At 44.1% G+C, this 240,728-nt stretch overlaps 2 protein-coding genes, 2 non-coding genes and 1 pseudogene across 17 annotated transcripts; 2 read left to right on the top strand and 3 right to left on the bottom strand.

Moving 5' to 3' along the window:
- Positions 1-31,623: 31,623 nt before the first annotated feature.
- Positions 31,624-32,347, bottom strand: LOC101441597 (small ribosomal subunit protein uS3-like; annotated as a pseudogene).
- Positions 32,348-47,558: 15,211 nt separating this feature from the next.
- On the bottom strand, positions 47,559-47,690 carry LOC111760205 (small nucleolar RNA SNORA38). Its single transcript, XR_002793963.1, has one exon. It is a non-coding gene; the product is annotated as a small nucleolar RNA SNORA38 (small nucleolar RNA).
- An 18,114-nt stretch (positions 47,691-65,804) lies between these two features.
- LOC131277912 (ferritin heavy chain) lies at positions 65,805-66,685 on the top strand. The gene has a single exon (XM_058293223.2). The coding sequence runs from the start codon at positions 65,952-65,954 to the stop codon at positions 66,498-66,500; it is 549 nt and encodes a 182-aa protein (XP_058149206.1). The 5' UTR covers positions 65,805-65,951; the 3' UTR covers positions 66,501-66,685.
- Positions 66,686-79,493: 12,808 nt separating this feature from the next.
- Positions 79,494-79,597, bottom strand: LOC111760209 (small nucleolar RNA U13). The gene has a single exon (XR_002793966.1). It is a non-coding gene; the product is annotated as a small nucleolar RNA U13 (small nucleolar RNA).
- Positions 79,598-81,108: 1,511 nt separating this feature from the next.
- LOC101442922 (polypeptide N-acetylgalactosaminyltransferase 16) lies at positions 81,109-230,852 on the top strand. 14 transcript variants are annotated; one of them, XM_071213844.1, is made up of 25 exons: positions 85,837-85,932; positions 88,298-88,402; positions 97,375-97,748; positions 103,232-103,488; positions 110,397-110,523; positions 116,037-116,368; positions 117,876-117,982; positions 118,234-118,369; positions 119,444-119,800; positions 121,893-122,126; positions 142,483-142,772; positions 199,319-199,476; positions 203,145-203,243; positions 204,205-204,272; positions 204,833-204,898; positions 207,081-207,202; positions 209,372-209,459; positions 210,949-211,033; positions 211,331-211,434; positions 216,261-216,387; positions 217,756-217,848; positions 219,302-219,385; positions 224,538-224,679; positions 225,439-225,561; positions 228,527-230,852. In XM_071213844.1, the coding sequence occupies exons 10-25, from the start codon at positions 122,078-122,080 to the stop codon at positions 228,662-228,664; spliced, it is 1,836 nt and encodes a 611-aa protein (XP_071069945.1). In that variant the 5' UTR covers positions 85,837-85,932; positions 88,298-88,402; positions 97,375-97,748; positions 103,232-103,488; positions 110,397-110,523; positions 116,037-116,368; positions 117,876-117,982; positions 118,234-118,369; positions 119,444-119,800; positions 121,893-122,077; the 3' UTR covers positions 228,665-230,852. The 14 variants fall into 14 exon arrangements, with proteins under 14 accessions (XP_058149196.1, XP_058149197.1, XP_058149200.1 ...); XM_058293221.1 differs by lacking the exons at positions 85,837-85,932; positions 88,298-88,402; positions 97,375-97,748; ... (5 more) ...; positions 119,444-119,800; positions 121,893-122,126 and adding an exon at positions 141,648-142,125; XM_058293220.1 differs by lacking the exons at positions 85,837-85,932; positions 88,298-88,402; positions 97,375-97,748; ... (5 more) ...; positions 119,444-119,800; positions 121,893-122,126 and adding an exon at positions 142,128-142,196.
- The last annotated feature ends 9,876 nt before the right edge of the window (positions 230,853-240,728 follow it).

Here is a 240,728-nt window from a genome sequence, read left to right as displayed (position 1 = left end):
CTCACATACTCAATCCATCCATTCAAAAATAGGGAGCCCCCTCTTCCTCATTTCAAATAATAGAACATCATCTCTACCTACCTTATTTGCCTGGGGTGGGAGAAATGGGCACAGTAACGAGACTGAAGTGGACTTTACAGTGGTAACATATAAGACACAACCACCTCTCCCCTTTTAAGCACATACCTCTTCCTCAGGACTTTAAATATACCTCTCTTTTCCTCATCCCTGGAATAACTGTCCCATTTACCTTATCCTAAAAATAGACCAGAATCTGGTCACATGCTAGCCCAATTCTAGGATTTGGCTGGAAACTTCTCTAACCATTCAGTAACCAGCCAATGCAGAAATGTTGGACCACCCATTTTGTTTATATCCTACTGCTAGACTGCATAGCTTTTTGTAAGGAGTGCATAAACCCTACCTCTCTTTATTACTTATACCTAGGGTTGCCAGATAAAATGCAGGATGTCCAGTTCTTAAAAAAAGCAAATAGATAACATGGGGCTTGGTTTTCTGAAGCTGGTTATATTATATATTATAGGTAAAGTTTCTAGAATCGGCAAATAGAAATGCAGGACACTCAGTTAAATTTGAATTTCAGATAAACAATGAATAGTTTTTGAGTATAAATATGCCCCACATATAAATAAAACCAACTTCAGAAAAATCAAGTGTTTTTAATTAAGTATTTAATATAGTCCCTTGTGTCATTTATTACCAACAAATAATATTGTACATAACTATGTAACAAATATTTAATCAACCTCAATGACCATATGAGCTAGAATTTTCTGATATAAGAATTTATTGTGAAAAGTCCCATGTATTTAGTATTAAAATAGCAAATGCGGTTAGACTCCTGAGTAATCTCTCGGTTTGTGCAGAGTGTTTGGTGGGTCAAAAACTCATATTTTTCTAACCGAGATGCAGAAATTTAAGTATATTAACATTTATATTCAGGAAACCTTGAAACCCTGTTTTGGAAACTCATTCTGGAAAAACCAAGATATGGAAATTTACTTAATATGTGAACCATTATTACACCACTAGTGGGTTGAATACTGGTCAATAGAAAGTTCCTTTACTCTTTGACTTGTATTTTGTTTGGCCAATATTACTGAAGGACTAAGGACTCTTCAAAAATTGACCAGATGCTTAGGAAATTCTCAATCTTTAGACATTGTTGTTTTTTTTTTTAAACTCCAAGTCCATTTTCAAAGATTTATTAAATGTTAGTATATATATATTTTTTTAAAGATTTATTTTTTATTTCTTTAATTCCCCTCCCCCGGTTGTCTGTTCTCTGTGTCTTTTTGCTGCGTCTTGTTTCTTTGTCCACTTCTGTTGTCGTCAGCGGCAGGGGAAGTGTGGGCGGCGCCATTCCTGGGCAGGCTGCTCCCTCCTTCTCGCTGGGCGGCTCTCCTTATGGGTGCACTCCTTGCGCATGGGGCTCCCGTACGCGGGGGACACCCTTGCGTGGCACAGCACTCCTTGCGCGGCACAGCACTCCTTGCGCGCATCAGCACTCCTTGCGCGCATCAGCACTCCTTGCGCGCATCAGCACTGCGCATGGGCCAGCTCCACACGGGCCAAGGAGGCCCGGGGTTTGAACTGCGGACCTCCCATGTGGTAGACGCCCTAACCACTGGGCCAAAGTCCGTTTCCCTAAATGTTAGTATATTGAGAGCTACATGTGGCTACTAATCTTAGAAATTTTTCTTTTAAAAACATTATTAACTTAAAAAATAAACTGGGCGGTGGACTTGGCCCAGTGGTTAGGGCGGCCGTCTACCACATGGGAGGTCCGCGGTTCAAACCCCGGGCCTCCTTAACCCGTGTGCAGCAGGCCCATGCGCAGTGCTGATGTGTGCAAGGAGTTCCCCGCCACACAGGGGTGTCCCCGCGCTGGGGAGCCCCACGCACAAGGACTGCACCCCACCCCCTAAGGAGAGCCATCCTGTGCAAAAGAAAGTGCAGCCTGTACTCTGTAAGGAGAGGCACCCATCAGGAAAGAAAGTGCAGCCTGCCTAAGAATGGTGCCGCCCACACGGAGAGCTGACACGACAAGGTGATGCAACTAAAAGAAACACAGATTCCCGTGCCACTGACAACAACAGAAGCGGACAAAAAGAAGACGCAGCAAAGAGACACAGAAAAGACAACCGGGGTAGGGGTAGGGGTAGGGGTAGGGGTAGGGGTAGGGGTAGGGGTAGGGGTAGGGGTAGGGGTAGGAGTGGGGGTGGGGGTGAAATAAACAAAGAAATCTTTAGGAAAAAAAATAAACTGCTATTTGTAAAAGACTTTAATGCAAGCAAAGGTAAATGCTACAAATTTAAATTTAAATGTTAAATTTTAAAGATTAAGATACTTTTTGGTCATTTCACATAGCAGTCAATTTTACTTTTGGATTAAAAAAACTGATCTTTTTAAATACAAATTCTCTCAGCAACAACTATAAGACATATGTCTTCATTTTTTATAACAGCTTAATTGAGATATAATTGACATACCATAAAATTTGTCCTTTTCACGTTTTCAGTTCAGTGGTTTAGTATATTCACAAAGTTGTGAATGGCAGGCTATTTTCATCACCCCAAAAAGACACCCCATGGATATCAGCAGTCAATCCCCATTCCCTGTATACCCCAGCCACTGGCAACCACTCAACTACTGTTCGCCTCTTTGGATTTGCCTATCCCTGACATTTCATATAAATGGAATTATATAATAAGGTATGTAGCCTTTTGTGTCTGACTTCTTTCACTTAACATAATGTTTTCAATTTTTATCCATGTTGTAGCATGCAGCAGTACTTTTTTTTTTAAAAGGAGGTACCAGGGATTGAACCCTTGACCTCGTACTTACAAAGCAGGTGCTCAACCATTAAGCTACACCTGCCCCCCCCCAATTATTTTTTTAGATAGAAAAATATTCCATTGCATGGGTATTACACATTTTGTTTATCCATTCATCAGCTGATGGACATTTGGATTGTTTCCACTTTTTAGCTACTCAGAATAATGCTGCTATGAACATTCATGTACAAGTTTTTATGTGGACATATGTTTTCAATTCTCTTGGGTAATCTCTAGGAGTAGAATTGCTGGTTTATATGGTAACTATATGTTTCACTTTGTAAGGAACTACCAAACTATTTTCCAAAGAAGCTGCCGCATTTTATACTCCCCCCAGCAATGTATGAGGGTTCTAATTTTTCCATAACCTAACCAACACTTGGTACTGTCCATCTTTGTTATTATGGCTATCTTACTTTGGGTAGTTTATATATTTCTAGGAATTTGTTCATTTTATTCAGGTTATCTAATTTGTTGGCATGTTCATAGTATTCCCTTATAATCTAATAACTTTTATTTCTGTAACATAAGTAGTGATGTCTGATTTTGGTTGGTTGTGTCTTTCTTTTTTGCTTCATCAGTCTAGCAAAAGATATGTCAACACTGTTGACATTTTCAAAGAACCAACTTTTGTTTTGTTGATTTTCTCTACTGTTTTTTCTAATCTCCATTTAGTTTATTTCTACTCTAATGTTTATTATTTCCTTCCTTCCGGTTGATTTGGGATTAGTTTGCTCTTCTTTTTCTAATTTCTTAAAGTGGAAGTTATGTTATTGATTTGAAATCTTTCCTCCCTTCTAATTAGGTGTTTGCAGCTATAAATTTCTCTGTATGGGAAGTAGATTTGGCTCAACTGATAGGGTGTCTGCCTACCATATGGGAGGTGTAGGTTTCAAACCCAGGGCCTCCTGACCTGTGTGGTGAGCTGGTCCACGCACAGTGCAGATGCATGCAAGGAGTGCCATGCCACGCAGGGGTGTCCCCGTATAGGGGAGCCCCATGAGCAAGGAGTGTGCCTTGCAAGGAGAGCCGCCCCACGTGAAAAAAGTGCAGTCTGCCCAGGAGTGGTGCTGCACACACAGAGAACTGATACAGCAAGATGACGCAACAAAAAGAGACACAGATTCGTGGTGCCGCTGACAAGAATGCAAGCAGAACACACAGCAAATGGACACAGAGAGCAGACAATGGGTGGGGGAAGGGGAGAGAAGTAAGAAAATTTAAAAAAATTTCTCTGTAAGTACTGTTTTTGCTGCATCCCGTAAGTTTTTGTATGTTGTGTGTTTTGTTTTCATTCATCTCAAAGTACTTTCTTTTTTTTTTAAATATTTATTTATTATTATTATTTTTTAATTACATTAAAAAAAATATATGAGGTCCCATTCAACCCCACCGCCCCCGCCCCCCACTCCCCCCACAGCAACACTCTCTCCCATCATCGTGATACATCCATTACACCTGGTAAGTTCATCTCTGAGCATCACTGCACCCCATAGTCAATGGTCCACATCATAGCCCAGACTCTCTCACGTTCCATCCAGTGGGCCCTGGGGGGATCTACAGTGTCCTGTAATTGTCCGTGAAGCACTATCCAGGACAACTCCACGTCCCGAAAACGCCTCCACATCTCATCTCTTCCTCCCGTTCCCCACACCCAGCAGCCCCCATGGCTACCGTTCCCACACCCATTTCACATTTCCTCTGTGGACATTGGATTGGTTGTGTCCATTGCACACCTATGTCAAGTGAGGGCTTAGATTCCACATGGGTACTGGATGCACTCTTCCCGCTTCTAGTTGTAGACACTCTAGGCTCCATGTTGTGGTGGTTGACCTTCTTCAACTCCATGTTAGCTGAGTGGAGTAAGTCCAATAAGTCAAAGTGTAGGAGCTGAAGTCTGTTGAGGCTCTGGGCCTGGGTGTCATATTATCAGTCCAGAGATTCAAATCCCCTACATATATCTTAAACTCAGCACCAACTACAATTCCAATAAAGTAGCATGCAAGTCTTGTGAAAAGAGATCCCCTCTGAGTCCATTTCCATCACGCAGAAACACCAGCTCCATCAAAGTACTTTCTAACTCCCTTTGTAATTTTGTTTTTGAACCACTGGTTTATATCCACATATTTGTGAATTTCCCAAATTTCCTTCCATTAATTTTTTCTAATTTAGCTTTTAAAAGAGGCATTTTACACAGGTCTGGAAGTGACTTCCCAGGATTTGAAATAATTGGATTCAGTAAGTAAAGTCAGAAAATTATTTGTTACTAGAATTTACTAATCATATTTGAACTTACTTTCCTGATATTTGGTTCAAGTTTTCCACCCATGATTCTTCATGATGAATAAAGAAATCTATTTTGAAATAAAACTTATAAAATGAAAATGGACAGAAATTCCCAAAGGTCAGAATTATTTATTTGATATTTACTCAGTGGTTCATTCTCCCGGCCTCGTGTATGCCAACCATCTGGGTTTTGCATATTTGAAGCATTCTTGACAAAATCATCATGAGCCAGATGTTTATATTTATTTTTTAATTGTAGGTTTCCACATGAATAACGCTGGTGAGTGCCATGAGAAACTGTTGAAAAGAGCTATTGTTTATTGCACAGGTGTGTCACCATTTAGCCAAGATTTCTTTTCAGAGATGGTCGCATGAGCGTATAATGTTTAAGGAGCATCTTCAATGTGTGAAACATCATTTTAAAAATATAGTTGGGCAAGGCCTTTCTCCAAAGTAAAATATGATCAAAAAGAAGCAAGAATGCCCTGTGATTTAGAGGTCAAATTTAAATTGTGTTTTGGGTGTGTTTCATTCATGATTAAGGATAGGCTCCTGAAAAATACAATGACCCCAGTGTGTATTTATAAGCTTATTCCTCCTTTGTTCTGAATAAACTCATGAACTTAATGTAAATAGATTCAGAATCAGGATTCTTGATTACAGGTCCCTCTTAAATTGGGACTGATAGTATACCTGGCAATCTATGAGGTTATTGGAAGGTAATCCTTATTTAAATACAAAATAATCAAACCCAGAGTATCTCAACGAGCATCTCTCAGAGTTCCTGGCCAATAGGAAGCTCTAGAAACATTCCTGCTCAAAACAGTCCCTTTTCTCTGTCAAATCATGTTCTAACTTCATCTGCCTGTCAATTCCTTTAGTGATTTGTTTCCACTGTATCTAGAACTAGCGCTGCCATTGCTCCTCATTATGCAGTCACCAAGCAGCCTGGTGGCTTCTTCCCAACCTGTGTCTGCTCACACTACTCTCCCATCTTGCCTTCTCTTCATACATCCAAGACATACATCTTTTTTTTTTAATTTATTGAAACATATCACTTATACCTAAACATACATAAAATGTAAGTCTATGGTAATAGTTATGAATTACAAAACAAACATACATAGCATCATACAGGGCTCACATACCTCACCCTAATATCCTTGGAGCTCCACCTTATCCACGCAACCCTTTTCCAACAAATCTGGGCCACATTAGTTTTCCTGTCCCTAAATTCCTGTCATGCTTACAGTTATCACCACAGTTAGCCATTTAAATGTTTACCATTTCAATTCCCCTTTGTAGTTTTAAAGAATGCTTTACATGTATTTGCTTTTTAGCTTTATAAAAATCCTTTGAGGTTGGACATGAGTTAGCATTTGTTCAAAAATGTTTATTGAGTGCCTACTATGTGCCAGGCACTGCACTAGATAGGCACAAGGGACCTACTAGCTAAAAAGGAGACACTGACCAATGTTCACAGAGCCAATGACAGAGACAGACTAGTCAAAGTACCAAATAAATAAATGTGCAAGAATAGCCAGCAATAGCTGCAGCTATGTACAGCAGAGGAAGCATAGAGAGATTGAGAGAGGATGAATTTTTTTGGAAAAATTTTTGTCTGTTTTTATTTTTATTATTATTGTTATTATTATTATTGAAATGATGAAAATGCTCTAATAATGATTGAAGTGATGAGCGCACAACTGTGATTATACCAAATACCACTGATTGTATACTTTGGATGAATTGTATGCTTTATTAGCATGTATAAATAAAATAGATTTGATTTTTTAAAATTACTGCTAAGTATAGACAATATCTTACATTTGGTGTGTTTTTTTTTCCACAATGGTTTTTACTTTTTTATTTGTGCTTTTCTGAAATACTTTAACTATTTATAATGAACATATATAATTTAAAAATAGAATAGTTTTTCTTTAAGTGTGCACATGAGTACACACACAGATGAAGCAATGCCTCAAAAGATTTATAGTTATTAATTCAAGTGGTAGAAATGTGGTGATTGGATGGTTATTTTCTTTGTGTATTTTCCTGCATTTTAAATATGTTTAAACAATGTTAAAAAGAATAAAACTATATAGAAGTAAAAGTTGCCTCCTACTCCTACCCCCCGCCCAAAAAAAGCATCACACACAAATCAGTATGAGATTACAATAATAATAACACTTGCTAGCATTTATCCAGCTCTTATCATGTGGAGGCTGGCGCTGTTTTAATCCCTTGACAGATATTAACTCATTTAATTTTCTTAACCATCTTATGAAAAAAAGTATTATTATCCCATTTTGCAGATGAAAAAAATATCAGTTGTGGTACATAAAATATGTGATGCTGGGGAAGTGGATTTGGCCCAACAGATAGGGCGTCCGCCTACACATGGGAGGTCCAAGGTCCAGGGCCTCCTGACCCATGTGATGAGCTGGCCCACGCACAGTGCTGATGCGCACAAGGAGTGCTGTGCCACGCAGGGGTGTCCCCAGCATACGGGTGCCCCGTAAGGAGAGCCGCCCTGCGTGAAAAAAGGACAGCCTGCCCAGGAATGGCGCCGTACACACGGAGAGCTGACGCAGCAAGATGATGTAACAAAACAAGACACAGATTCCGTGTACCACTGACACAAGCGGACACAGAAGAACACACAGCGAATGGAAACAGAGAGCAGACAACTGAGGGGGGGGGAAGGGAGAGAAATAAATAAAAAATAAATCTTTAAAAAAATATATATGATGCCTTATTTTCCTCATATGTGAATTGGGGTTGTTATGATTTTAAAAAATTAACTTAGTAGAGCCCTTAGATCAGTGTCTGACTTGTAGTAAACATGTCTGCATGTTAGCTATAATGAAGATGGTAATAATGAGAGATTACAATGGGAAAATCCTATTAGACACATGAAAGAAAACTATGATCTGAAGAGCAGATGTAAATGAGTCAAAGTGGGTGGTTGGGCGGTTGGGCGGGGGTGCTGGAAGCAAAGGCAGCAGCCATGCAAAGGCCCTGTAGGGGAACCAAATCAGTGAAGATGCAGTTAGATAATTCATCTAATCTATAGTGGCCTGGCCATGTTAAGGATTTTAGTCAACCAAGAGCTTTAAACATGAAGAGTTTAAACAATGAAGGATTTATGTGATCAGATATGCATTTTGCAAGATTGTTTTGGCTACTATTGGAAGAAAGATTGGAAGGGCCTAAGAGTGGATTAGAGTAGACTGATTAGGAAGATTTTGCAATAGTGTAGGGAAGAGATGATGATAATTTAAACAAACAAAGCTAGTAAAAGTGAAGTTGGAGTGATGTAGATGGATTTAAGACGAAAATAATAGGATTTAGTGATAGATTGGGGGGGGGGGATGAGGGACAAGATATCAGGGAAATGCCTAAGTTTTTACTTGTATTCAGTGAGGTATGACTCCTCGAAAAGGTCCAATTTTGAGGGGGAAAATCATGAGATCAATTATATACACAGAGACTTTGAGATTCTCTGAGACTTCCAAGAAGAGCTGACAGAGAGGGTAGCCTGAGCTCAGGTGCAGTCATCGGTACAGAGGTGATTGGCAAAGTTCAAGGTGTGGATGAGAATATTTAGGGGAAGTATCAAGTAAGAAGAAAACAAGAGGGCATGGGACTAAGCTTTGAGGAATGGTTAATGCTTGGGTAGAGGAGGATACACTTGTCAGGGAGGCAGAAGGAGTGGCCAGGAGTATAAGAAAAACTTTGGGAGTATTTTGTTATAGAAGCTGTGGCAAAGGATCATTCCAAGAAGGAGGAAAAGGTCAATTGTGTCAAATGTTCGTGAAGAGTCAATAAGATGACTGCAAAATGTTGGATTTTTTGACATGGACCTCACCAATAATCTTAGCCAGAGCTCCTTCAAGGGTGTGATGACCCAGACCCTAGAGAGGAATGGGCTGAACAATGAGTAGAAGGAAGAGAAATGGAGACAGTGAGGTCAGTGGTTGGAATATTTATATCAGGTAGGTTTTTGTTTTAATAGAACGTCTAAAAACCATTGAGAAGGACCTTGTTCAGAGAGAGAAGTTGAAAAAATATATAAAATGAAACTGGACTGTACAGTGTATAGCAGATAGTTTTGAGAATGTAGGCAGAATGGGCTCCAAAGCACAGGAGAATTTGGCGCCAGTTAGGAGGAAGGAGAGTTCCTCTATCGGAAAGAGGTAGGATGGGGACAGGTGAAGGTAGAGCTGTTTGTTTGGTAGTGACATGAGGAATGCCCATATGCTGGTTTCTATTTTCTCTACGAAGGAGTGGGCAAGATCACCTACTGAGAGTGTGGGATGAGGAGGGAGGAACCTGGAGATTGATGAGAGAGATCTTCCCCTGCCATGAGGGAGAAGGCAGAGGCAGAGGCTAAGGTGCTTTCATGATTTGGCTCCACCTGTAACCACCGCCATTGCCCAGGAAGGCCTTGTTGCTGGAGATGTAATGGACAATAATGCTGCTTTACAGGAGGTGCTGAAGCCCGCCCTCATCCATGATGGTCTAGCACGTGGATCCTCAAAGCTGCCAAAGCCTTAGTCAAGCGCCAAGCCCATCTTTGTGTGCTTGCATCCAACTGTAATGAATCTGTGTATGTCAAGCTTTTGGAGTCCCTTTGCGCTGAGCACTAAATCAACCTAATTAAGATTGACGACAACAAGAAACCAGGGGAATAGGTAGACCTCTGCGAAACCAACAGAGAGGGAAACGCGGTAAACTGGTTGGTTTCAGTTGTATGACTGTTAAGGACTATAGCAAAGAAGCTCGGGCCCAAGATGTCATTGAAGAATATTACAAATGCAAGAAATAAATAAAAAAACTTTGCTCTCAAAGAAAAAAAAGATTGATGAGAAAGGAGAAGATTTGAATAAACAGTGAGAACTAGGAGAGTGAGATGACCTGAGTTGGGTGATGTTAATGGCTTATTTGGAATTCCTCTGGAACCAATCTGCCCTATTGTGTGACTTTCTAGAGTAGCGCACAAGTGTCCATAACCAGGGCCACAGAGAAAGCAGATAACAAGGTTCACTTGGGTTTGGAATTTTCCTGATAGATGAAGTGAAAAAAAAAATCGAAGAACAATGGAGTTGAGGGTGTTGGCAATATACTGAAATTATAGACCACAGAATATAAACCAGATAAGAGAAAAGAAGAAAGAAATTGAGAAAGGTGATGGGAGTCGATGAATGAGGGTCCCAATAAGATCAAAGAAAACTGTCAGGGTAGTTACCAGACAAGTTGGAAAAAGAGGTTATGGTCAAAGAAGATGTCTAAGGGGAGATGGAAAGAGTGGGTGGCTCACGTAGAGTTAAAGAGAACATTGTGGAGATCAATGAATGGCCAAGACACTATTAGATCCTTTCAATGTTGAAGTCATGCAGGAAATGGCGTGGCTTGTGCTGGAGAGAAATACTGTGCCAAAGACTTTCCTTGACTCAGGGGGAGGCGGGGCAGCAGGTAAAAGCAATGAGATGAAGAAAAGAGTGAGGTAGGTGAATGGTGTGGAAATCAAAGAAGCTAGCTTTTCTTGCTTGCTTGCTTTTTGTTATTAGGGAAACATTTACAACATAAAATCTGCCACTTTAACCGTTCTTAAGTGTTCAATTCAGTAGCATTGATTATGTTTACTATGTGTGGGTTTTTTTTTTAAGATTTATTTTTTATTTATTTCTCTCCACTCACCACCCCCAGCTGTCTGCTTTCTGTGTCCATTTTCTTGTGTTCTTTTGTGCCACTTGTATTTTTATAAGAGGCACCAGGAATCTGTGTCTGTTTTTGTTGCATCATCTTGCTGGTCAGCTCTCTGTGTGTGTGGCCCCACTCCTGGGCAGGCTGCACTTTTTTCGCGTGGGGCGTCTCTCCTCACGGGGCGCGCTCCTTGAGCGTGGGGCTCCTTTATGCGGGGGATACCCTAGTATAGCACAGCACTCTTTGCACACATCAGCACTGTACATGGGCCTGCTTCACCACACGGGTCAGAAGGCCCTGGGTTTGAACCTTGGACTTCCCATGTGGTAGATGGATGCTCTATCCATTGAGCCAAATCCACTTCCCTGTTTTTTTTAGGTAGAGGTGAAAGAATAATTGTCTGGAAGCAGCAATGGGAAACAAAAGAACATCAACCCTGCCTCTATTAAAGAATACTTTTCAAAATGCATAAATAAAAGATAAAATCATGACACTAATACAGTTATCAAATGAATAAGATTAAAGACTTTCAGTAACTCACTTTTTTTAACAAATCAATTTTATTGATACATATTAATAAAACATACAATTCATGCAAAGTGTACAATCAATGGTATTTGGTATAATCACATTGTTGTGCATTTATCACCTCAATCATTATTAGAGCATTTTTATTATTTCAATAATAATAATAAGCAAAAAAAAAAACCTAACAGGAAAATTCTTTACCTCTCAATCTCTTTATGTTTCCCCTGCTGTATCTAGCTGCTGTTTTTGACTATTCTTGCGTAATTATTTATTTATTAAACAGTTTTATTGAGATATATTCACATACCATATGATCTATCTTAAGTGTATAATCAATGGCTTTTAGTGTAATCACAATGTTGTGCTTTTATCATCACAAAAAAATTTTAGAACTATTTCATTACTCCAAAAAGAAAAACTCTACACCCCTTAGCATGCCTTCCCTAGCCCTACATAACTAATCACATTTCATCTTTATAAATTGATTTATATTTACATTTTATATAAATAGAATGATACAATATGTTACACAACATATTTAGTTCAGAGTAATGCGATCATACAGTATTTATCCTTTTGTGTCTGGTTGTTTCATTAAACATAATGTCCTCCAGATTCATCCATGTTGTCATATGCTTTATGACTTCATTTCTTCTTACAGCTGCATAATATTCCATCATGTGAATAAACCACAGTTTGTTTATCATTCATTGCTTGATAGAAACTTGAATTATTTCCAACTTTTGGCAATTGTAAATAATGCCACTATGAACATAGGTGTTCAGGTGCCTGTTCGTGTCTCTGTCCTCAGTTATTCTGGGTATATACCCAATAGTGATATTGCAGGGTCATGTGACAAGTCTATATTCAACTTCTTTAGCAGCTGCAAAACAGTTCTCCTCAGTGGCTGTATCATTCTGCATTCCCACCAACAGTGAATAAGTTCCTATTTTCCACATCCTTTCCAACACTTGTAGTTCTGTCTGTTTAATAGTGGCCATTCTGATAGGTGTGAAATGATATCTCATTGTAGTTTTGATTTCCAGTTCCCTAATCATTAGTGATGTTGAACATTTTTCCATGTGTTTTTTGCCACTAATATTTCATCTTTGGACAGATGTCTATTCAAGTCTTTTGCCCATTTTTAAATTGCATCATTTGTCTTTTTATTGTTGAGCAGTAACATCTCTTTATATATCATGGATATTAAACCCTTACTATACAGATGATTTCCAAATATTTTCTCCCATTGAGTCAGCTGCCTTTCCACCAATTTGATGAAGTCCTGTGAGATGCAAATGTGTTAAATTTTGAGTAGGTCCCATTTATCAATTTTTTTTTCTTTTATTGATCAATAAATGTGTTTTTTAAAATTCACCTTTGAACATCTTACTGGTTCTCTCATTAATAATGAGTTATGCACCTGAAGAGCCAAAAGCATTCTAAAAAAGAAGAGGGACATGGGAAGAATTTCACTGCCTGGCCTGGGAACATATTACAAAGCTACAGTGGTCAAAACAGCATGACACTGGCATAAAAGACACACCAATCAGTGGAATAGAATTGAGAGTCCAGAAATAAACCCTCGTCTCTATGGTCAACTCGTTTTGTCAAACCTACCACACCCATGTTAACAAAACAAAATAGTCTCTTCAAAAATGGTGCTGGGAGAACTGGATATCTATAACCGAAAGAATAAAAGAGGACCCCTATCTCATTCCCTATACATAAATCAACTCAAAATCAATCAAAGACCTAAATATAAAAGCCAGGACCATAAAACTACTAGAAGAAAATATAGGGAAACTGCTTCAAGACCTTGTGGTACATGGTGGTTTCTTGGACCTTACAACCAAAGCATGCACATCAAGAATATTGAAATGAACTTGAAAGTAGAGGCAAAACTGACTTCTTTCCACAGTGCATTAGGGAAGTTCATTGAATTTCCATTGGAGAGAATTTATTTGCATGCGCCTATAGACAAAAGTATTTTGCATTGCTATCAGTTATCTACAATTTATAGAGCTGTAAAATACCTCAAAGGCAATAAAAGGCTAGATTTGTAAGGATGTACTCTAAACAATGCATAGTTTTGCATTGAAGGTACCAGTTCCTTTTTTACTTCCTCTAAATTTCCTTATATCCCTCCTCCCTGAGGAATGTGGAAACTGAGAATATAAACCCATCATTTGGATGGACAAAGGGAAAATGGTGTCTTTCCGGGAGAGCTGGATTTTAGTAAAGATAAGAAAATGGAGAGAAAGCTTGAAAATGTAGGGGAATTTGCACATTATGGATCATTAGTTTCAAAGGAAACAGTGGAAGAGTTTAGGAAGTCAGGAAAAGGCAGAGTGGGGGCCAGGAGAGTGGCAAGGATGTAGAGTATCATAGGCATAGACATAATACATTAGAAATAGGAAAGGCACTCTATGAGGAAGGTGGGGAAGGGCTGGCTCCCTCCCTTAGGGTTATTAGATAAAACATGGACACCCAGTTAACTTTGAATCTCAGATAAACAATGAATGATTTTTAGTAAGTCATTTAAAATTTTTTTTTATTTTTGCTTTTAGTTTTGTTTTGCTAAATCTGGAAAACCTACCACAATATCACTATCTGGAGGAATTTTTAATTTTTCCAATGGTGGGGGATGGGGGGTGTCACTGGCAGCTAGTGAGTGTAAGCCAGGGATGCTGCTAAATATCCTACAATGCACAGAACAACTGCTTACAACAAAGACTTATCCAATCCGAAATGTCCACAGTGCTGAGGCTGAGAAACCCTGCATTAGAGCAATGATCTCTAAATTATTTTATGACAAACCCTCATTAAAAAAAGTTTTTAACAGGCATTCAATGTTATTTATACACATATTCACATAATATTTTTCTAATATATTATGTACATTTTAAAATCACAAAAATGTCTAAAAATTAAAATGAAAGGATGAGATAAAACTGAAATAATCAGAATATTTTAAAATTTTATTATTTGCACAAAAAACTTTTTTGCTCCCACTAATTTTTTTGGGGGGGGTGCGGGGTACTGGGGCCAGGGATTGAACCTGGGACCTCATAACTGTGAAGCCAGCACTCAACAACTGAGTCACATTGAGCCAAGCCTGGGAACTCCCGTGTGGGAAGCAGGCACTCAACCGCTTGAGCCACAGCTACTCCCCCAACTAATTTTTTTTAAGCAAGAGCAATTTGACCATGCTTTGTTATTTTTGAAACAGTGGTTTAACACATTAGGATATTGTGATTTCAAAGGCATGATCAGTTTACATCACTTGGTTTTAATGGAGTGAAACTTCATGAAAATACAAAAATCCAAATGGAAGAGTAGTTGGCTGGGCTTAATCAACCATGAAACTAATTTTTCAGACTGATTTACCAATTATACAAAGGTTTTTCTTCAAATTCAGCTGGTTAATTTTCATCTTCCATGATATCAATTAGTTCCATTCACAAAGTAATCGGAAGGCATTAAATTTTTATATTTTTAACAATCAAAGAATCTCATGTTTTGAAGATTCCTAAACGTAGTAGAAATCTCTGTTTCCAAGGCTTTGTGTGTGCAAATATGAGCATTTGTATGGGAGACATGTTTCTACATTTTTGGCAAAAAAAATATGGAGAGAGTTTCAAATATATTTTTCAAAATATTCTTTTCAAAGAGCTTTCAAAAAGTAGTTGTTTTCTCACTCATTAAAATATCAACTTATCTTGAAGGAACAGATTTCTTAAAAATAGTTTTTTAATATCTGTAACATAGCAGTCTATTGACAGCCACCTTATTGTTATCACTGAAAGTCAACAAAGTTCAAACCCTTCTCTTTTTGTAAAAGAAAATTACAAGTTACTTATAAATTCTGACAATTCTTTTAATACTTTGACAAGAAATACCTAGCAAACCTCTGAGTGAAGCCAAATATCTGCCTGATCAATCTCCATTTCATCATAGACTACTGTATTATAAAGATTCTGCTACCTGAAAATCTGTTTTTTTTTAAAGATACATAGATGACACAAAATGAAAGTCTTGTTTCTACAAAAATGAACACATTGATGCCATTCCTTAACCATAGAAAGTACAATATAGAAGAGTACCACCATCATCCCTTCTGTACTATGCAGCTTTTGTGTACTAGAAGTCCCATGCCTCTCTCAAGATATGGATACCAGCATCTATCTGTACATTAAATATTTTTTATAATTTTTAATTAAAAAATATTTAGATTACAAAAATATTATCTATTACCCTGTATGTACATTAAATATTAACAAAGTTTAATTTCTTTCCTTTTTTAGATTAAAAAAATAAATAAACAGATATGTGCCATTTTCTTCCAACACCCTATCAGACCATCATTACACCCTGGATGTCCCATCCCACTCCACTGCATTAGAGGATGAGTAGCTTGGGACCATTTCCACTTCACTGCTGAGGTAAGCAAGGCCGAGACAGGCTAGTAAATTGAAGTCAGGGAGGCATGGATTAGAAATTCATAAAATGGATTCATCATTATTCATCAGTTGTGCTGTCTTGTGTAAATGAGGTAATCATCGCACTTTTGTTTCTACGTTTGTGAAATGGAGATAATACTTCATGGGACTGATGTAAGGATTAAAGAAAATAATCTGTTTCTATAACCATAATTACTTTCCTAAACCCTCACAAATTGAGCACACTGCCCAAGCCCTTGCTTCAGCCATGACCTGCCTATCTACTTTGCAAGAATTATGGAGGTCATCAGTTAGCAGCTCCCTCAACTTCTGGTCTCCCCCCAACAAAACTCCTCTTATCCAAGCACAGTTCTTCCACTGGGCTCTGGAACTAATCTCATTTTATCTCCTCATGGACATTATTCCATCAGTTATCCCTTTCTCTCCTACATATTAATCCACTCCAGTGCTACTGGCATTTCCCCCTAAACTGTTAAGTAATGTCTCCTAACATTAAAAAAATTTTTTTTTAGCCTAAGCCATATGTTAAAATCCATATTTAACCCCCCTTCCACAAGCTCACTTACCCTCCAAAAGCATGGTTAACAGTTTGCTTAGTATTTGTAGACCTACTTCATTATTTTAACTCCTGCATAGAATAGTATCCATAGCCAATCAACAGTTATTTTTTTTTCCTTTTTATTAGAGAAGCTATAGGATTATAGAAACATCATGCAAAAAAGACAGAGTTCTCATATACTCTCCCTCACATACACAGGTTTCCCCATTATTAACACCTTGCATTCGTGTGGTAACTTTGCTATAATTGATGAAAGAATATGATCATAATTGTACTATTAAGTATAGTTCATAGTTTACAGTAGAGTTCACTGTTTGTGTTGTATAGTCCTATGGTTTTATTTTTTAAATTTTTATTCTAGTAACATATATACAACCTAAAATTTCCCCTTTTAACCACATTGAAAAATTTTATTTGATGCTACCATCATGACCATCCATTACCAAAATTTATTCATCACCCAAAATAGAAATTCTGTACTAATTAAGAATTTTTTTAAAGATTTATTTTATTTGTTCTCCACACACCCCGCCCCCTGCCGTCTCGTCTTCTCTCTGTGTCCATTCACTGTCGGTTCTTCTGCATCTGCTTGTATTATCAGGCAGCACTGGGAAATTGCATCTCTTTTCTATTGTGTCAACTTGCTGCATCAGCTCTCCATGTGTGCAGTGCCACTCCTGGGCAGGCTGTGCTTGTTTTCACATGGGGCAGCTCTCCTTGCGGGGTGCACTCCTTGCATGTGGGGCTCCCCTACATGGGGGCGCCCTTGCATAGCATGGCACTCCTTGTGCATGGCAGAACCGAGTGTGGGGCAGCTCAATACATGGGCCAGGAGGCCCTGGGTATAGAACCCTGGACCCTCTATAGTAGGTGGACACTATCAATTAAGCCATGTCCCGCTTCCCCTAATTAAGAATTAACTCCCTTTTCTCTGCTTCCACCTTGGTCCTTGGTAGCCTATATTCTAATTTCTGACTCTATAAATTTGCTTATTCTAATTATTTCATATAAGTGAGATCATACAATGTCCATTTGTGTCTGGCTTATTTCACTCAACATGATGTCTTAAAGATTCATCTATGCTGTGGCATATATCAGAATTTCATTTCTTTTTACAGATGAATAATATCCCATTTTTGTGTATACCACATTGTTCATAGGTTGATGGACACCTGGATTGCTTCCGTCTTTTGGCAATTGTGAATAATACCGTTACGAACATTGGTGTGCAAATATCTTGTTTGAGTCTCTGCTTACAATTCTCTTGTGTATATACCTAGAAGTGTGGTTACCAAGTCATATGGTAATTCTATAATTAACTTTCTGAGGAACTGCCAAACTGTTTTCCACAGCAGCTGCACCATTTTACATTCCAACCAACATTGAAGGAGTCTTCCTATTTTACTGTATCCTTTCAAACACTTGTTATTATCCTTGTTGTTTTTGTTTTTTTGTTTTTCTTTTTAAATAGTAGCTATTCTAGTCAACATGAAATAGTATCTCATTATGGTAGGTTTGCTTTTTTTTTTTTAAGATTTATTTATTTCTTCCCCCCTCCTACCCCCAGCTCTCCCATTGTCTGCTCTCTGTGTCCATTTGTTGTGTGTTCTTCTGTGTCTGCTTGTATTCTCATCAGGTAGCACTGGGGATCTGTGTCTCTTTTTTGTTGTTGTTGCATCATCTAGCTGCATCAGCTCTCCATGTGTGTGTCACCACTCCTGGGTGGGCTGCGGTTTTACATGGGGCAGCTCTCCTTGCACAGGGGCCACTCCTTGCATGGGGGGCATCCTTACGTGGAGGCATCCCTGTGCAGGCTGGCACTCCTTGCATGCAGCAGCACTGCGTGTGGGCCAGCTCACCACACAAGCCAGAGGGCCCTGGGTATCAAACCCTTGGACCTCCTATATGGTAGGCTCTATCTGTTGAGCCACATTTGCTTCCCTCATTGTGGTTTTGATTTGTATTTCCCTAATGGCTAATGATGCTGAGCTTTTTAAAAATATGCTCATTGGCCATTTGTTTATCTTCTTTGGAGAAATGTCTATTTAAGTCTTTTGCCCATTTTTTTGTTGTTGTTGTTGTTGAGCTGAAGAACTTCTTTATATATGTGAATACTAAACCCTTATCGGATATGTGGTTTCCAAATATTTTCTTCCATTTTGTAGGTTGTCTTTTTACTTTCATGATGAAGTCCCTTGATGCACAAACATTTTTCATTTTGAAGACCCATTTATCTCTTTTTTTCTTTTGTTTCTTGCACTATTGGTGTAAAGTCTAAGAAACCTTTGCCTAACACAAGGTCCTGAAGATGCTTCCTTAGGTTTTCTTCTAGGAGTTTTATAGATTTGGTTGTGTTTTTTAAAAATCATTATAAAATTTATTTTTAGAGAATTTTTAGATTATGGAAAATTACATCAAAAGCATAGAGAATTCCCTTATTACCTCTACCCACCCATGTACACATTTTCCCCTATTATTCACATCTTACATTAGTGAGGTACATTTGTTACAATTGAGGAACCAAATTAAAGCACTGCTACTAATCAAGGGCTATAGTTTATGATTTACATTTTGTGCTAGAAAGGTTTTTAAAGAAAATCTGTTTTCTTGATACTTATTCATAAAGCATATAATCCATTCGAAGTGTACAATCAATGGTATTTGGTATAATCAGAGTTGCACATTCATCACTTCAATCAATATTACAGCATTTTCATTAACTCAATAATAATAATAAACAAAAAACAGACAAACAAAAAAACTCTTTCAATCTCTGTATCCTTCTCCTGTCATACATAGCTGCTATTCTGTTTCCATCTGTATTAGTCAGCCAAAGGGGTGCTGATGCAAAATACCAGAAATTGGTTGGTTTTTATAAAGGGTATTTATTTGGGGTAGGAGCTTACAGATACCAGTCCGTAAAGCATAAGTTACTTCCCTCACCAAAGTCTATTTGGAGCAAGATGGCTGCTGACGTCTGTGAAGGTTCAGGCTTCCTGGGTTCCTACGTTCCTGGGGCTTGCTTTTCTCTGGGTTCAAGGTTCCTTTCTTCCTGGTGCTGCCTTCTCTTTCCTCTGTGAGCTTACTTCCTGGGGCTCCAGCTTAAGTCTTTAGCATTAAACTCCAACATAAGAAAATCCTTGCATCAAAAGTTCCAACTCTGTCCTTTGCCATGCCTTTTATCTCCACCCACCAAGGGGTGGAGACTCAACACCCTAATGACGTGGCCCAATTAAAGCCCTAAACATAATCATACCCAGGTATAGATCAGATTACAAGCATAATCCAATATTTCTTTTTGGAATTCATCAATTATATCAAACTGCTATACCATCTAATTTGTTTGTATTTATATTTTGTATAGATGGAGTCAAACCATATATAGTATATTTTGCCTAGTTTCTTACATTTAGTATATTTCCTTGTTTTTTTACCCTCAATGGGAGATTGTTAATATCTTGCTGTACAGTACCACCCATAGTTTGCTTTGGGCTGTACAGTTTTATAGGCTATACATGTATAATGTCATGTATCTGCCATTGCAGTAACATACAGAACAATTCCAATGCCCTAAAGCTGCCCTGTATTCCACCTATTCATACTTCCCCCTCCCCATTGAACCTCTAGTATCCAATATCATTATATCAATGTTACAAGTTCTTCCATTATGACATGGTCATACCTACAATAACAATAAATCTACATTGGTCTATGGTTACCCTCCCCCCTTATGTTTGTTCATTACTCTAGCTTGAGGAATTTGGGATTATGTCATCTCTGACTGCTTCAGATTGAAAGGGGCTTTAGATATTAGGGGACAGATGGAAGGAACTAGTCTGTTTGCAGTTGTAGATTATCCCTGTTTTTTGGGATGGGGCATTCCATCATCATCATTTTGTTACTTGTCCTGGGCAAGTCTGAAGACCTTGAGAGTAGGTTTTGGTCCCAACTCTGCTAGGATTCATGGCTCAACTGGCATATGAACAGTCCAAAGATTTAAGTCTGAGACATATATGTAATGTGTATAGTGATAATTATAGGTTCAAACAAAAGGGCTGAAGAAGAACCACAAGTAGGGAATTTATAAATTAATCTATCTCTGTTTTATTGGGAAAATAGATTATCATATATTCCCAAATAGGGCCCGTTGAAGGGGTGTTGTTTTCATGTGGGTATACACTTTACCTGTAGTGTCCAGAAGTCCCAGAGCCCTTGGGAGCATTTTTATTTGAGGTTTTGTTTATTCTGGTGATTAGTGAAATCTTCCTGAGACCTGCATTAGCATAACCTCTGGAATGACCCCTTGACTCACTTTGAAATCTCTAAGCCATAAAAACTTTTTTATTGAATGCTTCTCCCTTTTGGTCAAGGTCTCTTTCCACAAGCATCAGTGGTTGGTGCTTAGTAATAATCCCTCAGTGCCAGGAAGGTTCATCCCTGGGACACATTCGGTTCTTTTATTTAGGTCTTTCATTTATTTTAGTTAAATTTTTATATGACGTGAGGTAGCAGTCCACCTTCATTATTTTGATTATGGATATCTGGTTTTCTCAACAACATTTGTTGAAGAGACTATTTTTTCTCCATGGAGTGTCTTATCTGTGAATACTCTAATCTCGTCCTCATTTTTGAAAGATAGTCTTGCTGAATATAAGATTCTTGGCTGGAAGTTTTTTCTTTTGTAGTATCTTAAATATATCAGACCACTGTCTTCTTGCCTCCATGGTTTCTAGTGAGAAATCAGCACTTAATCTTATTGGGTATCCCTTATATGTTATGAATTGCTTTTCTCTTACTGTTCTCAGAATTCTCCCTTTGTCTTTGGCATTTGACATTCTGATGAGTATGTGTCTTGGAGTTTATCAATTCAGATTTTTTTGGATGGGCGTATGTTGTGCTTCTTGTACATGGATATCTATGTCCTTCAATAGGGTTGGGAAATTTTTCTACCATTATTTCTTCAAATATTCCGCCTCTTTTTCCTTCTCTTCTCCTTCTGGGATATCCATAACATGTACATTTGCACACCTTTTGCTGTCATTTAATTCCTTGACACCTTGTTCAATTTTTCCCATTCTTTTCTTCATCTGTTCTTTTGTATGTTCACTTTCAGAGGCCAATTCTTCAAGCTCACCAATCCTTTCTTCTGCCTCCTCAGATCTGCTGTTATATAATTCCAATTTTTAAAAATTTCATTTATTGCACCTTTCATTCCCATAAGACCTGCTATTTTTCTATGTATGCTTTCAAGTTCTTTCTTATGCTCATCCAGTGTCTTTTTAATATCCTTAATTTCTTTAGCCATCTCATTGAATTTATTAAAGAGATTTGTTTGAACATCTATGATTAGATGTCTCAACCCCTTTATGTCATCTGGAGGCTTATCTTGCTCCTTTAACTGGGCTATATCTTCCTGTTTCTTGGTGTGGATTGTAATTTGTTGTTGGCATCTTGGCATCTGGCTTACTAGAGTATTTATTCTGGGTGCAGTTTTTCTCTTTCGTTTAGGGCTTCCTGCCCTTTCTCCCTTGCTCGTTGTGCAGTAGGAGCCAAGGTTATAATTGGTGCTATAAGCTGTGGAGGCTCAAGCAGCCCTCCTTGCACCAGGGACCAGTGAAGCTTCTCCCAAACTTTCTCCTTTGCCAGGAGTAGGGACAGAGTCACGGCTGTGTGGAAGAATCTAAGTCGTGCAGGCCTTGACTGTAGTTGCCCAGAGAGACTGATGAAGTTTCACACCCCTTTCTCCCCTGTCTGGGGCAGATGTGGGCAGCAGTCTATGCAGTGTGCGTCCAAGATGACCTGAGTTGCCCCGGTAGACTTCTGATTTTCAGTCTGTGCCAGCCAAAGGTACCTGCAGTACTGGATAGGCCCACCAGCCTCCTCCCCGCCAGAGGTGGGGCTGAAGCCTAGTCTAGGGCTGCAGGCCACTCTGGGTGAAAGAAATTGGTTCCTGCTGTCACTATGATTTGCGGTCAGCCTGGCTTCCCCTCAGGCTGGGGTGTGTGTGTCAAAATGGTGGCCACCTGCCTCTTTCTGACTTGGACAGATTCACATTCCAGCTGTTCCCAGAGTTGTGCCTTAGCCAGCCGAGTCTACCCTGTAGCAGGAGTTGACTCTAGGAGCTCCTTACTCCACCGCCGTCTTGCTGGTTGTCCTGTTTACATTGTTTAGATTTTTTTAAATTTTATTTTTATTTATTTTTTTGTTTGAGATACTGGAGCTAGTGGGTGAAACTGCAACCTTGTATTTGGGAAGCTGGTGCTCAACCACTGAGCCACATCGGCTCCCCCAATTTGGTTTTTTCATTTGTTTGCTTGTGGCTTGTTTTTGCTTTTAGGAGTCACTGGGGATGAAACCCAGGAACTCCCATGTGAGAAGCAGGTGCTCAGCCACTTGAACCACATCCTGTATCTGCTCCCTTATCATTACTTTTTTTTTTTTTTAGGTACCAGGGCCAGGGATTGAACCCAGGAACCTCATATGTGGGAAGCTGGCACTCAACCACTGAGCCACATCTGCTATCCTTGCTATCATTATGTTGTTTTTTTCTCTAAGATTTAATTATTTATTTCTCCCCCCTCCCTGTTGTCTGTATGTATTTGCTGTGTGCTCTTCTGTGTCTGCCTGTATTCTCATCAGGAGGTTCTTGCTGCGCCAGCTCTCTGCATAGGCTGGCACTTCTGCACAGGGGTTAGTTCTGTGTAGGGCAGCACTCCTGCACAGGGTGGCATTCCCGGTGGGCCAGTTTGCCACGCGGCCCAGCTTGCCTTTACCAGGAGGCCCCAGGCATTGAACCGTGGACCTCCCACATGGCAAACCGGAGCCCAACTGCTTGAGCCACATTCATATCCCTATCATTATTTTTATGCCTTTGAATTTTAACACTTATTTTCCTGATATCCTTTGGTTCTTCTTTTGTACTTTCCTTCACCTCCTTGAGCTTTTTAAAATTCCCGCCCCACCCCCCTCCTTGTTGTTTGTACTCTCTGTCTGTTCTCAGCTCACCACAGCAGTGCAGGCCAGCTTGCCTTCCCCAGGAGGCCCCAGGAGCCGAACCCGGGGCCTCCCATATGGTAGACGGGAACCCAATCACTTGAGCCATATCTGCTTCTCACCTTGAGCATTTTTTTAAAAGACTTGTTTATTTTTTAAATTTTCACCCCTTCCCCTCCTCCTGCCCTCCTGTTTTTGCTGTCTGTGTTGTCTTCTCATTTTCTCACCTTTAGGATTCACTGGGATTCAATACTGTAGACCTCTCATGGGGAGAGAGTTTCCCTGTCAATTGTGCCACCTCAGGTCCTGGTTTCTGCTGCACTTCACCTTGACTCTCCCCTTGTCTCTCTTTTGATGCGTATTATCTTGTTGAGTGACTCACCTGCACAGGGCACTGGCTCACCGTGCAGGCACTTGTGTGGACACTGGCTTGCTGTGCAGGCACACTTCTCTTCTTCTTTTTCACCAGGAGGCCTCAGGGATTGAACCTAGGTTCTCCCATATGGTAGGTGGAAGTTCTATCACTTGAGCTACATCTGCTTGCCAACCTTAAACATTTTTAAGCTAATTTTCAAAAGGCGTGTTTACTATGTCCACATTCTTGTCTTCTCTGTTGGTATTTTCTGGTTTTTATTCTCTTCCTTTGGATGGGCCATCATTTCCTGTTTCTTTTTTCATTTTGTACTCTTTTGTTGCATGATGTACATTTTAATATTTTAAAATGTTCACCAAGGATTTACTCCCTGAAATGTCTGTTTCTTGGTTTTGTAAAAGACAGGTATTCTTGAGCTTCAGCCCTCTTATCAGGAGTGTCTGTCCAAAGTAAGTGTTCTATGCATGGCTTTCCTTGTCCTTCTAGGCCTCTGCCTTGTCCTGGCCTTTTGCTTGCTAGTTGTTTTGGAATTTCCCTCTTTATAGGAATTTGTCCTCTCTGTTTCCCAGGGGACAAACCTCCCTCTTCCACATATTTGAATCCAGCAGGCTTTGTCTAAGACTATCTGCCTCTATGTTCTTTTGCACTCCTTTCATTTTCTTGTGCTGTTTTTGCCTGGAGGCCAAATTCTGGAAGGAGGATCACCCTGGGGATGTCTTTCCCAAGATGTTTTTTTCCTAAACAGGGACAGGGACTCATGAAGGGGGCGCAGCCTGGCTTCAAAGTACCTTATACAGGGAGCCAGGAAGGGTGTCAAAATGTTCTCTGACAGCTCCCCAAAGCTGAGCTTTCCTGACCTTCCCAGTAAATGCAACCCTTCAGCAAACTGTCCCCTACAGATCTGAGGAAGCACTGCATCTTTCAGTCTCCACTGCCTCTGCCCCTGTCCGGGGAGGGTTGAAACAATGACTTCCTTCAGGACCAGGCCCCAGCAATCCAAATTTGCTAATCAGATCCCTGTTATTGGGGAAGAGGATTATTATGTCCTTTCTATCATTAGCAGCTAGCCAGGGACTGGACCTTATGGTAACTTGCTGTGAGAGTGGGGAATGGGTACCAGGGCAACCATGTGCAGAGAGCACAATTTACAGTCCTTTACTATAATTTATCAGCCTCATCCTCCTGCTCTTGCTTGGATGCTGTACGGTGCTTTTCTGGCCTCAAGAATTTCAAAACAGTTGTTTCAGAGAATTCCTTCCTGTTTAATGGTTGTTTTGGTGAGTCCGGAGCTCCCTACTCTGCCACTTTCCCTGGAAGTTTCAAATTTTTGGAACTTTCATGGCATTATTTATTTGATTATTCCTCTACTTCTTTCTCTCTTTCTTCTCCTTTTGGTACTCTCATAATGCACATATTGGTATCCTTGTGGTGTCCCACAAGTCTCTAAGACTCTTTTCACTTTTTTTTTTTTGGTCCTTTTTTTCTTTCTGCTCCTCAGCTTGAGTGATTTCAATTGTTTTGTCTTCAAGTTCATTGATTCTTTCTTCTACCATCTCCAATCACCTCTTGAAACTCTCGGAAATTTTTTTATTTGTTATTGTGGTCTTCAACTCTAGTATTTCTGTTTGGATCTTTTTTAAAGTTTTTCTTTATTGGGATTTTTATATTAGTCATTCATTGTTTTCCTGACATTCTTTAGTTCTTACTCTTTGTTTCCCTCAATTCCACAAGAATTTTGAGGATCATTTCTTTAAAATCTTTATCAAGTATGTCCAAAATCTGGTCTTCTCCACTGATGTTCTTGTATTTTTTTCTTGTTACTTTACGGGCCATCATTCCTGTTTCTTTGTCTTATAATCTTTTTTTGCTTATTGTACATTTTACTAGTTTAAAATGTTAACTCTGGGGAGCTCTGAGATGTAGCTCAAGTGGTTGAGCACATGCTTCACATGTATGAGGTTCTGGGTTTGATCCCCAGTACTTCCTAAACACAAATGAAAAAACCAACTCTCATTGCAGAGCAGATGTAGCTCAGTGGTTGAGCACCTGCTTCCCAAGTACCAGGTCCTGTGTTCAATTCCTGGTACCGCCTTAAAAAAATTAATTCTGCGATTTAGTCCCTAAGCTGTCTGTTCTTTAACTTTTATCCAGCAAGTGATATGATAGATTTCCTGTAGTGCCAGGAAGTAACAGAAACAAATAAAGCAATGCAGAAAACACCTTTCACAGTCTTTGCAAATTGTCTCAGCTTTGGCATGCTTTTCTTCAGAGTTTTGCCCTCCTATCAAGAGGAAAAGCCCAAGGCAAATGTGAAGTGCAGGGTTCTCTCTGTCTATTCTGGGCCTTCCTCCTGTCCTGGGCTTGTGCTTGCTCATTAGGAATTCCCATTTATAGGAATTTGAATGCCCCTTCTACTACCTATGAAATAGACCCCCCCACACACACCAGGTGCTCTTTTGTATGGCTTAAAGCAGGTAATTCAGGGCACTCCAACTTAAGTGTTTCTTACACTGCTTTAGCTATCCACAAGATGCTTCTGCCTGCAGGGCAAGTTCTGGAAGGGTGAATCCGAGCAGTTTCCTGGTTCAGTCTTTCAGACTACCACCCGATAGTTTGGTACACAGGTATGTTAGTGGAAAGCTATGGGTTCTGGCTTATATCACATAAAAGAAATTAAGGTTCTTGGCTTATATCACATAAAAGAAATTAAGGAATGCAATAGGGCAGACAAGGAAGTAAAGAGTTTATTAAGAAGCAAGGAAACGAGAAAAGTACATGGTCCATGTACCCAGAATGACCTGGGTATATCAAGACCTGTTAATTCTACTTCCTAAATATCTCAAGTCCATACACTTTTCTACATTGCTTTTCTGCCTTCATCTCTTGCCTGGATAAGTACGACCCCACAACAACCCACCCCAGCTATAGTTTTGTACTCCTCTAACTTAATCCTGAAGTTTCCATGTTTAAAAGTCTTTTGGGAATCAGCTGTGACTCAATCAGTTGGGCTCCCATCTATCATATGGGAGGCCCTGGGTTTGTGTCCCAGGGCCTCCTGGTGAAGGCGAGCTTGCCTGTGCACCATGGAGAGCTGACGGCCTGCATTGTGGAGAGCTCACCTTCAAGATGATGCAACAAAGGGAGACAAGCAGACACAGAAAAATGCACAGTGAATGGACACAGAGAAGAGACAGAAAAACAAGCTGCAGGGGTCGGGTGGGGTGGGGTAGGGATAAATAAATAAATCTTACAAAAACTTTCAATGGCTCTCCCTTTGAAATAAAATAAAAACTTAAAAAACAAAACAAAACATGGCCTACAATGTTCTGCATGATTTAGCCCCTGCTTTACCTCTCTAGCTCATCTATCACCACTGACCTCCAACCCTTACATGCACACATACACATACATGATTAAACAGGTTTTTTAGAAAATGCAGATCTCTGCATCAAATAATTTTGTTTTAAACTTTAATCCAGGAAGCATATTTGGCTCAATTGCTAGAACGCCTCCTACTGCATAGGAGGTCCAAGGTTCAAACCCAGGGCCTCCTGACCCATGTGGTGAGCTGGCCCACATGCAGTGCTGCTGCACACAAGGAGTGCCATGCCATGCAAGGGTGTCTCCCGCATAGGGGAGCCCCATGTGCAAGGGGTGCACACCGTATGGAGAGCCACCCCATGCCCAAAAAGTGCAGCCTGCCCAGGAGTGGCGCCACACACACGGAAAGCTGACCCAGCAAGATGATGCAACAACAACAAAAAACGAGACACAGAGTCCCACAGAAGAACACACAGTGAATGGACACAGAAAGCAGACAATGGGGGTGGGGGGGGAGAGAAATAAATAAAAAATAAATCTTAAAATAAACAAACAAAAAACTTTAATCCATCCAGATTTCTTCATAGATTTTTTTTTCCTAAGTGGGTATTCCTTTGTCTCAATGCCATTCATTATCCTTCCATTACAGTACTCTCTCCTATCTTTTTTTCATTTCCATCCTGGCTCTTCTTCCTCCGTTCTTTTTGATTTTTTTGTTTTTCCATTCTTGATTATTGGTATTTCCCTGGATTCTGCACTGAAACTTCTTTTCTTCTTACTCTCTGTACTCTTCCTGAGTAAGCCCCCCCACTATATAGCTTCATCTATATACTTAATCATAGTTTTATTTAAATAAATTTTAGATAAATTTTAGCCTGTCTCACATTTTATTACAATTTTGCTGCCAAGAGAAAGAGAATGGTTGGTATATTAGTCAGGGTCCTGTCAGGAAACAAAACCACATAAATTATGTGAACAGAGAGAAGTAATATAATGAAAGATTAATCATGTAGAAGCTGAAAAGGCAAACAGGGAGCCAGAGGTAGTAGCTTCAGGAAACAGCAACCATCTTTAGGGTTAGGAGACAAAAGGAAAACTTGGTATTTGAATTTAAAGATTTGGAGGAGCCTTCTGCCAAACCAGAGCTCCAATTCCACAGGATGGGGCAGCAGCCAGGTGGTGCAGGGGTCTCTGGCAAAGAGTAGGCAAAGGGGCAGCATTTTAGCTCTGAAAGTTGCAAACTGGAGCCAACTGCTACCACTGGAACCAACTGCTACTACCAGGCTAGATGGCTGTGGGAGTTAACATTTAAAGGAGCAGGTAGAAAATTGGAAGAAGTATATCTCTCTTCTTCTATCTGTCTTTTGGTCTCCTTAAAGCATTCCCTTTAGGAGGAACCTCGTAGAGCCAGCTCTAAAGGGAGAAATGCAGTTTGCAGATTTCCATCCCCAGCCTCACAAAGCACAGTATAGAAAAGTGCATTTGGAACTGAGAGACAGTAGTTTAATAACCAGTACAGGGAAACGGACTTTGGCCCAGTGGTTAGGGCGTCCGTCTACCATATGGGAGGTCCGCGGTTCAAACCCCGGGCCTCCTTGACCCGTGTGGAGCTGGCCATGCGCAGCGCTGATGCGCGCAAGGAGTGCCGTGCCACACAAGGGTGTCCCCTGCAAGGACTGCGCCCGTGAGGAAAGCCGCCCAGCGTGAAAAGAAAGAGCAGCCTGCCCAGGAATGGCGCCGCCCACACTTCCCGTGCCGCTGACGACAACAGAAGCGGACAAAGAAACAAGACGCAGCAAATAGACACCAAGAACAGACAACCAGGGGAGGGGGGGAAATTAAATAAATAAATAAATCTTTAAAAAAAAAAAAAATAACCAGTACAATCAACCCCTTTGGCTTTTAGCTTCCAGACACACTCTTCAACACAACATCAGAAATGACTCTATGTGTCCACTTAACAAGATGCAACTATCCTTCACACAAGTAAAGACACTTTCACCCTCTTCCCCCAAACAATAAAATACGAAATTTCAATAATTATCGCTCCATCTTGGGTTAGTTACAGTATCTATCTATGGGCAATGTTGAATACTTCTCAAATTCAATTATAGTCCCACCTGAATATGTTGAAACCTAAAGACTAAGTTGTAAAGTTAGCGATTTGTATTTTTTCTCTGAATTGTCTGTTCATAATTTTTGTCCACCAGCAATCCTCATATACAAGGGGAATCTGGAGAATAATTTCTTTTTATGTACACATATAATAAATAGGGGGAGTGGATGTAGCTCAGTGGTTGAGTGCCTGCTTCCCTTGTACGAGGTCCCAGGTTTAATCTCCTGTGCCTCCTAAAAACAAACAAACCACAAAAAATGAAACAAACAAACAAAAAACAGGAAGAAAACACTGATAATTGTTACTGTCCTTTCTGTAAATTTTTATAAGGCCAAGATATAACTGGTTTTCCCATATCCATTCTCCATTCATTATTTTGTTTACCTTCACCTAGAACATTTTTTTTTTTTGAGGGTTTTTACCCGATGGGTTGAAACAATCCTTAATTCCTGAATACTTCTCAGCATCCTGCCCTCTTCTGGATGTTTTAATTTTCTATTTATCTTTTCTAATAGACATGGAAGTTCAGAATCTCCCAGAGAATCTCCTGAGTTCTAGATATATCCTACCTGTCCCCATTGTGTAACAGAAACCCATTTTCCTGTTGGTAATCAGGATCAATCACCTCAGCCAGTGAGTAACCCTTTCTTGACTGTCCATGTGGAACCCAAAATGGCCAGGTGGCATCTTAACATCCAATATAGTCTAACTATTGTTCCATCTCATGGAAGAAGCATTTCTACATTGGGAACTAAGACCTCCAAACCAACAGAACTCAAAGTTGCATAGATGAGATGTGAAAATTCTGGAAGTGAGCTATTAGATGTAATAATGAGAAGAGCCACTTACATTTCCAAACCTTGATTTGTGGACTCATGTATTCTGGCTGTGGAAGAAACTGCACCATATATTAGTGAATATACTGAATTTTATAAGACAGAATCTCATTCTTTCAGGGTGTTATTTCCCAGCTGATGCTGAAACATAGCCTTTAGCAAGCTATTCCACCATTCCATGATGCCATATGCTTGTGGGTAACAGAGTAAGACCAATAACCAATGAATTCCACAGTCATGATTCCATTGCCACCATTCTTTTCACAGCGAAGTGTATGTCGTTTAGAATTAACATTGCATGAAATACCATTATATTATATAAACATTTAAGTTCATGTACAGTGATGCTAGCACAAGCACCATATAAGCAGGGAAGACAAATCCATGTCCATAATATATGTTTATTCCAGTAAAGAACAAATTGCTATAACCTCTATGATGGAAGGGATGCAGTGCAATCAATTGCCACCAACTGGTTCACTGTTCACCCCTCACCCTCACCCCAAGAATGTCATACTGACGGGTCATACTGAGTCTTTATTATTGACATGTTAGGCACTCAGCAGTACTCTTAGCCAGGTCAGACTTATTGGGGGAAGTCTGTGTTGTTGAGTATATGCATAGTCTTTATCCCTGCAACAGGACTGCTTTATACTTGGGTTCATTGAGAAATACTGTTGGGTCTGGGGCAAGATGAGTGATATCCATGCTACATTTGTCACTTTGTTCACCTATTGAAAGTCTCCCCTGTAGTGGATTCCTTTGGAAAGCATTTTCCTAGGACAGAAATATCATTACACTCTGCCCATTCAGGAAGTCCACTGTCATAACTCTTCCCTAGACCTCCTTTCTACTGATTTTCCAATGCCATTCTTTTCAAGCCCCTGACTGTACAATGAATCCATTAGCAATTGCCCTTAAATCAGTGTAGAACATTTCTTGTGGTCATTTCTCTGTCCAGATAAAGCAGACAAACAAATTAATTTCTTGAAGATCTGTCCACTGGCTGGATTTTGTCTCACACTGTTTTGGGTTTTTTTGTTTCATTTTTTTTTTTTTGTAGTACCAAGGGCTGGGGATTGAACCCATATGTGGGACCTCATATGTGGGAAGCCGGTGCTCAACCACCAAGCTTCTGAGTAGTTGTTTTTTTTCCATTTGTTTACTTGTTCTTGTTGTTATTAGGAGGCACTGGGAACTGAACCCAGGTCCTCCCATGTGGGAAGCTGGCATTCAACCATTTGAGCCACATCTGCTCTCCTTGTGTTGTCTTTCAAGGATACTCCTGATGGGGATTATAAAGATGCAGCCGTCTCTTCTGGTTGGTGTCAATATATGCAGAACTTTCATAAATTGGGCATAATTTCCTTTTGACCTCCATGAACTGGTCAAACAGAATTCCTCATGATGCCATGACTTTGTTGTACCTATTAAGATAATAATATTGGCATTTTCCTTGATTTTGTTAATAGGGTGAATTACATTGCTTGATTTATTTTTTCTGCCTTTTTAAAAAAGTTTTTTTAAAGGTCTTTATAGAGCAATATCCAGGCTCCAGATTCAGCTGTAAAGGAAACTCTTTTATGCAGTAGGAACTGGCTGGGTATGGCAGATGGCTCTGACTTCCTACCCTTCTGCTCTGAGATGGCAGTGGTGGGTAGGATCTCATCTTTGGGTTCCACGATGCTCTCATGGTCAGGCAGGGCCTTTTTAGGGCCAGTCTTACCACTTGGGTCCCAGGGCAGGATGATCTTCATTTTGATGCCCCGCACACTAAACAGCACATGGTGCACAGCAGTATCAACATAGTAGTTAACAGGGTCCCCCCTGTGGATCATTAGGCTGTCCACAAACTTCTTGGATTTACCCCTCTGTCCTCAGAGTTTCCCCAACACCATGACCTTGTCGCATCGGCTCCACATCTCCAAGATGAACCACAGCACACCATAGCAAGCCCTCTGCACAGCAAGCCCTCCTAGGAGTTTGTAATGCAGAGACTCTGTCTGGGCAATAGCACATAGAACTCTTGTGTACACACCTTTTCAGCATAAAGCTCTATGCTCCCCTCAGGGAAGCCAACCTCTTCTGAACTACAGTGGTCAATTCCCCGATCCTCTGGTCTTTCTCACCAAGAACATTCTGCATTCCAGTGTCTAGAATAGTGATTTCTGTCCTGGTTGGTGTAACTCAAGCCTCACCTCCAGAGTAGCCATCTTCAGCTAACTTCTGAGTGAAAAGCTCATTCAGTTCAGCTTTGAAAGCCATTAGCAACAGACTTCCTCCTCTTGGATATTTGCACCACCATCTTACCACCTCACACAGCCTAAAGGAAAAAGCTGGTTGATTTTTTTAAAACATAATTTTTTATTGAGTATGTCATTCATACATTAGTATGCATAAACAATAAGTATACAGTAAAGATTATGGACTTACAAAATAAACATACATAACATCACACAGGGTTCTCATGCATCACCCTTCCACCAACACTTTGCATTGTTGTGAAACTTGTTGCAAACTCTGCAAGAGCATCATCAAAATATTACTACTAACTATAGTCCTTATCTTACAGTTGGTATATTTTTACCCCAACCCACGCTTTTTAAAAAAAATATATTTTTATTATGGAGGTTGTGAATTTGCAAAACAATCATACACATGTGTAGAATTCCCATACAACACTCCTTCACCAACACATCATACTGTGGTAGAACATTTGTTACAGATTATGAGATAATATCATCAGCCTATTACTAGAAACCATGGTCCATAGTGTACATTTGGCACACTTTTTTCATACACTTCCATTATCAGCACAGTACATCTTTGGCATCAGTGTAAGAATATTATAGTTTTACTGTTAACCACAGCCTATAGGTTACACTAATTGTAGTTTTCCCATACTTCTCCACATTCCCACCACTCTGCAAGTGTTGTACATCTGCTCTAGCTCACAGAAGGACACTCTTGCATTTGTATCCTCAACCACAATTCTCATCCTCCTCTGGGTTCACTGTCTTATCCAGTCCCTAGATTATTCTTTAACTGTCTTTCAATTGACATTTACTTCCCCAGACTACCCTTTTCAGCCACAATCCCATTTGTAAACCAGTTGCTACTCACTATAATGTGTTACATCAATTCTATACATTTCCACACCCTTACAGTCAAGTTAATTAAAATTTCTACATATATTAAGCACGAGTAGTTCTTCTCAACCCTCCTCTTATCTCCTAATAACCTATACTCTAGGTTTTTGCTCCATATGTTTATTCTTTTTTTTTTTAAGATTTCTTTTTTATTTATTTCTCTCTCCTCCCCACCCCCTCCCCCCATTGTCTGCTCTCTGTGTCCATTCACTGTGTGTTTTTCTGTGCTCACCTGCATTCTTGTCAGCAGCACCAGGAACCTGTGTCTCTTTTTGTTGTGTCATCTTGCTATGTCAGCTGTCCGTGTGCACAGTGCCACTCTTGGGCAGGCTGTGCTTTTTTCACATGGGGTGGTTCTTCCTGCAGGGTGCACTCCTTGCACATGGAGCTCCCCTACATGGGCACACCCTGTGTGGCATGGCACTCCTTGTGCTCATCAGCACTGCGTGTGGGCAAGCTCACCACATGGGTCAGGAGGCCCTGGGTTTGAACCCTGGACCTCCCATGTGGTAGGTGGACACTCTATTAATTGAGTCAAATCTGCTTCCCCATACGTTTATTCTTCATATTTAGTTCATATTAAGGACAATATTTGTTCTTTTGTGTCTGGCTTACTTCACTTAGTATAATGTGTTCAAGATTCATCCATGTTATCCTACAATGTGTCCCAATTTCATTTCTTACTTCAGTGTAGCATTCCATCATAGGTATATACCACATTTTGTTTATCCTATTCATTGGTTGATGGATACTTGGGTTGTTTCCATCTTTTGGCAATTGTGAATAATGCCTCTATGAACATTGGTGTGCAGATGTCTGTTTGTGCCATAGTTTTTAGTTCTTCTGGATATATTCCTAGTAGATGAATGGCTGGATCATATGGCAGTTCTATATTTAGCTTCCTGAGGAACTGCCACACTGTTCCTCAGGAACAGTTCCTGAGGCTGCACCATTTTACTATCCCACCAACAATGAAGGAGTATTCCTATTTCTCCACATCCTATCCAGCACTTACTGTTGTCTTTTTTAAAAATAATGGCCATTCTATGCAGTGTTAGAGATCTCATCGCTGTTTTGATTTGCATTTTCCTAAAAGCTAGTGATTTGGAACATTTTTTTCATATACTTTTTGGTCATTTGTATTTCTTCTTTGGAGAAATGTCTATTTAAATCTTTTGCCCATTTTTTAATTGGATTGCTTGCTCTTTTACTGTTGAGTTATATGATCTCTTTATATAGAATGGAAATCAGACCCTTTTCAGATATGTGGTTTTCAAATATTTTCTTCCATTGAGTGGGCTGCTTTTTCACCTTCTTGATGAAGTCCTTTGAATCACAGAAGTGTTTAAGTTTGAGGAGGTCCCATTTATCCATATTTTCTTTTGTTGCTCATCCTTTTCGGTGTAGGGTTTAAGAATCCACCACCTACCACCAGGTCTTGAAGATGCTTCCCTACATTTTCTTCTAGGAGCTTCATGGTACTTGTTTTTATTGAGTTCATTTTTGTATAAGGTGTGAGATAGGGGTCTTCCTTCTTTCTTTTGGCTATGGATTTCCAGTTCTCCTAGCACCATTTGTTGAATAGACGGTTTTGTCCCTGCTGGGTGGGTTTGACAGGCTTGTCAAAATCACTTGGCTATAGATGTGAGGGTCTGTTTTTGAACCATCAATTCAGTTCTATTGGTCTATATGTCTATCTTTATGCCAATACCATGCTGTTTTTACCACTGTCACTAGGCAATATGATTTAGAGTCTGGAAGTGAGAGTCTTCCAACTTTACTTTTCTTTTTAAGATGTTTCTGACTACTTGGGGCCTCTTATCCTTCAGATAAATATAATAATTGTGTTTTCCATTTGTTTAAAAAAACGCTGGTGGAAATTTTATTGGGATTGCATTGAATCCATATATCAATTTGGGTAGAATCGACATCTTAATTATATTAGTCTTCCAATCCATGAACCTGGAATGTTCTTCCAATTATTTATGTTTTTAAAATTTTCTTTTAGCAATGCATTATAGTTTTCTGAATATAAATCCTTTACATACTTTGTTAAGTTTATTCCTAGATATTTGATTCTTTTAATTGCTATTGTAAATGGAATTTGTTCCCTGACTTCCTCCTCAGATTGCACACTACTAGTGTATAGAAACACCACTGATTTTTGTGTGTTGGTCTTGTATCCTGACTGTTTACTGAAATCATTTATTAGCTCTAGCAGCTTTGGTGTAGATTTTTCAGGACTTTCTAGATATAGGATCATATCATCTGTGAATAGTGAAAGTTTTACTTCTTCCTTTCTGATTTGGATGCTTTTTATTTCTTTTTCTTGCCTGATTACTCTAGCTAGAACTTCTAGCACTGTATTGAACAACAGTGGTAACAAGGGCATTCTTGTCTTGCCCCTGATCTCAATGGGAAAGCATTCAGTCTTTCACCATTGAGTACAATGTTAGCTGTGCATTTTTCATATGTGACCTTTATCATGTTTAGAAAGTTTCCTTCAATTGCTATCTTTTGTGGTATTTTTATCAAGAAAGGATGCTATATTTTGTCAAATACCTTTTCTGTGTCAATTGATAAGATCATGTGATTTTTCTTCTTTGATTTATTAATGTGGTATATTTTGCTGATTGATTCTCTTGTGTTGAACCACCCTTGCATGCCTGGTTTAAAACCCACTTGATCATGATGAATAATTCTTTTAAGGTGTTGTTCGATTTGATTAGCAATTATTTTATTGAAGAATTTTGCATCTTTATTCATTAGAGAAATGAGTCTAATTTTTTTTTCATAATATCTTTATCTGGCTTTGGTATTAGGGTGATATTGGCTTTATAGAATGAGTTTGATATCATTCCTTCTTGTTCAATTTGTTGGAAGAGCTTGAGTAAGGTTAGATTAAATCTTCTTTGAATACTTGGTAGAACTCACCTGTGAAACCATCTAGTCTTGGGGCTTTTCATTTTGGGGAGCAGTTTGATGACTGTTTCAATCTCTTGACTTGTGATCAGTTTGTTGAGGTCTTCTATTTCTTCTAGGGTCACTGTAGGTTGTATGTTCCTAGCAATTTTTCGATTTTGTCTATATAGTCTAGCTTTTTGGGCATAAAGTTGTTCATAGTATCATCTTATGATCTTTCTTATTTCTGTGGGGTCAGTAGTAATGTTGCCATTTTCATATTTTATTTCATTTGTTTACATTTTCTTTTTTTCTTAGTCAGTCTAGCTAAGGGTTTGTCGATTTTGCTAATCTTCTTGAAGAACCAACTTTTGGTTTTGTTCATTCTATCTATTGTTTTTTTGTTCCCAATTTCATTTATTTCTGCTCTGATCTTTGATATTTCATTTCCTCTACTTGCTTTGGGATTAGTTTGCTGTTATTTTTCTAGTTCCTCCTGCTATGTAGGTAGGTCATTGATTTTAGCTCTTTCTTCTTTTTTAATGTAAGCATTGAGGGTTCTAAATTTTCCTCTCAACACTGCCTTTGCTGCATCCCATAGATTCTTATATGTTGTATTCTCATTGTCATTTATCTCAAGATATTTATTGATTTCTCTTGAAATTTCTTCTTTGACTCAATGATTATTTAAAAGTGTATTGTTTAATCTCCATTTATGTGTGAATGTTCCCTTTTTCTGCAGGTTGTTGATTTCCAACTTTATTCCATTATGATCAGAGAAAGCACTTTGTATAATTTAGATTTTGTTGAATTTATTGAGATCTGCTTTGTGACCCAACATGTGGTCTACCCTGGAGAAAGACCCATGAGCCCTTGAGGAGAATGTATGTCCTGCTGTTTTGGGGTGCAGTGTTCTGTATATGTCTGTTAGTTTTAGTCCATTTATTGTATTATTCAACCTCTCTCTTTCTTTATTGATCCTCTGCCCAGATGTTCTATCCAATCCTGAGAGTGGTGTATTGAAGTCTCCAACTATTATTATAGAGATGTCTATTTCTCCCTTCAGTTTTGCCAGTGTTTGCTTCATGTATCCTGGGGCATCCTGCTTAGGTGCATATACAGTTATGATTGTTATTTCTTCCTGGCGAATCATCCCTTTTATTAATAAGTAATGTCCTTCCTTGTCTCTAATAACAGTTTTGTTTTTAAAGTCTATATCATCTGATATAAGTATAGCTATCTCAGCTTTTTATTTTGGTTACTGCATGCATGGAATATCTTTTTCCCACCTTTCACTTTCAATCTATTGGTATCCTTGGGTCTAAGGTGGGTCTTTTACAGACAGCCATATAGATGGCTCATATTTTCTTATCCATTCTGCCAGTTTGTGTCATTTGATTGGGGAGTTTAGTCCGTTAACATTCAATATTATTACTGTAAAGGCAGGTATTTCATCCATTTTGATCTTTGTGATTTATCTGTTATTTTATTTTTGACACTTTTAGTTACTGTAACTGATATAGTCATCATTTCTAGACTCTCTTCCAAACCTCTCTCTTCTGTCTTTTCTTAAAGGCTGTAATAGTCCCTTTAGTATTTCCTGCAAACCTGGTCTTTTTTGCTATAAACTCTCTCAGTTTCTGTTTATCTGTGAATATTCTAATTTCACCCTCATTTTTGAAAGATAATCTTGCTGGATATAAAATTCTTCACTAGTAGTTTTTCTCTCATACCACTTCCTTCTTGCCTCCATGGTTTCTGATGAGAAATTGGCATTTAATCTTATTGGGTATCCCTTATATGTTATGCATTGCTTTTCTCTTGCTGCTCTAAGAATTCTCTTTGTCTCTGGCATTTTACATTCTGATTAGTATATGTCTCAGAATTGGTTTATTCAGATTTATTTGGATGGGAGTACATTGTCCTGCTTGGACACAGATAGCTAAGTCCTTCAATAGGGTTGAGAAGTTTTCCACCATTATTTCTTCAAATATTCCTTCTGCACCATTTCCCTTTTCCTTCTGGTACACCTATGACACATATATTTGCTCATCTCTTGCTGTCATTTAGTTCCCTGAGACCATGTTCAATTTTTCCCATTATTTTCCATGTTCATTTTTAGAAGCCAAATCTTCAAGCTCACCAATCCTTTCTTATGCTTCCTCAAATCCACTGTTATATGTCTCCAGTGTATTTATTTTATTTTATTTTTTTAAAGATTTATTTATTTATTTATCTCCCCCTTGCGACTTGTTTTTTACTGTCTGTTCTCTGTGTCCATTTGCTGTGCATTTTTTTTTTTTCCTTTGTCTGCTTGTCTCCCTTTGCCGGGTCATCTTGCTGCATCAGCCCTCCGTGATGCATGGGCTGTCAGCTCTCCACAGCTTGCGGGCAAGCCTGCCTTCACAAGGAGGCCTGGGATGCGAACCCAGGGCCTCCCATATGGTAAATGGGAGCCCAGCTGATTGAGGCACAGCTACTTCCCATCCAGTGTATTTTTTTAAAAGATTTATTTATTTCTGTCTCCCACCCCCGCCACCATTGTCTGCTCTCTTGTGTCCATTCACCATGTGTTGTTCTGTGTCCACTTGCATTCTCGGTGGCACCAGCAATCTGTCTTTTTTGTTGTGTCACCTTGCTGCATCAGCTCTCTGTGTGTGCAGTGCCACTCCTGGGCAGGCTGTGCTTTTTTCAAGTGGGGCAGCTCTCCTTGCAGGGCACACTCCTTGTGCTTGGGGATCCCCTATGCAGGGGACTCTCCTGTGTGGCATGGCACTCCTTTCACGCAGCAGCCCTGCATGTGGGCCAGCTCACCACATGGGCCTGGAGGCCCTGGGTTTGAACCCTGGACCTCCTATATGGTAGGTGGATGCTCTATCAGTTGAGCCTCATCCACTTTCCCCCAGTGTATTTTTAATTTCATTTATTGCACCTTTTGTTCCCATAATGTCTGCTATTTTTCTATATATGCTTTCAAACTCATTGTGCTCCCCCAGTGTCGTCTTAATATCCTTAATCTCTTTAACCATCGCATTGAATTTATTAAGGAGTTTGGTTTTGAACATCTATGATTAGTTGTCTCAACTCCCTTATGTCATCTGCAGGCTTATCCTGTTCCTTTAATTGGGCCGTATCTTCCTGTTACTTGACATGAATTGTAATTTTTTGTTAAATCTGGCTTGCTAGATTTATTTATTCTGGGTGCAGTTTCTCTCTTAAGTTTAGGGCTTTTTTGTCTTTTCTTCCTTGCTTGTTGTGTAATAGAAGTTGAGGATGTACTTGGTGCTATAAGCTATGGAGGCTGAAGCTGTCCACATTGCCCCAGGAATTGATGCAGCTTCTCCCACCTTTCTCCTCTGTCAGGGGTAGGGATAGAGCTGCAGCTGTGTATAATAATCCAAGTTGGGCAGGACAAAACTGTCTGCAGTTGCCTGGACAGACTGATGAAGCTTCACACCTCTTCCTCCCCTACCTTGGGCAGGGATGGGGCTATATCTGTGGGCAGCAATCTATGCCATGTGGGTCAAAAATGACCACAGTTGCCCAGGTAAACTGATGTAGCACACATCCCCTCCCTGCTGGGGGTGGGAATGGACCCTCTGGAGTACCCAACAATCTAATCCATGTGGGCCGAATATGCCTGCAGTTACCCTGAGAGCCTGAGGAAGTACTGTCCCTTCTGCCCTTTAAGGGGTGAGAATGGAACCACCAATGCCCAACAGTTCAGTCCCAGTAGGCTGCAAGTACCCACCATTACCTGGAGAGGTTGAAGAAGCACCAGCCCCCTCCTATACTAATGAATGATGGGGGTGGTTCTACGGGTGCCCAACAGTTCAGTCCCTTTAGGCAGAGAATACCTTATGTTGTCCGGAGAGGCTGAGGAAACACCAGCCCCCTCCTATCTTATTAGGGCATGGGGTTGGATCCACAGGTACCCAGCAGTTCAGTCCCTGTAGGCTGAAAGTACCCACCATTGTCCAGAGAGGCTGTGGAGACACCAGACCCCTCCTATCCTAGTGGGGGTGGGGGTGAACCCATAGGCATCCAACAGTTCAGTCTGTGCAGGCTGAGAGTGTCTGCTCTTGCCTGGAAAGGCATGGAAAGAATAGCCCTGTCCTTCCTATTGGGGGATGAGTTTAGATCCACAAGTACCCACCAGTCCAGGTTGTGTGGACTGAAAGCACCTGCAGTTACCCAGAGAGGCTGGGCAAACACTGTCCATCTCTTGGCCTATTGGGGATGGGGATGGAGCCACAGGTACCCAACAGTCAGGTTTTTGTAGGCCAAAAGCACCTGCATTTGCCTTGAGTGGCTGAGGGAACATCAGCCCCCTACTATCCTATGAGGGGACAGAGGTGGAGATGGACTTGACAGCAATCAACAAGCCAGTGTGTATGGGCTGAAAATGCCTGCCATTACCTGGAGAGGCCGAGGATACTCAGCTGCTCTCCTATCCTCTTGGGGTGCAGGGATGCAGCCATAGGTGACCAACTATTCAGCCTTTGTTGACAGAGAGCACCTGCAGTTGCCTGGAGAGCCTGGTGCAGGTCCTGCCAGCTTCCTCTCTGCTGGAGGTAGGCCTGGAGCCTAGGCTAGGGCTGCAGGCTGATCTTGATGGAAAGAAGTCAGTCCCTAACTTCACTGGATTTTCAGTCAGCCAGGCTTCCCCTCATGTCAGGCACAGAGTCAAAATGGCAGCTATCGGACTCTCTCCAACTTAGACAGGCTCAAACCCTAGCTGTTTTTTAGGATTGTACTTTAGCCAGCCTAGTCCACTAATCAGTAGCTGAGGTCAGATGGACAGTCTCCTCCTTTCATTCTTTCAAGGATGTTGCACGATACTCTTCTGGTCTCCTGGGGCCCCCTAAAAGTGCTTTAGATAGCTCTGGGAGATTATTAATTGCCTTGTGGCACAAGCTGACTCCAGGAGCTCCTTACTCTGCCTCCACCTTGGCTTTCCCAAAGCTGGTTGAATTTTTTTTTAACCTCTCCCCCCTTGTGGCTTCTTACATGCTGTCTGCTCTCTCTGTCCATTTGCTGCACGCTCTTCTGCATTTTTTGCTTGTCTCCCTTTTTGTTTTGTTGTGTCACCTTGCTGAGTCGGCTTCCCAGGGCACTTGCAGGCCGGGCGGCACTCCATGGCACCTGGGCCGGCAGCTCTCCGCATATGCAGGTGAGCCTGCCTTCACAAGGAGGCCCTGGGATGCGAACCCAGGGCCTCCCGTATGGTAGATGGGAGCCCAACTGATTGTGCCACAGCCACTTTCCAAAGCTGGTTTATTTTTAAATGCTAAACCAACTTTCAATTCCTGGGATATTTATGTCTTCTCTCTTTTTTCTTCATAAATCTGGCTAGAGGCCTATGGATTTTATTCATCTGTTCAAAGAACTTGCTTTCACACCTATTGATTATTTCTATTTTTTTTCCATTTTATATTTTATTTCTTTCTGCTCTTTACTATTTCATTTTTTTCTACTTACCTTGGATTTAATTTGCTCCTGTTCTTCTAATTCCATAGTGTATAAACCTAGATAATTGATTTTAGATCTTTCTTCTTTTCTAGTATAATACTTAAAGTTATAAATTTTAACTTAATCTGTATCCCAAATTTTGCTTAATCTGTATCCCAAAATCATTGATATATTGTATTTTCACTATTATCTATTTTAAAATATCTTTTATTTTCTTCTGTAATTTTTTTTGACTTGTGGGTAATTTTAAATTATGTTGATTGATGTATCAGATTCTTATTGTTATTTATTTCTAACGTAATTTCATTGTCAGGAAAATATTCTTTTAAAATTTCAATATTTAAAAATGTATTAGAAAGAGCTGAGAATGGGCTTCAAAAAAAATCAAAACAAATTTTATTACAACGACATATATAATACTTATATAGGGTATTAAGTGGGTTGGGGGGGAAATACACAAATTATAAGATGTAGAGTATAGTTAGTAGTAATGTTTTGATGATGCTCTTTCATAGTTTGTAACAACCGTTTCTCAACAATGCAATTGTTGGCGGTCAAATGATGTATGGGAGCCTTGCATGATGATATTTCTTTTGTAAATTCATAACCTTTGCTATATACTTACTGTTTATGTATGTTCATGTATGAATTATAAACTTCAATGAAGTTTTATTTAAATAAAAAAACTTACCTGTACTTCTATGGCCCAGCATATAGTAGATCTGGGTGGCCATACCATGTGCACTTGAAGGGTGATTATTCTGCAGTTGCTGGGAATAGTGTTATATAAATATCAATTAGGACAAAAGGAGTTGATTATGTTTACTTCTTATATGCTTTTGCTGATTTTCTACCAGTTCGAATAACAATTGCCTAGAGAGATATTAAACTCTCTAAATATGATTGTGGAATTGTTCATTTCTCCCTTTAACTCTGTCAGTTTTTGCTTCATATATATGTTATTAAGCATATATACATTTATGATTGTTATGCCTTCCTGATGCATTCACCCTTTTACTATTATAAAATGTCCCTTTTTTATCCCCTGTATTAGTCAGCCAAAGGGGTGCTGATGCAAAATACCAGAAGCCTGTTGACTTTTATAAATGGTATTTATTTGGGGTAGGAGCTTACACATACCAGGCCATGAAACATAAGTTACTTCCTTCACCAAAGTCTATTTTCACGTGTTGCAGCAAGATGGTTGCCAATGTCTGTGAGGTTTCAGGCTTCCTGGATTCCTCCCTTCCAAGGTCTTCCTGCTTTCTGGGCTCAGGGTTCCTCTCTTCCCAGGGCTTGCTTCTCTTTCCTCTGGAGTTTACTTCCCAGGGCTCCAGCTTACGGCTTCAGCATCAAACTCCAACATCAAAAACCCTCAACTCTGTCCTTTGCCATGCCTTTTATCTGTGAGTCCCCACCCACCAAGGGGTGGGGATTCAATGCCCTAATGACATGGCCCAATCAAAGTACTAATCATAACTTAATCACACCCAGGTACAGACCAGATTACAAACATAGTCCAATATCTGTTTTTGGAATTCATAACCATATCAAACTGCTACATTCCCTGTAGTATTTTTTATCTTGCAACCTTTTTTTTATCTAATATTTTTTTAAAAAAGAAGAAAATCTAATATTAATGTAGCCACTCTGCCTCCTTATGCATACTCTTTGCAAGGTAAATATTTTTCCATACACTTACTTTCAACCTACCTGTGCTTTATTTTATTTTTTTAAAAGATTGATTGATTGATTGATTGATTTCTCTCCACTTCCCCACCCCACCCCCAATTGTCTGCTCTCTGTGTCCATTCGCTGTGTGTTCTTTCATGTCCACTTGTATTCTTGTCAGTGGTGTTGGAAACTGAGGCACAGTGGTCTCACAAGGAGAGATGTGCTGTTTCCATGGCTACGCTTGCAACCTAAGGAATGCAGTAATTAAGAGTGCCCGACAAATAGGAGGAAGCTGTTAAAGGCTGAAAGAAAAGATGAGCACATACCTTTTGTTGTAAATAGGACACTTAGGACTTTGTACCTTAAGATTTTTTGGATTCCTTAGACTATGAGTAATGCTGATAGTTAACTGCAAGTTGCTGCTTGTTCTCACTTAGACTGGGGTATATATAGAGCCCCTTGTAAATAATAAAGAAATCTGATGAGTCTCTACGTGCAGACTCCCTGATCCCAGCTCCCTCTTTCTTTCACTTTCTTTCATTCTCCTTTTTCTCTTTCTTTCATTCCCGATACCCTTTGGGCCCAAATCTCCAACACAGCAGCACCTGGAATCTGTGTCTCTTTTCGTTGCATTATCTTGCTGCATCAGCTCTCTGTGTGTGCAGCGCCATTCCTGGGCAGACTGCACTTTTTTTGTGCTGGGCAGCTCTCCTTACAGGGTGCACTCCTTGTGCATTTGGTTCCTCTATATGGGGGACATCCCTGTGTGGCACAGCACTCCTTGCACACATCAGCACTGTGCATGGGTCAGCTCATCACACGGGTCAGGAGGCCCTGGGTTTGAACCTTGGACCTCCCATGTGGTAGGCGGACGCCCTATCCATTGGGCCAAATCCACTTCCCTGTGCTTTATATTTAAAGTACATGCCTTATAGATAGCAAATAGTAGCATTTGCTTCTTTGGGAAAAATCCATTTTGCCAATCTCCTGCTAGTTGAAGCATTTAGTTCATTAACATTTTTTAAATTAAATTTTTGTTCTGTTTTCTTTTGATATTTATTTCAGCCCATTAATATCTAATGCAATTATTGATATGGTTTGATTTAGGGCTTTCATTTAATTCTTAAATTTTCTATCTGTCCCCTCTAATTGTTCTTCTTTTATATCTCTTTTCTTGACTTCTTTCAAATTATTTAAATATTGAATTGATCTATCAACCTTTTAGCTATACCTGTTTGAATACATTTTTAGTATGACTCCAGGTATTGCACTGCATACTGTTAACTTTTCACAGTCTACTTATAGTTACTATTAAATCATTTGATATAGAATGTAGGAAACTTGAAAGTCTGCAAGTGAATTTACCATTTCCCATCCTTTATTCCATAATTGTCATATGAATTTTACCTACATATGTGTTAAACTCTATAAAGGAATTTTTGCTTTTTTAAAAAAATAAGTGTTTTTTAAAATTTTATAATTAAAAACATCTTATGTATTTACCCAAATTGTTACCATTTAGGATGCTCTTCTTTCCTTCCTGAGAATCTAATTTTCAACCTTGAATCATGTCCTTTTAGCCCAAAGAACTTTAGTACAGGCACACCTCCAAGATAATGCTGGTTTGATTTATTTGGTTTCCCATTCCCTATAAAAGTTATATTTACACTACATTGTGGACTACTAAATGTGCAGTAGTATGTCTAAAAAATGTACACACTTTAATTAAAATAGGACACAGACATGAAGTGAGTATATGTTGTTGGAAAAATGGTGCTGACTGACTTACTCAATGCAGGGTTACCACAAGCCTTCAATTGGTAAAAAATTCAGTATAGGCACACCTCACAGGTATTATGGGTTCAGGTCCAGACTACCTCAATAAAGAGACTATTGCAATAAAGTGTCACATAAATTTTTTGGTTTCCCAGGGCATGTAAAAGTCATGTTTATACTATACTATCGTCTATTCAAGTGTGCAATAGCATTATGTTGGGAAAAATAATGTACGTACCTTAACTGAAAAATACTTTATTGCTAAAAAATGCTAACCATCATCTCCACTTTTAGTAAGTCATAATATTTTTGATGGTGGCAGGTCTTGATTTGATGTTGATAGTGCTGATTGATCACGGTGGTGGTTGCTGAAGGTTAGGGTGGCTGTGGCAATTTCTTAAAATAAAATAACGATGAAGCTTGCTACATTGACTTCCTATCATGAAAGATTTCCCTGTAACATGCAATGCTGTTTTATAGCATTTTACTCAGTGTAGAACTTCTTTAAAAATTGGAGTCAATCCTTTTAAACCCTGCCACTGTTTTATCAACTAAGTCTGTGTAACATTCTAAATCCTTTTTTTTTTTTGTAATTTCAACGATGTTCACAGCATCTTCACCAGGAATAGATTCCATCTCAATAAACCACTTTCTTTGCTCATCCGTAAGAAGCAACTCCTCATCCAGTAAAGTTTTATCATGAGATTGCAGCAATTCAGACATATCTTCAGGCACCACTTCTAATTTCTCACTCTCTTGCTATTTCTACCACATCTGCAGTTACTTCCTCCATTGAAGCCTTGAAACCCTCAAAGTCATCCATGAGGGCTGTAATCAACTTTTTCCAAACTCCTGTTAATGTTGACATTTTGATCTCCTCCCAGGAATCATGAATATTCTTAAAAGCATCTAGAATGAAGCAAGGCCCAGGAAGAAGAGAAGCTCTGAGCCCAGGAAAAGAAACCTGAGGAATGAGGGAATCCAGGAAGCTTGAACCCTCACAGATGTCAGCAGACATCTTGCTCCAACACGTGGAAATAGACTTTGGTAAGGGAAGTAACTTATGCTTTATGGCCTGGTATCTGTAAGTTCCTATCCCAAATAAATACCCTTTATAAAAACCAACTGATTTCTGGTATTGTGCATCAGCACCCCTTTGGCTGACTAAAATAGAATTTGGTACCGAAGAGTAGGGAAGTGCTTTAGCAATTACCAAAATGCTGGAATGATTTTATAAATGAGTAAGGGGTATTTTTTGGAGGAATTGTCAGATGTGTGATGGAAAAGGCCTAGATTGCTTTGAAGAGACTGTTGATAGCAATATGGATGCTAAAGAGACTTTTTATGATGCTTAGAAGTAAATGATGAAACTATTATTGGAAACAGGAGGAAAGGCAATCCACGTTTTAAAACTGCAAAGAACTTAGCAAGATTAACTCCTGGTGTTTTATGGAAGGCAGAATCTGAAAATGGCAAGACTGGGCATTTAGTTGAAGAAATTTCCAAAGTAAACCTGGAGAATGCGGCTTGGCTTCTGTTTGCAGCTTATAGCAAAATGCTAGTTAAAAGAGATATATTGAGGACTGAACTGTCAGGCACAAAGTAAACAGAAACTAGTTCTGGAAATTCCAAGCCTCTGGAGATCAACTCCCAGAAGAAAGTGCCCCACTGGAGGACTTAACTAAACTTGGCACTTGTAAATCAGGATTAAAGATGCAGTTATCTTGGAAAGACCTGTGGAAAGTCTTACTGTCTGATGGCTTGGATCCCTGCTTCTTGCATGCTAAACCAACAAGGTTTTTGAGAGAACTGTATGAACAAAACCCTGTCAGGTAGGACTAAAAGGGACATGGAAAGGATAGATTGATGGAGAAACAGCTTTAAGAGGAAAACCAAGGAAGCTGAGATCTGGAATTAAGACATCATCTTAGGCCAAGAGAGGAGCCCCACCTGTGTGTACAGAGAGGGTGAGTTTGCCCTAGGAGTTGAAGAGGTTGGATGCTCTTGCCCGATGTTCTGGCAGAGTTTTGCTGCCCCAGGGTACAGAGAGGGTGGAGCACATTCCCCAAGGATTAGGGTGGTAAAGGTCAGCACCCCACAGGTCTGAAAAGGGATGGACCTGTCCCCAAAGGTTGTGGAAGGCCAGGTGGTCAACTCGTTGCTCCAAGAGCATTGAGCCTCTATGCCAAAGGGTTAGGGGGAATGTTGTCTTCATGTCACTGTACTAGGGGGGTTAAGACTCTAACCCATAGATTGGGTAAGGTGTGGCAATCACCTCAACACTCTTGGAAGGAGAGGTCTGGAGCTTGGTCAACACCCAGATGCTTGATGAGGGTGGAACCAAGAAAATGGCTGTTGGGCAAGTCAATGGAAAGGGTGGGTCCTCATATGGCCCCAAGGAGAACTGTCATTCTTAAGAATGACTCCCAGACTTTGAAATAAAACACAGGATTCCCTGCAGGTCTACTGTACTGTAGAGAAACTGTGACTCATGTTTTCCTCCCAATTTGTCCTTTTTTTTTTTTTTTTTAAATTTTTATTTTCTTTTTTGGAAAGGATGATCTTGAGCCTGTAGGGAGCAAGCAGGCTCCAGACTTCTCCAACTCCACCTCTTTTTTGCCTCCAATTCCTGTATGTCCAAAGGCAGGAAACCACCAACACACCTTTGTAGAAGGGTCTCAATTTCTCCTTATTGTAATGAAAATGTTTATCCTTTGTCCATTTGTGTATTGGAAGTAGATTAATTGTTTTGTTAGTTTCAGAGATCTAGAACAGACAGGACTTTGCCCCAAGACCAACTGTATTTCTTTAAATTGATTGTGATGTGATTTAGTACTTGCACTGTAGCTGATTTAAGTTTTGTTTTTGTTTTTGTTTTTGTTTTTTTTTTAAATATTGTAATGTCTTTTTGGAATTCAGAGGGTGGAGTGTAGCAGTTTGATATAATTGATGAATTCTAAAAGGAAATACTGGATTATGTTTGTAAACTGATCTTTTCCTCTGGGCATAGTAGATTATCTTGGACTCAGAGGTTTACTTAATTAAGTAATCAGGTAAATCTCTTGTGCCAGTAAGCACAAGACATGGCAAAGGACAGAGTTAGAGGGTTTTTGATGTTGGATTTTTGATGTTGGAGTTTGATGCTGAAGCCTTAAGCCTTAAGCTGGAGCTCTGGGAAGTAAGCTCACAAGGAAACAGAAGCAAGCCCCAGGAAGAGAGAAACCCTGAACCCAGGAAAAAGAATCCTGAGGAAGGGAGGAACACAGGAAACCTGAACCTCACAGATGTCACAGCCATCTTGCTCCAACACAAGGAAATAGACTTTGGTAAGGGAAGTTACTTATGCTTTATGGCCTGGTATCTATAACCTCCTATCCCAAATAAATAACCTTTATATAAACCAACCAATTTCTGGTATTTTGCATCAGCACCCCTTTGGCTGACTAATACAAATGGTGACTCCTTTCCAGAAGGTTTTCAATTTACTTTCCCCAGATCTATCAGAGGAATCTGATGCTTTAGCCTTACAAAATATGTTTCTTTAATAATGAAACTTGAAACCTGACGTTACCCCCCGATCAATGGGCTACAAAATGGATGTTGTGTTAGCAGGCATGAAAACAACATTCATCTCATTATACATCTCTATCAGAGCTCTTGAGTGACCAGGTGTTTGTTAGTGAACAATAATATTTTGAAAGGAATCCTTTTTTCTGAATAGTAGATCTCAACAGGCATAAAATATTCTGTAAACCATATTGTAAACAGATGTGCTCTCATTCAGACTTTGTTGTTCCATTTGTAGAGCACAAGCAGTGTAGATTCAGCATAATTCTTAAGGGCTCTAGGATTTTCGGGATAGCCAATGAGCATTGGCTTCAACTTAAAGTCCCCAGCTGCATTCGTCCCTAACAGGAGAGTCAGTCTGTCCTGTGAAGCTTTCAAGCCAGATGGCATTTTCTTTCCATAGAAGGCTGTTTTTCTACATTGAAAATATGATGTTTAGTATAGCCACCTTCATCAATTATCTTCCTACATCTTCTAGATAACTTACTGCAGCTTCTACATCAGCTCTGGCTGTTTCATCTTGAACTTTTATGTTATGGAGATGGCATCTTTCCTTAAACCTCATGAACAAAGCTCTGCTACCTTCAAATTTTTTTTCTGCAGCTTCATCACCTCTCTCAGCCTGCACAGAATTGAAGAAAGTTAGGGTCCTGCTTTGGATTAAGCTTTGGCTTAGGAAATGTTGTGGGTTGTTTTTTTATTTTTCATTTAAAAATTTTTATTTAAATATATCATTCATTCTTGTCAGCGGCACCAGGAATCTGTGCCTCTTTTTGTTGTATCATCTCATTGTGTTAGCTCTCTGTGTGTGCAGCGCCACTCTGGGTGGGCTGCACTTTTTTTCATGTGGGGTGGCTCTCCTTGCAGGGCACACTCCTTACAAGGGGGTACCCCCATGCAGGAGGCATCCCTGTGTAGCACGGCACTTCTTGCACGTGGCAGCACTGCACGTGGGCCAGCTCACCACACAGGCCAGAAGGCCCTGGGTACTGTACCCTGCACCTGCTGTATGGTAGGCGGATGCTCTATCAGTTGAGCCACATCCACTTCCCTGAAGTATATCATTCATACATGAACATATATTAACAATAAGTGTATAATAAAAGATGTGAACTTACAAAACAAACACACATAACATCATACAGAGCTCCCAAACCTCACTCCACCACCAATACCTTGTATGAAACATTTTTTACAAATTATGAAAGAATGTCATCAAAGTACTACTACTAACTATAGTCCATATCTTCCATTTGCTGTATTTCCCCCTAACCCTCCCTATTATTTTTGTTGTTGTTGTTCATAAAGCATAAATTTATCTAATGTATACAATCAATGGCACTTGGTATAACCACAGAGTTGTGTATTCATCACTTCAATTAATATTAGAGCATTTCATTACTGAAAAAAAAAAAGAAAAAAAATGACAAAAAACAAACCACTATCATACCCATGTTAGTGCTACTAATTATAAATCCTATGGTGTTTTCACCATTTCTATTTTATCTCCATTTACAAACAAATTTTTATCATTTCTGCACAGATTAAAGTTCATCTTTCCATTCTCTAACCTCCTTCTAGTCTCTGGTGAATTATATTCTAGCTATTAGCTCCATGAGTTTGCTCATTATATTTAGTTCATAATAGCAAAACCATACAGTACTTGTCCTTTTCAGCATAGTGTCCTTCAGTTTTATCCATGTTGTCATATGCCTCACGACATCATTTCTTTTTTTTTAATCCTGCCCTCCCCCCACCATATGGCTCCCTAATCTGTTTGCTCATTGTCTGTTTGGTTTTTTTGTTTTTGTTTTTTATTTATTGTCTGTTTGTTTATCTCTTTAGGAGGCACTGGACACTGAATTCGGGACCCCTCATTTAGGAGGTGGGTGCCCAATTGCTTGAACCACATCTGCTCCCTTCTCCTTTGTTGTTTTGTTTTGCTTGTTGTCTGCTCATTGTTTTTGCTCTTTGTCTGCTTGTTGTTTTGCTTTATCTTTTTTAAGAGGCATAATCAAACCAAACCCAGGATCTCCCACATGGGAGGCAGGGACCCAACCACTTGAGCCACACCCACTCTCTGCTCATTTTTTAAAGATTTATTTATTTCTCCCCACCCACTCGTTGTTTGCACTTGCTGTATCTGTTCATCTTCCTTGTTTCTTTAGGAGGCACCAAGAGCCAAACCTGGGACCTCCGATGTGAGAGGGAGGTGCCTAATTGCTTAAGCCACCTCCGCTCCCTGCTTTGTTTTGTCTCTCATTGTGTTTTCCTCCCCATATCTTTTGTTGTGTCATCTTGTTGCATCAGCTCACTGCACCTGCCTGTCATGCCAGCTCACTGTCTTCTTTAGGAGGCACTGGGAACCAAACCAGGGACCTCCCATATGCTCAGCAGGAGCTCAATTGTGTGAGCCACATCTGCTTCCCTCCTGTTTTTTTTTTCTCATTGTCTGCTTGTTGTCTGCTCATTGTTTTGTTTTGTCTTCTTTAGGAGGCATTAGGAACTGAACCTAGGACCTCCTATGTGGGAAGTGGGTGCCCAACAGCATGAACCACATCCACTCTGACTTCTTTCTCTTATGGTTGAATAATATTCCATTGTATGTATATACCACAGTTTGTTTATCTGATCATCAGTTGATGGACCCTGTGGTTGTTTCCATATTTTGGCAGTTGTGAATAATGCCACTATGCACATTGGTATGCAGATGTCTGTTCATGTACCTGCACTCAGATCTTCTGGGTATATACCTAGTAGTAGTATTGCCAGGTGACATGGTAATCTACATCTAACTTCCTTAGGAACCGCCAAAGAGACTTCCACAGTGGCTATACCATTTTACATTCCCACCAATAGTGAGTAAGTGTTCCTATCTCTCCACATCCTCTCCAACACTTGTAACTTTCTGATTTTTAATAGTGGCCATTCTAGTAGGTATGCAATGATCTCATTGTAGCTTTGATATACATTTCTCTAATAGCCAGTGATGTTGGACATTTTTTCATGTATTTTTTCACCATCTATTTTCTTCTTTAGAAAAATGTCTATTCAGGTCTTTTGTCCATTTTTAAAATTGGGTCATTTGTCTTTTTATTGTTGAGTTGTTGCATGTCTTTATGTTTTTAAAAGATTTATTTATTTCACCCCACCCCTACCTCCTTGTTGTCTGCTCTCTATGTCCATTCGCTGTGCATTCTTTTGTGTCTGCTTGTCTTTTCTTTTGGCAGCACCAGGAACTGATCCTGGGACCTTCTGGAGTGGGAGAAGGGTGCTCAATCTCTTGCACCACCTCAGTTCCCTGGTCTGCTGCATCTCTTATTGTCTCTCCTCTGTGTCTCTTTTTGTTGCATCATCTTGCTTCACCAGCTCTCTGCTCAGGCCAGCTTTCTGCATGGGCCAGTCCTCCTGTGCAGACCAGCACTCCACTTGGATGAGCTTGCCGCGTGGGCCAGCACTCCATGTGGGCCAGTTCTCTGCTCAGGCAAGCTCGCCTTCACCAGGAGGCCCTGGGAGTTGAACCCTGGGCCTCCTATATGGTAGATGGGAGCCCAATCGCTTGAGCCCTATCTGCTTCCCTGCATCTCTTTATATATCATTGATATTAGACCCTTGTCAGATGTGTGATTTCCAAATATTTTCTCCCATTTAATAGGCTGCCTTTTTACCCTCTTCACAAAGCCCTTTGAGGTGCAGAAGTGTTTAATTTTGAGGAGGTTCCATTTATTCTATTTTTTCTTGTTTGTGCTTTGGGTGTAAGGTTTAAGAGACCCCCACCTACTACAAGGTCTTGTACATGTTTCCCTCCATTATCGTCTAAGAGTTTTATGGTCCTGGCTTTTATGTTTAGGTCTTTGATTCATTTTGAGTTGATTCTTATATAGGGAGTAAAATAGGGGTCCTCTTTAATTTTTTTGGTTATGGATATCCAGTTCTCCCAGCATGATTTGTTGAAGAGACTGTTCTGTCCCAGAAAAGTGACTTGGTAGGCTTATCAAAACTCAGTTGACCATAGAAGTTCAGGTCTATTTCTGAACTTTCAGTTCAATTCCATTGATCAATGTGTCTATATTTATGCCAATACCTCACTGTTTTGACCAATGTAGGTTTCACACACACACACACACACACACACACACAATCAACCCAGAATATCTGCAAAGCATAATAAAGTGAAGTACAATAAAGCAAAGTGCAATAAAACAAGATATACCTGGGAAGCAGACTTGGCTCAAAGGATAGAGCATCTGCCTACCACATGGGAGGTCTGCAGTTCAAACCCAGGACCTCCTTGACCCGTGTGGAGCTGGCCCATGCACAGTGTGGATGCGCACAAGGAGTGCTATGCCATGCAGGGGTATACCTCACATAGGGGAGCCCCATGCACAAGGAGTGCACCCCGTAAGGAGAGCCACCCAGCGCAAAAGAAAGTCCAGCTTGCCCAGGAGTGGCGCCGCACACACAGAGAGCTGATGCAGCAAGATGATGCAACAAAAAGAGACACAAGTTCCTGGGCCACTGACAAGAATAGAAGCGGACACAGAAGAACACACAGCAAATGGACACAGAGAGCAGACAACTGGGGGGAGGGGGAATGGAGAGAGAAATGAAAAAAAAAAACAACTTAAAAAACAAAACAAGATATGCCTATATTTCTTGTAATTCTTGTACCTTTTTTGTTCTTGTTGCTTAATCTAAATGAATTTCGCATTTATTCTCTCTTTTTTTAAAGATTTGTTTATTTCTCTCCACTTCCCCCCATTGTGCGCTCTCTGTCCATTCACTGTGTGTTCTTCTGTGTCCGATGGCATTCTCTGCAGCACCGGCAATCTGTCTCTTTCTGTGGTGTCATCTTGCTGCATCAGTTCTCTGTGTGTGGCCCCACTTCTGGGCAGGCTGTGCTTTTTTCACCTGGAGCAGCTCTCCTTGCAGGGTGTACTCCTTGCACATGGGGCTCCCCTATGTGGGGGACACCTCTGTATGGCACGGCACTCCTTGTGCACAGCAGCACTGAGCGTGGCCGACTCACCACACAGGCCAGGAGGCCCCGGGTGTCGAACCCTGGACCTCCTATATGGTAGGTGGATGTTCCATCAGTTGAGCCACGTCCACTTCCTGCATTTATTCTTAAGGTTGTTAAGAATTCTGGGTTGTTAGTGTCTTTACTTTTTATTTTTATTTTAAGATTTATTTCATTTATTTCTCCCCCCCTCATTGTTTGCACTTGCTGTGTCTGTTTGTCTTCCTCATTTCTTTGAGAGGCACTGGGAAGTGAACCCAGGACCTCTGATGTGGGAGGGATGTGCCTATTCCCATGAGCCTCCTCTGTTTTCTGGTTTGTCATATCTCTCATTATGTTTTTCTTCTTGTGTCTCTTGTTGCATCATCTTGTTGTGCCAGCTCACTATGCCTTCCCATTGTGTAGGCTCACTGTCTTACTCATCTTCATTAGGACACACTGGGAACCTCTGTTCCCTGCTTTGTTGTGTCTCTCACTATGTTTTTCTTCTTGTGTCTCTTGTGTCAGATTGCCATGACTGCCCATCATGCCAGTTCACTCTCTTCTCTTGGAGGCACTGGCAACTGAACCTGGGACCTCCCATTTGGTAGGTGGGAGCTCAGTTGCTTGAGCCATATCCACTTCCCCAATTTTTTTTTATTTTAAGGCAGTTTTATTGAGATCTGTTCACATGTTACACAATCATCCAAAGTGTATAATCAATGGCCATTTTTTAATTCCCACCACCCCCGAGATGGCTCCCTTATCTGTCTGCTCAGCTTCTTTAGGAGGCACCAGGAACCAAACCCAGGACCTCCCACATGGGAGTTGGGTGCCCAATTACTTGAGTCACATCTGCTTCCAAACAGTGGCTTTTAGTATATTCACAGAGTTGTGCATTCATCATCACAGTTAATTTTAGAACATTTTCATTCCTCCAAAAAAACCACCCTGTGGCAGTTTGATATAATCGATGAATTCCAAAAAGAAACATTGGATTATGCTTGTAATCTGATCTGTATCTGGGCATAATTGAGTCATGATTAGGGCTTTGATTGGGCCATGTCATTGGGGCATTGATTCCCCACCCCTTGGTGGGTGGGGACTTACACATAAAAGGCATGGCAGAGGACATTGTCAGAGCATTTGATGCAAGGGCTTTTAATGTTGGAGTTTTGATTTTGGAGTTTGATGCTGAAGATGTAAACTGGAGCCCTGGGAATTCAGCACACAGAGGAAAGAGAAGCCATCCCCAGGAAGGAAGGAAACTTGAAGCCAGAATAAAGCAAACCCTAGGAACATAGGAACCCAGGAAGCCCGAACCCTTGTAGACATCGGCAGCCATCTTGTTCCAAATAGACTTTGGTGAGGGAATAACTTATGCTTTATGGCCTGGTGTCTGTAAGCTCCTACCCCAAATAAATACCCTTTATAAAAACCAACCAATTTCTGGTATTTTTCATCAACACCCCTTTGACTGACTAATACACACCCCATACCCTGTTGTAGTCACCTCTCAATCCCTCTGTCCTTCTCTAGCACTACATAACCACAAATCTATGTCTGCCACTATAGATTTCATTTTATTTACATGTTATATAAATTGAATCATATAATAAGTAATACTGTCAGGTTTTGTTTCAGTTTTTTTTTATTACCTTTTTTTGGTTAATTAGAAAAATTGTAAGTTTATATGTAAGTCATGGAAAAAAATAGCATTCCCATACACCCTCCTATTGTTGACACTTTCCTGTAGTGTGGGACCTTTGTTACAATTGAGGAAAGAATATTAAAACAGTACAATTAACTATAGCCGTAGTTTACATTAGGTCTATTTTTTCCCCATACACCACCCTATTATTAGCACCTTGTATTAGTGTTGTACCTTAGTCATAATTCATGAAAGAACATTCTTACACTTGCACTATTAACCCTAAACCATAATCCACAACAGGATTCACTTTACACAGTCCTATGTGCTATCTTCTAACTTTCATGCTAGTAACATACATGATCCAAAACTTCCCCTTTGAACAATATTCACATACATAATTCAGTGCTGCCAGTTACATTCATAATGTACTGCCATCACCACCATCCATTTCCAAACCTTTCAGTCAACGTAAATAGAAATTGTGAACAAGCTAAGCATCACCTCCCCATTCTCTAACCCCAATATATTACCTAGTAACCAATATTCTAGATTCTAACTCTATGAGTTTGTTTATTATAATTAGTTAATAGTGAAATCATACAATGTTTGTCCTTTTGTGTCTGGCTTATTTCACTCAGCATAATGTCCTCAATATTGAGTCATGTTATCGTATGCATCAGGACTTCATTCCTTTTTTCAGCTGAATAATATTCCATCATGTATATAGATAATATGCATATACGTGCCACATTTTGCTTATCCATTCATTGGTTGATGGGTGTAGCAATTTAATATTGCTTATGAATTCCAAAAATAGATATTGGATTATGTTTGTGAACTGGTCTGTTCCTCTGGGCATATTAGATTGGATTCGATTCAGAGGTTTCACTTTTACTTTATTAAATAATGATTAAGGCTTTAATTGTGCCAAGTCAGTAGGACATGGTGGGTGAGGACTCACAGAAAACGACATGGCAGAAGAGAAAGTTGGAGTTTTAATGCTGGAGCCACAGGAAGTAAATACATAGAGAAACAGATACATGAGCAAAGAGAGAAGGCTCCATTAGACACAGCAGAGGCTGGGGGAAGAGAGAGAGCTGCTCGCGCGAAAGTTTACAGCTGGCCTTGTGGAAAAAGCAGAGTAGCTGAGCCTAGAAAGAAATGAGCCCCGGAAGAGAGATGATAGTTACCCCAGCCTCCAATTGATATCGGAAGAAGGTGGGACCATGGAGCCTTAAGAGGAAGAGGAAGGCTGAATCCTTGCAGATATTGGCAGCTATCTTGCTCCAACATATGGTAACAGACTTTGGTGAGGAAAGTAACTTATGCTTTATGATGTAGTAACTGTAAGCTTCTGTACCAAATATATACCCTTTATAAAAGTCAACTGATTTCTGGTATTTTGCATTAGTACCCATCTGTCTGACTAATACAATGGATACTCAGGATGCTTCCATCTTTTTGTAATTGTAAATAATTCTGTTATGAACATTGGTGTGCAGATATCTGTTAAAATACCTGCTTTTAATTTTTCTGAATATATACCTAGCAGCAGGATTATCCAGTCATATGGTATCTATACTCAGCTTCCTGAGGAAATGCCAAACTGTTTTCCACACTGGCTGCACCATTTTACATCCACACCAGCAATGAATGGGTGTTTCTATATCTCCATGCCTCTCAAACACTTGCAAATTTCTGTTTTTTTTAAGAGTAGCCATTCTAGGGGATGTGCAACAATATCTTATAGTGTTTTTTTTTTCTTTTTTTCCTTCTTTTTTTTTTTCATTGTGGTTTTGATTTGCATTTCCCTAGTAGATGTTGAGCTTCTTGTCATGTGATTTTAAGCCACATGTATAGCTTCTTTGGAGAGATGTTATTCCAGTCTTTTGACCATTTTTAAATTGGGTTGTTTATCTTTTTATTGTTGAGTTGTAGGGTTTCTTGTATATTCTGGATATTAAGCCCTTATCTGATACATGGTTTCCAAAATTTTTTTCCCATTTAGTACATTATCTTTTCATTTTTGTGACAAAATCCTTTGAGGTAGAAAAGTTTTAAATTTGAGGTGGTACCATTTTTTTTCTTCATTAGTTGTGCTTTGGGTATAAAGTCTAAGAAATCACTACCTAACACAATAACTTAAAGATGTTTCCCTGTATTTTCTAGTCCTGGTTCTTATATTTAGTCTTTTTAAGTTAATTTTTTTACTTTGAGTTAATTTTTGTATATGGTATGTGACAGGGTGGTCTTTCATTCTTTACAAATAGAAATTCAATTCTCCTAGCAGTATTTGTTGAATAGACTACCCTTCCCAATTGAGTGGCCTTGGAAGCCTCGTCAAAAATCAATTGACTGGGAAGCAGCTGTGGCTCAATCAGTTGGGCTCCCGTCTATCATATGGGAGGCCCTGGGTTCGCATCCGGGGCCTCCTTGTAAAGGCAGGCTTGCCTGCATGTGGCGGAGAGCTGCATGGCCAACAAGCTCTGTGTAGAGCCACCTGGCCCACAAGCACCATGGGGAACCAACTCAGCAAGGTGAAGCAACAAAAAATGGGAGACAAGCAAAAAAACACAGAAGCGCATGCAGAAAATGGACACAGAGAGCAGACAGTAAGCAAGCTGCAAGGGGGAAGGGGGAATAAAAATAAATTTAAAAAATACAGACACAGAAGAACACACAGCAGATGGACACAGAGAGCAGACAGCATGCAAGAAACCACAAATGGGGGGGCGGAGATGGGGAGATAAAAAAAATCAATTGACCATATATGTGAGGGTCTATTTCTGAACTCTCAGTTCAATGCCATTGATCAGTATATCTATCCTTGTGCCTGTATCATGCTGTTTTGACCACTGTAGCTTTGTACTATATTCTAATGTTAATAAGTGTGAGTCCTCCAACTCTGTTCTTCATTTGCAAGATGTTTTGGTTATTTGGGTCCCCCCCCCCCTTGAAATGAATTTGAAAATTAGATTTTCCATTTCTGTAAAGAAGGCTGTTGGAATTTTGATTGGGATTGCATTGTAAATAATTTTGGGTAGAATTGACATCTTAACAATATTTAACCTTTCAATTTATGAATGTGGAATGTCCTATTTATTTAGGTCTTTGATTTCTTTTAGCAATGTTTTGCAGTTTTCTGAGTATATGTCCTTTACGTACTTGGTTAAATTTATTCCCGGATATTTGATTCTTTTAGTTGTTTCTGTAAATGGAATTTTTTCTTTTCTTTTTTTAAAGATTTATTTATTTATTTACTCCCCCCCCCCCTCCCCTGGTTGTCTGTTCTTGGTGTCTATTTGCTGCGTCTTGTTTCTTTGTCCGCTTCTGTTGTCATCAGCGGCACGGGAAGTGTGGGCGGCGCCATTCCTGGGCAGGCTGCTCTTTCTTTTCACGCTGGGCGGCTTTTCCTCACGGGCGCACTCCTTGCGCGTGGGGCTCCCCCACGCGGGGGACACCCTTGCGTGACACGGCACTCCTTGTGCGCATCAGCACTGCGCATGGCCAGCTCCACACGGGTCAAGGAGGCCCGGGGTTTGAACCGCGGACCTCCCATATGGTAGACGGACGCCCTAACCACTGGGCCAAAGTCCGTTTCCCTGGAATTTTTTCTCGATTTCCTCCTCAGCTTGCTCATTATTAGTGGAGTGGAACACTACTGAATTTTTGTGGGTTGGTCTTGTACCATACCCCTTGGCTGAATTTATTTATTAGCTCTAGTAGCTTTGTTGTCAATTATTTCAGACTTTCTATATGTATGATCATGTTATCTGCAAATAGTATTTTACTTCTTCCTTTCCAATTTGGATGACTTTTATTTCTTTTTCTTGCTCAGCTGCTCTGGCTAGAAATTACAGTACACTGTTGTGAAGCTGCTAGTAAGATAGGGAATCAATAGATGGATCTGGAACCTGGTAAGAAATCCATGTGGACATCAGTAACCCCAAGATGGCTGCTGGAAGACCCTCCCCAACACATACACAAGATTCTGCCATTCAGAACAAGATTTCCTCTGGAAGCCAGAAGAAGCCCTGGATATTCCCCAAGGAGTTTATCATTGGGCCCTCCTAGGGGATTGATGAGGGGGTGGTAATCAATCAAAACAGCAAACAGCTGGAACTCCTCCCCTATCATTAGCAAAGAGGTGGAATAATTAATGGTTCAAAAAGTTGGTGCAAGGCCTGAACTCGCTCTCTCCCCTTCGGACCCCTTCTCTTGCCTTTGCCCTGTCCCAGTGCCTGTTCCTGTGCCAGTCCGTGTGCCTGTTCCTGCCTTCTGTGCCCTGCTCTCACCATTTTTTTCCCTGCCATGGTCACCACACAAGTAAAACCTGGGCATTTATAATCTATAATGGGAAATTATAATCTGTAAATCAGCCTGCTTTATCACTTTTAAGACCCTTCTTCTCTACCTGGGACCCATGATCTGTTATTTTCTCCCATTTCTCTTCCCTCCCTACCTGAATAAATTACTGGCCTAACTCACCTGATGTGCTCTTGAAATTCATTTCTGCAGCATAGTCAAGAACCTAGACAAAATCTGGTAACAGCTGGATAACTGGTGAGAGTGGGCATCTTTGTTTTGTTCCAAACTTTAGAGGGAAAGCTTTCAGTCTTTTACCATTGAGAGTGATGTTAGGTGTGGGTTTTTCATATATGCCCTTTATCATGTTAAGGAAGTTCACTTCTATTTCTATTTTTCTAGGTGTTTTTTACAAGAAAGGATGCTGGGTTTTGTGGAATGCCTTTTCTGCTTCAATGGAGATGATCATGTGTTTTATTCCCCCTCTGTTTTGTTAATGTTGTAAATTATATTAATTTTCTTATATTGGGACTTCTGGGAAGATGGTACACTAGAAAGACAGGACTCTCTTCTCTCCCAGAAAAATAGCTAGAAGACAGGCAAAAACAGCCTGGAAAAATATCTTCTAGGGTTTAAGAAACCAGGGGAAGGCTGGACACAACCCAGAAGAGAGGGACAAAGGACAAGAATCCTGACTGTAAAACAGTGAGTTAAAAGTAGCAACTGCTACTGCCAGCACCCTCCCCTACACTAAAGATATTTGAATTCTCAGGTCTCAGGGCCTGTGGCTACCAACAAAGAGGGCACCAAGGACCCACCTCCCCAGGAAAGGGAAGAGAGGGGACACAGCCTAAGGCTGACTCAGCATTTGACTGGCAAATTTGGTCAGCTGTGTCCCACGACCCCTTCCAGGCCAGGTAGGGCTGTACCATTGTCTACCTTGGGAGTTAGCTCCAGACTAAAGAGATCCAGGACTAAAGAGATCCAACTCTCTCAATCTCCTTCTCTACTAACTGGGACTGGTAGTTGAGGATGCAGAGGGGAGTGGAATTATTTCCTACCCAGGAAAAGGGACAAACTTTGGCAAAACTGAAGGGAAAAATAGACATCTCTACAATAATTGTTGGACACTTCAACATACCACTCACATCATTAGATAGAACAACTAGACAGAAGTTCAACAAGGAAACAGAGAACTTGAACAATATGATAAATAAGTTAGACCTAACAGATATATACTAAATGTTGTATGCAAACTTAGCAGGTTGTACATTCTTCTCAAGTACCCATGGATATTTCTCCAGATTGACCACATGTTAGGTCACAATGAAATTCTCGATAAATACAAAAAAACTGAAGTTATATAAAGTATCTTCTCAAATCATAATGGAATGAAACTGGAAATCAACAATAGGCAGGAAAAAGGTAAATTTGCAAAAGTGTGGAGGCTAAACAACACATTCCTAAATAATCAATGGGTCAAAGAGGAAATTGCAAATGAAATCAGTAAATATATTGAGACAAGTGAAAATGAGAACACAACTTATCAAAACTTATGGGATACAGCAAAGGCAGTCTTGAGAGGGAAATTTATAGCCCTAAATGCCTATATTTAAAAAGAAGTGCTAAAATCAAAGATCTAACCGAACAATTGGAAAAACTAGAAAAAGAACAACTAACCAATCCCAAAGCAAGCAGAAGATAGAAATAATAAAGATTAGAGCAGAAATAAATGAAATTGAGAACAACATAAAAAAATAGAAAAAAATCAACAAAACTAAAAGCTTGTTGAGAATGTCAATAAAATCAGCAAATTCTTAGCTAGACTAACAAAGGAGAAAAGAGAGAAAATGCAAATTAATACAATCAGAAATGAGAGGGGGGAAGTTACAACTAACCCCACAGAAATATAAAGGATCATAAGTGAATATTATGAGAAGCCTTGTGCCAACGAACTAGACAACCTAGATGAAATGGACAAATTCCTAGAAATGCACAACCAACTACACTGATGTGACAAGAAATACAAGAACTTAATACACCAATCACATTTAAAAATATTGAATCCATCATCAAAAATCTCCCACAAAGAAGAGTCCAGGACCAGATGGCTTCACAGGTGAATTCTACCAAGCATTTAAAAAATAATTAGTACAACTCATGAGGTGCAGTGGTGCTCAGAGATGTATTCACCAAATGCAATGAATGTCTCATGATGATGGAGGAGATTGTTGTTATGGGGGGAGGAGTGGGGTGAGGGGGGTGGGAGGTATATGGGGACCTCATATTTTTTCAGTGTAATATTAAAAAAATAAAGACAAAAAATAAATATAAAAAAATAATTAGGGAGGCAGATGTGGCTCAAGTGATAGAGCTTCTGCCTACCATATGGGAGGACCAGGGTTCAATCCCTGAGGCCTTCTGGTGAAAAAGAAGAAAAGAAAGTGTGCCACATGGTGAGCCAGTGCTCACGTGAGTGCCCACATGGTGAGCCAGTGCCTGCGTGAGTGCGTCATGTAGCAGAATGATGACACATCAAAAGAGAGACAAGGGGAGAGTCAAGGTGAAGTGCAGCAGAAACCAGGAACTGAGGTGGTGCAATTGACAGGGAAGCTTTTTCCACATTAGGGGTCTCCAGGATTGAATCCTGGTGAATCCTAGACAAGAAAAAATGAGAAGAGAAGACAAAAAGAGAAATAGATACAGAAGATCAAACAGCTAATGTGCAAAGACAGCAAAAACAGCAGAGCAGGAGGAGGGGAAGTAGAATAAATAAATAAATAAATAAATAAAGCATTAAAAAAAAAAAAAGAATTAACACCAATCCTGTTTAAACTCTTCCAAAAAACTGAAGAGGAGGGAAAATTACCCAACACATTTTTATGAAGCCAACATCACAATAATACTAAAGACACAATGAGGGGAAGCAGATGTGGCTCAAGCAATTGGGCACCTGCCCACCACATGGGAGGTCCCATTTTCAGTTCCCAGTGCATCCTAAAGAAGACAAGCAAGACAGCAAGCTGACGTAATGGACTGATACAGTAAGATGACGCAAAAAGATGTCACAACATGATGACGCAATGAAGAGACACAATGAGGAAATAGAGTAAGAGGCAACAAGTAGGGAGCAGAGGTGGCTCAAGTTATTAGATACCTCCCTCCCATATGGGAGGTCCTGGGTTTGGTTCCTGATGCCTCTTAAAAGAAGACAAGCATACTACGAACAGACAGAGAGAAAAGACAATGAACGCAAACAATGGGGGGGGGGCGGTTTTAATAAATAAAATTAATCTTTAAAGAAAAGAAAATGACAGACCAATCTCTCTGATGAACATAGATTTAAAAATTCTCAACAAAATACTTGCAAATTGAATTCAACAGCATATCAAAAGACTTATACATCGTGACTAAGTGGGATTTATTCCTGGTATGCAAGGCTGGTTCAACTTAAGAAAAATCAAAGTAATACATCACATTAACAAATTGAAGGGGGAAAAAAACCCACATGATTGTCTCAATTGATACAGAAAAAGCATTTGACAAAATCCAGTATCCTTTCTTGATAAAAACACTTTGAGGAAGCAGACTTGGCCCAATGGATATGGTGTCCGCCTACCACATGGGAGGTCCACAGTTCAAACCCCAGGCCTCACTGACTTGTGTGGAGCTGGCCCATGTGCAGTGCTGATATGCACAAGGAGAGCCCTGCCACGCAGGGGTGTCCCCCACATAGGGGAGCCCCATGCGCAAGGAGTGCACCCCATAAGGAGAGCCACCCAGCGCGAAAGAAAGTGCAGCCTGCCCAGGAATGGCTCTGCACACACGGAGAGCTGACACAACAAGATGATGCAACAAAAAGAACCACAGATTTCCGGTGCCACTGATAAGGATAGAAGTGGTCACAGAAGAACACACAGTGAATGATCCAGACAGCAGAAAACTGGGCAGGGGAGGGGAAGGGGAGAGAAATTAAATAAATAAGTAAATAAATTGGGGGGAGGGGAGAGAAATAAATAAATAAATACATCTTTAAAAAATACTTTGAAAGATAGGAATAGGGAAGTGAACTTGGCCCAGTGGTTAGGGTGTCCGTCTACCACATGGGAGGTCCATGGTTCAGACCCTGGCCCTCCTTGACCCATGTGGAGCTGGCCCATGCACAGTGCTGATGCATGTAAGGAGTGCCATGCCACGCAGGGGTGTCCCCCACGTAGGGGAGCCCCACACACAATAAGTGCGCCCCATAAGGAGAGCTGCCCAGTGTGAAAGAAAGTGTAGCCTGCCTAAGAATGGCACTGCCCACACGGAGAGCTGACACAACAAGATGATGAAACAAAAAGAAACACAGATTCCTGTGCCGCTGACAACAACAGAAGCCGACAAAGAAGACGACGCAGCAAATAGACACAGAGAACAGACAACCAGGGCGGGGATGGGGGTGGAGTGGGGGAGAGGAGAGAGAAATAAATAAATAAATCTTAAAAAAAAAAAAAAGAAAGAAAGATAGGAATAGAAAGAAAATGCCACAATATGATAAAAGGCATATATGAAAAACCCACAGCCAACATTGTACTCAATGGGGAAAAGCTGAAAGCTTTCCTTCTAAGATCGGGAACAAGACAAGGATGCCCACTATCACCATTGTTATTCAACTTTGTACTAGAATTTCTAGCTAGAGCAATTAGACAAGAAAAAAACAATTAATGGCATCCAAATAGGAAAAGAGGAAGTAAAACTCTATTTGCAGATGACATGATTCTATATTTAGAAAATTCTGAAATGTCTACAACAAAGTTCCTTGAGTTAATAAATGAATTCAGCAAAAATTCAGGATACAAGATCAACACACAAAAATCAGTAATGTTTTTGTATGCTAATATTGAACAATTTGAGGAGGAAATCAAGGGGAAAATTCCATTTACAATAGCAACAAAAACACTCAAATACCTAGGAATCAATGTAACCAAAGAAGTTCAGGACCTATATGCAGAAAACTATAAAACAATGCTAAAAGAAATCAGTGAAGACCTAAATAAATGGAAAGACATTTGTGTTCATGGATTGGGAGACTAAACATCAGGAAGATGTTAATCCTATCCAAACTGATTTATAGATTCAATGCAATACTAATCAAAATTCCAATAGCCTACTTTACAGAAATAGAAAAGGCAATTACCAAATTCATTTGGGAGGGAAAGTACACCCGAATAGCCAATAGCATTTAAGAAGAATGACATGGGAGGAATTTCACTGCCTGATCTCAAAATATATTACAAACCTACAGTGGTAAAAACAGCATGGTACTGGCATCAAGACAGACACATCAATCAGTGGAATGGAATTAGTGCCCAGAAATAAATGCTCAATTCTACGGCCAACTGTTTTTTGACAAACCTACCAAGTTCATGTTAATGGGAAAAAACAGTTCTCTTCAACAAATGGTGCTGAAGAACTGGATATCTATAACAAAGAAGAATGAAAGAAGATCCTATCTTACACCCTAAGATAAAGATACATCTTAAAGACCTTTTGGTAGGTGGTAGTTTCTTGGATCATATACCCAAAGCTCATGCAACAAAAGAAAAAATGGTACCTCCTCAAAATTAAACACTTTTGCACATCGCAGGACTGTCAATAGGGTGCAAAGGCAGTTGATTCAATGAGAGAAAATATTTGGAAATCACATGTCTGATAAGGGTTTAATATTCATGATATATAAGGAGATATTACAACTCCACTATAAAAGACAAACAATCTAATGGACAAAAGACTTGAACAGACATGTGTCAAAAAATGAAATACAAATGGCAAAAAAATCACATGAAAAAATGTTCAACATCACTAATGATTAGAGAAATGGAAATCAAAACTATTAATACAGTGCGATATCATTTCACACCTAGCAGAATGGCCACTATTAAAAAGGAAGAGAACTACAAGTGGAAAGGATGTAGAGAGATAGGAACACTTATTCACTGTTTCTGGGAATGTAGAAAGATAGTCACTGTGGAGGACCATTTGGCAGTTCCTAAAGTTGAATATAGGGTTGCCACGTACCCCTGCAATACCACTACTGGGTATATACCTAGAAGAACTGAGAGCAGTGACACGAACAGACATTTGCACACCGATGTTCATATAGCAGAGTTACTCATGATTGCCAAATGTTAATAATAACCTATGTGTCCATCAACTGAAGCACGGAAAAACAAACCATGGTGTAGTCACACAATGGAATATTATGCAGCTCTAAAAAGAAATGGAGACGTCTTCGTGGAGAGTCGCCGTGGTTTCCTGCTTCAACAGTGCTTGAACGGAACCCGGCGCTCGCCCCTGTCGGCCAGCCACCCCCAGCTGCTTGTCACCGTCCGTCCAGTGTCGCGCAGCCGCCGCTTCTCAACCGCCCATCATGACGACCACATCCCCGTCGCAGGTGCGCCAGAACTACAACCAGGACTCGGAGGCCGCCATCAACCGCCAGATCAACCTGGAGCTCTACGCCTCTTACGTCTACCTGTCGATGTCTTACTACTTTGACCGTGATGATGTGGCTTTGAAGAACTTTGCCAAATATTTTCTTCACCAATCTCATGAGGAGAGGGAACATGCTGAGAAACTAATGAAGCTGCAGAACCAACGAGGTGGCAGAATCTTCCTTCAGGATATCAAGAAACCAGAACGAGATGACTGGGAGAGCGGATTGAATGCAATGGAGTGTGCATTACACTTGGAAAAAAGGGTGAATCAGTCACTACTGGAACTGCACAAACTGGCTACTGACAAAAATGACCCCCATTTGTGTGACTTCATTGAGACCCATTACCTGAATGAGCAGGTGAAGTCCATCAAAGAACTGGGTGACTACGTAACCAACCTGCGCAAGATGGGGGCCCCGGATTCTGGCTTGGCAGAGTATCTCTTTGACAAGCACACTCTGGGAAGCAGTGATGAGAGCTAAACCTTCTGTTGGCTTCCCCAGAGCCACAGGGTAGTAGTGCATGTGTGTTGGGTTTACCTTTTCTATAAGTTGTATCAATGTCTACCAAGTTCTTTCATTGGTACCATTCCTTCAAATAAAGTTATTTGGTACCAAAAAAAATAAAAAATAAAAAAAATAAAAAAAAAATAAAAAATAAAAAGAAATGAAGTCGTAAAACATAGGAAAACATGCATGAACCTTGAGGACATTATGTTGAATGAAGCAAGGACAAATGCTGTATGATTGTGCTACTATTAACTATATTGTGCAACATAAAAAAAGAATTTGTGTTGAACCACCCTTGCATAACTGGATAAAACCACTTGATCATAGTGTATAATTCTTTTGATATGTTTTTGAATTCGATTTGCAAGTATTTTCTTGAGGATTCTTGCATTTATGTTTGTAAGAGGAACTGGTTTGTAATTTTCTTTTTTGTAGTACCTTTACCTGGCACGTTAGGGTGATATTGGCCTCATAGAATGAGTTAGGTTGTGTTCCACCTTTTCAATTTTTGGAAGAGTTTGAGCAAGACTGGTATTAATTTTTCTTGGAATGACTGGTAGAATTACTGGTGAAGCCATCCTATCCTTGTTTGTTTTTTGTTTTGTTTTGTTTGTTTTATTTTGGCTGGGAGGTTTTTGATGACTGATTCAATCATTTTACTTGTTATTGGTCTGTTGAGGTCTTCTATTTCTTCTAGAGGCAGTGGAGTTTGTTCATGTGTTTCTAGGAATTTGTCCATTGAATCTAGGTTTTCTAATTTGTTGGCATACAATTGTTGGCATAAAATTGTCCTCTTATGATTCTTTAATTTTTGTGGAATCAGTAGTAATGTCCCCCCTCTTATTTCTGATTTTATTTGTACCTTTTCTCTCTTTTTTTCCTTTGTTAGTCTAGCTAAGAGTTTGTAATTTTTAAAAAGATCTTTTATTTCTCTTCCCCCACCCCCGCCCCATTGTTTGTGCTCACTGTCTGCTCTCTTTGTCCATTTGCAATATGCTCTCTGTATACTGGTCTTCTCTTTAGAAGGCACCGGGTACTGAACCTGGGACCTCTCATTTGGGAGAGGCATTCCATTGCTTGAGCCAGCTCCACTCCCTGCTTTGTTGTCTCTCTCATTGTGTTTCATCTTTGTGTCTCTTGTTGCATCATCTTGTTGTGCCAGCTCACTGTCTTGGTCATCTTCTCCAGAAGGCACTGGGACCTGAACCCAGGACCTCCCATTTGGTAGACAGGAGCTCAATCATTTGAGCCACATCTACTTCCCACTTTATAATTTGTATTGCTCTCAAAGAGCAAACTTTTGGTTTTGTTAATTCTACTTTTTAAAAATTCTCAATTTCATTTATTTCTGCTCTAATCTTTGTTCTTTCCTTTTGCTTGCTTTGGAATTAGCTTGCTTTTTTTTTGTTTGTTTGTTGCATCATCTTACTGTGCCAGCTCTCTGTGCAGGCCATCTCTCTGCATGGGCCAGCTCACTGCCTGGGTCAGGTCATAGCCTGGGCCAGTTTACTTTCACCAGGAGGTCCTGAGAACTGAACCCTGGACCCTCCATATGGTAGACGGGAGCCCAGTCACTTGAGCCACATCCACTTCCCTGCTTTTCTTTATCTAGTTCCTCTAAGTGTGCAGTTAAGTCTTTGATTTTAGCTCTTTCTTCTTTTTAAATGTAAGCATTGAGGGCTATAAATTTCCCCCTCAAGACTGCCTTTGCTGAATCCCATAAGTTTTGATATGTCGTGTTTTCATTTTCATTCATTTTAAGATACTAACTGATTTCTCTTGCAAGTTCTTCTTTGACCCACTGATTGCTATTTAACTTCCATATAGTTGTGGATTTTCCAGTTCTCTACCTGTTTTTTCCAGCTTCATTTATTTATGGTAAGAGAAGATGCTTTGTATAATTTCAACGTTTTAAAATTTATTGAGACTTGTTTTGTGACCCATCATTTGTTGTATCCTGGATAATGATCCACATATAGTTGAGGAGAATATATATCCTGCTGTTTTGGGGGTGCAATATTCTGTATATATCTATCTAGATCATTTATCATATTATTCAAGTTCTCTGGTTCCTTATTGCTCTTCTGTCTCAATGGTCTATGGATAAGAATGGTGTATTGAATTTGAAGTCTCCTATGATTATTGTTTGCCTAATGTATTTTGGGGTACTGTAGCAGTTTGATATGGTTATGAATTCCAAAATTCACAACCATACGAATGGTTGGGTGGGTGACTCGCCCACTCACAGATAAAAGACATGGCAAAGGACAGAGTTGAAGGTTTTTGATGTTGGAATTTTGATGTTGGAGTTTGATGCTGAAGCCTTAAGCTGGAGCCCCAGGAAGTAAGTTCACAGAGGAAAGAGAAGCAAGTCCCAGGAAGAGAGGAACCCTGCAACCAGAGAGAAACAAGGCCGTGGAAGGGAGAAACCCAGGAAGTCTGAACCGTCACAGCCTTCAGCAGCCATCTTGCTACAACACATGAAAATAAACTTTGGTGAGGGAATTAACTTATGCTTTATGGACTGGTAAGCTCCTACCCCAAATAAATACCCTTTATAAAAACCAACCAATTTCTGGTATTTTGCATCAGCACCCATTTGGCTGACTAATACAGGCACCATGCTGAGGTGCATAAATATTTATGCTTGGTATTTCTTCTTGGTGGATTGCTCTTTTTATTAATATATAAGCTCCTTCTTTGTCTTGTGTAACAGGTTTGACTTAGTCTGTTTAGTCCGGTATTAGAATACTTACCCCAGTTCTTTTTTGGTTATTATTTGCATGGAGTATCTTTTTCCATTCTTTCACTTTCAACCTATTTGTGTATTTGGGTCTAAGATGAGTCTCTTGTTGGGAAGCAGACTTGGCCCAGTGGTTAGGGCATCCGCCTACCACATGGGAGGTCCACGGTTCAAACCCTGGGCCTCCTTGACCTGTGTGGAGCTGGCCCATGCGCAGCGCTGATGTGCGCAAGGAGTGCCCTGCCACGCAGGGGTGTCCCCCGCATAGGGGAGCCCCACGCGCAAGGAGTGCGCCCCATAGGGAGAGCCGCCCAGCGCGAAAGAAAGTGCATCCTGCCCAGGAATGGTACCGCACACACGGAGAGCTGACACAACAAGATGACGCAACAACAACAACAAAAAAACACAGATTCCGGCACTTCTGATAAGGATGGAAGTGGTCACAGAAGAACACACAGCGAATGGACACAGAGCAGAAAACAGGGGAGGGGGGGAAAGGGAGAGAAAGAAATTTAAAAAAAAAAAAAAGAAAAAGATGAGTCTCTTGTAAACAACATATAGTTAGAGCATGCTTTTTTATCTCTTCTGCCAACCTGTGTCTTTTGATCGGGGAACTTAATCCACTAAAATTCAGTGTTATTACTGTAAAGGCAGTAATTATTTCTGTCATTTTGTCCTTATTTTTTATGTCAAATATTTTTTTCTTTCTTTCTGTCCTTTCCTTTATTGCAATCTCCTTTTCTGTATAATTGATCTTTTCTTATATATCTGACTGATCCTTTTTTCATTTCTGTTTCTATAAAAGTTGTATTTATTTTTTAAAGATTTTTATTTATTTCTCTCCCCTCCCCCCCCTCCCCCACACCACTTGTCTGTTCTCTGTGTCCATTAACTGTGTGTTCTTCTTTGTCCACTTCTGTTGTTGTCAGCGGCACCGGGAATCTGTGTCTCTCTTTTTTTTTAAAGATTATTTTATTTATTTCTCTCCCCTTCCCTCCCCCCCAGTTGTCTGTTCTCTGTGTCCATTTGCTGCATGTTCTGTGTCCACTTCTGTTGTTGTCAGGGGCATGGGAATCTGTGTCTCTTTTTGTTGCATCACCTTGCTCTGTCAACTCTTGGTGTGTGCAGCGCCATTCCTGGGCAGGCTGCACTTTATTTCACGCTGGGCAGCACACTCTTTGTGCATGGGGCTCCCCTACACAGGGGACACCCTTGTGTGGCATGGCACTCCTTGCGTGCATCAGCACTGCACGTGGGCCAGCTGCCCACGGGTCAAGGAGGCCTGGGATTTGAACCGCAGACCTTCCATGTGGTAGATGGATGCCCTATCCACTTGGCCAAGTCCACTTCCCTGTAAAAATTTTAAATACTTTCTTTGTGGTTACCTTGGTGTTTATATTACACAACTTACATCTATAATTTACTAATTTGAAAAGACACCAACTTAGCTTCAATAGCATTCATGTTCTCTGCTCTCATATCCCCATTTCCCTCTTTTTTTTTGTTCCATTTTACTGCTTTATGTTTTGCAAGTCCATTATTAGGAAATAGGCCTTTTTCTTGTCCAATTGTGGGGTTTTTGGGGTTTTTTTTGTTTTTGTTTTTTTGAGGTACCGGGGCCAGGGATTGAACCCCAGACCTCTTATGTTCATATCTGGGAAGTCAGCTCTCAACCAGTGAGCCACATTGGCACCCCAGATTCTAATTCTTAGATGAATTAAAGAGTAGAGTTGTATGTTAAGGATACAGTACTATTGGGTTTTGCATTTATCCTTTTAGTTACCTTACTGATGATCTTCATTTCTTCATTCTACTCCAAGTAACTTTTTCCTGTCTTCCTTTCAATCTGTAGAACTACCTTTAGTAATTCTTTTAGGGCAGATCTTTTGTTGATGAACTCTCTTGTTTCCTGCTTATCTTTGAATATTTTAAGTTCTCCTCATTTTTGAGGAGTAGTTTTGCTAGATGAAGAATTTTTAGCTGGTATTTTCTGTTTCAGTACCTTAAATACATCATGCCCCAGGCTTTTTGTCTCCATGGTTTCTGATGAGAATTTGGCACTTAGTCTTATTAGGAGCCCTTGTATGTGACAAATAACTTTTCTCTTGCTGTTTTCAGAATTCTTTCTTTATCCTTGGCATTTGACATTCTGATTAGTATGGTTCTCAGAGTAGGCGTATTAGGATTTACTCTATTTGGAGTATGTTGTGCTTCTTGGACATGTATATTTATGTGTTTCATAAAAATTGGGAAATTTTGGGCTGTTGTCTCAAATATTCTATTTTTTTTAACAAATCAATTTTATTGATACACATTAATTAAGCATAAATCCATCCCACATGTACAATTCCCTTCCCTTCTCCTTCTGGGACACCCATGTTGTATAAGTTTGTGTGCTTTGTGCTGTCACTTAAGCCCCTGAGATACTGATAATTTTTTATATTCTTTTCTCTATTTATTTTTCTGACTTTATGATTTCAAATGCCCTATCTTTTAGCTAGCTGTTTTTTGTTTCTGCCTGTTCAAATCTCTAATGTATTTTTAATCTCTACTATTTGCCTTTCATCCCCATAATTTCTGGTATGGTTCTTTTTATACTTTCAAATTCTTCTTTATGTTCACACATTGTCTTCTTAATATCCTTAATCTCTTTTCTTATTTAAAATTTCATTTTTTATATAAATGTTATAAGATAGTTAACACAAGATAATAACTTCAATAACAATAAATCTGTTTTGGTCAGTATTTACACTCTCCCCCTCCCCCCATTTTTGTTCATTCCCTTCTTGAGAGATTTGGTACAGTGTCCACTCTGACAGCTTCAGCCTGAGAAGGGACATAGATATCATGGGGAGCAGAATGCAATTGTTTTGCTTGCAGTTGAAAATAATCCTTGCTTTTGGGGTGGGGCTGGTCCATCATCATCATTTTATTGTCCAGAGCAAGCCTGAAGAACTGGAGAGTAGGTGTTTGCGCTGTATCTGCTGGGCTTCATGGCACATTTGGCAATGTGAACAATCAGAAGACTTTAAGTCGCTGAGAAATATACTTAATAGGTAAATTGAAAATTATAGATTCAGATAAAAGGAGTACAAGAACCACGATTAGGGGATTTATAAATGAGAATAATCTATGTTATATCAGGGAAATAGATTTTCATATATTCCCAGATAGGGCCTGCCAAATGGGTGTTAATCTCATGAGGCCATGTGGCTTGCCTATTGTGCTTGGGTATCTCTAGGGTCTCCAAGAGCACTTTTGTTTGAGGCTTTCTTAACTGTGGTAGTTTATGAAGTCCGGCTGAGACCTATACAAGCATAATGTCCAGGATGATCTCCTGACTTACTTTGGAATCTCTTGGCCATAAAAACTCTATTTTATTTAATATTTTCTCCTTTTGGTCAAGGCCTTTCTCCAAATGCATTGCTGATTAATGCTTGGTAATAATCCCTCAGTGCCAGGAAGGATCATCCCTGAGAGTCATGTCCCATGTCAAAGGGAATATCCTTTCTCTCTTTGTGCATATTTTCCTTCATCTCCTTGAATTGATTTAGGCTATCTGTCTGAACATCTTTGATTAGCTGTTTCAACTTCTGAGTCTCCTCTGAAGTTTTAATTTGTTCCATTGACTGAGCCATATCTTCTTGTTTCTTAGTTTAGCTTGTAATATTTTGCTGATGTCTAGGCATCTGATTATCTTGATGAGTTAACTTTGAAGACCCATTTTTCTCTTTTGTCTAGAGTTTTATTATTGACTGGCTTTTTGTTAAGACTTTTCTTTGACACTTGGTATAGCTTAGTCTTGATCTTTTTTTTTTTTAAAGATTTATTTATTTATTTAATTCCCACCCCCTCCCCCGGTTGTCTGTTCTCTGTGTCTATTTGCTGCGTCTTGTTTCTTCGTCTGCTTCTGTTGTCGTCAGCGGCACGGGAAGTGTGGGTGGCGCCATTCCTGGGCAGGCTGCACTTTCTTTCGCGCTGGGTGGCTCTCCTTACGGGTGCACTCCTTGCACGTGGGGCTCCCCTACGCGGGGGACACCCCTGCATGGTGCGGCACTCCTTGCACGCATCAGCAATGCACATGGGCCAGGTCCACATGGGCCAAGGAGGCCTGGGGTTTGAACCGTGGACCTCCCATGTGGTAGGCGGATGCCCTAACCACTGGGCCAAGTCCGTTTCCCAGTCTTGATCTTTATAATAGCTCATGTTTAACTGTTCATATATCCTCAGTTCTTCTTCATCTGATTCTTGCCCTGAATATGCATTTTTAAGATTTCACTTTTTGTGCAATTGTTTCACCTCCAGGAGAAAGCTTCCTTTCCTCTATTCCTTTTCCGGGAATATTGATCTGTTCTGTTTGTTTTTGTGCATACTTTTCTTCCCAGCTTCTATGATTTGTTTAAATTTTCTCTCTCAGGTAGAGCTTTTTTTTTTGGTCTCTTTTATTATTATTGTTGTTGTTGTTATTGGAGTAGTGAAAACATTCTAATATTGATTGAAGTGATGAATTCTGTAATTATATCAAATACCACTGATTGTACACTTTGGATAGACTGCATGTTTTATGACTATATATTAATGAAATTAATTTTTTTTAAGTGAAAAAAAATTTCTTTCAATCAGTGCCCTGTTTTACGTACACTTTTCAATTCTGGGAACTATCCTATCATACAGCAGTTCAATTTAATGCCACCCTCACCTTTCTTTTCTGTGAGGTTTTTCTGCCTCTGGTTTCTTCTCTGTTAGGGTATCCCACTCTGGGGATGCAGATGGGGTCAATCCAGAAAGATGGGTCATTTCACAAAAACCTGTTTTACCTTTAGGTGGTCCAGCCAACTGAAATTTGATTGAGTGACCCACAACCTCTGCAGCAACTAACATGGGAGGCCAAACCACAGCGTCTGCAGCAAATCATCCCAGAAAGGTTAGGAGTTGGTCAATGAGTGCCAGTTTCCCTATTTCTTTATCTCCCCTAGCAACACTGACCCAACAAGAGGAAACCAAACCAACCAACAGAAGGAGGCCTTACTTCTTCTTACCATGACCAGCTCCTCCATGACAATGTCCTCTAATCAGAGTATACCTGAAACCTTCCCTTTTTTCCACTACAAAGCCTTTCTACTTTCCTGCCTGCCTTTGATTCTCTGCCAAATGCCAAATGTTGATGCCTGACTCTTTAATAAATAGCTTCTGTTGGTGTTCATCTGGGTGATTTTTGTTTTCTTTTCACATCTCTTTGACTATGAAAGTCTTTCCTCTGTAAAATGTTTTACCATTGTCTTACAGGGATTCAAGTCTCTTGCCATGTTCTTTCTTCTGTGACTTAGATGTCAGGTGTCCACCCTTTATCCTCTAGCTGTAGCAGCCCCCAAGATAATCTCCATCTTTCCTCTTGCAAACTTGAATGCAACACCTTTCCAAATTCCTCCAAAGAATCTACTGGTAATGAAGCATTAGAGAAAGAAATAGACATTTTATACTAACTTCTCTCCCTTCTCTGATTGAATCCCAGACAGAATCTTCTAATTCCTCTAATTTAAAATTTAAAAATTTGAAATAGCTTCAAACTTAGTTACAAAAATAATACAAACCACATACAGAATCCAGATACCTAGATCCACCAATTTTAATATTTTGCCATATTTGCTGTATCTTTCTATGTATTCTTCTATGTGTCTTTCTATCAACTTTCTGAACACTGCAGTGTAGGCTGTATACATCATGATCCTTCAATACTTAATCCTGCCATATACATTTCCTTAGAACAAGAATATTCACTTATGTATCCATCTTAGCTACAGTTATGAAGTTCAAGAAGGAAGCGGACTTGGCCCAGTGGTTAGGGCATCCGCCTACCACATGGGAGGTCCACGGTTCAAACCTTGGGCCTCCTTGACCCGTGTGGAGCTGGCCCATGCGCAGTGCTGATGCATGCAAGGAGTGCCCTGCCACACAGGGGTGTCCCCCACGTAGGGGAGCCCCACGTGCAAGGAGTGTACCCCATAAGGAGAGCTGCCCAGTGCGAGAGGAAGTGCAGCGTACCCAAGAATGGTGCCGCACACACAGAGAGCTAACACAACAAGATGACGCAACAAAAAGAAACACAGATTCCCGGTGCTGCTGATAAGGATAGAAGTGGTGACAGAAGAACATCCAGCGAAAGGACACAGAGAGCAGACAACTGGGGGGGGGGGGGGGGGGAAAGGGGAGAGAAATAAATTTTAAAAATAAATTCAAGAAATTTAACATTCATACACAGCTTATAGTGTATATTTCATTTTTCATATTTTCCAATAATGTCATTTTGAGCCTTCTCTCCTGTTAAATCCTGCCCAGTATCACTTATTGCATTTAATTGTCTCATTTTTTTAAAATTAATTTCTCTTCCCTCCCCCCCCCCCCATTGCCTGCTCTCTATGCCCCTTCACTGTGTGTTCTTCTGCGTCTACTTGCATTATCCCGCGGCACTGGAAAACTGCGTCTCTTTTTTGTTGCATCATCTTGCTGCATCAGCCCTCCGTGTGTGCGGTGCCACTCCTGGACAGGCTGCGCTTTTTTTCACACAGGCAGCTCTCCTTGTGGGGTGTACTCCTTGCACGTGGGGCTCCCCTACATGGGGCCGCCCCTGTGTGGCACAGCACTCCTTGAGTGCTGCACATGGGCCACCTTACCACTGGGGTCAGGAGGCCCTGGGGATCAAATGCTGGACCCTCCATATGGTAGACAGATGTTCTATCAGTTGAGCCATGTCCACGTCCCTCATTGTCTCTCTCTCTTTTTTTAGAGATTTATTTTATTATTTATTTCTCCCCTCCACCCCTGCTCCCGCCCCGCCCTGTTGTCTGCACTCTGTGTCCATTTGCTATGTGTTTTTCTATGTCTGCTTGCATTCTTGGCAGCACTGGGAATCTGTGTCTCTTTTTGTTGTGTCATCTTGCTGTGTCCGCTCTCCGTGACTGCAGTGCCACTCCTGGGCAGGCTGTGCTTTTTTCACATGGGGTGGCTCAATGTGGAGCGCACTCCTTGCGCGTAGGGCTCCCCACACGGGGGATGCCCCTGTGTGGCATGGCACTCCTTGCATGCATTAGCACTGTGTGTGGGCCAGCTCACCACACAGTCCAGGAGTCCCTGGGTTTGAACCCTGAACCTTCCATATGGTAGGTGGATGCTCTATCGGTTGAGCCAAATCCATTTCCCCCTCATTGTCTCTTTAGTTGCTCTTTTTCAATTGTGGGAAAATATGTACAAGATAAATTTTCCCATCTCAACCACTCTAAAGCATTCCAATGAGTTGGATTAATCTCATTCACTGTGTTGTGGTACCAACCACCTTCCATTACCAAAACTTCCCCATGTCTCCAAACAGAAACTCAATATCCATTATGTATTAATTCATACTATAACCCCTGCTTCCTGCCCCTGGCAACTTGTACTCTACTTGCAGTCTCTATAAACTTGTATATTCTCTGATATTTTCCATATAGTTGTCATAATTTAAATTTAACATCCTAAATATATAACAACTCAACTTTAATAGTATACAAAAACTATGTTCCTATTCCCTTTTGTCCTCACATCTTTATGTAGTTTTTGTCACAAATTACATGTTTATAAATTGAATCTAAATCCACTGATTTCTCCTTACATTTCACACATTTGCCTTTTAGATCCTGTAGGAAGTAAAAAGAAGAGTGACAAACCAAAAATACAGTAGTACTAGTATTTATATTTACCCTTGATTTTACCCTTACCAGAGATCTTTTTTCCTCCCATGTGGCTACTAATTATTGTCTATTGTTCTTTTCTTTCAAACTGCAAACTCTCTACAGCATCAGTAGCGATGAACTCTCTCAGCTTTTGCTTTTCTGGGAACATCTTAATTTCTCCCTCATATTTTGAAAGACAGGTTTGCTGGATATAGAATTCTTGGTTGGCAATTTGCTTTCAGCACTTTAAATATATCATCTCACTGCCTTCTTGACACCATGATTTCTGATGAGAAATTAGCACTTAATCTTCTTGAGGCGCCCTTGTATGTGACATGTTGCTTCTCTCTTGTGGCTTTTAGAATTCCCTCTTTATCTTGGCATTCAACAGTTTGATTATAATATGCCACAGTTTGGGTCTATTTTGATTTATCCTGTTTGGAGTTCACTGAGTGTCTTGAATGCATATATTTTTGTCTTTTGCTAAATTTGGGAAAATTTCTTTGAATATCCTATTTGCCCCTTTCTGTTTCTTCTCCTTCTAGGATCCTTATAGTGTGTATATTGGTATGATTGATGGTTCATCAGGCTCTGTTCACTTTTCTTCTTCTTTCTGCTCCTCTGAATGATTTCAACTGTCTTATTTTCAAATTTGCCGATTCTTCTGCCAGCTCCAATCTGCTGTTGAACCCTTCTAGGGAACTTAAAATTTCTGTTATTCTGGTCTTAAGCTCCGTTTGATGCCTTTTCATCACTTTTTTTTTCCATCTTTATATTGGTATTCTCTTTGTGTTCATCATTTTCTTGATTTCCTTTAGTTGTTTTGCTCCCTGTTTTCCATTAGCTCTTTGAGCATATTTAGGAACAATTTTTAAAAGTCTTTGTCTGGTATTTCCTAGGTATGGTTCTCTTCATTCTTGGTCTCTAGTGCTTTAATCTTCTCCTTTGCTTGGGCCATTGCTTCCTGTTTCTTTGTGTGTTTTGTTATTTTTTGTTGAGACCTGGACATTTTTATATTTTAATGTGTTATTACTGGAATTTAGACTGTGGCATCTGTTCCTTAAGATTGTATCCTGATAGTGTTATGACAGCTTTCCTTGAATGCGAGGGGCTAACACATAAACATACAAAGAATAAAAAGAAAACTGCCTTTCCCGGTTTTTTCAGATTATCCTGTATGAGTGCTCTCCTTCAGATGGTATCTGTATGAGTGTAGAGAATATCTCAAAGCCAAAGCGAGTGTAGGGGCTTACTTGATCCTTTCTGTGTATGTATCTTGTCTTGGGCAGGCTCTTGTGTCCCTGGGAATTCCCCCATGTCTATAGATGTAAATGTCCCCACTTTTGTAGGAAACGTTTTCCTCACTGTCCTGGATAGTGTACTGCATACTCTACCGCCATCAATTACTTGCCCCAGATAGCCACTTGACTGCTCTTCTGCAGCATTCTGTACAAGTTTTGTGACCTGCCTTCCACAAAAAGGGCATGTTTTGGGATGGCAACTCCTGCAGGCTACCACCAGACCGGGCCAGATATACTGCTCCCAGTATGTGCATGAGAGTTACTCTTCTTTCTACAAAACTGGAACCAGGAACCTTCACTGTGAGCACTGGCTGGCTCTACACTGAGCCAGTGAGGAAACGGTGATGGGCCAGCCAGGGTGCCCTGAGATCTTAACTTCTAAGTAGCCTTTTTCTTGATTTAGAGCTTGTTCTGTACTGCAGTCCTTTAACTGTTTTCTGGAGCTTTGAGAAGACTTTTTTTTTTTGCTAGTTCTTGCTGACTGTTCAAAGCTTCTGAGTGAAGGGGAATGGAGCCCTGAAGTTTCTCACTCTGCCATCTTGATGAGGCTAATTCCTCATCTCTTTACTACACAAAGCAGTTGAGCTCAGCATAGGTTCTGTCCCCAAGCACACCACTCACTACAGAAAAAAGAGAATGTTGATTCGCCATCCTCTCGAGCCGCACGCCCCATTAGGGGCTTATTTTGAAAGACAGGTTTGCTGGATATAGAGCTCTTGGTTGGCAATTTGCTTTCAGCAAATTCTAAGAGGCCTTCTTGAATTTCATCTAAATGAATGCAGCTGTCTCTCCCAAGAGGTAGGGGGGAAAAGTTTTTCATCTCCTAAACTGCCAAAAAAAGATACCTCTTCTCACTTATTAACATAAATGTTTTTGAGTGTGTTTCCAACCAGCTTGTAAGCTTCTTAAGTGCAGAGACAAGAACTACACATTTTTATAGTCTACATAGAACCTAATAATACTATGAGTTTATATATTAGAGAGATCAATGTAACATCAGTGGATAAAAAGAAGGGGTAACAAATTGAGGGATGAAAAGAGGAGGAATTTTCAGAAACAACTTATCTGGACAGTGTTCATTTAAGTTTTGACCTGTATCTTCCAACACACTGAACAAACTCAATAAATGGCTGCCACCTTTATTGTGCAACTTCAGTATTGGGCACTGTATTAAATAGGTTTTAGCTGACTACTGTGGCATGCATTTTTTTTTTCACATCAGACTGGAAATGTGCCCGTGTCATGACAAGGTTGGAGGGAGACACATCTCACACAAGTGTGTGAACACCCATTCATCATGCCTATGAACCACAAAAGGATCTGTATTCATTATTAATATCCTAAGTCTCCTGCATCTGGAGCATTTATGAAGACATAAATGCTTCAACCAATTGTAACAAAGACTAGAATGCAGTGGCTCAAAAAAATTTTAGGGGTTTATTTTCTCATGTAAAAGAAGTCCAGGAGGAGGTGGTCCAGGGCTAGGATGGAAACTATAAAAAGGTATCAGGGATCCAAGCTTTTACCTCTGCACTCTACTTTTCTAAGATCCTGGCTTATATCCTCAAGGTGCCACTATGGTCTCAGGGAGTTATTGGCACTCCAGCCATCACGTCTTAGTCTAAACAAGAAATAAGCGAAAAGTCAAGGACAATAGGGTAAAAGAGGGCTGTTCTAGCAGTGTGCCCACTTTTTAAAAGATTTGTTTTATTTTTTCTCTCTTTGTCCGCCATTGTGTGTGTGTTTGACTTCAAGCTTCACCATGTCTTCTCATAAGACTTTTAGAATCAAGCGATTCCTGGCCAAGAAACAAAAAAGAATCGTCCCATTCCTCAATGGATTCGAATGAAAACTGGCAATAAAATCAAGTACAACTCCAAGAGAAGACATTGGAGAAGAACCAAGCTGGGTCTGTAAGGAATTGCACATGTAATAACGCACATGTTTATGCTGTATTGAGTTCACTTACATCTTGTTGAAGGAGACCCTTTCTTTCTTAACAGTTGGACTTTATTGGAATAAAAAGTTGTTTTTGTCTTTTTTTATGCTTTGGCATAAATAAATTGGTTCAGTAATAAATATGTGAAACCTTAAAAAAAAAAAAAGATTTATTTCTCTCCTCCCCTCCAGTTGTCTGCTCTCTGTGTCCATTCCCTGTGTGTTCTTCTGTGACAGCTTCTATCCTTAGCAGTGGCACCAGGAATCTGTGTTTCCTTTTGTTGTGTCATCTTGTTGTGTCAGCTCTCTGTGTGTGCGGCGCCATTCCTGGGCAGGCTACACTTTCGTTCGCGCTGGACAGCTCTCAAGCTCTCCTTATGGGGCGCTCTCCTTGCACGTGGGGCTCCCCTACGCAGAGGACACCCCAGCGTGGCACGGCACTCCTTGAGCGCATCAGCACTGCGCATAGGCCAGCTCCACACGGGTCAAGGAGGCCCGGGGTTTGAACTGCGGACCTCCCACGTGGTAGGCGGACACCCTATCCATTGGGCCAAGTCCGCTTCCCCAGTGTGCCCACTTTTAAGTAACTTTCCCAAAAGTCCCAGGCAAAAATGTGTGCTTATACCTTATTGTCCAGAATGTAGTTACATGGTCACATCCACCACAATGGAGACAGGAAAATGTACTTCATGTTTTAATGCTACCTGAGTTCTGTTACTAAACAGAACAGACAACAGATATTGGGTAGGCAACTAACACTTTCTACCACAGTTCCTCTTGAATTTTCTGTACATAACAGCCCATGAATCCCTAGCCCAGAGCTTGGCACATATTAAGCTGTGTTTGGAATGAATAAAGCATTTTTAAATAAATCAAACACTACACTATAGCATTAACATTTTTATTAAGTTTTTCTTTATCATTATTTTTTATTGAGATATAATTGACAATTCACCCTTTTAAAGTAAAGAATTCAGTGTTTTTCAGCATATTCACAAAGTTATGCAAACACCATCACTATCTAATTCCAGAACATTTCACCTTAAAAATAAATTCATACACATTAGCAGTCACTCCCCATTCCCTTCTCCCTGTAGCCCCAGGTAACCTTCAAACTGCTTTCTATCTTTATGAATTTACATATTGTGAATATTTCATATAAATAGAATCATACAATATATGCATTTGTGTCTGGCTTCTTTCACTTAGCTTATTTTCACGGTTCATCCACATTGTAGCAGGTATTGGTATTTCATTCCATGGAATGATATTCCATTATAAGGATATACCAGACTCTGTTTATCCATTTATCAATTGATAGACATTAGTGTTGTTTCCACTTTTTGGCTATTATGCAAAATGCTGCTATGAACATTCATTCACTTGAGCATAACATTATTTATTTTTATAAAATGCCCAAAAGGATAATAGAATTCCCTAGGTTAATATGATAGGGGATTGTGTGTGAATGTATTTTGGTTGATGAGGGTAAAGGATAAAGGGCATAACACAAATTCTAAAATGCCATTAAAATAAAGTAGGAATCAATTCAAAGTATATTATTATAAATTTAGGATATTTATTGTAATCTCCATGGAACCACTAAGAAACAATAAAAAATATATGGAAAAAGAAAAGTAGAGGTTTTCAAAGTGTACATCTGGTACATTGAGTTACATACCCTAGAAAAAACATGTTCTTAATCTTAATCCCATTCTTGTGGGTATGAACCCATTGAGTCTTAATCCTATTATTGGAGGCCTAATAGAGATAGAGTCACAGGGAGGATCTAGAAACCAAAAGTCTAATGGAAATCAGAAGAGAAAGGAAAGGACATCATCAAGTGACAGGAAAGCCAAGGAGCCCAAGGACTGCCAGTCAGCTGGAACGCTACTGACCCCAGGAAGCCTTCTAGCCTTTAAATCATGAGCCAATAAATTCCTGCTGTCTAAGCCAACTCATTCTGCAGTATTTATAATAGCATCCTGGAAAACTAAGACAGTACACTAGAAAAAGTCAATCAAACACAAAAGAAATCATACTGGAGGCAGTGAGAACCAAAAAAAGATATAAGACATACAGAAAACAAACAGCAAAATGGCAGAAGTCCTTCTTTATCAGTGATCACTAAATATAAGTGGATTAAACTCACCAATTACAAGGAAGAGATTGGCAGGATGGATATAAATACATGATCGAACTATATGCTGTCTACAAGAGACTCAATTTAGATACAAAGACACAAATAGGTTGAAAGTGAAATGGTGGAAAAAGACTTTGCATGTATACAGTGATCAAAAGAGGGCTGAGATGGCTATAAAAATATTAGACAAAATAGACTTGAAGTCAGAAATTGTTACAAGAGAAAATCAACAGTAAGTGTATAGTAAAAGTTGTGGACTTACAAAGCAAACATGCATAACATTATACAGGAGTCCCATATATCAGTCCTCCACCAATACCTTGCATTGTTGTGAGATGTTTGTTACAAATTATGAAAGAATATTGTCAAAGTCTTACTACTAATTATAGTCCTTATCTTACATTTGGTGTAATATTCCCCCAATATGCCTTATTATTATTTTTTAATATATTTTTATGACAGAAGTTTTAAACTTATAATCATGCATGTGTACAGAATTCCCAAACAACACCCCTCTATAAACACACCACACTGTGGTGGAAACAACACAATTATTTTGCCAGATTCTTCCATGTATTTTGGTACTCATTTATTTCGAAACTCTGCTGTTAGGTGCCTATATGTTTAAGATATGTTTTTTGAAGAACAGATCCCATCATCATTATGCAATATCGTGCTACAATTCCTTATTTGGAGTCTGCTTTCTCTGAAACTAATATAGTTACCCCAACTTTTTTTTTAATAAATAGAAGCATGGTATATCTTTCTCCATCCCTTTATTTTAACCTATTTAGACTATGACTAAATCCAATGTGCCTGGGAAATGAAATCCTACCATGTGCTTAAAGAGAGAGAAGCAAATATAAGTGAACAGCACCAAAGGAACTACAGTAAGTTATAACTCTCTATGAAATTGCCCATTTTGTCTAATCAATTTTTTGGCATAAAGTCCTTCATATTTTCTAATTTCTTAAACCTTCATTACTGTGTGTTTTTTCATTTTATTAATTTATTCTTTACTCTTTATCTTCTTCCTTTCATGCTTTATTTAGATTGCTTTGTTCCTTTCCTAATGATTGTCAATCACATATATAATTTTGTCTTTATTTTCTAGTATAAAAACATGTTATTAATTTACCTGTATCCTTTCAATTTTGATATACAATATTTCTATTACCACTCCACACTAAGTACTATAAATATCCTTTTGGATTTCTTTGAACTTTGTTATTTAGATGAGATTCAAAAATTTTCAAATACATGGTGTTTTAAAAAAGATTGTTTTTTAATTGATTTCCAACTTAATTTTATTATGGTCAGATATTATACTCTGTATGATAGCAATTTTTTGCAATTTGTAGAAATTTGCTCAATGGCTTAATTCGAAGCTAATTTTCTTAAATCTTCCTTTGAAAAGTATGTGTATTGTAAATTGTTGGATGCAGAATTCTAAACATGTTGCCTAGAAAGAATGAATTAATTGCATCTGAGGCATTCTTGAAGTGAGTGGTGATTGTTGATTTTTTTTTCATATTTAAAAGTGCTGCTCTAAAATGCTGATTGAGAATTTTGTATGCAAAAATGAGGTTTATTGACTGGGCCTTCAATGTAGGGTGATTGGTTATGGATCCAGTCAGTTTTATTACGGGATTCCCCAAAAGTCAATATTCTGCCATTCTAGTCTTCCATCTTCTAAAAAAATGTGTTGACATTAGAATGCTATTTTCTCCTCTCCTGTTCTTTCTTCTTTGGGTTTATATACTTTTAACTCCTTTGTTCTCATTTTCAAAAACTTTGCAGAGTCTATAGGCATTCAGAAAAATATGCCCACAGCTAAGGAATACAAATGCACCCAACTACATCAGCACTTTGTTCAAGAAATAGAACATTATCAGCACTCCATAAGCCTCCTTTTGTTCCCTTCTAGTCAATATTCCCACATGAGTAATCACTATTATGTTGGCTGTTTTGCACTTCATATAAACGTCATTACACAGTATGTGCGATTTTGTGTCTGGCTTCTTTTACTCATGATAATGTTTATGAGATTCACCTAAATTGTAGAGTTGTAGAGCATTCACTCTCATTTCTGCAGAGAATTCCGTTATGTGAATATATCACCATTCTATTGTTGACAGGCATTTGGGTGGTTTCCAGTTTGGGACTATTACAAATAGCGTGGCTATGAGGTGTTTTGCACATGTCCTTTTAGTGAACACATGCACACATTTCTGTTCACTATATACCTAGGAGAAATTAAAACAAAGGCCATGCGTACATTCAACTTTAGTTGAACCTGCCAGACAGTTTAACAAAATTTTTATACCAATTTGCCACTCACTTCAGCAGTGTTTTGAGTTCTGGTTGCTCCACTATGTTCTCAGTACTTGCTATTTTCTTTTTCATTTTAGCCATTCTGGTGGATAAGCAATGCCATCTCATTGTGGTTTTATTTGTATTTCTACTTTACCTTTTTTTTTTTTTTTTTTGAGATGTTTCAGTGGGGAGCAGATAAAAATGCAGGGGTTAATCACTGACATTTATGGAATTTCCTCTTAATGAGTACTTGTCTAATAGAACTTAGAACCTCATTCCTGTATTTGAGGCAATAGTATATAATGAGAATGAGGCAGCATAATATAGAATATGAGGGCTTTATAATCAGACATACCAAGGTTGTATTCTTATCTCCAACACTTACTTGCTGAGTTACCTTCAGAAAATTATTTAACCTTTCTCCCTTCTATGTAAAATGGATGATGTAAGATAAAACATGTAAAACTCTTTGGAGCGTGCCTGGCACACCATGAGCACAGTTAACAAATGGCGGCTATTGATGTACCTGAAATTGGTTATTTATGCATTTTTTATTTCCCTTTCTGTTCTACACATTCCATGACAAAGCACCAGTACTATAGCACACAGCTGCCTCACTGATAATAACGGCTAACAAAGACTGGCTGAATAAATAATTTCATATATAAACGGAAACTACTGTGGTTATTTGTTACATAAAGATGGCATAAATTATTATACTGGTTATAGGATAAAAGGCATTGCATTCCATCTCATGCAATGCATAAGAAATATATTATTTAAATACAGTGACACTTCTATTTACTTTCCTCATTTAACAGTTCAGGAAATTAAATCAGTAGAGAAACACTACCCGCGGGGCTAATTAAGAATGAAAATTACAGGTCCCATATTACATTTGTGGGGATTCCACAGACTTCTCCTTCAAAAACAAAAGGGAAAACGAACAAAAACATCACCGCAGAAACGAAAACAAAAACAATTTTTTAAAAAGACATTAAGCCTTCTCAATTTTAACAGCTCCTTTGTTCGACATTGGAAAACCTGGGGTGGCAGACAGCTGTCGCAGCAGCTTCCGTACAAGATGGCGCCGCCCGTTTACACACGCTTGTCTAGGGTTACGTTCTCTTGGCCCGTCGCAGGACCGGAAGTGGTTTCGGCCCTAGTGGATCCGGGTGGGCGCGCGCAGGTGGCCGCAGAGGTTCCAGCTCTTCAGCGTGAGGTTCCGCAACTGTTCGGCACAGGTACGGGGCCGCAGGTAAGGGATGTTCAGGGGACGGCGAAGCCATTAAACCGGATTGTGCAGCGGGCGGAGAGAGTTTTCAGTGGGAACTGAGAGGGGTAGGGGAGCCAAGATTGTCACCGCGTGCGGGGGCGGCTGGTTGCGCGAACCTTAACAGTCCCCGAGCGCGTTGGCCGTGCCCTTCTCCCCGCCCTCCGGCACGGCTTCCTCACCTGCTTCACTGCAGCGGGGGCGGCTCAGTCTTGCCGCGCTCAACGAGGGCTCCCACTCGGGACCGCGGCCCCTCATTCCCTCTCCCTCCCCCTCCTCCCCTTCTCCGCCTTTTAGGGGCACTTACCAAATCTTCATAACTTCTTGTCTTTATCAGCTAAAAGGCGACGCCACCGGCAGCACCTGGGGCTCTCCTTGCGTGTTCCGCGCGTCCTCCGCAACAATTCCCTCCCCTCGATTCGTGGGGACGTCTCCCTCCTCCCATTGTTACCGCCCCTCTCTTCCCAGACCACACACGCAGCTTTGGGCCTTGGTGGGAGCTGCCTCTTTTCACCTCCCTGGATGGGTACAAAACAGGAACCTTGGTAATTCTTTAATTAAAAAACTTGACATCCGTTCATTAAGATATCAACAAACCCAAAACTTTATAAGATTTTGATATACAATTGGACCTACACTAACTCCCTCATATACCCACTCCTTGGAAACATGAGACTGTATTTTTTCTTTGCTATATTATGAGGATAGAAGGAATTGCACTGAAGGGTTGGCTAATTATAAGAATTAGAAAGTGTGAGACAAAAAGGTGTATTAACGGGAAGGAATGATTATTTTTGGTTAAGTTGAACTCGTTTTAAAAATATGTGTTGGGAGCGGATGTGGCTCATGTGGTTGAGTGCCTGCTTCCCACATGGGAGGTACCCAGTTAGGTTCCCGGTGCCTCCTGAAAACAAAAAATGAACAATAAGCAAACAAATGAAAAAAACCAACTCAGGGTTGCCAATGTGACTCAGTGGTTGAGCTCTGGCTTCCCACGTAGAAGGTCTCCCAGGTTCAATTCCTGACCCTCTGGTACCTTAAAAAAAAAAATTACTCAACTCCTGAAGGGTACAGGTTGGTGTGGCCACCAGACCAAAGAACACACCTGGCAGGGAATCAGACAGGCTTTATTAGGACTCACAAGAGAGAGTCTTTGATGGCAGCTGGTCAAAGAATGAGTGAAGATAGTGCACCACAAAGAGATGAAAAAATGAGGGATGATACATAAGGGGCTCCAATAGAGTATGAGAGGGCAAGGACATTCAATAGAGTATGAGAAGAGAGTTCCTGCTGGGGTCATGTGAAGTATAAAAATGGGGTGTGGTGATATTTCACTATGGTCCTTGGAATGACGTTTACTGCTTTGAGAAGATTATAATTTACATCTATACATTTCTTTTCCCTCTGGGGAGGATTGTTAACCTTTAATTTATATCTAGGTCATCTACGCAGCTGTGTGCTAAGAACTTAAGGGGGGCCTGGGTCCCCACAGAATTTATTCTTTTATATTTGTTTTATAGTCCATGTATAGAATCTTGTAAAGAACTTATGTAAAATATTTAAAACAACTTGGATCTTTTTTTTTTTTAACCAATACCTTCCCCCAACGTAACAACTGTTCTCAGTGTGGGGTGTTTTATTTTTTGCAATTGTTTTCATTTCCATTTTTTTGACAAGAGTATGTGCATATAACACATATGTAAGTTTTTGTGTTAAATTTTTACAAATACATATTTTGCACATACAACCTACTGTATGTGTTCAGCAACTTGCCTTTTCATGCTTAAAAATGAGTCCTGGAACTTTTTCTTTGTTGATATATAGAGATTTACTTACTCTTTCTAGTAGCTTTGTAAATTCCATAGTATGTTAGATCCCACAGTATATAAGATTTCATAATATGTGATTGCTTCTGTTTTTTCACTGTTATCTACAATGTGGAGAGAACATTCTTCCATGTGCTTCTGTGTGCCCATGTGAGCATTTCTCAAGGAATGCTAGTGAAAGAGTGTGGCGTTGTGGAAAGAATTGCTGAGTGTGGACATTTAATGGCAAAATACCTACAAACAGTGTATAATAATGTCCATTATCTGTCGCTGCATTATAATTCAGGACAATTCCAAGTCCCGAAAATGCCCCCACATCACATCTTTCCTTCCCTTTCCCTGCTCTCAGCAGCTACCATGGCCACTGTCTTCAGATCAATGATACAGTTTCTTCCATTGCTAGAGTAATAATAGTTCTATAGTTGAACACCATTATGTCTACTCTAATCCACATTTTATTCCTCCATCCTGTGGACCCTGGAATGGTGATGTCCACTCCACCTCTGAATCAACTGGGGGCTTAGATCCCACGTGGCTGATTGATCTGATTCTCCTGCTTGCAGTTGTAGACACTCTTGGTTCCGTGGTGTGGTGGTTGACCATCTTCACCTCCCTGTTAGCTGACCTGGGTAAGTCCAATGAACAAGTTAGTAGGTGTTGCAACTCTGCAGAGGCTCAGGGCCCAGCTAGCACATGGCCAGTCCAGAGACTCAAGTCTCCTGAGTATATACCAATCTCAGCACAAACCATAGGTTCAGTAAAAGTGACAGAAGAGGCATGCATAGAAAGGTCACATCTGGGTCCAACTCCATCACACTCAGGAATACAAATTCCAAAGTAGGGCCAACTGACAAGGCACTGAACTCCAGAGTCATCTGCCATGACCACAGAACCAGTATGTCTCCACAGCCCTCAGGAGCACCAGTACCTGGGGTTGTATCCACTTTGGCTGTCTTTCGGATCCTACTGAGACATGCTCAAGTGCGACCCCTCTGATGACCTTCCAACTCACCCCGAAGTCTCTTAGCCATATAAACTCATTTGTCTTTACCATTTCCCCCTTTCATTCAGGATCCTACTGTAGTCACATCACCAGCTGGTGATTGGTAGTAATCCCTCAGTGCCAGGGAGGCTTATCCTTGGGAGTCATGTCCCATGCTAGGGGGAAGGTAATGCATTTACATGCTGAGTTTGGCTTAGAGAGTGGCCACACTTGAGCAACATGGATGCTCTCAGGAGGTAACTCTTGGGCAACCTGCAACTCTAGGCCTAGTTGTAATTTCAGGCACACAGGACCATAAGCATAGTCATCAGTATCAAGGGCTCATCATTGAACCATCCTTCTTCACTGGTCTTTGCCCTTGCACTTGGGGGATTCTTGCTGTTCCATTGGGGAATGTGACAGAGCTCCCCTGGCTACGAACTCAGAACTCCTTCAGTTGCTGTTTGTAACTCTACCTACTATGACAATACCCAATGAATATCTGAACATTTTTATAAACCCTATATACATGCCCTGGAGAATTACCTCCCAACCTTGCGTCCCCCATCAATAATACCCCACACCAGTGTTCCTCCCCTGGAATTCACAATTTCAGTAATAGATTTTATTTAGCCTGGTATAACCAGAATATTTCAACAACATTAATATAAAAAATTAACATGGAATTTATTAGTAAGATCTTTTTACCTTTTTGTACTAAGTCTTCAAAATTTGGTGTTTATTTTACATTTACAGTACATCTATAATTTGCTTAAACTTTTTCATGTGTATCATGATGCTTTGTATCCTTCATGTGCTTGCACGTGCAGTTCCCTCTGCCTGGAATACCCGTCTCCTGTCTGTCTTGTGTACTAGAAAACTCTTATTTTTTGATGCCAGTCTCAGATATGATCTCTCTTAGCAAGCATTTCTCTTAATAATATACTCATTCCTCCTTGCCATCCTGCACTTCAGTTGGTGGTTTTATCTGGCTATATTGCAGCTTGATCCTTCCATGTATTTTTCCCTTTCTGAATCCTTAATTCCTTGAAGGCTGATTGTATCTTTTCACTCTCTATACCCAGGGCCTAACACAATATCTAGTTTATTAAAGGTGCTACATACATATTTGTTGAATGAATCCTTTGGCTAGGAGGGAAAAAAACCCAAACCCTCTCTCTATAAAAATGAACTAATAAAAGCACATAGAAGGAATTGTTTTTTTCTTTGAAAGCCATATTCACTTTTCTATATAATGTCATGTTTGAGAGAGAAGGCAAAATCAAGATGCTAATTGTTCTCAAAGGATCAAACATTTGGCTGAAACAAACAAGATGAAATTTAAAAGAAAGAAATGTGATATTCTGGATTAGGTGCAAAATATAAATTACAAATATGTAAAATAATTTCAATTTGATAGCAGTGAATTTTAATTTACTATATGCTTTATATAACTCAGGAATATGATTCTACTAAAAATCTTCCTTCATACAGTACTAATAAAAATAGGGTTTAGATACTGGGAAATAATAGTATCACTGCAGTCCAGGGGTCCTTAACCTTTTTTGTTCCATGGACCCCTTTTCCAGTCAGGTGAAAACCATGGACCTCTTCTCAGAATGTAGCGGCAGATACTTTTATGACACTCAACATCGGCATGTCTTTAAATTAAATTTTAGGATTACTCAAAATTATGTTTTATAACTTTCCCATAATTTCAATACCTGATAACCTAACATGGTTCAACATCCATTCAAATGGTCATTTTCAGCAAACATTTAGAAATTTGACTTTTCCAATGGCATCATAAAACCATTTCCGCCATCCTTACCAACCTTTTTGCAGGCATTTATCCACTGCACTCAGAACATGCCACATCAAAATAAAAATCATACTAAGTCCACATCCACACTGTACTGTGTATTATTTAATAAATATATCACACCAACACATCCACACAAGAATAATGTTTGTTTTTTTTAAAATTTTAATTCAAGCTCACAAACCCTTGGTTAAGAACCCCTGATTTAGACCATGTTTCAAGTACTGAATACAGGCCTGGGTGCCATATTTTAAGAGATATATCTACAGACTTGGAGCTGCCCAGAAGAAGGACCTACCCAGGCTGCTGAGGGGGATCTATAAACTAAGGCACAGGAAGATTGGTTAAGTGAAATAGAATGGACTAAAGGGAGTTGTAGGAACTGTCTTTCACATATTTCACAGCTTCTCAGGAGAGAGAGGGACACAGCCTAAAGCTGACTCAACTTCTGACCCACAAGTTTGATCTGCTATGTCCTGTGAGCCCATCCAGGCCAGGTGGGACCACATACTGGTTTATCCTGGGAGCCAGGGAAGGACTGGGGAAATCCAATCGTCCTAACCTCCCTCTCTTCTAGCTGGGACTAATTGTTGAGGATGCCTCAGGAAAGTGGAGAAAGAGGGACATAGCCTAAGGCTGACTCAGCTTTTGACTCACAAATTTGGTCTGCTGTGTCCCAGGAGCCCTTCCAGGCTGGGTGGAGCTGCACCATTGTTTGTCTTGGAGTGCACAAGGGGCTAAACATACACAACCCTCCCAATCTCCTCCTCTAATAAAAGGGACTGATTGTTGAGGACTCAGAGGGGAGTGGAAATATTTCCAACCCAGGAAAAGGGAGGGGACTGCCAAAGAAGGCTGGAGAACTGTCTCAGAGAAAGTTTGAATTACAAGCCTCATAGCCTCCAGACAGGAATGTCTATCACATTGATCTGGTCTGTATTGCAACACATACACTCCTACCAGGCATTGAACTGAGAGCTGTCAAAGAGCACCATCTGCTGGCAGACTAAGGAAGTGCATGCAAGAAAACTAAAAATAAGTAGGAGAGGCTTTGTCTGACCTCTATAGCCTCCCTCCCCAAGGCCCTAGGAAGTGATTCTGCAACCAATACTGGGTCCAGTGCACAGATGTGAGCAACCAGCAGGACAATCCTAACAATCCAGGTCAAGCCAAGAATCAAATAGCAGTGGTAACACATAGCCACCTGCCACTAAATCCCTATAAAAGGGAAAGAAATAGAGCATCTGAGTAAACTATATCAAAATCAGATGCCTAGATATCAGCAAAAAATTAGAAACCATACTAAGAAAATAGAAGATATGGCTCAAAAAAAAAAAAAAAAAAAAAAGGAATTTTTTAAGTCCTAGAAGAGATGCAGAATTTGAGAGAACTTATCAGTGAGATGCACACAAATTTCCAATACCAAGTTAATGAGTAAAAGACAATATGTTCAAAAAGATAAATGACATCAAGAAGACATTGAGTGAGCACAAAGAAGAATTTGAAATCCTGAACAGAAAAGTAACAGAGCTCATGGGAATGAAAGACACAGTAGGTGAGATAAAAAACACATTTCAGGCATACAACCGCAGACTCAAAATGATAGAAGAAAGAATAAGTGATACTGAAGACAGAACAGCTAAAATTCAAGAGAGAAAAGGATGGAAAAAATAGAGCAGGGGCTCAGAAAGTTGAATGACAATACAAAACCCAACAACACATGTTTCATGGGAAGCAGATTTGGCCCAATGGATAAGGCGACTGCCTACCACATGGGAGGCCCAAGGTTGAAACCCAGGGCCTCCTGACACGTGTGGTGAACTGGCCCATGCACAGTGCTGATGCGTGCAAGGAGTGCTGTGCCACACAGAAGTATCCCTCACATAGGGGAGCCCCACGCGCAAGGAGTGTGCCCCTTATGGAGAGCTGCCCCTCACGAAAAAAGTGCAGCCTGCCCAGGAGTGGTGCCACACACATGGAGAGCTGACACAGCAAGATGACACAACAAAAAGACACACAGATTCCTGGTGCTGCTGACAAGAATACAAGTGGACACAGAAGAACACTCAGCAAGTGGACACAGAGAGCAGACAACTGGGGGCAGGGAGGAAGGGGAAAGAAATAAAAAATAAATCTTTTTAAAAAAAAGTAAAGAAAAAGAACAGCAAGCCAATCCCAGAGCAAGCAGAAGGAAAGAAATAATAAAGATTAGAGCAGAAACAAATGAAATTAAGAACAAAAAAACAAAATGAAAACAAAACCAAAATCTGGTTATTTGGAAAGATCAATAAAATTGACAAACCCCTAGCAAGACTAACAAAGAAAAAAGGAGGGAAGATGCAAATAAATACAATCAGAAATGAAAGGGGGGAAGTTACAACTGACCTCACAGAAAAAAAGAATCATAAAAGGATATTATGAGAAATTGTGTGCCAACAAACTAGACAACCTAGATGAAATGGACAAATACCTAGAAATGTACAACCAACCTACACAGACACTACAAGAATACAAGAACTTAAGAAACCAATCACATTTAAGGAGACTAAATCCATCTTCAAAAATCTCCCAGCAATGAAAAGTCCAGGACCAGATGGCTTCACAGGTGAATTCTACCAAGCATTTCAAAAAGATTTAACATGAATCCTGTTTAAACTCTTTCAGAAAGTTGAAGAGGAGGGAAAATTACCCAACATGTTTTATGAAGCCAACATCACTCTAATACCAAAGCCAGATAAAGATATTACAGAAAAGAAAATTAGAGAACAGGTCTCTAATGAAAATAGATGCAAAAATTCTCAACAAAATACTTGCAAATTGAATCCACAGCATATCAAAAGACTTATACATCATGACCAAGTGGGGTTTATTCCTGGTATGCAAGACTGGCTCAACATAAGAAAATCAGTCAACATAATACACCAGGAAAAAAAACACATGACCATCTCAATTGATACAGAAAAGGCCTTCGACAAAATCCAGCATCCTTTTTTGATAAAAACACTTCACAAGATAGGAATAGAAGGAAACTGCCTGAATATGATAAAAGGCATATATGAAAAACCCACAGCCAACATCATACTCTATGGGGAAAGATTGAAAGCTTTCCCTCTAAGATCAATAACAAGACAAGGATGCCCACTGTCACCATTGTTATTCAACATTGTACTAGAAGTTCTAGCTAGAGTAATTAGACAAGAAAAAAAAATGATCCTGTACTTAGAAAATTCTTAAGTACCCACAACAAAGCTACTTGAGCTAATAAATGAGTTCAGCAAAGTGGCAGGATACAAGATCAACATGGATAAATCAGTAATGTTTTTGTATACTAGCACTGAACAATCTGAGGGGGAAATTGGGGAAAATTCCATTTTCAATAGCAACGAAAATGCTCAAATACCTCAGAATTAATTTAACCAAAAAATACAGGACCTGTATGCAGAAAACTACAAAACAATGCTAAAAGAGATTTTAAAAGACCTAAACAAATGGAAAATCATTCTATGTGTTTATGGATTGGAAGAATAAATATCATGATATTTATAGATTCAAAGCAATACCAATCAAAATCCCAACTGCTTATTTTACAGAATTAGAAAAGGCAATTATCAAATTCATTTGGAAGGGAAAGTGCACCCAAATAGCCAAAAGTATTCTAAAAAAGTAGAGCAACATGGGAGGAATTTCATTGCCTGACCTTGAAACTTACTGCAAAGCTCCAGTGGTCAAAACAGCATAGTACTGGCATAAAGATAGACACATCGATCAGTGGAATAGAATTGAGAACCCAGAAATAAACCCTTACCTATTCAGTCAAGTGGTTTTTGAAAATCTTCCAAGTTAATGTTAACAGGACAAAACAGTCTCTTCAACAAATGGTGCTGGGAAAACTAGATATCTATAACCAAAAGAATGAAAGAGGACCCCTATCACACTCCCTATACAAGAATCAACTCAAAATGAATCAAAGACCTAACTATAAAAGCCAGGACCATAAAAATACTAGAAAGAAAAATGTAGGGAAACATCTTCAAGACATTGTAATAGGTGGTGATTTTTTAGACCTTACAGCCACAGCACATGCAACAAAAGAAAAAGTAGATAAAAGGGACCTCCTTAAATTAAACACTTTTGTACCTCACAGGACTTTGTCAAAAGGGTGAAAAGACAGCCAACTCAATGGGAGAAAAGATTTGGAAATCACATATCCAATAAGGGTTTAATATCCAGGATATATACAGAGATGTTACAACTCAACAATAAAAAGACAAGCGACTCAATTAAAAAATGGGCAAAAGACTTGAATAGATATTTGTCCAAAGAAGAAATACAAATGGCAAAAAAACACAACACATGAAAAATGCTCAGCATCACTAATGATTAGGAAAGTGCAAATCGAAGCTACAATGAGATATTATTTCACACCTATCAGAATGGCCACTGTTAGAAAGACAGAGAACTATAAATGTTGGAGAGGATGTGGAGAGATAGGAATACTTATTCACTGTTTGTGGGAATGCAGAATGGTACTGCCACTGTGGAGGACTGTTTGGCAGTTCCTAAAGAAGTTGAATATAGAGTTGCCACGTGACCCTGCAATACTGGCTATATACCCAGAAGAACTGAGAGCAGTGCCACAAACAGACATCTATACACTAATGTTCATAGCAGCATTATTCATGATTGCCAAAATTTGGAAACAACCCACGTGTCCTTCAACAGATGAACTGATAAACTGTGGTCTATTCATATGCTGGAATATTATGTAGCTGTAAGAAGAAATGAAGTCATAGCATATGACACATGAATGAACCTGGAGGACATTACATTGAGTGAAGCAAAAGGACAATTGCTGTTTGACTACATTACTATGGACCAAATATATTGCGCAACATATAGTATGCTTCAAAAAAAATGTTTATATGTATCCAGTAAAAAAAAAAGTATAGGAGAAAGTTCATGTAAAGTATTTAGCACAATTTCTAGAATAAATATTTTTAAAACAGCATAGCTATTATATTCATTTTATTTCCCATTTTTCTTCTCCAGTGGCTGAATATCTCTACTGAAATTGTCATAAATGTTAAATTATTTTTTTAAATTTGTTTTGAAACTTTTGAAAGGTGATAACAATGGTACACGTTCTCTGGGAAACCCTTAGCCATAGGGAAGTATAAGCAGGTCCAGCAGATTGCTCTGACTTTGGACAGTATAGGTTTTATTTTATTATTATTATTTTTAAAGTTTCAACTGCGTGTTCTTCTGCATCCACTTGCATTGTCAGGCAGCTGCGTCCCTTCTTTTTTTGTTGCATCATCTTGCTGCATCAGCTCTCCATGTGTGCGGCACCACTCCTGGGCGGGCTGTGCTTTTTTCATGCGGGGCAGCTCTCCTTGCGGGGCGCACTTCTTGTGCGTGGAGCATCCTTATGCAGGGGCGCCCCTGCGTGGCATGACACTTCATGTGCATAGTAGCACTGCACGTGGGCCAGCTTACTACATGGGTCAGGAGGCCCTGGGTGTCGAACCCTGAACTTTCCATATGGTAGGCGGATGCTCTATCAGTTGAGCCATGTCTGCTTCCCTAGGTTTTAGGCCAGAGCCCACAGATGGATTGTTCAGAGCCTGGAATTGTTTTTGTTTGCCCCACCCCCTCATTGTTTGCATTTGCTCTGTCTGTTTGTTGCCTGCTCATCTTCTTTTCAGAAGGCATCAGGAACTGAACCCAGGACCTCTGACGTGGGAGGGAGGTGTCTAATAGCCTGAGTCACCTCCGCTCCCTGCTTTGTTGTGGTTCTCATTACGTTTTCCTCTTGTTTCTTGCTTCATCACCTTGTTCCATCAGCTCTCTGTGCCTGCCTGTCACATCAGCTTGCTGTCTTGCTCATTTTCTTTAGGAGGGACCAGGAGCCAAACCTAGGACCTTCCATGTGGTACGTGGGAGCTCAATCGCTTGAATCACTTCCGCTTCCCTCCATATTTTCTTTCCATCACTTAACGTTGAGGGCCAGTTGCTATTTGTCACGCTTTTACTGTTGCTTTACTTCTTTTTCTTGTTTCTTTTTTATTTCTTCATTAGTTCTTCTTGTGTTGCTTTATTTTTTTATAGTACAGAAATAATAATGTATACTCATCTCTCTATCAAGAATGTATTCACAAAAGATAGGTAGAAAAAGCCATGTATAATAAGAAAAATGGAAATGGCACTGTTTTGTGGTAGAAATGAACACTGTTCTTACATAGTTAATTGGGTTTATCTGTATTGGTTTTCTTACGCTTGGTTTGCTTCAGTTTTTGCAATAACCTGCCTGATCCTGTGGACATTTCAATTTGCAGCCTCCTCTTGGATATCTCTCTATATAAGATCTGCCCTTTTCTTTTACTTTTCTGATCCCTTCCTCCCTTTTGCACTGCCCTACCTTAGCAACAGGAAAGTGTTTACTCAAACCTGTCTCCTCTAGCCCATACTGGCCACACCTCCTGAAAAGTAAAAATATCTCCTCAACAACTTGCTGATGTGAACTAGTTTTGTGGTAGCTATTCTGCTTAGGGGGCTCTTGCAGGATTTTTTTTTTTTGAGGGGGTGTGGGGTGAGGAGGAAGTTAACAGAGGGAGTACAGAAAGTACAAAAGGGAAGAAGGAAAAGTATTACTATATCATGTAGAAATTTGCAGGAAATTTTTTAGTTTGTGTGCACATGAATTTTAAGTGAACACTTTTTACCGGAAAACTTGTTTACATACAGGCTTATGCTATATATATGTATATATAGATATTTTTTTGCCATTTGTTTTGCAGATTGTGGGATTAGTTATATGCTTTCCTGAACAGCAGAAAAGTTGAAGATGCCTAGACAGAATTTAGTGGCTTTGACAGTGACCACCCTTCTAGGTTTGGCTGTGGGAGGGTTTGTCCTGTGGAAAGGCATCCAGCGCCGGAGAAGTAAAACAAGCCGTGTAACCCAGCAGCCTCGGAATGGGCCAGGCAGTAGAGAGCTGCCCCCTCCAGAAGAGAACCAGCTGCTCTCCATTGTCCCCAGAGCCTCGTGGGAGGAGAGGATCCTCGAAGCAAAGGTAGTGACTGTGTCTCAGGAGGAGGAGTGGGATCAAATTGAGCCCTTGCTTAGGAGTGACTTAGAAGATTTTCCAGTACTTGGAATCGATTGTGAGTGGGTAAGTTTTTAAAAAGGAAAAAAAAAAATTTTTTTCTACTTTTTTAGCTCGAGGCCTTGGAAGGTTAAAAAGGAATGAGCTTTAGGGAACAAATGTAGCTCAGTGGTGAGTGCCTGCTTCCCATGTACAAGGTCCTCGGTTCCATCCCCGGTACCTCCTAAAAAAGAGAGAATGAGCTTATTCTCAACTTGCTTATAAGTAGATTTTATCAGAAAGAGAAGCTGCTATTCTTCTTAGGATGATGAGTATTTAAGATCATGGATTCCAGAATCAGACAGACCTCTGTGAGTTTGTTTTCACGACTTACCATTCTGTGACCTTGAACAGGTTATTTACCTTCTCTGAGTTTCAATTTACTTTTTTGTAATAGAAATCATATGGTACTGCCTCCACGGCCTTTTCTAAGGATTCAAATATGTAACCTCTGAAAAGGCTTCAGCACAATTTTAACATACAGTAAGTACTCATTAAATATTAGCTACTATTAATATTTTTATAATATTTTAACAAAGATACTATAGAGAAGATAGTTAAGGTTGTCTATTTAAGTTAAATTATTTCTCAAATTAGGATTTTAAAGATAACAGTTAACATTTAAAACATTGTTTACTGTAAGTCATCTACTATGCTGTTTTGTCTGCATCTCATTTAATTTTCACAGTAACCCTATGTACGAAGATATTATTATTCATACTTTGTAGATTGGACATAGAGGCTTAAAAACGTTTAGTTATTTGTCCAAGGCCATTAAGCTAGTAACCAGCATTTGAAACCAGGGCTTTTTTTAACTACTAGAGTCTCCTACCTCTAGTTGACTCTTCTTTTTTTTTAAAAGATTTATTATTTATTTATTTCTCTCCCTTACACCGCCCCCCCCAGTTGTCTGCTCTCTGTGTCCATTTGCCGTGTGTTCTTCTGTGTCCATTTTTATTCTTGTCAGCGGCACTAGGAATCTGTGTCTCTTTTTGTTGCATCATCTTGCTGCGTCAGCTCTTCATGTGTGTGGCCCCACTTCTGGGCAGGCTGCACCTTTTTCGCATGGGGCGACTCTCCTTATGGGGTGCGCTCCTCCTCGTGGGGCTCCCCTATGCGGGGAACACCCTTGTATGGCACAGCTCTCCTTGTGTGCATCAGCACTGTACATTGGCCAGCTTCACCACATTGAACCCTGGATCTCCTATATGGTAAATTAGGTTCAAATAAAAGGGGTAGAAGAATCAGTAGGGAAATTATAAAGGAATCTAACTCTGTTAAATTGGGGAAATAGGTTATCATATATTCCAAGGTAAGGCCCACTGAAGGGGTGCTGATTTCGTGGAGTTACCTGCCTTGCCTGTAGTGTCTGGATGTCTCTAGAGTCTTTAGGAACACCTGTCTGAGGCTTATCCAGTTCTTAAAAGAGAAACTTGGAATATGTATTTTTCAAAATGTGATCAATATGCTGATGACTCTCAAAATTAGAGCTACAACTTTTCATATCCACCTGCCTACATTTCCCCTTCAATGTCTTAAATCATTTCAAATTTAATTTGCTTCTAAAAGAACTCTTGATTTTTCTTCTCAAATCTGTCTTCCCAAACCTGAGTCTTACCACCTTTAAGATTAGAATCTAGGAGACATTCTTCCTAAGTGATTGTTCAATAGGTAGCAAAATGATTGAAGGCACAAACAGGCAGTTATAGTGTGTTAAGTTTCTTTAATGGCAAAATATATGGAAATTCAAAGAAACAGTTACATAAAACAAGAAATAATGTAGCACACTGTTGATAGAGATATGGTTTTCCAGAGTTCCCTGAGTTACCTGTGGTGATGTGCAATTGTGGTTAAATCACCTGTACAAGGTAAGAATTCTGCCACATTTCAGAAGCTATTATTGTCTTTTTCCTGGAGAAGTGGGGGTAGAGATGTTAATATACCTTTCTGACTCCCTGAGTCTTGCTTGATCTTTTCAGGAGCTACATACATCCAAACTTAGGGGCAAATAACTAGTGCAGTAAAAATTGAGTGAAGCAAAAGTCATTTTCCCAAGAGCATCCTTCTTCACGTCCAAGCTTCAGGACTGCCTGGGGTCCACTCCCTTTTCTTTAACCCTTCCCTTTCCACTTAGGAAATATTATCAGTACTACCTCCAAAATATATTTTGAATCCACCTCTTTATATTTCCTTAACTACCTCCCTAGTTTAAGCCTCAACTATCTCTCATTTAGACTATTACAATATTCTCCTGACTTTTCATTTTTCTACCCCAACAATCCCTGTTGTGTATAGTAACTAAAAGGATCTTTTAAAGATGTATATTATATCATGTCACTAAAATATTTCCATTGCTTAGAATAAAATGCAGGGAAGCGGACTTGGCCCAATGGATAGGGCATCCGTCTACCACTTGGTTGGTCCACGGTTCAAACCCCGGACCTCCTTGACCCGTGTGGAGCTGGCCCATGTGCAGTGCTGATGTGCGCAAGGAGGGCCCTGCCACATGGGTGTCCCCCGTGTAGGGGAGCCCCACGCGCAAGGAGTGCGGCCCGTAAGGAGAGCCTCCCAGCGTGATAAAAAGTGCAGCCTGCCCAAGAATGGCACCGCACACATGGAGAGCTGACGTAGCAAGATGACGCAACAAAAAGAAACACAGATTCCCGGTGCTGCTGATAAGCATAGAAGCGGTCACAGACGAGCATACAGCGAATGGACACAGAGATCAGACAACTGGAGGAAGGGGAAATAAATAAATAATAAATCTTTAAAAAAAAAAAGAATAAAATGCAGACATCTTACAAGGTCTTAAATGCTCTGGCTTCTCTCAGTATCTCTGATTTTGTCTCCTTCTACTCTCTTTCCATCCTCTTCTTACTACCCTCCAGCCATATTGGGCCTTCATTCTATGGCTTATACAAGGCAAGCTTTTTGCTGTCTCAAAGCCATGGTCTAAATTTAACTGATACAGACTCTACAGACTGTGGATGCTCACTAGTTAACCTATTCCAATCCAGAAGATGGTCCCAGATCATTCTCTACTCTCTGCTGCCATCACGGGGTCAAAGGAAGAATCATAGGCCTTTCTAGAAAGTTTTATTAGCTCTGGACTTCTTACGAGCCATGATACCAAAATGGATTATCCACTCGGCTTTGAAAAGGAGAATTTTTAAATCAGTGCTCTCTAAATGAATCACTGAAGGATTTAAATAAGAATTACAAATTTTCTCTATAATGACTCATCAGTCATTATATGCATTAAAGATGTTTACTTTTGAGTATATTGGATAATGTATATAAATCATTAGTGCAGTATTGCATGTTTGTAATTTATAAATAAATATGCATATGTAATAAGTGTATGTGTCCCAGACAATTTTTATGTGGGTTTACTAATTTTAAAAAATTAGAAATCACTGGGTTAAATAATGCTAATGAAATTAAAATGTGTCATATTTTTCGAGTAAATATAACAATGCTAAGCCACTGTTTTCCTGAGTTGTAAATGATGTCAAGCTAAAAAGACATCAGAAAGCAAAAGAAGGAAATCTGAGACATAAAGACTATAGATATCTTACTCTTTATGCCAAATTGACTCTGCTAGAAGCATTATTCTTTCAGTTATACACTCAATGTAAATTAAATGGGTACCTATTGGAATCATTTGAATTCCTAGTAGGAAAACTTACTATAATACACTATTTAAACACTATAGTCCAGAAACACTATTTAAGCTCTGTCTAGCTAGCTATCATGTATCTAATGTATTTTTAGACAATGGAACCTGATTGTAAAGGTGTAGAATGATCTGGCCTTAGAAATTTGCCGTGGGGTTTATGTCACAGTAATAGTGCTACATATGACGAGTCGAGATTCATGGCATTTTCTTGGAGAGAGCTGGTATTACAGAGGGAGAGAATTGCTCATTAATAAAAAAGGAGATTTGGGCACATCTAGATGAATTATTATGGAATAGGAACCAGTAGTCAAGTCTCTTCTTGGTCTTTTTACCCTGGCTGAACCTCAAGAAATAGATACTTCAGATATCAAACTGGCGTGCTTTCATTTGAGATAAATGGAGATAGCCCTGGTTGATAGAGCAGTGCTTGAGAAGGGAAATCCTAAGACTTTTTGTAAGTTCAGCCATGGTTTTACTCAGCATTGAAGTAGAAGTTGAGAGCCAAGGCCCTTCTGAATCTTGTTTTTAACAACAAATCATTGTGATCTTGACTATTTCCTCTTTAATTTTGGTCACCTCAACTGTGAAACACCCCTCCTCTGATTACTTTTAACACTTTGACCTACTCCTATTCTACCTACAGGGTTATAAATTCCTTACACCAAAAACCATCTCTTGAATAACTTTGTAGCCATAGTGGCACCTGGTGGGTGCAGTGCCTTAGCACACAGTTTTAGTGAGAGGGCTACTTTGTCCTAAAGCAGTGTTTCTCAGCCTCCCCACTGTTGACATCTTAGACCAGATAGTTCTTTGTTGTGAAGATTCCTGGCCTCTACCCACTAGATGCTGGTAGCACCCCCTCCCCCTAATTGTGACAACCCAGAATTTCTCCAGATATTGCCAGATATCCCCTGGGGACAATATCACCCCCAGTTGAGAACTACTCTTCTAGAGTTTGGGACTTATATGTTCTAGTCCTGTCTAGTCCTGGCAAACTGCTTTACCTGAAGGCTTTAAGTTTCTTCTAAAAATGAGAAGGATTGGAATTTATAGGGTTCTTAACTGGGTTACATGGATTGCTTTGGGGGAATCTTTAATCCCTTGATATTGTATGTGAAATTTTTGTGTGCATTTTTCTAGGGAGAACTTCCCTAGCTTTCAGCAGTTTCTCAGACTTATATATGACTCCAAAAAGATTAATCCTAGATCAGGTAATATATCAAGTTATTTTTATCTCTTAAAATATAAGGATCCTACATTATGCTCAATAACATCTTTTTTTTTTTTCTTTTTTAAACATTCATCACTAGAAAAGGCTGAGAAAGAACTTTGTATTATCAGGACTTACATATTGGCAGGAATCACTTTTTTACCATATTTTTTTTACCATAAAGAGGTAGGTATTTCCTACCTCTTTTTAAAAATCCTCTATCTTGAGGCAGTAATGATAAGGTAAATGAGTTGCATTGATTAGCATATACATTAGAATTTGATAATGAAAATAGTACAAAAATAGTTTCTCTTGTGGCATTCTTCACCTTAATTTTTTATTTCTTAGCCTTTCAGAATGAGCATGTTTATTATAACTCTGCCAGTGTGTGTCCCAGAGCTCGGTTGTGTCATCTGGTCACTATTTACAGGCAGTTCACATTTTAGGTCATGGCATTTGGGCCCTTGGTTTCCTTTGTTTAGGTTGCTGCTTCAAGGAGTCCATTGCATTTGTTAGCAGACTTATCCGTAGATTTGAACACAAAATCTGGCCTCTTAGACTTTAGTTTGCTGCAGTTTCATGTTGTACTTCGTGTTGTGCTAATGTGTGAATCTGTTGCAGGTGAACTTGGAAGGCAGAGTCTGTCCTCTGTCACTCCTACAAATGGCCTCCCCAAGTGGCCTCTGTATCTTGGTTCGCTTGCCCAAACTGATCCATGGAGGAAAAACATTACCAAAAACATTGTTGGACATTTTGGCAGATGGCACCATTTTAAAAGTTGGAGTGGGATGTTCAGAAGATGCCAGCAAGCTTCTACAGGATTATGGCCTCATTGTTAAGGGTTATGTGGACCTTCGATACCTAGCCATGAGGCAGAGGTACGGTTTGTATGAGTGCTGGATACCTGTAGTCATGGGGCAATTAAGATTTGTAGATTACTGGGAATCATTAATGAAACATTGGAAATTTTTTCGGAAAACTAGAGGCTTCTGAGATGCATATTGAATTTGTGAGGAGACATTCCAACTTCTGAGAAAACTTTACCTAGTCTTTTTTAAATGGAACACTAATAAGGTATCTCTGTAAGCTACAGATTATAAACAGATGGCCTTGCAGGTGAAATTTGGGCTACCGGTGATTCCCCCCTCCCCATATAAGATTTCTATGAAATTTTTATTTTAAATCCAGAAGATTTAATGGAAAAATCTGTATTTTTGCCTTCTCTTAGAAAATTAGATTATGTGACTACACTGGCTCCAAAGTTCTAGATGGCAACAATTGACTAGGTAGTGGTTGTTCTCTTAGATGAGCATGCTTTATTCAATTTGCCAGAGTTGGCACCACTTCCACTGTAACCCTGACCTATCTTGTAAACCTTTTGCGTTTGCACCCTCTCCTTTAGGTCAAACCCCTCCTTTGACTGGGAGGAAGAGTTCTATTCCTGTGAAAATTTTATTACAACTTGCTTTGTTAAGGGGTCACAATTAGCTTCTTACATATATATACAGGTCCTGGTTTATAAATAACATGTCCTGAAACACAACCTCTCTCCCTGCCTCAGATGCCACTGACACTAAAAGGTTGTAGGTAGGATTTGATTAACTAACTAACAGGACTGATTAAAATCTGTGTTTACCATAACTTTTTAGTATACAACGAAATTTTATTTTAATTTATTAGTTTGGTTTATGTAAGTAAAACGCTTATAAGGATACATTTTTTTTCAAGTAGTATGTTAAAATAAGTGCTATAAAAAATTAAAGTACTGTAGAAGTATTTAGAGTATAGAAGCAGAAGCTGCCTTTCATCAGGCCTTCCTCCCTTGCCACCACCTCTCCACAAGCGCCCGCTGTTGCTCTGTGCTGTCAGAGACAGTGTATAGAGTGGCTAAGAGTCAGCTCTCAAGCGGACTGCCTGGATGGGCATTGCCACTTACCAGCTATGTGACCCTGGGCAAGGTACTGAACTTTGCTGTTCCTCAGTTTCCTTGTCTGTAAAATAGAGATAATTATGTTCCCATCGCATAAGGTTGTTTTGATGGTTAAATGAGTTAAACTATGAAAAGAACTTAGAAACAGTATTTGGCATATAGAGAGTACTGTGTAGTTTTAACCGTTACTGTCATCATCACCACAGCCACCTTGAACACAGCATCATCTGATTGGTTTGTCCTTCCTGATCACTTTCTATGCATTTACAGTCTTCTCTACGAAAATACAGAAATTAGAGGTATGCTGAATTCTCTTTTTGGCTAAATACAGAATGGTCAAGGGTCAAACTAAAAATTTGGCCAAGGCTGAATATTACCATGAATTTCTCTGAATATCAGAATGAAGCTGAAATTTTATTAAAATTTTAAAATTCTCATTATTAAACATCTAAGTAGTAAAATTTCAAATTTTTGACACTATAGTACAAGAAGTTTTTTTTTTCTTTTAACAAATATTTGTTTATTTATTTATTTTATTTCTCTCCCCTTCCCCCCCATTGTCTGCTCTCTGTGTTCATTCGCTGTGTGTTCTTCTGCGTCCACTTGTATTATCAGGCAGCACTGGGAAACTGTCTCTCATTTTTGTTGCATCCTCGTACTGCGTCAGGTCTCCATGTGAGCGGCGCCACTCCTGGGTGGGCTGCGCTTATTTCATGCAGGGCAGCTCTCCTTGCAGTGTGCACTCCTCGTGCGTGGGGCTTCCTTATGTGGGGGCACCCCTGCATGGCATGGCACTCCTTGTGCGCAGCAGCACTGTGCATGGACCAGCTCATCATACAGGTCAGGAGGCCCTGGGTATAGAACACTGGACCCTCCATATCGTAGGCAGACACTCTATCAGTTAAACCACGTCCACTTCCCTAGTACAAAAAGTTTGACATCATGGTACAAGAATTACACTTAGCGCTATTAGCTACTAGATTGCTTCTGATGTTTGCCTGTGAAGAGTAGTTGTTAATTTTGACTGATTTTGAGGAGAGGTGGTTGTGGTTTTTTTCGTAATGCTGTATTCTTTACTTCATATTCTTTATATTTTTTATTACTTTTTTTTTTTAAGATTTATTTATTTTTCTTCCCTTCCCCCCTCCCAGTTATCTGCTCTCTGTGTCCTTTCGCTCTGTGTTCTTCTGTGTCTGCTTGTTATGCAGCACCAGGAGTCTGTGTCTCTTTTTGTTGCATCATCTTGCTACATTAGCTCTCCGTGTGTGCGGTGCCACTCCTGGGCAAGCTGCACTTTTTTCACACGGGGCTGCTCTCCTTGTGGGGGCACACTCCTTGTGTGTGGCACTCCCCTCCAGGGGGACACCACTGCATTGCATGGCACTTCTTGCATGCATCAGCACTGCACGTGGGCCAGCTCACCATATGGGTCAAGAGGCCCTGGGTTTGAACCCTGGACCTCCCATATGGTAGGTAGACGCTCTGTCCATTGAGCCAAATACGCTTCCTTTTATTACATGTTAATGAAAGGTGATTTATTATAGAGATTTTTTTTAAAGATTTATTTATTTCTTCCCCCTCCCTCCATTGTCTGCTCTCTGTGTTCATTTGTATTCTTCAGTGTCTGCTTGTATTCTCATTAGGTGGCTCCAGGAACTGATCCTGGAACCTTCTGGAGTGGGAGAGAGGTGATCATTCTCTTGCACCACCTCAGCTCCCTGGTCCACTGCGTCCTTCATTGTCTCTCCCCTGTGTCCTTTTCTGTTGCGTCATCTTGCTTTGTCAGCTGTCTGTGTGGGCCAGCTCACCACACGGGCCAGGTTGCCTTCACCAGGAAGCCCTGGGCATCGAACTCTGGACCTCCTACATTGTAGATGGGAGCCCAACCATTTGAGCCACATCTGCCTCCCTATTATAGAGATTCTTATGCATGATTTTGGAATATTGTGTAAATTTTTTCTTAATTAAAAAAATTTTTTATTGAAATTATCATTTATACATGAATATATATTATCAATAAGTATATAGTAAAATCTGTGAACTTACAAAACAAATATGCATGATATCACACAGGGGTCCCATACATCACCGCACCACCAACACCTTGTATTGCTGTAAAACATTTGTTACAAATTATGAAAGAATATCATCAAAATCTTACTACTAAGTATAGTCTATATCTTATATTTGGTATATTTTTACCCCAACCCACCCTATTATTGTTTTTTAATATATTTTTATTACAGAAGTTATGAACTTAACACAATCATGCACATGTGTAGAATTCCCATACAACATCCCTTCACCCACACATCACACTGTGGCAGAACATTTGTTACAGATTATGAGATAGTATCAGACTATGGTCACCAACCGTGGTCCACAGCGTACATTTGGCACACTTTTTCCATACTTCCCCATTATTAATACAGTACATCTTTGACACAGATGCATGAATATTACAGTATTTCTGTTAACCGCAGTCTATAGGTCATACCAATTATATTTTTTCCATGCTTCTCCACATTCCCACCACCCTGCAATAGTGATATACATCTGCTCTAGCTCACAGAAGGACACACTTCCATCTGTACCATCAACCACAATTTCTCATCTACCTCTGGATTGACTGTTATTCAGTCCCTAGAGTATTCTCTAGCTTTCTTTCGCTTGACATTTACATCCCTATACTACCCTTTCCAGCCACATTCCCATTTATAAACCAGCTACTGCTCACTATAATGTGTTACCATCAACCCTATCCATTTCCACACTTTTACAGTAAAGTTAATTAAAACTTCTTCATACATTAAGCATCAGTAGTCCTTCTAGTCCTCCTCTTATCATCTTATAACCTATACTCTAGGTTTTAACTCCATGCATTTATTCTTTACATTTAGTTAATATTAATGAGACTATGCAGTATTTGTCCTTTTGTGTCTGGCTTACTTCACTTAGCATAATATCTTCAGGATTCATCCATGTTATCATATGTATCCCAATTTCATTTCTTCTTACTACAGCATAGTATTCCATCGTTCGTATCTACCACATTTTGTTTATCCATTCATTGGTTGATGGACACTTGGGTTGCTTCCATCTTTTGGCAATTGTGAATAATGCCACTATGAACATTAGTGTGCAGATGTCTTTCGTGTCACAGTTTTCTGTTTGTCTGAATATATTCCTAGTAGAGGAGTGGCTGGATCATATGGCAGTTCTGTATTGAGCTTCCTGAGGAACTGCCAAACTGTCTTCGACAGGGGCTGCACCATTTTACAGTCCCACTGTAGTTAAATTTTAAAGTGGTAAAGTTGGCATTTTGTCTTTTCAAGACATGTAAAACCTTCCCAAATATGACATTACAAAAAAAAAAAGACTGATAACCTAAATGTAACTAAATAACTGAAATTAAATACTGGGGAGATTGATTTCAATAAATATGGAATATCTATCCTAGACTACACAGCTGTTCAAAAGAATGAAAGAAGTACATTTGTTTTTACTGTCATGGAAGGCGGTCTGTGATACATTAAGTAAAGAATGCAAGTTGCAGAAAAAAAACAAATAAAAAGAAATAACATAAAACTATACTCCCCTGTCTAACCATCTGTTTTTTTGTGCATAGTGAAAGTCTGGAGGGGGCCACACCATATTATTAAGAGTGGTTATTCCTGAGGAGTGGAAGTGTGGAAGGGTGGGAATGTCTCCTTTTTACCCATTATACCTCTCTCTTGTTTGAACTTTTAATAACAAGCATTCATTACTTTTGTGATTTTTAATAAGCCAGAGTTTTTATGTCTCCCCCAAATCCTTAATTTACATTAATTGAACCAGGACCTTTTGTATTTTACATTTACTTTTTGTACTTTTAGTTTGTGTCATGTTTTGGGCAAAATGAGATCCATTAGTTTACTGCTTGCTTTGTAAGGAAAGACTTCCTTTTTAAAATTCTTGCAATAATTTCATTTCCTACAGTATCAGAGAATATTGCATGTTGCAATGCTGAATGTGAACCTTCAACTCCAAGCTTTCTCCTCGTCTCCCACTTGGTGACCAAGAAGTCAGCTCTGCTTTTGTAGACCAATGTTCTTTATCTGCACTTATCTCTTGGTAGGAGTCTCCAGTCCTTGGACAAACTAAAATTTTCACCACCCTGGAGCTATTTTAATCAGAAGGTGTTCAAAGATCAGAATGAATAGGTTATTATTTGGTTTTATTGTACCTTCCCTGCCTTAGTGAAATAGACTTTTTTTTTTTAATTTATTTTTATGTATTTCTCTCCCTTCACCTTCTTGTTGTCTGCTCTCTGTGTCCACTTGCATTCTGGTCAGCAGCACGGATAATCTGTGCTCTTTTTGTTGCGTCATCCTGTGTGTACAGTGCCACTCCTGGATGGGCTGCACTTTTTTTGCACAGGGCGGCTCTCCTTGCGGGGTGCACTCCTTGTGCATGGGGCTCCCCTACACTGCCCCTGCGTGGCAGTGCACTCCTTGTGCTTGGCAGCACTGTGTGTGGCCCAGCTCAGCACACGGGCCAGGAGGTCCTGGATTTGAACCCTGGACTCTCTATATGGTAGGCAGATGCTGTATCAGTTGAGCCACATCCGCTTCCCTAGCCTTATTTTTTTTTAATTTGAAAAGTAATAGATGAAGAGTAGCAGATTCAAATATAGAAGAGTGTAAAGAAGAGATAAAATCACGTGAAACTCCACACTCAGAGTGAATATCACCACCGACATTTGATTAATGTCCTTCTAGTTATCTCTTTTTGCTTCCTCTCACACATACCTAGAATCACATATACACATTTGTTACTTAAAATATATTTAACGTAAATGGGACCATAGTGTATGTTTTATTTCATGGAATTTTTTTAACTTAATGTCATGCACATCTTTTCACATTAATAAATATAGATATCCACTCCTATTTTTAATAGCTATATGGAATTTCATTGCATGGATATTTAACCAGTCATCTATTGATGGGCATTTCGGTTGTTTCCAGTTCTTTGCCACTATAAATAGTGCTGCAGTGAAGACCTTTTACATGTGTTTGTCCTTAGGTTGAATTCTTAGAAGTGGACTTGCTGGATTGGAGAACTTTCATATTCAAACATATTTTCTTTAAAAATTTTGATAGCTATTTATTGTTAAACTGTTTTCCATAAAGTTTTTAAGAATGTACATTTCACAAATTTTAGCTTAATTGCCTGATTCTTCATACTCCACCTATGCTAGCTATTTTTTAAAAATCTTTGCAATATAATAGTTGAGAAATTGTGTATTATTTTTGCTTTATTTTCTTTGATTTCTAATGATTGAATATCTTTTCATCTGTTTATTAGCCATTTATATAGTCTTTTTAAGATTGCCTGTTACTCATATCCTATATCCATTTTTTTAAAAGATTTATTTATTGCCCCATCTCCCTTCCCCTCCCTTCCCTCTTCCCTTCCCCCTCCCTCCATTGTCTGCTCTCTGTGTCCATTCACTGTGCTTTCTTCTCTGTGTGCTTCTGTTCTCACTAGGCGGCTCCAGGAACAATCCTGGGACCTTCTGGAGTGGGAGAGAGGCAATCATTCTTTTGCACCACCTCAGCTCCCTGTTCTGCTACGTCTCCCATTGTCTCTCTTCTATGTCTCTTTGTTGTGTCATCTTGCTGGTGCCAGCACTCCTGTGTGGGGTGGCACTCCCGCACAGGCCACACTCTGTGCGGGCCAGCTTGCCTTCACCAGGAGGCCCCAGGCATTGAACCCTGGACCTCCCATATGGTAGATGGGAGCCCAACTGCTTGCACCACACCTGCTTCCCTATATCCTTTTTTGATACATGATTTTATTCATTTTTTATAGAAACAATTTGCCCTATACTGGGCTTAGCCTGAAATCACTTGCTGAGACTGTTTTGAACTTTCGACTCGACAAGTCCCTTCTACTTCGTTGCAGCAACTGGGATGCTGAGACTCTTACTGAGGACCAGGTATTTCTTATTGGAGTAGATGAAGAATTCATTACTTCTTATGTATAATTGCTTTTCAAAGTCTAATCCTCAAATATGATAGAAGTACTAGGCTGAGATGCCTTAAAGTAAGATTTATTGTCCAGTGATACTCAAGATAAGTAGCCTATAATATAGATGCCAATAAAATATTAATAAAAGATTAAAAGTCCCTATTTTTTTCTTGAGCACTTACTATATGCTAGGCATTTCAAAAAATGTAATTTTAAAAATCATGAATACAAATGCATAATTTAAAATCCATAGTGTTATAAGATTTCTTTCAAGACATAACACTTCCCTGCCTTACCTCTCCCCATACTTAATTCCTCTTCCTTCTCAGAGGCAACCATTTTTATTTCTTTCTGGTAATTACCATTTCTTTTTCTGGTAAGTACCATTATATTTCTAAATTATGTGCAGATATTGCTCTTTCTTATTTTTTTTTTTAATTTGTAGATTTTGACATCTTACTATGGAAGATAAGATTTAGTGCTCTTACAATTCCCCCACACCTAAACACTCCCTTCCCCATATTCCCAATATTGGTAAATCATTTTTTATTAGCTCATTATCCCATATATTGGTATTATTTATAGCTGAGCCACAGAGTAAACTGTTTCTTTTCCTTTTATAGCTTTTGTTTTCCCAGGAGTAATCATTTATATTTTTGTTTGCTTAGTTTTCTATATACCTATTCAGCCCCAGGCTCCTTAACAGAACTGTAGATCTCCTCTGTGCTGGTTCAGAAATATCAGTTCCATTGGAGCCATCCCCCTTAGAGCTCTCTGTCATCCTGCTTCTCTCAGGACTGATTGAATTCCAGGCCTGCTGTCCATCTCTCCACCTGGAATTTGTATTTACCATCAGCCTGGGAATTCCCTTTACCTTTCTTCTATAATAAATTCTGTTTTATAGATTACATGTCTTTTTCCTTTCTTATTTTGGTGGAATACATATGTAATAGCTTTCTGAGAAAGGGAGCATGGAAGTTAATTTATTACCCCCTGCATGTCTGAAAATATATTTGGCCTCCCTCTCTCTTAACCACTTGTTTGGCTAAGTGTAGAATTTTAGGTTAAAAATCATTTTCCTTAAGAGCATTGCTCATTATCTTTTAGCTTCTAGTGTTGACTTGTTTTTTCTCTGGAAGATAGTCTTTTTATCCTTAGTTTTTTCAAATACATCGTGATATATATTAGTGTACGCCATTTTTCATTCATTGCACAAGAATTCATTGAGTCCTTTGAATCTGGAAGCTCATGTCTTTCAGTTCAGGAAGTTCCTCTCAGACTGTTTCTTTGAAAATTTCCTATCTTTTTTTCTGTTTCTAGAAGAAGAGATGTTGGACCTTTAAACTGATCCTCTGATTTTTTAAAATTTTCTGTCCTGTTTTCCATCTTTGTCTTTTTTGTTTTACATTCTGGGAAATGTCCTCAAGTTTATCTTCCAATATTTGTATTGAATTTTAATTAAAAGAGCTCCTTGGCCTTTTCTGAATACTCTTTTTTTTTTTAAATTATCTTATTTTAAAATAATTTGATACATACATAAAAGTCACAAGGGGAGTGCAAGAATTCTCTTATCTCCTTAAACCAGATTTCCCAATTGTTAACATTCACCATACCCATTCCTTCTCTCTCTCCCTTTCTGTTACTTTTTCTGATCAATATGAGAGCAAGTTGTAGACATGATGCCATATCACTTAAGTGTTTCACTGTGTATTTCCCCCAAACATGTATGTTCTTCTATAACCTTCATGCAGTCCTCCCAATCAGAAAACTAATATTAATACAGTATAATTTTAAAACACAGAACTCATTCAGATTTCACCAACTGTCTGAACAATGTCTCCATTTTCTTTCTGGTCCAGAATCCTATCCAGCATCATACATGAATATTCATTTTAAAAATAGCTTTCTGTTTTTGTGTAATGGATATAATCTCTTCTCTGATTTGTGTATTAAAGATTTCTGAAGTTTCCTTCTGCTCCCTGCATTGCTTCTTTTTCTTCTGAATTCCTTTTTTATAAAATGTTTGTTTTGGTCTCTGTCTTTCAAGTCGAAGTTTTCTCTTAAAGGTTTAAATACTTGGCTGTCCATTCATATTTTAAAAGGAGGCATTGTGGAGCTGGTATAGCTCAGTGGTTGGGCTTCACCACTGGTGCATTGAGGAGGTACCAGGTTCCATCCCCCGTACCTCCGTAAAAAGAAAAAAAAAGAGGCATTAAAAAGCTGATGGGATCCATCACCTGATGAGTGAATAAATAATATATATATACATACAATGGAATATTATTGGCAATAAAAAGGATACATGCTACAACATGGATGAACCTTTAAAACGTTATGCTTAGTAAAAAGAGACATTCACAAAAGACCATACATTGTCTGATTCCATTGATATGAAATACCCAGAATAGGCTAATGTACAGAAACAGAAAGTAGATTAGTGATTGCTTAGGGCTAGGGGAACTGGGGAGAAATGGGAGATAACTTCTAATGGGTACTATGTTTCTTTTGGGGGTGATGAAAATGTTCTAAAAGTGATTGTGGTGATGGTTGCACAAATCTTGTCAATATACTTTTAAAAAAACACTGAATTTCGCACTTTGAATAGGCGAATTGTATACTACATGAACTATATCTCAATAAAGCTGTTATCAAAAAAAAAATTTGATCGGAAGTGGCAGCTACATGCAATGTGTAATTCTTTATTGGATCTGATCTTGAATCAGGGATCTTAAATCCTGAAACACCTTTAAAAGACATTTGGACACAATGCAATAGAACTCTATATTAGCTAATGTTCTGTCAGTGTGTTATATCAGCATTAAAGTTCTTGGCTGTGATAATCATGTGATTATGGAGGAGAGTGTCCTTGTTCTTAGGAGATACAGGTGGAAGTATTTAGATGCAACCTAAAATGCGTTCAGAAAAAAAAAGTGAGCATGCAGTATATAGATTACAAAGAAAAAAACCGAATGTAATAAAATGTTGACAATTATAAATGTAGTTGAAAAGTATATGAATGTCCATGTATCATTATTTTAACTTTTCTATAGGTTTAAAAACTTGAAAATAAAAATTTAGGGTTGAGTGGGGAAAGTTAATTGCTACCAACTTTGAAACCAAATCTGTGATCGGTAATATGTGAATTCAGAATTTCCACTCTCATTAATCATTTTTTAATTTTAATTTTGCATATTTTTATTCTATTTATAAATATATTTAATGAGATTTTAGAAAATGAAGAAAATAAAATTTTAAATTTGACGTAAATTAGCATAGCACGTATGGCCAGGGCTTTAGGACCAGTGGGCTTCATTGTCAGTATCTACGGGTTATAATCAAATGTCAATAACTGTAAATCTTTTCTCTCAGGCTACTTAGTTTTTCCAGAGATGAGTCTTCTAGTCTTCTGTTTGAGAGATATAAGTCCCCTGCCTATGTTCTGGTAGCAGAGAAGGGAAAGGGGCTGGTAGGCTTATCATTCACTATGTACGCTTTTGCAATATACCCTTTTTTTCAGTGGCGTTTTATCCTTGGTTGTATCTGGTATCACAAAGCCTAGATCCTCTGTGGTTTAACTGTTCAACTCTTTAAATTTCTGCTCTTCTTTAGGGTAGGGATGTTGTAATTGCATGGCTTTGTAATGTAAGAGAGGAGATCTGGAGTTGTAAGTGTTCTTTATAGAGACATTCACTTAATCCTCTTGTTTTCACCCTTACTAGTAAGCTTGCAGTCAGAGATGCCTGGTGCCTCCCAGTCCTTAGCCTTTCAGGTCTCTGTAGCTCAAATTGACTTGTTTTTTGGCTTACCATTCTCTATAGGCTTTTCTAGTATGCTTAATCAGTTACCACTTGTTCATTCTTCCAAAATGTTAATGGAAAGATTATTAATACTTAGTATCTTCAGGTTTATATTATCCTTTGACAGAGTTTTGTATTAGGAATTAAATTATCGAGTTTGTTCTCTATACTCTTTCTGATGCTGTGTTCTTGAGTAAGTTACTTCTTTTTTGCCTTGGTTTCTTTGTCTTTTTTTAACAGCTTTATTGGGATATAATTTATATACAATAAAATTCATACATTTAAGCATGTCTTAGCATATTTACAGAGTCATGCAGCCATCACCACAATCAATTTTAGAACAATTTCATTACCTATTACCCATTAACACTCTTTCCTATTTTCTCCAATTTCCTTAGGGCTAGGTAACCACTAATCTATTTTCTGTCTCTATAGATTTGCCTATTCCAGACATTTCATATAAATGGAATCATATAATATGTGGTCTTTTGTGACCAACTTCTTTTATTTGGCATGTTTTTGTGGTTCATCCATTTATCAGTCCTTCATTCCTTTTCATTACCAAATAGTATTCTATTGTATGGATGTACCACAGTTTGTTTATCCATTCCTTAGCTGATGGACTTTTGGGTTGCTTGTGTTTTTTATTATTATGAGTAATGCTGCTGTGAACATTTGTGCACAAGTTTTTATGTGGATGTATATTTTCATTTCTCTTAGGTATGTACTTAGGAGTGAAATTGCCTGTTCATGTAGTAACTCTATGTTTAGTCATTTGAGGAACTGCTTTTTTCAAAGTGCTGTTTTCACAGTCTCTATACCATTTTATATTCCTTCCAGCAATATATAAGGGTTCCAGTTTTTTACATCTTTGCCCCACTTGTTATTGCCTGTCTTTTTGAATAGAGCCATCCAAGTGGGTGTGATATTATATCTCATGGTGGTTTTGATTTGCATTTCCCTAATGACTAATGGTATTGAGCATCAAATGTGCTTATTGGCCATTTATACATTGAGGCATCAGCAAGGCTGTATGTATTCCCAAAGTCTGTAACACTCTGGGTACTGGCTCTTAGCCATTCTTGGGGGTTCCTTGGCTCTGTAACCCTGCCTTATGTCACATGGTGATGTTCTCTCCTTTCTTTCTCCTTGTGACTTTTGATATGAGATTCATATTTGAAACCTGTTTGTTTTATTTTCAACATCTTAATTGGGATAGCAGGTCATTTCTGATTGGTAGTCACACAGGCCTCTTAATGAGTCTTGGTTTCAGTTGCTTTAGAGGATGAGTGAATTCCATGTAGTAATTGTCAGATCTTTGTTAACTACCGTCTCTCCAAACTTGAGAAAAATCTTTCTGGCTGGTTTGGCAGCAGACAAAAAGAAACTCCACTGTTGTGTATAAATCAGTATTTTTTAAACATTTAGAGTAATACATTATTTTGGCTATTTTAGTTAAAAGCATACACAGGGAATGTGAGTTCATTTTACTATCCTATTTACTGTTGTATAATTTGAAATCTTTCATAATAAAAACTTTTTATAAAGTACATGGTGCCTAGGTTTTTTTGTACATTTTGAATTAATATCCTCAAAGGTCTCTATTGTCTTTGTGATTGACTTTGAAGCGTGCTCTCTTTGGTTTGCCTCCCAGATTCCACTGATCTCTAACTTTTCTCTTCAGGTAATTTATGCTGCCAGGGATGCCCAGGTTTCAGTGGCTCTCTTTCTCCATCTTCTTGGATACCCTTTCTCTAGGAATTTGACTATAGAAGAAAACGAAGGCTGCATTGGTTGGAGAAAAGTCTTGGAGAAATGCCTGGATGTGGTAGACATCCCATTCCGAAGCAAAGGAATTAGCAGATTGAGAGAAGAGATTAATGGGGAAGCAAGTGAATCTCAGCAGAAGCCAAGAAATAAGAGGAATAAGAATGGTGGGATGGTGCCAGGCAACGACCAAGGGAGAGACCCCAGAAAACATAAAAGAAAGCCCCTGGGGGTTGGCTATTCTGCCAGGTAACTGATTTATTCCCTAACATGGAGTAGGTAGCCCAGTCTCCAATGAAAGGTGTGATGTTTCACCTTGGGTCTGGGGAGACAGCTTGTGGGAAGATGGCAGAGGCTCTTCAGGCTTTAATTTTACTTTCAGTCACATTTGGAGGTGTTCTTAAATTTATTTGTGTATTTTTTTTTTCCTTTGCCCTGTCTTTTGCTTTTTTTCTTTTGACACTTAAAAGTAGAAATGAGGGGAGCTTAGTCCTATTCCTAGCTATGTCACTGACCCTGATGTGACTTTAGATCTGTAACTTCTCCACTATAAATAGGGGTATAATTATTATTCCGTGTTTTTTTTTTCAGGATAGCTATGAAAATGAATAACATGCTTCATACTTTTCAGAGAAATGCATCATTTGATTCCTTGTCTATTTGATATTTGATTATTTAGATCAGTATCCAGCTCTAAACCATTGAGAATTTCCTGTACCATTACACCTCCATTGCAGAAATAACTGATAAGTTCTTTGGAGTGGAAGTTTGGTCTCTGTGGCAAAGTGCCTTTAGGTATTGGTTGATTAAATCAAAGCAAATATTGCATGAGCCAGGAATAAATCCACATGGCCCTCATTTTTAAGCTTGAACTTCTTTACTTTTAATTTACTTTGTTTAATCCAATGATTACTCTATAGGGCAGATTTCTTGTTGCTCTTTTCCTGTATGCTTTCATAGAGCTATGTAAATTCACTGCTAAAGTCCCAATCCATAAATATAAAAACTAAAGGCATACACTATATAATTCTTTTTTTTTTAGGAGATACCAGGGATTGAACCTGGGATCTCGTACATGTGAAGTAGGTGCTCAACCACTGAACTACATCCGCTCCCCTCTAATTCATTTTTTAAATTTATTATTATTTTTTAAAGATTTATTTTTATTTATTACTCTCCCCTTCTCCCCCCCCCCCCCCATTGTCTGTTCTCTGTGTCTTTTTGTTGTGTGTTCTTCTTTGTCCGCTTCTGTTGTTGTCAGCGGCATGGGAATCTGTGTCTCTTTTTGTTGCGTCATCTTGCTGTGTCAGCTCTCCGTGTGTGCGGTGCCATTCCTGGGCAGGCTGAACTTTCTTTTGCGCTGGGCAGCTCTCCCTATGGGGCGCACTCCCTGTGCATGGGGCTCCCCTACGCGGGAGACACCCCTGCATGGCACGGCACTCCCTGCGCACATCAGCACTGTGCATGGGCCAGCTCCACACGGGTCAAGGAGGCCCCGGGTTTGAACCGCAGACCTCCCATGTGGTAGACGGACACCCCAACCACTGGGCCAAGTCCACTTCCCTCTAATTCATTTTCAGTCTCTTTCCTAACTCACTGCACATAGAATGTTTCTTGCCCTATTTTTTTTCCCCATCATAATAGGTCATTTCGGCCCTAGCGGAAGAATAGCTTGGGTCACTTAGAAGAGATCATTGGAGGGTAACTGATACCTTTACCAGTAGTTTTCAGTTTGAGATTTATCTCTCCCTTGCAGAAAATCACCCCTTTATGATAACTGCTTTCTCCACGCTCCTGATGGACAGCCCCTCTGCACTTGTGATCGAAGAAAAGCTCAGTGGTACCTGGACAAAGGCATTGGAGGTTTGAGATTCAGCTGTCATATTTTATCTGTAATTAGGTACATATGGGTACTGGCAGAGATAGGGGGTGAGATAAAGGAAAGGGGTAGATAGAAAAAAGGCAAAGAGACCTTGAGACACATGGGGACTGGGTTATTAAAAGCTCAGAAATAATGATCTCAGCCAGGACATGGTCTGGAGCAGAGAACAGTTAAAGTTTTGTTTCTTACCTGAGGGAGAGGTAGACAAACACTAAAGCCTCTTTTCTCTAAGAGCTAGTGAGTGAAGAGCCTTTTGTGGTCAAGCTACAATTTGAACCTGCGGGAAGACCTGAATCTCCAGGAGACTACTACTTGATGGTTAAGGAGAACCTGTGTGTAGTGTGTGGCAAGAGAGACTCCTATATTCGGTGAGTGTGGTTTGGGTTGCCCTGATAATCTCAGAGGGAATTGTCTTTGTAGCCACATGCAGGGCTCTCAGGGGCATTGGCTGAGTCTGCCCACTTTAGCTAAGAGGTTTATCCGTAGAGGACATCCCTATCTCCCTGAGAGCTTAGATACTCTGCCAACCTTGCCATAGTGACTCCTGCCCTTCTTAACCCTAGTTCTTAGTTTTTGTAGTGCAGCACTATTCTCAGTAACAGTCTGCCAACAAGAGAGTGGTCCCCTTTTCTTCATGAAGAACCGGAGACCAGTTCCTTCAGAAGCTGCTTTCCTCTCTGTATCCTTATAATCTTCCCTTGAGTGACTTACAAGCTTTCTGAGTCTTGGTACCATTCATGGAGTATCTAGATGACCTGAAGGCATATTCTGGGGTGAAGTACTATGTGATGTCAGGGTCCCTCAACAGTGATGGTGAGGCTTCCCACTGGTCCTGGATGCCTGGAGACGTGGGCTTTCTCCTGGTTCCTAAGGAGTAATTCACTTTCCTCAGTTCTCCCTCTGCAGTTGTAGCTGCCAAGAGTTGTTCCTGAGAAGTTGGTTCTTCTTATAAAATAATGGTGGATCTTGTTGAACCAGGGAAGTAATCTCAGAGTAAAGGATTCCTGAGATGAAGGAAACTGCCTCTTCAGTTCATCAGGCATCCAAAATTTCAAGAGTAGAGGTTACCCACTACATGCTTCGAGACAGTTGTTTTCCAAATGGCACAGGCCATTAGACTATTCCCCATGCCTCTGATACTTTTCTTTTTGTGAGCACAGCCAACTTCTCAAAGTTGTTACTGACCTCTCCCCATGCCTGGCCCCCATTGAAGCCTAACAGCAGGTGTTCTGCAATTACTTCAAGAAGAGAGGAGCCTAAGGCACAGTAGATAGGTGGGTCAAGTGTGGAACAGGCAGTATTACCTTTGTGTTTATCTCTGTTGGGTTGTGGTGCCCAAGACATCTCAGTCATGCTTAGGTGCAGACTAGAATCCCAATAGCCTGCTTCCTCGCTCTGTGTCTTATGCATTGATCCCTGCCTTTGGGATGGGCTTGTTCCAGGAAGAATGTGATCCCACACGAGTACCGGAAGCACTTCCCCATTGAAATGAAAGACCACAACTCGCACGATGTGTTGCTGCTCTGTACCTCCTGCCATGCCATCTCCAATTACTTTGACAACCATTTGAAACAGCAGCTGGCCAAGGAGTTCCAGGCCCCCATTGGCTCTGAGGAGGGCTTGCGCCTGCTGGAAGCTCCTGAGCGCCGACAGGTGCGTTCTGGGGCTAGGGCCCTGCTCAACGCAGAGAGCCTGCCTAGTCATCGAAAAGAGGAGCTGCTGCAAGCACTCAAAGAATTTTATAACACAGACGTGGTCACAGACAAGATGGTTCAAGAGGCGGCCAGCTTGGAGACCAGGTATGATGTACGATCCTAGTCAGAAAAGGGACTTGGGAAGTAACCCAGTGACATTAACCTTGACTACTTAGTGAGATTGCTTGCCAGAGAAGGGGCATTAGCTGCTAGGTGCTTGTCCCATTGATGGTCTGGTCACATAAGATACCATGGGTGTGGAATAGAACAATCTCTTTGAGACTTTCCTTGCTGTAGAGACTTGCCTTTCATGAAGTATCAATCCTTGACCCTTTGAGGCCATGCACTTAGGTCCAGTCACTTTCATGATTAGCACTAGAGTTCAAATGCAGAGGAGTTGCATCTTATGCAAAGGTAAATCATAAAATCAGCACATAAGATGGAAATTATAACATAAAATACTCTCAAATCTCTGAAATTGCCCTTGAAGTATAGTATATGTGGTTTTATATCTCTGGGAAGTGAGACCATTGGATTTATGTTTCCCATCTTACCTGCATTGAGTGGAATGTTGGGTAGAATTGCTATTAATATTTAAATTGCTTTTCTCTTTTTTCCTTCCTTCCTCTCTTTCTCCCCCGTCTCTGTGAGTATATAGCTGAATTCATATGACACAGTGTTTCTAAGTGAAAATTCAGTTTATGGTCTTGAGAAATGAATGAGCACATGACTCAGATGATAAGAACTCTGGGCTACTGGGTATAGTTTTGCTTCCCAATGGTCCCATTTTTCAGCAGTACTAAGGGTTGAAGTAATTGAACTGATAAGGTCACAAAACCCTGATAGTGATGCTGGATGTCTATAGTATTTTTGTTACCAAATTTTAAAAAACAAACTTTAAATTATAATTAGCAAATATTTATTGAGCAAATATTTATAGTTATACTGTATGTTGCCACACCAAGCTAATAAACTTTGCATAAATTGTTTTCATCTTTTATAACACTATGAGGTAGAATTTAGGTTTCTTACTGGTAACTGCTAATATTATAGCTTGCATTTTAAAAATCTTTCAAAGTTTTTTTTCTTATTGAATTTTATTCTCATAACTATTCTGTGAGGTAGTAAAATAGATGTTATTTTCCAGGTTTTATAATTAGATAGCCTGAGGTTAAAGTTAAGTTACTTGCCAAGGTCTTATTCCAAATTAGTGACACTGGCTTCTTTGCCTCATATCCAAATGTATTTTCCTAAAACAGCCAACTTCCCCTTTCTGCCACAGGCCTTTTAACAAATTCCTCTTGCTGACTTGGGTAGATAAATGCTAGCTAGACATGGATATCTAGAACTAAGAAGAACGGCTGTTTGGATAAAGATCAGCAAGTTAGTAAGACGCTAATTAGCTAAATAATAAAATATCTACAAATACCCAGAATGCACTAACACTGCTAGGCTGGTGAGTCTTGGGAGGGATCACTGACAGTGGGTTGTGGACACTGGGAGAGGAACTGAATCCACGGGACCTTCCTTGAGAAACATGATCGTTATTGATAGCAGGTGAAAGCACTGTTCACATGGTCTCAGAGAAAATTTTAAGGAAGGAAATTTTAGGACAGAGGTAGGAATTCAGATTGCCAGTAAACAGCACCAACTGCATACCTGAGCATCCATGGTAGCATTCCATTGTGACTGAAACGTTTCTCATGGATGTGGTTTGGCATTCTTATTGTGAGAAAGAAGGCACTAAAGAAATGTACCACTGTGCATTTTACATTCAGGTATTATATGTATCATGAAAATCTGGACACTTGGACTGATTTGATAGTGTCATATATGTATGCTGAACATAGTTCAAAATGAATAACTTAGAAGAACCATAAGCTGGTAACTCAGTTATCCATTTCTGACAACCGTAGAATAAATAAATGACTAACATTCTTCCCCTCATAAACCAGACAGAACTCTTCTTTTGGCATTATATAGTGACCTTCCCATAAGGACAGCTCAGAACTCCCAAATGCCTTCTGTTGGATTGCATGTAGTATGCCCACACTATTAAAAAAGGGGAAAAAAGGCAGTCTAACAACTGTTCCCCATGTACCCTTGTGGAAACCCCTTGATCTGCAGCATCTGTAGCTGTCTGTGTGCCACCCTGTGCTTGTTTCTCTCAGACCCTTTATACTTTGTGTCTCGGCAGGATTTCTAATGAAAATTACATTCCCCATGGGCTGAAGGTGGTGCAGTGCCATACTGAGGGTGGGCTGCGCTCCCTGATGCAACTGGAGAGCCGCTGGCGGCAGCACTTCCTGGATTCCATGCAGCCCAAGCACCTGCCCCAGCAGTGGTCAGTGGACCACAACCATCGGAAACTGCTCCGGAAATATGGGGAAGACCTTCCTATCAAGCTGTTGTGATCCTGCTTCCCTCACAGGTTAAGAAAGGAGGAAAGCTGGACCCAAGGCTGAAAAGTCATTTCTTCCCATTTTAATACATCAGTAATTGTCAAAGTCTTGGTGACACAACTCAGAATACTAGCCCATACTAATCCCAAGAGCAAGGCTTTCTTTTTAAAGGGAGGTTCTGGTTTTGACTTTTGGTTGGGCAGGGTCGGTGGTTTTTTCCCTTCCCTTTTATTTTATTTTTGTGGACAAGGGAGACCTTGGCCTTTATATTTACTCTCTCTCCTGCTTTCCATCTTCAGAGGGAAAATGAGATTCTCCCTTTTGCGACTTGTACAATATATGGGTTTCTGTCATGTATCAGGGGTCAATCCCATCAGGTTAGGACAGGAGAAAAATTTCTTCTAGAGGTTAGAGATGGGCAGAAGTAGTCAGGTTCATTTTCCCATAATTACAGTATCTTTGGCTGATGTCTTGCCTACAGCTCACCTGGCTGAGACCCATTCCATCTGGGTCTCTTTAGTTCATTTCACATATTTGAAAATGCTTCGCTGTACACATCCAGGATCAAAGCAGCAACTTCTTACTATATGATTCTACCATAAAGCTAGGAGGAATCCTATTCTGGAAATAAGTCTTCAACCGTGAGTGGGGCCAACAGAAGCATAAGCACCATCTCCTAAAAGAACTTTGGCAATTTGCTTAGCTTTTCCTCAAGCCGTTTGTTGCCTGCTTATTGCAGTCTTCCAGCCCAGAACTGCAAGGTGTTTTAGCTTAATCTTTTTCTGAGAGGAAGGTTATCCTTTTCAGAATCATTATCAGGTTCCTTTAGTGTTCTACATTCCATCAGATCTGCAGTACTGACCTCTTTTAACCACTTACTTCATTAAGTCATTTGGTCAGGTTGCAGCATGGGGGCTTCTATATCTCATCTCCTCTGAAGCCTAGGATGTCAACATCTGAAATGAGTTGATGATACTTAATATGTTTAGATATTCAAAATGGTGATGTCTTATATTTCAAAAGTTAGGTTACCACTTTGAGTATGAGATCAGCTTATTAATGATTATTAATTTTTCTAAATTATTAGGAAAACTCTCTTATTTTAAAAGATCTTAAAAAGCTTTAAAAAGAATTTTATAGGGGGAGCAGATTGGTTCAAGCGGTTGAGTGTCCACCTCCCACACAGGAGGTCCCAGGTTTGGTTCCCAGTGCCTCCTGAAAAAACAAAAGTAAACAACAAGCAAAATGGAGTAAAAAAAAAAAAAAAGAAAGAAAAAACCAGCTCAGGGAAGCTGATGTGGCTCAGTGGTTGAGCACCAGCTTCCCACATATGAGGTCCCTATTTCAAACCCCGGCCTTGGTACCTCAAAATAAATATACATAAGAATTTTTAAATTTTAAATTTTTTTTAAAAAAGGAATTTTATATTCAGAATCCAATAAGAACTCTATTTTGGAATTGTGCCCAAGTTGATAATGGTTGCTTTAACACTGATAAATAAAACTTATAAGCACAAGCCTTGCTGATTTTAACCTTAAACCTTTTTTCTTTGTAACTTTGTAAAATTGGTAATTATTCTTGGGGGAAGAGATATTTATCCCACAAGTCCCTGACCTGGGGCCATACCATGTGTGTATACACTAGATAGACCACACACACAGTGTATCATTGGCCTAGCAGGAGCAGCCTACAAATGGGTATGCATCCTGTGGTTTCTTCCTTTGCCCTTCATTCTCTCCCACTTATCCTCAAAAAGGTATTTCTAGGATCTAGGCTAGAGATCTTTGAAAATGCATAGTACTAGCCACTTTGGGGAATATATACCCAATGTATTTGGTTTTTATGGGGTAAATGCCTCAGTGACTATGCTTCATGGAGACCAGGGGTGGAAAAGAACTATAGAGATGGATGGATGAAAGGCACTCTTACTTAGTCATGGTATTTAGTCAGACATGCCACAAGATGGCACTCATGGATTTTACTTTTATATTCATTCCTGATGAGGTGACTTTTATACTGATTACTGAACATTACACATGACTTATGTTTCAGAATTTACTTAGCTGCCTTTGATTCATTTTAATAGCTTGACAAAATAATTTTCTTCTGAAACAAGGAAGTCGTGGTCTTTCTTTATCTTCCCCTCTGATCCTCATGCAAAGAGGTAAAAGAAAGATGGAAAAGATCTCTTAAGGTGCGGTGGTTGCTGTGCAAAAGGACTGTGGGTTCCTTACAATCCTCAGTAGGGCTTCCTGCAGAGGCCAGGAAAATATCCAGCGGTCACAGTAGAGGAAAATGACTGTGTCACACAAGACTTTTCATCCTTTTCAGAAGAGAATTGCTGTGTAGATCCGAATCTCTTTGTTCTCTGAGTCTACCTTGAACTTTAGCTGTCTTTTCCTACGGCTGACAATTGTTATTACAAATGGTTTTTAAGGTAGATACATTTAAAAAGAAATATTTATTGCTTTTTTCTGATATAATAAAGTAATATATGCTCATTAGAGAAGTGTCTAAAGAAATAATAAAAATCATGTTTCTTCTCTCCATCTAGAATAGAACTGACTTTTAGTGATATGTTCATAAATTTCTTTTCAGTATTTAAAAATGAATATATTGGGGAGTTGGGGTAGCTTAGTGGTTGAGTATTGGCATCCCACATATGAGGTCCTGGGTTCAATTCTGGGCCTGGTATCTTAAAAAAAAAAAAAAGCTTGTGTATACTATTTAAATAAAATTGAGTCATATATATGTATCTTGGTATCCAAAATAAATTTTCCCATATAACATGGTATCATAAGTAATTTCCTGTCTTTAAATCTTTGAAAATAGATTTCTAGTGGCTCTACTTTACATTTGTTATTCATTGCCACAATGAAAACTTTGCTCATTTCAGATCCATTGCTATGACCAATAGTGCTGTAATGAACATTCTCATGTACAAGTCTTGGACTATATCTTTGATAAATTTTATGGATAAATGCCTAGAAACTGGATTATGATGAGGGGGATTCACATTGTTGTAATGAGTACAAACTGATATCACCTTTTAGGAACTGGGCTGTTCATTTTTCCTTTCACCTTTTAGCTCCATTGTTCCATTGCACTTGCTGAGCTTCTTTGTGAGTAGCGGTGAGAGGAGAATGTCGTAGCAACAGCCCCTCTCAATGCTCCTTGATGGTTATGTTTACAGTTCCATCTTTTCTTTGCTTGCCCTCTGTTTCACATTCTTTCTTGCCTCATTTCTGCCTTACAGTTAATGTTTTATGGAAACACTCTTTATATTTGTTTTAAATAAAAATTTTTAAAAAATCAATTAAAAATAAAACAATTTTTACAATAAAGATTATAGACAAAATTTTTTTTTCTGATAGCCAAGCAATTCGTGATTTGTCATCCTGAAGTGAGCAAGGCACAATATTCAGGGATTTCTTGCTGCTTAACAGTGCAGCCATAAGTTATTTATTCTTATCTGTGTCACAGATAGAGATCAGGTGACAAAAATGTGTTCTGTTGATATAAAGCCACTTTAATCCCTCATTTTAAATTCTTAGTCTGGGCAGGCAGAAAAAGCTTTTATTCAGCTTCCTATTCTGCCTGTTAGTTTGGGGTCCTAACATTTGACTGTATGTTTACCCTGCCTTTCTAAGATTTTCATTAATGGATTTATTCATCCATCCTTTTTTTCCCTTTTTCTTCCCTTCTTTGTATCTCATCCTCATGAGATACATCCTCATGAGGGGTATCACTTCTTTCTCTTAAAGGAGGTAGTTTACTAAATATAGGAGGTCCAGGGTTCAAACCCAGGGCCTCCTGGCCCGTGTGGTGAACTGGCCCACACGTAGTACTGCTGCAAGCAAGGAGAGCCATGCCACGCAGGGGTGTCCCCCGCGTAGGGGAGCCCCACGCACAAGGAGCCGCCCCGCGCAAAAGAAGTGCCCAGGAGTGGCGCTGCACACACAGAGAACTGACACAGCAAGATGACACCACAAAAAGAGACACAGATTCCCTGTGCCACTGAGAATGCAAGGTGACACAGAACACACAGCGAATGGACACAAGAGTGCAGACAGTGGGGGGGGGGGGGTGGTGAGGGAGAAGGGGAGAGAAATAAATAAAATCTTTAAAAAAATTTCTTATGAATAATAAATAAAATATGTAAGCCTCAAATACTTTTATTTTGAAAGTCATCAATTTTCAGGTATTTACCAAATTAATAACAAATAAGGAAGCTAAAATAAGAAGGGAAGTACCTTCTTCCCTTCCCTAGTCTTGGGGCAGTTTCTCATTAGGTGGTGGAGCAGAGATGACATGCTGCCAAATGGCCCACTTGGTCAAAAGTACCTATTCCACCAGCCTGCGAAGAGATGCATTAGTCACTCCCTAGCTTGAGGCACCAAGGCCCTTGTTTAAATGCCAGCATGTTGTTTGGAAAGATGGGAAGTACATTAGACCATTGTTTCCTTTTAACTAGCTTTGTCTCTGGCCAACTCTGGTTATAGGCCGCTAGGCATACTGGGTACTAGACCAGATGAATAATTTTGGAGATATAGTCAACAACTGACTTCCTTTGCATTGCTTTGAGTAGGAAATTTCAAAGGACCTACTTCATGCATCCTGAGTTCTATCCTTTTCTAATATGGTTCACACTGCCTTAAAAAAAAAAAAGATCATTCTGAAAAGCAGATGTGATTCAAGCAATTGGGCTCCCATCTACCATATAGGAAGTCCAGGGTTCGATCCCTAGGGCCTCCTGGTGAAGGCATGCTGGCCCACATGGAGTACTGGCCTGCACAGAGTGCTACCCTGTGCAGGAGTGCTGGCCCACGCAGAGAGGTGATGCAGCAAGATGATGCAACAAAGAGACACAGAGGAGAGACAATAAGATGCAGCAGACCAGGGAGCCGAGGTGACACAAGAGAATGATTGCCTCTCTCCCACTCTGGAAGGTCCCAGGATTGGTTTCCAGGGCCGCCTAATGAGAATACAAGCAGACACAGAAGAACACACAGCGGATGGACACAGAGAACAGACAATGGAGGAAGGGGGAAGAAAGAAATAAATCTTTAAAATAATTTTAAAAAGTGTCATTCTTTTTCCTGAGCAGAGGTAATCTCATACCCTCCAAACTGAGGTTAAAGCACTTGCTCTCCTTTTAGCTTCCTTATTTTTCTTGAATTTTTCTCTTCTTTAAGATGTCTTTGCCTGTTGCCTTTCAGCCAGCAAAAGTTTAAAAAGCTGCTGAGTTTAGAGGTAGTATTACTATAAACATGATGTGTCGTCAGAATATTCCTGAGCTGAAGAGGCTACTTATATTCTACTCCTGTTTCCCAAAGATCTCCCTTTTCAGGCTGCAATGGGCTGGAGTAGAGTTAGTATTCTGACTACTTAGGCTACCAGGGCATCTTTTAAATCCTGGGTAAGAATCAGAAATTTGAACTTAGTAGGCTAAAGGGGCTGAGAAGAAATGGAGGATTGAGATACGCATAATTTTAAAAGGACTGCGTATATTTGATTGGGGGGAAAGGGTGGGATGGAGTTCATAGACTTAACTTTATATTTTGCTTTTTCCTGCACTCAGTTCTCTAATGTGTTGAAAGAGTGAGCTGTTGACCTGGGTTCTACCTCTAACCAACAGCTGCTTATCTTTGGACCAATCAGTTAACAGAAAGGATTCCTTTCTGTACCTATAAAATTAAGAGTTTGAATTACAGGTACTCTGAGGCCCTCCTGGCTGTAGCATTCTTTAATAGACCCCTCTGTTGCTTTATGTGGCAGTTTCCTTTGGGTACTGAGTACCTTCTGTTTTGTTGCACAGCCGTCTGTCCCCAGCCTTGGGAATGGAGACTGTGCACAGAAATGAAAAGACTGAGGGAAATAGGGTGCCACACCATGACCTCCTGGCCCCACTGAATAGGGAGCCTCCTGCTCCCTCCATCTGGTCTTCCACTTGGAGTCAAAATGCCCTTCTCACCAGCAGTGTGTTGAGTGTGACCTTAAGGAACTTATTCAGTCCACCATTTAACCATAAAGAGAGAAGGGAAGTCCTTGTCTACCCACATTGCCAGTACTGTAAGGTTTAACAAGAGATGCGTTGTAGAGTGGAAATGAGGCAAGTTTGCTAAGTTTTGTAGATGGGGAGGATATTGAGGAAAAAGAAAAGAGACTGCTTTTCATTTTAAAGATAGGAGAAATGGAAGATATACCATACAGAGAGAATTGAATATAACTGGGTATTTTAAAAGGAGAACATTAAACCAGTAAGGTAAAAATACTTTTTTTTCTCTGAGATGGCTCCCTAGTCTGTCTGCTTGTTGTCTGCTTGTTGTGTCCACTAGCCTTTAGGAGGCACCAAGAACCAAAACCAGGACCTCCCATGTGGTAGGCAGGTACCCCACTGCTTGAGCCATATCCACTCCCTGCTCATTGTGTCTGCTTGTTATCCGCTCATTGCATCAATTCATTGTGTCAGCTCATCATCTTCTTTAGGAGGCACTGGGATCTGAACCTGGGACCTCACATGTGGGAAGCAGGCTCCCAACTGCTTGAGCCACATCTGTTCCCTCTTTTTTTTTTTTTTTAATGTAGTTGTAATTGCCTGAGAAAATTTAGGGAGTCTTCAATGTTAATATGTTGCTATCCATTGGTGAGTCTTAAAGGATGATTAATTCACAGGGAGACTGGGAAAAGTCTCTGTGATCTATGTCTTATATAACCCAGCCTTTCTTTAGAATTTATCCTGATTACCTTTGCCTGGCCATCAGGTAAACCAACATGCCAAAAGTAGAATTTGCATTTTATAAACTGCTGAAAGACATTTCTCTGTATATATTTATTCCTTATGATCTGACAGAAAAATACATTTTTTCAATCCGTGTGTTCAGAGTTTTAGTCTTTTTTTTTAAAGATTTATTTTTATTTATTTCTCCCCCCACCCCCGGTTGTCTGCTCTGTCTATTTGCTGTGTGTTCTTCTGCGTCTGCTTGCATTATCGGGCAGCACCGGGAAACTGCATCTATTTTGTTGCGTCATCTTGAGGTGTCAGCTCTCCGTGTGTGCGGCACCACTCTTGGGCAGGCTGCAATTTTTTTGCACCGGGTTGCTCTCCTTGTGGGGTGCACTCCTTGCGCATGGGGCTCCCCTACGTGGGGGACACCCCTGCGTGGCATGGCACTCCTTGCACACATCAGCCCTGCACATGGGCCAGTTCATGACATGGGTCAGGAGGCCCTGGGTTTGAACCATGGACCCTCCATATGGTAGGCGGATGCTCTATCAGTTGAGCCACATCCGCTTCCCTAGAGTTTTAGTCTTAAAGGCTGTTGGCATTTTTGTGTATATAACAGATTTGTATAAAGTATGCTAAACTTGAAGATTTTTTTCACGGTAAAACCTAGATGTAGGCAGGCACCCCCATTTCCCAGCAAATTGGGATCTTTTCCCTTTTTTTTGTTTCATAAAAAGTGACCAGATAGCCAAAGGGAAGCTAGAATATATTTCCCTGCCCTCTCCTAGGTGGACCCTGACTTTAAAATTCAGACTTCTTTTGTTATAATCCCATACAGCCAGTTTGGGTCTCGCCCAGGGGCTTAGTTTCTTCTTTATCAAGATACGTGTGTTTGGCCCTAGAGGTTTGGTAGGCCTGAGCTGTAACACATCTGGCTTCCTCCGAGTTCCTGGATATAATGAGCAGGACTAAAGTTGGCTCAGGAAAGGAGCAGAAGATGACTTGGGGTTAGTTTTTCTTTTTTAAATGTTATACAAGTGCAGTGCAGTTGGCTGCCATCCCCCTCTAAAACCATCAGCAAAAGCTTGACCTTGGCCAAGATTTTGCCTCATCCTCTCGGCATTTCAGCATAGAGTTGTGTTTCAGCCATGGAATGCTTAACCAAAAGCACATGCTCTAATGCTGGTTTCCAAAGAACAAGTTTTTACAAAACGTCCGTGCAGTATTGTTTCCTCAAAACAAAAGCCTTCTCTGAGCCACCAACCCAACATATCCCCAAATGGTAATTCTTTGACTTATTTGTGCATAGAACTTGGATTTTTATATTACATGGAACTCCTATCCTGATGATGCATGGCTTGTGGTTGGAAGGTTATACATTGATGTAGCTGAGAGAGTTGCTGCAGGTCAAAATGTGACAAAAATATGGTGGTCTCAGTACAGGCGGTTTGGCCCTTTGTCACATCTAGTGGACTTGGTTACCACAAAGCTTTATGATGTCTGCTTTTAACAAGTTAATTTTTAAAAATAGGTATATAAGTGCATATGATACAATGCACAAATGGAATAAAAACTGTATAGTGAAAAGGAAATCTTCCCACTCCTTTCCCACAGCCCACCTGGTTTCCCTTCTTGAAGGTAATCACTGTTACTATTTACTTGTGCATCCTTCAGAGAGAGATTGTAGGTGTATGTTTTGTTTTGTTTTATAAGTCCAAGATTTCTTCTTTGTTGTTAACCAAAAATCTATCTCTCCAACCCCGTCTTCATACACTAGGCCCTAGTCCAGGGCATTTATGCAGAAACTTTTTGGACTCTACAGCCACAATAGGATTAATCCTATTTGTCCTGTACTGTGAAGTTCATTCTCTACAACTGTCAACTGCCTCAAAAGCCCATATTTCTTACAGGATGGACCATGAGTTAGGATAATTATCAAAACTGAGTTTGTTGTATTAGGCTCTCTACTTTTTTTATATGTTTGAAATTTTCCGTAATAAAAATTTTAAAAATTTATATTTCTCTAGCAGTAGTGCCAGGAACACAGTGTTTTGTCATTGTTGTTGTTGTTTTAAAGGTAGTGCTTAATTACAACCTAAAGCAAACTGTAGGTGAAGCTCTATCCTACCTCTCCACCTCCATCAGACATTCAAAGTTCCAAATTTTCCAAACATGAATTGGATAATTAGTCGCATTCCAGGCCATCCTTCTCTTTAAACGTAGGATTCACTTCAAATTTATTTTGAAAAGTCACCTACTCTGACAGGCAAAATTTCATCTGATTTGTACACTAAGTTTTTCAAGAATGTAAGTCTCATGAATATTGTCATATTCAATCTTGTTGAATAGTATTTTATACAATTTAAGGGCTTAAGAGCCAGGGAAGGAAGGACCTCTCATCCTCAGCCCTCTCCATAGGGAGAGGAAACAAAGCCTACATCAAAGTCTTTACTTGGCTGCTCCTCCTACCTCCCAACCTTATTTTACACTTCTCTTTGTTAGGTGGAGAGTCAGGTCTTCTCCAGATTAGAGTTTCCCAAAGACCCACAGTCCAGGAAAAGGAGTAAGGAAGCCCTTGGTATTTTCCAATTCAAGTCCCTTATGGTTTCTCTAAGGCCATTTTTATCATTGCCTCCTTTTCTGTTCTCCCCTTTGTCTTGCTGTAATCTAATCACCCAAGGCCTCTGTAGTCTTCATTAAGGATATTGCCACTGGTCAGGGATCTCTCTTTGAGCCTCCCCTTAGAATAGCTGTCACAATTGAGCAGCATCTGCTTTCTGACAAGCTTGAAGACAGAATGAAGTTAGTCACTGAGTCTTTCCCAGTGGAAGGGGATAACTCAAGCAGCCTTCAGGACTGTGTTCAGTATGCTGGAGTTCGGTGGCCTGGCATGTTGGATAGGTGGTGGTCATTCCAAGACCATCAGGGATCTTCATTGTCTCAGACCTGCGGCCCTAGCAGGGTCCTAATACTGGAATGGTTCCCTCAGTCTTTGGCTCCAGCCTTTTCCGGACAGGGAAACAAAACTAGGCAAAGCGCCTGTGTGATTTAAGTAGATTCTGCTTGCTGCAGCCAGTAAGCCCAACAGCTTTGAAGATGAGTGACCCTTCCTGAGAGATTTATGTTCTGCCTACAGCCCTTTGAATACTGACTGTGTTAGCCCCTCCTGCTTTCCTCCTCTTTGACCTAACTCTAGTAAAGTTAGTCTTCCTCTCGGTGCTTTCTGGATAGTTTCTTTTCAGGCCTTTCTGGTTTTAGTATTTATTATACTTTTATTGGTTTTTAGTCTCCTGCTTTTTCTTTCCCTGAAGCTGTTTTTCTTCCTGCTCTCTATCTTTTCATCTCTTGGAGTCTGTTAGTGTCTACTCTACCAAAGGCACATATCTTTCTGCTGCTGCTTGTCTGACTCCGCCATGCTTCTTGAGCGTCCTTCTGCCTTGCCTTCCCGTGGCTTGTTGGGAGACAGCATCCCCTCCCCAGCCCACTGCCACCTCGAGCTTGTGTGCAGTTGGGGAGGCAGGAGAGGCTGCTCGTTGCTGTGCTGGGCACTGGGACCAGTGATCAGAGATATGTTGGTCAATGTTCCAGCACAGCCAGGACACCTGGCTGACTGACCCTGGGCAGTGGAACCATGTTCAGAAGGGCTCTCTCCAGCAGAGAAAGCCTTAGGACCTCGAGCGACCCTTGTGTCCTCCCACCCTGTCCGCAGAAACCTCTTACAAGACGTAAGAGTAATTTAAGAATATTTTAACTTTGGTCTCTGGAGATCCAGTAAGAGGAAGGAAAGGAAGGAAACTATTATTTACTAATGGGAAATTGACTTTGTGGATCCTGAAAAGAATTAGGGTGCAGGAATGTGAATGGAAAGTCAGGGAAACTCCCTTGAGTAATCCTAGTTGTGGGGCACGTGTCAGCTCCAGATTGGGAAGCGGGCCTTTACAATGGCTGCAGTTCCTTGGCTGTGTGGCAGTGCAATAGGAATGAAAACAAAAGCGGGTAGAATCAGAGAAGGGGTGAGGAGATGTAGGAGGCGCTGAATTGACGGGACAGCACATATCCAAGGTAACAGAAAAGGAGGTAGAAGAGGAGGACCAGGTAGAGTCCACATGATGTCAGGAGAAAAAACTGATGAGGATCCAGCATTAGGGGAGAAAACGTGCCAGAGCTGCTGTCCTCCAGCTCTGCTGAGTGGAGGCAAGCAGCTTGGGGTAGGATTAGGGTCAGAAAAAAGGGAGCCCGAAGACACATGCTTTCCGCTCATCTCTGGCCCTTTTACTCTTTTTTCTTTTTATGTTCCTTTCCCCACGTTATATTAGTGCAGAAAACAAAACAAAAAAAGGCAGTCTATCTTTGGAAGGGAATGGTAAGGTCTGGAGAATTTAAGGCTGGATATACTTCCCCATTTTCTAAATTCTTAGTCTCCTTTGCCTCTCTGGCTACTGGAGCCATGAGAGCCAGCCCCTTAACTAGAAAATCCTGAATGGACACCCTTTACCTGCTTGACAGCCCAGGGAGTCCCAGCAGCCAGGGCAGCCAGCAGTGGGTGTGTGCCCACACAGCCCCTCCAGATGCACTGGATAACAGGGCCATTGGCCAGCCCAGCTGAAGACCTGGGGTTTGTCTTAGACAGGGCCTGGTCTGATGGGCAGCTTCCAGAATGTGACTCCAGTTCCATCACTGGCTCCTCTCTCCTAGGAATTGAACTGTAGGGAGTCTTTGGTAGAAGAAAGAGAAGAGAAGACTTTTCTCTCGCTTAAAAAATGTCTAATTAGTTAAAGAGGTAAGTAATGCATTGGAAAAAAATTCAAAAGATACAAAAGGATATAAACAGTCAAGTCTCTCTCACTCACATGTTCTCTAGTCTTCAAGTTCTCTCTTCAGAGATATCTGGATACCTCTTCAGAGATATTCTTGTACAATCTTCCAATTTCTCCTTATTAGGTCTGCTGTAATTCAGATATTTTAAGATTCTTGATCAAAGGGGATATTTTAAATTGTATGTTTACATATATATGTAATATGTGAGGGGCATCAAATGATAATAAAGAAAATTATGTCCCAGTTTATTGCCAATAATTCTTGCTGGGTCAGGGGATGGTTTAAAATAATAAAGTAAGTAAGGGAAGCTGATTTGGCTCAACTGATAGAACATTTGCCTACCACATGGGAGGTCCAGGGTTCAAACCCAGGGCCTCCTGACCCACGTGGTGAGCTGGCCCATGTGTAGTGCTGATGTGTACAAGGAGTGCCGTGCCACACAGGGGTGTCCCCCGCATAGGGGAGCCCACATGCAAGGAGTGTGCCCTGTAAGGAGAGCCACCCCGTGTGAAAAAAGCGCAGCCTGCCCAGGAGTGGCGCCACACACACAGCTGACGTAGCAAGATGACGCAACAAAAAGTCACAGATTTCTGGTGCTGCTGACAAGAATGCAAGTGGACACAGAAGAACACACAGCAAATAGGTACAGAGAGCAGACAACTGTTGGGGGGAGGGGAGAGGGAAGGGGAGAGAAATAAAATAAATTTTTAAAACAAAAAAATGTACATTTCTTTAAAAGAAATAAGTTAATAAAGTAAATAGAATCCTAGAATGTTAGCACCAGAAAGAACAGAACCTTCCAAATACTTTTGTACACCAAAGCCCTCCTTATATGCATGAGAACAAAGCCAAGATAAGTGACTTCTAGGGTCACCAGGCTAGTTTATGGCCCACCTGGAACTAAAACCCAGGCTTCCCACCCCCACCCCCCATTCCCAGTTTCCCAGAAATATCCTAAGTACTCCATCTTCCCTTAGTAGCATTTGTATTTCATTTCAGGAGTAGTCTTTAATTGCCCTACAGTATAAGTTCTTTTTTAAAGTTATGTGATTCAGAGATGGAAGGAAAGACAAACAATTAGACACGGATTTAGAAATTTTCTCCAGTGGACACAAATATGGAGAAAGAACTCAATAATTCCAGGAAAAACCTGAAGTCAAATTCCAATTGAAAATAGCCACATCACACCAGCCCCCACTCCCCCACCCCACCCCAAATGGCACTGGCAGAAAACAGCAGGTGAACAGTTGGTGATGTCTATTGTCTGTTGTGCTGAGGCTTCAGGCTAGGATTCAGGGGCCCTCTGCAGAAGAACCTGTATGCCTCCAACGGACTCACTGGAGCTGCCGACAGAGGCCAGTATTTTCTCGTTGGGCAGAAGGCAGAAACACTAACCGAGACTCCAGTTAGAGGACAACCTATGCATGGACGTGGGAGTGGTGACGCCAAAGCAGAGGCGAGGATGTGTCGGGCTATGCCACCAGAGAGCACCATTCCTCCTGGCTTTGTGGGCACGGACAGCCCACTGTTTATAACCACCTACCAGGAGGAAAATCCCTGAGATTTATATGCTGATAAATGGCATGATAATTTTTAAAAATTCTCTCTGCTCTTGCATTAGCTCCAGACACAGAAGAATTTCAGTGTCCAAGCTATATAGTAGATTGATGGGCCTTTTGATGGCTTCAGAGGGTGGTTTCAATGACAAGGGACATGTATGACTGTAAACACTGGCTGTAAAAACCAAATTGCTTTTGAAATGGTACCTTTTCAGGCAATGTAGGTCTGATGTTACACACCTCCTGCATTAACAGCTTTTTCTTCCTGTTCAATTATTTTGGCTGGTAAGGGAGTGGAAATTACACTTCAAAATATATCAATGGATATTTTCAGCCTTCCTGAGAGTTTCAAAATATATACCAATCCTGGGAACATTCCCGTAATTTCTGCTTCACAGTTTCACAAGGATATGGCACTATCAACTATAGATATCATTAGCCTGAGGGAAGTGCAAGCCCAGGACCCACAGGTCTCGTCAATTCAAATTCTCTTTGGCCTTATGGTGTTAACTTTTTTTATATTGAGCCAAATTTTGTTCAAGCCTGTAGCAGTTTGATATAATTGATGAATTCCAAAAAGAAATATTGGATTATGCTTGTAATCCGATCTGTACCTGGGCATGACTGAGTTATGATTAGAGTCTTGAGTTCCCCACCCCTTGATAGATGGGGACTCACAGGTAAAAGGCATGATGAAGAACAGAGGGTTTTGGCTGTTGGAGTTTTGCTGCTGGAGTTTGGTGCTGAAGCCTTAAGCTGGAGCCCTGGGAAGTAAGCTCACAGAGGAAAGAGAAGCCAGCCCTGGGAAGAAGCAAGCCCTGGGAAGAAAGGAACCTTGAACCCAGGGAGAAGCAAGACCCTGCAAGGGAAGAACCCAGGAAGCCTGAATCCTCACAGACGTCAGCAGCCATCTTGCTCCAACACGTGGAAATAGACTTTGGTGAGGGAAGTAACTTATGGTTTATGGCCTGGTATCTGTAAGCTCCTACCCCAAATAAATACTCTTTATGAAAACCAACCCATGTCTGGTGTGTTGCATCAGCACCCCTTTGGCTGATAGCCCTAGGTCTATAGGTCCACCCTAATATGTACCAGATGATGAGGTCCTGAATCAGAGCATCTGACAGAGGTAGAAAATTGCCAGTTTTCCATCCTTTCATCTTCAGATCAGGGTCGCAGAAGTCCTAATCTCTGATGCACGTGGACTCTAACCCATGCCTATGTAGGTCCCATATACCCATTTTCAATTAGTGGGTTCCTCAAAGGCTGGGGCCAGATTTAGTTCATTTTTGTATCTCTAGTACCCAGAGGTACCTGGTAGGTGTTTAAGAAAAAAGGAAAGGAAGGGCCTGGAATACCACTCCAAAGGGCATGCAGGTATCGCTTTAGAGCCTGAGTGGACTATTTGGTGTTTTCATGGGCCAGAATGGGAGTAGCAGCAGCCTGATACCCTAGGTAGTCATTCATTCATTTACGCATTAGATATTTAGTGTATGCTGCCTTGGTGCCAACACTGTGCTAGATACTGATTATACACAGAAGGTGGTGGCCAGACCCTGTTCACAGGGGTAGAGACAGACATGTAGTTAGGCACTGGTCTGGCATTGGGTCTGCTCTGAGGACCTCTGTCACTCAGTTGAGCAGACGCTGTGCTGAATGAGAAGGGATGAAGGAGAAGGCAGTGGAGATGGGAACATTAGGGAGGCCTTTGAAAAAGCTCTGTCTTGACCAATTCTGCTGACCAGTTTGTTTTATTTATGCATTTCTTCTTTATATGAATTCCTGAATGTTAACAAATATTCTCTGCAGTCCTAATATTCCTAAATGCAACAGCTGGGTCATTTCGTGATCAGTAATAACATTTGTAGTTCCTGCAGTTATCCACCAAAATCAGGGTCATTTCATCCCTGACTTGAGGGGACAGCAAAGGACTTTCTCACCCCTCATCCTGGGGAAGCAGGGTTTGGCCCTTGACCTCATGACTCAGGGAGGGAGTCAGCTGCTCTCCAGAAAGCACCAGCCTGCCTGTCAGGGCACTTGGGTGGCCTACTACACTGGCCCACAGGGTAGTAGACAAGTCACCCCTTCCTCCGGGCTTGAGTCCTGCACCCATCTCCCAAATGCTTGCCTTGAGAGAAGTGCATGTTTCACAGAAACCCCACCTTCTTTCCTCTCTCCCATTTTCATTCCTGTGGAGGTTTGGAGCTATCTACCCCAGAAAAACAGGTTCTTAAACTTAACCCATTCCTGTATGAAACCATTATAAATAGGACCTTTTGAATGGGTTACTTTGGTTAAGGTGTTGCCCACATGAATCAGGATGGGTCTTAACCTTATTACTGAAAGCCTTATAGGGAAGGTCACAAAGAGAGAGAAAGCCAGAGGGAGCAGCCAGAAGCTGAACATCAGTGGAACCTGGAAGAGAAGGGAAAAGCCAGGAGAGGCCACCATGTGCGTTGACACGTGGCAGAAAAGCCGAGGGCCAAGGATTGCTGGTAGCCAGTCCCACAACACCACAGTTTTCTAGGAGAAAGCATTGCCTTGATTTTGGACTTGTAGCATAAAAACCGAGCCAATAAGTTCCTGTTGCTTAAGTCAACCCACTGCACAGTATTTGATTTAGCAGCCAGGAAACTACACCAATGCCTTCCTTTGAAGGAATATTTAGTGATTATGTATTATATGCCACTACTGTTTGCCAAGCACTGTTCTAAACCCTGGGGAGACAGTGGTGAACAAAACATACAAGAAACACTGCCCTTGTGGAGCTTACATTCTAGCGGCAGAAACTGATAAATAGAACTCCAAGGTTATCAGACAAATAGGGGGAGGATGGCTGATAATGGTAAGCCACTATAAGCTCCTTTCAAATATCCAGGTCCTCTCCTCTAGAATGCTAACAGTTTGCAGCAGGGGTTCTTAACCTTTTTTGTTCCATGACCCCTTTGCAGCCAGGTGAAAACCACGGGCCCCTTACTAAGTCCACACTATACTGTGTGTTATTTTAAAAATATTATCACACCTGCACCAACATGTCCCCACAAGAATAATGGTTTTTTGAATTTCAATTCAAGCTCAAGGATCCCTTGTTAAGAACACCTGGTTTACAGAAACTTAAATTACAAATAAATAACTTTTCCTGGTGACATTAGTGCGTTAAGTGGCGTCAGCTGGCAGCGGGTACCATATGCTCCACTTTTAGGGGGATGGCCTCTGCAGGCATCAGTCTCCTCAACTGTGGAGATGATTGAACCTTCCTCACAGGGTCCTTTTGAGTGTTCTGAGATCACGGATTAAAACCGCAGCAGTGCCTGCTGTGTTGTAACATAGGCTGTTCACCACTCCTGCCTCGTTCCTGCTTAGAGCAGACATGGAGAGGTCCAGGCAGTCCCTTCATCAGTGTTCTGGGCCCCCGCACAACTGCAGACAGGGCAAGAGGCTTCTGAGCCGGTGAGAGTCTTAAGGGCAGTGCGTACGTAGTCAAGAATGGACACCCATGGGGGCTGGGGCCCTGTGCTGCCACCTCTCCCCAGCCCAGTCTCCAGCCCACCCGGGACCTAGGGTGTGGCTGGAGAGGTGAACAGCCTGCAGAGCCCTGGGCAGGCCCCTCCAGGAGGCCGCTCCCACCCCTGGCAGCAGGAGCAGTGCCTGAGGGAGTGGGCCTCCAGGGGCTTGGGGTGGTTACCAGGCACGGGATTTTGCATGTTTATTTCATCCAACAATTGCCAACAATGCTGCAAGATAAGGGCTATCAATGCCTTCGTTTTGCAGTAGAGGAAACTGAGGCTAAGAGATGTTAAGAATTTGCCTAAAGCACGCTCCTAATATGTGACTGAATCAGCATTTCAATTCAGGTAGTTCCACTCCAGAATCAGGGTCTCACAGTGAGCTGTACCCTTTGTCCCCTCTGATATCCTTCCCCCCTCCTCATAAAACACCGCTTTCACCAGAATGCACAGGGGACAGTGCTCCCCGGCACCTCCAGGGCTTTGCCCGGCTCACCTGAGTTGTGGCCTGAGCGGCCTAAGAGTGAAGCCACAAGGGAAGAGATTCCTGAGGAACTGGAAGCCCCAGATGGCACAGAGGGAGGAAACCTCCCTCCGTTTACAGAGGAGAAAACAAAGGTCCAGAGAGGAAAATGAGACCCCTGACTACCCTGCAGACTGCCCGGTGGCCTCAGCAGTCCTGCACTGACACCCAGGGACAGGTATATGAAAATGGCACAGGATTTAACCACAGCTCCACCACTTACCCACTGCGCAACCCCAGGCAAGCCACTGAGCCTCCCTGTGCCTCAATGGCCTCATCTGCAGATGGGAGCTTTAGAGAGAATGTAAGTGACATGGTTGGCACAGTGGCTGGCACCTGGTAGGTCCTCAGTAAGCAGTAGCTGTTATTGTTCATATGTATATAAACATATTCTTGTCTTCACAGTTCAGTGAATGTTAGGCAACATTAAGTCTCTTAGGTGGTGCTCTGATCCTATAGTTCTGATGGAATCCATTCCTAGGACCAGGGAGGAAACCATGCTTACTGTCATCTCTGAACACGGCAGTCCATTTCAGGGAGGGCTCAAGCTCAGCTCTGGGCCCATGTGGGATGAGAATCTGGAAGAAAGACCATAGGCTGCAGCCGAGGTGGCAGCACCTGGTTCCCCAGATCTACCAGTAACTAGCCCTTGGCTGGAGGTACAACACTCAACCCCTCTGTGTCAAATTTCTGCTTTCAAGTGAGGATAGTAATTACCTGCCTCCTTACCACCACCCATTTCCCAGAGAAGTTTCTTGTGCCCATCTGTGGAAGAGTGCTGGTTGTGAAGTCCAGTACCTTCTATAGAGCATGTACCTACAGGGTTGTTTTTGTTTGTTTGTTTGGGGCAGAAGCCTGCTGTTTGGGAGAGTGCTACCAGGGACTAATGATCTGGTGCAGGTGTGTAGCATCCTCACCACTGAGTCCTGCAGAGTAAGTGGTGAGATTTGTAGAAACCCTGCCAAATCCCAGCTCCTCCCTCTTGTCCATCATGCGGGCCTTATGGAAGCATCAGAAACCTTAGCAGCCTCATTTCAGTTTGGCGTGGAACAGCTTCATTTCCCGTGCCTCGGGGTGACTTTGTGGCATCTTAGCAGGGGTGGTTGTGATGCTTTTGGATCTATGCACACATCTTCTCACCTGGTTCTTTCAAGTACACTTGCATGGACCAGGCAGGTCCATGCAACACCTGGCTGACCAAGAAGCTGTGTGGAAATTAGGGTGCCAGGTGGGCAGTCCCTTTTCACTGACTGGAGATGCCTGTAGGGCCTTTTTCCTAAAGTCTTCTATAGCCTCCTACAGATGACAAAACTCCTGGATCTGCACCAGGATTCCTCTCCAAACCAAGCAGCTGCTTGCTAGTGGTTTTGTCTATGCAAATGAACTGCAGACCTTATTGCAGCCGGATAAAACTTCCCAGGCAAGAGAGACCTGGGGTGAGCCAGGCTGGGCCATTGCTCCTATGGAAGTGCTTAAATGCTCAAGCCCTGGCCAGGAACAGCATCATCTCCTGCTGTTCATGACTCCATACACAATGCATGCCTCAGACTCTCTGCGACTGATACAGATCCTTTGTGTAGCCCTCTTCCATGCATTCCTTACTTTCAAGGGCCACATTCTTGGTGGGCCCATTTCTGGATTTGTCAAGGTAGCCCCGTGGTTAGTCTTCTGAGTGAGGGCATCACAGTTCCAGCCAGTAGGGTTTTCTTCACTTGTCTTCCACAGAAATTTATTGAGCAATAAATTACATGCTTGGTTCACTGTTGAGTGCTGGGGAAACAGTGGGAAACACCATCTTATTTCACCTCTGTGCCTCAGGGTGGTGCTGATGGGGCTGGTTGGGCGACAGCATGATGTTTTGACCTCACTTTTTACCTGATCCCTTACTTCCATCAGCACCAGCAAGAAGTAAACTCACTGCCAAACCCACCGTCTGACATTCAAGGACCTGGGGAGTAGACTTGGCCAGCCCAGCATCCTTAACTCCCACCAAATCCTTCCCAACAACATCTTAAGCCCCAACCACGCCAGGCAGCTCTCTTCCTACCAAGTACTTCCATTCTCTGCACCTTTGCTTGGCCTATTCATGCAGCTGATACCGTGCCTTCCCCTCCCATTTTCCTACCAGTTAAGGGTATATTTAAAGTCCATCTCTTTGGAGAAGCCTTCCCTAAAACCGGCCTTGCAATTAAGTATTCCTTCATTTACGATTCTTCCTCTGTTTGTTCCTTTGCTTATATAACATCTGTTCATTGAACGCCTGCTCTATGCCCTACCTTATGCAGGTCTAGAACTAATTTAGCCCACATTGCCTTCTGCCTGGAGTGAGAGTAGTTCACACGGATTCTCTGCCTCCAGAGGTCGGGCAGAATCTCAGTGATGTCTGTGTCCTTGTCTCTCACCACTGCTTTGCACTAGGTCAGATGGAGAGATGGCTTCTAGACTTGGCTCTGTCCACTAGCCTTGTGGCCTCGGGAGAATCGGCTGGTCTCTCTGGCCTCTTTTCTAGATGATGAAATGGTGATAATAGTACCTCAGGGTTATTAAGGGGACAATGAGGCGAGGCAGCTGAAAACATGAAACCTGGGAGCCTCACGCCAGTGAAGAAACGGGGTGGTTGTAGCCCCATTCTCCTCTCACTGGCTGTGAGGCAGCGTCCTTTCCCCTTTGCTCTCCTCAAATGTCAAGTGCACCAGCCTCCAGCCCCAAGTCGGGGCGGGCCCTCCGGCGGCTCGGAATCCTAGGCTCACCGTCCAGCCGCCCCTTCCCAGGGACTCGCCGAACACACCTTGAACCGGATGCCGGAGCGCAGCCCCGAACTGCAGCTTCGCGGCGCGGGCCTGGGCAAGGGGTCGCGCATCTCCAAACCGTGACTCAGGGCCGCTCGAGCCGAGGGTGGGTGGGGGTAGGCGGGGACGGCCGCCCGGCGCTCCGTCGCTGGGCTGTGGGAGCCGAGGCTGGCTCTGGTGCGTCGCCATTCCACCGCGGGCGTCTGCCTCTCTGGGTCCCCGGGCGTGGAAGGAAGGCCAGCGCCACTTCCCACCCGCCGCGCTCCTCTCCCGGTGCGCAGCGCCCGGGGCGGCTGGCGGGGGCTGAGCGCGGGGACGGCTCTGCGCGCGAATGAATGGGCGCCCGGGGGACGCGCGCGCTCGGGGCTGAAGGGCATTAGGACCGTGAGGATCGCTCTGCGCTCCTGTCTCTCCCTATAACCCCCCCCCCCCCCCCCCCCCGCCTCCTTTTTCTGCTCTGCAGGACTGAGCAGCCAGGCGCGGGCGAAAACAAACAGCTGGGGCTGTGAGCGCCCCCGCCCCGGCCCCGAGAGCCCGCCGGCCCCGGCCCCCACCCGGGTCACCCGCCCACCCACCATGAGGAAGATCCGCGCCAATGCCATCGCCATCCTGACCGTAGCCTGGATCCTGGGCACTTTCTACTACTTATGGCAGGACAACCGAGCTCACGCAGCATCCTCCAGCGGCCGGGGAGCGCAGAGGGCCGGTGGGAGACCCGAGCAGCTTCGCGAGGACCGCACCATCCCGCTCATTGTGAGTACGCCTCGCGCGCCGGGCAGCCGCGGGGGAGCCGGGGCGCGCGTCCTGCCCCCGCGCGGCTGCGGAGGGTGCGGGGCCGGGCCGGGGGCTGCCTGCACTCCGCGCGGGACCGGCTTTGTATATATTGGAGCATTCCTGCCCGTTGTTATGGCAACCCCTGCCGGGCTAGCGGGGCTGGGGCGCACGGATGGAGGGAGGGTGACAGCGGGTGGGGGCTGGGAGAAAGTGCTGCAAGTTTGGTGGGCCCGGCGTGCGCGCGCGTCTGGGAACGTGGCGGCTCTCCGGCACTGCGCCGCTGGGGCCGGGGGCCCGGGGGCTGCCTGTGCCTCGCCGACCCCTGCAGGCGGCTGGACCTAGCGCGCAGCTAGCGGGCAGTGGGAGCCGCGCGTCGCTGAGCGCGTAGGTGGCGGTGCGCACCCCGTCTCCAGGCTCCTGGGGGCAAGAGACATGGCGTGGGGGCTGCGGGTAGGGCAGGGTCGCTAGAGGCTGCTACCGGCTTTGCTCCTCCTCCCCAGCCTGGGCAACTTAGACCTGCTTCTTCGGCACTAACACCCCCGAGATTCTCTGGCTCGGGGAAAGTCTCATCCTGTGCGCACCTCTCACCCCCAACAATGGGGTCCACCGCCACGCACCCGGGATTATTGCGAGTTTAGCCCGGCGACGTCAAAGTGAGCGGGGAAACAAAGGAGGCGGGGGCCTCGGCGGAGCTGCGGGGCCCTCAGCTGACCTCGCACCCAGGCTGGGGCGTGCGGTCCACCCCGCCGCCCTGCAGGGGGCGTCCCCGTCGCCGCCTCCGCCGGGGCCCGGGTGACAGCTGTGTGGCCTGAAGGGGGCACCTGTTGAGGCTGGAGGCTCTGGAACCCGCCGAGAGGCGCGCTCCGACGCGTTTTCAAACTGGGGCAGGCCGGGCGATGAGTCTTGGGCGATCCTCAGGACGAGCGGCTGGACGGCAGACAGGCAGGGCGAGGGCAGGGAGGCGGGAGAGCAGAGAGTGGGGCCAGACAGGGTGGAGGGCGACAGTTCTGACGTGAGGCGATGCCGGGTCAGGAGAGCGGAGTAGAATCCGAAATATTTGTTCCCAAGGCATCTCGGGGCCCTAGGAATATAAGGGGTGGGACTGGAAGTGCTTCCACATTGTCATCCTGCCCCAGGTTCCCTGCCTGGTAATCCACCTTAGGAAAAGCAACCCCTCCGGCCCCCCCCCCCCCCCCCCCCATGCAAAGGAACCATTTCTGTTTTGCCTGAGGAGATCTTGGGGTCTGTGGTTTTGTCCTAGTTCCTGGTCCAGATGAACATTCTGAGGCTGGACCTGATTAAGAGGGTGTTCTCTTCTAGGGTGTGGATCCTTGTCCCTAGCACACTCTTTCCAAAGCACCTGGCCGTGCTTGGACAGAAAGGCTGATGAGAGAAAATCTCCTGTGCAAAGACCCCAGGGTTTGGATACTTGGGTGGACCGACAGGTTGGAGCCTGAACTGGCCAAACCAGCAGTGACCCCAGATCCTTAGGGAGCTTGCATGCTGTGGGATCATTCACACAGTCTCCACACCCCACCCCTTCTAGTTCTTGCAGCCTCAGAGGGCCAACTAGGTCTCAAGATATGTGGGTCTGGGGTCCACAGGGGAAAGGCAGGCTGGCCAGAAGCTGGGTCCCCCTCTGCAGTGACATGACATGATGGGAGGAGGAGGGCCACGAAGAGAGAAGAGAGCACAGGGAAACTACTGCTCAGAGGCGGAGCCCGAAGGCTGTGTCCCATCACCTTCGCCTCTGCCATGTAGCTTCTGCTGCAGAACCCTGACCTTGCTCCTTGCTCATGCAAGTGTCCTGCGAGATCAGATGATGAGAGTCCCACCGTGGTGGGGGGCACTAGTAGAGGGATGCAGCACTCTATTTTGAGAGGTGGAAATTGGAGGTCATGGGGAGCTCCACCAAACATCCCCATGCCCTCTCCTTGATCCCGTAGGGTTTGACTTGCTGCAGCTTAGAAAAGGGTGGAAACAGAAAGCTAAGTTTAAAGTGTGAGGGAGTATCAGGGAGACACTGGGAAACCAGGGAGTGGAGGCGCAGGCAAAGAGGGAGAGTAGAAGTCCCTGAAAAGCAGTAGAGCTGTCTCTTGCCCAGCCAGCTCCCTCTCTCTCTTCTTAGCCCTGGGTGTCTGTTCCACCTGCGTGGTCCCCGATCATACCACTTTTGACACAGTCTTGCATTTTATTCCTTCTTCAAGTCATTTCACTTCCTTGTGATTCTCAGCTGCTTACCCTACCTTAGCTGATTGCAAGTTTCTGCAAGCAGGAACTATACTGGAAGCTCCTTGCTTCTGCACATTGATGCACGGAGCAGCACTTAAAAAGCACTTGGTAGAAGAGCGAAGAAGGATGTTTGCTCATCTCTGTCGGGGGGCAGTCAATGGTCCCAGCTTCATAGCCCCCTAACATGTTTTCCCAGCTCCAACCTGGGAGCTATGTGTTCAGCATCTCCAAGAGTTGAACCCTTTGTTCAACTTAAAAGGGGCAGGTGCAACCAAGGATTTGCTTTCTACCTGAAATTTGTGGTAACCACTTACTGCCCTTTTGCCTTCTTAAAACATTTCTGGCTACTTGGGCCAGCATGCTGCATGTGAATTTTCAGATTCTTAGGGAGTGATGTGGCCAGTCCCACTAACAGAGGCTGAGAAAATTCAGACAAGCGTCATCATTGCTCCCCAGGGAATCAGAGAGCTGAGCTGGGGAAGGGAGGGTCTGCAGAGCAGCTTCGGCCAGGAGGCAGCTCTGCCTTCAGAATGTCCGCGCTTTTCAAAGCCAGCCACGTTGCTTCTGGACCTTGGAAAAGCTTGTTTGGCATTGTGGGGTGCCAGCATGGCAACCGCAAGGCCCAAATTTCAAAGGGAGGCCCTGATTTTCAATAATCTGTCCTGCTGTTAGCCCATGTGTCACAAATTTTGATGTGAAATATTTGGTAATGGAATCTGTAAAACTAAAGAGAGATCCTGGTTCCACTCCCTGTGTGACTGCTTAAGATGTGGTGGGCAGAGTAGGTGGTTTTCCCAGGCTGTACTTTGTGGGAGAGGTGGAGGATTTGGGGGCATCCCCTGGAATCCACATTGCTGTGTACTGGCACAGAACGGCAGCTGAAGCAGGGTACAGAGCAGCCCATGCTGACCTCGCCCCGACAGCCTCCTCATCTTTAGGCCTCACTGCTGGAGAGAATATTTGTGCTTGGTTTGGCTTGGGGCCCAGGTTTTCTATACACAGATGTCAATTCTCTAACAGGCACAGGTGGGATGCTAAGGTTTAATACCCTGAATTTCACTTTACAGCTTTTTTTAAAAAAGACTATTCATTATGGGTATTTTCAGGATGGGTGTACTCATTTGCAACAACATTTACCTATTTTTAACCATGAAAGTTTTAGGCAAGAGCTTTCCTAAACTGGAATTTCTTATTCTGAGATTTGGATACAGCTGAGTGATCATGGGCAAAATATTTAACATCTCTGGATCTTAATTATTTTATGTGTAAAATTTGGTTTGAATGATTTTTAAGGTTTTTTGATCCTTAGGTAAGCAGATGATAGCGTCATTTTGAGAAGCAAATAAATGGTGTTAAAAGGCTTCTTCCAAAGGTGGTTGTGAGGTTTTTTGCTTATTGCGCCCTCCATGCCCCTGCCCCTGCCAGGGAAGTTTCCTGAGAACCCTTGAGGCCTTGCAGGGATTCCCACAGACCTAGCAGAGAGGCACACAGATGACACTTTTTCCAGGACTGTTCCCTGAGACCCAAGGCTTCAGTAAGATCTGGATGAGCTTATATTTTATTTATGATGTTTGCATTTTAGAACTGTGAAAATACGCTTTGCCTAAATGGCAGAAAATGATTTTATATTCAATTTGTCTAGGTGCCACATGTGAGAAAGAGGGTGGGGCAGAGAGAAGCACATACAACCACAACCTGCTTTGCCAAAATGTTTAAAGAGTCTGAATTACCATCAGTGGGATCCCTCTCCTGGATCTTGGGCCATTTTGAGACCTGCCTGAGGAAAGTGGGGACAACACAGACATTCCAAAGGCAGGCAAGGTCCCTGACAGCCAAAGAGTCCCCTTCCTGGGATATCAGAGACCCAAGGGCACGGGAAGAATTTTAGAAGGTGCATATTCTCCAGAAATGGCTCCTTTATTTCTGTGCTGTAACAGCATCTCCCCACTGGTTGCTCCAAGGGTTTTGGGAACATGGTTTCCTTCTCAGGTGACTTGTTTGTTGGCTCTGCCAGCAGAGGAGGCCTTCGGGGTCTGGAAATGCCACTTAAGGTAGACATGGAGGGGGCACTGGTAAGCCAGGCTAGGCTGAGTTGCCCAGGGGACTGTCTTGCTGTAATAGAGGAAACTGCCCTGGGGTCAGAGGTGAGCCTGTAGCCGAGCAGTTCATTACAGTTACAAGATGGAAGATTTAAGCCATGTCTGCCTCTTGAGGAGCTTGGAGCACTTTACTGAAGACTAGCAGGACAAAGATACAGATGCTGGCTGAGCAGATGCAAGGACCTGAATCTACTGGAAAGGAGCAGGGGAGCAGAGCTTTCAGACACCAGAGTCGAGTGCTGATTACACTTGAGCAATAAATTTGGTTCCCTTAATCAGTCACAGTCTGTATACAGTTCACTGTGGAAACACTTGCAAGCTGCTGTCCATCTCTGGTTGTGTGGTCTTTGATCCCCACAGGTCTAGCCTCCCATGATCATTGTTTACACTGTATTATAGTTATAGTGGCAACATTTGTTGGGCCGTGTCAAATGGTTTATAAGCTTTATCTCAACAACCTAGTGAGACAGGTACTATTATTAGGTTCAGTTTACATATGAGTAAAATGAAGCTTAGAGATTCCATAACTTACCCCTGGTCTGGCAACTAATAAGTACATTAAAACAAGGCATTTCTAACTCCAGAGCTCATGCTTGTGCCTTCTTTCCCCTGAAGGTTCTTAAGGGCAAGATCCAAGTTGGATGCATCACTGTCTTTCCTAAAGCACCAAGGTCAGCACCTTGCTTTGCATTCATTCCATAACCATTTGGTGAAAAAATGCAAAACCTATACAGAACAAAATGTTAACAGTAGGAAAATAGGATTGTGTAACTCCCCACCCTTCCATTTTTTGACTTTTCCTAACATTTTCTGTAATAAGCATGCATTCCTATTATAATGATAAAATCAGTAAAGATAATTATTTTTTAAATATTTGATGACTCCTCAATTAAAGTTGTAAGCTTCTTAACCTTTTGTTACACTTATGAATTCCTTATCAATGCTTCATATTGAGCCAACAAAAAAGGCTAGAGACTTATTTAAATTTTTCTGTAGGGTTCCGAGGAATAGATCTGAAGCCAGTAGGTACAAGTTTCAAGGAGATTTCATTTCACAAGAAGGAAAACTTGTCTGCAGAACCGCCCAACATTGGAATGGCCCAAAGGCTGACCAGGGTTTCTCTTCACACTGTCAGCAGATAAATGCTTCCAAAAGCAGTGGGTCAGGAGAGGAAGAAAGCTCTCTGTCCTGACACTCTCTTAAGATGTTAGCAGCTCTGTGACAGAGATGGAAACAGGGTCTAAATTATTGCCCCACAGGAGACCTGGTGCCATGGGAAGCAAGGCTGCCGGAACACCTGGAGGCTGGCGAGGGAGATGACTAAAAGAAACGCATAACTCCCCAGGCAGCTGCCACTTTGCTCTTCCCCTCGCCAACATTCCCTGCTCCCTCCTGGTCTTTTGGAGCTTCCCAGCAGGCAAGGAATGAGGGGGCCATGGTTGGCCAGACAGAAAGTACTAATAGCAAAGTAGGAAGCATCTTTCCTGCTCCCCGAGACTGAGGCCTACAAAGTTTTCCTGCCTGACTGAGGCCCTTCGATTCTGACCTTTCCTGTATTCCACTCCTCCTATTTCCCTGATTAAACCCAGGTACAGTTCACACGTTGCCTGTCCTGCCTCCCCAGGGACCTGTCCATTGCTTTCTGAGGTGAAGGCTAAAGCCCAGGCCTCCCTGTGACCCTCGGACACCTGGACTTCAGCTGCTCCCGTTAGCAGTATCTGGCTAGAGACAGACAGTAGGCCATCCAAAGAACCTTTTTAAGGTGGGACATTTGTGAACATTTCAGGCCAGGTAGAAGTGGCAGGCTGGGGATATTTTGGGAGCAGGGGAGGATGGAAGAACCTTTCCGAATCTGCTATAAAGGAAAGATGTGGCTTCAGGCAATGTCTGAGGGGGTGGTGAGGCAAGTCTACCTCAGGTGTAGCCTTTTCACCTTTCCGACCCCCTTAGAAAAGCTTCAAGCTTTTAACTTAAGGGCGCCAAGGGCCTTTTTCTTGCCTTTCTGTAAAGTAAGGTATGGCTCAGTGTAGATCAGGGACGGTATTGTCTCAAAGTTCAGGGGTGGTAACATCTCTTAACATGCTCAAGGTTGTGAGACCTGCTATTATGGGATTCCCCTGGTTCCTAGCTGGGCTGGGACCAGGCAGAAAGGGTTCGCCCAGGGTGGAAACAGATGCTGTCTGTCAGGGAGGAGGGACTGAGACGAATGGAGGGAGCATTGTGGAATGAAGGCAAGTGACCCCACTTCTAGGCTCAGCCCTGCTCCCACAAGGCTGTGTTTTCTTAGCTGAGTTGCTTCTGCTCTCTGAGCCTTAATTTCCTCATCCGTCAGATGAGGGCGGAACTGCAGAATCGCCAAGGCGTCTCTCAGCTCAGACCATCCTTGACTTTGTTGAACCTCTTTGTGAAAGTGAGGTGGCCCTAAACCAGGGCTCAAGGTCTGACCGTGCTTGAATTACAGAGAATGAGGCAAGAGTTAAAGGGGTATAGAACTCAGACCATTTGTGTTCAGAAGAGCTTGACACCTTAAAGTCTCATAGGGAATAAAGGGGCCATGTCCTTTGTACCCCCCCCCCCCGCCCCCAAACACTTCCTTTATAGAGCTATGCAGCTCTCCTTCTGCTTAACGAGAAGCGGAAACTAGTGTTTGTGCATCTGAGATTGCACTCAGATACATATGCAGAAGCATTTACAGGTGGTCTTTAGACATGTCAGCAAATCAACCTGTACCCAGAAAGACCAGAGGGAAGTTACAAAGACTCTTGAGCAGAGAAATTAATTATCACAATACCCACAGATTTTATTCAAAAGACAGGTATGGAATCGCCCTTAGACCAGAGCCTGGAAATTAACTTTGTTTATAAAAAATCAGTTTAAGGAGTTCAGGAGGTTGGTCATCTCCTGGCAACCTCCACCTGTTCCTAGGTTACAAATGCAGCAGATTATAAGAATCGAGATGAGGGAATTCCCTGAGAAGGGACAGCTGACAGCAAAAGACGGGCCAGGAAGGACCATGTATGTGATGTGAGGGTAACACCTCCCCATCCCCCCGCCCCCGTGCAGACACTTGTCAGAAGTGCTGAAGGCATCATTAATTCAGTCACTCTTCTGTCATTTACTGAGCACCAACTGTGTGCTTACTAATATAGGCACTGGAGATAGCGAAGCAGGCAAAATCCCTGCTCTCAAGGACTAATCCCTGGTGGGAGAAGACAGAGCAAAACCAGATAAATAAATAGAAAATATATTAGGTAGGGACAAATGTTGTGGAAAGAAAATAAGGCAATATAAGAGGACAGAAAGATAAGAGAAATACAGCCGGGAAAGGTGTCTCAGATAAAATGTCGTTGGCGTAGAGGCATGAATGGAAAGAGTGAGCTATGCAGATATCTAGAGAGAGTGTTGCAGACAGGAAGGCCCAGGACACTAACCCTGAGGGTGTGTGCTCCATGTTTCTGGCGTGGGCAGCCCTAGTAAGGAGAAAAGTGACCGGAGATGAGGTCAGAAAGTTGGAGGGCCAGAACGTTAGGCCTGGTAAGCTTCAGTGAAGACGTGCTCAGAAACAGGTCCCTGAATCATCAGGAAGTGATACATTACATTCGGTGTATGGGCGTGGTAAGCCAGGGAACTGGCATTCCTTTCAGAAAATTTTCCGGCAAAACAAATTTATTTGTGAGTGTTGGTTCTTGAAGAGGTAAACGTAAGGTCTTTGAAAAATCTGTGGCCGGAACACTTCATTTCCTTATAATGTGGAATCAATGGGGTACTTGTGTTGTGTGTGTGTGGAGCGGGGGCTGAGAGGACGATGCTGGTGCCGGAAGAGATTTAAAAGACAAACGATAATGTGGCTTTTGTTGAAATATTGGAGTAGGGCAGGACTGGGGAGGCCTCTGTCGCGCAGGCCGGGTTTTGTAGAGGAAGAATTCCTCTATGGCGGTACCTGATCAAGTTCCTTGTGTTTCCTTGTTTGGTTCCTAGTGTTCTCTTCAGGTGCTGCTGGAACTCTGGAGAGGACATTTTCTGGCTATACAGGAACTTGCCCCTGGCTCACAGGGTTCCCTCCATACCAGCAGACTCCCTGTGTGCCAGTGCAGGCTGAGCCTGCGGGGGCCTTTCCTCGGTCGCACGGGTGGTCACCTGTGCAGGGGCGGCCCGCGGCCGGGCGGGATCAGGGCCGCTGCGCGGGCAGGAGGTAGATGGAAGGGACTGCTTTGGGGAGGGCGGCAGCTCCGTCTGAGCCTGTCTGTGGCCGTGCCCTCTGAGGTTCAAGCAGCCTCCGCAGGGTCCAGGTGGCCGGTACGGCTTCCTGTGTCTCCAACAAGCTGCATCAGCAAAGCTCAGCTGACACGTGCTCGGTTCTAAAGCCCTGTCAGTTATGCCTATTAGATGCTGCTTTTCAGAGTTCAGGTGTGCATCCTTTTATCTTCTCACAGCGGCTTTAAACAACCTTTCGGGGAGCGTTTCTGACATTTCAAGGGGGCCTGGCCTCGCGGTGCTACAGGGGGGTCCAAAGTTGCTCACCAAGTTGGTGGTCAGTGCTGGAAGGTTGTTTTCAGACACCTCTCTCGTCTCTAAAGAGATGCTTTGTTTGAAAGGCAATATTTCACTTTCTTCTGGAAACTATTGCTGGGGTGGAAGTGAGCGGGAGTGTGGGAGGTTCGGGGCATTATCCCAGGGGTTGAGGTAGGGTTTGAAGCTCGGGGAGAAAGAACACATGATTGATTGGTAATGCCTGCTGTGGCTTTGGTGCCTGGAAGGAGTGAAGTTGTTATGGGCTGAGACGTGGCCCTCAATAGTTCACCAGTCCAAGAGGAAATCAAGGGACATGGCTGCAAGGACCAGAAAAGTCTGTGAAGGGCTTTGGGAGCAGCAAGCCAAAAGAGATTCTTCAGGTAGAAAGCAGAGGCTGCCCAGGATAGCGTTTTAGTGCAGTCTTGTTGCCACCTTGTGAGGGCAAGAAAATGGCAAGGACTTTCTCCCAAAATACCCAAAGGAAAAGGCTAACCCCTTCCCGCACCCCAAGATTGCCAATCCCTGTTTTGTTTTGTTGCATAACATCAAATACAACATCACTCAAACAGCCCGTCCAGACAAGTAGGGTCCTGAAGCACTCCTGGACTGGGGTTGCGTAGACCCAAGTGTGGATGAGCCTGAGAACCACAGAGCGCCAGGCCTGGGAGCGCTGAAAGCCAGCGTGGTGGCCGGGCTGAGGGCAGGCCAGGTGGAGAGGCCCACGAGGGCCTGGTCAGAGAGTGCACTGGGTGTCATGGGACAGGCCTGTGTGAGAGGTTCAGAGGGGCCAGCTGATAGGGTCCCTGGAAGCCCCGAGCAGAGTCACAGCAGCTCTCTTGGGAGGCTGGTGTCTGCCCATGTAGGGGGAGGACCCCGAATGGGCCTGCAACTGTCCAATATGGTAGCCACCAACCGCACATGGTTATGGAGCACTTCAAACACAGAAGCTGAATTTTTTTTTCCCCTCCCCTCGTGGTTTGCGTGCTGTCTGCTCTCTGTGTCCATTCGCTGCACGTTCTTCTATGTTTTGTGCTTGCCTCCCTTTTTTTTTTTTTCCAACTTGCTGAGTTGGCTCTCCGCGGTGCCTGTGGGCCAGGCAGCACTCCACAGCGTGCGGGCAAGCCTGCCTTCACAAGGAGACCCTGGGATGCCAACCTAGGGCCTCCCATATGGTAGATGGGAGCCCAACTGATTGAGCCACAGTTGCTTCCCTAGGAGCTGATTTTTTAAATTTTAATTTTAATTGATTTAAATGTAAAAACACACACTTGATTCAGTTACTGGAAAACTTTTAAGAGCATTTGGGGGAAGCAGATGTGGCTCGAGCATTTGGGCACCTGCCTACCACATGGGAGGTCCTGGGTTCAGTTTCCAGTACCTCCTAAAGAAGACAAGCAGGACAGCAAGCTGACATGATGGGTCAGCGTGGCAAGATGATGCAACAAGTAGACACAATGAGGAAACACAATGAGAGACACAACAAGCGGGGAGCGGATGTGGCTCAAGGGATTGGGCACCTCAATCTCAAATGGGAGGTCCCAGGTTCAGTTCCTGGTGCCTCCTAAAGAAAGAAGAAAATCAGACACAGAAAGCACACAATGAACAGGCACAGAGAACAGATAGCAAGTACAAACAATGGGGGAGAAGGGGCGGGGGGGGGGGGAATAAAATAAATCTTTTGTAGAAAAGTGTTTGGGGGAAACAGGTGTGGCTCAAGGGATAGAGCTTCTGCCTACCATATGGGAGGACCTGGGTTCGACCCCTGGATCCTCCTGGTGAAAAAGAAGAGAAAGCATGCCTGCACGGCAAGCCAATACCTGTGTGAGAGCCCCTGTGGTGAGCCAGTGCCTGTGCGAGTGAGTTATGCAGCAAGATGATGCATCAAAAGAGAGACAAAGGGAAAGTCAAGGTGAAGCATAGCAGAAACCAGGAACTGTGGTGGTGCAATTGTCAGGGAACCTCTCTCTGTATCAGGGGTCTCCAGGATCAAATCCCAGTGAATCCTAGAGGAGAGAAAATGAAAAGAAAAGACAAAACACAGACAGCAAAAACAGCAGGGCAGGAGGAGGGGAAGGGGGAAAAGTAAGTAAATAAATAAATCTTAAATAAAAAAGTTTTCAAGAACACTTGGTTTATGGACTCTGCATTTTCAAGAGTGAATTTTATGAACTCTAAGGACAGAGCAAGTATTTCTGACAAAAATTTAGTGTCTAAGTTGACATGGGCCTTACATGTAAAATGTATACTGGGTTTCAAAGATTAGTACCAAAAAAGCATTAAAATTCCTCACTAATTATTTTTACATTGATTTTACCTTGTTAAATGATATGATTTTGGATATATTGGGCTAAATAAAATACATTGTTAAAATGAATTTCACCTGTTTCTTTTTGCTTTTTAGTGTAGCTACTAGAAAATGTAAGATTACTACTGTGGCTTTCATTCTATTACTATTGGATGGCACTGATCCAGGCATTTGTTCACGACCCTTCTTTAAAGTGCTAGGAGGGGTCACTGGAAGGTATTTATAAAGTGAAGAATGTGGCTCTGCATTCTAGTTTACCTTGACTTTAGGATGTGTCCTTTCCAGTTCAGCTGCTGCTGAGTCGTTCCTAATTCACCATCATCTATGGATAAGGACACTTCCCACCATGGGCCCTAGTCCTCTGACTGTCATTAAAATCATGGTCAGTGTTTTTCTGCAGTGCCTTCTCTTTTAAAAATCCCCTCTAAGCTCTCGCTGTGATGAAAATGGGTTTGAAGAGGGGTTAGAGCAGTGGGAGGCGGGAAACCATTTACTCCCCTGGAAAGGAGAGGGATTAGTTCCAGTCTGTTGCTTTCGGTGTTTCATCTTTGTCCTGTTAGAGCCAGAATGACAAATAGGTCTCAGCTCGAATGCCGACTCAGAACCTGTGGAAGTGGCAGCCTGGAGCTGTGGGGAGAAGGATTCCAAAGCTGCATCCCGGCTGAGTGGAAAGAGGCTGTGACCGATTAGCCATGTCTGTAATGGGCTTGGAAGGCAACTGTGATGAAACTGTCTTTGCTGAGCAAATTTTCTGTACTTTAGAGACCTGATGTGCCTTAAGACGTTGGCCACTTTGAAGGAATAGGGATGAGACTTGTATGTATATCAGAATATGTGCAGAGGAAACATTGGCCATCTCCATGAGCCAGAGCCCTAACTAAGGAGATGTGGCAAGATTAAAGATTTAAACATTGTGCAAATTTTTAGTAACCATCCCTGTTAGGAAAAGCTCAATACCCCCTTCATTTACCCAGTGGAGGTAAGTGTGGCTTTGGTCTGGGGCCAGCCTCCTGGCAGCATAGGAGATAGCTGTAAACCCAAGGAGGGTCTGGAGGAAGAGGAAAAGGGGAGGCTTTTTTTCCTCTTCTCTCCTCCCTTTCTTCTTCTTCCCTTAAAAGTGAACTTTCTGGATTTAAGACCATTCCCTGCTTCTAGGTGCTGCAGTTCTGGTTATGGCTGTATTCAGAATGCAGCTTGGCATAGTGGTTATGGGCAGAGACATTGGAGCCAGAGTGTCAAGAAGGTTGTGTTCCAGCTCTGCCAATCACTAGGAACATGTTCTTGGGCAAGTTTTTTAAACTTTCTGTGGCTCAATTTTTTCATCTGTAAAATGCGGCTACTAGTAATTCCCATTTCAGAGGATTCCCAAGAGCATTAAATGAGTTGATTCACATAAAGTGTTTAGAATAGTGCCTAGCTTGTGATAAGTGCTATACACTATTGGTACTATTGTGTATTGGTTATCTATTGCTGCCTAACAATTCACCCCCTTAACCCACCCCCCACCCCCCCAATCCCCCCAAAAATACAAAAACTGTGGCTTAAGACAACAGTAATCACTCATTTCTATGTGTCAAGAGTTTGAGAGTGGCTAGGCTGGGAGTTTCTGGGTCTGGGTTTCTCATGAGATTCAGTCAGCGGTTAGCTGGGGCCACAGTACTTGAAGGAATAAAAGTGCTCATTCACAAGGTTGACAGGTTGGTGCTGCTGTTGGCAGGAGCCCTCAGTTCTTCTCCACGTGACCATCTCCATAGACTGCTGGAGTATCTTCATGGCATGCTGGCTTGCTTCCCCCAGACCAGCAGTTCAGGACACCATGGCAGATATTGTAATGCCTTTATGACAAGTAAAGTAGTGATGTGATCTGACTTTATTTTTTAACTTTTTATCTTGAAGTAATTTCAAATTTACAGGACAGTGCAGAAATAATACAAAACCTATACAGAGATGGGAAGCAGATTTGTCCCAATGGATAGGGCATCTGCCTTCCACATGGGAGGTCCAAGGTTCAAACCCAGGGCCTCCTGACCTGTGTGATGAGCTGGCCCATGCACAGAGTTGATGCGCACAAAGAGTGCCGTGCCACACAGGGGTGTCCCCCGCATAGGGGAGCCCCACATGCAAGGAGTGCACCCCATAAGAAGAGCTGCCGAGCGCGAGAAAAATGCAGCCTGCCCAGGAATGGTGCCACATGCGGCCAGCTGACACAGCAAGATGACACAACAAAAAGAGACACGGATTCTGGGTGCCGCTGACAAGAATACAGGTGGACACAGAAGAACACGCAGTGAATGGATACAGAGAGCAGACAACTTGGGGGAGGGGGGAGAAAGGGAGAGAAATTGAAAAAAAAAAAGAAAGAAAAAAAGAACTGCCCTACCTAGCAAAATAGTAAACCAAAAGCAATACTGGATTCCTGGAGGGATTGCAGAAATTAGTGCCACCACTGAGGATTTGAAGGATGCAGGGGTGGTGATTCCCACCACATGCCCATTCAACTCTCCTATTTGACCTGTACAGAAAACATCTTGGAGGATGACAACAGATTATCATAAAACTTAACCAGGTGGTGACTCCAATGGCAGCTGTTGTCCCAAATGTGGTATCAGTGCTTGAGCAAATCAATACATCCCCTGGTACCTGGTATGCAGCTGTTGATTTGGTGAATGCTTTTTTCTCATTTGCTATTAGTAAGGACCACCAGAAACAGTTTGCTTTCAGCTGGCAAGGCCAGCAGTATACTTTTGCTGTCCTGCCTCAGGAGTATATCAACTCTCCAGCCGTATGTCATAATATTGTCTGCAGGGAATCATCTCTCCGTCCACAAGACATCACACTGGTCCATTATATTGATGATATCATGTTGATAGGACCTAGTGAGCAAGAAATAGCAAAACTCTAGCCTTATAAGTAAGGCATTTGTGTAAGAGAGGATGAGAGATAAAATCCAACTAAAATACAGGGTCCTTCCACCTCAGTGAAATTTCTGGGTGACCAGTGGTGAGGGGCATGTTGAAATATCTCTTCTAAAGTGAAGGATAAGCGATTGCATCAGGCCTGTCCTACGACCAAAAAAGAGGCACAAAACTTGGTCTCTTTGGATTTTGGAGACAACATATTCCTCATTTGGGTGTGCTACTCTGGCCCATTTACCACGTGACCAGAAAAGCTGCTATATGGCTGACAGGGAGCTGTACAGAACATGTGTCCAGGGTGCATGGTAATGTTTGGATATACTCATAGTGGCAACAATTAAAAACCACAGCAGGGGGGGTACTGGATTCCTGGCCAATGGTGTTCTGTCATGGTCCCTAGGGGAGCAGCGATAGTCTCCCAGGTACAGCGGCGGGGACCGGGAGGGAGTGAGGGTTCAACAGTGAGCCCCTGATGCTAATGACTATGCTTGTGAGCCGATAAGCCTAAAATAAGAACAAGGCCTAGAGCAACATTGTGCCTGGGAATTTCCTCCTGTCAGCCTTCATGTTACTCAAATGTGGCCAGTCTCGAAGCCAAACTCAGCATGTAAATGCAATGCCTTCCCCCCAGCGTGGGACATAACACCCGGGGATGAGCCTCCCTGGCACCGAGGGACCACTATCAACTACCAACTGATGATGCAACTGGAAAATGACCTTATACGGAAGGTTCAATGTGGATCAGCAGAATATCCCTGTCTACATAAAATAACATGACTTTAAAATGCTGTTTGACCTAAAGTAAGGGGGAAATGGAAAAGAGAAATGAGTTTATATGGCTATGAGTTTCTAAAAAAGAGTCTGGAGGCTGGCAGAAGGATTGCCCTCATGCACAACTGAGCAGAGTCAGAGAGACAGATAAAGCAGATACAACCCCCAGATATCGGTTCCTTCGAGGGCTAAAGAGACCCATGGGAGTTATGGTCATGGCCGATGGGGTTAAATACCAGGTCAGATGGCCCCTTTTTGGAACTGGTGTTTATGTGTGATGAATCTGGACTCAGATGGGATCTTCCTTCATAAGACTTTCATGCTAAGGTGATGGAGGTGCAGTTAATGTTGGGGTTTAAGATATATTTAGCGGATTTGAATCTCTGGACTGACAATGTGATAGCCAGGTCCTGAGCCTCAACAGACTCCAGCACCTACAATATGATTTATTGGACTTATCACACTCAGCTAAGATGGAGTTGAAGAAGGACAACCACCACACCATGGAGCCTAGAGTGATTACAACTGAAAGTGGGAGGATTGCATCCAACATCCATGTGGAATCTGAGCCTCCTCTTGACATAGAGGTGCAATGGACACAACCAATCCAATGTCCACATAGAAGAGGTGGTATTGGATTGGGAAAAGTGGACATGGTGGCTGATGGGTATGGGGAAAGGCAGGAAGAGATGAGAGGTGGAGGCGTCTTTGGGACATGGAGCTGCCCTGGATGGTGCTTCAGAGGCAATCACCGGACATTGTAAATCCTCACAGGGCCCACTGGATGGAATGGAGGAGAGTATGGGCCATGATGTGGACCATTGACTATGAGGTGCAGAGGTGACCAAAGATGCACTTACCAAATCCAATGGATGTGTCATGATGATGGGAACGAGTGTTGCTGGGGGGGGGGGGGGAGAGGTGGGGTGGGGGGGTGGGGTTGAATGGGACCTCACATATATATTTTTAATGTAATATTATTACAAAATCAATTAAAAAAATGTAAAAAAAAAAAAAAGAAAAGAAAAGCTGCTAGTGTTGATTGGGGACCAGAACAAGAAGAGGCTCTGCATCAGGTCCAGGCTGCTATGCAAGCTGCAGTACCACTGGAGCCATATGATCCAGCAGATCCAATGGTGCTGGAAGTTTCAGTGGGAAAGAGAAATGCTGTCTGGAGCCTTTGGCAGGCCCCTATAGGAGAATCACAATGCAGACCCTTAGGACTTTGGAGCAAAGCCCTGCCATCCTCTGCAGACAACTACTCCCCTTATGAGAAACAGCTTTTGGCCTGCTGCTGGGCCTTAGTGGAGACTGAATGCTTAACCATGGGCCATCAAGTTACCATGAGACCTGAGTTGCCTATCATGAGCTGGGTATTATCTGACCCACCAAACCTTAACATTGGGCATGCACAGCAGCACTCCATAATAAAGTGGAAGTGGTATATACGAGATAGGGCTCGAGCGGGTCCTGAAGGCATGAGTAAGTTACATGAAGTAGCCTAAATACCCATGGTCACCACTCCTGCCATGTTACCTTCTCTTTCTCAGCCCACAGCTTTGGCCTCTTGGGGAGTCCTTACAAACAGTTGGCTGAGGAAGAGAAAACTCGGGCCTGGTTTACAGATGGTTCTGCACGATATGCAGGTACCATCCTGCAGCACTGCATCCCCTTTCTGGGACATCCCTGAAGGACAGTGGTGAGGGCAAATCCTCCCAGTGGGTAGAACTTCAAGCAATGCACCTGGTTGTTCATTTTACTTGGAAGAAGAAATGGCTAGAGGTGTGTTTGTACACTGATTAATGGGCTCTTACTAATGGTTTGGCTTGATGTCAGGGAATTGAAAGGAACATGATTGGACAAATGGTGAAAAAGAGGTCCAGGGAAGAGGTATGTGGATAGACCTTTTTGAGTGGGCAAAAAACATGAAACTATTTGTGTCCCACGTGAATGCTCACCAGAAGGTAACTTCAGCAGAGGAAGATTTTAATAATCAAGTGGATAAGATGACCCGCTCAGTGGCTAATGCTCAGTCTCTTTCTCCAGCCACTCCTGTCATTGTCCAATGGGCTCATGAACATGGTGGCCAGGGAGGTAGGGATGGAGGTTATGCATGGGCTCAGCAATACAGACTTCTCCTTACCAAAGCTGACTTGGCTACAGCCTCTGCTGAGTGCCCAATCTGCCAGCAACAGAGACCTATACTCAGTCTCTGATATGGCACCATTCCTTGAGGTGACCAGCCTGCTATCTGGTGACAGGTTGACTACATTGGACCACTTCCACCATGAAGGGGCAGTGATTTGTTTTAACTAGAGTAGACACATACTCTGGTATATGGGTTTGCATTTCCTGCACACAATGCTTCTTTCAAAACTACCATCCATGGACTTACCGAATGTCTTATCTACCACCATGGCATTCCACACAACATTACTTCCGATCAAGGAACCAGTTTCATAGCAAATGATGTGTGGGAATGGGTACATGCCCATGGAATTCACTGGTCTTACCATGTTCTCCATCACCCTGAAGCAGCTGGATTGGCCTTTCGAAGACTCCATTACAGTACCAACTAGGTGGCAATACCTTGCAGGACTGGGGCAATGTTCTCCAGGAGGCTGTTTGCTCTAAATCAGCATCCACTCTATGGTGCTGTTTCCCCCATAACCAAGATCCATGGTGCAGGAATCAAGGGATAGAAATGGGAGTGGCACCACTCACTATTAATAACCCTAGTGACCCACTAGGAAAATTTTTGCTTCCTGTCCCTGCAACCTCAGACTCTGCTGGTCTACAGGTTTAGTCCCAAAAGGAGGAGTGCTGTCACCAGGGAACACAACAATGATTCCATTGAACTGGAAGTTAAAACTGCCCCCTGGCCACTTGGGGCTCCTTTTACCTCTGAATCAACAATCAAAGAAGGGAATTACTGTACTGGGTGGGGTGATTGATCCTGACTATCAAGGGGAAATAGGACTGCATCTACATAATGGGGGTAAGGAAGAGTTTGCCTGGAATACAGGAGATCCTCTAGGACACCTTCTAGTACTGCATGTCGTATGGTTAAAGTCAACAGAAAACTGCAACAACACAATCGAAGTTGGCTCAGAACAATGGCTCAGAATCTTCAGGAATGAAAGTTTGGGTCACCCTAAAAGGCAAAGAACCATGGTCATCTGAAGTGCTTGCTGAGGGTAATGGAAACATGGAATGGGTAGTGGAAGTAGGTAGTGATAAATATGAACTTCGACCACGTGACCAGTTACAGAAATGGGGATTATAATGGTCATGAATCTTTCTTCCTTGTTTCATTATGATGATGATTGTATATGTACACAAAACAAAATGTCTTTTTCTTTTTCCCCAAACTTTTCCCTTATCATATAACAAGTTGAATCAGTTTCATGTCATAATATTTGAGGATGTCAAGTTTGAGAGTGAATATTACCCAAGAATTTGCATCCTATTCTGTATAGAATTAGTGATTTTCCAGTTGTAGGCACGAGAATTGAACATTGTTAGGCAGAAATATATATATGCTTATCTGTTATTGTTATTACTTAGAGACTAAGTATGGTTTAAGGTAATGTGTATGGTTGCCAAGTTGACAAGGGGTAGACTGTGATGGTTAGGCTAATGTGTCAACTTGGCCAGGTAATTGTGCCAAGCACTGGGCTAAGTGTAATACAAGGGCATTTAGGGACTTTAATCACCACTGACTTTACTGCAGTGGTAAATCATAGATAGCTGATTACAATTACATCAATCAGGGAGATTGCCATCAGCACTAAGTGACTCTATATCCAATCAGTTGAATGCTTTAAAAGGGGAAGTGATTCCACCATTGAGTGAGAATTTCCCAGCTCGCCTTTGCACAGCCAACATCTCCCAGAACTCATCAAGAACCTTCTTTGGACTTTCATTGGAGCCCCTGCTTGCAGCCTGCCTGTGGAACCTGGACTTGTGTGCATCCCTACAGTCATGTGAGAGACTCTGATAAAATCGCATACTATCTCTTGTTAATTCTGTTTCTCTAGAGAACCCTAATACATGTGGTTTCCAAATATTTTCTCCCATTCTGTTTGTTGTCTTTTCACTTTATTGAAAATGTCCTTTGATTCACAAAAGTTTTTAATTTTGATGACATTCAATTTATCTATTGTTTATTTTGTGGCTCATGCTTTCAGGGTAAGATCTAAGAATCCATTGTCTAATGCAAGGTCCTGAAGATATTCCCCTATGTTTTCTTCTAATAGTTTTATATTTTAGGTCTTATATTTAGTTCATTGATCCATTTCAAGTTAATTTTTGTATATGGTGTGAGGTAGGGACCCACTTTCATTCTTTGCATGTGGATATCCAGTTCTCCCATCACCATTTGTTGAAGAGACTACTCTCTTTCCATTGAGTGGACTTGGTTTCCCTGCCAAATATCAAATTGGCTATAGAGGTGGGAGTTTATTTCTGGACTAGCAATTCTATTCCACTGATCAGTGTGTCTATCTTTATGCCAATACCATGCCGTTTGGACTATTGTAGCTTTGTAATAAGATTTGAAATTGGGGTATATGAGTCCTCCAACTTTGTTCTTTTTCAGGATATTTTTGGCTGTTCAGGGTTCCTTGCCCTTCCATATGAATTTGATGATTAGTTTCTCCATTTCTGCAAAGAAGGCTGGTAGAATTTTGATTGGGAATGCGTTAAATCTGTAAAGTGCTTTGAGTAGTATTGCCATCTTAACAATATTAAGTCTTCCAATACTTGAGCACAGAATACTGTTCCATTTATTTAGATCATGTTTAATTTCTTTCTATAATGATCTGTAGTTTTCTGCATACAATTCCTTTACATTCTTGGTTAAATTTATTCCTAGATATTCCATTCTTTAGATACAAGATTGCTGCAACTGCTAATTTGAGAACAGGCTGAAGAAGGGAAAAGGCAGAAACATATTTTGACTGCCTGATATTTTCCAGGAGCCTATCAATTTATTACATGTGTTTTTTCCCCTTAACCATCATAGCAGGTCTGTGAGCTGAGTATTACAATCCCCATTTTACAGATAAGGAACCTAACCCAGAGCTTGTAGATTACCTGTCAACTAAGCCAGGATTTTAACCAGGCTACTTCCAAAGCCTGTGGAGATGCCAGCTTCTCAAGAAGCCAGCTACCTACTGGCATGGCATTTGAAGACTCTTAATTCCTTATCTCTTGAAGTCAGGATGGGGAATCTAACACTCTGAGAGAGAGTAAAAGTCAGGAAAAAGACTTGGAGTAGGACAGGGGTGATCTGAGCTAGTGTTATGGACTAGAAGGATGTAGGCTGGTGGGATTTCCTATGACTGGCCTAGGATCTCCAGATTAGCAGAACCTCTGAAGCTGGTATCCCCTATGCCCCACAGCAAAGAAAGCAGGCCCACCTGGCATGGAATAGCCTTGCAGTACTAAAATAAATGAAGTAAATCAATATATACCCACATGAATGGAACTTAAAAATATGATGTTTGAGAGGGGAAAATTTACAGCACAAGATGATTTAGTATGATACCATTTATGTAAATTAAAATAATATAAAACAGTACCATATATTTTTCCTGGGTGAGTGTGTGTGTATGTGTTAGTGTCTATACATATACACCTTAAAGTATAAAAATGGCCAAATGAAGATACACAGCACACTTACGGTAGTGAATGCCCTAAGAAGAGATGGGGAAGGGAGCAAAAGGGATTTTAATTTTATTTGCAATGTTTTATTTATTTATTCATTCATTCATTCATTTATTTTTAGGAGGTACCAGGGATCAAGCCCAGGACCCTGCACATGGGAAGCAGGTGCTCAACTACTTGAGCTACATCCGCTCCCCCTACTTTGATTGTTTTTTAATGAGAGAGAGGCTTGAAGCACATATAACAATATGTTAACCATTGTTAATCTGGAGGCAGTGCAGGTAATCATCTTCCTTCCTCCCTCCCTCCCTCCCTTCCTCCCTCCTGAACTGAACTTGGGGCCTTGTACATGGGAAACAGGCATTCAACTACTGAATTATACCTGTTCCCCTATCATATTCTTTTTGGCATTAAAAGAGACTGACAAAAAACCAAAACAAACCAAAAACTAAATAAAGAAAGAGTGACCAGGGAGTGGAGGTGGCTCAAGTGATTGGGCACCTCCCTCCCACATGAGAGATCCTGGGTTCAGTTCCTGGTACTTCCTAAAAAAGAAGATGAGCACACAGGGAACAGACACAGAAAGCAGACAGTAAGCCCAAACAATGGGGGAGGTGGTGTTGGAGAAATAAATAGATAAAATAAATTTTAAAAAGAGTGACAGGGGAAAATATGCATCTCAAGCAATTGGGTGTCTGCTTCCCACATGGAAGGTTCCAGGTTTTGGTCCCCAGTGCCTCCTAAAAAGCAAAACAAAACAAAACAAAATAAGCAAACAAATGGAAAAAGCAACTCAGGGTTGCTGATGTGGCTCAGAGGTTGAGCTCTGAGCCTAGGATGAGTGCAAAGTGCAGAGTCCTCCCTGTTTTTTCTGGGCTTGTGTCTTGTTCTGGGTTGTGCTTGTTAGTGGCCTTAGGAGTTCTTACATTACTTTGTATGCCCCTTCTGTTTCCTAGGAGACAGACCTTCTCCCTCAATTGGATGTTCCACAGCAGTACTCAAAGCAGATAAGCCTTTCCTCCCAGTCATCCACTTCAGTTGTTTCTTACACGGCTTTCTGGTTTCAAGCTGCTTATACCTAGAGGGCAAATTCTGGGAAGGGTGGCATGCTTTAGAGGAGTTTCCCATTCAGTCTTTCCCAGCCAGAACAAGGCCAGGGGTCCACAAAGGGAGCTCCAGCTGGCTCCAAAATGCTCTGGAAAGGGGATGAAGGAGGGACCAGTAAGGGCTCCAGGAGCTTCTTCCTGGAGCTTCCCAAACCGGTACTTTCTTGCCCACCAGTGCAGGTTTCAGCTGAGCTGCCTTCCACAGCTCCGAGACAGGAGGCCATCTTTAAGTCTCCTTCACTACCAGTGTCTGGGGTGAGTTAGAAGCAAGCCACCCTCAGAGCCAGGCCTGCAGTGATCTGAAGTAGCTAATCAAAAGCCATGATTAGCAATCAGCCTGTGCCCACCTCGAACCTTGGGACAGAGGGATTTTTATATCCCTCTCCCGCATCAGCAAGCTATCCCAGGGGCTGGACTCCACTGCTGCCTTCAAGAGTCAGGGATGGACAATGGAAACTGCCTGCAGAGAGAGCCATTTCCTGAAATTTACCAGCCTCTTCCTCTTGCTGTCCTGGATGCTGTACAGTGTTCTACTGGGCTCTGGAGCTTTACATTAGTTGATTCAGTCTGTTCCTGTTTAATAATTATTCTGGTGTAACAGATTCCTACTCTGACATCTTCCCGCTATCCCTTCCTGATCTCATCTGATCATATTGTCCTCCTTTCCAACTTCACATCAAGTTGTCCTGCCTCAGGCCCTTGGTGCAAGCTGTTCCCTCTACTTCGAACACTCCCAACTCTGACCATGGCTGGCTATTCCTTCGGCCTTCGCTCCATCTCTCTCTCATTCTGTTACCTTACTTTATTGCCTCCCCATGCTTATCACCCCCTGAAGGGATCTTGTTGATCTTCGCCAGTCACTTTCCATCTCACTCCCTAACAGTGCACCACCCACGAGAGGAAAGACCACTGGTGGTGTTCTCTTCTGTACAACCTACCGTGTAGCTATTCTGAAAATATTTGCAGTTACTTTTGGGCAGGTGACTTGACCTCTCTGAGCCTCAGTTTCTTCATCAGTACCAAGGGCATGATTATAGTCATGAGGATTAAACTGAAAGAGCTTGCGATATGCAACAGCCTGCCACAGAGCAAGCACAGCGTACACAATGGGTCGTTAACATTATTCCCTCAGGTACCTTGAGAGAAAGGATCATGTCTGTCTTATTGCACCAGGTGAGATTCCTGGCACTTAGTGGGCACTCAGTAAATTCTGGCTGAACTGGAGGGCAGCTGACCATCTCTGGTATGGCCACTGTTTCTTTGCTAACAACTTGGCCCTTCGTGGGCTGCATCACCCATGTCTGGGTTGCCAGGATGTCGACGTGTTTGCCTGGTTCACAGTCCATCTCTTACACATCCTAACTCTTGGGTCCAGGCAGGTGAGGAACTTAGTTTAATATGGTAGGAAGCTCGTCCAGGGTGAGAAAGGTAGGATGATGGCTATCACAGGGGATAAGAAGATGGACTCAAGTCTTGCTGCCTGGGTCCAAATCAGCTCCATCATTTACCAGCTCATGACCTTGGGCAAGTTACTTATCCTCTCTCTGCCTCACAGGGTAGTTATTTACTATAAGTGATGCACTTAGAATGATGCCTGGCACTTAATAAATGCTACCTAATTATTAGTTCCCTCTGCTTTCTCAGCTGTCTCATGTTGTGGATTCATTCATTTAAGATACATCCATTAAGCACCTGTGATGTGTCAAGAACTGTGCGTGCTGCCATTAAGCACCTACTATGCAAAAAAAGTAAAGAAGACTTTCTGGTCCCTGTGCTCAAGGTGCTTACAGTCAGGTATGGGGATGGTGTGGCTAGATACCAGGGAGAGGAGAGACCTAAGAAGAATCGTCAGCTCGGTCAGGCCCTCCTGTTTTGGAAAAATGGATTTGCAATCATACATGCCCTGTTGTGTGGTGTATTTATATATAAAGAGAATTATTTCAAGGAATTGGCTCCAACAACTGTTGGAGCTGGCAAGTCTGAATCTGTAGGCCGTCTTGCAGATTGGAAATTTCAGGTAAGAGCTTATGCTGCAGTCTTGAGGCAGAATTTCTTCTTCCCTAGAGAAACCTCAGTTTTGCACAACTGATTGGGTGAGGCCCACCCAGATGACTGAACTTGAAGTCAACTTTAAGTTACTTGAAGTCAACTGACTGTAGTTGTTAATCACATCTACAAAATCCCATTGCAGCAACACTTAGATTAGTGTTTGATTAAATGTGGCAGATTGAATTATGTACCCTGAGAAAACTGTGTTCTTCACCTTAATCCGTTCCTCTGGGAAAGAACCCATTGTAAAAAGAGCCTTCCGAAGATGATATTTTTTGTTAAGGTGTGGCCAACTGAATCAAGTTGGGCTTTTATCCGATTACTGGAGTTCTTTATAAGCAGAATAAAATTCAGATGTAGAAAGAAAAGCCACAGGGAGCAGCCAAAAGCTGGAAGTCAATGGAACCTGGAAGATAAAGGAGAAGATGCCGCCATTTGCATTGTCACGTGGCAGAAAAGGCAAGGAACTCCAAAGATTTCCAGATAGCCAGAAGATACTAACCTGGGGAGGAAACAATCCTTCTAGCCTTTGAAGCCATGAACCAATAAATTCCCGTTGCTAAGCCAACCCACTATGTGGGATTTGTTTTTGCAGCTGGGAAATGAATGCATTGAATAACTGGGAGCATAGCCTAGCCAATTGACACATAAAACTGACCATCATAGCCCATCATCGTCAGCAAGGATAGATGAATGCAATTGCCTTGGGAGCAAGGGCATCCTTTTGACAGCCCCCATGACATACAGATGAGCATAAGGGAGGCTCTACTAGCAGCAGGCCAGCTCCTGGGCTGCATCTTTCAATTAATTATCTCAATTAATTATTCCTGGCTGTCATGTTTGGAGGAAGGCGTTAATCAGGAGCCAGAGTAAAGAGGCTCTGTACATGTGGGCAGCTCACCATGATGAATGCCCCTGGGCAGAAAACTTACCAGATCACCCCTCCCTGTGCATGGCTGTGGGGTCTCTGCTGAGCACCTGCTCAGGCACATGAGCTGCTCTTGGCAAAATGCTGTGATTCACTATTCATACTATGTGAATTCTGGTTCCACAGCTTGCTAACTTCCAACTTGGGCAGCTTACACCTCTGTCCTGTGTTTGGTTCCTCAACTGCAAAATGGAGACCACCTGCTATTTGGTTAGGAGTGTTGTGAGAATTGAATGAGATTGTGCATGTAAAACACATAGTGTTGTGCTTGGCTTTGTTGTTGTTACTGCTGTTACCATAATCCAGGTACATCTAGACGGTGCCTACAGCCCATTCCACTCAGGAGTAGGATGGCTCTCCTTTAAGAAAGATCCCTTAATTTTCATAACGAACAGTCAGGTTTGCACCTGAACTATCTTCCTCATTTGCGTTTCGGCTGGAGCTGGATTGTGGTTGCTTGGAGGAGAGGCCCATTTAATTTACCTCAGAGGAAGGTGATTTGCGGTAGAAGACATCAGAGAACTGGAATGGCAGGTGAAGACTGGGAAATTGAGGCCCTCTCCTGTGTCTCCCTCAGGGACTGTGTGGTCTCTCATAGAGTCTTTGGGTGCCTGGAGTACACCCCCACACTCCTCACTAGCCCCAGGTTCTCTACCTTCCTCTGGCATGTAGCCCAGGGTCATAGCCGTCCCAGCCCCAGGTGGACCTCGTGACCTTCAGCCCCATGTCCTTGCCTAACCAGTGCAGTCTCCCAGTTTCCCACTTCCTGCGAGAGGCTCTGAATGGCCCAGCTCATCCCGCTGAGCGGGGCCACAGAGGGTGCCAGTCATTAGCCAACACGGATGAGCTGCGACTGGATGAGGTGCCCATCCTGGTCAAACAGCTGCAGCAAAGTGCACAGAGCCACGGGGCCCAGAACACACAGGTCAGTGCAGTAAGGAACACAGAGTTGGAAGAAGGGCAGAGTCCTAAAAGAAGGCATAGACCAGGGAACTTTCTAGAGTGATGTTAATATTCTATTTTTTTAATGGTGGTTTGGATTACACAGGTATATGCATTCGTCAAAATTCATCAAAAGATACTCTTAAGACTTGTGCATTTTCCACTCACCCATCCACACAAAACCTTAAGCAAATATTGAATTCTAGTTAATATGCTTGCTGAAGTGTTTAGGGGAGGGATGTATTGAGGTCTGCAGCTCCCTTTGAAATGAACCAAAAAATTAAGGTGGGCTGATTGACGGATAAAAGGATAGATAGAGGGATAGATATATGATAAATGCAGCAAACATTTTGTGGCAGAATCTAGGTGATCAGTACCATTCTTTCAACATTTCTGTCTAATTTTCATAATAAACTGTAAAAGTTTTAATAAAAAAGAAAGGGCGTATGCATGGGCAGGCTTTGACTGGCATCTCAACACGATTTGTGTTTTTCCAGTCAAAAAACACAGGAAATTTGTGCCCCTGCTCACTACAGAATGCTCAGCATCTCCTTGACCAGAATCTAACTCCTGTCAAAAGCTGAGATGAGTTAATGAATAATTGAGAGACTCCAGGATGTGAGTCACTCACTGCCCTGGTTTTCCAGATAAGTCCCCATGTCAAGTCAGGTCACCAGAAAAGTGCCGTATCTGGCTGTGATTTGTGAATTTTAGCTGCTGTTGGAAAGTCTTTGTGGAATTACAATTCTGCACCACACCCTTCACTTTTATGGTGCCCCTTTCAGCATCTTTAGTGAAATCGCTATTGACATCTTTGTTCCGTTTCCACTGTGGGAGAGTCCTGAAGATAAAATCTCTGTCGGGGTCGCTGCAGGTCTGGTCCCTGTTGTAGGCCCAGGCCTCAGCCGTCACCGCCCACCCCAGATGCTCCTTAAAGGTTTACTGGCTAAATGCAAGGATGAGTGAATTGTAGAAGTCGATGCAGGAAAAAAGCGTCTCTCTCCTGACTAATGGGTAGGCTTTCTTTTAGCAAACAATGAGAACTAAGCAGTGCAGTGTTTCTCTTTTGGTGGAGCTAGAAATTCAATATAGCAATTCCAACTGCTGCTTGGCTCTCTCACTGGGAAGAGGGAGGGGTACCCACTCCCTGCCTTGATGACCCTGGACTTTTTTGTCTACTTATGTCTAGCGGAAACAGGGAAGGCATAATAAACAAATGAATAGAAATGATCAAGTGCAATGCTCTGCTATTGTGGCTGAACTAAAGGGCTTGGAGAGATTAAGTGACTTGCCCAGAGGAGAACAGCAGTGTGCTGGGCAGCAGAGCTGAAGGAGAGCTGGTGCTTCCAGCCTCTGGACCTCGCTGCCTCCTGCATGCAGACCTGAGGCAAAGCCACAGCTTGAAAATGATGCAACTGTCTCTGAGACACACAGACAGAAAATCCTGGCTTCAGCGCCCAAATCCAGGGGCCTTGTCTGGGTAATTCTGAGGGCTCAGACCAAGCCCGCCACGGTCCCTGGAGCTCTAAAATCTCTCTGCTGTCTCCTGAGTCCGGAAAGGCCATGGTGCTAAGAAACCAAATGTTCCTTGAGCTCAGTGGTGCTCCGAGGCCAGAGCAAACCCGCCAGGTTTCTGTCTCTTCCTCTCTGGCATCCACATACCTTGTTGCTCTGTACAGCTGAAAGATGGGCCCATAGGAGTATTTGAGGAAATGACCTGGAAGGCCACCTAGTGGCCTGATTTTCAGAGGACAAAATGAAGGACAGAGAGTCACACAGCCTGTTTGGGCCGGTGAGGGTGGAATCCAGGTCTCCTGGCCTGCAGCCACAGTTCTTCCTACTGCACTGTGCTGCCTCTTTTAAAAAGTCACAGGACATTTGTTCCACATTAGGATAAACTAGAAGGCAGTCAGAATGGGCTGTCAGCTGGGAAGAAATCTCTGATGCAGATGGTAGTGAGTGAATGTGAGTGGAGATCTGCCGAACCCGGTCCCCTTATGAAACTCCAGCTCCCCCTACCATAACCCTGGCACCAGTGCGTTCCCGAACCCCAACCAGGGCTGGCAGCATTGCTTTCATTCATTCTGCATTGAGTGTGGCATCCAGTGAGCATCTGGGCCAGGGCTGAGGCCAGTGTGTTGTGGCCCCAGACCTCAGGAGTTTATCACCTGGAATCCCTCATAGGCAGCGAGATTCATGGGCCATCACAGGGTGTATCCTCGTGGATCACAATGTTCCAGTAGATGCTGCCCAACCCAGAACTCTGTAGAACGGAAAATAGTTGATCTCTGCGACAGTAGAAAATTAAAAACTCAACACAGGGTCTGGAAAAGTTAGTACCTAAAGAACGCTGTGGACCAGGGCCAAGTCTGGGTCTGAGGTCAGCATGGGCTCTCCTCCTGGCCGGTGGATGGAGGTCTCTGATTGTTTGCCCTTTAGGGCCGCTGAGGGATGCCAAGGTGCTGGAGGCCTTGGAAAGGCTGAGCCCATCACACTGGTGGAATCACCAGGGCTAAACTGTGCAAGGTCCGTTTTGAAGCCTCTGTTTGTAAGGGACTCGAGCTAACTTAAGTCGTAGGGAATGTATTGCTAGGATATGGGGGGAGGCTGTGAACGAGCTGCTTCAGAAGGGCTCTCCACTCAAAACCTCTGAAGGTTTCGCCTTGCTTGTAGGCTCAGAGGCTGCAAATTCTGTTGCTGGTCTCAAGCCCAAGGCCTGAGACAGCCTTGTTGGCCCAGCTTAAGTCCTGTGGCTGCCCTTTGGCTTTAGCCTCCCAATACGGTTACACTCAGAGACAAGAACCAGTTCCTCAAGGGAAATCAGGTGCTCTTAGGGAGGGGAGATGGATGCTGGGCTTCCCAAAACAAAGGCTGTTCTCCAAACCCATTGTAGAAATTTTTCTGAGTTATTTTTGTTAGTTTTTCCAAACGTACGCTTGTTGGTCAGTGTTATAGTTTGCCAAAGGGTTGCTGAAGCCACGTTATTTGGGATAAAAGTATACAGTTCCAAGACCATGAAAAGTCCAACTCAAGAAGCACAAGAGGGGCTTTCTCACCTAAGTCAGCTGCTCGTGATCCTGGCATGTTGCCGCGTGGTGAAGCAAGACAGCAGGGGGCCTCTGCCTGGCCTCTCCTTCCCCTCGGTGTCCTCTCAGGCTCAGCTACTCTACTTTCTTCCTGATTTCAGCTGCAAGCAGGCATTGGACTTGTCTCTTTCTGGGCCCCCTATTTCAGTCTTGGCTGTTCCTCTTTCTTCCCAAGTTCAGCTGTAAGCTATTAGGCATATATAGTAGGGCTGGTCTCTTAAGCTGCTCTGTGGCCCCCGCCTCTTGGGGGCTTCGTGCTTCAGCAATCCTCTCTCACACACTGCAGAACCAAAAATATGTTGGCTCCCTTTTTTTTTCCTGTTTGAGTGTCCATTTATATCAGACCCAGCAAGTGGATGGAGACTTAACCTGAGTCACGTCTCGCTGATGTAGTCCTATAAAAAGCCCTACAGCAATTTTAACAAGTAATCTAATCAAAGGCCCTTCAATTGAATTTAATGCAATCAAAGAGTATCACATCCAGAAGAATAGATTCGTTTACAGACATAATGTTTGGGATTCATAAAATAATCTCAAACTGCCACTGTCAGTATCAATGATCTAATATGTTACATTTTAAAAGGTGAGAGACAGTGCCTGGATGGTAGTTATTGTTGCATAGCCACATGAGCAGCTTTATCAGCAGCGCTGATATTTGTAGATGCTCTCAAGTTTGCACTCTCAACCACATGATCTCCTGATTTTTGCAAGATTCCTGGAAGCAGTTGCTTTTACCCTAGATTCAGTGCTCCCAGGAGAAGAAGAACCCTTTGCCTCAGAAAGCCAACATCTTTGGATGGCCCTGCAGGCAAGCAGGAACGCTTCCCTGGACGTCGGAATTGAATCCAGACTGCCTGAGGCTGGGAACAGCTCTGCAGGGGCGGGCTTCCAGAATTATCTGTCTTCGGGGTCTCCCAAGAGGAACTGAGACAAGATGTCAGCATGGACTTTACCCTTTGGTTTCACTGTTGATGATTTTAAACTGACAGGAGGTAATGAAAATGTTGTAAAAATAGTAAGGCTCTCATTGACCTCAAGATGCTGTGGTGGAGAGTGAGTGAAAGATTCACATTAAGAATCTGGCTCTTGAGAGCACCTTCCAACACTCACACTTGCTGAGGAAATTTCCCTGTACACTTTACCTCTGGGCTCAGAACAGAATCTCGACTCAAAGGTAATGGCCTCAGTAAATTACCAGCCCTTGAAAATGAGGGTGGAGAATGAAACTGCTAGTTCAGCCCCAACTGGAAAGAATTAAATGCCAAAACCCTCCATCGGGGTTGTAGTACCGATGACAGTTAAACTGTGTCCGAGGACCCTCACCTGGGGAGGCTCTCGGCATCCTTCAGCAGCCACGGAACTCTGGTCACGTGTTTCCTGAGTCTGTGTGGCTCGTGGGGCAGGTGAGAGAGACTGATTAGAGGAGGCTGCTCGTGGGTCAAGGAGGTTTCCAAGACTTGGGACTCCATGACCCTTTTTTAAAAATATTTAAATTCCCAACCTCCTTGACTGTTTTTTTTTTTTTCTGTATTGTGAGTTGGGGGGCTTCTTTTTGGAAGAGGCGTGGTCTTTGATTTTCTGTGCCTTGACATTTAAGAAGTTTTGCATAGGAACATTTGAGGTTTGTCCCCTAAGCCTCCGGGAAGACTCAGCTCTTACTTTCCCACAGCTCCACATTGGGTGACCCCAGGTAGACCAGCTGGCCAGCCAACTCACAAGGTCCAATGAGATGGGGGCCTGCTTCTCAGCCCTCCCACCCTTGGCCAGGTGGTAGGAGAGGGTGCTCCCTTCCACAGACATAAGCCAAGCCCTGCCCCTCACTGTCCCACCCGGCCTCTCTCCTGCATTTACTGACCCCAGAGCATAGAAGCTCAGGCAGGAGAGCGAGTGTCATGGGTCAGGACAACTCCTCATCAAAGTGATGCAGGGCCAGGAGTCTGACCCCCTGGGTTTGCATCTTTGTTTCCTAACTGAGTCACCTCCCTTGACCCCCCAGTTTCTTCATCTGTAAAATGACTGTTATGATAATACTCGCAGGCTTGTCAAATGAGAGTACAAATGAGACAGTGCTTCTGAAACTGCTTTACAAAGTGTTAAATGTCATGAAAATATAAGGAACTGTTTCCTTACAGAAATGGGTGTGGCCCCACAGGGACCGCTACCTTGGAGGGTTTGGATGCTCTTCTGGGCACAGATCCAATGGCATCCTGGGTCCCTCTTCAAGGCAGGAGTCTGGGATGGGAAGGGGAACTCTGAATACTTCGTTTCCATCTCATCACTAGCTTAGTAATAGCTGCTATTTCTGGCATGTTAACACAGTGCCTCACACCATGCTATAATATTTTACACACATAATCTCATTTTCCTCTCCCATCATCCCAGTGTTTATTTTCACCATTTTACAGATGAGAAAACTAAAAGCACAGAGAGGTTGAATAACTTGCCCAAGGCCACACAGCTAGTAATTGGTAGCCTTGGGGTTCTTATCAGGTTGTCTCATTCCTAAACTGGTGCTCTTAGCCAGGATGCTGGACCACCTCTTTGTTTCCCATTATGACCTCTGCTCTGGGGGAGGAGGAAAAGGGGGCAGGGAACAAATGCTTAATGCTGCTGTCCCTGCTGGGCCTAGCTCCTCCTGGGAGAGGAGACTGAGGCCAGTGCAGGCAGGACAGGTGGCGGGGGCACAGTTCCAGAGCCCGGGGGGCACATCTGACCCCTCCCTCCACTCACGCCCCTGCTCCGTGCGCCACACCTTTGCTTGCACTCAGAGTCAGAAAGTCCTTCTTTACACACAGCCCAGCGGCCTCCTGCCCAGCCTAGCCCCGTTGCTCTTTCTTTTTTTGTTTGTTTTTTGTGTGTTTTTTCTTTTGTCCCAGTTGCTCTTCCTGTGCAATCTGAGGAGCTGGAGGATGACCATTTCCATCCTACTTATAATAACCTGTCTTAGACCTGACTCACAGCTCTACTTCACAGCGCCTCATCTTCTCTCCTTCCCCTGGTGAGGCGGGCTGCCCCTGGCTCACTTGGTGTCCCGAGCACCCTGTGGAGAGGCTGGCAAATGCCTCCCAGGCACGGTGGCCGCAGTTGCCCCCAGGGGTGACAGGGCTGGCTGGCGGGGCAGCCCTGGCCTGTTGGGGAGAGCCGGGGCCGGCGCTGGGTTGATCTTCCTCTACAGAGCGCAGTGCTTCCCTAATGCTCTGCGATGAGAAATGGGTCCGTAGGCAACAAGAAGCCGAGGGAGCAGACAACCACTTCCATTTTTTAACCCAAAGTGTGTGCTGTGAACCTGTGCTGAGTGCTCCACACAAATTACAGTATCTAATCCTTGCAATCCCCAGGCAAATACTTTAAAAACATATATATATACTTTTTACACACGAGAAAGCTGAGAATTAACAGAAGTTAAGAATCTTGCCATGATCAGATGGCCAAGCCTACAGAAGAGCCAGGATCAGACCCAGTTCTGTCTCACCCCACCCCTGGGTACTGGACTTCTCAGCACACCCCCTCGCTACCTTCCAAAGGCCAGGCATTAGGAATTGACTTCTCTCTACTCTCTCCATCCCTTAATGTCTAAACCAGATAGAAAGGGATTTCTTTATGGCTGCTCTGTAGACCTCAGCATTTTTCATTTAGACAGACTATTTCTTAAACAGCCTCTGCCTTTTTTCTCCCTGGACATTTAACAATACAAATGGACAAACCCAAGCCATTTGAATTAGACAGTGGTTTCTCCCGGCTAGCATTTACTGAGAACTTATTTTGTGTCAAGCTCTTTGTAATTATGAATTTTATGTAGTTCTCGTAACCATCTAGAGTTGGGTGGTGTCGTCGGGAAGCCGCACAGTCCGGGGTCAAGCCAGTCATTGCGTGCCAGACATATTATGTGTGCTCCATCTCGATGAGTCCCTGCAGTCACTTGATGACATTGGTACTACGCGCATCCCATTTTACAGCCAAGGAAACGGAGGCTCAGAGAGGTTAAGTAACTTGCCTAATGGCAAACAGGGAGCAAGGGAAGGAGCCAAGCCTCAAACTCTTATCAACACTCCAACTCCTAGTCACTGCACTATACTTTACACTAGAGACATTCAGGACTGGGTAAAAGAAATGGCCGTTCCTCTCAGGAGGAGTCAGGGGCACAGGAATTACAGTCCCTCCAGAGCTCAGCTTGGGCCATGCCAATACCAGGTCGCCCTGGACCCCTCTGCCTCCGCTGGTGCAAGGCCCGCGCCCTTCACCTGCATTTCAGGATTCTCTCCTGGCTGAGTGTGGCCCTCTCCATGCCCCTGGGGGACCCTGCCCTCCTCCACCTTGCAGAAAGCGGGCGCTGGGGACGGGAGCTGTTGGGAAGAAGTGACCTCCATCTGAGATGCGGGGACCCCTCTGGCACAAGTCATTTCACGCCCCTCCCAGCCCCCCCCTTTGGGGGAGAATCACAGAACACACCCGTCGCACTGAGCTCTCCACTTTGCGAACACCCCGTTCCCTCTCCCGTCTTCCCACGCCTCCCCCACTGTGCTCCAGCCTCTCAGACACTGGGGGTGTCCTCCCCTGTGGTTTGCCAAACGGGAGTAGCCAGCGGGAGGCTCATGGCTGTTAACTAGAACAGCAGGCTGGCTGCTTGGTTGCCGTGGCAACAGCTGTTGTAAGTAAGTGGTTCTTGTGGCAGAAGACAATTTAATAAACCAAATTTGGGAGCGCAGTGGGAAGATCTGGTAGAGGCTTTATTGGGTTTCTTCTGTGGCGCTGGAGTTGCAGACAGGGGGCGAGTGGGGACAGCTGGAGCCCGGGGGAGGCTGGGGGCTTTGCTTGCGCAGAGGTAGGCCCAGGGGTGAGAGAGCTGCATCCTGTGTCCTCAGAGATCCAGCTCAGGGACTCAGCCGTGCAGCACCCAAGGCCGAGCCTGTGCCCTTCTGCTCCTAGCTATGATGAGCTAGCCTCCATCAGACTAGCCTGCTTGCTGAAACCAGCCGGAAAAGCTGCATGGAGCGTGAAATTCATCTGGTTGAAGTCAAGACTGAGGTGCACAGGCCAGGTATCCATACCTAGGGCCAGATGGCAGTGCATTTAGTATCCCTGGGGAAACAAGTTACAATTTCTGTGTCTTTGCACCACAGGTGAAAAAAAAAAACCCATGGAGGGAGCTGTCTATGCTTGCTGTCCTGATTCTCTCCTTCCATTCTCTCTTTCTTTCCTTGTTTTTTTTAAAAGATTTATTTTATTTCTCTTCCTGCCCCCTGCCCCATGCCCTTTCACTGTATGTTCTTCTGTGTCTGCTTGCATTCTCAGTGGCACAGGGAATCTGTGTCTCTTTTTGTTGCATCATCTTGCTGCATCACCTCTCCATGTACGTGATGCCACTCCTGGGCAGGCTGCGCTTTTCGCATGGGGTGGCTCTCCTTGCGGGGCGCACTCCTTGCGCATATGGCACCCCTATGCAGGGGGCATCCCTGTGTGGCAGGGCACTCCTTGTGCATGGCAGCACTGTGCGTGGGCCAGCTCACCGCTTGGGTCAGGAGGCCCTGGGTTTGAACCCTGGACCTCCTATATGGTAGGCGGACGCTCTATCAGTTGAGCCACATCTGCCTCCCTCTCTCCTTCCATTCTTTCTTGAATCCACTCTGATCAAGATTTTGCTCCTCCTGCTCCTCTAAACCTGCTCTTGTCAAGGTCACGAATGGCCTCTGTGAGCCTAAATCCCCGAGTTAGTTTCCAGTCCTTGTCCCTCTTTGTATCTTCTGCTATGGACAGAGTTGTCACTTCCTCCCCTTGTCACACGCGGCTTCTGGCAGACCATGCTTGCTGGCTACCCACTCCCCTCTCTCTCCGCTGGGACTTCCTCTTCCCCCGACCTGAATTCAAGGCTTGATCCTCTTCATTCTGTCTTCACTCGCTCCCTAAGGGATCTCACCTAGAGTCTTAGGTTCCCAGGAAATAGACTGAGACAAAGATTTGCACCACGCCACACGTTAACTGGGGAGTGCACTTGGGATGAACATCTGGAAGGGGAAGGGGGGACTGAAAGGGGGGAGGGCTGAACTGTGATGCCGTGGGAGCAAAGTTTTCTGCCGACCTGTCTAGGGGCTCCAAGGCTAAGCTGGCTTCAGCCCCGAAGAGGAGGGGGATCTGGGAAGTGCCAGACACTGAGCTTTGAGAGCATTATGTCATCAAATGCTCATGATACCCTCACGGTAGAGATTTGTCATTGTCCCATTTTGCAGATACAGATGCTGAGGCTTGGTGAAATTGTACCACTTGCCTACGACAGGATGCTGGGGCTCACCTGGCTCTGGCTGCCTCCCAGAGAAGCATGTTGGATAAAACCCCTGGGCCAGGTCCCCAGGAGACCCTTCCAGGGCCCGTGGCTCTGCCACTTATTGCCCTCACGACTGGAGCCTGGTGTTCAGCCTGGATGAACTTTCACCCCACACTGCAGGGCTCTTCAGGCCTGTCCCCGGAGACTCTTACCTTTCAAGGAGAGGAAACCCATCCTCCAGAGCTCTGGGCAGAGCCTGAGGACCCCACAAAGCTGTAGGACTCTTTTATTGGTTTAAAGATACATAAGAAGTTTGCATCTACTTGCCTAACAAAAAGTAGTGTCGGGAAGCAGATTTGGCTCAACTGCTAGAGCATCCGCCTACCATATGGGAGGTCGGCAGTTCAAACCCGGGGCCTCCTGACCCATGTGGAGCTGGCCCATGCGCAGTGCTGATGCGCACAAGGAGTGCCCTGCCACACTGGGGTGTCCCCCGCGTAGGGGAGCCCCACGCACAGGGGGTGCACCTCAGAGGGAGAGCCGTCCCACACGAAAAGAGCACAGCCTGCCCAGGAGTGGCGCTGCACACACAGAGAGCTGATGCAGCGGGATGATGCAACAAGGAGAGACACAGATTCCCAGTGCTACTGACAAGAACCCAAGCAGACACAGAAGACACACACAGCAAATGAACACAGAGAACAAACAACGGGGGGGGGGGGGGGGGGGGGGGCGGGGTGGATAGGGTGTAGCGGAAAGGGGAGAGAAAAATTAAAAATTAAAAAAAAAAGGTAGTCTCCTCTCCCTCAAATCCTTGAGTGGAAGGAAGATGCACTGTGTATATCTCATGCCTTTGTGTGTCCCAGTGAAGCAGGCTAGTAAGATAGAATTAGTAGATGGATCTGGAACCTGGTAGAGTCCACATGGACATCAGTAAACCCCAAGATGGCTGCTGGAGGACCCCCACCCCCAAGACTTCTTCTGGGACTTCATCATTGGGTCCTCTCTAGGGGATTGATGGGTGGGGTCATCAATCAGAACAGCAACCAGCTGGAACCCCTCCCCTGCCATTAGCAAAGGGGTGGAATAATTAATAGTCTATAAAGCAGACCACGGGCCTGAGCGCGCTCTCGCCCTGCTCTCTTGCCTCTGGACCCGTTCCTGCCCTCTGTGCACCGCTCTCGCCATTTTCCCTCTGCCACATGGCCGCGCAAGTAAACCTGGGGATTTATAATCTGTAATGGGGAATTGTAGTCTGTAAGTCAGCCCTCTTTATCCCTTTTCAGTCCCTTCCTTTCTACCTGGGTCCCTGCTCTGTTATTTTCTCCCATTTTTCTTCCCTCCCTACCTGAATAAACTACTGGCCTAACTCACCTGATATACTCTTGAAATTCATTTCTCCAATATAGTCAAAGAACCTAAACAAAATCCGGTAACACCTTGATGGATCATCTCTTATCTTGGAGGCTCAGGGACCCTCGTTGGCAAAGCACAAATGTAACCCCTTTATCTAACGGATGTGGGGACGGAGACCCAGGGCAAGCCGCAGACTCCCTGTTCCCAAACCCAGGCCTGGAGCAGCCCCCCACCCTGAGCACCTCGATCCTTCTTTCCTCCCCCCCTTATCTTCAGGTTCTCTCTCACGCTCCCTTGGGCCCCTTGGGTTCCCGAGGAACCCCAGCTTCACCATGGGGCTGGCAGGCTCCAGGGAGGGGTCCTCAGGGCTTGGAAGTGGTGCCAGGGGGGCCTCCCCCAATTCCGTCCTTCCCCCTCCTAAGACACCAAGGCAGCATTTCAGAGCCTGACGGAGCTGCTGTCAGATGAAGCTGGAGTCCAAGCAGCCCCGAGGCCAGAGGAAGGGCTGAGGCCCAGAGAGCCAGGCCTTTCTTCCCCAGCCTGCCAGTGGCTGCTTTTAGCACGTGTGTGCCCAAACTTGAGGGAAGAAGGGGCTCATGTGGTGCTACCTGCTTCCCCACAAATAGTTCAGAAATTTGGGGAAAAAAGTGAATTCCAAACTAAGCAAATCTCTGATGGGGTGAATGTCTCTGTGCCTCCCTAAAGAGCTTTTATATTTAAAGAGTATGTGTGGGAAGCGGACTTGGCCCAGTGGTTAGGGCGTCCGTCTACCACATGGGAGGTCCACGGTTCAAACCCCAGGCCTCCTGACCCGTGTGGAGCTGGCCCATGCGCAGTGCTGATGTGCGCAAGGAGTGCCCTGCCACACAGGGGTGTCCCCTGCGTAGGGGAGCCCCACGTGCAAGGAGTGTGCTCCGTAAGGAGAGCCACCAGCATGAAAGAAAGTGCAGCCTGCCCAGGAATGGTGCCGCTCACACAGAGAGCTGACACAACAAGATGACGCAACAAAAAGAAACACAGATTCCCAGGTGCCGCTGATAAGGATAGAAGCAGTCACAGAAGAACACACAGCGAGTGGACACAGAGAGCAGACAACTGGGGGGGGAGGAGAGAAATAAATAAAAAGTAAATCTTAGGAAAAAATAAATAAGGAGTATGCGTGTGTGCCTTGCACACACAAGCAAAGCTGCCTGTACCCATAGGTATGCCCTGACACACTGAAGCATGCCCGTGTCTATACACAGGCACACAGGCACGTAGGAGTGTGCCCGCATGTTCACACAAGCAGGCCTGCACACACACAAGTCTGCCCTGATACACAAAAGCAGCCCACACGCACACAGAAAGGCACCTACGTGCTCACAAAGCCTGCAGACGCAGAACTAGACACACTGAGCAGTCAGGACAGGGCGAAGCCGTCCCCGCCCTTGCAGCTGCTGCGGCCGTGGCTGCCGGCGCTGCCGATGCTGCCGACGCTGCCAAGGCCGCCTCCAAGGAAGCAGAGGCAGCATTCTTTGATCTTCAGAAAACCGTGCTTGCTTTTGCCCACTCAGGGCCCCAGGGTGATGTTTGAAGCTCGCAAGAATAACTCTGAAGGTTGGTTTGGAGGATAGCCATTGAAGCAGCTGTAGAATTTTCCCAGGGTAAGCTGAGGACCTGGAGAAAGAGTGAGGTGGCATGGCTTTAGCTGGGACTGCCTGGGTTTCACTGACTTTTGAAGCTCTAGGGAGCAGCCCAAGGGCCCAGGGGAGGAGGATGAGGACCCGGTTCTTGGTGGGTGGCAAGAATGAGAGGTGGAGGAGAGACCCGGGTCGAGGATGGAATCCCTCCAGGTGAGGTCTTGGCACCTGCCAGGACAGAGCGGAGGGAGGTGTTTTCCAGGGGAAGAGGCCAAAGGCATTGGTTGGCCAGATAAAAGGGCTCAGTTTTAGGGCCATGGGCTGTTCCCCCAAATTTGATCCAGCCGGAAGGCTCAGGAAGAACTGGAGCATGGCAAATCCCCCAGCAAACTCTCCATTGGAACAAGAGCCGCGGGGGACCGAAGGTGGGATTGGGGATGGGGGAAGGCGAGTGTGGTGGGAAGAGTACCCAGCAGAGAAGTGGGGGGCTCTGACAGCCCCAGTTCTGCTACCTCCTTCCTGGCCTCAGACAAACCACCTCAATTCGCTGGACCTCCTCCTCCTGTCTTTGGTGCGTGCCACCTCGGGACCAGCACTTTCACCAGTTACTTCATTTAATCATGAGAGCCAGAGACCCAGTGGGTGGCGTCCCCATCTCACAGCAAGTGTCGAGTTAGAGGCGCGTGGGGGAAGAACTAAGAATTAAAGCCCATGTTCATTCTTTTTAAAAAATATATTAGATTTTTAAAAGTTACAAAAGGAAACACATGCCTGTTTAAGCAAGTCAAATGATGCAGGGCTAGCTAAAGAAAAAGTTAAAGCTCTCTTTTTCTCTTCCCTACCTTTACCCCTTCCAATCCCATCTCCCTGAAAGAACCATTAACAGCCTAACATGAAATTTTGTATCTTTTCCCAGTGATCATAGAAATATATATACACATACATAGCTAGCTTTCTCTCCCTTGCTCTCTTTACACAGAAAATGGAAACTTACTTTATAAATTACTCCTCAACTTGCTTTTTCCCCTTAAAATGTTGGGAACACTATGTTTAGATATAACTCCCCTCTGTAGAATGGCCCTACCACAATTTGTTTAACCATTCCCCGCTAATGGACATTCAGGGTATTTCAAGTCTTTGCTAATATACACAATGTTATAACAAATACCCTCATATATAGGCCTTTACATACGGATGCTTTTATTTCTGTTGGGTAAAGTCCCTAAAGTGTGATTTTTGGTCAAAAGTCTGTGTATTTTTAACTTAAACATACATTGTTAAATAATTTTCCCCAAAGGTGGTGGAAATTAATCCTTCTGCTAGCTGAGTTTCCCTGCAGCCTCGCCAGCAGTGGATGTTATGATCCTTTTCTAATTTTTGCTGATCTGATAGATGAAAGTGGTATTTTATTTCATTTTTCATTTCCCTATCAATTGTTTCATATGTTCATTGACAGTTTGCATTTCCTCTTTAATGAAATGTCCAGCTTCTCTGCCCATTTATTGTTTAGACTTTTGTTTTTTTCATATCAGTTTGGAGGCTTTTTGTATGTTTCAGTGATTAGATTTTCATCTGTCATATCTACTGCAAGTATTATTTCCTAGGATATTATTTGTCTTTTGAATTTGTTTATGATATTTCTGCCATAGGAAAATTAGTCATTTTTTAATAGTCAAGTATGTCTGCCTTTTCTTTAATGGCTTATGGGATTTCCTGTCCTCCTTCAGACGGCCTTCCTCGCCCAGGGAGAGACCGGGCGGAACACTCAGCTGGACAGCATCTGGGTGCTTGGGTCAGGGGTCAGGGCTGATGAGAAATAGGCTATAAACATGGACTGACCTTAAAAACTCCGTGCTCAGTGAAATGAGTCGGCGGCAACAAGACAAATATTGCATTATTCCACTTCTATGAAATATCTACAGTAAGCAAGTTCATAGAGATAGAAAGTAGAATAAATGTTATCAGGAGCTGGGAGCAGTGGGAATGGGAAGTTACTGCTTATGAGTAAAAGTTTCTGTGATGAAAAAGTTTTAGTTGTGAATGATGGTGATGATAGTACAACATTGTAAAAGTAATGCCACTGAATTGTATACTTAAAAATTAAAGGGCAAGTTTTATGTTACGTATATATGACCACAATAAACAGTTTTTTAAAAAGTTAATTAACCACCTACTGATTTAAACTTCAGCAAGAAAGAAAGGGTGAGGGGAGGGAGGAAGGGAGAGGTGGGAGACCCTTAAAAGCAGAAAGTCACTGTAGCAAACTTCACCCAAGATAAGTAAAAGTAAACTGTAAAGAACTAGGCACACTGTACATAAGTTCTTATTTTTGGTATCCAACCTTGTTTGCCACAGAGACAACCGTTTCGAGGAAGGAGGAAGGCTGTAGAGAGAAGAGTTTCAGAGGGTTTTATTTCTACTTAAATAAAAATTACATAAACATCAAACAAAAATTGAAAGGACAGAGACTCACCCATGATCTCCCCATCCTAACAAATCACAGTTTCAATTTTTTTGTGCACCTTTCTTGTCAAGGTCCATAATTCTACATAGCTGCAGTCACAGAGTGTATAAAATTTTTATCCTGTCCCTTTCCCCCATAATTTTGTAAGCACTTTTCTGTGTTGCTACAGAGCTTTCATAGTTAATATTGCTACTGCTGTTTTTTCTGGATTTCACTGGTAATAATTATTCATTAAAATAGATTAGAACTAGATAAACAAAAATGGAATCACAGTGCACAGATTGATATGTAGCCTGCTTTTTCTGGGCATTTTTTTTATTAGAGAAATTGTGAGTTTACAAAACAATCATGTTTACCATACAGGATTCCCACACACCAACCCACCACCAACACTCTGCGTTGTTGTGGAACATTTGTTACAAATGATGAAAGAACATCATAATACTACTGCTAACTATAGCCCATACCTTAAATTTGGTGTTTTTTTAAAAATCACAAGCCACTCTATTATTATGTATTAGTATTGTACATTTGTTAAAGCTCATGAGAGAACCTTCTCATATTTGTACTGTTAACCACAGTCCATCACCCACCACGGGGTTTACTGTGTTATATGGTTCCATGCATTGCACAATCCATTCAAAGTATAGCTCAGTGGCTCTCATTTTCAGCAGAGTTGTGCTGTCATCATCTTGGTTCATTTTAGAATGTTTTCATTACTCCAAAAGGAAAAATCTCACAGCCCCTTATATCCCCCAATTGTTAACCCTTGGCATTGATATAGTACCTTTTTTGCCATTGCTACAAAAACATTACAGAATTACTGTTAACCATAGTCCGTAAGTTATATAAGTTGTGGTTTTCCCATATGTCACCATAATCTTAACACCTTGTAATAGAAGAACATTCTTGTATTTTTATTATTAACCACAATCCTCATCCACCAGTAATCACTATGTTCTACAGTCCCTACATTATCCTCTAGCTTTCCTTCAATTGACAATTGACTTTTACTTCCCTAGACTACCCCCCTTCAGCCACAATCACATTTATAAATCAGCAGTGTTAATTATACTCACTGTATTAGTCAGCCAAAGGGGTGCTGATGCAAAATACCAGAAATTGGTTAATTTTAATAAAGGGCATTTATTTGGGATAGGAGCTTACAGTTACCAGGCCATAAAGTATAAGTTCCTTCCCTCACCAAAGTCTATTCTCACATGTTGGAACAATATGGTTGCCGACATCTGCGTGGGTTCAGCCTTCCTGGGTTCCTCTGGGCTCAGCTCCTCTGTTTTCTCCACAGGGTCAGCTGTGGTCTTTGAGGCTCTCTAGGCTTTGCCTCTCTCCACCAGGTCAGCTGTACACTATCAGGTGAATGGCTCTGTCTCTCTCCCTAGGGCTGCAGCTTAAGAATAGCATCAAACTCCAACATTAAGAACCCCCATCTCTGTCCTTTGCATTCCAAGTCCCTACCCACCAAGGGGCAGGTATGCAACACCCTACTGACACAAGAATCCAATATAATCTCATAGCCCAGAGGAAAAGACCAGTTTACAAACATAATCCAATATTTCTTTTTGGAATTCATCAATAATATCAAACTGCTACATTCACTATAATGTGTTACATCAACTCTATTGCCACACATTTATAATCAGCCTTGTTAAAAATTCTATATACATTCAGTATCAGCCTCTGTAACCTGCTTTTATTCACTTAGCTGTATATGTTAAAAATATATTTTGACATCATTTTTACTAATTGCAGTGTATCCTAAGAAAGGGAGGTACCTTTGAACTAATTCCCTATTGTTGGATATTTAGGGGTTTCTTTTCTACAATATTTTGCTGTTCTAAGTGAGATCCATTTTTATTCATTTCCTTAGGGCAAATTTCTGAATTGAATCATATGTACATATATGTGTTTTTCACATTCTTGATACATGTTGCTAAATTTACCTCCAGAAGGCTTATACCAATTTATATTCCTGCTAGCAATGTATAAGAGAGCACTTATATCTCCACAGCCTCTAACAACTTATAATAGTGTAAATGGTTGGAAAATATTCTATTCAGTTGATAGAACATAATTTACATCTTTTCCCTGCTGATGACAGATTGTTTTCAAAGTTTCATTCTTACGAACAATACGTTTGTGAACATCTTTGTGCTAATTATTTCTCTCTAACTTGAGACATGATTACAATAGGAGCCTACTGAGAGAGCATATTTCCACATATCTCTCCCTCTTTCCAAAATTTAAGTTAAAATCTCCTGGGTATATGGAAGATTTGGGGCTCTATTGGCATCCTGCCAAAGCTGGAGAAAGGTAATGGACAGAATAAATCAGAAAAGGTCACGTGCCAAAGCATATAACTCCAGAAATATACTGCCAGACTGCTTTCCAAAAGGGTACTAATTTAATAACCACTCTGGTCACTTAAAAACAACTTAATGTAATATTCAAAGATATTAGGCAAGGAAGAAAAGCACTATCTACCATTAACCCACAATAATGTCATTCCCGGCAGAGGACTCTTCAGCTGCAATGAAAGCGCACATTTCTGACCTTCCCAGACACGGCTAGCACGCCCATCTGCCTAGCTCAAGCCCTTGGCAGAAACCACCAGGGGAGTTACTTAGCAGGCTGACCCTTTCCTGTGGCTTCCCCATTCTAGAGATCCCTGAGGCCCCTGTGGGAACAAGCACCATTTCGATGGCACTTAATCTGAGCTGCTGACCACTCCTCCAGCTGCCCCGAAACCCATGTCTCTGATGTGCAACATAAAACATCTTCATGTGACAAACATCTCCTGAACACATACCGAATGTCATACCGTAATAGGTCACCTCAAAGAAACTTTCAACTCTTTGCAGCCTTATCCAGAGAGCTGGTCCTCACTGCTTGAATATTTGCTCTATGACCTGCAATAAATATTTATTGCAGATGAATGGAGGCTGCTCCAGATCATTTGATGTTCAAATTGGAAGAGGCCGCAGAGATCATCTGGCTCAGCCTCCTCCTTTTATAGAGTCATTCAGTGAGGGCCTCCCCTGGACCAGACGCTGTTGATTTTATTTAACTGGCTTGACACCCTTGGGCAGAAGTATCACTGCCTCCTTTTGAAGCTATGGAAACTGAAGCGCTAGGAGGTTAACTCCCCTGCCCCTTCTGGGCTTGCCTGTGGACTTGACTGGCAGCTCAGTTCAGTTGTCCTTGGCCTGCCCACCGCCTCTTTCACCTCTTTGACTAAGTTAAGCACTCAACACCAGGTACTTTAGGAAAGGTTAGAAAAAGGGGGGGGGGGGGGGGAAAGGAAGGGAGAGGAAGGAAAGAAGGAAAGGAGGGAGGGAAGAAAGCCTAAAACAGACAAAAGGGAAAAGGAAATAATGTCGAACGCCATCAGTCGCCCATGTGCCACGTCTCTTCCGGGAGTTCTTTGGTCTGAGCCTGCGGTGCCAGCAGGGTTAATGGCCTCTGCCCAGGGCTTAGCTGCCCGCCTCCCCTCTAGGTTTGAAACTGTTAGGCCTGTGCTTTGGGGAGAAATCAGGAGAAGTCTTGTTGAGTCAGAAAGCATCCCCTGAATTCACCTGCAACAGACCCTCCCCACAGGGGCTCATCCCCCAGGTACTGCTCCCATCTTTCCCCTTCCTTCCCCTCCACTGCTCCCCTGCCCCGCACCTGTCCCTCAGGACTGAGCTGCTCCTGCCTGGTCCCTCTGCCCCCAGAGGGACAGCAGAGGAGGGGTTTTTACTCTTCATTGATTTATTTATCCCAGAGATTCATTCTGAGGAGGAGGAGAACGACAATAATTAGTTCAACTCCTTTATCTAAGGAAGAGAAGAATTAAGGTTCATCTATTATTTTAGAATTGTACTGTAAAAGTAAAAGTGCTTATTTATGAAAAAATCAGACTTGCATAAAGGAAAAGGTAAAACTCTTTGGTCTTCCAGCTGACTCCCGTGCCATTGCATTTTTCCAGATATTTCTGTGCATTTACATATGCATGTATTTATGAACCATTTTTATACAAAATGAATCCCATTATATATACATAAATTATTCCTCCTAACACTTGTTTAGAATTCAACAGTAAGAGTATACAAAAATTTATTTAATCAGTCCTCTAATGATGGACATTCATTTCCAGTCTTTTTTATTACAAATAATGTACTTAATATACTCATACATTTTACACACTCATATGAGTTTAGTTGTAGGGGTTAATACCTAAAAATATAAGGTGATCATATTATCTGTCATCTAAATCAGGACAAATGCTAATCTAGAGGGGCCTGCCCAGAGAACAGGTGTGTACCAGGTGTCTGGTTACCTAAAAATGGAACTTTCACTGAGTAAAAAAAAGGTAACATTTAAAATGCTGTTGTTGTCAAATAGCCTTCCATCACAGTTTAACCAATTTATATTCCTATTTCTTCAAACTCTCAAAATACTGAGCCTTATATTAATACTTATTCTTGGGCTTTGCCAACCAGTAAGAAATTGTATCTTTAATTTGCATTTAATAATTATTGGGGTTGAACATATTTTCATGTATTGGCCATGTGTAGTTGTTTTCTCTAAGAACTGCTTGTTCATATCCTTTATGTCTGCATTTCTATTGAATTGGTCCTTTTCTTATTGATTTGTAAGAGTTCTTTATATATTAGTCTTTTGTCATATACTTGGCTAATATATTTATCCCAGTGTGATATTTGTATTTTGACTTTGTGGTGTTTTTTGCCTTGTAAAAAGGCATTCCACATTGTTTAGTCAGTTTTCCTAACATCATTTACTGACTAGCATATCTCTTCCTTCTACTCCACCACTCGCTGATTTGAAATATAAGCTGTATCTTATGCCAACTTCCCATATGTACTTAGGTCTATTTCTGACCTCTCTCTTTTCTTCTATTGATCCCTTTAGCCTATGCCATTAGTATTCTGCTATATAAAGTCCATAGTCTTATGTCTTAATATCTGGTAAGTCTATTTCCCCATCTTTAATCTTTTTCAGATTTTCTGCGATCATTCTCTCATGTTTAAACTCTTCCATCTGAACTTAGAATCATATTGAGAGATTCCTCCCAACACAATTGCTATTTGATCAAGATTGCTTTGAATTTGTGGATTAAGTCAGGGAGAATTTATATCTTTACATCATTAAATCTTTTTCTTTTTTTTTTAAATTTCTCTCCCTTTCCCCGCCTCTCCCCGCCAGTTGTCTGCTCTCTGTGTCCATTCGCTGTGTGCTCTTCTGTGACGGCTTCTATTCTTATCAGTGGCACGGGGAATCTGTGTTTCTTTTTGGTTGCATCACCTTGCTGTGTCAGCTCTCCGTGTGTGTGGCACCATTCCTGGGCAGGTTGCATTTTCTTTCGTGCTGGGCTGTTCTCCTTACGGGGCTCACTCCTTGTTCATGGGGCTCCCCTACACGGGCGGCACCCCTGCGTGGCAGGGCACTCCTTGCGCGCATCAGCACTGTGCATGGGCCAGCTCCACACGGGTCAAGGAGGCCCGGGGTTTGAACCGCGGACCTCCCATGTGGTAGGCAGATGCTCTATCCACTGGGCCAAGTCCACTTCCCAATTAAATCTTTTTCAAGAATAAGATATGTCTTTCCTTTAAGGTTCAATGGCTGTAAAGAAAAACATGAGTGAGCATACATAGTAAGTAGTTTATTTAGATTACATTACATGATGCAGTCTGTGTGTTGATGCTCATTAACAATGTATGGCTTGGAGAGCAGGTATAGCTCTGTGGTTGAGCGCCTTCTTCCCAAGTACAAGGTCCCAGGTTCAATCCTCGGTACCTACACACACACAATGTGTGGCTCAGTGAAACAAGCAAAAGTGCAATGGAAGTGGAGTGTAATGCCACATTTCCATCGATTCCTGCACATGCATCTGTGACAGTGCCTCCGGTGATTGTGTCTCTGAGTATTATTGAATAAAACTATGCTAAAGCATGTTCCAGATGGAGTAATCAAGGAAGGTCTAGTTGTTAAAAACAGAAAAAGGAAAGAAAAAAATGTATTATCCATTGTACTAATTTTCTAAGGCTGCCACAAAACTGGGTGGCTTAAAATGACAGGAATTTATTGTCTCACAGTTCTAGCATTTAGAAGTTCAAAATCAAGGTGTTGGCAGGGCCCTGCTCCCCCTGAAACCTATAGGCAAGGATCTTTCCCTGCCTCCTGTAGCTTGTGGTGTTTGCTGACAATCCTTGGCTTGTAGATGCATCATTCTGTCTCTGCCTCCATCTTCATGTGACCTTTTCCCCTGCGGGTCTCTGTCCCTGTGTTTCCTCTCCCCTTCTTATAAGGAAACCAGTCCTATTGGACTCCACACCACTCCACACCACTCCAGTATGACTGCATTTTTAATGAGGTACTGGAGATTGAACCTGGGACCTCTTACACAGGAAGCAGGCACTCAAACCACTGAGCTACACCCGTTCCCCCAACCTCATTTTAATTTGCCTAATTGTAACACTATCTCCAAATAAGATCACTGTATTAGTCAGCTAAAGGCATGCTGATGCAAAATACCAGAAATCTGTTGGCTTTTATAAAGGGCAGGCCATAAAGCATAAGTTACTTCCCTCACCAAAGTTTATTGCCATGTGTTAGAACAAGATGACTGCTGACATCTGCCAGGGTTCAGGCTTCCTGGGTTCCTTTCTTCTGGGGGCTCACCTCTCTCCAGGCTCAGCTGCTCTGTTATCTCCACAAGGCCAGCTGTAGACTATTAGGCAAATGGCTTGTTTCTTTTCCCAGGGCCTTCTCTCTTTCCTCATGACCAAGTTCCTCTGTGTGCTTACTTCCCAGGGCTCCAGCTCAAGACTCCAACCTCTCTTCTCTGCGGTGCAGTTTCTCTATGAGTCCCTGCCCCTTGGGACTCAGTGTCCTACTCACATGGTCCAATCAAAGCCTTAATCATTATTTAATATAGTAAAAGTAAAACCTCTGAATCCAATACACTCTAACATGCCCAGAAAAACAAACCAGTTTACAAACATAATCCAATATCTATTTTTGGAATTCATACATTAACGCCAAGCTGCTACAATCACATTTACAGGTCCCAGGGGCTAGGATGCCAGTTTATCTTTTGGGGGACACACAATTCCACGCTTAATAGTTCCAAAAGGTGTTATCAATTGAGACGACTAGCCTGTGATCGGGACCTTGCTGAGTTCTAAGGGGTTGAATTTGATCGTGGCCCAGCTGGTCCTGGCCTCGGGGAGGCCATCACCACCCTTGCGGTGGTCACGGTGTTTGTGTTCTGTGTGTACCATGGCCCATTAGGGCTTTCCTTTTTTGGTTATATCTGACAGGCCCCAATTCAATAGATTCTGAATGTGAGACACCTGATGTGCAGTATAACATGCCGACTTTGACGTGTTAACACTTGGGTGGCCAGAGCAGGATGCAGTGGTGACCTGCACCGAGTGTTGCCCCATGGGTTGCCCCGTGGGTGTCTGCTGGGGCATGTTGAGGTCTGAGATTGCCTCCGGTCCCCTCTCAGCAGTTCTTTCTGCTCACCTCCTTTCCCTCTGCTGCAGAGCATTTGGGGGATTGCTATGACTGAGCAGGCAAGAACCTGAGCAGGTATCGGCCTTGCTGTCCCTTTGGCAGGAGCGTAGCTGAAGGTCATCAGGACCCTGAGGACGCCCCTGGCTGGGAAGACTGAGGAGGACCTGGGCTGAGCCAGGGGAATCTGGCTCTGTGCTGTTGTGGCCGGAGTAACACAAACTCTTGTACTTTTCCTTTCTTCCATGTTCTTTTGAGCCAGAAGCAGAGAAGTGTTTCCAAGCTCATGTACAGGCCAAGAGATGACAGCATTAGACAAGCCCCATCTGAGCCATGAGCTGACGCTGTGATCCCCCAGCCAGGGAGGCAGGCAGCCTCCCAGCCTGCACTTGTCAGGGCCTGCTTGTGCGCCAGGCACCAGAGGCCAGCCGGCTTTGTGCTGGAGCTGTCGGAACTGGAGGGGGGCACCAAGCGTAGCTGGGCCCAGGAGGAGTCTGAAGGTGCACAGAGAGAGCTTTGTGCTCAGGCTGTGTTGCCAGACAGCCTCCATCCCGGTCCCAACCCAGCTGTTCAGCTGCCGTCTGACCTTCGCCATGTCACCTTACCTCTCTGGGCCCTGGTTTCCACTGCAGTAAAGTGAGGGTAAGAAGAGCGCCTAATTCGCAGGGCTATTTGGAGAGAGCAGTGAGCACCAGCCAAACGCCCAGTGCATGGTAGGCCCTCCAAGGGCGGTGGGTACTCATCTGTTCATTCCTGTACAGGAGGCCTCCGCCTCCCCCATCTCCTGGGCGGCAGAGCTGGGGCCGGGAGGGGAAGGCGGAGTTCTGGTACTGCTTCGCAGACCTAGGAATGCCTGACTCAAACTGGGTAAACTGATAAGCAGGCGAGAACTGAGCTGTCACAGCACACATCCCTGCCTGCCGCGGCTCATCCCCAGATGGCCAGGGGTAGGAGAGCTGGGGAGCCTGACTGGACCTGGGCCTCCCTAGGCCGGAGCAGAGACAGGAACAGTGGGCCTAATGCCTTGCCCTGGCCTTGAGCTAGCGGCCCTGGTTGGCTCAGAGCCCCTCTTTCTGGATGGGACCACTAGGACGCCCTGTGGCATTCACTGGTCTTAAAGCTGTGCGGTCACAGCACCCCCTGGAGAAGTCATATCAGACATGGTGGGAAATGTAACCCCGGCCCCAGTGGGCTCCCCCAGGCTGTGCTTGTGTTCCTTAACATGTAACTGAATCGCGAAGCCTCCCAGGCCTGTGGAGTGGAAGTGTTGCAAAGTGGTGGGTTTCCATAGTAACCCTGGCCAGAGGCCCTTGGCTCTGCGGATGGTAAAGCTCCAGGTCCGTACAAATAGAGGCCAGGAGGAAACAGGGGTGAGGGGAGATGGTTTCTAAGGCCCTTCCTAATTCTAAGGTCCTATGATTTCAGCAGCCCATGACTAGCAGTTTCTCACTATTCTGTGTTGGTGTAAAGCAGTGGTTCCCACGTTGGAACCAACTGGAGAGCTCTAAGAACTCCTGATGCCTTTATCCCACCTCCAGAGACTGATTTTATAAGCCTGGGGGAAAGTCTGGGTATCAGAGTTTTTTAAATCTCCCCAGGTGATTCTACTGTGTGACCAGGGTTGAGAACCACTGGCAAAAAGGCAAGCGAGGTAATAACTAACAAAATAAAAAGTAAAAAAAATTTAAAAATTAAAGAACAAAAAAATGACCAAAAAACACACATAAATAATAATAAATAATAATAATAGTTATCATTTATATGTCAGGCAATGTGCTAAGCCCATTGTAGACAGTATCTCATTTAATTCTCACAACAGTCTTCATTTTCCAGGTGAAGAAACATGCTTAGAAAGGTTAAGTGACTTCCCAAGGCCACAGATCAATAAGAACTGGCATTCTACCCTGGGCTGTCAGATTTCAAAGCCCAGGCTGGTAACCACTGTAATGACAGCTTCTGAGACAATGTCAGGTGGATTCTGGGGACAAGGCTGGAGCGGGCCCCTCAGGGGCCTTGATACCCTAAGTGAGTTTCCCCTGTCCCCAACCTGAGGCTTCCGGCCCTCTGCTGCCCCCAGCATCGCGTCTTTTCCCGTTGGACAAGAGCACTGGCAGGCAAGTGAGGCGGGCTCCATCCTGAGGCAGAACCCAGCAGGTCGCAGGGAGGCCCTGTGGGAGCCGCCTTTCCATTTGGAAGAGGCGGAACCTGAGACCTGGTGCTCAGGGATGTTGAGTCATGTGCTTAGTTTTCCAGCTCTTGCAGTGATTGGCAGCCTTTCAACTTGGGCCACAGCATTGGATGAGATTTTGCTCCCAGGGGAGTGGGGAGAGGTTGGGAATCACAGTTTGTTCCCCAGGTGTTTTTGGTTTATCACTGACTCAGAAAAGAAAAGTCAGGAGCCATCCATAAAATAAGACCACAGCCTTTTATTTGCCGTTTCATTGAAATTTAGTGGAAGGCAAACCCAGCAGGTACCTGTTTTACTGGCAGTAAAAGGAAATTGGGCAGCAGTTATTTAAATGGAGTTTGAATTGTTTAAATCTACAATGTAGGGGCATGTGTATGTTTTGAAAGAAAGTTTACAAGGCGTGGAGATTTGGGTTGAAGTGTTTTTGACAGAAATGACATGGAAAATATTTTCCTTTCTTATTTTAAAACTTCCGCTATTGCTGTTCGTTTCCTAAATTTAGCAGTCCAAGAAGCAATAAGCAAAGCTAACTGGAAAAAAAGCTGAAGCAAGTCAGACAAGTTTCAAAGTTTAATCAAAGTGATGGGCTGAAAATAAAGCCCTTTAAGATGAGAAGTAATCCTTTTCATTTTATAGAACAAAGTCATTATTTCAGCTTAAACAAGTTCAGATGGGATTGATCTTATTGGACATGGAGGTGCCAGATTTGGCGCTTGCTTCTAGGACAGAGACTGGGAGGCAGGCGGCTGCCAAGAGCTCTCTGCAGGAGGTGCAAGGGCTGTGGGAGGCTCACGGGGCTGTGCCACTCACCATCTCCCAACCCTCCTTCTTCACCATGGACACTCAGGGGCTTAAGCCATGGTCTAGACGAAATCCTGCCCCACCCCAAAAATAAGATAGGGGGAAAAAATCGCTGAGCACATCCCTGCCTGCTGGGGAAGGCTAAGAGCACCTCCCCAGCTCTGGGTTCAAGCCCTCGGGCCAAAGCCAGAGACCAGCCTCAAAGCCTGATATCTTGGAATGGATGGCTGCCACCTCTGTTATTTCATTACCTTTGAAATAGGAATGGATGGCTGCCACCATTGTTATTTCAGTGGCTTGTGTGTTGGTTTTCATTTTTTATTTTTGGGAAATGGTTTTCTATTCTTTGAAAGGACTAGCATCTCTGAACTTTCAGTTATTAGAGAAGGACACCCAACACAAGCTAGTTAAAGAAAAAAAGAAGACAATAATTTTTAAAATAAATAAATAAATAAAAAGAAAGAAAGATGAAAGAGGAAGGAAAGAAGGAAGGAGGGAGGAAGGGAGGGAGACTAGATAGACGGATAGATGGATAGATAGATAGTTACATGATGGATATGCGTAGATAAGAAACAAAAGAGAGAGGGGAAGGAAGGTAGGATGGGAGGGGGGGAGAGGGAGGGACCCAAGGTGAATTTGGATTAGATGTGACTGGCTCCAGGGACCCAAACAATATTGTTAGAGCTCTTTCCCTCTTTCATTTTCTTGGCTCTGATAGTTTCTTCTTGGCTTCATTCTTCAGACAAGATTTCTCCATGTGGTAAGCAAGAGGGCTCTCGCCTCCCAAGTTTATCAGTGCTGATAAAAAGAGCTCGTCTTAGAGAAGAGTTTCAGGGAAGGTTCTGAGTGGCTCTTATTGAGTCAAATGACCATTCCTGAACTAATCACTATGTCTACAGGTGCAGTAGTAAGATTGACCCGGCCTGGGTCTTGGGGTGTTGGCAGGGCAGGGAGACAGTGACCGACAGCCCTTCAGAGCATCCTGCCAGGAATGGGGAAGAAGGTCCCTAAGGCAGGAAAAACTACCCCATCACCTCCTTGGTCCCTGTCAGTTTCAGGCTTGTCTTTGGCTAAGTGTGTGTGTACGGGGGGCAGGGTTTAGAAATAGAGGGATGCTTGAGGTCATGATCACTCATCACTCTTGTATTCCTTAACCACTGATTTTGAGCGCCTATCATCACCCAGGCCTGTTCTCAGCTTTGGGATCCAGCATTAAACAAATGCTGATAGTCCCTGCCCTGCCCATGTGAAGCTTATATTCTTATGGGGAAAACAGACAAAAAAGATTAAAAAGATAAGTAAAATACATGAGACTATCAGGTGATGATAAGTGCTATAAAGAAAAATAAAACAGGGCAGGGGCTAGGGAATATGGCAGGGGAGAGGGGTGTAGTTTTATGTAGGGCAGCCAGAGAAGACTCACAGAGGAGGGAGGTCAGAGCAAAGCCGGGCAGGAGGTGAGGGAGGGGGCTGTGCAGGATCTGGGAGAAGAACCTTCCAGGCAGGAGGCAGAGGAAGCAAGAGCCCTGATGGGGAGGTGCCTGGAGGTCCAAGGAATAGCAAGGAGGCCAGTGTGATGGGAAGAAAGGAGAAGCTAAGTTCAGGGAGGTGATGGGGTGGGGCTCATGGAGGACCTGTGGCCGCTGTGAGCATGAGCGTAGGCATCTTGTACTGTGAGGGAGAGAGAAAACCAAGGAAGGCCATGTGATGTCTCAGAGGCTCCCTTGGTTTGCTGTTGTTTTATCCCTAATTGATCAGGGACAAATATTTAGGTTTTCATTCATACATTCGTTCGTTCAGCCAACATCTGGTGAGTGCCTGTTCTGTGTCAGGTACTGAGAGCACAAAGATGAGGAGCCCACCATCAAGTGGAAAAGAAAGGGAAATAAAGCACACATTTCATTGCAGTGCAATATGTGCTCTAGCCTGACACCCCAGAAGCCGAAAGTGCCCTCTCCCCTTCTGGAAAAGGTGGCAACCCCAAGTCCCATCCAACTGGCCATGCATGGCTCCAAGCCCAAGATCTCAGGTGGCTAGGCTGCTCCAGATATAGCTCCTCAGGTTCCTGCAGCCTAAGAAAGCATTTACCCCCACCGATATGCCTTGTAAGCAATGTTGTGGGTAAACAGGAAGGCGGAAACACAGTTCCCCTTCAGAAGAGGGCAGAAGGGAAATGGTGTTCACTGGTCACCAGTCCACTGTGCAAGAGTGGCCAGGACTCTGTCCCAGATAGGGGTTGGGGTGGGGTAGGGCTCCAGGGTTGGTCCACCCCAGCTACCCTATCTATTCTTTCAGGTTAGGGGAGGGGCTTCTTCTCCATGGTCCACCATGGCCATGCTGGCATGGATAGGGGAGGAAAAGGACTAGATTTCTAGATTCCTTTTCTGGGGGCCACATTGCCTTTTTTTTTTCCCTTCTAATTTCCGTATTCTAAGCCTCTTGCACAGTGCCTGGCATATAGTAGATTGTCAGTAAATGTTTGTTGCTCTAACAAGCGATATGCCCAATTGATGGCATTTGATGCACAGAACAGAGATCTTAATTGGGTGTGTATTGACCATGGGGGAGGGCATGTATGGCTTGGAGGACTGGGAGGATGGAAATGCCTTTCTCCACAACAGGGAACACAGGAGAAGCAACGGTTTGGTGGGAATATGAGGAATTAGGTTTGAGGTGTTTAGTTAGAGGTACCCATGTGTAGTAGTTTGATATGGTTTATGAATTACAAAAATAGATATTGGATTATATTTGTAATCTGGTCTGTACTTGGGTGTGGTTAAGTTATGATTAGGGCTTTGAATGGGCCACGTCATTAGGGTGTTGAGTCCCCACCCCTTGGTGGGTAGGGACTCACAGATAAAAGACATGGCAAAGGACAGAGTTGAGAGGTTTTTGATGTTAGAGTTTGATGCTGAAGCCTTAAGCTGGAGCCCCAGGAAGTAAGCACACAGAGGAAAGAGAAGCAAGCTCCAGGAAGAGAGGAATCCTGAGCCCAGAGAGGAGCAAGACCCTGGAAGGGAGGAACCCGGGAAGCCTGAACCCTCACAGACGTCGGCGGCCATCTTGCTCCAACATGTGAAAATAGACTTTGGTGAGGGAATTAACTTATGCTTTATGGCCTGGTATCTGTAAGTTCCTACCCCAAATAAATGCCCTTTATAAAAACCAACTGATTTCTGATATTTTGCATCAGCACCCCTTTGGCTGCCTAATACACCATGGAACATTCAAAGGTCCGGATCTTGTCTCAAGATCAAAGAAGAGGGCTAAAGGGAAAAGGAGAGTTTGAGAGCTGGAAGAAGAGTGTGGCCTGGGCATGTGAACTGGGGTTTAGATATCAGAGGTAGAACAGCTCTGGGTGGTGACTGGGGTGAGGCCAAGGAGGGCTAAAGAGGAAGGAAATCCCTGGACCTGTGGAGGTCATGGAATTACCATGAATCTTATCTCACCCTACCTCAGTGCCCCCTCTTGCTAACTCGGGGCCAACTGATGTTTCAACTCCAAACCCCAGGGACTGCTGAGCCAACGTGAAAGAAGAGCTAAGGCCTCTGGGAGGACAGGGGGCCTGGTGTTTCCATGGTGCCCTTCTTCACAAGTTATCTCCCAGTGACTGGTCTAACCCCAGACTTTGGTACCATGTTGGAGGTGGAGTAAACCACTTGTAGACAATGGGTCTATGGGAGGGAGCAGCTGACTTCTCCTGACAGCATCTTTGAGGATGTCTAACTCAGTTTTGAGGTCTCAGGAGAGCTTTGGCCTGAGCAGACACTCTTCCGAAACATTTTCTGTGGGCCTGAGGAAATTTCAAATGAGGTGCAGCAAAGTGGCAGTCTGGGGACAGGGGAACAATTGATGAATAGCCAGGGGATCCTTGGAACTCTCCCCAATGCCTTGTACATGGTTGGCTCTCAGTAAATGTTTATTGGGTGGTGGGGTGAGTATGGGATGAGTGCTCAGAGGTTTCCCAAAACCCACAGAGTGGCTGTAAGTCCTAAATAAATAAACGGTTATGGCCCACAGTTGACTTGTAGGATAATTAAGAGGCATACTCTCCCTTTGGGAGCTTCAAAAATTCATCCCTCTGCAGTTTTTCTCTTGTTTTAGCTCTGTAGCCATTAACTGGCTGCTTTCCATTTCTCTGCCTTGACACCCCCAACTGGAAGGAGGGTGGGGGCAGAGTTATCACTCAGAGTTACTGGGTGGGAAGAACACAGAGTAGCTCTCTCATTCTTACTTGCAAGGCTAAACAGCTTGGGGTTTTCTAGAAATCCAGGGTTCGAGCCAGAACATTTTCCATCTCCCTCCCACCCTCCTTCCTTCTCTCCTTCCGTCTTTACTGAAATGGATTTCAAGTCCATGGGGGTGAGGTAGGCGGGGCAGAGGGGCTTTGCCACATCTGTGCAGTCCCTGGCAGAAATTCAGATTACAAAGCAGCAGCCACAGCTGTTGTCACCATCCTAAGCATAAACACTGTGAGCATCTGCCTCTAGCATGGGGTCAGGCCCAGTGGACTCAAGGAAATCTCCCTCACTGGCTCCGGCCTCAGGGCGCTTCTGACTGGCTCCTAGGACATGACGTAAGCCTGCAACAGTACCCACTCTGCAGATAAGGAGATAAGAACCCCTGGGGCCTTCTGTGTCCCTGTCCAGTGAGGTTGGGAGCTAGGCTCTCAGGGGAGCGGTGCAGGCTCTGGGCTGCTGGTGGATGTTCCCCACCTCACCCAGCACAGTCTCTTCTCCTGCAAGTCCAGCTGCCTTCCTGGGACTATCCCTCTTAGCAACCAGGCCTGTGATGGAGGCCCCACTCAAGGGCTCTGTGAATGGGCCCCTTCCTGCTCTCTTCCTGCTCCAGAATGAGGCTGTTGACCAAATGAGTAGGTTGGAGTTGGATGCACTCAGTTTCATGGCACTCTTAGAAACATCCGGCCGGTGGTTTGGTTCAAGTAATGAGGTGTCAGGGTCCCTCCATTCATCCCCTCATCTCAGATGCATCCTCCCCAGTGTCTCTGATGGGGGGCTCTGAGGTTAGCGTGTGGCCAATGAGGAGCGGGGCTGGGCCCTGGCATCTGTCATCCACTACTCCCCAGCACTTACCCCAGTTGACCCAGGGTGTCTGACATGGAGCTATTTCAGCAGCAAGCAGTGGTCCCTGAGAAATGCTTCATTGTCTGTGCATTTGGGTTCTGGCAGCTCTGGCATTAGCCTGTGTGGGCCTGCTTGGCCTCATGGGTAGTTCTGTCTTCAGCAGCTTGTCCAAGCCCTGGGTGTTTTACTAATCAAGCATCTCCTACGCACCTAGTCCAGTGTCAGGCCCAAGTTCATCTCTAGGAGACTGTCTATCTGCAGGTCGCTTGTCAGTCTCCAGCCTGATTTGGGGTTCCCTCATGACAGCTCATCTTGGGGAGGCCTAGTGCACAACATCTGGCAATGAGCATTGGTCAAGACTTTAGGCTTTACCAGCCAGCCCCTGAATCCAGGCCCTGAGACTTACTAGCTCTGACCTTGGGCACTAATTTTTTGGCCTTTTCGAACCTCGGTTTCCTCACCTGTGCAGCGGAGGAAATAATGCTTTCACAGAGTTGGGGGGAGGTACAAGTGAGGCGGAGCAGTCGGCTCACTCCCGGCATGTAGCCAGTGCTCACCAGGCGGTCCTGCTGCGGCCCCCTCTCATGCTGACCTTGGTCTCAGGTGACAGGAACGCCCTCCAGGGGCTTCGATGAGAAGGCGTACCTGGCGGCCAAGCAGCTGAAGGCCGGAGAGGACCCCTACAGGCAGCATGCCTTCAACCAGCTGGAGAGCGACAAGCTGAGCCCAGACCGGCCCATCCGGGACACCCGCCACTACAGGTATGGCCTCCGTTGTGCCCGTGGAGAAAGACCGGTGTTCTTTCAGGCATGTGTATTTAAGAAGTGAGGAAGAGTTCCTCTGACTCCGTCTGGTTATCCAGGCATTCATGCCCTCATCCTCAGTTGTTTTTCCTGACTCCTCTAGATTTCTTTGACCTCCTAAGGACCTGTCCAGGACCTCCCAGCCAGGCCAACCTCTATCTGTCATCCCAGCAAGAGTGATGATCCTGCCAGGGTGGGGGGTGGCAGGGAGCAGGGGGCTGCAGGGGCTGAGCCCAGAGCACCTGGTGCCCTGCCGGTGGTGCCTGAGGTGATGAGAGGCCACCAGCCCCAACCAGTGCAAACAGTGGAGTGCTGTGCACCACCCCTCCGTTGGCATCCCTTTCCTTCCCCCTAGCCCACCCGGCTTCCCATTCCTTAGCTCCTCCCAGGAATGCTTCCCAGTCTTGCTCTTAGTTATCCCAATGTGGTGAGGTAGGAGAGATCCTAGACGAGTATCCCAAAAGCCATCCCCTCTCATCGCAGCCCCGTGGGAGCATCCTTGGTTCAGGACCTTGCCGTGTCCTGAAGGGTATGGCAGTTGCCCCTGCAGCCTTCCCCTTCCTGCTATTGCCTACAGGAAGTCTGAGTTCCTTATCCTGAAGTTCAAGCCACCCCGTCCCCCCATGACCTGTCCCTTCTACTTCCTACCTTGTCTCCTCATCTGGCATTTATTGCCCCCGGAATCCTATGTCCCTCTTTCCTCTCTTTCTTATTTTTACCCGCGCTGTTCCTTCTGTCTGAAGACACCCCCACCTCCACCCGCCTGCATCCCTCGAGGCTCAGCTCAGTGTCCTTTCCTCCAGGGAAGGGTCCTCGCTGGGTTCAGAGCCTCCTCTGCACTCCGTGCATACCTCTAACAGCAGCAAGGCCACTGCCAGGCCTGAGTCATAGTGTGTCTGCTGCTCTGGCTGGTCCCCTGAGCTAGACCAGGCCTGCATCTGGTCCTGGTTTGAGGATAGATGAGGATGACTCAGGTCAAGATGCTTTTGCTTTGGGTTACTTCCAAAGCAGCTACCCTGTGGATGCAAGTGAAAGGGCACAGTGGGGTCCTGGTCCTAACACCCCTGGTCACTCATGGGGACGGGCCTGAGACTGAGTGGGCTTGGCAGCCTGTGCAGGGGGAGATGGTGCAGGGTTGGGGGGCCCAGCACGGTCTGGCTGTCCTGTACCCCCAGCACTGTAGGCCTCTGGAAATCACTCGTGAGCCCGAATGAGGCAATAATCCTGCCTCGGGAAGGGGCTCCACCCAGGTCTAATGGCCAGCTTCAGGCCTGGAAAGTCTTTCTCAGTCCTGGGCGGTTCTCCTCAGCCCTCCTGTGCTGTATCTCCACGTAGCTCCACTAGAGACCTTCCCTGCTCAGGCAGCGGCAGACCTAGTCCCCAGGGCCCAGGGGATGGCTGAACCAAGCCTGGGAATTGAGGGGTTGGCCCCGATGACTTCTGCCCCCCCCCCACCCCATTCTGAACCTTCTCTAATATTTGCTGGGAAACTACAAAGGGTGAATTCCCCCTTAGGGCTGTTTACCCTTTTAAGTGAGATGTTAACTCCAAGGTGGTGGGGGTTGAGCCGCTGGCCTCCCTCTGGCCCTCCAAGCTGTAGCAGCTGCTGGACTGGGAACTGTCAGGCTAGTTCTTGGTCTAGCTCTCGATCTAGGGACTCCCTCCTCAAGGGAACAAAGAGTCCTAAACCATGTAGGATAGAGGAAACCCCTTAAGGCCCAAAGCCATGGCACAGGCATGAGACAGCTCCCTTCAGAGGCTCTTGATCCAGATAAACCCTCATCCTCAAAAATGTCAATCCCAGAGAAATGCCTGGCAGAGAGGGGCAGACGGGGTGGGGGGGGGAGGTCAAGCCCATCCTCCAAATCGGGTGCTGGCCAGTGCCCAGTTTGTCACCTTGCCGTCCAGATCCCCTTCTTCCTGGGCACCAGGTGGTTGAGGGATAAGGACAGAGAACAAAGGGTCGTAGTGGACAGTGCTGGGAGGCTGAGCACCCAGGAGGTGCCTTGTTCTCAGCATGGAGGGCCACTGTCTACTTCTCTCAGTGCTCCCCATCCCAGCAGCCAAGCTCACTCCCGCCCCCAAATCCACATGCCTTTGGGACCACATGCACTTAGAAAGTATGATTTCTAAGGGAGCAGAAGGTGAATTTTCCCCCCCTCCTCCCAAGGAGTTATTTTAAAGCATCTCCGGATTTCTCCCGTGGTGTCGGGGGCTGGTGGGACTCCTGCTTGTCTGACCCGGTCTGCTCTGCAGGGCAGGAAATGGGCCTGGGAAATACGACTGTAAGCTCTTGTGGGTGGAATAAATGCTGTAATGAAAAAGTCGTCGCTGCTGGAGCTGTCAGAAGGCAGTGGTAATAAAGACGGTTGCCGTGAAATCCAGCGGCTGCGGTAGCTTCCAGCTGGCCCCAGGAGCACGAATGCAACGAGAGGGATGAAGGCTGGCGGAACGGATTGTTTTAATTCTCTTTCTGGAGGAGTGGGGTCGGAGCCCAGGAGCCAAAAATGTGGTGACTGTAGCCAGTGCAGCGCAGAGCCAGGGGAGGTGGGAGCTGGCCGGTGGGAGATGCCTTTGGCGGCCTCTCAGAGGCCCGGAACCCTGCGGGAAGAGAGACGGTTCCCTGCTTGGTGTCTCCAGCCCAGTGTCAGTGTCTGCAGAGGGAGGGAGGAACCGGTGGGTGCGCAGGATCCTACAAACGTCATGAACAGGAAGAGCACAAAGGAGGAACAGGGTGGATCTGCCACCATTCTCTAGAGAAACGGAACCAACAGGTTTGTGTGCCTGTTGGAGAGAGAGAGAGAGAGAGAGAGAGAGAGAGAGAGAGATTATAAGGAATTGGCTGCTAAATCCAAACTCCATAGGAAACTTCGGTAAAGGTGATGCTGAAGTCCTGAGTCCAAACTCCCAGAGGAAGCTGGTAGCCTGGAAATTTGACAAGAGTCAATGTGGAAGTCTTGGGGCAGGAATTCTTCTGACCTCTGGAACCCTCAGTTCTTGCTAAGACATCCAACTGATTGGATGAGGCCCACCCACATTGCAGAGGATAATCTCCTTTACTTAAGGTCAGCTGATTATAGGTGCTAATCCATCTACACAATAGTAATGCCTCTGCAGCAGCAACTAGGCCAGCGTTTGACCAAACAACTGGACACCATAAACCAGCCAGGTTGGCACCAAAAATTAACCCTCACACAGTGTCAGGAGACAAATGAGAGCCTACTTCCCAGCTACCCTGCTCCCCGTTTTGCCTTTGTTGGTGGGCTGGATGGTCAGCTCCAAAAATGCAGGGAGTTTTGTGGTGGGTTCAGCACTGCACTCAGCAGGAACCCTACTAAACACATGAATGAATTTGGGGCTCCAGGAGCTCTGGGCCTTTGAAAAGAAGCCCTGAACCTTTACCAGCCACTTCCCTCTGTGGACTCCAGGCTGGGTGGCATGTGAGTGCTGGGCCTGAGTGGGATGGAAGATGGCAGGGAAGGATAGGGGGCTGGCCCTGGCTTCGCGTTTGCCTTCGCTGCCCCACAGAGGTATTCTCAGAGGCAGAAGACCCAGGCAGACACGTCTGGAGGCTGCCCCAAGGATGCCCTCCCAGCGGGCCTCTGACCTCCCTGCTCCCTCCACAGTTGCCCATCTGCATCCTATTCCTTGGAACTGCCGGCCACCAGCGTCATCATCACCTTCCACAACGAAGCCCGCTCCACCCTCCTGCGCACAGTGAAGAGGTAAGTCAGGCCACAGGACCCTCATCTCTCGGTGGCACTGCTCCCAAGGCCTCCGGGGAAACTGCTGGGCCTCTGGCCGGGGAGGGCATCAAGACAGGGTGCTCTGGCCAGAAGGTGTGAAGACCAGCCGACCTGGGGTGGCTGAGAAGCTAGGGCTGGTGAATCAGGGTCAGGGCATGGTCAGGGTCAAGACTCCAGAAGTCCGATTGTTAATGAGGTGTAGCAGGTGAGTACAAAGTCAGGTCCCAGGGAGGAAGGCAGAAATGCAGGGGTGGGAGTTGGGGGTGGGGGAGGGAGGGGGGAGGGATGGGCCTGAGGCCTAAGAGGTGGATGCCAGCCCAGTAGCACCAGCCTGCAAGTCAGAGAGAGGGCCCCTTCTGCCCTCCTCCTTAGCTTGACCCCCACTCACCCTGTTTCCTCAACGAACCTAGACAGGAATAGGATTCAGAAAGGAATTCCCAGGGTTAAGCCAGGGCCTAAAGAAGCTTGGTCTCCTTTCCTAGGGATTGGAGGAGGGGAAACAGTGGAAGGCAAGGAGTGGAGGGGCCTCCTAAGAACAGCCCTTCTGACCAGTAGACCAGAGTCTTGCCTTCCAGGCAGGCAGCTCAGGATCCAGCTGCCAACTTGCCCCCAGGCAGGGCTGGTTAAGTCTCAGGCAGCTGGTGCAGCTGCAGCTCCTACCTCCCCCAGAGCTACTAGGGCAGTCCTGCCCTCTTATCTGAGGTCAGTCTCAAGTGCCCAAGGGTCCTGGAAGCAGTGTCAGCCGGGTCTGGAGAAGAGCCTGAGGAGCACACTGCCTCTCAGCCTCAAATCAGGGCCGAGAAAGTTTGCAAGCAGCTGTCCATGGCCAGTGCTCTAGACCCCAGGCTGGGTGGCGGGAGAGCCCCATGGCACAGGGAGAGTTAAATGGGGGCAGCGCCCTAAGTCCAGGCTCCTTGTCTGTCCCTACCGCCCACTCCAGTGTCCTGAACCGAACTCCTGCCAGCTTGATCCAGGAGATCATTTTAGTGGATGACTTCAGTTCTGATCGTAAGTATCCGCCTTCCTTTCCGCACTCCACCGTTTCCCCAGAACACTAGGGCAAGCGCTCTTGAGGTTGCCCTGGCCATCACCAGATTGCCCGTGAGTGCCCCCGAGCAGGGATCCCTGGTCCTTGCTAGGTCCTTCCCTGGCCCTACTCCCTGGTGCCAAGGGAGGAAAAAGAGGTGTTGCTTCGGATAGGGCACCAGGGAGGTGACATTTTAAGAAAATTGAAATATCAACAGCAGCCTTCATTGTTACGACGACTGTACAAAAAGATTGTCCTTCCAGTCTAGCTCTGCAGGAGTTGGGCTGGTAACAGGGGCTGGTGCTCTCTGGCACCCCTTGCGGGTAACCTTCCTTGGACAGTCTGGCCTTGGAGTGTGGGCAGGAGATCCTTTGACCAGTAGAGATGATCCCGTTCCCCCGTGCCTCCCCCATCCCCAGCCCTTCCGCTGGTCCTCATATGGGACAGCTCCTGGGCCGTTCCAGTGGTGGCCACACCACTTGCGGTCTGATGTCCGCATCTGAATGAGCTTGCCTTCCTTCTCCCCAACCCCCACCCTCAGCTGAAGATTGTCTGCTCCTGACCAGGATCCCCAAGGTCAAGTGTCTGCGCAATGACCGGCGGGAAGGTGAGTTCTTGGGCCTAGTCTTGGGCTGTCTAGCCCTCTGTACTTTCTGCTCCCTTTCCACACCACATCGTACCAAGCCAATATGGCCCTGCTGCGTCCCCAAGGGGCTGGGACTAAGGTCTGCAGAAAGACCCTCCTGCTGTCCCAGGTTCGCCCCTATCGTGGCATGGCTCTAGGCATCCTGTTCTACTTCTGGATGCCTTGGTGTCGCTTCTGAGAAATAGGGATAATAACAGAACCCTTTCTGCCTTGCAAGGTTTTAGTGATGATTAAATGAGATAAGCCATGTGGAAATGCTCTGAGAAACTCAAAGGCAGTATAGTGCAGGTGTAAACTCACTTCCAGTCGAGACGTGTTTTGGAATAAGTTAACACTGTACATGGTGTGCTAGGGGACACACAAGAGGTGTAAAACACGGCCCCTGCCCTTGGAGAACTTACGTAGCCGGGGTGCCAGAAGCCACCGTAGCAGCAGGCTGATTATCGTCCTGTGTGGACAACACAGAGACTCCAGGAGAGGGAGCTGAAGGAGAGACAGGAGTACGGCCAGGGAGGGTCTCTTGCAGAGAAGTGGGCTTTGATGAGGGTGGTCTGGGACAGGCCAAGGGGAGCAAGGGAGGATATTCCACACTTCCCCAAGAAAAGGTTCCAGTCCGGGATGAGTAAGTGTGTAATTATCATAATTGCCCCTCTTCTCGAGTGCTGGTCTCGTCCCAGGCTTTCATTTTGCCCACATTCTCTCATTCAGGCCTCATAACAGCCTATTGCCCCCATTTTGCAGATAAGGAAACTGGGGTTTAGGAAGGTTCAGTATTTTGTCCGGGGTGATGAATGGAGAAACCAGGATTCCAACCCAGCAGGCCCACCCCAAAGTCTTGGTGCTTAACCTCTTTACTTACACTCCCTTCCACTGAGAAATGGGGCCTGATCAGCAGAGGAAATGGGGGGAGTGAGGTTAGATGATGGAGGACCTTGGAAGGCAGAGGAGGGCATTTAGACTTGATAGGCTGACAGCAGAGAGCCTCTGATGATTTTAGAGTGTGTGTGTATTAGAGAGATGGAGCCACTGATGATTTTAGAGTGCGTGCGTGAGAGAGAGAAGATGGACTTAAGAAAGACTAGTCAGGCCAAGGGCCCACGAGGACATTGGTGAGGGAGACCTTAGAATGGAAGCTTCCAAAAATAAATCCCTCCCTGACATGGGAGAATGGCTTGCGGGTGCCCCCAGGCCTGGGAACATGCCGTTCCTTGGAGTTTTGCCCAACAGTGGATGTAAATTTACGATTAAGTACTTTATAGTTACTTATGGGTTGGAAGTGGACTTTTGGATGGACAGAAGGATGATTGCTCATATGGATAGAGGCAGAATCCTGGGCAGAGGGCTGGCCAGGGAAATCTCTCCAAGGAGTCACTTGCATTCAGTGCTCTTAGGGCGAGGCTCTTCCCTCCCCATCGGGCCAGGGTCTGACCAGAGAGCTGCCCAAAACAAGGCCATTCTTTGATGGCCAGTGAGCTGACAGCAAGAGTGTTGGGGCCATGGGGATGGAGGAAGAGCCGAATCTAATCTAGGTAGGCTTCTCAGGCACCAGGACCTCCCCATATTGTCATGTTGGATCCTCACAGCACCCTGGGAGGCAGGGATTATCTCGCTGTGTCTCGTAGATAAGAAAACTGAGGCTAAGGGAAGTTAAGGGACATGCTCAGGACAAGTGAAGGGGCTGGCACAGAAACTCAAGTCTGTTTCAGTCAGAAGATTCTCTCCATGTTACACATGGCGGTACAGCTGGAGGGAGCCTCTCAGATTCTCAAGGGAAAAAGATTTTATTTTCAGTTTCTCCTTCAGTACCAAACTACACTTCTGTGCCATTTTCATTCACTAAACTGTGACAGTTCATGGATATGTTCCAAGAGCCCAGAGTAGTGCCTGGTACATGGAGGGCACTCAGGGAATGATTGATGAGTGGTTGGTGGGTGGACAAGAGGAAGAAAGAGAGGAAACGGGGGGGATGCAGGGAGGAAGGAAACAAACAGAAGTACGGAGGTTAGTTCAATCACAGTGTCAGGCGAAGCCACAACCTCTGAAGGGGCAGAGGCCCTGAGGCTTTGAGTGGATGGTTGGCAAGCAAGGTGGGTCCGGCTCTTCCCTCCTTTCCAGCACCAACCCCCGTCCATTCCCATTGCAGGACTGATCCGGTCCCGGGTCCGTGGGGCAGATGTGGCCACAGCTGCTGTCCTCACCTTTCTGGACAGCCACTGTGAAGTGAACACTGAATGGCTGCAGCCCATGCTACAGCGAGTGAAGGAGGTGAGCCTGTCTGTCCCTGGGGGAGCTGGGTGTCCTTCCAGATGTGCCCGCCATGTTCCTGGCATGACGGTTTGTGGAAAGGGCTTTGGAATTGGGCAGGCAGCATTCAAAGCTTAACTCATCTCCTTCCCCTTGAGTGGCTTCACCTCACTGAACTTTCTTGTCTGAGAATGGGGATTATTGTAATATTTGTCCCACCAGGTTTTTGTGCAAATTAGTGGATTAAGTCTGGCTGAGCTGTTAAGTACCTGCTGGGAATGGGTAGTACAGCACAGGAGTTCTGTGCTAGGGAAGCTTTGGGTCAGGCTGGGAAGTTCAAGAGAAGGACTGGTGTTCTCAAGAATCAGAGAGGGCAAGGAGAGCCCCTTCCCATTCTTTTCTAGAATGAGGAGGACTTGGACAGATGGAGATTACAATTCAACCATAAAAATACAAGCAACTCAATTAAAAAATGGGCAAAGGACTAGAAGAGACATTTCTCCAAAGATATGCAAAGGGCCAATAAGCACATGAAAAGATGCTCAACATCATTAGTTATTAGGGAAATACAAACCAAAACCACAGAGTGATATCACTTCATACCCACTAAGATAACTATAATAAAAAAGACAGACAATAGCAAGTTTTGGTAAGGATGTGAAAGCATTGGACTCCTCATTTACTGGTGCAGCCTGTATGGAAAACATTTTGGCAGTTCCACAAAAAATTAAACAACAAATTACCATATGCCCTAGCAAGTCCATGTAGGTTTATACCTAAGAGAAATGAAAACATATGTGTGCACAAAAATTTGTACATGAATGTTCAAAGAAGCAATATTCAAAATAGCTAAAAGGTGGGGGAAAAGCTAAATGTCCATCAACTGATGAATGGATAACCAAAATATGATATGTCTATATAACAGAATATTATTCACCAACTAAAAAGGAACAGTGTAGTGCTACATGGACAACATGAATGAACCTTGAAAACATTATACTATGTTAAGGAAGCCAGAACACAAAAGGTCACATATTGTGTGATTTCATTTTAAATGAAATGTCCAGAATAGACAAATCCATAAAGACAGAAAAAACAAAAATGAGTGGTTGCCAGGCGCTGGTGGACAGGGGAAGGCTAATAAGAGGTTTCTTTTGGAGATGATGGAAATAGTCCCAAATAGGAGAGTAATGATGAGCTTATGAATATACCAAAAAACCCATTGACTTGTGCACTTTAAAATGGTGAACCTGATGGTTTGTAAATTACATCTAAATTTTTAAAAAGTCTATAAAAAGAATGAGGGAGGCAAGGCCCCCATGGAGCACTGGGAGGAACCGTGGATGGCTTCTGCAGATCAGCCACTCAGACTTTCATTGTCCTGAGAAGGTGTGGGAGGGACCAAGGGAAGAGCTGAATTCCAAGTTGTGGGCAAGAGGATTGGAGGGTTGGAGCAGAGTAGGGGAAGAGAAGAGAGGAAGAAGGGGCTCTGTTCTGTGTCCCTCCATGGAAGGAGAGAGCCGAGCGGGCTAATGAAATGGTGATTTCTGCTATGTGGTATATGACATAGTCACTACCAACACCAACACCCACCCCCCAAGGGAAAAAACTTCAGTATAATCGATATTACTCAGCAGTGTTTAGATTCAGATCTGTGTCCTGGGAGGTGATGAAAAGAGTGGCGAGCCTGACCTTGAAGTAGATGCTGCAGGAGTATAGTGGCCTCTGGTTACATAGGGACTCCAGGTTTCCTGCCCTCAAGCTGCTGGTGGCCCAGATGGGAAGACTCAACTCAGACGTGTACAGGGGTAAATGGCAATCCACAAAGCAGCAGTTCAAAGCAGCCGCCAAAAAGCCACCTCCGGCGGCACCTGATTCGCTGTCCCGGGAACTGTCGAGACTAATTGTGAAAGCGGCTTAAAAGAGGGAGAAATTCCTTCAGGCTGCAACAGTCAGGGAGGGCTTCACTGAGGAGGTGCGATCCCAGCAGGGCCCCAAATGAGGGGAGAGGAAGAGGCTGGGACAACATGTCTTCCCTGGGGATCCAGGCGGACCTTCCAGGGGGCGGCGTGTGGTGCCGCAGGAAGGCGCCGGGGAGCCTGCCAGGATCTCCCTGCAGGAAGTGCTAACGGCCCGTGCTCCAGCGCCACTTCCCCAGGCCCTCACGCAGCCTCATGTCTCCTCTCCTAGGATCACACCCGTGTGGTGAGCCCCATCATCGATGTCATCAGTCTGGATAATTTTGCCTACCTTGCAGCATCGGCTGACCTTCGGGGAGGTGGGTCCTGCTCCCTGGGGAGGGGCTCTAGACCTGAAGGGAGGCAGGTGAGGGCAGGCAGAGGCCCTGGCTGGGGGTTCTTCTTCCCCAGTTGTGCCAGAGCGCGCCTCACACCCCTGGCCTCCGAGGAGAAAACGCAGAGGGATTAGGCGGAGTCCTGGGTTCGAGTTAGAGCCAGTGGTGGCAAGCTCCTGGGGCAGTCCGTGGCAGAGCCCGGGCTAGTCTCTGGTCTCAACCTCCCACCCTCAATGTCAGTACCTCCGCCCCCAGTGCCCCCAGCCCGGGGCCACGGGACCCCGCAGGAGGGCATGACGTCCCAGCTGTCTTGGGGGTGGGAGAGGGAGCCCCAGCCTTGCAGTTCACCTGGTATGAATTCCTAACATGGGGAACGGTCTAGATCTGGACTATCTCACACAGTGGCTACTGCCCACATTTGACTATTGACCTATTGAGATGTGCTGTAAGTATAAAAATCACAGCACCCCAGGTTTGGAAGACTTAGTAAAACAGAGTCTAAAATGCCTCATTAGTAATTTTTATATTGATTATATGTTGAAATGATAATTTATATACATTGGGTTAAAATATATTAAAATTAATTCCCTGTGTTATTTTTACTTTTTTAATGTGACTGCTAAAACACTTTAAATTACCTATGTGGCTCACATTTGTGACTTGCCTCATATTTCTTTTGTACAGCTCTGGTCTAGACTCTAGGGCTGGTGCTGTCTGATACGGGAGGAAAAAAAGCCACATTTAGCTAATTAAATTAATTAAAATGAAATGAAATAAAAAATGCAGTCTTTTAGTTGACTAGCCACATTTCAAAGGCTCAATAGCCACATGAGTTAGTGGCTACCGTATTGGATGGCACAGGTACAGAACAGTTCCATCTTTGCAGATTGTTCTAGATTCTCTAGAGCAAGACAGAGCTGCTCTAGAGAATCTGCTGCGGGGAACCAGTAGGCATAGTGGGTTTCTCACTTGGGGCCTGAACTCCCAATAAATGGACACAGCTGTTAGACTCCTTGGGTGGGATTCTAAAGGGAGCCAGGCATTTCCCCTTTGAGAAACCACTTCAGGGCCTTTGCACACGCTGTTCCCCTTGCCTGGAATTCCCTTTCCCCAGGTAACTGCGTGGACCTGTCCTTCATTCAGGTCTCTACTCAAATGTCGCCTCATCAGTGAGTGTTTCCTGACTAGCCCTACTAAAACAGCGTGATAAATTTTTAGCAGTCACCACTCCAACCGACATATTATCCTCCTTCTTATTTATCTTTATAGTCTCTGGCTCACCCGTTAGATTGTGAACTCCACGAGGGCACGCATTTGTCTCGTTTTAAGGAAGGAACGATGCACAGAGAGCCCAGGGCCTTCTGCAAGCCAGGACTCTGGTCAAGGGAGGCTCTGAGGGGTGGCGGAGGGAGGGGCTCCACAGCCCCAGGTGGGCTCCGCCATGAGCCCATCCTTACCCTGCTCTGTCCCTTAGGATTCGACTGGAGCCTGCATTTCAAGTGGGAGCAGATCCCCCTTGAGCAGAAGATGACCCGGACAGACCCCACCAGGCCTATAAGGTCAAGGCTGCTGTGGGCCAGGGGCCCGGGAGGTTCCGGGGAGGCTGATCAGTCACCTGGGGCTCCTGAGACACATGATCGAATCCCTGACTCTGGTCCGTGTCTTTGGGCTCTGCCTGCAGGGACAAAGAGGACAGAGACCCCGGGAACAGTTGTGTGGGACCAGGCTGCTGGCCAGATCCTGCCCCAGGGGCGCTGAGCAGGGCGCTCTGGAGGAAACGGCCTCAGGTCCCAGGGCCGTGGGGGCTTCTGGCTTCTCCATCTCTTACACTGGCTCTTTCCTCTCCTTGCTCCCAGGACACCTGTCATAGCTGGAGGCATCTTTGTGATCGACAAGTCCTGGTTTAACCACCTGGGAAAGTACGATGCCCAAATGGACATCTGGGGAGGAGAGAATTTTGGTAAGTTGGAAAATAATGACAGTAATAATAAAAATAATAGGTAATCCTGATTGAGCTCTTTCTATGTGGGAGACCCCCTTCTAAAGATTTTCCATGTATTGATTCTTCTCGTCCTCCCAACTACCCTGTCAGGTAGGGACTATTAATAGCTCCATTTTACAGATAAAGAAACCGAGGCACAGAGAGATTAAGTAATTTGTCCAGAGCCACACAGCTAGTAAGCAAAGAGATTTAGATGTTCAGGAGGAGCCTAAGCCCACATGGAGAAACACGTGCATGGAAGAACCCTCAGACCGTAATGTGGACTGCAGGTTAATTATGAGGCTGCTTCCCTGCGTGCATCTTCTAGCTACCAGAAAGGCTGGGAGGTGTGCAGTAGAGGGTGAGGTTAGTGTAAGGGATGAGGCCAGGTGGCCTGGGTGTGGATCCTGGTCCTACCTCCTCCCAGCTGTTTGGCGCTGGGCAGGTGAAAGCTTCCACAAGCTTTTTCAAGAGGTTGTGCTGAGTACTAGATAAGACAATGAGTGAAAATACTTAGAGGAAGCAGATGTGGCCCAATCGATTGGGCTCCTGTCTACCATATGGGAGGCCCTGGGTTCGCTTCCCAGGGCCTCCTTGTGAAGGCAGGCTGGCCTGCGCCCACGGAGAGCTGACAGTGCAGCAAGAAGATGCAACAAAGGGAGAGAAGCAGACATAGAAGAACACACAGCGAATGGGCACAGAGAGCAGACAGCAAGCAAGCAGCAAGGAGGGGGGATAAATAAATGAAAAAATAAATTTAAAAAAAAACTTAGCACAGTGAGGGCAGCCATTATCATAACTCTTGAGGCCACAAGGAAGTCTCTAGACCCAGAAGGAGGGGAGGCTGGCCCTCCCCTCCCTGTGAAGGTGACAGAAGCTGGGCAAAATGGCTCAGTAGGGACCCAGAGAAGGCTGGAGCGGCTCTGCTGCCCCCTGCCCCCTTCTCTGCACACTGTGCAGGGGCTGCAGAGCCCTGTGGTAAGGTCATGGGCTGGGGTTGGAGCTGGACTCCAGGCTCCAGTCTGCATGGGCTGGGTGTCCTTGGGAAGGTCACCTTTTTGAACCTCAGTTTCCATTTGCAAAGGGGAAAGTGAAGAGTGCCAGTGTCCCAGGGTGTTGTGAGGTTCAGATTAGATGAAGTGGGTGACTCCTCGGGGTCCTGGCAGGATACAGTGGGCACACCCAACATGGGGGTTTGAGGAGTGTTTGTTAGAGGGATGACTTACCCAGTGAGGACAGGGTACAGGGAACCACAAGGGCTAGGAGCGTACTGGGTGGGGCTGTGACCCCTGGGAGGGGGAATCCCCCTGGGTCTGAGGGAGCTGAGTGGAGAGGGCCCCTGGCAGCACGGTGGCCCTTGGGCGTGCGCAGCCCTTACTCTCCACTCCGCCTTCTCACCCTCCTGCCGGTGCTTCCTGCTGCTGAATCTCTCAGCCCACACTGGCAGCCCCACAGAGCAGGGTGGCGGAGGGTGAGGAGTGATCCCAGAAGGTCTCTGGGAGTGTGGCCAAGGACTTTGTGGGCAGGCCGAATACCGAGGCCAGCTTTGCTCTCGCAGTGCCCCGGTCCGCGGCAGAGCCCTTTCCCATGTTGCCCTTTTCATCCCGACCAGGTTCCTTGTGAGAGAAGTGGGGCTGGTGGTATCTCACCCACCAGGAGGGTAGACACTGCCTTCCGGATTTCAGTCAGAAAGCTCCCTTACGGGCCCAGGCAGCTTACGTGTTGTTTTTCTGAGATGTTGGAGCAGGCCTCTTTTTCCTTCTCCCTGACTGGGACACGCACCAACAGTGGGACTTCAAACAGGCCCACTTCCGACTCACAACCAACCATAGTGGAAACAGGCATTGGATTTTCCTCTCTTTGTAACGTACTCTTGGAAACCGTTTCCAGGCAGGCGCTTGGAGGAGCCAATCATGGGTCTGGGTTATGGTGACCCTTTCGTGGCGCCTACATGAATCTCCTTTGTGTCCTTGGTCTCAGCCTGCAGGGAGCTTTGGCAATGCTGGTTTCCTGTAAATACGTGCAAGCCTGGGAAACTAACGGTCTCTCTCGCTGGATCCTGAGGCCTTTTGCTTTCAGGCTGGGGACTGACAGAGAAACAAGTGAATGATCAAACAGCTAACTTCAGACTCTGCCGGAGGCAAGGGCTCAGTGGATGGGGAACTTGAAAGGTGAACTGTGGAGCGGTTCTGGGGAGGGTTTTGTTTCTTAGGATAAATTCAAAGAAGTTTCTAGGCTAGCTGTGGTGCTTAGATGTTCAGTGCTGAGACCACTTTTCAGCTGTGAGACGCCTGACATTGTGGGTTTGAGCCTTTCATTTCCTTCCTTTTTGAAGGAAGGGAGATGCCCAAGCTGAGACTTGTTCCTGTGTCCCCCACGATCCAAACCAGGAGCCCAGAGGCCACCTCGAGCAGCTAATGTGAAAACCTTGGGATTCACATTCAGAATCCTTTAACGCATAGGTCACGTCATTCCTCTGCTTAAAATCCTTCAAGAAAGTGTTAATAGAGAAAACTGTGTGTGTATGTGGGCGTGGGGGGATTATGGGAACTCTGTACTTTGCATAATTTTTCTGTAAAACTACAACTTCTCTAACTACAACTTCTCCTGTGTCACTCAGAGCAAAAGCCAATGTCCTTAGGCTGGCAACCACACCCTACACAATCTGCTCCCCTGCCCTCCCCAGAAAACACACACCTTTAATTCACCCTCATCCCCCACTTCGCTCACCTCCCTCACTGCCTCCCTGCTGCTCCTTGCACTTGCCAGGCAGCCTCTAGGTACCTCGGGGTGTTTGACCTCGCTGATCCCTCTGTCTGGGACACTCTTTCTGAAAAACATACGCCTCCATCCCCCACATCTTTCAGGTCTTGGGTCAAATGTCTTCGGTGAAAACTTCCCTAATGAACTTATTTAAAGTTATAGTCCCGGGAGCGGATGTGGCTCAAGCAATTGAGCACCTGCTTCCCACATGGGAAGTTCTAGGTTTGGTCTCTGGTGCCTCCTAAAAACAAAGGAACAAACAACAAGCAAAAAAACTCAGGAGAGCCGATGTGGCTCAGTGGTTGAGTGCCGGCTTCCCACATATGAGGTCCTGACTCTGGTACCTAAAAAAAAAAATCATAGTACCCCCCTTCAACTGCTACTCCACTGACTTTCTTCCCCTCTCTACCCTGCTTAATTTTTCCCCATTGCAATTATCCCCATCTGATTTACTACATATTCCCATTTCCTGTTTACTTATATTTCTTGTTTCTTATTTTACTGATTCCTATATCCTTCCGCTAGAGCGTAAGGCATTCTAGAATAGTGTGTGACATGTAATTGTTGCTCACTAAAAATGTGCTGGATGTACTAAAAAATCTGATTCAAATAGTGCAACGTGCTAGACAAAGTATGAACTTTACATTGCAATTCTGCAACCAAATATTTGGGGTACCTTGGAGAGGTTATTCAACACCTTTGAGCTGTGCAGTCCTCATCAAAAAATATGAGGGTGATAATACCAACTTACGGATGCTGTGAGAATTCAGTTAGACCTAGGATGTAAAGATCTTGGCACACAGTAAGTGCTCAGAAAATGGATAATTACCAGTACTGTTGCTGTTGTCAATGATAATAATCGTTAATAATAGCATGAAAACTATGGGCCCAGTGGGATAAAGTCACTTAACTAGCATTACAGTGTTCACCTGGCAGAGATGGAGCTGGAGTGCAGATCTTCTGTCCCCTGGGTCTGTCCCCAGTTCTAAGCCACAGAACTCAGAACTGGAGGAGGGACGGAGCCCTGGCAGGCTGCGGGCTTGGGAAGCCCGTGCATAGACCCAGCGCTGCGTGTGGGTTCAGCTGGGCGGAATGGCCAGGCCCCTGCCCCACATCTGGAAGCCCCTGGTGCACACCGACTGGCCAGAAGGGGGGCATTGTTCCTGCCTTTGCTAATCACTGGGAGGGCCCTGACCAGTCTTGCCAGGTGAGAGCCCCCAGGTCTGGCAGGGAGCCACAAGTGTCCTAGGGGCTGGTAGAAAGACCAGGCTGGAATTCAGGAAAGAGATGGTCTTATTTAAAAAAACAAAGAACAAAAAACCCCACAATGACAGAAAAGCAGGGTTATGGATTAATATGCAGAGTTAATATGAGAAAAAATAGGAAATTGGAAGAGATCACATGAGGTTCAGCCAGCTGCCAAGGTGAATCCTTACCAGAAATGATCATCAGGGAGTAGAGACAAAGTTACTTACCATGCCCCCTTCTGGGAAACTAAATAGCCACTTCTTGCACCCCCTGACACCCCTGGGGGCCACAGGCTTCTGCCAAAGCTCTGTCAGCTCTCCCACACTACCAAAAGAAAGCGTGTCTCCAGAGGGCCAGCAGGTAGCCTGGAAATGAGACCCCCTGGGCCAAGAAAGAGGTCTGGAGCTGGCCAACAAGAAGACGTGTTCTTCCTTAGCTAGTATCTGGACAGGGCCTCCTGGGTGGAGGCTGGAAATGCTGCTGCTGCTGGCTGCGGTTCTCCTTCTCTTCACAGTCCTGGGGTTCCTTCACAGCTTTTCTCCCTGCTCTCCTAGGGCTCAGAGGCAAGGAGTGTGTATGTGTGCGTGCGTGTGTGTGTGCGTGCACACATGCATGGGGTGAACAGTCAGGGACATGTACGAGAGTGGGTGCACATCATTTAAACAGGCCCGGAGCTCCAACGTGTCCCTTCAATGAAATGCCAAAGCGAGGGGACGCCAACCCCTTCCCTCTTTACCCAGTGGGGCCTTGCTGAGGGGACTTTCCCCGCTCCTGACGGCTGCCATCTCCTGCAGAGCTCTCCTTCAGGGTGTGGATGTGTGGTGGGAGCTTGGAGATCGTCCCCTGCAGCCGCGTGGGCCACGTCTTCAGGAAACGGCACCCCTACAACTTCCCCGAGGGCAATGCCCTCACCTATATCAGGTAGGTCTTAGTGGAAAGAGCACTGAACTAAGAGCCAGGACACCTAGGTTCTAGAGCCCAGCGCTACCAACTCCTCACCTTGTGGCTTTGGGCAGTTACCCCACCTCTTTGGGCCTCAGTGTCCCCATCTTCCCTCTCCCAGGCCTTACATCCTGGGACTTCAGTTACTTTCTGGGGTGGGAACATGAAGGTGCGAGTATTGCCACCAGATATTTCTGGCCTTCGTTCATGAGAGTCTTGGGAAACCAGCCAAATGACTGACTGCACACTGCCCCCCACTAATTGAGTTCCAGGTACTGGGTATGGATGCCAGTGTCCCAGCCCTGACTTAGTCAAGCTTCTGTCCATCCACACCATGCCCCCCGCTATGGGGTGTGCTTGGTCTCAAGGGGGAATGGTAAAGGTGTGGCAGACCACCCCAAGACTCACTTCTTAATGGGGGTGGCAAGCAGGGAGTTGTCATTGTCCCCTCCTTATAAAGATGATTCTTAACCTCATCAGGCCTGTGCTTATTTGTGCAGTTTGGGGCAGCTTGTAGCAGCATCTACCCAATGCTAGCTAACTGGATGGCTTCCTGTTTTGTTTTGTTTGGCCTATTCCATTTTTACTATTTTTATAAGTATAAAAGGAATACATGGTCACTGTGAACATTCAAACAGTACAGACATATGTTACATATTCACCTAGCTGTATATGTATTATATGGTATATTGTTTTACTCTTTATATTATATAGAGAAGAAAGTAGAAATCCCTTTTTACTCATTCTTACTCTTCTATATCCCACTTGTATCTCTAGAAGTAACTACTATTCATAGATTGTTGTCTATCATTTCAGGTCTTTTCATACATTTTCATATATATATTTTTATACATGTAGAGAGAGACAGACACACCATAGGTCTGTGTTTTTGTTTCCCATATGAATGGGGTTGTGCTGGATATATTTTCTGCAGGGTGCTTTCCTTCCCTTCAGTACTAAATTATAGACATCCTTCCATATCAGCACATACCAACCACGGCGGTTTTTTCCGAGGCCACCTAGTACCACACCATGTGGAAGTGATTCATTGTTCTCCCACCAATGGGCATTTAGGCTGTTGCCGATGTTTGGTAAACAAATATCGCTTTTGCACACATGCGGATATTTCAAGAGCACAGATTCCTTGAAGTAGAGTGTCCAGGAGTGTACATGCCTACACCAGATTGTCCTCCAAAGGACTGCACAAGACTACACCACCCCATCAGTCCTGTTTTGCCCGCACTCCTGAGGTTCTCATTCCTTCCTACCACACAGAACTAACCTGGACCCTGAGCCCAGCCCTGTCACCTCCCCAGTGACCTTTTCTGCTCTTTCCTCTCCTTGTAGGAATACCAAGCGAACTGCAGAGGTGTGGATGGACGAATACAAACAATACTACTATGAGGCCCGGCCCTCAGCCATTGGGAAGGCTTTCGGCAGGTGGGCCCCTCCCCTGTGTGCCTCCCTCCGCCCGTATTAGCACAACTTAGCAGAATACAGGAGAGTCTGCATGCCTGGGAAGCACTCCCAGTCTCCCCAGGACTGCCACGCTGATGGGCTCTTCTTGGCCCTGGTAGGGTAGGCAATGCAGAGCATGCAGCCCCGGGGAAGAGAACCAGGGAAGGCTGGCCTGGGGCAGCAGCTGCCCCTCCACAAGCTGCCCGCAGGGGAGGGGACATCTGTGTGAGTGCTTAGGGAGGGGCTGCCACAGAAAACACTCGGTGCTTGCCTCCACCCACTGTTTTGGAAATCTGACAGCCTGTTTTCCTTTCAGACTCTGATTACAGGCTAGTTAAGCATTTTCAAAATGCACATGCACGTGGGTTGTGAAATCAATTTAGTAGGTCATGAACAGAATTTAAAGAGAAAGAGATGGGATTAGTACAGAACAGATAGGAAAAAAAACCCACAGTTATTGCAACTTCAGGTTAGTATTGTTTTGTGACGTTCTAACTTCTGTTTTCTTTTTTTTTTTACTTTCTGGCTTCTGTTATATATGTTTGTGTACATGTATATATATGTGGTATATACTAGATCACATTGTAAGATGTATTTATTTCTTAAAGTTGTGGCCAAAAAAAAGTTTGGAAAACATCATTAGTGCTAAATATAGACACTTATTTATATCTGTCTCTTAGAGTAAAAACAGCTAGGCCCACTGAATGTTTCTTTTAAAGAGGCCCTTACATTTCCTGAGGACCTACCTGTGCCAGGCAATGAGCTAAGCACTTTGCACCCCTTAAAGCTTTGGGTTCTCACAAAAACCTATGAGGCTTTGGATGGAGCGTATGGTATGTGCATACATCTCAATAAAAGCCTGTGGGGTAAGTGGCTCCCAGAAGCCTAGAGCCAAAACTGAGGCTGAGAGAGGCAGTGAGGAGGGTCTCCGGTCAGAGGCCATCGCGGTCAGGTTAGATGAGGAAGGTGAGGTCAGACACATCTCAGCTGGTCCCAGAGACACAGCAGATTGTTCCTGTTTGCCAAAATTCCTGAACGATGTTTAAAGCTTGCTTTTCTTGTCGTTAGAGGCTTTCTCCTAAAGTGGAATGCAGGAAAGGAAAACTTCCGTTAATTAAGGCTCTGCTCTGTAAGGAAATAAGGACCAATTTATGGTATGCTGAGGGCTCAGGGAGTGAGAAGCCAAGAATAAGGAGTCTGTGGGCTGGGTTCATGCGGAAGGGGGAGCTCTGGGCAGGAGCCTGAGAAGAGGAGCGAGAAACGGCCAGGAGACCTGGGGCCGGAGGCCACAGGTCACATAACGATGTAAGGCGGTGGCCAAAGCTGGACAGGGCAGGTGTGGGCGGCTCCTGGCCCTTGACTTCCTGGGGTGGGGGGGAGGCAGGACCCACCTGCCGGGGCCTCAGGGGCGCCTGAGCCTGGCCTTCTCCTTCAGTGTGGCTACACGGATTGAGCAGAGGAAGAAGATGAACTGCAAGTCCTTTCGCTGGTACCTGGAGAATGTCTACCCTGAGCTCACGTGAGTGCGGCCCTCAGTCCTGTGCATCTGGCCAGGGTGGGGCCTGGGGCCTGGGGGCGCCACACCCTTAGCTCTCCCCACGCAGAGCGTCTGGCTCTGCCCAGCTGCTGCTGGTCATCTTCACAGAACGCTCTGGGGGAACTGAGGAGGCATTATGAGGAGTTAGAATTTAGGAGGGGTGGGAACTGAGTTTTTAACAGACCACACGTTAGAGCTAGAAAAGGACAGTGTCGCCTTGGAAAAGCAGCACTGCGCTTTGTAACAAAGGCCACAGAAACCTTCCCCACCTTTCACCTATTCTCTCCCTCCTGGGAGTGTATCCTAAGGAAATAAAGAAACCAAACCAAAATGCAGTCAGCAAGTAGATACTTATTGCGGCCTTTCTGCTGCTGTGAAGAAAACAAAAAACAACTAACAGTAGGATCTGGGTTTAGTCAATCACAAACATTGATGTAAACAAATATTATTGCCACCATTAATATTATAATCATAAAGACTGTGAGAAAACACGGGGAGGTGTTTGCTCCAGCAAATGAGGAATCCAAACATAAGTGGTGTGTACCGCAGGCTTGCAGCTGCATGTAAGTGTGCGTCCGTACTAAGTAGGGCTGTGGGACCGAAAAGCAGTAACAGCTGAGAGTGGGGCAGAAAGGATTCTTTTTGCCTATTTCAAAATCCTTTTCAATGACTTGGCTCATCTACACAGCTCATTTCCTCACCTCCTTTAGATCTTGACTCAAATGCCCCCTTCTCAGGGACACCTTCCCTAAATACTTTAAACTGGAAGTACCTTGCCCCTTCCCCCATTTCCTGCTTTATTTTTCTTTATAGACCTTATCACTACTTTGCATATTACCTATGTGGCCAATTACTTTAGTTGTCCATCTACCCCTCCACTTGACTGTAAGCTCCATGAGCAGTGAAGTTTCCTTCACTGCTTTACCTCCAGCCTCTAGGACAGTGCCTGTCACAGGGAGGCAGGCACTCAACTAATGTCTTTGAAATTAGCAGTCTCCCTGCTACGGCTGTGACCTTGAGGAACTGAGGTCATTCTACCACTGACAGCTTTCTCCCAAGAATGCTGCCGTGGCTTTCTGGAACACTCCTCTTTCAGAGTTGCCCTCAGAGCCTGCACATCCTTTCAGGAAGCAAATCTTTGTCCTTTGAGGGCAGATTTGATTTTTGGAAAATAGCCATAGTTAGACTGTAGCCAAGTTTGGTGAATAAGCTAGATGATTAACCTGGATAATCAATTCAGTGTCCTAAGTACAGAGTGACTATAAAGTAGAAGGTTAAACTTACTCTGCTAGCAATTTCCAAGGAATTCCCCAATTGGTTTGAGCAAGGACAGCATCAGTGCAAGAAAAGTTGGCAGCCCGAATAACCCCAGCTCCCCCAGGTGACAGCTGTGAAGGGAAGAACATCAAATTTTTAAAAATGCAATCAATGAACAACTTCCTGAAGCCACTACTTCTAAGAGGACAGTACCCATTCAGATGTGTCATTTTCTGAGACACTGAGGACAAAAGAACTCATTTCTTTCCAGTCTATGGAAGTTCATGCAACATTTGGCTGGAGCCGAGGGGCAGGTGTGGGGAAGGGCTGGGGAGACTGCGGGGCGCGGGAGGAGGGCTGGAAGGGTGCCCTCCCTGCCACGTCCCCTTACCGCATACACTCCGGGACTGAGAGGAGGAAGAATTTTATAACCATCAGAAACATGGATCCATCACCAGGCAGGAGAGTGGCGGAAACCAGCTTTGTTAAATGAGGCGTGTAAGTCACCTTCTGTTTCTTCTGTCACTGTGCCAACGTTTTTTTTGTATGTGTGGTTTTTTTTAAGAAAGAAGCTTTAGATTGCACAAATGATACATGGAAAATATAGGGGGATTCCCGTATACCTCATCCCCTCCCCCCGCCACACTTTCCCCTATTAACAACATCTTTCATTAGTGTGGCACATTTGTTATAATTAGTGGACACCTATTGAAGCATTGCTGCAAATCATGGTCAATAGTTCATGTGCCAACATTTTTACAAAATATTTTACTTAGATTTTTTGTTTGTTTTGTTGTTGTTGTTAAGATAGAATGCCCACACTTCAGTCTTACCAGGATGGCTCACCCACTGCCAACTCAGTCATATTCTGCCTCAGTTCTCCGGGTGAGGGCCAGGAGTAGATCAGGATTGTGGTTAGAAAGGATATCTATGGGTGCAAATGGTACCAACTTTCCTCCAAGCAGGGATCCTAATAGTGGCCCCCACTTATAATATAAACGACCGGCGGGAAGACTGAGGGGCTGAAGGCAGAGGCCTTGGCTACAGTCCTGCCAGGGCGCTAACCCTTCTTCAGGCTGGAGCTCTGTCTCTAGCTTCAGCAACTGTTAATTTTTTACTTTAATTAGGGTGGCCAGGATTGCATAGCACATCTGGGAGGGTACCAGCCACCCCGCAGACGTGGTCTGTTTATTTCAGCAATTCCTGGCAGATGGCAATAAACTCTCTTCTGACAAAGCCAGTATATTCTGGCAATTTTCTAACTGATGGAAGTGAAGTGCCTTGAAAGACCGTCAACTGTCTTTCTACAAAGGCGGTTAGGACCTGCCTGGAGGAGGCCCTTAGAGAGGAACTGGATGCAGACCCAAGAGGGCTACCCACCAAAGGACAGCTTAACCCCGTCCCACTGGGGAGCTGGGGAAGGCCAGGGTGTCTCATCCCAGCGGCTCCTGTGCCGCACCCACACAGGCGCCTCAGGAGCTGCATCTGGTCTGGGGCCCCAGGCTTGCTCTGTGAGTGTCAGTGGTCAGGCTTAGGGGACCGTCGCCACACTTGGGCAGTGAAAGCTGACCAGCTGGGACACTTCATGAGCAACAGGGGTAGGGAGGCATAAAGAGCGGGGCCCTGGAACACCGTCTAGACCCCTTGCGTATTCTCCCAGAGCACAGTTCTCAAAAGAGGCCCCAGCCAGAAGGGAACTTGTCCCGATAGAGAAGGGAAATAAAACAGATAGACCCTGGATGAAGCAGAGAGGTGGAGCCATCGCTCCCCAACATCCAAGTAACTGGTACTGTAGTAGCAGACTAGAGGATTCAGGGATGGCGTATTGAAGGCTGGGATGCAGGAATTCTCTGAGAAGGAAGATTTATTATGACCGGCCAGGCTCAGTGGAATTCTGTCCAAAAAAACCGAGCCCGGTTTTTTTTTTCATACAAGAGACACACAGGATGGGGCCAGGAGAAGTTTTGGCACCAAAAAGACTCTTTGTTAGTTTTTTTAGTAGGGTTTAGGGGTTTGTTCGGATACCAGGTAAGCTTGAATTAACCTATCGCCCACATTCCATCTGGATGTAAGTTCAAATACACATTCAGTCTATATCGTTCCTGAATATTCAAAGCCTGTAGAGCCTATATCACTTAATTGACTTTCCGGAAACTAGACAAACTTGGATACAGAATTAGGTAAGTTTGAATTCATGCACAGGCCATATTAGTAAGGGTTGCAAATTCAAACCCTTAGAGTGGTAATAAAAATAAAGCGGTTGGGTATGAGACAATAGGGAGTTGTGGGGACTGTGGCAAACTGGGATGCGAAAGCCCCACGCAGAGGGGGGCAGCTGCTTCTGACTACAGTGAATTAATGTCGGGCAGGGAGGCAGGCTCAGCATAGCCTCTTACTATTTTTCCAAAAAGAAGCTGGAAATTCAGATGTTTCTGTAAATTTTCCAATTTTTTTTTTTTTTCAGTTTTGCCAGCTAATTAAAAGCAACAACCACCACGCCCTGTAAGTCAGACAAAACTTATCTGGAGTTTAGATTCCGCTTAAGGGCAATGGTTTGCAGCCTCTGCTGTAGAGCTGCATGACCTTGTGAGGAGTAAGTGTGCAGTGCTTCCAGGAGCATGGGAGAGAACGAAGGGGTCTCCCCGAGGCCCTGTGGGGGCAGATCACTTCTGGGGTTCTGTAGGCATCCAGCCAGCCCTGAGGAAGGAGACCTGGTGTGGCTGAGCTCCTACAGCATGTCCGCGTTTAAGAATACCAGAGCCTTTACGAGGGCCCCCTAGCCTGGAGTTCTTCCCCAACAGCTAATAGGAAGCAGAGAAGACAAGGCACATGGTCAGACTCTAACCCTTCCTGATTCCCCTTTACCCCCATGGGTGGGTCCACTGGCCAGAAACATAGTAACCTTCTAAAGCCGAGGATATAGACTTGAGTCTGCTAGGGCCAGCACCTCCTTAGGTTTATCACCTACAGGGTAAGACAGTCTTCATGTCTGCATGTACATCGTGTGTGTTCTTAAGCCTATTTTCCTGTGCATGTCAAATATTTTAATGATATATATTATTTTGAAACATGCCTGTTTTACCTAACAGTATGTTATGAACACTTTTTCACCTTATTAGATATACTTTCACAGTCATTTTTAATGGCTACAGTGTTTTCCATCCTGTTTACTTAGCCCATTCCCTACTGTTGGATATCTAGGAATTTCTAGTAAAATCAACCGCACTGAGATAAATACTTTTTAGACTAAATCTCTGTACACATCTATAATTATTTCCCCAGGATAATACATTCTCAGAAGTGAAATTGTTTGGTCAAAGGTGTGTACGTTTTTAAGGCCTTTGATACACAATACCACATTCCCCTCCAGAAAAGTTGGAGCAATTTATACAGCCACTGGCAGGATATGAGAAGAGTGAGAAGATTAAATCCACAGTTATTGCCAGATTTTTAAAAAAAATCTATATATATACCTATGTACACATTATATGGCAAATAATTATGGAAATATATATGATACACAGTGGTAATTCTAGTATATATTTCCTTGATCTTTAGTGAGTTGAACATATTTTCATATTTATGTATTTTAAATTTGCCTCTTCAAAGTCAGCCTTTTCCTGTCATTTTGAGAGCTGGTGTTTAGGCCCCAGCCTCCCCCCAGGCTTTCTTTCCTCTTTCTGCACTGAGGAGCCCTGTTCTGGCCTGAGCTGCCTGCCTCTAGGGTCCCAGAGCAGCCCTTACGGCTCCCGGAGCTGCTGGGAAGAGCCTGCTGGGGACCAAGGCCCAGTCTCCCGTCCGCTGCTCACGTCCCCCTGCTGGCCGTGCCTGCCCGGGGTGGGCAGAGGGCGAGCCTGAAAGCTGCCTTTTCTCTCAGGGTCCCGGAGAAGGAAGTCCTCCCTGGCATCATCAAGCAGGGCGTTAACTGCTTGGAATCCCAGGGCCAAGACACAGCTGGGGACTTCCTGCTTGGAATGGGCATCTGCAGAGGGTCAGCCAAGAACCCGCCCGCACCCCAGGTAAGCTGCCCAGACCTCTGGGTCCAGAGGGGGAGCGGTTGAGGAACCAGGGGCATTGTCCAGGAGGGGGTGAGGGTTTCCTCCTGCTTCTCATCCTCTCTCTGTCTACACGCTCCACAACCCACCTCCCAGGCCCTGCAAGCTGGAGCCTCACCCTCTGCTCCTTGGTTCGGCTCCTGCCACATTCCCATCCCCTTTCCAGCCTGTCACACAATTGCCTTCCGTGCACCACCCGTTTTCTCCTTGCAGAGGGAGATATGCTGCCCACACAGTGCCCAGTTCTCTCCTGGGATGCAGGGGATCAACTCATATGACATAAGCAGGGTGTCTGTACTGCTGTGTGGGTGCATGCATGTGCAGGCGTGTGCTCGTATGTGTAGCATGTAAGTGTCCATGCGCCCACATCCGAACCAGGGCGGGTCGTGGAGACCTCAGCCTGGTCCAGCTCCCTGGCTGCCCTGGTGCCGTATCCTGTCTTTCTCCCCCTGCCCCATTCCCCAATCTCTTGTGCATCCTTGATTATCCGCTGGCCAGCTCCAGCTTAACTCCCTGTCCCATACACACCTCCCCAATATTTTATTATGAAAAATTTCAAACATAGAAGAGTTGGGAGAATTGTACAGCAAACATCATATACCCGCCCCTGGCTTCTACCATCATTAGCAGTTGTTATAGTTGCTGTATTGCGGATCTATCCATTTATCCATCCATCGCTGATCTCGCTTTTTTGACCCGGCCTTTCTGGTCCCTGCCTTGCAGGAGTGGCTGTTCAGTGACCATCTCATCCAGCAGCAGGGGAAGTGCCTGCTTTCCCCCTCCACCTCCACCACCCCCGGGGCCCGGGTCACACTGCAGGTGTGCAACCCGAGAGAAGGCAGGCAGGTAAGACTCCCCAATCTGGGGACACTGCCGCCCCAGCCCCTGGACGCCTGACCGCCATCAATCCCAGGGGGCTCTCAGTGGGTGTGGCAGCCCCTGGAGGGGAGCCGGAGGTTGAGAATATAGACTCAGATAAGCCCTCTGGGGTGAGGATCAGGTAAGCCCTCCAGGGTAAGTCAACATCTAAGCCAAACCTATTATTTTACTGATGAGGAAACACTTCGTCTGGTACCTGTTTGTTTAATGTTTGTCTGTCCTGCCAGCCTGTGCTGCGTGGGGGCAGGGACCGTTTGTCTTTGTGAACGGCTGAATCCCTAACCCCTGACAACTACTACAATGAAAATACGTATTAGCTTTTACCAAGTGCCTGTGCTGGAAGTTTTGCCTAAATCATCTCATCTAACCCTCCTGGCAACCCAGTCACGCAGTTCTAGTTCTGTGCCCATTTTATAGGTGGATAGGCCAGGCTCACTGAGTTAAGCCTGCAGGGGTTTCCTCCTGCCTGTTCGCCCGGGTCAGCTTTCTGTAGGGATGACTGGCAGTCTGCTATGCCCTTCTGGAAAAGCTGCCCATCTATCCTTCTAGCCTCTGTATGTGTGTGTGTGTGTATGTTTAAGAGAGAACCAGAGGACTCTGGACCACTTCTGAAACATCTTCTGATTGGGGGCATTGTGCTTTCCTGCTCACCCCCGGGCTGCCCGCCCCCTGCAGCGAGGCCGGTGCCTGCAGTCTCCCCGGCACCTAGAGAATCAGCCTCTGAGAGGTTAAATCTCCAACCCACTCCCACCCCTCCTTTTTGAGGCCAGAGCTGGCAAGTAACTCCCAGGGCAGCCTCCACGCAAACATTTTGGGGCCAAAGCATCCGTGTTCCACTCTGGGCTGGCCCAGCCTGCTGGGTTTGCACTAGGCCCTAATCATTCTGCTCTTAAAGTCCTGCGTCTGGGACAGCTGTGTCTTCTCCTCCCAGGAGGACATGATGAGCACCTCTCTGACTGCTCAATGCCTTCCAAAATCTGGGCCTCCCTTCCTGGTCCCCCTTTGGCCCATTTCCAAGGCCACTTGGCTTTTAGGTGTTGGAGAGCTCCTGTGAACTAGAGCAGGTATGATGGTGCCTACAGGTCCCAGCCTCATCACTTTCCCCAGCTCACTTATAAAACAAAGGCTCCCTCCCTGCCTACCTTGCAAGGAATATGCAAGAACTGAAAGAGTTGATGGAGATGGGAGAGTCCTGGGAAATGATATGGTTTCTCTGGCCAGGCCCAGAATCGAGTGGCCCCGAGACTGTGCCTGCTGACACTGGTGGGAAGTGAGAACCCTGCAATTTGGGGAACACCTCCTAATGACTGGTGACTGGTTGATTCATTCATTCACCATAAAACTAACATGTAGTGGTGGCCCTCCTTGTGCCAGAGAATAGGCAGCTCATGTTGCCTCAAAGATGAAAGAAGGACACGGTCCTAGACCCCAAGGAACTTAGGGTCGAGGGGAGGAAGCCGCAGGGGCCAGCCTGTGCCATTACAGAGGGCCAAAGGCTGAGGCAGCCCTAAGCACAGGGCTGGGGATCCCCCAGGAGGGCCTCACAACCCCCCACCAGTCATGGTCAGCAGGGCCCCTGGGCAGGGGACGGCTGCACTGTCCCCAACTGACAGTGTTTAGAGGTCAATGTCAGGGACTAGAAGAGCTCAAAGCAAAGGAGTCCCAGAGCTGCCAAGGCTCTGGCCCACCCATTCCCCCTGCCCTTTATGCCAGGGACCCCTCTCTGCTGGGGCCATATGGGCCCATCCCAAAAGTGGCCGTACGTACCGCTCAAGCGGGTTCCCTTCTCTGCCCGCCGCCCGCCGACCCCTGCAGCCTCACACTGGCCCTGGAGCTGGTGCAGCTCACCTCTTCCCTCAGCTGCTCCAATAAGAACAGACCCCACCCCTTCAGAGACCTCTGGCCTCAATCCACGTGGTTGCCAGCATGGGCAAGGTGGACACGCGAAGAATGGAGATGATCGCATTGAAGGGAAATAAGAGAGAAACCGGAAATGGACCTAGCTCCCTGTTTATTCTTCCCCGAGCCTTGGAATCATCTCCTCAGTGTCCCACTTCCTCCTCCATCCAGGCACTTCCAAAATGTTCTACAGGAGCAACTCTTCTCCCCTGTGTCAAACGTGGGGGAGGTGAGGCCCCAGGAGGTGAAGGGTGCATGACGCAGTGATAGGGCAACTCAAGTCACCCACCACCCACTGGCCTCTCTTCATCTCTGCAAAGCCAGAGCCTGCTGAAGGGTGTTGGTAACTGGCCTCATGGTGATGGCCAGGTCAGAAGCTGCAGGGAGAAGAAATCTTGTTTTAAGAAGTAAAAGATTCATTTAGGCCAGGACTCACATGCACAGATGCTTACAAGGTGCTGGTGGGTGAAGGCCCCTAGAGAGTGCAGGAGAGACCAGGAGGAACTGTGAAAATTGGGGTACAAGAACCCCATCTAGGGCCTGGAGCAAAGGCTCAACCCAAGCAGCTGGTATCACATAGGAAACGGGCCCAGTGTGTAATGAGAAATGCAGCATTTCACATGGCAACAAAACTACATTTTAAATAAACACTGTACTGGCCAAACAAAATATATCTCTGGATTAGATTCAGCTCATGGGCCTCTGCTCTGTCTCCTCCAAATAGACAGTACTTCATGCAAATTATAGAAGCAAGAAAGAGTGCCATTGGGAGCGGTGAGCACGTGTGTGTGACCATGTGTGTGTGTGTGTGCTGGAAGCAGAGAAGCTGTCACTCTTTTGAGTCAGTGAGTACTGGGAATTTTGGAGCCTCTGCTATAAGGGGCACAAAGTCTGTTTTAAATGAGGGAGATGTGTCCTAAGTATATACAAGATAATTCACACACATGCAAACTGAAGATATAAACATTATTGTTATTTTCAATCACTCTTTCCCTTGTTTCCATCCAATCCCTCCCCACCTCTTTGCCCCTAGAAATGGAAGAGGAAAGGATCGTTCATCCAGCATGCATTCAGCGGCCTCTGCCTGGAGATGCAGCCTACCCAGCTGGTGACCAACAAGTGCCAGGCCGACGCCCCGGCCCAGCAGTGGCAGCTGCTGCCGCACACATGATGGTAGCAGGAGGCCTCCTGGACCTTTTGCATGAGATTTTGGGACTGGAAGGGGGTTAGGGTGGGGGAGTGTAAAGCGGGCCGTTTCCATCTCCTCACATTTCTGCCAGAATCATCAGCAAACACCCCTGCCACAACGTGCGTTTCTCCGAAGCTTGTACTGGGATGGGCGGAGGGCGGCACACCCCGCGGCCCGCATTGCCGTCCCAGCCTTAGCCTGGGAGAGGAGATGGCCAGGATGCTGGGCATTTTGTTGCTGGGCAGAGCTGGGCAGGTGCCCCCTGGCCCTTCGCCTCTCCATTGCCCCTCCTGGGGGCCTAGATGGTGGGTTTAGGACCCTCCCCCTTGTTGGCTGGGGAGCACCAGGACAGAAGCCCCCACGGGGGACCAGCTGGGCTGTGGAATCTGCCTGTAGTGATGGGCATGAGAGGAGAAGATGGGCAGCTAAAGGCTGGGAAGAAGGAAGGAGAGGGCAGCCTACAGAGACAGGTTAAAAACAGTGACCCACCGGAGAGAGGACAAGCCCAGGTTGGCTGGGGAAAGGCGGGATCCTGGGGGCAATGGATGGGTAACTTGCAGAAGAACGGGGACTGATGAGCAACCCCTCCCCGAAAGAGCAAGGTCTCATCCTCGGATAAAGTTTCTCCCCGGCTTTGCCAGCCCGAGGGCCTGAGCCCAAGGCTGTGCCTCCAGTCCTGCTGCTGTGAGTCCCCAGATTCTTAGCAAGAAGGCCACAGAGGGAGTGTAGGGGACATGGTTTATTGAACAGACCCCACTTCTGCTTGGCCATGGCTTAGCCCGAGACCTCTGCTTGGATGACCGGCAGGTGCCTGGACCCCTGTGAGCCTCCCATCAGGAGCCCCCTCCCACCACATTCCAGCTCCATTTTCATTCTTCCTTTTCAACCCCTGCCTTCCCCAAGGTCTTTGCCTCTGTAAATATAACATCACAGTATTGGGGCAGCCAGTAACATCACCTAAGGCATAAGAGGGACCTCCAGGCTAAACCTCCCCACTGCAGGAGTGATTGCCTCGAGGGTCAGCCATTGCAGGGGGGGGTAGGGGAGGGGGAGGGGGGGAGTTGGGGGGGTGGCCAGGCAGCTGCCTCGAGGCTCCTGTTGATGTAGAAAACTCCTGGTTCCTCCTCAACCCTCCTGGGTCTCTTTTCTCCCAACCCTATGACCCTAACTTGGAACTGCTTCTGCTCTTCCCCATTCCCCTGCCCCCCCCCCCCACCCCCTCCCACTGACACAGGCAGTGTGATCTTGGACAAAAGACTGTTGGTACCAGGGCCTCTGGGGCTCTCCCCACCCCCAAAGCAAACCAACCTGGGATGGACACACCTAGCTCCCAGAGCCGCCAGTGTTTCACTGACCAGGGCTCCAGAGACCCCAAGGAAGTTCATGGATTCCAGAGGGTCTGGGAATCTCCTGAAATTGGCCCCCAAATATTTGCGTGTGTGGTCACGTGTGCATTTTCCTGGGGAGAGGATCTGTGGCTTTCCTCGGCTCCTTAAAGAGGTCCCCGATCCCCAAGGGGTTCTGAACCTCCGCTCTGGATTGGTGCCACCATCCGCCTATGCCCCCCTCACTCTCCCTTGTGTGCCCAAACCTGCACACCCGCCCCGCGGTCCTCAGTAAAGCACCCCCCGGGAGGGTCTTCCCCTGGTTTCCTCCCCGGACTCTCACCAGCAGCCTCCCAGCAGTGCCCCCGGGCCTCCACCCCACCCTGGGCTCGCCAGCATGGGGTCCTCTGCCCTCATGCCCACTTCTCCTGTCCTTCATTGTGAGGTTTTCTCCATCTCCACCTCCACTGTTGTGTGTCTACCTCGGTGGGCAGCTTGCGGGCCTCAGATCCCCCGTCCGCTTGGGAAAACTCCTGCCGCAGCTTGGGGTGGAACGGGGCAGGGGGCGGCCCCTGCTTAGAAGGCGGCTTGGAAGCCCCCAGCCTGGGGAGCACGGGCTTCTCTCAGTACTTGTAAGAGGACTGCTGCTCAGGGCGCCCTCAGAGGGTCTCTGCCTCGTGTCCTGTGGCCAGGCAGGCCCTGCTCTTGCCAACCGTCCTTTGTGGGGGCACAGCCCTATTCCGTTCTGCTTTTCCTCTTGATCAAAGCATGTGCCACTAGCTGTCCTTGAGGACCTTGTCTTTATGGAACACACACCTGGAATAAAACCACTTCCCACACGCTCACGGGCACCAGCGCTTCCTTTCTGACCACAGAGCCGAGCCCTTCAGCGCCTCCTTCCCTGGCCTGGTAGGGGAAGCCGGGGCCTCCATTCAGTGAAAGTGAAACTGAGCGTGTTCAAGTGTGACCTGCTCCTGTCCCTGAGGTCTTGCTCCTCAGCCTGCATGTCCCGTGGGTCCCCAGGGCTGCCTGGGCAAAGGGCTGGCAGCTCTGGGGGAAGCCAGAAGGAGGCCCTGCCACTGGAGCAGGCCTAGGACCAGGGCCCAGGAACAACCTCATGTCCAGCTGAGCCAGGGCTCCTGTTGTTCACCACAGGACACTCCTGGGGGCTTAGGAGTGGGAGACAAAGGGGTTTCTCCATCATTCTACCACCACCCTTGTCTTTAGCTATCCTGTTACGGTGCAAAGCAGGGGGTTCTCTGCCCGGTGTGTTTAAATGACCAATTCATGAGACACTGGGGTTTCAAAGAGAGAGAGAGGGTTTATTGCTAAGCATGAAGCAGGAGATGAAATGGCCCATTGGCCTAAACTCTGTCTTCCTGAACCGCAGTAATTCTCATCGTTTATAGTATCCAAAGACAGGGAGATTTGTGCTAATGAGTATAGTGTCTAAAGGTGACGAAGTGAGAGATGATCTAGTTTTCTAGCATGCGGCAGAATGACTAGGTTTAAGCTACTGTGCATGTCAGGCAGACCAATTCTGGTTAGATCTAGCTTTGTCTAGTAAGACAGTTTAGGAATTGGGGTGGATTCATTCTAGACTGACTCAAGTTCCTTCATTAATAAAAATTAGGAGACTGTCTAGTGATCATAGGACCTCAAAGTTGTAAAACAGGAGGGGGGCTACAAATGGGGGCCAATCACAAGGTTTCTGCAATCACAAGATAAAGGTTATTTAGTTTTACAATCAATATCAAAGATCAAGGCATCTGGGTTCCAGTTCAATGAGTTTCAGCAATTTCAGGTATTTATTTTTGGCTATTCCACAATATATTAGAAAGTAAAAAGGCACCTGTATAATGATTCAGTAGTCAGATTCATTTGGCAATTCTTAACTCTCAGTTACAATGCCTCTGTCCTTTCCTGGGAACCAGCCCTGACCCCGCTGAGCTCCTCTGGGTGCCCCCCACACCCTGTGTCATGCATCCCTTTTCAGATACCCGTCATGCAAGAAGGCAGGGGTAAATTCAGGTGGGATGATCTTCTTGGGTAACTACAGCAAAATAATTCCAGGGTCCTTCCAGCCCAGGCTTACTTGATCTGGTAGCAGATGCTCTGCCTAACGTTTCTATGGAAACCAATGGAAAACCCTCACCATTTCTGTAATCAGAAGCTGAGCCTACCCAAGTAAAAATAAATGTTTCCATGCACAAACGAACTACAGTTGTCCACCCTGGGGTGTCCAAGCCTTTCCTGAATTCAACTGTTCCCACCCCTACTCCCACCTTGTCCCAGAGCTGCTCATCCCAGATTCCCCAGGACTCCTCACCCCCGGGCTGGAGGCACCTTGAGCAAAGCCCTGCCTGGTGGCTGTTGTGAGCGCACAGCTTGGCTACAGAATCCAGCTGGGTTTGGGCTAAGGAGGCAGAAGGCCCTGGCTGGAGTCACTCCTTCTGTCCATTGGTCCTCCTCAGGGAGCACAGCCGTCTGCCCCCTGCCTTCTTGGGTCTCCATCCTGACCAGGTTGGACCAGCTTTCTACTTTTGGTCTATTTCCACTCCCAGCCTTGAAGGACTCTGGTGCTGGCTTCTCCTGGGTCTAGTTCTCATTCCTGCTCTCCTCCAAACCTCCCTCTCCAGAGGCTCATTTTCTTTTCCACTCCCTTTTCTCCCTGGGTCTAAGTCCAGGTCTAAGCCAGCTCCTGGAGGAATTGGCAAAAGCCCTCAGATTGGCCATTAACACAGCCCAAGGGGAGGCAAGACAAGATGACAGGGCCACACCAGCCTCCTGTTTGCTGAGCAGGAAGCTTTTCAGCATTTGCTGTTGGAGGAGATATCCCAGGCAACATCTCTGTCCTCTCTGGGGCACCCCAAGACCCAATGGGAATGTCCTCCAGCACAGGATGCGGGTTGTGGTCTTCTCCCACCAGGAGAACAGGAGAGGAGACCTGTGACCAAGCTCATCACATCCACAATTTAAATGCTGACAGTGTTCTTGATGTGTATTTGGTATTTCTTTGTGTTTCCTGTGATGGTCTGAGGTAGTGTTCATCCAGGAGGGAGGGACACCTGGGCACTTGCTTTCATCTCAAAAGGCACTCACTGCCAGGGACACAGCACATCGGGATGGAGGGGACTTTTCAGTGGCCTGGTAGCCAGGCTGTCGGAGCTGGATCAAGGCTCTAGAGCCATCTGAGGATAATCCTCTCCTGTTGAATTCCACCATGTGAAGTGGAAGGGTGCAGTAAGAATGTGGACTCTAGAGACCCCATCAGCTGGGTCCTTCCCTGCTTTGCCTCTGCTAGCCATGTGACCTGGAGTAAGTTATTTCATCTCTCAGCCTTGGTTTCCTCATCTGTAAAATGTGGGTACTCACAGCCATAGAGGGCTTTTGAGGACTGATTTCAAGAACGATTGCAAAGCATCTGGTCCTCTCTAAGTGCTTAGTTACTGCGTATTACTGCTGTTTTAAATAACGTTTTCTGAGTATCTGCTATGCACCAGGTACAGCTAAGGATGATGACACCAAGGTAAACAAGATAGAAATGGGCCTCTGCCCTCAAGGAACTTACGTCCAGGGGAGATGGACAAACAAACAGGCAACTACAATACCGTGTGATAAAAGCTAAAGCTAAAGGGGAAGGCAGGGGCTATGGGAGAAACATGAGGGTCTCTAACTAAGACTTGGTGGTCAGGGCTGGTGGACTGTGTCCCTCAGAAGATGTCGCTGTCCATGACATTCTGGGCAGTGCCTGCCTCTGTCTGGATAACAGGTGGGTGGGTGAAGTCTGGGGAAGTTAGCTGGCCACACTCACCTGGCTGGCAGCTCAGCAGGGAGCTTCCTGGGTCTCCCAGCCTTTTACCCCAGCGCACACAGCATGGTGGTGCTGTAGACTGGTTGGTAACTTTAGACAAATTCTAGGAGGTAATGGGGGCCATTTAAACCCAAACAGAAATGCCCTCTACCTTTTGAACAAGGACCATATCTCCAGAGCTGAGTTTCCTTCGTCTGAGGAGGGCAAAAGAACGAGTGGGACGAGATGACCTGGGACATTTAGTGATTCTTGCCTAGAGAGAATGAATAAAAATGCTCAGAAGGTGTTCCAGAAAGGACTTGGGAGGGCACAAAAGCCCTTTTTCTCCTTGCTCTCTAGTTATCTCTGTCCCCTCAAGTTTTCACCAAGCCTGGCTTTCAATCATTTTTCTTTCAAATAATTGTCTCTCAAGGTCAGAAACCCTGTCAGAATCACCTGAGGTGCTGGTAAACCCATACGTTCCTGGGTTGCAAAGCAGACCTGCCGACTCAGGATTTCTGCCTGTATAAGGAGGGCTCCAGGTGACATTTGCACACACCTGCAACCTCCCGAGCCAGGAGGGGGAACTGAGGCCCAGGGCAGTCTGCAGGGGTGAGTGGAGGTGAGACCAGGCTCTGGACTGAGTACCCCTCCTGCCCCCACCCCTACCCCACCACGAGAAGACAATGCTGAGGGGAAAGAAAACTTGCCCTCTGCTCCAGCATAACAGGCTTGTTGCTGTCCCAAAGGTGAGTGGGCCACGGGTCCCACAGCTCTCTCGGGCAGCTGCAGAGCCTCTGCCCACGATGGCACCTCACCCAGGATGACTTCGCTGTCCAGATCCTTGTTCTACGCAGTGGTGAAGGATAGTCAAGGTCATGGCCAGCAGTGTCCAGCCTGGGAGCAGCAGGGAGAGCAGCAGAGTCACATTGGGGTCCCTGTCCTGGGGAAGCTGTGCAACCTTGGCCCAGTCTCATCACCTCTCTGTGCTCACGTGCTACATCCATCAGGTGGAGGGCAGGACTGGTGCTGGCAAGGTGAGAAGGCCCTGGGGCGGTGGTCTGTGCTGCTGGGGATGCACCTTAGAGAGCATGCAGACGCTGGCCCCTGCACAGCGGCAGGCTGAACATCAAGCCAGCGAGGGTATGACTGCCTCCCTCACAAAGGGCATGGAACTGGCTCTCGGAGGAGCCCTGTAGACCCCAATGGTCAAGGCCATCCATGGCCTGACGCCAGATGGCCAGGCCAACCTCAGCTCCCTCTCCTCCCTTCCTCACCTGACAATCCAGCCCAACTCAACTGCACCCGGTTTGGTTTAGTTTCTTCATTTTAAAATTATTATTATTTTTAGGAGGGACCAGGGATTGAATCTGGGATCTCATACATGGGAAGCACTCGAGCTACAATACTTCCCACCCTGTTTTTTAAGTTGCTTCCTGTTTTCTCTTGTTGGTGCTTTTGTTGTCACTTCTGCCCCTGCCTTGTTATCTCCACAGGTCCAAATGCTATCTACCTCCAGACAAATTTTACTTCCATCAGGAAACCCTCCCTGATCTCCCACCTATCTGCAAAGCATCTCTTGGGCCTGTTTCTTCAGCAATTTGAACATTTCCCTCCAGTCACAGTGGTCGCCTTCCTCCTTATGCTATGCTGTGCACGCGTCTTCTCCAGTGTTTGTCTTCTCTGTCCTGGTAGATCGTCAGTTCCTTGATAATAAAAATTATGTCTGCTGCAGCTTTTTACTTGCCACAGCCACCAGACAAAGACTAGATTTAAATGCACAGTAAATGTGCTTCCTGAATGAGTGAATGAAAAGGTAAACATTCTAGTTTTCTTTTTAATGATAAAGCATTCTGGCATTTAGGAATTATTACACTGCAAACAGAAAACACTCAATAGGTTTGTTGAATTTGCTCATTGTTTCCTATTATTTCTCCTTAAAACATTGGTATCTCCACAACTCCGCTTTCCTACTTAGTTAGGTGTCTCTAAGCTCTCAGTTTCTAGGCATTGGGGGTGCTGAGGGCTGACATGGGTTGACATTTCCTGGGTGCCCAGAATCTTGAAAAGGCTGACGTATGCGTTCTCTCTTTTAGTCCCTCCCACCACCGGATCTGTTAAGTTCTGGAACACTCAGTCTGTGCGTGAGGGACTGAAGGCTCAGTCAGGACAAGCAGCTTGGTTCAAACTCAGGAGTGTAGGGCCGGGGTTCTCAGCGTGTGTGCCACAGACCAGAGCAAAGGCTCCACCTGGGAACCTGGGAGAAACGCAAGTTCTCAGGCCTCACTCCAGATCTACTCAGTCAGAAACTCTGAGGGTGGAACTCAGCCACTGGGTGTACCAAGCCCCCCAGGGGACTCTGTCGCACCCACTAGTGTGCGAGCCACCAGTTTGGTGACTGAGAGAACTGTGTCTTCTCTGATTTGCCAGGGGGAGGCAGGGAGGAGAGTAGGTGAGCTCGGGTCCATTGGTCAGGGGTCACCACCTGGCACAGAAAGCTCGGAGAGCTGACGCTGTGTGCTTTGGAACTTGCCCCGCTAAGCAGGCTGCTGCCCACAGAGCGGGGAGCCACAGGGAATCTCTCGGGTGGAAGGTGGGTAGGCGTGAGACGGGCCGAGGACTGTCGCTGAGCCAGATGCCACATGCCAACCTTGCTTCGTGTGATTTATGAGTTTCTTCTCAACACCAGCCACATATGGCTGACTTCATTATAGAAGAGCTTCCACACCAGAACGTTCATTAATCAAAGCATCAGGGCCGCGCCTCCAGCCTGCCGGACGGCGTACATTTTACACACGTTGCTGGCTAAAGCCCTTCCTGTGGATCATCCACCTGATAACGATCAGAGCCAAACTAGTCCTTATTGACCAGACCCTGAGCTAAGGGCTTCACGCTTTTTAACTTCCTTAATCCTTGCAGGTAAGCATCTTCACCATCACCCCCTTTACAAACCAGGAGACTGAAGCACGGAGAGGTGAACGCACTTGCCTGAGATGACACCCAGAGCCAGGACTTGAAATTATGAAGTCTGCTCCAGGGTCCACACGCTTTGCTGCCCTTTGTTGCCTTTCACATATTCATTCTGATCCTCTCGCCTCTCCTGCGTATTTGAATTATTGCCATATTGCAGTCTAGGAGCCTGAAGCCCCTCCGTAGCTCTCAGTCTTACTCCGCAGCCCAAGGTCTGTCCCCCACGTCCCATGTCCATTCGTGGTTGATTTTCAGAAGCCCAAGAGGCAGGGTGGACCAGGGTTGGTTCTACTATTGTCATTCTACAGCTGTAGAACCAGGCTCCGAGAGACCGTTAGACCTCAAGCCGTACAGCAGGAAACTGGAGCAGCAGGGCTCAGGAGACTCCCAAAGTACCATGTTTCAGCATTAGAGTCTCTGCTCTGCATATTTCTCCTCAGTCACTGGCTTTGTGTTTGTTCAAGGGGATCTCGTTTTGCAGCCCTGTGGAGTCTGCCCCTGTGGCTTCCTCCCCCTGAAGCGGGGACTTGAGGGTACTTACGGGAGCCCCAGTGGGTTCACCTTCACCCTCCAGTTTTCACCAGGCACCTTGGTCCTGCATGCCCATCAAGAAGTGGGCTTATTTTAATTTACTATAGACAAATGGGTCCATCCCAGTTATTTCTTGGCTGCCTTGGGTGTGACCATGAGGGTGGAATGGAGAGAGTTCTGGCCTTGTAGGAAGAGAATAATTGTTCCGGGTCTGGCCCAGCCATTTATGAGCCATGAGACCTTCACTTGGGCTCCCTAAGCCTCAGTATACTCAACTGAAAAATGGGGGTGATTTGGGGGCAATCAAGTGGGAAAATGTGCGTATGGTCGGGCCTTGTAAACTGGGAAGCACATGCAGTGGTCCAGGCCCTGTTAGGGAGTGTTTCCCTCACACTGGGGCAGGTCGGAGCTGCTAGATACCAAAGCTTTGGGTTTTTCAGCTGTTCGGGGATTTCTCTACACCAGGAGTTCTTAACCTTTTTTGTTCCACAGTCCTCTTTGCCAGTCAGGTGAAAACCCCTTACTAAGTCCACACTATACTGTGTATTATTTAATTAATATATCATACCCGCAGCAACACGTCCCCTCAAGAATAATGTTGTTTTGAATTTCAGTTCAAGCTCACAGGCCCCTTGTTAAGAACCCCTGCTCTAGACACAGGACAAGGCCTAGCAGCTCAAGCACAGTGTCCCGACGAGGTGAGAACCCAACCAGGACAAGAAGAGGAGGGGAGTCCTGCCATCTGCTTTCCCGCTGAGTTGGAGATGGCTGGTCTGGCTATGAAAACATTTTGGTGGTGCTCACATTTACCTTTGAGACGCAAGGAATGTAAATCCAACATGGGGCTTGGTGTTTCAGCAAGGCTTTGAAAATCTTCAGAATACTGGAGAGGGCCAGGATGGAGGGCTGAGGGCAGGAAGATTCTGTCTGAGGTCTTCGAGCAGAGCTGCCCCCTGCCTGAAAGGCATGAAGGGCCATTGTGCCTGCGCCGTTTTGGGGCAGAGGAGATGGGGGCCACTCTCAGAAGGCCTAAGGGAGGACAATGAAGCCTCAGAAGAACCCTGTATTAGTCAGCCAAAGGGGTGCTGATGCAAAATACCAGAAATCAGTTGGTTTTTATAAAGGATATTTATTTGGGGTAGGAGCTTACAGATACCAGGCCATAAAGCATAAGTTGCTTCCCTCACCAAAGTCTATTTTCACGTGTTGGAGCAAGATAACTGCTGATGGTGCGAGGGTTCAGACTTCCTGGGTTCCTCCCTTCCAGGGTCTTGCTTCTCTCTGGGTTCAAGGTTGCTTTCTTCCCAGGGTTTGCTTCTTTCTAGGCTCAGGGTTCCTCTCTTCCTGGGGCTTGCTACTCTTTCCTCTGTGAGCTTACTTCCCGGGGTTCCAGCGTAAGGCTTCAGCATCCAAGCCCTACATAAAAACTTCAACATCAAAAACCCTCCAACTCTGTCCTTTGTCATGCCTTTTATGTGTGAGTCCCCACCAACCAAGGGGCAGGGTCTCAACGCCCTACTGACACAATATAATCTCATATGCCCAGAGGAAAAGACCAGTTTACAAACATAGTCCAATAATTCTTTTTGGAGTTCATCAATAATATCAAACTACTACAGACCCACAGATACTCATCAAGTACACAAAGAAAGCTGCAGTTGGGAAGCTCCTTCCCAGCCCAGGATTCACTCTGCCTGGCAGAGGAGAAAGAGCTGAGGCTATATGAAGCTTGCCTGTTGCTTACCATACAACCTGCGGCGTATAACCTGTGCCAGGTGACTTTACCTTTCTGAAACTTGGTCTCCTTGCTGGTAAGACAGGGGTCACAATACCTGCTTGTTAGGGACACTGTGAGATTTGAATGAGGTGGCATTTGTGAATGCACTGGGGAGAATAAGGAATAGGAGGTGTGTTTTCCAAACGTATGTCCAAGCCCTTGGAGGGGAGGAAGTAGCGGCCTTGTTCACGGGCTGGCCACCTGGCACAGAGGAGGCAGTCGATAAGCATTTGTTAATGAAAAAAAGTAAAGGAAGTGTGAGGGCAGCTCTGTGGGAGGCAAAATGGTCCTCTCAGGGAAGGCCTTGACTCCAAGCCCAGCCCTAGCGCTGGTCCAGGGTCCCCAGGACTCTCAAAGAGGGCGTGTGTTCAAGGGGCATGTGGGCTTGTTAACTTTGCTGACAGAGGAGTCCCAGCGGGGATGAATCTGAGAGATGGACAAATGGGTACAATTCGCAGGCAAGCCCCACCCCTATCCCCAGGCCCTGGGGGAGGGGCCCTCCTAGGGGTTGCCTGAGGGACCGTACTCCCCCTTTACCTTGAATCCGGGTTGTACTGGGATTCCCTGTACTTCCCTGGACTCCCACTAGATTACAAGCTGCATGAAGCAAAGAGTGTCCACAGCATCTAGTAGAGTGCCCAGCATGTAGTAGGTGCTTAATAAATGTTTGTTCGATGAATTAATGAGTAGAGATGAGAACAATAAAATTGCTGTTCTCCCTCTGAGAGTTGCTGGTCTTGGAAAGCAGGTTTAGGATGCGTGTTAGTTTGTTCTCAGCTTTCTCTTCTGATTTGGCTTTTGATTCAGGTTTTCATGGAATCTGGTGAGGTTTGACCCAGTGAAAATTCCTTTCCATCAGGCACAGGAGTCCCAGCATTTGCAAGTTAACACCGAATCAGTGCCTGATTAAACTGACAATGTATGTGGGAATATGGATTATACAGCAGAGATGATGCAGCAAATACAGATAGGGATGCACCCACCTTGCTAGAAAACTGCCTTACATACTAATTAGTCAAAAGGCTAAGGCAGTGAAAACTGCAGATTTGGAATAATCCACGGTTTTAGTTTAAACTCTCAGCAAAGAATGCCCAGAGAAGGCTTTTCTATGGTCAGAGCAGTGATCTTCTTGAATCTCTTACCCAGGGCTATGTCTCAGCTCCCAACAGAGGAGACTTTAGTTTATTTGCATACAAATTGCAAACCATCTACAAAGTCTTCATTCAAGCAAATTTTAAGTAAAATGTTATTGCTTCCCTGGAGGCTATAATTCCTTGATTTTTCTCTTCAGTATTCTTCTCAGCAGACACTAACACTGACCCATATTTTCTACCCCAGAAAGCTACGATAGAGTGGAAGGAACCCAAAGGAAGGGGGCGGCGCAAAGAAGGAAGCAGTGGCAGGGGTGATAGAATGACTTTTCAGGTATCCAAAACCTGACCTAAGGGTTTTAAGTATTATTTAATTTAATTCTCAGGCCAAGTCCATGGGGGTAGGCAATTATTATCTCCATTTGTAATGAGGAAATCAAAGCTAGAGATGTTGCATGACATTGAGTGACTCAAGGTCACACAGCTAGAAAATGGCAGGGACTGGACTCCAAGGACATCTGACTCCTAGAATCACATTGTTAGAACTGTATTATCTTTA

The sequence above is a fragment of the Dasypus novemcinctus genome, chromosome 3 (genome assembly GCF_030445035.2).
Source record: "Dasypus novemcinctus isolate mDasNov1 chromosome 3, mDasNov1.1.hap2, whole genome shotgun sequence".
Taxonomy (NCBI): domain Eukaryota; kingdom Metazoa; phylum Chordata; class Mammalia; order Cingulata; family Dasypodidae; genus Dasypus; species Dasypus novemcinctus.
Note: the sequence above shows the minus strand (reverse complement) of the source record. Positions and strands in the feature narration are given on the sequence as shown.

Excerpts from the sequence above, each read along its gene's own strand:
- LOC131277912 (XM_058293223.2), top strand. The coding sequence starts at position 65,952 with ATGACGACCACATCCCCGTCGCAGGTGCGCCAGAACTACAACCAGGAC.
- LOC101442922 (XM_058293213.2), top strand. The coding sequence starts at position 85,546 with ATGAAAATTACAGGTCCCATATTACATTTGTGGGGATTCCACAGACTT. Across the intron at positions 85,933-103,231 it reads GCACAGGTACGGGGCCGCAG|GTGAACTTGGAAGGCAGAGT; the intron begins GTAAGGGATGTT and ends AATCTGTTGCAG. Across the intron at positions 118,370-119,443 it reads AAGAGAGACTCCTATATTCG|GAAGAATGTGATCCCACACG; the intron begins GTGAGTGTGGTT and ends GGCTTGTTCCAG.